Source organism: Antedon mediterranea, chromosome 6 (genome assembly GCF_964355755.1).
Source record: "Antedon mediterranea chromosome 6, ecAntMedi1.1, whole genome shotgun sequence".
NCBI classification, from domain to species: Eukaryota; Metazoa; Echinodermata; class Crinoidea; order Comatulida; family Antedonidae; genus Antedon; species Antedon mediterranea.
The window spans coordinates 2,125,121-2,368,913 of record NC_092675.1 but is presented as its reverse complement, the minus strand read 5'-3'; the positions used below and the strand labels follow the sequence as shown (position 1 = coordinate 2,368,913).

The following is a 243,793-nucleotide window of genomic DNA, read 5'->3' as shown; positions in this document are numbered from 1 at the left end:
TTTTGAGGATTTTAAAAAAAATCCCTGTACTATAGTACAGGAATTTTTTCGAAAATTTACCAAATTTCGACCTTTTTATTTTTCAACATACAGTAGTCCCATGACACTATAAGATAATGATATAGTACTATATGTGCAAATATAGCAATATTAGGGCATATTAATTGGATTTGAGTGATTTTTTTAAAAATATTTTTTCCTAAAAAAATGTGGGTAATTTTGCTAACTAGTAGCCACATTCACAATTAGCTTAAGAGAAACACCTTCATCTAAGTAAATACCACCAAATCCTTAATTTATTGACTTGAGTGAAAAATCTTACTTATATATGATTAGTAAATACGGCCACTATAGCTATTAGGCAAATAATATACAATTGTGTATCATTAGTACACACAGAAAATAGATATTAATTTATATGTGCTTTAAAAATCCACCTAATATTAAATTTCTAAATAAAATAAATAATACAGAAAATGTATTTACAGTATAAATTTACTATAGTACAATGTATTCAATATAAACTTACAAAAAACACACAATATATATATATCATACAGCACACTATAAATAGAAATATCTGGCAAAAAGAAAAAAATAGTTATAAATAAATCATAATAGTAATAGATTTGTTTATTATTAACTGTTTGGCAAAAAAACCGGTTTTACCAGCAAGATTTATCATTAAAAATGATGTAAGAAAATATAAACATTATATATTTTATAGTGGTAGGCTAGGCCTAGCCATTCAAAACATTAGACCAATTTTAATAAAGTACAATATAGTTGTATAATTGTTGTATTCAGATATACATTATATTATGCAACTCTAAGTTAGGACAACACTGTACTATTATAAAATTGATTAGGCCTAAATTATATAATGCAAAAAAAAATGTAATAGACAGCTGAAGTGTAACTAAGCCTAGTTATATAACTATGTTTAGCTGTAACTATTTGTTGTATTTAGATATACCTTACAGTATACTTCAGATTAAGTAACTCTAAGTTGGGACAACACTGTAATATTATAAAATTAATTCAGCCTAAATTATATAATGCAGAAAAAAAATGTAATACAGTACATAACTATGTTTAGCTGTAAAGCTTGGTTCCCACTAGAACGTAACGCAAGGACGTAAACGCAACGCAAGCGTGTTGACCGATGACAAGCGAAGTTATAGACAGTTAACAATCACAAGCGAATAAGCCATCGCTTGTGATTGGTCAATTCACTTGCGTTGCGTTACGTCCTTGCGTTGCGTCGCTAGTGGGAACCACGCTTAACTAAGTTTAGTTGCATTGACATCATACACATGCAATTATCACTATGTTCGAGGTGGGAAGTTGCACACATACACAGGCAGTAACCAACGGGGTCTGATTAAAGATTATGCCATCAACTAGTCCTTCAGAAAAATGTCTTACAGACCGTGTCATGTCACTGTTTGAGTTATAGCTTGTCGAATCTGTTTATCAAGTTCGCTTATTATTCTGTCTTGATGTGTATAAACTCCTGTCCGCAAGAGAGTATCTCTCTCTTCTGTAAGCCTAGCGATGTGTTCTTCCAGCATGGTATTTTGCTGTAATTGTTGGGGTTCCTGTTGACTTGGCATGTGGACTAGCTCCACTGGCTTAGTGGGAGTTGCATTATGTGATGCATCATGCTGCTTTAACCTGTAAAGTTATTTAAAACAAATGTAAATATATATTTATAAACGTTCACACAAACAAAAAGAAAATTGTAGTTAGCAAAATTTGAATTGAAATTATTCTCATATTTTAGAGTAAAGTTTTATTACATTTGGAGTGGATTTGTCATGGCAGATGACAACATTTGAACACGGGATCCGTGGCCAAGCATCTTAACCACAACCAAGCTATAACTGCACTCCAACTGAAGCTGCAAATGTTTATATACAACCCCCCACTTATTTAAATTCATTAACAGTTATAGTCCAAGACCCCGAAGGAAAAATGTTAAAATCTTGCAGAATTTAAATTTGTATATTTGTAAACAATATACACAGAAACATAATAATATATGTACAGTAGCCTAATACAGTACTCAATTCTCTAAAAGTAATTGGCTGTTGACAGGGTTTGTAAATTAAATAAAGCATTATTTCTATTTTAAAATAAAGTAATTGCAGATTTATGTGTCACAAAAGCATCAACTTTTTTTTTATAAAAAATAAATTAACTTACTTTTTAAGTTCTTCTTTGATTTCCTCAAGTTGAATTCGTTCAGATTTCACTACTTCTTTCTCTTCAGCCGCTAGGTATCTTACCCTCATGTGTTCCAGTTCTTGTTGTTGACGTTTCAGCCTAGCTTTAGCCTCAACCTGTTCTTTCTGTTTAAGGCGGGCTAGTTCTTTCAAAGCACGACCCCATTGTTGCTTGTAATGTATTTTTGATTTCGTCAAAGATTCTAATTTTCTTTCAAACTCCACCTGTAAATAAAAACATTATTTGTTTTATAACTTTGTTGCTTGTAATGTATTTTTGATTTCATCAAATATTCTAAACTCCATCTGTATACTTTTATTTAAATAATGTGTTGCTTCAAACTATATTAAAGGCTAGGCTGAGAAGATTAAAATAGATAACATAATGGTGGCCAGGCTGCGATTTTTTTTTTCGTACATAAGTTGGGGACCCCTCATGAAACGTCACAAAATAAACATGAATAATTCATCAGTTAATTTTTTTGTTCCGTGTCTACCCAAGCGTCGTATAGCTAAAAGTGATTACAACTGCGATACGATTCTTTCTAGGCCTAGGATTCTAGGTCAATTCATGTGATTGCCTTCTCGCACTCTTCTTCACACACACACCAACCTATGCAAAATGTGTCGAGGCTAATCGACAGCTAGACAAGACACATTCAACTAAGTAGTAATTAGACATAGCCCATAGAAAGCTTAGACCCACAAGAAGAATGTTTATAATTTGTGTACTGTAATTTTTTAAATTCTGCTATTTTATTATCAAACAATATGCATGTACTCAAAGGAACTTTAAAAATGCGCGTATATGAACACATGAGATGGAAAGATTAGAACCACGAGAATAAAAAATGTATTTTTGTGTAATGTAATTGTTTAATTTTGCTGACTTATTACTCGGACTGTGTCATACCTAACAGTAACACACACGTCACACCCACACAGACTACTAGAATAGACATGGACTTTAGAGACTAATAATTAGGCCTAATAGTATTAATAGAAACTATAATTTTAACAAGTAATTCTTTAATAATACAATAATTATATTAAAAACTCTATCATAAACTAAAGGCTGATTATTTCGACAATCCACACAAAACGCCGCTATTCTTTTATGAAATCGCACACCGCAACCACAGCGGAGATGGCCTAGAATCGTATCGCAGTTGTGTCGTGTAATCACTTCTTGTTGTTATACGCTTGTGGGTGCACACGGAACAAGAAAATTAAACTGATGAATTATTCATGTTTATTTTGTGACGTTTCATTAAGGGGTCCCCAACTTATGTACGAAAAAAATAATCGCGGCCAGGCTCAACTAAGCATAAGCAGTTCTCAGTACTGTATCTATAAACTGATCAATGATCATGTTCTATAATACAATGTCACATATGTATCACATGTTACACTTGTATCATAGGACATAAGCCTAACCTAACCGTAACAATGATACATTATTAGAGCAAGTCATTTAAGGCAGGGGCACCGTTTACGGTAAGAGCCAACAATATTGGCATGGGTTTGAGGCCAACTCCTTCCTAGTTCTGGTGGTGGAACAAGTTTAAGGTATAAGGACTATAAACTATAGGTCCAGTGTACACAGTTTGCCCATGTGCAGGGGGGGGGGGGGGGGTTACAGTATGGATGGATATACAGTACTAAGAATCCGCTGCTAAACTAATTCCAGTAAAGTGAATGGTACATAGTCAGGTATGTATTCAATCCTTCATATCTACCTTTTCAAGAGTAAGTAAATTGATCTCAGACTGTAACATAACCTCTGGCTTTGAGGTAACTTGACCTTTATATTCCATAAATTCAGTATCTTTCTGTTGAAGTTTTCTGTGGGCCTCGTCAAGCTGATCAGCAAGCCGATGTTTCTCATCTTCCAGAAGCTTCACCTTTGACCTTTTAAAGATAATATTATAATTATATAAAATACATAATATTGGTGGAAATACAATGTTCTTAAGTCCTTCAAAAAGTGTTGCATACAACTTTGACTTCTTATGGCCAATTTACACAAAACGCGGTGTGGAACGGCAGTTTCCGCTTTGGATAGATACAGATTCTACTTGGATCAAGCTATGTGGGTCAAGCTATGTGGGTCAAGCTTCACGGTTTTTCGGTTACCGTTATTATAAGACAATTTCTTGAACTTGAACAACAATAATTGGTAATATGTATTGTTGTTATATAAATGACAAAGACTGTTGTTAAATTCTCTCAATGGTACTTTATTTACACTATACAGGTACACAGAGAGTGATTAAGTTGTAGCTATCGGTTCAAGTTATTTCCAAATTGTGTTAATCTACAAGAAGTTAATTACAGAATATACATGATTATTTAAGGAGTAGTCCAGTGAGGTGACTTATCAGTTCAGTGACTCCTTGTCCCCTCCCAAGAGCTGGTATATCCATTAAGGTCACACCCAAGTAATTATTAGATACCAATTCCATATAATAAGGCAATTAAAGCCCCATTCCCTACGTTTTTTAGATCTAATTTAAGATCACAAACTATATTTAATGTAAAAATAATACTATATGGTCCTATTGCGATAACTTTTTTCGTCTTTAAACGGTTAAAAATGTGAAAACTAAATCGATTCTAATAATTATAGCGGCCCGCTATAAATCCCAAAATGCATTGCGCGCGGATTGATATTTTTGTTTTTCACCTGTAATTCGCCCACTTTTCGATCGATCGTGAAGCCAAAACAAATGGAAGACTCCTAACTTTTCAGCGAAAATACCGGGTTTTCCCCAATTTGTATCAACGGAGTCTGGCAAAAATAGAAAGACAATTAATGCAGCAACTATACAACGTCAGGCTAGGTATATAGCTAGCGTACGATGTTCGTACGTTATCGATGTTTACCAGCTAGGCCTACAAAACTAAGCCTAGCTAGGCTAGGCCTAAGACCGTCCACGAGAGGTCGATCGCCGCGAGCTACTTAGGTAGTGCATTGTTTCTCACTTTTTATCATAATTTACCATAAAACGTACATTTAAGAGAAGGAATGACATGGTTTAATGTTTTTAAAGTGATATATATGTATTATTTTCCAAAAAACGTCCAAAATTGCAGGGAAGGGGTCTTTAATTATTAGGAGTTGACACCTTAGTGGTTACAGCCCAGGTCTATAGTCTACATTAGTTAAGTATGGTCAACAACATGAATTCAAGGAAAGTGAGTGACCTGCTACATATATAAGTGTGGTTATGTAATAAAACATACTTTTCTACTTCTATTTGATGAACACAATCTTCTTTCATTCTCCTAGACATTTCTTTTAACTCCATTAACTGCTGTTGCTGCTCTCGTTGCATGTCAGCCTTCAACCTGGCAACCTCTCCTTCATTTGCTGCTAGTTGGTTCTCACGCTTTTGTATGTCCGCCAACGCTAGTCTTAGCTGGTTCTCTAACTGGACATACTCTTCTATCTATGTAGAAATAAGACAACCATTTGTAAGCTAACCTCTAAAATTGGAGAATATTATACAAATAATTAATTTTTACGAGTTGAATGGTGAGAATAGAGCGGTCATTTTTTAACAAATGAAACATTATTTGTTTTATAACACATAAAAAATCCCTCCACTGTACACTATTACATATACAACTTAACATTCATTACTATTAATATTATTGGATGTTAAATATTTGATTATTACCTTCTTTTTAACTATAGATTCCCTGTCTTTGTCCCTTTTTTTCCATTCCTCTGCTAGTGTCTGCATATATGTAAGCTCCTTTTCTTTCAGCTTTGTGGAAAATAATACACAAAAAGACCGATAAAAACCTTTATAGCATATAATAACAGTCATTATATACCAATACATTTCTGTCATTTGATTGGACGATTGTGGGTCACATGGTGTGCAATAGTATACAAATAATGAATGTTTATGAGTGTAATGGTACAATGAATGGCATGATATATAACCTTTCATCATTCACCTCATGCCATTATTTGTACCATTACACTCATAAACATTCATTATTTGTATAATAATATTTATGCACATCCAACAGCAAATAACTCACCATTAACAGGATGGATAAACTATCATTTTTATAATTCCATGAGGCTAGGGATGGAGTACAACGCACTAGGTTAGGATTGTACCCTGCACATTGAGATTGCAAGGCAAGCAACAAGCTACAGCTCTACAAGTAGCTTTGTATCTATTTCTAAAGCTCTGTCTACACTATCAAATTACTTTGACAAAAAAGGTATGATGTGCCCAAATATAGTAGTGATATGTCCAAATATGGTAGTGATATGACATCTTCATGTCCATATATGGGAACACCATTTTTTCACATAAAGTTTGATAGTGTTTGGTGGACCTTTACCTGACATTCAAATTCACCAGCTTGCTGTTCTTTCCACATTTCCAATTCCATTGCAGCTTTGTATTCCTGTGTTTCTCTTGGATCAGGTTTCTTTGGAGGGGGTATGCTGGATTCAGTACTCGATATATCCTAAACAAATATACATAAACCACGATAAATTGAAAATAAAATCGATTGTTGGAATCACGATATTCAATACTGTATCACACAGATTCTTAATTGTTCTGTAATCTTATACATACTCTATTACTGCCATACAGTAATTGGAGTAAATTTTGAAAGATTTAATTTGTGACCTATAATTTATTACACTGTATTAATTATAACTATAGTAATGATAACAACAACTTTAAATGTAACTATGTATATGTTTGTACGATGTAGTATGTTTTAGCGGATATTAGCCCTTGATAGCATTTGCAGCAATAAAGAAATTGAATTGAATTATTTAAAATTATATATAGATGACAGTTCATGCATAGGAAAAGAGAGTAAGAAGTCCTCAAACATTTTATGATAATTTTATACCCAATGCATATTTAGACATCTGCTAGGCATATCCTTCTATTAAGCACTGTCTGCACTATCAAACAAATGTGACAAAAAAAGTGTGACATGCCCAAACATGGTAGTGATATGACATCATCTTTTCCATATATGGACACATCACATGTTGTTGTCACATAAAGTTTGATAGTGTAGACAGAGCTCTAAGGAGGAGGAAGGTGCCACTTAACTTGTGGAGAACAAAATGAATGTTATATTAAATTCATGTGTTATGAATGATACACAACTAACCTGTGACTCAGATGCTGGTACAACAATCTGATGTGTTCCTATTGGACCATAATCCTCCAATCCCAACACAACAAGCAACTCGGCAACTGCCTTTGGCTGCTGATTGATTGACTCAACAATGACATTTGAACTTGAAATCTGTCTCCAACCAACATAATCTCCAGAGGAAGAATTCTAAAATATGAAAATATTATACAACAATAATGAAAGAAGTATTTTCCCAAACTACCGTAAAACATCAACCCTCTTTGGTTTGCTAAAGTAATCTCGAAAATAAGCCCATCATGAAAAGAAGCCCATCTTGAAAAGAAGCCCATCTTGAAAAAAAGCCCATCATGAAAAGAAGCCTATCTCGAAAATAAGCCCATCTTGAAAAGAAGCCCATCTTGAAAAGAAGCCCATCTTGAAAAGAAGCCAATCTTGATAAGAAGCCCATCATGAAAATAAGCCCATCATGAACAGAAGCCCATCTTGAAAAGAAGCCCATCTTGAAAAGAAGCCCATCTTGAAAAGAAGCCCATCTCGAAAATAAGCCCATCTTGAAAAGAAGCCCATCATGAAAAGAAGCCCATCTCGAAAATAAGCCAATCATGAAAATAAGCCAATCATGAAAAGAAGACCATCATGAAAAGAAGCCCATCTTGAAAAGAAGCCCATCTTGAAAAGAAGCCCATCTTGAAAAGAAGCCCATCTTGAAAAGAAGCCCATCTTGAAAAGAAGCCCATCATGAACAGAAGCCCATCTTGAAAAGAAGCCCATCTTGAAAAGAAGCCCATCTTGAAAAGAAGCCCATCATGAACAGAAGCCCATCATGAACAGAAGCCCATCTTGAAAAGAAGCCCATCTTGAAAAGAAGCCCATCTTGAAAAGAAGCCCATCTTGAAAAGAAGCCCATCATGAAAAGAAGCCCATCTTGAAAAGAAGCCCATCTTGAAAAGAAGCCCATCATGAACAGAAGCCCATCTTGAAAAAAAGCCCATCTTGAAAAGAAGCCCATCTTGAAAAGAAGCCCATCTTGAAAAGAAGCCCATCTTGAAAAGAAGCCCATCTCGAAAATAAGCCATTCTTGAAAAGAAGCCCATCTTGAAAAGAAGCCCATCATGAAAAGAAGCCCATCTTGAAAAGAAGCCCATCATGAAAAGAAGCCCATCTTGAAAAGAAGCCCATCTTGAAAAGAAGCCCATCTTGAAAAGAAGCCCATCATGAAAAGAAGCCCATCTTGAAAAGAAGCCCATCATGAAAAGAAGCCCATCTCGAAAAGAAGCCCATCTCGAAAAGAAGCCCATCTTGATAAGAAGCCCATCTTGAAAAGAAGCCCATCTTGAAAAGAAGCCCATCTTGAACAGAAGCCCATCATGAACAGAAGCCCATCATGAAAAGAAGCCCATCTTGAAAAGAAGCCCATCTTGAAAAGAAGCCCATCATGAACAGAAGCCCATCATGAAAAGAAGCCCATCTTGAAAAGAAGCCCATCTTGAAAAGAAGCCCATCATGAAAAGAAGCCCATCATGAAAAGAAGCCCATCTTGAAAAGAAGCCCATCTTGATAAGAAGCCCATCTTGAAAAGAAGCCCATCTTGAAAAGAAGCCCATCTTGAAAAGAAGCCCATCATGAAAAGAAGCCCATCTTGAAAAGAAGCCCATCTTGATAAGAAGCCCATCTTGAAAAGAAGCCCATCTTGAAAAGAAGCCCATCTTGAAAAGAAGCCCATCATGAAAAGAAGCCCATCTTGAAAAGAAGCCCATCTTGATAAGAAGCCCATCTTGAAAAGAAGCCCATCTTGAAAAGAAGCCCATCTTGAAAAGAAGCCCATCTTGAAAAGAAGCCCATCTTGATAAGAAGCCCATCTTGAAAAGAAGCCCATCTTGAAAAGAAGCCCATCTTGAAAAGAAGCCCATCATGAAAAGAAGCCCATCTTGATAAGAAGCCCATCTTGATAAGAAGCCCATCTTGAAAAGAAGCCCATCTTGAAAAGAAGAAGCTAGAACATTTTGTAGAATAGAGTTATAGTCAAAACTTTACTTAATAATACATCCTCCAATGGGTATACTAAAAGGCATACACAAGGCATAAAACCATTAATAACTTGAAAAACCCCTACATATTAAATACTTTTTGTTGATAATTAAATTAATTAATTTTATATAACACTTTGCTATGTATTTATTAGCTTTGTATTTTTGTATGCAACTTTATCTTGTTTGTTTTCAAGTTATTTTTTTTTTGCAAACAGTACTACAGTATCAGACCACAAACAGTGAGTCACAAGAGCTTATTAAAATTTAATTTAATAGATTGCCCTTTTTCGCTCAGTTTCTAAGCTTTTTAGTTATTCAATTGTTCAATTACTTACAACAACTCGTGCCTTTTCAGCATTCAAAATGTGCGAGAGATTGATCTTGGCTATTCCAAGTAACACATCCTTAGCAGTTTTATCTCTGTGCCAAACTTCTATCAACAATGGAACTCTGAAAAAAGTTAATATCAAAAACGGATCATTCAGTGTCAGTAGGTACAGTAGGTCTAGGTACTGTATTGTTGTAGATGTTCAAACTGCTGTAGGATAGGGCTAGCCTTCGGCGCCGCGTCTAGGCCTAGACTTGCCAAGAAAAAAGGTCGTTTATTTGACTTTAACTTTTAATTAAAATAGAGTTAATTTTCAGCACACAAAAACCTCAAGTGAATGGTAAACTGTGAACAATTCTCTACGTGAAAATTATGGCATAGATTCTTACCTTAAGAATGTTTGAGTAAGTTTTTGGTGGGTGGTAGCAAAATCAAAAGCACAGAATGAATGTGGTAAAAGCACCTCTGTTTGTCTTTTGACCTCAACTGGTGGGTGTGTCTGAATCGGTGATGAACTTCCAAAGAAAAGATAACTATACCTGAATACAAAGCAGAAAATTGCATTAAGCTCTGTTTATACTATCAAACTTTATGTGACCAAAACATGTGCCTATATCATCTATTTTTACATATTTATTTAAAAAAAAGAATAATTGCCTTAATCTACACTATAAAACTTTAAAAATGTGATGTGCCCATATATGGACATGATAATGTCATATCACCACCATATTTTGAAATATCACACTTTTTTTGTCAAACTAGTTTGATAGTGTAGACAGAGCTTTACGGTTACTGCATTTTATTTGACAAAATAGGTAAAAGTTGCTGATTTCTTGTCCTTTCTACTTTTTTTGGACCACACATCTGGATATAGATAGTTACTATTAAGGCCAATTTATAGACAAGTGGTAACGGTAAGTGGAAAACAAAAATATAGAAGTATTTTCTAATGACTTAAACAAAACGCGTAGCAGATTGGCGGTTGAGCGGAAACCCACTAAAACAGATTCCATGTGGGACAAATTATGTGGTATTACGCTTACTGTAAATTAGCCTTTTATTGGTCTTATTATAGGGATTAAAATATCCAACCAAAAGTTATATAAAAATATAAAAACTGATTATTCATCAAAAAACAGTCTAAACACACGCATTTATGAAGTTACATTTTAACAACCTTAGATAAATGTTGGCAACACTTGGAGTGTCCACATCTTTGATGCTACGCAGATCAATAGAGAAACTGTAGTGATGGTTGTCATGGACAGTGCTCTGTTTAGATGTATCACTAGTAGAACTAAGCTCAGGAACAACGTTTGTTTTCGGACTCTTCTTTGCCGGAGAGGATGTATGCTTTGGTTTCTTTTGATTTTTCTTTTCTTTTCCTGTTAAATTTAGATGTAAATTGAGATATTTCATACCGTAATCAACCAGACACCCAAAGGCTGGCCTAAGATATACCGTTTTTCAATTGTTCAGTGTTGATTGTTGTTTATTATTATTTTTGCAGTTAATAGTCCAGGCTAGCATTAAATATAAACTATTCATTACAAGTTCATGAATAATATATATCAATTATTGGTGTGCTGGTTCATTGTAAAATAGGTCATCGGTTAGTAACTTTGCAGTCAGTGAATGTTCATCATAATTTAATCAAATATATTTAACTGATCTACAATCAAGTTAGTTTCAGTCATACAGTATATTTTTCTTTTTCATACAAAAGCTTAAAAATATTACAAATTATATATCTATCACCTTTCGATTCTATCAGAATAAAAGTCAGGCAGATAATAGAAATTTACAGTAACTTGTAAATTAGTATTTAACCAAAGTAACCTCAGCTGAGAACATTTGTAGAATAGAATATAGTTGCCTGGAAATCGCACTAATAACATTGTCAGCGGATCTGTCAACTACTGGACAAGATTTGCCAGTAGAGGGTTTTATTGAGCATATCTACCACATCAGCAAAACCATAAGAACATTATCGAAATATACATATGTTTTGAAAAGTAATTCAAAGCGTAGCTCCGGCCCGGGTATAAATTTCTATAACTAAAACGGTAGAGCAGAACAAGAACCATGAAATTAGCAATTTTTTACAAAGTGGTGCTATAGGATTTTGTCATAATGTTAAAATATAGGAATTTTATCAATTTACAAAAATAGACATTTTAAACTTGGAGCCATCCATTAAACTTACTTGTTTGTTCTTTCTTTGGTTTCTTGTGTGTTTCACTCTCTTCATCCATAATACTGCTGATATCTGTGTTCATCTGAGCACTTTCAGGTGAAGCTGGTTGAGGAACAACTTTCTCCTGTTCATCTTTTACTGGAGTCTGGTGTGGTGATGATGTTGTTGCTGGGTTTAACTAATAAAAATAATAGGTAAATAATATATCATGACAAAATGCAAAGAGCGACAGGTGTCTTAATTCCTTCTCTGCCCATGGAGAAAAGGACCTATTTCTGTCCTCCACACTTCCGTGTCTTTGGCTGTAGTCTGCCCACATTCTGTACCCTAACTTGTTCCTTTTCTTTTATAAAGTTCATATTATCATTTAAATTTTCATCATCTTCTGTGCAAAAAAACGGGTGTTTAATCAGTTGGATTTTATTTGTTTTCCCAACATTTGTTAATTTATTAGATCATATCAAAATACATACCACTTCTTCAGGTTGTATGGGGATTTCGTCTCTTCTCATCATGACAGATACTCCAACTGTTGGCACTTTGCCAGCTGAAACTGATGTCAATTTTGGAGGGTGAAGCTGAAAAGAGCCCTCAACCACAGTGGGTACTCTGTTAATGAGAGGACTTAATAAGGCTGCTAATGGAATGTCACTGCTTCCTAGAGATTGATTGCCATGGCAGAGGTGCACCTAAAAATACATCAAATTTGAAAAGGTAAAGATCATGGATGAGGCTATTGGCACAGTCAACCATGTGTTTAATCTAGTTGTATATAGGCATGGTTGATTGTGAGTATAAATTAGTGTTTTCTATAGGCACAGTCAACTGTGTGTTTAATTTAGTTGTATATAGGCATGGTTGATTGTGAGTATAAATTAGTGTTTTCTATAGGCACAGTCAACTGTGTGTTTAATTTAGTTTTATAGAGGCATGGTTGACTGTCAGTATAAATTAGTGTTTTCTATAGGCACAGTCAACTGTGTGTTTAATTTAGTTTTATATAGGCATGGTTGACTGTGAGTATAAATTAGTGTTTTCTATAGGCACAGTCAACTGTGTGTTTAATTTAGTTTTATATAGGCATGGTTGACTGTGAGTATAAATTAGTGTTTTCTATAGGCACAGTCAACTGTGTGTTTAATTTAGTTTTATACAGGCATGGTTGACTGAGTATAAATTAGTGTTTTCTATAGGCACAGTCAACTGTGTGTTTAATTTAGTTTATATAGACATGGTCGACTGTGAGTATAAATTAATGTTTTCTATAGGCACAGTCAACCATGTGTTTAACCTAGTTTTATATAGGCATGGTCGACTGTCAGTATAAATTAGTGTTTTCTATAGGCACAGTCAACTGTGTGTTTAATTTAGTTTTATATAGGCATGGTTAACTGTGAGTATAAATTAATGTTTTCTATAGGCACAGTCAACCATGTGTTTAACCTAGTTTTATATAGGCATGGTCGACTGTCAGTATAAATTAGTGTTTTCTATAGGCATGCTCAACTGTGCGTATAAATTTGTGTTTTCTATAGGCATGGTTGACTGTGACGATATCCAATATTTTGTGTAGTGGCTATCAGCATGGTCAACCATGTGTGAAAATAACTGTTTTTTATCTGAATGGTCAACCATGAGTTTACTGCTTTGTTTTCTATCGGCAAGGTTGACTATCTTTCTTAATTCTGTTACAAAACTAGGTACACAGTGGACTGTCAGTAGAAATAGAAAAAATTAATTACATGAACAGTTGACCATGCTTTTGGTCTAGTTTACAATGCTTCCAAATATCACAGTAGTTTTCCTTATTTTTCTGTAACTAGTGTTAAATCAATGATCAATGATCAATGATATCTCCACGGGAAGCTGCAGGGGATGGAAATATGTAGATGACCTTACACTTGGAGAATCCGTTAAATATAGGAAACAGCAATCTATGCAATCAAGCCTAGACGATGTGACTAATTGGTGCCAAGTTAACAATATGATCCCCAATCCCAAGAAATGTAGTATAATGAGGATTAATTTTTTGTTAAGGGAGTTACCGCCTCCTAGCTTCTCTCTTAGTGCCACTGAACTCCAGGTTGTGAAGCATATTAAGCTATTAGGAGTTTTGATCCAAGACGACTTGAGGTGGAATTTACATGTTAATGAAATAATTACAAAGGCTTCCCGTAGGTTATTTACACTCTGTATTTTACGTAGGGCTAATGCCCCAGTTGACGATATGAAATGTATTTATTTGAGTTACATTCGGCCTATATTGGAGTACGCCTGCCCTGTATGGCATGGTACCATTACACAATTTCATACCAAACTTATCGAAAGGGTTAAAAAAAGGGCCCTAAAAATTATTCTTGGCCTTAATTACATTTCATATGAATTAGCTTTAGAATTTTTAAATTTACCTTTGCTAAAAGTCAGGCGTGATAATCTTGTACTGACTTTTGGCAAGAAGATGTCGAATTCGGACAAGTTCAGTTATTTGCTCCCCCCTATCCGTAGTATCCCTCGTGTTCTCCGAAGCAACGGCAAGGTCAAATATCAACAATACAAACCGAGAACCGAAAGATTTAAAAATTCACCAATCCCTACAATAATCAATTTGCTAAACAATAGTTCATGAGCCAAAGAGTCAGAGTGATATTGTTGTTATTTCATTTTTTACATCCTTTTTATTGTTATGTAAGTATTGTATAGTAATTTTGTAATTGCAACGTTTTTAGCCTTGCGGCTACTTGTTGTAAGTTTTATACCAGAATAAATAAATAAATAAATAAATACGCAATTTTTTCAGGGTTTAATATGATTTAAATATAAATTGTATATACCTGTAACTTTGGGTTTTCTTGAAAATAAATATTCAATGCCTCCAAACTGCTCCTGATTTTGACAGACGCTCTTTCAGAAGCAAAATTTGGTGACAACAAATCCTTAAATGGCTCATTTGTTACATCATGTCCAAGCAGTGAATAGTAAAAGAAGAAAATGTTACCATCTCTACTACTGAATTCTTTACTAGTAGGAATTAACTGAAACACAAATGATATCCAAAATGTACTTGTGAACTTAACAATAATATAGTGCCTAATGTTGTGAAACCTCTAAGCGCTGAACATTATTACCGCAGTCATTTTTTTTGCATCAAACATGTATGGAAACATACTCCCATAATGCAGCTAGTAATCATCGCAAAGTTGTGTCAAACTGGGTACCTATTTATACACTTGGGTGGAGAGAGGCAAACATAAGTAAAGTATCTTGCCTAAGGATACAAGCAATGGATTTGAACCATAATCTCACGATCTGTAGTCCAATGTCCAACACACTGCGCCACACACCCTTACAAAATGACCATATTATGTACATTTAAGCATTTATCGTGATCAAATGGCATTCGTATACCAATAGCTCAGTTAATCAATAGCAGTAAACAATATATTCTCTCGCATCAGAACGTGTTAACGTTCCAATGTCTTGAAAAGAAATGGTGAGGCATGCATGGGCTCCGGACTATAACACTGCCTTGGAGGGGCATTACAGTGTTATCAATTCTTTTCGAGTTATGTTCTCTCTTCGGAAGGGAAAAGGTTTATGTTGGTTTATCCTGGTAAGTAGGCACGATATAGACCAACAAACTTACCTGAGCTAAATTGGTAGCAAATGCAACTGTTACAGACAAATGGAAGAGCTCTTGACAGGATTCAACAGGACCTATTTGGAAGATTCCCTCTGTTTCATTTAGGCTGGCTAGCTTTGACTGCGATTCAAAATGTGATTTTTCTAAATATAGATCATATACATGAATATATAGAATAATATATTTTAAAAAACAATGACATATTTATACTTATACATAAGACAGAAAAGGCAGAATACATACAGTAAAACATTGTTAAAAGATGGCCATACCTTCTACTTTCTGAGGAACTACTTTTGAACTACTGTCTGTGTGCTTATTGTCCACTTCTAATGATATAGCTACTTTAATCGCAGGCTTCATCTGTTGATACTTGCAACTCAGAAGAGGATACCATTTGCTAGGCTAGAATATCAAAAACAAACAAGTACAATTATTGTTAATGGTCACTTATTAAGACTGTAAGACTGGACCACCAAACAACACAGGTAATAATTTGGCTATAAAATTCAGTTATTAAAAATTGTCATCCCATTAGGCTATGATTACTTTAAATTTGAGACAGATAAATTTTGTTTAAATATATATGGTTTTTTTTTATTTCAACAAAAGGGTGGTCCATCCAGCCAAAGCTAATCATATATACCTTCACAAAAATACAACATGACGAGACATAAACATGTAACAATAACAATTAAATTAAAATAATTATAATGTGCTAAAAACACAAGTCTATAAAATAGAAATTTTATGACAATTTAATTTAATTATTTCTTTCTGATAGAGATACAATTCAAATATGTTATATTTGTGCAGCAACTAAAAGAGAAATCACCACAACCGTCAACATACCACTGGACATTTAGCAGGAGAGTCCACAGGTTGACTAGCCATCCTCAAATCCAACATGATATAGCCAATCATCTCTCTTGTTTTCATGGCGACATTAACAGCGTAACATTGCAGTTTCAGTGGTGTTCTTTGAAGTCTGTGCTGGTGGAGCGCTTTCTTGTTGAGCTCCCATGCCAGCTCGGTGTTAAACACTGGAGATGTGGAATGTTGGACGGGGTCTGTACCAAGATTTTCACCATCAAATTTAGTTTCAATGAGAAGTTGATGCTGGCTTCTCTTTGGAAAATGCCGACCTAAAGAATACATTGTAGATAGGCTAATGTGATCATATAAAAAATTAAAAACTCAGTAGGCCTGGACCTACGGTCAGCCTACTACTAGAAACATTTAAAGTGATATAAAATTATGTTTTTGGCGTTTTGCTGTGTAAACTGTGCATGCCTCTTGTTTCCTAGAGCTTGAGATTTTCCTTGATTTTTTTTTTTTGCTTGAGGAAATTTGCTGTTTTTGTATTTTGAAAAAGAATTATAGGCACGTCCTTGTTCATGGAAATCTCCTTGCATTAGTTTATGAATACCCTAATTATTATGCGTCTCGAATTATACATATGCATAGGTGTGCTACATTGTACATGGATTAACTACTTTAGGATGTAGGCCTAATTGTAATAAAAATAATAATATTATTAATAAAATGTAAAAAATTAGTAGGCCTAGGCCTAGTAGTAGTAGGCCTATTAGGTTAGTATTAGGATGTGTTATTCATAGCATAGCAGTCATATTAATCTACGCACGGTATCAGCAGGTAGGGGCCCGGTATCGCCTGGTAGGCTAGAGCGAGTCCGTTCGGCCTTGTTTAGTAGGTCTAGGCCAGACTAAAGAAGGCGTGTGAGGCACCTAAAATCGATCAAACTTTTATGACCTGCTGGTGGTGGTGGCCTAGCTAGTCTCTAGGCCTAGTCTAGAACCACCGTTATTTTACTGGTAACTTAACTTACCTTCTAAAACTGAAACCACAACCAAAAACCGTCCATTAACTGTCATTTTATTTTAAAATATTGAAAAAATACCATCAACAAAAATTGTTTTACTCTCAAGAATGCGATTCAGTATTTACTTTCTAATTTGAAAATGTCCGCCTTAAATTTGACCTTTGGCGGTGCGCAAGCGTAGTTCAAAATAAGGCGGAAGCTACGTCATATCTGCTGACTATCGAAATTGTAGAAAGAGAACGTTTGGTACAAATTTTAGTAAGTTTTTAACATTTCAGATTCAAAATTTCTTATCATTTAGTCTAGGTTTAAAAATTAAGAGTGTGTGTAATTTATTAAGATAAACAGAATAAACTTTATTAAGGTAATAGTCGTTGTTTACTTCATAAACCCCTTGGCAACAGGAAGTCCATATTGACATGCGTAGTTTGCTGGGGAGGAGAGAGATTGAATGCGGTCTCAGTGACCTCATCTCGCCCTGTCTGACTCAAAAAGAAGCCGCTTTGTATTTCATATGGGGTAGGTCTGCAATGTAAATTACCTTTGTTTATTGTCACAAATTAGTTATATTTAACACTAATATAATGAATGATTTCTGTTTTAGAATAAGGATTTCGTTAATATAGAATAATTTGCTAATTTCTGTATAGCATACAGCACAAAATGATTTTTTCCAAGGAGTATAAATCTCTGTTGAATCTGCCTGGCAAGCATATTTTTTGTTTTCTTTTAGGCCAAACAAATAAAAGTAATGACCATCATGTTGCAACGATTTACATTAGAAATCCTTCTTTTAAGGTCATAATTAGCTGTTTTAATTGTATTTGAATTAACGGTCAATCAGTAGGCCTAACTAGGTATTTGATCCGTATTTGACTATTGTTTTAAAAAACTTAACAATGAAATCACCACCAGCTAGGTTTTAATCTCAGGCCTAGGAGGCCAGCCTGACTTCCTATAACTGATTAAGTCCTGTCGAATAATATATAGGGGAACAATAAACTAGTATGTCTAGCCCTAGTTCATTATTAAATCTGAAATAATATATGTTTTGCTGTAGCCTATATTCACATTTCTCAGGCTTTGTTTAAATTTGATATGGGAACAAAAATAGTTTTTATTATTAACAACAGTCGTTTTATCTTTCATCGAACATAATATTAATGTTATTGAAGAGAACTTACAGTTGTTTACCCACTTGCCGTTAGAGAAGAACAGACGTCAGATGCTATGTGATTTGGTCCTCACTATTGTAAATGTAAACAATCTCAATATTTACCGGCCATTTTTCTTAATCATAGACACAGAGATTTTGGTCTATTTTCCACGTCTAGGTTTTAGGCTGGATAGAAATCGAGAGAATCAAATGACCTCCCATCTTTTTCTAAATTCTAATTCTAAAATCCCTTAAATCTTTTTAAAAAGATCCACACTACACTCGATAAATAATTATACAATTGAACTCAATTTAAAAAGTCTAAAAAATATATCAAAAAAAGAAATTGAATTGAAGGCTTATTAATAACCGCAGTACTACACCCCTCCCCATCCCCATGACGACAAAAAGCCTAACCAGTGGAACAAGATGGCGTTAATATGTGTTATACTGTAATTACTAGGCCTACTTGAAATGGGACATACAGTAGTGAATTTTCTTTAATTTTTATGTAACCAATTCAATTCAATACAATTTCTTTATTGCTGCAAATGCCATCAAGGGCTATCCGCTTAACATAAACATACTACATCATACAAACATATACATATTTACATTTAAAATTTCAACACATAAAAATTATAGTCATTACTACTGTTGTAGTTATTAGAACTTAGCAGACTTACACTGTATTTGTTACCCACAAATTTATGTGAAATATTGTCATCATGCTATTTTAAGACACGCGCAAAAAGAACAGTCATTTGGTATTTCCATCATGTAGGTTTTACCATCTTATTTTGAATAGAAGTCAGAAGGTTGAAAACAAAACAATAGACACGTTTCGCGCTCGCGACCAATCAGAAATAGTGGGTATAGATTTGTAAACAAACCGAACACCTCTCGCCTAGTGCGTGTTGAAGTATAGCGAAATGGCGACTGCCGAGTGCTTTTGTTGCAAGGTGCATCATAAATGTTGTATATGTTGGATAAATCGTGAATTTAACTACACAAAATCACTGAATAATATTCCTGTTTTTAATTTTCAAACACTTGCTGAGTGGTTTGCGTCGGCTCCGAAGGATAGTGGCCCGGTGGCGTTGCCTGATGCGGTACTTCGTCTACTACTAGGCCTAGGAGGCTTGGGTGTCTGTTTAAGCGCCGAAGAACATCACATAATACATGGAAGATGCAATAGGAGCATGAAGAAGAATGAAAGATAATAATTAATATATTTACGCAACATTTGTAAATAAAATCAACAGTTAACATGTATTAAATGCACCGTAATATATATGTGTCAAACCAAAAATGACAATACATAAATTATTAAATAAAGTCGATGATTCCGAACCAAATGCCCAAATAATTCTACAGTGAATATAAAACATAAGTTTAGAAAATAAATAACTTCCTTACCATGCCATTCCATCAAAGGCTAGTTTTGACGATTGCTTTTTAAGATGATCATCTCTCAGTTCTCCCAATGCTTTAACATACCTCTCGCTGTGTTTGTTTACCATTGTATACCCACTAAAAGGTCAAACTGACGGTGATCTCGCGAGCGCGACACGTGTCTATTGAAAGTAGCTTGTTGACAACAGCTATCCCAGGCAAGCTGGGACAAGATTTTTGTACGAACATTTTACCCAGTTTTTATGGCAACATTTAAACAAATTCACATTTTTTCAGAACTAAGTAAGTTATCTTAGGGGATATGTGTGTAAGATATTAAGCCGGAGAAACATGTTGTTGATTATTGTAGTATGACATTCAGGATCCTCTGCTTTTTGATTAAAATTATCGCGTCGATGTTTGCTGACATTAGGTTTTACCAGGATTAATCATCAAAAGGACTATTAAGGAAACTATTTGTTTCTACTGTACACGCAAATAACATTAAAACAAACAAATTGTATTTTCAACGCTGTCTGACTCTGGTATTTGTCTCTTTGATTAAAAGAAATGAAATCAATTTTGAAAAGTGGGCTTTTATCTAAAAGACAAGCCCTTACTACAGTACAGGTACACTAACAATTATTCCCAAGGATGATGTTTGGGTGAACATTTTATATGCTAGTTCTTACAATGTACAGTAATCTGTGCTTTCTGCTACAGTGTACAGTTAGTAAGTCACAATTGATCACAAATAGTCCTACTATATACGCAGTGACTAAGCAATACAAGGCCCAGCTACAGTAATAATGTGACTACAACACATGATTGGGACAAAAAGCCACACTTATGTTGACTTAACTCAACTAGTTGGCCGTAATGTTCATGTTGACAATTAGGCAACTTCCAGACAACTGCAAGCAAGCAAGGGTCATTATGGCGTAGTGCTTAATGTTTATTCCTAAACTTATGGAAAGCCAAACCCGTCAAAAATACATAATACATACCATCCACCAATAATTAATTCGTACAAAATTCAAACCATCCAATATTATCTCATGCAGTTCAATGAAAACTTAAACCATTCACCTAGTATCTACACCATCCAATACAATGTGTGACCATCTACCACTAGCCCAAACGACAATACGCCGAACAAACTACCCATAACACAAACCATCTAAAGAATGTTGAGCCCAGGCAGCAATAATTGAATTAATCTAACGTTAATACAAGTATATATTAGCCAACTCATTTATCAACATTTCATGTAGTTCATGAACATTTCAAACAAAGCATCTTAATTTTAGTTCATCGAATTATAATTCTAATTCATTGCCTGTTTTATACACCGTTCGTCTGTTCAACAGTTGAAACAACTGTTTTGCACACGATACGCCCGTTCGTGAGTTCAAACCATGATATTTGAAGCATCGACTTTCCAAACAGCGATTTTTCGCACCGAACGTATTTTCTTGAGTTAAAGTGGTTGCATTTCAATCACTTGCTTTTGATTGGCCAGTATTACACACCGTTCGCTTGTTCGTGATTTCAAACCATGATATTTGAAGCATCGACTTTCCAAATGGCGATTTTTCGCACCGAACGTATTTTCTTGAGTTAAAGTGGTTGCATTTCAATCACCTACTTTCGATTGGCCAGTATTACACACCGTTCGCTTGTTCGTGATTTCATGTGATAACATTTCATTCGACAATTTTTCAAACGTTAGTTTTTGACTCTGCTTACGTATATGTCAGTTGATATACTATTTTTTAATTTTCATACTTTCCATAGTCAGTTTTGTACATCATTCGCATTTACGCATGTAAAGTGTAGATATTCCACTCGACAAGTTTTAAACGGTAGTTTTTCGCACATTTATTGTTTTATTGTTAAATTGTAACTGTTGGCGCCGATTTAATATTGAGGGGCGGGGGATGAATGTCAACTTTACGACTGTATGACACTTACTTAGGCCTAGGCCTACGTTACACACACAGGTCAGGGAGATGTAAACTAATTTATAAATTTATTTTACATCTCCCTGGTTACACACATTATCACAAACTTAAATAATGGAAAAAAAACAGAATGAAATAATATAATTTAGCTTGTGGGCCTGTTACAATTTTACGCCCCACAACTAGGCCCGGGGTGTAACACCCACCTCGCCCGCCTGTGGGGGAGAGACAGAGGAGAGAGAGAGCTGGTGTCGTGCTTCTCTCTCCCCTCCCTACGCGGCGGGCGTGTGCGGCGGCTGCTAGATGAGGCCGGTCTAGAGCCATTTTCTGCTCTGTGCTCTCTATGATGCATAAATTAACTGTTGTTGAGAAGCTTCCATTTGTTTACGGGGTAGGCCTATTTTTTTGAAATAATGACATTCATTATGTTTTATAGACTATAGTGGAGACGTAATTAATAAATATCCGAATAAACATATTTTACGAATATTTATCATGGATTAAATAAAAACATGTGTATTGTTATTAAATCATAATTATTTTGTTATTCATCATGCATTAAATAACCCAACGTGTAGAGGTACCATATTTAAAAATGTGTACTGTTCAAATTCAGTACCGAACACCTCCCCCTCCCCCCCAATATAAAATCGGCGCCAACAGTTACAATTAAACAATAAAAAAAAAACTACCGTTTTAAAACTTGTCGAGTGGAATAAATACACTTTACATGCGTAAATGCGAATGATGTACAAAACTGACTATGGAAAGTATGAAAATTAAAAAATAGTATATCAACTGACATATACGTAAGCGGAGTCAAAAACTAACGTTTGAAAAATTGTCGAATGAAATGTTATCACATGAAATCACGAACAAGCGAATGGTGTGTAATACTGGCCAATCGAAAGTAGGTGATTGAAATGCAACCACTTTAACTCAAGAAAATACGTTCGGTGCGAAAAATCGCCATTTGGAAAGTCGATGCTTCAAATATCATGGTTTGAAATCACGAACAAGCGAACGGTGTGTAATACTGGCCAATCAAAAGCAAGTGATTGAAATGCAACCACTTTAACTCAAGAAAATACGTTCGGTGCGAAAAATCGCTGTTTGGAAAGTCGATGCTTCAAATATCATGGTTTGAACTCACGAACGGGCGTATCGTGTGCAAAACAGTTGTTTCAACTGTTGAACAGACGAACGGTGTATAAAACAGGCAATGAATTAGAATTATAATTCGATGAACTAAAATTAAGATGCTTTGTTTGAAATGTTCATGAACTACATGAAATGTTGATAAATGAGTTGGCTAATATATACTTGTATTAACGTTAGATTAATTCAATTATTGCTGCCTGGGCTCAACATTCTTTAGATGGTTTGTGTTATGGGTAGTTTGTTCGGCGTATTGTCGTTTGGGCTAGTGGTAGATGGTCACACATTGTATTGGATGGTGTAGATACTAGGTGAATGGTTTAAGTTTTCATTGAACTGCATGAGATAATATTGGATGGTTTGAATTTTGTACGAATTAATTATTGGTGGATGGTATGTATTATGTATTTTTGGCGGGTTTGGCTTTCCATATAAACTACTATATTATGTACAGGAACAACTTTTAAATGCAACTGTACTGTATCTGATTGAATCATGGATATATTAAAGCATGGCATAATTGCATGTTCAATTTATATTATTAGATTCAACTGTTTTTTTCCCCAATTGCTTTGATCACACTTCACCTTTATTCCAACTAGTCTGGGACACCATTATTAATCTCCAGTCTGTTGCCACCACATAACTGAGTCGCAAGGGAAAACATTCCTCTTATCTTCAAATTCATAGAATCTATATTCAGTTCTTTTATTAAAATCATCGGACATGATCATTAAACTAACAATTACAACATCATTCACTTGAATACATTGCAGCTGGTAAGTTGATTTTATTCTCCATCTGTTGGACAATGCAGTATATCTGGTAAACTATAGTAATGTTGTTATCTTTATCCAATCTCTATTATCATTTTTAATACAATCAGTATAGTGATAACAACAATAGTAATGTTGACATCATTATTGTCCAATGTCTGTCATAATTTTTAATGTAGTATTTCAACTTTCAACTTGTCATCATCAATAAATTAGAATTACATAATTAAATGATTTACAATGCTTGATACTGCTGTACCTAGAGAACAAAGTCAATCATGAATTAAACAATATATTTTCGATTAACTGTTCAAACACCAAAAAACACACAACATTAAACAGAATATAATAAAAGTGCTTATATTAAATGTTATAAAATTTAAATATTTCTATTTGTACACCATATTAATTATTATGTAAATAATATGCCATGCTCGTGTGTAGTCCCACCTCATAATTTAGCCTAACTTCAGACACAAGGCTTTGCTATCCAATATTAATATTACTCCGAGTATAATCCCATATTCGCCAAATTTCTTGGAATATACAAGTTCGATCATACGGTACATAAATCTATATAAATTTCTAATTGATACGATTTTTTTTTTTTTTTCCAGATGATGCAAGCGAGGTTATTTTTATAAGGAAACGATTTGATAATATATTTGATGACATGTTTTTCATTCAAAAGTGTTAGTTCCTTGGCGGGTATTGGAAATAATGATGTAGAAAACTGAACTCATATTTATACCAGAACTTGTAGGGTCTGACTCAATTGTGAGATTGATATATTTTGATGAACGGTGGACATAATTTCAAAATGCAGAGTAATAACCGTCAAGAAGACAAGAGGAAGCAAGGGCGTTCACGTCCCGGGCATCCACCCGGAGGAAGCAGAACCTCGGGTACCTCTAGTGTTCTCATGGTTGGTCCAAATTTTAGAGTTGGCAAGAAAATTGGATGTGGAAATTTTGGAGAATTGCGATTAGGTAAGTATAGATGCGGTCAACTATTAACAATAGTGGTCCAGTTTTTATTTGTGGAAACAAATAACATATGACATAAGAAACTGTTCATCAATGTGTAACATTTAGAAAGGCATAGAATAAATAAGAATGGAATAGGATGGCGCCATTTTGAATCATGGAGTAGTGCACCCTAATTATGTTAGAAAGGTATTTAAGCCTTTTCTATACTGTGTAGGAGATGTTTCAACCCAGGAACGTCATGCGCAAGTTTCATATTCGTGTAGAGATCTATAGTAACATTAATGGTGTCATACCTTTCTAGTTGGTAAAATTGGTATTAAAATAGACTTCAGGAAAGTGCCGTGGTATTATTATCGGCCCAATTATCCAATTATGGAAGGACATAGATAAAAGTAAATGATTTAACACTATTTTATAATTATTATATCTGATATTTTTTATTGGTATATTGGTACAAGTTTTGTATATTTTTAACTACTGTATTAGAACTAGTGTAATGATCATTTTCCTGGTGCAGATGAGGGGTTTGTGGGTGATTGTTTTGTAAACTTACAGCACGCTTGACTGAATTACAAAGACTAGACACAATAATAAAAGGTGTTAAGTAAATGTTATGAGATTTCCTTATTGAAGATTCATAAACACTGTATTACCAGCAAACAATACATTCATGGCAACATTTGAGCAAACAATTGTATGTGCTGCTACAGTAGAACTATCTGTATATGTTTTATTGATTTGTGATAGAATCTTCTGGTCTACGACAAAATGAATCGTATTTGAAACCAATTTAAGTTAAAACATTACGTTTTTAATCCCTTTTTTGTGTCATCAAAAAGTGATATTAAATTAGTCTTTTCAAGGTCACGTAGAGTGAGCCCTCTATATAGACAATTGGAATATGTTTTTTTTCTACATCATGTTGAAATTATAATGAATTATTTTTTTTGTAATTTACTGGATAGATTGTGTAGTATGTTGCTACTTTCATTTTTGGCTCCTAATGCAAATAGTAATAATTTGCGTGAATTAAAATTATAAATTAATGTAATAGTACAGTACAGAAGTTTGACTGAAACTCAAAACTCAGCTGACAAAATATCCATACATTTAGTCAATTATTAGTTTTATTTTTAGTCGTTCTTATTTTTTGTCAGAACAAATCTATCTGTATCTACTGAATTGTGTATTAATATGTATAATAATAACATTCAGCGTGACAGTTGAGTTACTGAACAAAATATTATTTCATCAAATCCCTGTACTGATTACTGTATTATTATTCTTACTACAATGGTTGCAACACACTGTACATTGTAAACACACATTTGTTACTGATTTTTAGCAGGGAATAATTTTGCCAGTTTAGCATAGCAAAACGCTATACAAAACAACCTTCCTTATGCTACACATTTTGAAAATTGTGTAGCAAAAAAATACAATACTACATGTTTCTCGACTCAAAAATCAGTTTGATTAGCAATTTTGCTAAATAAAATTTTAAAATGAAATTTAATGCTTTAATTGTAGCTTAATTAAACTGGCTAATGGATAAAAACTCTGATTTTGATATTATTTTGAAATTATCAATTACCGTACTGACGCGGGTATAAGCCCACCCCCCTTGAACATGAAATCACGTCAAGTTTGGGGTGTGGGCTTATACCCAAGGATCCAAAAATGCAGATCGTCAAAAACAGCACATGTACACTGTGTATTCCACCATGCGAGCGAGCGCCCTCACGTGTACGACGTTGCTTCTAATACACGAGGTGTAGAGTGTCTGAAAATTAAGCTTATAGTTCATGTAATTTATCGTAGAATATCTTATTTTAAACATCAATTGAACAAGAATTTATCAAGCAGAAAAGCAAGTATACAATGTTCGTTAAATAGAAATGTACCAAAGAAATTTAATAAGCTTGTTTATGGCTTGGCAGCCGATACCAAATAGTGGTTTTCCGTTTTGGCGACTTGTAGCGTCGTGTGTGAAGCGATCTTCGACCGCGATGGAGTGTAAACAAAACAGGACCGCTAGGCCTCATATGGCCTAGCGTATATTAGCCTAGCTTGGTTATGATCAAAGGTAGGTGTATTCGGTGTATGGACGTCGCCAAATACAAATAATGTATTACGACACACACTGTAGATCTTCGAATTAATGGGTGGGCTTATACCCGAGTGCCTAATTTTTCATGAAAATTAGTCAAAAGTCGGGGGTGGACTTATACCTGAGTATGGGCTTATACCCGCGTCAGTACGGTAACTGTTCTATAGCAAAATATTCTAATTAGCAAAACATGACTAAATACTTTTCCTTGGACCCCTAGGTTAATATGACGAAATTTAAATTTACTCCATCAGTGTCACATCTGTGACAAATTTTCTTGCCTTTCAAAGAAAAAAATATAACAAAGGAACTTGAAAAACAGATTTGTTTTCTTAAATGCTCTAACATTAACAATAGTGATTAGCGCCCAATTATCTTCCAATGCCACAGTTATTTTAACCATGGATATATACCTCCATGTTTTAACTAAATTCATATTTTATTTTATTTCTTTGTTGTGTATACAATTAATACAGTAATAGATTTTAGTCGTGATGGAAGTTTTTGCATTTTTAATGTCATTGTATACTTAGTAGATGTTTTTAATTTAATTTGGATATTAACTCATTAGCATACAAACAAACCACCAAGAGCCAAATTAAAATCATCTATATTGTAACGACTGACAAATTGAATCATTAGAGAATACCATCAATTGTAATGTACAGTAATATTTTTGTTTTTTCCAAAACACCTTTTCAGGGGTTGGTATACAGTAATAGTAAACGTTATGTGGACAACAGCAATGAATAATGCATTTAACATTTTTTTAATTATAAATGAAAAGTTGTAAATGTGAGGAATTTAGATTTTTTAAATTAATGATTAACATCAAATCAATCAAATTTTGTGTGAATGATACTTGATACTGGTATTGATTAAAAACAATTTTTTTTTTCTTTTGGTAGGGTGAGTAGTAACTATTTTTCATGTGTGTTTTGTATGGATAATACTAACTACCGTACTAAAAATACTGTGAAGAACAAAGAAAAAAAACCTTTTGTGGTTGCAACCCATGTAGAAATCATTGGTGAACTTTAACCAAAAAAAATGTGTACATGTACATAGTTGTGACCATTTTTGTTCTGTTGATGTTAAATAATCAATGTAAGGTTCCACTACAGTACAGAGCTAATTATACTATTACTGTACACTACAGTAGTAGAAGGATCTGTTAACACACATTCATACTAATTAAAACTTCCAATTAGCATTTTAATATCGAAATAGTCATTTTAAATGATTGAACAAAAGGTCATCAAACAATGTATGTGTTTTGTTGGTGTGAACTACCTGTAAACTTGATGACCTTTATACTTGTACTGAGACGCAATGTAAACAATTAGTATTTAATACAGTTCATTTAAAGGGTGAAGTACAAATTTATTTTAACAAAGACGTTTGCACACAATCACCACACCCATTCATAGATCAGATCTTATTGTCAATGTCAGTAAATAATTCTACTTGTTTTGTCTTCAAAATCCTATATTATTAGTCATTTTAGTGATAAATTCTCTTTCATTTTTTATTCCATGAGCATAAATAGCAATGCAATAACCATGAAATATGAAATGCAGTATCATTTTTTTTAAACAAAAAAATATTGTGCTGTGGCATCTAGAGCAAAGAACATGTTGTTTTATATCATGATTATTTATATTTTATCTGAGGTTATTGTATTTCATTGTGTGTTACATTTATACAGTATGACAAATTTAATCTGAATGAAAAGAACCAGCTATCCCTTATATTAATAATATACAGTATCAAATATTTAAATTACTCAATAAGTAAAATTTAAATAAATTACTAAAATAAAAATAATAATTCTCTTTTTTTTTTGTAATTCAAATTAGCCACAATCTGCTTAGTATAGTATACAATTTAAACATACTCAAAGATTTACTCTTAAAATGAATAAATACTGTAATCAATTGCACGCTGTCATATTATTTTTTTAGTGGTTTTTTTAAACTAATAATTCAAATTAAAATATACAGTAATTATAGATGTTCCTGTTTTGTAAATTTGTATTCTTTAAACAAAACATTTCATTACAATTAGTCCTTGTCATTGATTGTTTTTAATGACGTACTCACTCACAGGTATTCATCACAATGTAATAATCAAGGACGTTTGTTTGATTACGTTTTGAAAATTTCACCAAAAGATCTTAATTTACATATTATGTTTAATTGTTGAAATGATTTTTACCTTTTATACTTTTATCATACACAAATTGTAAAATCCTGTTGTTTTGCTCATTTTCAAAATATCAACATTATTTTTTATTATTTTTCTGATTTAATTTTAACACTGATCATGTAATATTCATTTTAAAACAAATATTTTTAAAATAATATTAAAATTTACTTTTTTAAGTACTTTTACCAGTACTTTTAACAGTACTTTAGTATTAGTAAATACTATAAAAACATTATCGTGTAGTTAATGTACAGTAAATGTAGAGATATCCTCGAAAAGTAGAAAATTCATTGTTTGGGTTTTCAAAATATCAATTTTCTGTCTAGTTATAATTAATATTTTCTCAAAAAATTTTTTTTCGGTTTGTTTTTATTTACAGGTAAAAACCTTTATAACAATGAGCACATTGCTATCAAACTGGTAAGTGTTAAAATATTAATGTTTATTATATTTGTACACATTAATTAAATTAAATATCAACATAAATTATAGTCAAGCAATATTAACCTCTGTCTACACTAGTTTGGCAAAAAAAGTGTGATGTGGCCAAATATGGTAGTAATATGCCTAAATATGGTAGTGCTATGACATGTCCATACAGTATGGGCACATCACATTTTGTTGTCACATAAAGTTTGATAGTGTAGACGGAGCCTTATGATATGGGCATTGGCAATAAAAAGTAATACATTAGTTCAAAATCTGAGTTTCATATGGTTTCTAATCTATACAGTTTACAAAACTTATCTGACTGAGTATAATCTCATGCTCCAATTAAAAAAAAAACCACCCCTCCCCCAATTTAAGATAAATTAAGACACACAAATTTATAGTAAATCCATATTTAATGTAATACATACAGTATAATCCCACCCACTATATTTGCTCAAACTTTTATTCCATTTGACTATACTCATTACACTGTCATTATGATTATTATGCTTGGCAGTTTAAAGTACACAATATTTGATCAATTATGTAAATGCCATTGAAGACAATATAAACACAGCGACAACAATAGAGAAATTGCCTAATTGTACAATTGACTTAAAACATTGTGCGTAGTTGGTTTAAACTGGTGATAGCAATCCCGTATACAGCCAACTCTCCCAATATCTGACATCTTTGGGCTGGCCTATAATATGTCTGGTTTTCCTAAAAGTCTGGTGTTCAGAATGTGTAAATAAATAAATGGCAATATGAATTTAGGACACCTTGGTGTTACTGTTAGGAGAGTTTCTGGTTTTCAGAGAGTCCAGTATTGGGAAAGCCGACTGAATATTATAAAGAACATAGAAATGGAGTTTTTTTTTGTGTGTCAATAAATGAACATGTACAGTACTGTACTTGGTACAACATTTGTTTTACCAATGTACTATGTCTGATGTAGCCTAAATAAGGCGGTGTTATTGTACGATACTTTAGCATGAAATTATGTTTGCTAACATGGTAATAATTTCTGTGACTCATTCCTGTGCCCATTTTTAAAATTATGGTGATTTTCTTAACAAAATTAAATGTTTAACCCATAGGAACCTATGAAGTCCAGGGCACCTCAACTTCATTTAGAATACAGATTCTACAAGATGCTAGGCCAAGCAGGTATGGTTAAAACTTATTATTTAACGTTAATCAGTAAAGGCCAACTTAGACAGCGTCAACAAAGCCTAATGAGTCATCTCGCAGGGAGAAATTTAAACATGTTTAAAGTTCTCGCGATGACTTTAAAACTACGCACAATGCTATCTCAAGACGACTCGCCTCGTCAGGATTCAACTCCGACAGCACCAATAAATGATTCAAGACGTTTCATCAGGCCTCGTCATACGACGTTGTCTGAGTTGGCCTTAATCAGTCAGAAATTGCTCTGTACAGTATATGTATTATTATATTAATATTGATTGCATTTTACAGGCCAACATTTAAAACTGTAATTACATTTAATACAACTTTAAGTGTCAAATTTACCTTTGTCATACAAACGAGCAATTGTATTCTAGACTTGCATCTCTGTGATTGAAAGGATAATTAGCATGCAAAGTTTGTTTAGCAACCAGAATATCTGAAATTTTAGTCAATAATAGACAGACAGAAAGTTGATTTTAGCTATTAGTATTATAATGATTAATTATATAAGAAATGAACAGTTTGATTAGGGAATTACAGTACCTGTACTCTACTGCAGTTAATACAGTAACCACATTTTGTTAAAAACTGCAATAATTACGTATACTTTTGGTTTTATTTTCAGTTTAAAAGTTTATTAGGCAATCACTGCTATACACATTGATTATGCGAAAACAAGTTCATACAATTTAGTTTTACTGCAGTACCTGCAGTGGAATATTTTCATATGATCCCTTATGTGTACAGGATATGATTATCTACATGTACTATGCCTATGTACTATAAATTTTAGTATGCAATGATTATTGCAAACATCATGGCAAAAATAATTGTATGTACAAGAACCAGTGTCCCTGGTAATATTGTTAATTTTATTTTGTGTGTTTTATCTAAAAATGATGCTAGTGTAGTAATATATGTTTTATTTTTCAGAGGGTGTCCCTCAAGTTTACTATTTTGGTCCATGTGGGAAATATAATGCAATGGTTATGGAACTTCTTGGTCCCAGCTTAGAGGATTTGTTTGATCTATGTGACCGAACATTTGCACTTAAAACAGTTCTTCTCATAGCTATTCAGCTTGTAAGTATCTTGACATTCAATTGATTAAATACTAGTCTACTGTGTTTAGTAAATCCTTTATAGAAAGTTCTTAAGATCTCAATCCCAATGTATATTTTTAGATATTGTACATATAATATAAATAGTACTAGGTGATACCCATCCTACCTTTGACCTCTCTGTGGTATGTAAATATGGCTGTACAACTTCAGCCATTTACAAGAAGCTAGTCTAAAACAAAAAATTGGTAATTGGAATAACAAGATGCTCCAGCATGTAAGCATCATGATTTTCGGTCCAGTGCTGTACTGTAGGAAGTGGTGATACAGTGTGCAAAGGCTTCAACAATTATAAATACAGATTATTTTTGATACATTTGTTTTTTTATTACAGCTCCACAGAATAGAATACGTTCACAGTAAAAACTTAATATACCGTGACGTGAAACCAGAGAATTTTCTAATAGGCCGGCAATCGGGAAGACATCAGAGTACTATTCACATTATCGACTTTGGCCTAGCGAAGGAATATATCGATCCAGAAACTAACAAACACATACCGTACAGAGAGCATAAAAGTCTGACAGGTACAGCAAGGTATATGAGCATCAACACGCATCTCGGAAAAGGTAATTATTGTTTATGTGAAAATAGATAATGTAAATTGGGACTTTACAGTTGAGTATAGTTTTTTCATTGAGTACTTATTTAACAGAGTATTTTGGGTGTTGACATCGTTCTTAAAGAAAAAGCTTGCGTTGCTTTACATTCCACTGATTTTCTGTTGAGCAAAATCTGTTTACAATTTAGCATTCCAATACAAAAAGTACTCAACGATTCTTAATGTTGACTACGAAAGTTCCCAATCAAATACTAATAATATAATTATAATCATCCTCACATGCACTATATGTACACCAACAGCTTTATGTCGATATTGAAGGGACAAGGCAATGAGAGTGCCTTGCTTAAGGTTACAATATTTGATGCAGAAAGGAGTCTTGAAACTAACTTTATATTTGGCCTAAAGTCTATACTGTGATATATACACAATCACTGTAGACATTGATAATACCTCGTGCTTTAAAAAAATCAGTAAAAAAGTAGGTAAAGTTATTGTTACTCATATTAATTTGTAACTCTAGCTATTATTAATACATATTACATTAATGCAAAATATGTACTTTTTTAATGTATATCCTTTCATCTCTGTTTGACATCCATTCATGACATGGAATGCTCCACAGGAAGCCAAAGGTGCTACACATTACTTACAACAACTTTGTAATGTTTCCAATTACTTTACAAAACGCTGTAAAAATTAAATTATAAATGACATTTTTTCTATTGTTCACAGAGCAAAGTCGACGAGATGATTTAGAGGCACTTGGTCACATGTTCATGTACTTCCTGAGAGGTAGCTTACCTTGGCAAGGGTTAAAGGTCAGTCATGGCTCATGTTTGTTTAGTTTAATATAGCAAAAAACGTTTACTCATCTCTGTCAAGACAATTTGATTTTTACTGGATGCACTGTAACACTGTTATGAAAATAATAACATATATATTGTATAGGGATGTAGCTATAAAAATCCAATCCAGAGATAAAAGTTGGTGGAAAGTACTTAGGAGTTGGTGCATGGTAGGTTATATTCAGGGTGGAAAGATAACACTGGGACCTTATAATGAACTACAAAAACTTTAGGCAGCATCTACATAACAAAATGGCATGCCTGTATATGTAGTTTTTAACACATGTTTTAATTGTATATCTAGGCTGACACATTGAAAGAAAGGTACCAAAAGATTGGCGACACAAAGAGGGCCACACCCATTGAAGTTCTGTGTGACAAATACCCTGGTAAGATATTGCAATCCGATGTTATAATTGGTGTTGTTTCCGCACATTTTGTCTCTTTACCTGCACTTAATCCCAGTATACCCCTTGCCAGGTCAGGCTTTGCCAGGTCAGGCCTTGCCAGGTCAGGCCTTGCCAGGTCAGGCTTTGCCAGGTCAGGCCTTGCCAGGTCATGCCTTGCCAGGTCATGCCTTGCCAGGTCAGATATACCAAGATTCATAAGCATTATAATACAATCTAATATACTAAGAATCCAGCAATTTGTGACATAAGTAAATAAGTACTATTTTTGTAAATGCATTTACTTTTAATTGCAGAGGAAATGTCAACATACTTAAGATATGTACGAAGGCTAGATTTCTTTGAAACACCTGATTATGGCTACTTACGTAAAATATTCCAAGATCTGTACAACAGAAAAGGCTATGCTGCTGACAATGAGTTTGATTGGACAGGCAAACATTTAGTAAGTTTTTGCAATATACTGTACCTACCATGTGATAGTGTTGTAGTTATAAGGTAGATTTAAACAAAGGTTAACACTACAATGGAACCCTGTAATGTTGTTACAATGGTTCAGCCATGGAGGAAAACATTTTTTTTTTGGTAAGCTTGGTATAGCTCTCAATAGATAACTCAATAGATAGTTCCATAAATTGATGCTGTGATCAGGACTCGAACCTGCAACTTCTCCCTGACAAGGCAAGCATCTCAACCCTATCTACAGAGGCTTTATATGTGGTAGCCTATTTTTTAAGATTAATTTAAAATTCTGCAATTTATCTCTTTTGGCATTACTGTTATGTTTAATTTAAACTTTTGTTCTTGTTTTCAGTCAACCCCTGTCTCACCAAGTCCGGCAGATAACCAACAATCTAGAGACAGACCTTCCACCAACAAGGTGAATATTAAATTTCATGTGATTTTGTATAAACCTTTGTGGATGTGGGGATGTGAAATGGGTCTAAATCTAAAAATACACAACTTGCCTTTATCATTATATAAAGTTGAATAGTAGAGAAGAACTTTAATATGAAATATATAATCATATACCATAGTTTAATGCAAATCTCCTACTATCTTATGCCATAAAAACTGGTTTTAAGTTTAGATACATTTTTTATCAATCTTTATTATTAATTTATTTTATTGTAAATTTCAACATGCTCTACTTCACAATCTTATGCCACAAAAAAACTTGTCTTAAAGGCCAGGTGTGGGCAAAAAATTTCTATTGATCAAACATTCCAATAATTATCGATCTATAGTTTTCCCTATGTTTCACAATTGTTTTGATTTTATTTGTGTTACTTGTTGCTTGTTTAAAATAAGCACTTTCTTATCAGTGATAAGATAGTTCAAATTGCACAGTAAAATCTCTATTCTTTTGTACACAAATTTGTAAATAAAGAGGCACTTCAAAATAGCAAAAATTATCCACCTTATATCCACCATCTTTTTTCACCTTCTAGGGAGTCATCAGACATGTTATTACATTAGGTTAAACTACTAACTACTGAAAAAAAGTCTTCCTGGTTTTTATGGCAGAATTTTGCCAAATTTTGTATTTTTGTCTTGATTTATGTACAATTAACGAGATATTAGGGAGGTTTCGCAACCTTACGAATATGACAACGAAAACGGATACGTCACACATTTGTGAAACTTTTGAGCTGATCCCCATTTCATATTCGTAAAGCGTATTCGTGTTGACGAATATCACCAGTCATATTCGTGACTACAAAACGAGTATAGTTTTTGATCTATTTTGCACATTTTGCATTTCAATCGGGAATGATTCATGATTATAATTATACTTTTATTGAAAGTAATTTACTAAAGTAATTTACTAAAATGCCAGGTCAATTTGATAAATAGCAGTTTTTAAAGTCCTCACTCGCTTTGATGTTACGCTAGGCCTAGGCAGCCAATCACCAAGCAACACGTACTTATGCTTCGCTCAAATTTACCGCAGTCATATTTTGGGCGGTGCCCTTAATATTTCGTTGCCATGCGAAACAGATTTTTACTGGCTTAAGAAAAACGAATATGTGTGCGTGACGTATCCGTTTTCGTTATCGTATTCGTAAGATTGCGAAAACTCCCTAATATATTTAAAATGCATGCCTGTACCTGAGCTTGAAGTTTAGATACATTTTTTATCAGTCTTTATTTTTTAATTTATTTTGTAGTGAATTTCAACATGCTCAACTTTACTATCTTAGGCCACAGAAAACGTTTAGATACTTTTTTTATCAATCTTTATTTTTATCTTAGTTTGTTGCGAGTTTTAACATGCTTAACTAATGATCTATCATTTATTATTAATGTTGATACCTTAATTCTATATCACCAGAACAAAGCCTGGACTGAGCCAACGCACTTAAATCCACCAGTGGTTGGTGGACACGGATCAGTGCAAGTAGTAAGTTCAACTAACGGTGAATTAGTGACAGACGATCCTACTGCCGGTCAATCTAACGCACCAATCACAGCACAGGCTGAGGTTGAGGTGGTCGAAGACACCAAGTAAGCCATTTTATATAATATTCGTTTTTTTTTTATGTGTATATGAGTATTCTTATTAAGACTGATGGATGAATATATAACACACATCCTTGCAATTTGATCGGTCGATTATTAGATCTATGGATATTTGATTGATAGACTATTACATTACCTATGTAAACAATTTTCACATTGTCGTACATTTGTGGTTATATACACTATTAAATATATAACTAAATCTTCTTTTCATGTATATCCTGATGTATATATATAAACACATTAGGCAATGAACATTAATTCGAAACCGCCCGGTGATATACTGAAATTTAATTAATTAATTTGAAACGATAAAGATGAGGAATGAGAAAAAGTCGCCCCAACCGAGACTCAAACTCGGACCGCCTGCTTGATATGCAGATGTCCTAACCATTAGACCACTGGGGCTTTCATGGTATTGTTCAAACTCGATTGGATAGCGACTCTTTAACATTCTCGGCGTGGTACGGCGGAAGGCGGAACACCACTAGTCCTCAGTTGTACGCACGCGCACCAGAGATCAAATTGATACGCCCTCATCTTTCAGTATTTTTATTCACGAGGCGGGATCTCCGAAGAGATACTTTTATATATATAAACACATTAGGCAATGAACATTATATATATATATGTATTATTTTTTATACAACACAATATTGAATATTCTCGATATTAAATGCCAAAATGTATTATTCTTTTCTGTTCTGTTAACTCCTAATATTGTTACGCGTTGCATTATCATAATGTATAAATTAGTTGAAATAAATTTATGAAATGAATTACTTCTTTTCTCTTTCAGATGTTGTTGCTTTTTCAAGAGGAGGAAGAAAAAGAGTTCAAATCGGCGCAAGTGAATTGACTGTTAAATCAATCAGCTGTTATAAGTATAGTATCTAAAGTTTATTTAACATTAATATTCGGATCAATTTTTCAACATTTGATTCTATGATCGAACAGTGAAGCGAACTGATGAGAAATACATGTCAGCGTGTATTATCTTATTGGTTTTTTTATCTCTGCAATTTCAATAAACGATTTTTATATGCTAAAGCTGTGTTACAAAAGGATAATATAGACACTGTGAACTGTTCCAAATACTGTAAAGCTTGAGCTAAGGTGCTGGAGTTGAGAGGTAGAGGGATGTGAAGTACTTCTATAATAGCAAATGACACGTTCGGTTGAAACATTATTGAGAAGTATTGATAGCGTCATGTGTACTTAATGATACAGTGTAAAGTTCCTTTGTATGTATGATATACATATTTTCCTATTTCCCACAACCAAGTAAACCAACAAAATAATTATTTTTTTGTTATGCTATGGTCAAAATGATATATTTTAGTTTTGTGTTTTTTGTTTTCAATACCGGTATTAAAGTAACATACCCTGTATGCATTGTCCTTCTCGATATGTTTTGAAATCGCGGTCTATGATTGATTAAAGCCAGCAATATATATATATATATATATTTGTTAAGCATATATATGTTGACAGAGTATTTATTGATGATTATACTAAATCTACTAAGATTTAAAAAGTACTTGTTGCGCCAGAGCTAAAGATCACCATTTCCTATATAATATACCCAGAATCTCTTAATTATCTAGATAATAGACGGTAAGAGTTTACACAATATAGTCATCATTTCTTTTTGTCAATTTTGATTTTTAATGATAGAGATATAGTTAATTAAGACATAATTGCTCAAAGCTCTATACATTGCAAAAATATGTGAAAATACATTGGATAGTGTATTATACAAGAGACAAAATAATATGGTGTTAGCAAGAATGCTGTCTGTGTATACATGCGAATAATTAAACCTAACAATGTGTCATCGTTATACTACATAAGTGTGGTATTAAGGTCTTCTATACATTAAGACCATGTAAAAATAAGTAGTTAATAATATGTGAAGACAAACTGTGTACCAATAAGATTTTTCCACAGTGTTTCATTAACGTTTTTTGGTGCATTCTCAATAATATCAATGTTTTTAATTCCATATATTCTCTTTATATTTTCTACATCTTCTTTATTAAAGTATACTTTAGATGTTTGTGAAAATGTTTCGCATAATTATTTAAGAGTATGAAATCTTTTTTGCATTTTTAATGATACAATACAGCTTTACTTAGTATCATCTTTTGACCAAAATGAAAAAAGAATCTTCCTTTTCGTAACTAGTTTGTATTTAGCTAACCTCTCAATTTGAAAATTATTCATTTGCAATTTAGATATAGTGATAATAAGTAACTGTAGTGATGTTAATTACAGAGTAAGATTACCAGTGGAAATTGTACAATATTCTTAAGTTGTGTCCTTAAACTGTAAGCCTGACCTCGTTTCCTGATACTGATAAACCAGGATGAAAATACTAAGTCCAGGATGAAAATACTAAGTCCAGTATGTAATTAAACTGCTAAAATGTAATTCCTAAGTTAAATTATAAAACATTTCATTGTAGACAATAACTAAAACTAAGAATAACTTAGGGACAGTATTACAATTCCATTTTAAACATTGGTATGCAATGAAAATCATCACACCAATTTGGAATACAAATTAAATATACAGTAGTAGCTAATGTTATACACAAAATAAATAATTTTGGCTTGGTAAAAATTACTGTACTCATTGGAAACTATTTAAACTAAGGTTTAAATTAAAGTTTCATTTGAAAGCAAAAATAACATCAGCAATTTGCATTGTGAGGTACCAGTATATTTTGTACATTTAATTAACATTAAACTTGACTATACTATCAAGTAATGTTAAGCTTATGTAAGAAAGAAATGTTCTTAATAACTACCTTCTTGTGTTTAATTTAAATAAATTCTCTGATTTTGATAAATTAAAATCAATGTGTCATTAAGACCTTTATGAAATAATTCAGTATTGATTTTACTAATATGTATGTTCTCCCATCCACTCCATATACAGCGATGAAAATTCATTCCTTGAATTGGGTTAATTAAAAATGTTTGATCTCACTATGTTCATTGGCCAACCAGTAGAGGGTGGCAGACAGAAGGCTCATAAATCTGATAGCTTCCATAACTATCTTTAGACTTCAATTTTGGTAGAGTGGGATAGCATAGCGACATCAAGTCTACCAAATATTTTGGAAAAGATATTTATCTGTGCTGTTAACTAGCCTCTATTGCTTTTGTCCAAGTGCTGTGTGAGCAAACACTTCCTGTTCTCAAATCTTTTCCTCACATATAAAGCGTAACTCTATAAACCTCTCCCTATAATAATGTATTAATTTCTCTGTGAAAGTGGCGAGATGTTTAAATTATTACTGTACAATATATTTAAAAAAACATGTGATCACTTCTCCAGTTACAGCAACCAGATATTTTTATTTGTTTTGTAATTGCATTAAATTAAATATTGTACATTTTTGATTAATGATTATTATAGCGGTTGTTATGAAAGCTATAAAATAGAGAATTGTTATTTTTTATTGTTTTATTTTTTTCCAGTTGAATATATTTATTTTGTTATTGATGGTGGTATTTGTGCTATGTATTAGATGTGATTTTCGTTCCAAGTTGTATAAATTTTCTGTACATTTTTTTCTTGTGTTGTACATCAATAAGTCCTAAATAAATTAAAAGATTCACAGATATGATTGTGAATATACTTGCATAATAATGAGATGACCTCCTTTATTGGTGGTTTGTGTGCTAGGTCCATACAATATACTAATTGACTGTCGATGTTCCTTGCAAGATTTAAAGCGTGCTGTAAATAATAACATACACACTCCTGCTTTACTATTATTGATATAATAGCTACATATATATATATGACAAGAATGCAAATCAAGTTTTTACTCCAGCCTACCCTGTGGATCTTTATATAATCTTTTTATTAAAGTAGTGGGCTATGTTATCAGTGAAAAGTGTGTTTCTACTCTATGATTTGTAACATAATTAAATTGTTGCTACTTTAAAGATGTTGTTGAACATTAAGAAATATATAGTATGTGTATATATTTTTCAACACGCAACAAGTATTAGAATAACATAATGCAAGTAAATCAATTATTCAGAGTTTGTGCACATTAGAGAAAACATGCGTGTTTGCGTTGAGTACAGCTATACTTTTGATAAATGCTAGACAGCAATGTTTCTAATTTTCTCTAATGTGTATAAGTCCTTGATTTTGGTTGTTGTTATTAAAAGTGTAATTAACTAAATATACTAACGTCAGTCTTACATTTCTTATCCAGATTGTCTTACTATACATTGTATTTCACACAGTGCTTATAGTAAGCTACAGTATGTTATTTATTAGATGACTATTTTGTAACTATTTGGTAAGAATATAAATTAGTTATGTATAATATTCCGGGAATGGAAAAATCAAATGGTTGCGTATGAAAACCATTCATCTTTCTATACATCTTACTCCAATTAAGGACCTCAATATGAGGTAATCTTTGGCAATGTCTCTAAATAGGGACAGATTGCCTATTGTTATTAAGATCAATCTTTTATTGGAGCAAGATGTTATTTTGTTTTTTTTATTTTCCTTCATTCCATCTTCAATCCTCACTCCCTCTGTAAAATTAAATGCGTATCTTTGTTCCGCACTCCTATGTATTTATGGGCCAAACACAAGAATAAAACAATATTTCATTATAATGCTGGGCATTGTACATTACTTGTAAAAAGTTAGAAAGAAACAAGAGCGGAATACAAAAAAATGGGGATAACAAGAAGGGGACGTATGTTTACAATACTACTCCAGTTTGTGCTGTACTTTTTTGTAAAATTAAATAGTATGTTCTGACAATATAAATTGTTGCATTTCCCCCCGACAAATTCAGTACGATGAATGTGTATAAGCAAGTAACGTGATTGTAATTCAGTTTAAAATTTAATGAAATTGTATTCCTGGGGAAAAAAAACAATTAAGCATGTTATTTGTTTATAAGATGATCTGTAGGAGAAAAAGTGATTGTAATAAAGATGAAGTGGTTTAAACAATGTGCATGATGACACAGTGTAAAGATTGTATAAAATATCAGAAAAACCCAGCTTCATGAATAAAATGCATAGACCATGTTTTCTCAAACAGGCGTTTCGTTTTTTTTTTTTAGTGTTGTACAGATTTTCTCAGAATCAAAGTTATTATGAATATTAGAAGGCTTTCAATTTGCAATAATTTAGGAAATAATTGCATCGTGGTTGTTTATTGTATGCATGCTGGGACATTAGGATTTACTTCCTCACTAGATTCTAGGTTTAAAGATCAAATTGAAAGCTTCCTATTATTCAACATGTTAACAGGATGTGAGTGACACTGAAGAAAATGGAAGAAAATCAAAAGAAATAGTAGCATAAAAGGATCCAATGGCTGTACAGTATATGCTATTCACACATAGAAACTCCATTAAATTAACAAATTCTGTAGGAATATCCATAAATATTCATTGACATGAGGGAAAATACCTCATGCTGGAGGACAGCTGGATTGAACCATCAGTCATCTTCTAGACCTTGAAACCATCAAACCTGTGTCAAGGATGAGGAGCAAGGACAAATATCCCAATATTCCTGCATGCGCACACTGTACTAACATGACGTAGTTCAGTTGTCATTCTTTAAAAGCCCCCTGTTCTTGGTCATCACTAGATCCATCGAATACCAATATGCATTATTACTAATGATCATTATTATGATTTCATTTCAGAATAATTTTAAAAAAATTGTTGTTTTTGGTTCTTTTTAATGTACAGTATCAGAAAACTAACAAAATCAAAATGGAATCTCATTTTAGCTATACTCGATTCCATACTGTATTCAAAACAGTGAATATTTTACAAATATAAAAGTTTGCCCATAATATAGACTACGGTAGTACATACAATGTGAAAAAAAATATACTGTATTAAGAGTTGCTATTTAACAGTTATGATAGTTAATTAGAACATTGAGTTTTATAACGATAAACTAGAACAATAACAGACAAAAATTCTTATATACACTTTAATATTTGAATGTTATTAATTCTAAAAATAAAAATTCATTAAAATTAATGGGAGGTCGAAAATTAAAAATGAAAACAGTTATACAGATTTATCTTTCTAGTTTCAGTTGAAATGTGATTATAGTCAGTGAGTAATTTGCTCTTTGTTAGCAATATTTAGTGTTTTAATTCTTCATTAGCTTGGCTTTAGAAAGTGTTTATCGACATACAATTTCACTTTCAGATATTTTTAGGACAATACCAACTCACTGTCACTGTGTACAAAATATTGACTTTTTTATATAAAAAGCAAAGCATTACAAATGATATATATTTGGTGGTACTGTTTAGCGATCAATTTGTAGCATTTCAAGACTATATTATAAAGTGGTAGGCACAAATTTATTTTTAAAATAATTCAGTGGTCCTGCAAAGCAAAACATTTAAAAAAACAAGCCTTTTAAGAGGATTTCTTAGCCAGAAATTTAACACAAATAGAATTTGATAAACAAATAACCTAACATCTTCTTACATCATATGCTGTGATCACAACACTTATTGTCTTAATTCTGTATACAAATGGTGGGAATTTGATTACAGTACACATACAGTGTTTATGGTACAATAAGGATACAGTAGATTGTGTAATACTATATATCATTTAAGGCAATGAATACTTCATAATTCGAAAATTTGAGTTTTGCATCATATCAGGTAAAGTCTTTGTCTTGTGATATAATGTTATTCATCATCATCACTGTCGTCTATGCAATTGTTTTTCTTAAAACTAGAGGTATTACTCGATTGTGGCTTTTCTTCTTCTTCTTTAGTCTCATCCATCTTTTCTTCGGAATCAACTGTCTCTTTTGTTTCTTTCTCATCATCCTTTGTTTTGTTTTTTGCCTCATTTTCTCCTCCTTCCTCATTTTCTCCTCCTTCCTCATTTTCTCCTCCTTCCACATTTTCTCCTCCTTCCACAATTTCTTCGTTCATATTTTCTTCAGTTTCTTCTATTGGTTCCATATTCTTTGTTTCCCTGGTGATTGAAACAAAACATATTTATATAATCTCTAGTTATTATGTAAATGTGTGTCTGTGTCTTGCAGCCTAATGGGATGAATTGTGCACAGGTGTTTTAAAGCTCTGTCCACACTATCACTAGTTTGACAAAAAAGTGTGATGAATTTATTTTTATAAAGTTCTGTCTACACTATCAAAAAAGTGTGATCTTCCCAAATATGGTAGTGATATGCTCAAATATGGTAGCGATATGACATCATAATGCCCATATATGGGCACATTACATTTTTTGTCACATAACGTTTGATAGTGGAGACAGAGCTTTAGGGTTTATCTGTGATATATATTCAAAAAATTCAAAATTTAAAAAACTTTTATTGTCCAATTACATACACAATATATACAATTGAAAATGTGTCATTTGATACACTACATACATAACAATAAAAAAATTATTTAGAGTTATACTGTACATCATTCCAATATCCTCATTACAACAACAGAAATAACAATTTAAATATAAAAAAGCACACGTAACTTAAACTAAAACTTAAAGCAGTGTGTTGAGGAATACCACTTTGGTCAAGGAGAGAACCTGTGCCGATTTTATGGTTATAGTTTGTGGCGGCCCTGAGCTTGTGTCATTCAACTCGACAACATTTTTAAAAAAGATTCAAGCAATTTGAAATAAAAAAAAACACTAATTATTTTTTAGTTACACAGTACTACAATGGATCTGACTGGCATATGAAAAGTCCTGTGATGTGCCCATATATGGACATGATGATGTCATATCACTACCATATTTGGGCATATCACTGTTATATTTGGGAAGACACACTTTTTTGATCTTTATAAAAATAAATTCATCCTACCTTTTGCTACTGCCAGCTCCAGCATCGTCCCCTGGGTTGTCATTTTCTTTATCTTGTGTCTTTGTGTTTAGTGATTGTATAAAAAAATTCTTAATTCCTTTCTGCCATTCTGGAGTTGCACGTGGACACACAACATTTCCTCCTGCATATTTGTTTTTTGCAGCAGCTAAACATTTTTGAAAAGAGTTTTTGAAAATAAGCATAATTAAGAAAAAAACATTTTATATTTTAGGGCGTCTTTTATGATCAATTAATATGAACATTGTAATATACCAAAATGTAAGTATATGTACGATATATTACAAAATTTTATTTCTTAAAACATTGGAATGGCTGTAACAAGAATTTATTTTATATTGTAACTGTATACATTTTGAAAGAAGTAAATTTAGCCTATACAACGATTATCCTTACCATTTGGGGAAAGAATTGCAGAACTCGAACCTGATCCTCCTGAAGCACCCAAAGACTTTCTTGGTGCCTTTGCTGCCACGGCTACGAATAGAAAAAGTTTAAATTTTCATTTAAACTTATGTTATGCACATTTTGTACAAGATGAAATTACACAAGGAAATCCTTGCACAATTTGAAATTAATTAGGTAGATTTAGATGGCTAGGCCTAGTAGTAAGCTGGGCCTCTGTACTGCTGTATATTGCCTACTAGTACTACTGAATTACTGAAAAAAGATTGTATCAATCATCATATTATAATAATATATAGTAGTAGGCCTAGCGCCTAGCAGCCCTACCTAAGTATATATTTTTATGATAATCAATGCAGCCTTTTTTACTCTTTGACTTGGCTGTGACAGTTTAATAAAAAAAAACCTTATCTAGGCCTAGACCTAGACTAGCCTAGAGCCTACATGTAAATATTTTAAATTATATTAGTCTTAGGCCCTAGCCTAGGCCGCACCTAACTCTTACTCTTACCTTTTCTGGCGCCTCCGTCTGCCTTTGTTCGAACCATTCTTGTTTAATATTTTGTTGTGATAGGTGGGTGGGTTGTCGTTGATCAACTGCGGCAGCGTCTACAAAACAATATTACTTTTTTTTTTAAACAAAATATTATCAAGTTGATAAACAATTTACATGAATAGGTATAAGATGGTCTGAATGGCTTACAAATAAATGTAATTGTTGTTTAGATAACAATGTCTTCTCTTCAATTTTGCCGGTCGGTTCGTCGTCTACAATTTCGCGCGGATTCTGAACTTTCGCGGGGTATTTATTTCTATAAAGTTCATGTCAAAGGTGAGAGGTGACATGTTATTGACCAATCAGCTGTTGTTGTGAAATTCCCAGTAAAATTTCCTCGCGAAAAAGAAGACAGAAATCTCGTCCCGTATGGTATAAAAGTATTTTTCAGGTAGGAACAGATAATTTAAAATTGCCAACAAATCCAATTTGTTTTTACATTGAAAATATACCTTATGATAGAAAATTCAGTGAACTAACTAGCCTACTATCCCTAATAATATCTAGGCCCCTCTAGCCGCCTAGCTAGCTAGTAGGCCTACTAGGGCCGGCCTAGGCCTATTATGCTACTATGCCATGCCTAGTTGGTTCTACCAGCCAGGGCAGTGAAGACTGAAGAGCTCTTCTCTCAGAGTGGTAGTAGGCCTAGTAATATAGGCTAGCCTAGGCGTAGGAGAGACCTAGTTCTCAGCTCAAACAGTCAGTCAAACGTTTCGGCTGACATTTTATGTTGATGTATCCTCAGTAGGCCCTATCCTATCTATATAGGCCTAGTAGTATACAGTGAGAATTCACCTGTCACGATAAATATGGTCCGGGGCCAAAATCGGTCCGGCCAGACCAGTTTTGGCTCTAAAATTGTGGCCAAAAGCAGTCCGCCACTGCCAAAATCGGTCCAGGCTTTTCTTCTGTCGATTTTAATTGAATTACTAGGCCTATGATGCTGTTTTAAGTTGTTTATGGCTAGAAAAATATCCCATGATATATCTATATATAAATTTACGTAAGGGCAAAATTCGGTAAATCGCGCCTTACTTCTAGAATTTTCACTCGATGGTATGTAAAGTTGGTTCGTACTTTCGGTACTGATTTTAACCGCCTGATGTAACCCTGTTTACTAATTAAATTGAGTTAGATAATTAGTTATTGACTATTAAAACGAATTTAGGTTCAACGATTTGCCCCAAATAGGGGTGTTTTCCGATCGTGGTATACACTGTCTAATGGATGTCCATCTTGAAAAATACCCGCCAAAAAAAATGCGAGGAGGCTTCGCATTTTTCTATCTCCTCCTACGATAATTGTTTTTAATAGCTGAAAACCGGTTGAACAGCTAGAGTACACCATCATAATGTTGAAGACAGGCCGATTTTCTTTAAAAAATACTATTTTGATAGATTTAATATACGATTATACAAATGTATTGATTTGCGATGAATGGAACATCCCAATCTCTCAGTCTGCCAGAGTTTGGTTTAACACAAGTACTGTAGGTAAATTTATGAGCCCTTGGTTTAACACATACGGTAGGTAAATATATGGGCCCTTTGAGAATAAACTTGCAATACTTTGACAATACTGTAAATACCTATTAACTATTTTTCATTTGAATCGAACATTTCTTACTGTGAATGTTCGTACTGTTAGATGTAATATAAAAATATATACAAATAAACTTTATTACTGAGACTGTGGATAGGCTCTACTGTTAGATATACAAATAAACTTTATACTGACAGTTCCTTCTCAACGTTTGTATTAATTAATAATTACCAAAAATATAAACGTCGTAGTGGTGTATCGTGACATGTACTTTAATATTTCAATCGATTATGACAGTGACAGTTTTAACAAAGTATTAAATCGCAAATGTTTTAGGCCTACTGTATTTAGAGGTATATTATTTATAGGCCTATAAAACATGAACAAAATATTTCGTTACTCAGTGGATAAAGAATATATTTAAAAATTGTTCCTCTTTGTACCTATCCGCTTTCCCATCCCTCAACCCTAATGTTACATAGCGAGGAGGCTTCGCATTTTCCTATCTCCTCCTACGATAATTGTTTTTAATAGCTGAAAACCGGTTGAACAGCTAGAGTACACCATCATAATGTTGAAGACAGGCCGATTTTCTTTAAAAAGTACTATTTTGATAGATTGCTAGAGTACACCATCATAATGTTGAAGACAGGCCGATTTTCTTTAAAAAATACTATTTTGATAGATTTAATATACGATTATACAAATGTATTGATTGGCGATGAATGGAACATCCCAATCTCTCAGTCTGCCAGAGTTTGGTTTAACACAAGTACTGTAGGTAAATTTATGAGCCCTTGGTTTAACACATACGGTAGGTAAATATATGGGCCCTTTGAGAATAAACTTGCAATAGGTTCGGAAAATGTTAAAAACCAATTTCTATTATTTGAATCGGTAAACAGTTTCCATTTATTATACATTGATAATGAAACATGAAATATTCCTATTTATGTCCCTCGAGGTTCATTACAATTTATATTTAGTAGTCCCACGGACTTCATCTTAGCCACTCCCCCGAGTGCTAAGGCCAAATTTATGATACCCTACTTTCTATGTAAGTTTATGTGCTTATAAATTAAGACTCATGTAAACAGCTTGATTACATCATTTTACAGACAAACGAAACTTTTTTAAACCTACTGTTTCAATAACTGAGTATAATACTGTATACGTTTTCATAAGTAAGCGCATATACATTTTCGTGTTTTCATTGACGAGATTGTAATAGTAACTTCAGTAACTATTACAGTACTTATTTATTATACGACACAAGACAATGTCTAGATAGATCCCTTAGGCGTCATAAATCACAGGCCAACAAATCAGTACTCATGACAGAAATTCGACCCAGTTTGGTTCACACAAATGTTTACAGGAATTTCAACACCACAACCGATGATTTGCCCTAAATATTTAGGTAGACTACAGTTTTCACTGAATAGGAGCTTGCATTTCCGATTTCCATTTCGCAGAATGTCTAGGTCTATTTATTTAGTTTGGTTCTTATAATATATAAATACAATCAACTTTATTACTGCGGTTCCATCACCACCACCACGTGCCGCCCAATTCCCGTACATACATTTCCATTTCTCCCTAATTTCTTTAATCCACATAAATTAATTGTCCTTTATGGAATCCAGTATTGGTTTTGTTGTCTCTATTTCTGAATACCCCAATTAGGGGGACACTTCCGTTTTTGTTTAGTGTCCCAAAAAAGTCCCCGTCCGTGGATTCTACTGTATTCGAGAACCATCTGTGAGCACCCCTAGATGGTACGCGAGCGAAGCGAGCGTGCCATCTAGTATTAGTAAGTTATCTTGTCGGATAAATACTATAAATAAATGTATTTTATCTAAAAACATGACTTAGGTGTTCACTCATATTTGGGCCTGCCACACACTCACAGGAACGGGTATGAGACGCTGATATTGCCAGCTAGATTTTATTTATGATTGAGGCCTTTTTCCTTCCTCAGCCTAATCAATATTGGATAATTGTTTTATAATAATTGTATTGAATTGATATATTGATTGATTAACCATAAATAAGTGATAAATTAAATTGTTTTTAACATCATGGGGAAACGAAGATGTTAAAAAAGAACAAAATGGATTAAAAACAGGCAGAGATACATATTGTATACAAAAAGCCTAACAATTAGTACTTATTATTGATGAGTTACTACTAATAATGATAATTAAAAAAAACAGGCTTAAATTATAATATTAAAATAACAAATAAAACCCCATAGTTTTCAATATAATGACTAATCATGGCCTTTTTTTAATGATATATGCATTATGAATCATTTTGCGCACCATATATTTGTAAGACCGGACCATATTTGGCGGCCAAAAACAGTCCTACTGCCCGGACCGATTTTATCCAGACCGGACCAGTTTTGTCGGCCAAAATTGGTCCGGCCGGACAGGTTTTGGCAGCCATAAATGGTCCCCCGGACTGATTTTGGCAGCCAAAACTGGTCCGCCGGACCGATTTTGGCCCGGACTGATTTGGGTGTGACACACCCAGTAGTGCAGTGAGAATGTCATGGCATGTTTATTTATTTATTCTCATTATTTTATCAATTAGACCGAATACACACGTCACACACTTTAATTAAAAGTTGAACATTTCCTTTCTTTTAAAGTTACAACTTTTTTTAAAGTAATTAAAGTTAAAACATATTTTATTTTTTCACCTAGGCACGAAGGGAATTTGAACATTTAATAATGGCTGTTGTGATCAACAAAGAACAAAATGATTTATTTCAATGGTGCTGTCAACAGTTTGTAGATATTCTTGACCTGGATTCACCCCAAGATATAGTCCAGTAGGTAGAGTTACTGCAGACAACGTTCCAACCCTCAAGTTGCAAATTTTGGGAGGTTTGAAACAAATGTTTTCGGTTTTTAACAGACCTGACCCATTTAACGGATTTGGCACGGTTTAAACTCATCACAAAATACATTGTGCAATCAGCATTTCTAGCAACTAATCATATAGAATATAGAAATTACCTTCTAAAAAACAGAATTCAGACAGTAAATATGGGTTTGAAGAATATTTTTATCTAAACCAAAATTTCTGGAGATTTTGTTAATATTCGGGAGATTGGATGGAAATTCGGCTCCCTGCGAAATTGGTAGGTTTGGAACGTTCATTAATGGGAGCTACTGCATTTTCAGATCTACTGAGATTATTTTTACAGTTAGGTTCAGGTAACACCAACGCTAAATCAGTGGTTATAACCTCATCCTGAACTTAAAGATAATCTCAGTATGTGTGAAAGAGTAGCATGGATATATTTAATGTTAGTCTGTTAATCAGATAGCAAAGAGTAAAATATATCAAAATAAATACTGATCATTAGTCATCCTATATCAGTTGACCATTTTGACTTTCAATGACCAATGTGAAACCAAATCTAAATTAATTATTACAGTTGAAACTAACTTATCTCAAGGTTTTCTTAAAAATATCACTTTCAGACAATAATTGTGTTAATAAATCAACATATGAAAACACACAATAAGAATAATTGCGACCACGCAGTTATGTTAAGATGTATTATGACAGTCAACTCTCCCAATACTAGACACCTTTGGGCAATTGACCAATTATGTCTAGTTTTCCGGAAAGTATGGTACTCGGAATGTGTTCTTAATGGTAAAAATGAATTTGGTACCTTTTAAACCTTGAGAAAATCTGGTATTGGGAGAGTTTCTGGTTGTCCGAGATTTCCGGTATTGTGAGAGTCAATTGTATCACTGTATGATAAATGGTTATTCACTGCATACACTTTAATCAAGCTTTATTTTAAATGACTTATTTTTAAGATTTAACCAATTTTTTTTTACCATTTAGTTACCTACTTTCAATGAGCAAGGAGCTAGACCTTTTAGATTATCTCAATGATCTATTAGACAAATGTAACTCCAAGCACAACTCATTTATTACTGAACTTACAAAAAGATGGAGAACTATAAATACAGAAACTTGTACGCAAGATATAACAGTCAACCATTCCAGTCCGTCGAACATGGATGTTCCAGAGAATGCACAAATATATAGAAAACCAGCTGTAGAAAATTCTTTAATTTCTAGTAGTAATAATAGTAAAGGACATAAAGAAAGGCAAGAAAAAGAAAAGAAGCCAGGAGAGTTTGTTAAAGTGGATTTATCATTGTTAAGACATGAACCAAAGATGCCTGGTGATGACAAAAAGGTATATTATTATTAACAACCATTTTGGAGTGGAATTGTGGCTTGGTGGTTATGATGCTCGGCCAATCCAAGGGTCCTGGGTTCAAGTCAGAATTTGTTGTAATGATAAATTACAACTCAACTCCCAAAGACTTTGAGCAGGATTTTTTTTTTTTTACATTTAAACATTTATTTACTTTCAATGTCATGGTAACAAAATAAAAGGTGATACATAATATGACAAATTACCTCTTTTAAGAAGAATAGTGAATGAATTTACTTAACCTTGGCAATTTGCCTAAACAAATAAAAAACAAGACTCTTCCAAAACCCATATGAAAAATTTTGTTTTCATTGTATTTCAAATTTTCATTGCATTGGCAATACATGTAGTACTAGTAAAATTGAGACGTTTGGCCTTTTATTGTGTTAGATTATGGTATTCAGTCGCACCAAATGCCTGGTTCAACTGATCCATAATAATAACAGTTTTACGGTACTCCCACACCATTAATATGGGGATTGTTTTCTCGAATAAATACTTCAATGTTGGAGTTACTTTTGAGAAAGTTTTCTTGAGAACAGTATACATTTTAGTCCTGTATTCAGAGGGTTAAAAGCATACCGCTCAATTTCTGTTGCCCAAAGTTTATTTTAATCTTCCCCTGTATTGAATTTGAGTTGATTTTGAGTTATTTTATTATTATCAGAGTGAACTTGACCAGTTTCTACAATCATGTAATAAGCAAGGGGCACGGAAGAAACAAAAACACCAACAGAAGTTTGTTCCTCTTTATAGTAACGAAGGAGAGGCAAAGGATACTGTACACTTACCAGGACGACACGCCTGTGAATGCCAAGCCCAGAAGCATGCTCTCATTAGTAACTGTTTAGTTTGCGGTAGAGTGGTCTGTGCCCAGGAAGGCTCTGGCCCCTGCTTGTTTTGTGGTAATTTGGTAAGTACATGCCTGTGAATGCCAAGCCCAGAAGCATGCTCTCATTAGTAACTGTTTAGTTGGCGGCAGAGTGGTCTGTGCCCTGGAAGGTTCAGGCCCCTGCTTGTTTTGTGATAATTTAGTAAGTACATGCCTAGATACACTGTTCATGGCATTTTCAAAGTATGGCTAGCTCAATGATCAACACTTACACATTTAACAATAACATTTTTACCTTTTTTAGGTTTGTACACGAGAAGAACAAGAAATTTTATCAAGGAATTCTAATAAGAGTGAAAAAGTTAGGAGGAAATTGATGGGAGAAAAGCATATCAGTAATACAGACAAACAGAAGATTTCTGTGGAAAAAGCAATCAAGAATAAAAACAGACTGATAGAATATGACCGAACGAGGTGATATTAAATTGTGGTTTAAGCTTGTTCCTAAAAAAATAATCATCTTTATTGGAAATGATACTTTTATATCGGTGGCACAAAAGTAATAAAAAAAAATCAAAGAAGAACTAATTATGTACAAAAACTTGTAAGAACACAACAACGATGCATAAAAATTATTTATGCATCGAGTCATCATTCAATAAAGATTTTTCATAGCGTTTTACAATGATTTACAAAATGTGTCTATATAAGGCTATCTGTCATCAGATTTGCCTTATCACCAGTCCACGACAAATTTTGTTTTTGCAATAATTTTTATTTTCGTCTTATCTGTATGTTATATGTTATTATAGTTTGTGTGTCAATAACTCAAATTTCATGTATTCTTGATCCTATTCTTATACTGTGCCCAATAATTATTGTGATTAGATAATAGCATTTTGGTAATCAATCGATTTTTTTTCTAGCGTCAAGAGAACCCAAGTTATTGATGATGAATCTGATTATTTTGCGACTGACACCAATCAATGGTTAACGGACAAAGAAAGACAATTGTTAACAAAACGTGAGTCAGAGCTACGAGAACAACGGCATGGCTCCAGGTTAAACAAAAAAATAACGTTTGACTTTGCCGGACGTAAAGTTGTAGATTCCGCCGAAAGTATCAATATGTATGATAGAAATGATGCTGTTGTGAAAGCGGTTAACTTTGGAACGGATTTAAGAAAAACGAATGGGGTGCGTGTCAACGACCTGGTAAACCCTGCAGTAAAATCACAACTGCCAAAGGTCAGTTGAGTTAGGTTGTGTTCACACTAAATAGTTTAGTGTTTTATATTATAAATTGAAGTCACTTTATATTTAGCATCGTAACTGTTCACACTCTTCCCCTGTAGTTCATTTTGTATATATGCCATGTACTATAGATACAAGCCTATACATTTGTAGGTCTGAACAGGCCCTTAGATTGTATAAAGGCAACCTGAATCATCATCGGGCCAAAAGAGCCATGGAAATCCACATTTTATTGTTCAACAGTTAGCCATTTTTTAAATGAGATGAAAATAATTCCTTAAAGATGTATTGTCCGCCAAAAGCATGAAAAATGAAGATTAATGAAATCAGACTTTAAATATTTTGCAGTTTTATCTTCAGTTACTTCTGTGAAAAGAAAAAAAAAATAATAATTTCACTTATAAAACAACATTGTGTGACAGACAATTTCAGTATTTTTTGCTTTAACACATTGACTGCCAAGGAATTTTCCGTAATTTCTGTCCCAGTGCCAAGTCCCGTTTGAGATGATTATATTGAGTGTGAGGGCGCCATATTCAATGCATGAGGGAATAAACACAAACAAACATATGACATTTATTTTTAGATTATCGTTTACGTACATCATTCATAAACTGCCATGCGATAATTCCTGTTCCAATCACCACTGCCAGCGATTCTACATACAATACAAAAGTGCTACGATTTTGACGTAGTATTACGTCTTGGCAAGTAGCGACACGCAATTTTTGAAGTATAAATACGCCGTGGCAGTGAACGTGTTAAATTACATTTTTTTCTGGTATATAATTTCTTTTTCGATCCAGTTTTTGGTTAAAGTGAATAACTGTGATTGACATTAAAATGCTTAATGTTAAAAAAAATTTATTAATTAATATATCTTCAAATCATTATAAGCCACTAATGTATAAAAAATAAAATATAAATTATTTCTTTGGTTATTTTATAGTTTGTGTCACAAGTTAAACCACCAAAACCAAGCGGCAGCTCACTGAATTTAGAAGCAAATCGTAGCAAGCATCGTATACAAGATAGAGAACTTCAGGAGATGTCTGACGAAGGAATGTGTCTTAGTATGCATCAACCCTGGGCATCGCTTTTTGTTCATGGAATTAAAAAGTAATATTCTATTTATTTATATACAATACAATAAACTTTATTATCAAATCCAACAAGATAATAAAACATATGGAGAAGATACAACAAAGGAATAAACACCTTTACAATTAAAACCAAAGAAAAAGCGAAATTAAATCTAACTATACTCTGTTTTACTATTGTTATTATTATACCATATAGGAATTCAATTTATCTTTGTATATTTAATATTTGTTTTATAATTGTTATTGTGGTTTTATTCTTGCATATCAAACTCTTCTTCTATATAAAATAAAAGCAAATTCTTGTCAAAACATTTACAGGGAATTTCTACACTATCAAACTTTATGTGACAAAAAAAAATGTGATTTGCCATATATGAACATGATGATGTCATATCACTACCATATTTGGACATATCACTACCATATTTGGGCACATCATACTTTTTTTGTCAAACTAGTTTGATAGTGTAGACAGAGCTTTAGCATTGATTGATTGATTGATTGATTGATTCTTTTATTTTTCACACAACATTCATAAAAATATAAATAAAAAATTAAGTACAATAAAGTGTGAAAAACAGGATAACCACAAGCAAGCAAAGCTTTTAATCTGTGGCACCCTAACTTAAAATATAAATTTACAAATATATTACAAAAATGTTTTCATTTAGTAAATAAATGAAGGAAAATACAACGTACTATAATATAATATATATATATATGTTACCTGCACAGAAAAGTAGGCCCCTATTAAATTTCAAGATCCAATGACCTGTGGAAAGTCACATGACCAGTTTGAGGTTGTTGCCTTTGGCATTGGGCTCATCATTATTAAAGTGCTCGATCCAGAGTTAACAACTTCTAACTGAGGTCTATGTGATTCTTTCGCAGGTAAGTTTATGATATTTTATATTCCTTTTAACTTATATATATTATAATTATGACAATTTGTTATGTTATGTTTCATAAGGATACTGAGTTATTTCTCCAGTACCCAGATTGAAATTATTAAGTAAGAAACTGAGAGGATAAACAGAGCGAATACTGTGATCAGATGATTGTTGTTCATTTTAGAAAACAATCATTATATTTTAAGGTTAATGCTAGATGATTAAGTTATGTATTTAGTACAGGATAGAGATAATAGCTAAATGTTTATACTTTCATTTTATGTCAATATAATGTAACGAATTATTAGGCTCAATAGCTATTAGAGGCCCTGTTAACAAAAAGAGTATATACAGTACAGTGTATAGGGTTAATGACCTTGCCATTAATTGCTGTGGTATGTAAGGCTCTGCTAGTGGAACTGGCCGTTACTATGGTAACCAAGGTAGTGAGTCATTGTTGCACTGATAACTACACCCAGGGTACCAATTTAGAATTGGGTTTTATAACTATGCTGGTTTCCTTATTTAGAAATCACATATGCTAGTGTAGAGTTGTATACACTGATAAGATGACCTTAAATTAATGTATCATGTTTTTGGTTTAATTCAGTCAGATAATTCAATCAATAATTAACGAGTTTATGTAGAGATTATTTAGTTAGTTATTAAACATAATGTTTGGTAAAGGACCAATAGCTAGATTGATGTATTAGTTAAATTGTTTCATGTGTTAACACTCGTCATTATGATTGTAGTGTGTTAAGATTATTAAAGTGCTCGATCCAGAGTTAACAACTTCTAACTGAGGTCTATGTGATTCTTTCGCAGTCGAATATCCTGAACCGTAAAATCTGGCGATCCTGCCAGGACTATTCTGACAGAAAGATAAACATGGACCTCCAGACACTGGAGAGAGAAGTGAAGGATTGCTTGTATAAGCTAACCCTTCCTCAGCTAAAAGAGGTGGCTGGGGCAATCAAACAGGATGCAGGAATTGCAGACAAGCCAATCCGGGCAGTGTTAAAACATATTCTAAGATACCTCGAGAGCGAGGAGGTAGAGGCGCTCGAGGATGGAGGTGAGAGCGTCCTGTTGGTGGTAAGAACAAAAATGGAAGAGTTTAGAACATCCCCAACAAGCTCAACCGAAACCGAAACCACACGACCATTGCCGTCATCTATTGAGATGTTTAAAAGAGAATTAAAGATAAAGGGACAGATTGGGTCTACTGGACAAACTGACAAACTATCCTATTTAAGCGTGATGAGACAGATAGAAGACAGTCTCACCCGTGGTTACAACCGTAGCGCCATTTTAAATGCTGTAACTATGGCTGTAACAAGTGGAACTCCACTCCGAGGCTATCTAGAAAGTCGACCAGAAATGAGCCTAGCTCAACTCAGACGAGTCCTACGGTCCCATTTTAAGGAAGGAGATGCATTGGACTCTTACCAACAACTATCTGCCGCTTACCAACAGCCAGATGAATCGGCCCAAGAGTTCGTTGTCAGAGCTATGAATCTCCGTCAAAAGGTGAGGTTTTCATCCAATGAGGAAGGGGCACCACTGATGTATGATGATCAATTGTTGAGAAGCACGTTCCTCCAAACACTGCAGACAGGTCTTAGAGGAAACTTGCGCATTGAGATGAGAGAGCACCTTCAGGAACCCAATATCTCAGATGAAGACCTCCTTGAGAGACTAGCCAGAGTGGAAAACCTCGAAGATAAACGGAAACAGAAACAATGTACATCAAATACTGTAAAGGTTGCCAGTGCAACCGTTACCACATCTTCGCCCAGTGATGAAATCAAGATGCTGGTAGAAGGTTTGAAGACACTACAGGCAAGTGTTTCCGCTTTACAGGGAGTTGTACAACACACAAACAAAGGTAGACGGAAGTCAAGAGGAAGAGGATGTAACAGTTGCAAGCAGGACGGTAAGGGAGATGATTGTAGGCATTGTTACAAGTGTGGAGGTGACAACCATTTCGCTAGGGCTTGCACCACCAACCAGGGAAACGGACCCCGATCATCCCAACGGGACTTGGAATGATCGTAGAAAAACCCAACATGTCCCCTAACTCCAAGAAGCGTGAGATAGAGGTGGCCAAAGGTGATCACATGTATCAAGGCCAGTCTGGGATTGATCACTCGAAAGGAAGTCACAGTAACCAGTCGAAGTTTGATCCAGAAAAGAAGCACCAAATTAGCCACCTCACACCTGGGCAACACCTAAGATTAGTCAACCTCATAGGTAGACGATGCACTGTCAAATGCAAATTAAACGGGAACATTGAAGAGGTTCTATGGGACACAGGTTCTCAAGTGTCGATAGTGTCTCAGACATGGTGGAAGACAAATTGCCAAGGTGAACCGCTGAGGAATTTAAGGGAGCTTTTGCAATCAGATCTCAAACTTACTGCTGCAAATGGTACTGATATACCTTATATAGGATGGCTTTCTCTGAAATTTCAACTTTTATCTATTAATAATAATGATACCTCAACATTTTCTACTTTAGTACCAGTCTTAGTAACAGCTGATGAACTTCCACAACCAATCATTGGCTACAACGTAATCAAGGAAATTGTACAAATTGAGCAACCAGAACTTGTTAGGACAGTAAAAACATCATTTTCAAAATGTAATAACATCAAAGCTCAGAAGTTAATTTCAATGATGCGAAATTCCGATCCTACAGATTTTTGCAATATATATTCAGGAAATTTGGTACATGAGGTCCCAGCGAAACAGACAACGTTCATACGAGTTAGAGCTATAACTGGTCCTATCCAGGAGAAGATGATGGTGATAATTGAACCATTACTTGAACCACATCTCCCCGATGGATTAGAAGTCAACGAAAATGTAGTAGAGCTAACATGCCGTCCCTGTAATGATATCAGAGTCTCAGTTACCAACAAAACGGACCAAAATTTGATAATTCCCAAGAAGACCTTATTGGGGAAGTTACAACTTGTGAGAGCTATCTATCGAGGTGTGTTCGAAGCTGGAAGCGATGAAGTTGTGCCAACAGTAGGGGTACAGACGGCCAGAGTAGATGTGACGCCAGAAATCAATACTAGAAACTGGAAGTCTCAACTTGACTTGAGTCATCTAAGTTGCGATCAACAGCATATAGTAAATCAGATGCTTGACGAAGAATCCAATAGTTTCTCCCACGGTGAGCAAGACATGGGTTCGATACCAAGCCTACAAATGAAGATTAACTTACTCGATAACATCCCAGTCCAGAAGACGTATCAGTCCATACCAAGACCTCTTTTTCAGGAAGTCAAAGACTACCTTACTGATTTAATTGATCGAGGGTGGGTCGTCAAATCCAAATCTCCGTATGCATCACCCGTCGTGTGCGTTCGTAAGAAGGATGGAGGACTTCGTTTATGCATTGATTATCGGGAGTTAAACCGCAAGACGATCCCTGATTGCCAACCTATTCCCCGAATTCAAGACGTTCTCGACAGCCTTGGTGGGAACCGCTGGTTTAGTACCCTTGATCAAGGAAAGGCGTACCATCAAGGATATATGACAACCGATAGCAGACCACTCACCGCTTTTGTAACACCTTGGGGTCTTCATGAATGGGTCCGAATACCTTTTGGACTCAAGAATGCCCCAGCTGCATACCAACGATGCATGGAAGACGCATTAGAAGGTCTAAACCACCAAATCTGTGAGGTCTACCTAGACGATATTATTGTTTATGGGAAGACATTCGAAGAACATCAAATCAACCTACAGAAAGTACTAAAACGTATACAAGAAAAAGGAATGAAATTAAAACCTGCCAAATGCAAACTGTTTCAATCTGAAGTGAAGTACTTGGGGAAAATCATTAGCCACGAAGGCTACCGGCCTGACCCTCGAGACACCGAAGCATTATACACCTTGAAGTCCAACATTCCTCGGACTGTAGGGGAAGTAAGAAAACTGCTAGGATTTACGGGATATTACCGTCGGTATCTTAGGGACTACTCCAAGCGAGCCAAACCATTATTTGTGCTGCTAACTCAAGCTGGTACTACTACAAAGAATAACCAATCAACCAATAAAAAGAACCAGAGAAAGAAACAGAAGAAACACAGTAATAGAAAGGACAACGGACAAGTTCCATCTTCAACTCCCATAACATGGCTCCCAGAGTACCAACAAATAGTTGATTCATTCATTGACGAGTTAAGCCGAGCTCCGATTATGGCATTTCCTGATTTTGAGAGACCGTTTGAGCTGCATACAGATGCCTCACAAGATGGACTTGGTGCGGTCTTATATCAACGCCAAGATGGAGTACTACGAGTCATAGGATACGGATCTCGTTCCCTTACACCAGCGGAAAAGAATTATCACCTTCACTCAGGCAAGCTGGAATTCCTAGCTCTGAAGTGGGCCATAACTAGTCACTTCAGAGATTACCTATCCTTTGCAAAGTCATTTACCGTTTATACGGACAACAATCCTCTAACTTACATACTAACCACTGCCAAATTGAATGCCGTAGGTCATAGATGGGTTGCAGAACTTGCAGACTTTAATTTTACCATTAAATACAGGCCAGGTCGCAACAACGAAGATGCAGATGTACTATCAAGAATTCCGATGTCACCCAGTGAATTTGATCAATGTACTGAAGAAATTTCACCATTGGTAATGGATGCTGTTGTTCAAGGTATTGCAATACAACAAACAGCTGACTTTGCTTACATCAATCATATCGTTACCGATCATGTGCATATACAGGACCAACCATTTGGCATCACACCGAACCTATCTACATTATCAATTGCGGAAGTACGTTTGGCTCAAGAAGATGACCCTGCCCTTGCAAGATTCCGAGAATACAAAACCAAAGGTAGATGGCCCACTAGATCCGAGCGCACCAATGAGATTCCTGAAACCAGGACCCTGATGCGGGAGTGGAGTAAAATCAATCTTGATAAAGATGGTATTCTTCGCCGGACGACGAAGACTAGGACACAACTATTGATCCCGAAAAGCCTTCGTCCGATGATACTCAAATCGCTACATAATGAGATGGGACATCTTGGCACTGAGAGGGTACTTATACTAATCCGAGAGAGGTTCTACTGGCCTCACATGGAAACTAACATCAACCATTATATAAAACAAGAATGTAGCTGTGTGAAAGACAAGAAGCCATCCAGAATTACACGTGCACCTCTGGTAAACATCAAGACATCGGAACCATTTGAACTTGTCTCCATAGATTTCCTTCACCTTGACAAATGTAAAGGAGGATATGAGTACATCCTCGTAGTGATGGATCATTTTACAAGATTCGCTCAGGCTTATCCAACCACCAACAAGTCGGGCAAGACAGTTGCTGACAGGATTTTTAACGACTTTGTTCTGAAGTTCGGTTATCCACGCAGACTACATCATGACCAGGGTCGTGAATTTGAAAACTCTCTATTTCGACGCCTTGAACAACTCAGTGAAGTCAGGGGTTCCCGAACTACACCATATCACCCTCAGGGGAATGGACAGGTCGAGAGGTTCAACCGAACCCTGTTGTCAATGCTCCGCACTTTAACTACAGAGCAGAAGCATGACTGGAAACAACATCTCAACAAGGTTGTTCATGCCTATAATGTTACTCGACATGAAAGCACAGGTTACTCACCTCATTACTTATTGTATGGGCGGTCACCCCGACTGCCAATTGATCTTGCATTTGGATTATCCCCAGATGGTGATGCCGCTGCAAGTGAACACCATGAATATGCCAAGAACTGGAAAATGAGGATGGAAGAGGCATACGCTTTAGCTAGATCGAACATGCAGAAATTAGCAGAAAGAAGTAAACACCGACATGACCAACAACGGCCAATCAGTACATCATTATCACCAGGTGATAGAGTCCTGATCAAGAACTGTGTTCCACCAGGTGGTCCTGGGAAACTTCAAAGCTTCTATGAGGACAGAATATACATAGTGGTGGCGCAAAAACAGGAGTTGCCAGTGTATGAAGTTCGCCCAGAAAACGGTAATGGTAGAGTACGGACCCTACATAGGAATTTACTTTGTCCCTGTGACGCTTTAGTACCAGATACTCAAAATGTTGCATCGAAAAAGAAGACAAAGATAACTCCAGAACAACGATTACCTAGTGATCCGACGGAGAAGGCTACACCACAACCTGAGACAGATTCAGTAGGTTCGGATGAAGAAGATGAAGTATATTTACAATATCCCCTATTAACCAATCCAGAACCACAATATGCATGTACCAGTAATGATTCATTGGTACAAGTTGAACCATATGCCACCCCACCAACAGCAGAGGATTCTACTGTGGATGAAAAGCACATGGAGGCAGCCGGCGACACACAACATGCTGATATGGATGAACCAGTTAGTTCAAATGAACAGGTACCAGCAGCAGAGATTGGACGACCAGTTCGTCATCGCCAACCTCCTACTTTGTTTGGCTACCACAACTTGGGCACACCAGCACCAGGCTGTATGCAGATAAATGGTGCTAACACCAGACCACTACAAAATCCATATTGGGACAACCACTACCGGAATGGACCTATCCAATTTTATCCACAACCAACTCAATATGCAACTCAACAACCAATCTGTACAGAATTTCATCCTACCAGACAATGGATACCACCTACTGTACCAGGCCAATATCCAATGTTTCACAGAAAGTGTTAGGATCTGATGAAATTGAACATTGATTGTAAAAGAAAGTGGATTTATTTGTTACCCAATTGGTTATTGACAGAACTTACAAGTGTTTGTGATTGAGTACTACAAAGAGATGGTTGATAATGTACCATGAGCAACAGGTAACTATTCAGGCTGTGCATAAACATGGAGATGGTATCTACGGGGAATCACAAACTGCAACCAACCTGGTAATGACAGTGCATTGTGTACAGTTGTCGACAGATAACATGGACCAGCTCTTCTATGGATGTATCGTTATTGGACGACGCATGGGTATGTCGCATGCATGCAACCCTTGCACATCCCTCTTGGACACCATGGAATGAGGTAGTATCAGGAGTTTAGCTATGGCTAACTGTAAGAAGCTGGATCCTACATTCTAATATTGTGACACAATGAACTGTAGCAATTATCACTTAGATAAACTGTAAATAATTGAAATTTAATAAATATGTGTATTCGTTTGTGGATGTCGGGGACGACATCACATTTGTGGGGGGAGTATGTTACCTGCACAGAAAAGTAGGCCCCTATTAAATTTCAAGATCCAATGACCTGTGGAAAGTCACATGACCAGTTTGAGGTTGTTGCCTTTGGCATTGGGCTCATCATTATTAAAGTGCTCGATCCAGAGTTAACAACTTCTAACTGAGGTCTATGTGATTCTTTCGCAGTCGAATATCCTGAACCGTAAAATATATACATCACAGTCTCAGAATATATATGAAAATGTAATTAATTAAGTTATTTTACAAATGTTGTTTTCGCAAAGATATATTGTTTCTACGACCAATGCATTTATTTAGTAATAGTTTTTTATACTGTAGTACTAAGTACAGTACTACCTTTTATACAATGGATACCATGACATCAATAATAAGTATTTTTGATCATTTATCAGACATGAAGGTTGAACATATCAAATCATAATATCCCTATTAATATTCACTATAATTCTTCTACACAATAACCAATAATAAATTATTGTTTATATTATTTTTTTTTCAGACAACAAAATAAAGTAGTAAATGAATGTTTAAAAATAGAAATAAAACTATTAAAGTCATAATAATATATGTACTTTTATTTCTGTATCAGACATGAGGGTAGGACATGGTATACTGCTCATCGCGGAAGATTATGGATAGCAGCGACAGCAAAGATGCCATCAACAGAAGAAATTAACGAATTGGAGTCATTCTATCAGTGTTTTTATGAAGGTAAGTATTTTACGTACTGTCATTAAATGTTATAGTGTAGATGCACTATGTGTTTATGACATATGAATACAAGTATTAATAATCATGATATTTCTCCATGTATTTAAATAAATGAATACAAATATTAATAATGAAATAGTTAGTAAATATCCAGAGCTAGAAACTCTACTTAGAGTGACTCCAAAGAATTGTGCTTACTGTATAACACATGGAATTTAACCCATCTTGTGGTGTTATAAATGTATTCATCCCCATGACTAATTTCAGTTTAGGCCCTCTATTGTCCCACGGTAGCTCCATATCAGCACACCAGAAAATGCCTTTTCTTTCTGTGTACTAATTTATGTCAATTGTATGTAAATGGGTTTTACATCACATCTGAAGGATGAAGCAATGATAGCAATGTAACATTGCCTAAGGATACAAGCAATGGCACAAATAAAATCTTGAACCTACGACTTGCTCTTAATCCTGGTGGTGAAACAAGTCTTCTCGGATAAGGACTATAAACCGTAGGTCCAGTATACACAGTTATAACCTGTGTGCACTTTAAAAAGCCAACTTCATCATTCGAGAAATGTAGAGGTTACCCAGTGAACTGGTTCACAAAATAGCCACTGTATCAGGAGGATTACCACCTGATAGGACAGTGAATTATTATTTACTATTGGTAATCCTTGGCCATATGTGCCTACAGACATACATAAAAATAAATACATTTCTCTTTTACAGTTTGATTGAGTATCCCTGTTAAGCAAAATGTATCAGCATGAATTGAACAATGTTCATTTTCTCTTTTGTAGATATTGATATAGCATTTCCAGGTGTATATCCATCTGCCTGCCTACTTGGCTGTGTTGATGTCATTGATTGTTTGTCACAAGATCAATATAGAGTTAATGTAAGTGTGTATACAGATAATGAATATTTATGAGTAGTTTAATTCGCAGAATATTTTCATGACTTTAAAGATTGACTGTTCTATTTAATGAGCTGAGTTGAATATGAGCCAGGCTGAATGAAAATATTCTTCCTATTCAACAAATGCAATGGTGTTGGTTGTTCTTGAAATTAATAAAATTGTTGCATTTTACATTTATACTATGCAATTCCTATGTCCTGCCAATTTATTAAGCCCATATATGGATATGATGATGTCATATCACTACCATATTTGCGCACATCACATTTTTTTTTGTCACATAAAGTTTAGTAATGTATACAGAGGTTTCGACATGACATTTCTATAATGTTACTTGATATAATATTCAATAAAAAGAGTGTTTTTGTACATGTTCAACTTTTTGACTTTGCACATTGTAATAACAAACATATCACTTAATCTACAGTTTCCAGATGGTGAGTCTTCATCTCCATATGTGATAATTGCGGAGAATTTCCAAGAGTTAGTTGTAAAATTTCCAATCAAAGGACAGCACAAAATATGTAAGCTATAACACACTTTTTATTTTATTAATTTTGGCAAAAGAAACAAACAACAAATAGTTTGATTGTGCCAAGACATGACACAAGAAATTTGTTGTGAGGTAATTTTGGCTTTTCATTCCTAAATAAAACTACTGCATAAATATCTATCAATTGAATCAAAGTATTTACAAAAATCAAAACAAAAGTCATTATTGTATTTGTACTGGTACATACACACAACCTGAAGTTGCTAGTTATAAATAAATATATTTCTATGAAAATAGTTGAAGCCTAGTGATTATAAAGGCTTTTGCAGTAGACATGGAAACTCTATATGAATAGATATAATGATATCTGAAATATTTATCAACTGAATAAAATTGTAAAAAAAATCAAAACAAAATTCATAAGTGTGCTGTTACATATACACAACCTGAAGATGCTAGATATAAATAATTATTTCTAAAAATTTAATTATAAAAAAAGTTGTGATTATAAAGGGTTTTGCAGTAGGTAAGTTAAGCCTGCAAAATTTAAATAGATTGTGGAATTACTCCATGGATAAATTGTAATATTTTAACTTTAGTTTACAATTTCTCTCTTTTTAAAAAAATCTAATTTAGGGAAACTGATTTAATCATTAACTGATTATAAAGGCTTTGCAGTAGATAAGTAAATAGTTGTGGGTATTAATAGTAATATAGTATCTTTTCTTCAAGTTACAATTTCTTTTTTTTTTATCATCTAATTTAGGGAAACTGACAAATGATATACACAGTGCGGCCAAAAAAGGACTACGAAGTGTACCAAAAGTGTGAACTAGAAATGATGTAACCTTGTCAAGAAATAAACATTTACAATTTAACCCAGGATTTATCAAACTTGCTTAGCAAAAAAATCGTCTTAACTTTGCCTTAAATCCTTGATTTTGCTTTAGTCGGATTTATTAATATATCTAAGCAAAAATATTTGCATAATTTTGTATTAAGACAAACAACACCTTGCCTTAAAATGAAACGTAAAATTGACCAAAGACAATTTCTCTGCTAAGACGGTTTGATAAATAAGCTTAAGTTATTTGCTTAGTGGTGTCTGTTAAGGGGCGTGGAACTAAACGTGTGGCAGTCACAGATAAACGCTTTGATCTCTGGAGCTCAGAATCCTGTTGTTAGAATACCTTGGTCTGATGCATATAGGTGTAACGAGTCATTTCTACTCATTCGAGTTAATGGTATTCATGGTATATTTTTAAAAGCATCCATTCTATGTCTTAATAACAAGTTTATTTATTGATATCGATGCATTATGTTAGGTAAATTTTTAATTTATTTCCCCTGGGAAACTTGGTTTTAACATCATTAATTTGTTTGAAAATCACTGGGTTTTCAGTTTGTTCTGAAATAGTAACTAGTGTTTTATTTGTATTTAGAAAATGTTAACAATGTTATAGTAAAAATATATATTTTGCAATACATTTAAAATAATTAAAATCATACAGTAATTTGTTTCTGATATAATAATTAATAATTATGCAAATAATTTAAATAAATAATATAGAAAGATTTATTTATGACTTTTTATTATATTGTGTGTTTTTTGTTGCATTATTAAATAATGAACAGGTGGTGTTTTAGCTACTAGCTATCATTTCCAGTGACTCCAAGTTATGCAAATTACATATCTGGAAATGAATGCATTAAATAATATGATGGGAATATCTCCGCCTAAATAAATTTGTTCTACAGTAGATCCCCATTAAGGGGACCAAGTAAATGTCAACTTAATAGGGGTTTCCCTTGAATATGGGCTGACCGTAATGTAATGAGGCTAGACTTGCTCCAAGTCTGTATTCATTGTCTTTTATTTATTTGATTTTATTTCGATTTTTGTCTGAAAAAAATCCAAGATCAAGTATACATATAAACAAAATATTTATCTTGTTACTAATATTAAGACAAAACTCCGTCTGGAACCCTGACTATGTTAAGGTATATAAAGTGTCCCCTTTAAATCAAGGTGTCCCAATGGAGGTGTTCATTGTATTACTAGTATTGAATGCCATAGTGAAATATGTAAAATCGAGTATGGTGTGATCATCCCATTGTTAGCAATACAGATAAACACCTCGTCCCAACAATGGCATTACGGTGTGTATATTTTACAGATAGACTTTCCTCTTTAGTTAACTTCACACATTATTGACAACTATACATTAAGCTTTTAATATTATATGACCAGTCATTCAGAGTGAAGAAGAACCTGTGGTAAAACCCTGGAAGAATATTAAATAATCGATTATTGTCACCAGTTCTATAATTATCGATTATTGTCACCAGTTCTATAATTAGACCAATGTTTACTAGTTTAACAAAATCCCTCACAAAATTGACCAACAAATTTAGTATTATGTTTTGTTCCCTACACGCTGACTACAAGTTCAAATACTGATGGTATCCGGTTAGACAGTGTAGTGCTTTGTATTTGTTGATACTAGGTTGAGTTGAACCCAAGATTCCGAGATTTCAAGAAAGCTCTTGTCACATCTTGGCAATTATTATCCAAATGTCACTCATTGATAAACGAAATTCATAAATATCGTCTGTGATGACAAAACGTGGGGTTGAACAATAGCTTGTCCATTATTGATAGTTATGATCATAAATAAATAAACAAAATAAGTGAAACGACATCTTGGATAAATGACATGTCCCCGATAGCCTATATGTACATGCATATCCGTGTTCATAAAATGTCATCAAAAAAATTACAATTCATTTTCTCCTGCACACAGTCCAATTATCTAGGGACGAGATAAATCCGATGTTGTTTTTATCAATAAATTAGCTGAGACAACGCCCTCGTTATATTTATTTTTTATTTATTTATTTATTTATTTATTTATTTATTAAGGTATAAAAACATCAAATTCCAACCAGCAGCAAGAGCTGAAAAGGTTGGATTACAATCATAAACTGAGAAGTAAAATACATCATAGTAGATCTAAACTAAACATTAAACTTAAAGGATTCGTGCTAAGTGCGGAATAGTAGACCGCCTATATCTTTCAGTACGACATCTGCAAGAATCCAACTTTGAACTAGTATTGCTCCTTAATACAAGTATTGTGACATGCAATACGCCTTGATACAAATTATAGCAGGCCCTGGTGTAATCAGGGAGGGAGAGGTAGGCCTATTTTATACCTTCCTGGTGTAATGTATACAGAATAGGAAATTATTGTTGACACGCCTAACTAACTACCCGGTCTTACTTTCCAAATTAGCGCTGCTTTGAATATTTTCTTTGGAAAAAAAATAGAAGAAAATTATGTCTATAGTTCAGTATTTGATTTAATAATATCCATAATTTCTATTCAACTTCATCCTCCCTCCCCTCTCCCCCTCCCCGCGTTTAAACCTCGAACAAACATTAAACTCATATGCTGTGTAATGATTAATGCAGAACGACCTTGTAACCGAAAGATACTGCCTAACTGAATTAAAGTTTAATTTTCGTTATGCCGCATTCAGATAGAATTCGTTTATTGCAAAAGAGTGAAACTCAACAATTATTAGTGTGAACATGCATGAAGGTATACAATTAGATGCTAATGTATTAATTGTATACCTCCATGGTGTGAATAATCAGGGAAGAGTACTTCATGGTCTTAAATTATCACATAGCAAAATGAGAAATTTGAGCTATTAATTAGGCCACTTAATGAAAAGATATTGATCGTTCTTTAAAAATCAGAGAGGAAGGGAGAAATTTTATTTTTTTGTAAGGCACCAGGACAAAATTGTTAAGTTTTGTGTGTTGATGTTCGTTGTTGCTTAGGCCGACTTTATTTAAATTTTTGTAAAATACACCAACTATCAGTAGTATACAATACGTTTTTTTCACCGTTTCAGCAGCAAGGTAAAAATCGACAAAGGGATGTCACATTAGGATGTAGCGATTTTAATAAAATTAATGAAATGGAACATTCATCACATTCTTATAACGATTCACCTGCGTGTTGTCAAATGTGTATGTAATGACGACTTTTACCTGACTAATACATCAACTCAACCCTTCAGCCGTATCTAGGATTCCAGAAGCCACAATTTCTCATCATTTTATATACTGTACTTATTGTGTATAAGAGGTTGTTATAAGACAATAAGCTTTTTATACTTCGATTCCTGAAACAACAGTTCCTATTATTGTATTAATTATTTAAATTGTAAATTGCCTTTTATATTTTTGAACTGTTTCTAATAAAATTTGAATGAATGAATGATAATGTATCCGGTATACATCCACATCTTATTTACACCCTCTGATCGAAATATGTTTATTTGTTAGTTCAACCATGGAGCTATCTATCTATTCTATGTAGGCCTATAGAGATATTATATTATAGTGAACTATATATATATATATATATATATGTTGTTATATGTATCATTTGTCATGATGTTACATAACACAAGTTTTCTAAGTTACATAAAAACTATAGAAACAAACAATTCACATTCCAAATGAACACTATCAATTAGAAAACGATTTGAGTTTGCAGCTTATCAGACTTTAAATAACAGAGGTCTCTATGGTACAACAGACAAAGGGGGAAAAGTATGTTGGAAATTGAATTATATGGTGGTAACTCTTTGTCAAGAAAAGTCTGGTGTTATCCAGCGAATTTTGTTTTAAACCGAATAAGTGTACCTTTCTTTGAGTAGTACAATGAGCTAATAGGCCTACTTGAATTCCAAGCACCCTAACGAGAAAACAATAGCACCCACAGACAAAGGAACACAAATTTATTAGGGGAAACAGGTCGTTGGCCCTCCCTTTTCAGTGTAATCAAGAGGTGGAAATCCTAAAGCCGGATACTGTTTAAAAGATCACTCTTTTCTATAAAACCATCTTTCATTTCAATAATCTGGACATTGTAATTTTATGATGAATCTTTTTAGTCGTTTTTTTTTAGATTTAGAAAGCGTCTGTCATATTAAAATAACCGGGCCGCAAACTCTGAACTTGAAAAAGGGTTCGGTAAGAGTAGGTGAACAAAGGTATTTAATTTTAAAAAGGTTATAATTAATTAATATTATTTTAGTCTTGATTATTCAATTTATTAACTAAACTATTAATTATAGTACTGCTTTTTTGTTCAAGTATGCATAATTGTCAGTTTACCTGAGTATAGCTATGTATGTATTGTTGAAACGTTATATTATTATCTTAATATTTTGATTAATAAACATAGAGTTAAGAATAATTATTCTTCTTCTTATTCTTTACTCCATGAAATAAAGCTGTATTCATATAACGACAAGCGTTAATGCATAACGTAATACAGTAATAGTATTACTTCATAAAAATAAAGCATATTAATATTAAATTGTATTACATGAACAATACGCTCTGTGAGCTGCTCTCTACAATAAAAAGCCCTGCTGTACGATTTAATGAACTAAAGATCCCAATGCATCGCTTTCCTGTTGTCTTTTGTAATTGCTTTAATGAGTTTGATAGGTTTCATTGATTGATACAGTACATAGATTCCTTGATTGAGTGATATGCAAATTGTGTCACATTATCAACGAAGCGGGATGTATGCCTTATAAGCGTCTCTTCTACTAAAAACCATGTAACTTGCTATTCCAGCTATAGACCTATTTCTAAGCCAAAATCCAAACCGCTGATTGGTTACTTTCTAAGCACATTAACCAATCAGATTACTTAGACCTGCTGCTATTTAGCTATCTCTGTAGAGGCATTGTTTCGGAAAGACTCGATAAGCTACACAACTCTCTTTGTCATTATTGAAGCCCAGACTGTTGTATGGGAAAGGGTGTTCTTTTCACCCGGAGATTCAGCAGGCATTCACAAGAGACCGGCCTGACATCAGACAAGTTCACAGGATTTTTATATATTCTTGGATATATGATTCTAAAGGTTGGATATTGTAAATTATTCATGTTTAAACATGAAGATGCCATGTTTAATGGTGTTATAGTTTGATAACGATATTTCAATAAGGAGGCGACTCCATAAAAAGGCTGCCTCTCTCATCTTGCCTGGCTGGTGGTAGGAGCTGGACAGGGCCATGAAATGAAGCTGTAAAGAGTGACCTTATTTATTAATTGTTAACATACCAATGAAATGTCACTCACCCTTTCCTAACAACCTTTATTAATCACATTATCTTACTGTTTTAAATTCTTAGCCTAGCCAATTAAACTATTATAATGATTCTGACTATTTTAAGAATGATTTTCATCCCCTCTTTGATTTTGTAATTTAATCCTTTTGTTGGCCACATTGATAAAAGGTTTTGATTGACAATAAAACTGGAGCTTGTTGACTTTGATTGGCCAGTAAATGTATTAAATGATCTTTGTGTGACTTTTATTACAGAACCCAAGGGTGGTATGGTATTTTAAAATTTGTGTAGAATTGTTATAAAAAATAAACGATTTACGTTTTTATAAGAAAGATGGTAAATTTGGTGGGATCCTCGTGCCGTGTGTCTCGAGCATTGCCGAAGTAGTGCGACTAAAACAAGAGTCAGTGAATACAGAGCTTCCCATTTTATAAGTACTGGTGTATTATTTTGTGTTAACAAATTACGCAATTGTGCGGCACAATTTCAAATTGCTCAAGGAACTTTGGCAAAATGCGTGTTACATGACAATCACTTCAGTGGGATTGTCCTACATTATCTAGACAGTTGGTGACTATGCAAGGCCATGCGAGAGGTTAAAAAGATGTTTTAAATATAATTATTATTAATATAAAATATGACGATCTCTGCTGGAGAATTTGGTAGGGTAATGAAAATGGAATATTTCAGACCAGGCGAGCCTCATGTTGGCAACGTCCCTTCTATGTCAATAATGCTGCTATCAAATAGTACTGAATGTTTATTAGTTGGAAGAGAATATTTTCAAGTTCAAAGATTGACTGATTCTTATTCTACTGTATTCTATTCAAAGTGGAGCTGACTGAGAACTTTTATACTTTCAAAATATCCCCTCCCCATTCAATAAATACAAAAAAATTCCTTTTTTGTAACCCACCTATTGTACATATAAATACAGATCCAGGATGTTTTAAAAATGAGTGAGTGCAGACATGATTAATTGTCTTGTCATGGTTTGTATTGGAAATTTAGAAAAAATTTACAAAACTTTTATGTGATAATTTAAAAACAGATTAACATAAAAAATGATATTGTTTGACAAAAATGTTCTGATTGACAGCTGAATGTTTTGGGTTGTTTATTTAGTTTCAAATACAGTACAGATAAAAAGTAAACAAATGTTCAGAATTAAGTATTCATTTTTCCCTGAAAGTAGAAGTACCCAGTAATTATGTTTTAGTAGAAAGTACAGTGTGTCACATGACTCAGTAAATATATGTCACATGTGCAGCTACATTATTCATGTCAACACATACTTCCTTCTTGTGATAAAACATTAATGTAATCTGTAGATTATGGCCATGTTAGTGTTACTTGATCAGAATTGTATCTAAGTTAAATAATTATTGGGTGAACAGAGAGTAGTACATTTAATAGTTACCAGCTCATTATCAAAGGTAAATCATGGTGGGGTCTATCGTAGCTTCCTTATTGCGGTTTTAACTTGTTTTACATACGCCAAAGCATACCCCAAAGCATACCCCTTTGTAATCAGGTGGGAATTACAATCGTTACATTACATTCTGAAACCTACAGTATCAGAGTTATATCTATATATATAATTGTATTTCACATGTAAGAGAGTTCCGATCACACAAGCACTTGCTGTCAGTGGAATAACGCAAGGCCCCTAGTTTAGCCCTCCTAAGGGGTCCTCCAATGCTGGGTAGTTGCATTGGGGCTGCTCAATGCATTCAAGCCCCTTAAGCTACAGTATGAGGCCCCTTGCTTTAACCAGTGAGCGCTCATAGCTGTTACGCCACTGCTTGCTATACTGTACATCAGATGCCTAGGCTTCATCGTTCCCTACTACTACGTGCATGATTAAGACTAGTGCGTGTAAACGGAGCTACTGTACTGAACTGAGACCATTGTGTTGTTCACAGTAGAAAACTGTTCTCACAAAAATGGTAGCATACCAGATTAAATAAATTAAATTGACTTATTTAAAGGCATTTTGAATTGATTCTTTTTTGTGGTTAGTTATTTGTGAGAACCAACATTTCTACCACAAATAAATAACCATACTGTAAAACGATTTTAAATCTGAAACAGGCCCTAAGATTAAAAAGAATATGTGGTAGGTACTGTACATTTAATGAACAGTTCGTGGTTGGAATGAGTCAGTAATGATCATTTACTGAGACTAGAGTCTTTGTTGTTTTAAGTACCTGGTTCCCTTTAATCATCACATTTACACCATTCAAATTCATCTCTACCTGCTTTGTTTTCTTTAACAATTGGCATTTAAAATGATAGACCTACAGTACAGTGTACTGAAAGTACAATTAAAAAAAAAGCAATTGAGTATTAACTATTATTAGACTATCAATCTAAAGATATACAGTACAATATTTTTTTCATGATCACTACTAACAAATGTTTACACCTACTGTACTGAATGTAGATTGTTGGTCACATGATGAAACTAAATGTGATGTAGCACACTTGTGCATGCCTTGTTATGTAAATCAAGTACTGCAATTTTGTTTTGCGCATTCATTTTACAGTAAGTGAGCAACCACATTCGCTACTGTAGACTGTTGTTAACTTATCATAACTCTGCGTCTAAATTATATCTAAATGTAATGGCTACGGTTGCGACTCAACTCGGTTTGTTTTGTGTTTTGATCACAACATTGTTGTTTTCAATATTAGTAAAACGATTCACTTCACGGAGGTGGGTAATTTCTCTTTAATGTGTTGATACATTGGAAGCAAATTGAGAATGGAAAAGAACAATTAATGCGGTCTAAATTTATTGTACAGTTGTTGATATAGTACAGTACTGTACAACTAGATAGGATTGTGAAGTGATTAACTCTAACTGTGTAGTCTAAAAGGTATCATTGTATTAATCAAATTGATTCATTATTATCATTTCGGTTCAAGCCCTTTCTTTAAAAATTAATGGTGCGTGAAAATAAATAGCTTTACAATTACACAACAACATTTAATTTTTAACCAATTTACAAACGGTTTAGTTTGCAGTAAAACTATTTTAGGGTATTTTCCAAAAAATTGTTTGTGACTACCCGTAGGTACAATTTAAATTCCTATTGAAGTACTGTATTGTCTACAAAAGAGGCAGTATGTTGAATACACAAATGGGGGCTGTTTTTCTCTCTTTGTTGGTTAGAGATGACACTTTACAGTCAAAACTAGATTTTTAATAAAACTGTATGATCATCTACAGTAGTATTTTCTGTGTGTGTTGTGGATATAAATCTACAGTACTGTATGTCCAGGGCTGAAGCCACCAGTATGGTTGGTAAGCTTTCAACCTGACAACTTTTTCACAAAGGCCTTTCACAACCCAGTCGCTTGAACAAAGATTGTTCCCATATCTTGCGACTACATCACTAATTTTTCTATTGGTAGTACAGTACTGTTTTAGGTAATTTAAAGGACAGTAATCATTTGCAGAGTGGTTTCTCTGTACTGTACATATTGTTGGTAATCTCTTGTACTTGAGAAACTCTATATATAAAGTTGTATGGAAAAATAATTACTGGGTACTATATACCGATTTCTTTTCATTTTTCTAAATTATAGAAATTTTCAAGAATGATAGTACCATGTGTTTAAATACAGGATTTATATCACCAATCATTAACTGGTTCTTAATACACCATTATTCCTACTATACACTACAGTACTAACTCTATACAGCTATCAGTAAATGAATGTAACCCTTCAATTTATCCTGTAGCTTGTCATAGCTAAAGAGATGTATACCTACTGCACAATAAAAAAGAAATTATTGTCATTGATTGATAGTTCTTCAGATGCATTTTAATGTGATTGATTTATCTAATGTTGTTAAACTGTACTACTAGTGCTACTGCCATTTCAACCAAACCCTTATGATGATGTCACCAATTTTAAATACCTAAATTTTATTCTTAAGAGAGATATTGATAGCATGGAGCTATAAAATGAGATACAGTAGCTCCTTGCTCAAAGTAACATTCAAACAACAAAAGTCACGGTAGACTTTTGTACAATAGACTTTTAAAAATAAATATTATTTCTATTGAGTGAGGACTGTTTTGATATTACTGTACATCTGGTCCTATAGGTTATCAGGATTATACTAAATTGCCATCTTTTCCTTTTGTGTTGAGTCAAGTATTCTATTAGAATTGAAAATTTTTAAATTGAAGGCGGATTTACAAATTGTAATTCCAAAGCAGTGTGAAAGATTAACAATGAAATATGAGTTTATTATTGTCAGTGATTAAAGTGCTGTTTAAAAACATGAAATATGGGGTTGAAGGTCAAACCACGGAGTGAGCTTACTTTATGGTGAGAGAGGCTCTAGCTGTGTTCACAAGCACTACAGTTACAATTTATCTGAATTTATATCTCAGTTTACAACCCACGTAACTGCTCCTGTGATCAGTTAATTCTCCTTTATACCTACTGTACTGTGCTGTAGTGTTGATTAGTACCTCTGATATCTGTGTTGTACCTTTGATATCTTGATAGGTACAGTAGATCCAATAGTTTTTAAATGTACAGTAACATTAACATAACAAGCAATAGAAAAAATTTCCCACCAAATTACAACATGGTACAGTATAGCAGATGCAATTTTTGCATATTTTAAAGTAGAACAAAGTTAAATTTAACTAGTAATGTGCAATGTGTACTGTAAACAGATGTTAAATTTTATCTAATTGTTTTATTCCTTTAAAAAATTAAGATTAGTAACACTAACAGTAACATAATTTTATTATTTTAATATGATTTTAAAAATTAACATAACAAATAATTGTAATTGCAAATATTTGTATAGAGTACATGGTGTGCAGTTTTATAACAGCATACTTTAAAATATTAATAATTAAAATACATTAAATGTTATAGTGTATTAAAATTAATCTTTTATTCCACTTATCCTCTTGAATTTAATGAGATTTGTGGTTTTTTTGTCATTTGAAATCAATATAAATTCAATAGATAGTTACAGTGGTTAATGGTTCATTGTTGGAAAATTATTATTTTTTATTAGTTTTTAAACATTTTAAACATTTAATTTTTTTTTCTTAATAGAATGTTTTCTATTCTTACATTTGGGCTTATTAACTATTATGAGATGTGATTTTATTAGGATAATAAAGTGTCTGCTCATAAATTACATTAATCATTTTGTGGATGGCACAAAAATGGGCTTGTTCCCACTACCAACCTGTTTGCAAGCTAAAGTGTATAGAAAGTGCTTCTGATTGTAACAAAGGGTTTGTGAATCAGGAAAAGCAATTCACACTAGTCAGGGATGTACTTAACAGTTGCTACATACCATTAGAATCATGTAGACAGCTTAATCGGGATTATAAGGGATGGTATTAGAAAGTAAGCGTTTGGTAGAAAATCCACGAAAGGGCTTTGTTGTGTATGCTTTAGAGGAAATAGCTGTTTGTGTAATGCAATCCAGTGTGTTGTCAATTGATTCAACTCCTTTAATTTCATTTCTCAAGCATACTACAGTATATTATTCAACTAAAGGTTGGTGATTTTTTCATTATAGTGTATCAATACATTAAAGGCAGCTTGGAACAATATTCAGCAGATCTTTTTAATGCAATTTTTTTTTCTGTGATTTGAGGAAATTAGGCCAATAATACTGTAAAATAAGAATAAAATATTAAATTATTTGTATTAATTTTTTACATTTTTGTTGTATCATTCTATTTTTACAGTGAGTGAGTGACTCAGCAGTGAGTAGAATATTAATTTTTGTTTTGTCAAGAACAATGGTTTTCTTTATGTAATAATTTGTTCAGGAAGGATTTGATAATCGACTAAAAGAATCCTAATTAATTTTTTTTTAAAGATACATAATAATTTGATGATATTTAGAGTTTAAACAAATTTACCAGTTTGGTATTTGTACATATTTTTTTATTTTCAACATAATTTATTTATTTTTATCATAGTACTGTAGCAGACATTGTACTAACTGTACTGTAGGTTATCCTATTATATTGAGTTACTTATGATAACAAGCTAACAGTATGACATTCATAAGATATTTTATTCTTATTTTAACCAAGCAGGAGGTCACTTTGTAACCTATAAAGGTTAAATCTGACATGACATCTGACCTGTGGAGTTTTTACCATTAATCATCATAGTCTAAATATTTTATTGCAGTTACACTGTTCAAAATGATTCAATTTGAATTGCAGTATTCTTTTTTGTTACTAGAATAAAACCACAAGTATTATACACTTGTATGATTTTATTGTAATTATTGCTTTTAACAAGATTCAAACTAAAATTTATGATTTTTTTTTTATCTTTTTTTTTTGTGTGTGTTTTACTGTACATTTTTTGTTTTTAGATTTAATTCAATGTGATCATAAAAATAAGGAAATTAGCACCAAATCCTTCTGCCATACTCATTTTTAGACCACTCATAAAACGAGGACTAAAAGAAAAAAAAGTATGACGGGAATGAAAACTGTGTGAATTAAAAACAATTAATTTAAAAAACATGAATCAATATTTCAGAAAAGTGATTAGGAGAGTTGTAAAATAAACGTTTTTAATAAATTGTGGACTTTTTTATTTCCATTGGTTAATATAAATTAGATTTTAAAATGATATTTGTAATATGAACTGTACAGAAACATAAGGCAGAAAACAATAGACTTTAATAATCAAACAATTATTCAATTACCAACAATACTCTTTGTGATAAACACAATAGTCACATAAATAACAATTGAGTCTAAAATTTGACTGACTGTACTGGTATGGTACTGTAGTATTATATTAATAAAAAAAATATGGTGTGAACGATATAAATGTTGACTTAAAGACTACATCAACAGAAATGTAAGATATTATGATCTGATGGTAAGATTAATCTCAATGGAGATCACTACTTACACATACTGAGGCCTAGTTCAATACTAGCAGTTCATTCAATTTGATTCAACCATTGTAGAAATGGGGGTGTCTGTCAAAGTTATCATCCAAAATTAGAAATGTGTTGATGCAGTAAATCAATTAGTACAACCTGTATATTGTATATTTGTACTGTACAGCAACATGAGAAACAGCCATTATTTCCTATGTATTAGAATTAAATAATTCTATAATTATAATATTTAATATGAATTACACACACTGCAGTTATGAAATTTATATAAAATTTGCACCATAGCAAAATTCAATTTAGCAATGTGACTGCAAGCATCAAATTTTACTAAATTATGTAACTTTAAAACACTAAGTCGTGCCAAGTAATACAGTTAGTATCGATGCCCAAATTATGTTGAAATAATTGAAATTGAATTTTCACCTCGGCGATTAAATTTCTTACTGTGCATGGCTATTTTTGCCAACAGATTTGAATTCAAATTATTTTCTGTACATTGTGTAAAAAAATCAATAAGCACTTTGATATTTTTACCCAGGTAAAAAATTCAATTATTTTCCATTAAAAATTCCATGTCGGAACAGAAATGACAATATCTGTGCGCTGTTATCCTCGCCAGGTTTCACCCAGGTTAATTTAAATCAAATGGAATACCATTAAAAGCTGATTTCTCCGTAGTATCTCTTGATCATACAGTACATTACTTGTCGTATAGTATGTTGTTGAAATTGGACTTTAAACCTTATAGATTAGAATGTGAATCAATTATTCTTGAGTGTTATTTAAATATGAATTATGACCTGTCATGCTAGAAAAAAATGAAACTATCTTGTGGTCTTATTTTAATATTCATTTTTGTGAACTTTGCATTGGGAATACCTTATAATACAGCTCTCTCTTGTTGATATTATTTTAATCATAAATCATAAACTTTAACTATTGTAATTTTTTTACAGCTAATTCAACGCCCTGTTGATTTTCCTCTGAAGAAAATGGAATTTTTATAAAGTCTAAATACAGCATTACTGTAGATAATATGCTGTTCATAAAAATTAAAATGTTTAAACACTATAAAAAGCTTATTAAACACTGTATTTATTCCAATACTGCTGGTAAAAAGAGTCTCTTTGTATCATACCTACATACATACATGTTTTTCTGGATACTCTTTAAAAGAATCAAAACACTTCTCCAAATTGGTGATTTTTATAAACAATGGAAAAGCTGGCTTGGTCACAATTTTGAAACACAACCCTTTTCTTTTGTTCTTTAAACAATTGAGTCAAATATTAGCTTACCTTCCAATGTTCTTAAAGATTTTAATCTACAGTACTACTGTGTTTATTAGGGAGAGAAAAATGCATATGCCTTGGGCTAAGTCACTGTATCGGATTCCCAGAGGTGGTACTTTAGCTCATGTTGAACAAAAAATTGAATTCATACTTATTTACCCATCTACACTGTATTAGCAGTATGATAGTATGTTAGAAATATTTCTTTGTATTGTAATGTAGGATCTTTAGGGAAGTTTCCAATTTGGCAATGCAAACACATTGATGACATCATCTCCATCCATATCACATTGGATGGGATAGTATGTACTACTGTATTGCAATTGCAGAGGTGTGGCTGCCAGTCCCAGCTACTGTATGTGCTCGTATGGGTGGGGCTCTATTGTACAGAGGTGTGGCTGTCATGAGAAAGATCAAGATTCAATTTATTGACACATAATATAACATAATAATAATAATAATAAACAGTATTTATATAGCGCCTAATGGATCACTGACCCCTCTAGGTGCTTTACATAGGACCTTAACTAATGGTAATAAACTATCCCCCGCCGGACACCATTCCGGTATTTCTTAGTCGAGGTTTCGGGGATGGAGACAATCAATAATGTGAAAAAAAAAATGTAACAAAGCTTAACTATGCTTAACTAAGGTAAAACTATCCCCCGCCGGACACCATCCCGGTATTTCTGAGTCAAGGTTTCGGTGTGGTTTTTGATATATTTGTTTTCCTGAGCTTAGAAACATAGATACATAGCTACTGTATGGGTGGGGCTCTTATTGTACTGTACCAGGTTTAGTAGTAGTCAGGAAAAACTTTAAAATATTGTGTGCTACAAAAATAATACTGTGACCAGCTTATTTCAGTGCTACGCTACTTCAAGTTCAATTTCTACAACAATAAAGAGTATATTATTGGGTACTCTACAACCTTTACTGAATAAATACAAAAGCTGCTAAATATTAACTCTTTTACAAAATCCACCATGTAAGTAAAGCATGACAGAATAAAGTGTAAAAAGTATAGTGGTAATATTGTTATTGAGTAATGAGTATGAAGATTTACAGTATACTGGTTTTGCATAATAAATTAGTCACATTCATGTAAATAATCAAATAATTATTTTGTTTGTAAATTATCCCAATGAAACTAGTAATAATAGCATAAATACTCAATGTTAAATGCTACTAATGTTTGAAGAAATTCCTAAAAATGTACAGCAGCGTCTGTAAATAAGTATGTGTCCCTTACATTACAATTTGCTTTAACTACCATTTTAATAAACATTATTAATGTACAGTAGTAATGTAGCAACTCCATAAAAAACGTAATATGTAAAAAATGTTCTTTATAGATTTGTTTTTGAGGTTGCATGTTTTAGGGAAGGAACTGGATTGCTCTACTGTGTGTCGTAGGGAAAATGAATCATTAATTAGTGTTAACATGTTGTAGCAAAATGTACAGTATACTGCAGCAAAACAAAGGCATGTCCCTGTACTCACTCATAGTACACTAGCCGCAACACTAGCCAATTGTCCATTGAATGGAATGTTTGAAAGCCAATTTACATTTTTTTGGCTTGCTCGGGACAAAATCTATATATAAATTTACGTAAGGGCAAAATTCGGTAAATCGCGCCTTACTTCTAGAATTTTTACTCGATGGTATATAAAGTTGGATCGTACTTTCGGTACTGATTTTAACCACCTGATGTAACCCTGTTTACTAATTAAATTGAGTTAGATAATTAGTTATTGACGATTAAAACGAATTTAGGTTCAACGATTTGCCCCAAATAGGGGTGTTTTCCGACCGTGGTATACACTGTTTAATGCATGTCCATCGTGAAAAATACCCGCATACAATAATACGAGGACGCTTCGCATTTTCCTATCTCCTCCTACGTTAACTGTTTTTAATGGCTGAAAACCGGTTGAACAGCTCGAGTACAGCATCATAATGTTGAAGACAGGCCGATTTTCTTTAAAAAATACTATTTTGATACATTTAATATACGTTTATACAAATGTATTGATTTGCAATGAATGGAACATTCCAAATTATTTGGTTTAACCATACTTGCATACCTCCATGGTTTAACACAAGTAGGTAAATTTATAGACCCTTGGAGAATAAACAGAAATAGTATTGTAATGCTATACAATACTGCAAATAGGTATTAACCACTTTTGATCGCCATTTGAATCAAAAGTGTGTTGGTACTGTTAAATATAATATAAACAAATATACTAATAAACTTTATCACTGTGAGTGTGGGTAGCCCCTACTTTTAGATTAAACACATAATAATATAATACTTTATTACTGTCAGTTGTTTCTCAACGTTTGTATCTATATATAAATTTACGTAAGGGCAAAATTCGGTAAATCGCGCCTTACTTCTAGAATTTTTACTCGATGGTATATAAAGTTGGTTCGTACTTTCGGTACTGATTTTAACCACCTGATGTAACCCTGTTTACTAATTAAATTAAGTTAGATAATAAGTTATTGACGGTTAAAACGAATTTAGGTTCCAAGATTTGCCCCAAATAGGGGTGTTTTCCGACCGTGGTATACACTGTATAATGGATGTCCGTCTTGAAAAATACCCGCCACAAAAATGCGAGGAGGCTTCGCATTTTCCTATCTCCTCCTACGATAATTGTTTTTAATAGCTGAAAACCGGTTGAGCAGCTAGAGTACACCATCATAATGTTGAAGACAGGCCGATTTTCTTTAAAAAATACTATTTTGATAGATTTAATATACGATTATACAAATCTATTGATTTGCGATGAATGGAACATCCCAATCTCTCAGTCTGCCAGAGTTTGGTTTAACACAAGTACTGTAGGTAAATTTATGAGCCCTTGGTTTAACACATACGGTAGGTAAATATATGGGCCCTTTGAGAATAAACTTGCGAGATTGTGGATAGGCTCTACTGTTAGATATATAAACACATTATTATATACAAATAAACTTTATACTGACAGTTCTTTCTCAACGTTTGTATTAATTAATAATTACCAAATATAAACGTCGTAGTGGTGTATCGTGACATGGTACTTTAATATTTCAATCGATTATGACAGTTTTAACTAAACTAAATAAAGAATGTTCTCTAATATAATTAGGAATCTCTTGCCATACACGGGGAAAATTAGTGTACAATGAATATTTAAAATAAATAAATAAATAAATAAAATAAAAAAAGTATTAAATCGCAAATGTTTTACTGTATTTAGAGGTATATTATTTATAGGCCTATAAAACATGAAAAAAATATTTCGTTACTGAGTGGATAAAGAATATATTTAAAAATTGTTCCTCTTTGTACCTATCCGCTTTCCCATCCCTCAACCCTAATGTTACATACAAAACACAAATTGGGTTTCTTTAAATGAGTTCAAATCAAAAACTTGGACTCATTTTGTGATAAGTTTCTCCTTCGGAAGTAATTCCCAGGGTGCTAATTTTAGTTGACTACATAAATCATCGTGTCTATTTATTCGTTTCTGTAAACGACAATGTATAGGCCTATAGTCCTGCGGTACGTACATTTGAAATCGCCAGTTTTGTTACGCTGAAATTACTGTGTATTCCAGAACCATCTGTGGGCACGACCTAGATGGTACGCGAGCGAAGCGAGCGTACCATCTAGTAATTTTAATTTATACAAAATGTGTTTCTGTTGAATAACTCTGTAACATGAAAAAAAACTTGTATAATTTTGAAATATAATTTTTATAATAAACTTAAGTGATTGTGGTTGTGTCTTCTGTCTAATTTACAATTTGGTGAAAAAATCGGCACTTCTCAACGTGAGCGTAGAATAAATGTTCGATTTTGAAAAATCACTTGATATATAAGTGGAGTTCTTATGTATCTTGCGTAAACTGTAGAATAGATGCGTAACAATGTGTAACGCTATATCCGCAGCCTAGTTGAGACACAAATATGTGTGCCGCATGCAGAAGTCTACCTTCATGTCTAAACGTACAAAACTATGTAAAACAAGTACATACCATGATAAAATGAGATAAACAAGTTATTTTTAATATGAATAAAATATTGAAGTTATGGATTAGGTTTCAAAATTATAAATTGCCTGCTGGGATGTTTTTAAAATCAAGAAGTAATTTCTAATCTTTTCCCTTGTACTACTGTATACCAAAATTACAGTAATAATTAATAGACAAATTATAATGTTATATAACTGTCCTCAACAATATACAGGTACTTCTTAGTTATATAAACTTTTTTTAAATAATTTATAATGCCAAATTAGCCATTTCCTTTTTAAATGCTGTTCATAATTTATGCAGTGTACCACTCGGTGGATACTATTTGGATTTCAAACAAATTTATCTATGATGTGACGCAACACAAAGAATAAGATATTTCTCACCTTTGTCTTTTATTATTGACATTTGATAAGATAAACAATGATATTAATAATCCAAAATTTGATATTGCAAATGTTTACGCAGCTAGAACAAATATTGTTGAAAATGTGCTCTTAATTGTCATTTACTTTTATAGTTATGCAATTAAGAGGTTAAACCTCCATTCGTATTATGTACAAAGTATTTGATTTCCAATTACAACTATCATTATCTTCCCTTTCTTACACGGCTTAACGGTATGGTATCCAAGTAGAGTATTTTAACTACCTGTATAGCTACAGTTAGAATAATTCAATCCTAATTAAATTTTACATTAAACGCAATCTCTACTACTAAAATATTTTGTGTATTAAGTATAATTACAAGTATTTATTTTACATCGTTATAGTTACATTGCGGTTGTGAAATGATACAATTTACAAATTATAATGAATTCAGTTTTATTGATTGTCAGGATGCTCAACGAAATGCATTATAAATTGGCAACAATTTATGTATCAACTATCAAGTCTCAAGCGATACATAATTTCACTAGTTTAGCCAGCATAGAATATTAGCTTGCCCCAGGGGTAAATGCCATTTCCCTTGGGTAATTTCTCATCTTCAGCTGTGGCTATGAAATTTCCCTTTACTGTGGAGACATTATTGATTTCCAGTTGAATATCTCCTATCACCTGACATATTTGTCCATGTCTAAGGTCAGAATACTGACTTGATAAAAACCAAAGAGTTAAATAAACATTGATAGCAAAGAGTTTACATTGAATTGGTCTTGGAGTATGAATATATTGCATCACTGTTGTTCTTTACACTAGACTGAAATTAGGTCTCTGGTAATGGTATTAATTTTCCAATAATATTACACAATGACATTGTTGGATCACTTTATAGTAATTGGGTATAGATTGGTACACTAGTTTAAATTATTAATACAGTATTTTTTTGCAGAATATTTAATGGAGATATTTATTTTTCTGAATATTATTAATAGATTAATAAAACTAACGTGGAATGAAATGTTCACTGAAAGGTATTACATTTTAAGCATAATAAAAATTGACCCAATTTGGTTTATATTATTAATGTTTTGTTTTACAGATTGTGTTAATGGTTGTCTAGTGAATACACCAGGTGCTGGTATTGAGCACGGAGGGGGATAATTTTTCCTAGGCCAGGTTCTACCACAATATGGCCAATTCGTACCCAAAGGATGACGCATCACAGTACGAGAGTGGCGAAGAATGGGAAATCGGCCTAGGCAACTTAATCATAGACTTGGATGCTGACCTCGAGAAGGAGACAATGAACACAAATAATAGTTTAAACGACTCAAGTCCGTTCAGAATCGGAAAAATGAAGATTAAACGCAAAATAAGCGCAAACGCAAAGATGGACGGAAGTGATGACACGATAGAGACTTTAACTGTAACAGAGGAGAAAAATACAAAATCACGAAAACGAGACATAGGAAATAGTAAAACTGATAGAACTGGTACAAATGTAAATCTATGTGAAAACAATATCGAAGATGACAAGCCAAAGAATAAAATTGGAAAAGAAAAACAGGACAATACAGAGATTGAATCTAAAGAGGACGCAACTAAAAAGGACGACAAAAATGAAGGAAAGAAGAAAAATAAAGAATGGAATGAGAAAAGACCCAGGAAGTCTAAACTAGATAAGGTTTGTAATACAGTATTTTTATTTTCTTTTTATTAAGCTCAATTACAAAATAGGTTACATGTGTTTTGTAAGCATGACATTGTTTTCAGGTAATTGTTATAGTGCTATGCCTAGGTTTAGTAAGGGTCAGGTATCAACCATCAATCTTGGTAATGACAAATGCTGCATTTAATGACATCATACTGAAGGTCAGGATGGTTTTGTGTATACAGACAAGTACATGCCAATCCAAGGGTACAATCATGTATTATAGAATTTAATTGACACATTGTGGTGTTAAAGTTGTGATTATTTTTCATCTACCAATGCTGTTCATTATTGATTATTTTTTCAAGTATATTTCCATATTTTGACTGCAGAATTAATTATTTTTTACCAATCTAATTTTTACATTAAATGTTAATTTATGAAAATGAAGAATAACACTAAATTATAATACTAAATTATAATACTGAAACACTAAAGAAAGTGAAACCTATATTTTGTTGCTTTTTTCCAAATTAAAAGAAGTCTTATGTAAATTGGATGCTTCTTAGCTTTTCACATTTTTTGCACATTCATATCGGGTAACGTAACATAATAAGGTAATATGACAAGTTGTCATAGAAAAGTATTCCAAATCCAATTCAAATTTCCACACATATCAAATGTTGTATTAAATAGGAAAAGTACAACTCAGAGGCTATTAACATATGATATGATCATGGAGGAATTATAGTAGTTTTAGAGTAATGATGTAAAATTGCACATTTGCAAGTAACAGCAGTATGCTAGCATAGTTTTATAGATTACAACAATTTGTTAATGTTTGATTAAGAAAGAGAAGCAATGAGTTTAACCCAGTTTAAACTGATTTATGTCTGTTATTGTTTACTGAAAATTAAAGTGGGATTCTTGATGAGTAGAAATTGGAATATTATTAGGTAGTTCATCAATCAGTCTAGTTGGATTAAAATGATTGCTGGCCCAGATAATGGTTTCAGTCTAGTTCGATTAAAATGATTGCTGGCCCAGATAATGGTTTCAGTCTAGTTGGATTAAAATGATTGCTGGCCCAGATAATGATTTCAGTCTAGTTGGATTAAAATGATTTCTGGCCCAGATAATGGTTTCAGTCTAGTTTGATTAAAATGATTGCTGACCCAGATAATGGTTTCAGTCTAGTTGGATTAAAATCATATGCTGGCCCAGAAAATGGATTCAGTCCAGTTTGATTCAAATGATTGCTGGCCCAAATAATGGGCCAGCAATAGTCTAGTTGGATTAAAATCATTGCTGGTCCAGATAATGGTTTCAGTCTTGTTGGATTAAAATGATTTCTGGCCCAGATAATTGTTAAGTCTAGTTGGATTAAAATGTTGTTGCCCAGATAGAGTATTTAGTTTTGCTTACAAATTTTTATTTTAGTGCAGCCCACTGTACAGTATGGCCTAACAATACCAACCATATTTATGCATGATACAAAATAGTCGACATGGGTCATAATCCATTATTTTACGTTGTACTGTTTGTTAAATGTCATTCACTTGGTGTTTAAGAAATTCATTTAACAGGCAATTAGAAATGTGTCTCTTGTTGATAAGAAGTGGGGTTATATTCACATGCTTTATTTAGTAGCTTATTTGCTCACATCAGAAACGGGACTAATTCAATAATAAAATATTATTTTCATTACTTAAACCTTGATTACGATTTTGCTATTTTTGTAATATTATTAGCAACCATCATTTGAGAATGTTGGTGTTGGCACGAGTGATGTCGGTACATTAACTGAACCAGACAAGTTAGGTCCGTGTGAACCAGGAACAAGCGTCAACCTTGAAGGAATTGTTTGGCACGAGACTGCTGAAGGTAAATATTTCAATTTCTTTGTAAAGTATAATGCTTGGTTCCCACTAGGACGCAACGCAAGGACGTAAACGCATACAAAAATCTTATCTATTTGTACCATACTATATTGTAATGTTATCTTACTTTGTTTGATGCGTTCTTGTGTGTTTTTAAAATGCTGTTTGTCTGGAATAACATCGATATCAATAACAATTTCATTGCCATTCAATACACAGTAGCCTACATTTGATGTTCACATGCCAATGAATAAGGATAAAAATGCACACACTGTCGTACAAGTACACAAACAAGTTGCCAGCCTTAGGCTTGAACTCGCGACCTCTCAATTGGAAGCCGGGTACCTTATCCTAACGCCACATGCTTTGAATGAATCTTAAATTATTACTCAGCAGGTTTTTAACCTGAAAGTCAATTCTACAACGTTCAAAGATATTGTACTGCATGAAAAAATGCCATGCTATTAAATATTGGTGGATTTTATTAGATACTTTTGGAAAAAAAAAAATTATGTGATAAAAAAAATAAAGCTAAGCAATTCTTGTGAAACACTTCATTTAATAAAATTGAATTTCTTCATAAATTTAATATTTAAATGCTATTTGTTTTGGTGATAATACATTCCCTCCTGCTTTTCTACAATTTGTTTTTTAGTAGGAAAAATATCGAAAAATGTAATGAATAATAAAGTACAAATATAATAATTTTAACAAACATTCATAATTAATACAATTATTTAGTTATATTTCTTTCGCTAAAAGTATAAAAATGAAAGTGAAGAGGAAAGACAAAAGCTGTCATAGACCACTATTGCCAAAGGGCGTGTCTCTAAAGGGCGTGTCTCTCTAATTCCAACTAAAGATATGGGGTACTGTATGTATGACAATCCCACTGTATTGAGACACATTGTATAATTATATTAATTTATGTTGGCCTAGATTATTCATGGTAATATTCAACGCATACAACAATGAACGTTCATATGTAGAATGTAAATTAATCTATACTTGTTTTTTATGTGATTGATTTAAAATTTTTTCATTGTTGTTGTGATGGCAGGTGTTCTTGTTGTCAATGTGACATGGAGGAATAAAACATATGTAGGAACATTAATGGACTGTACAAAACATGATTGGGCGCCCCCTCGGTGAGCATATTATTTTTACAACTTGAATAATGGTTACTAAAACTCTGTCTACACTATCAAATTTTATGTGGCAAATAATGTGATGATGTCAGATCACTATCATATTTGGGCACATCACTACCATATTTGGGCACGTCACATTATTTTATTTTTTTAGTTTGATAGTGTAGACGGAGCTTTAGAGTACTTCAAATTTTGATCATAGCAAATGAAAATATAATATTGTTTGTATTGTGAGACTTTAGTAATATATTATAGTTCAGAAAAAGAGAATATACTGTATAAACAAATAGAAAAGAATATAAATAAGAATTTTATTTAAAAAAAGGGAAAATGTCATTTTATACGTACTGTACTGTACAATAACTTGTAAATTGCAGTGGCTTGTTAGCAGGAGATTGGCTATCATATTTACAAAAATAAAATATTGAATGAAGGCTTAAGTTTCAGTTGGCGCTTGAATTACATCCATGGTGACAAACTATAAATCATGTATTACATTTCTACTGTAAATGTATGAATTATTCAAGTTGAATGATAACTACTGTGCATGTGATTTATGTTAAATCAAAGACACTAGAAAAAAGATATTAAAACGTACTCTTCCAAAAAATGTTGCTTAGGAGCAAGATTGTTTTAATGTGCAATTTACAGTCTCTAAACCTTCCCATCAACTACTGTATTTTACTGAATATAATTCCATGCACGATAACTTCACACCTTCACTTATTAAAATGGTGGGAGATATACTGTGTAGAGCACCCATACAATATGGCCTAAAAGGAGTAGCTTGCTTATGTTATTGTTAATTATGTAACACTTTGTTCACCTTTGTATATAGAAATCCTTGTTTAAATCATTTTGTTATTGTTTATTTAAAGCTGTATAAAGCTCTGTCTACACTATCAAACTTTATGTAACAAAAAAATGTGATGTGCCCATATGATGATGTCATTATGTCTTAATGTTTAATTTTAAATGTAAATAGGTTGGGTAATCATCAGGAATAGTCCCGAACAGGGAGATGAGCACCCCTGCCCACCGATGAGTTTCGGGATCCCTTTGACCAGGAGGGAGAGTACCCGTCAGGGTCCTTACCAAGGGTTACAGGTCTCAGGGTTTTAGTTGTTTTAAAATGAATTAGTGTTCCATGACCTTCTCATCAAAATTAATGTGCTATGTCAACATAATGTCAATGACGGCGAAATGTCCCCAATAATGGGGATAGCTATGCAAACAAGTAACAAGTTCAAGTAACATATCACCATATTGGGCACATCATTTTCATCATTTTTATAGTTTAATAGTGTAGACAGAGCTTAATAATAATAATAAGGCGTTATATTTAGTGATTTTCTCAGTATGTTATTCTCTACTGAACAATTGGCCCACAGTACTCCACATTAGGTGCTTCTAAATAAGTTGACTTTGACTGTGAACATTATTTGCTTTCCAATGTTCAATTCTTAACATGTATTAAGATTGATATTATTATCAACAACCATTCTTCCTCAGTCTTGAATCTACCCGGGATCCTGAAACTGGGCAACAAACATCTTAGCCACCTTATAGCGACACTGTCAACTAATCGCACATTATATTTACTGTTACTGTATGGACTTTTTCATGTTTCCAGGTTCTGTGAATCACCAGTTAATGACATCGAAGGGAAAGCTCAGACAAGTAAAGGTCGTCCGAAACGCAATCGTAACTCAACATCGGTAACTGATCTAAGTAATTACACAGAAACACGTTCCTCAATCCACTGCAAGCTACGCAACTCCACTAACGGTAAAGGACGACGTGGAAGCAATATACCAGTACCTCCTGTAACAAATACAGAGAAAACATTAAATGGTAAACGAAAGGCAAAAACATCTGAAAGTGAACTAAATGCTTGTGATGACAAAGCTGCAAAGAAAATCAAGAACTCTAAAACACCTTCTCCTGTTTCATCCAACGAAAGTACTTCCACGCCATATACAACATCTCAAGTTCTTATAGAATGCCCGGAGCCCAATTGTAATAAAAAATACAAGCATATAAATGGGCTGCGTTATCACCAAGCACACGCTCATCATGAACTACCAAAGAAGCCCCAGGAACCAGTTGATACACTTGATTCTGAAGACAATTTTAATGACTTTACCGACATGGATACCAAAGACTTAGAAACTGTAAATACAAAACTCACAGATACTGAAAACTGTGAAGAAACACCAGTTAAAATGAACACTGAAAAAGAACTTGATGCTGATCATATCTGCAATGATGACAGCAATGAAACAGACAATGTTGAAAACCGTCTATCCAAAGAAGATGGTGTTGTTGAAAATGATATAATCAACAACAAAAAAGAAAATATACCTGAAATAAATAAAGTTAGTAAAAGTCCTGAGAATACAGTAAAAGAATCTGTGAATAGTGCAGAAGTACTAGTACAAAATGATGCAGATGATAAATTGTCCAAAAGTAAACATCCTAAGGATCTTTCAGTTTTTGATTTTAACTCAACGACGGAACCAGATGAACAAACTGATAACAAACATAGTGAAAAGACATCTGTAAGTGTTATAAAGACAACTGTTGAATCTAACACCACAACTAAAGACATTTCTCAACCTGATTTAGCAAAGATTGAAACAAACAATGTGTCTCCTGTTAAACCAATTTTAACAACTGGTGATCAACAAAAGCAAAAGAAAATAGAGAAAGATAAATTAAAATTGCAAGAGAAACAGAAGAAAACAAAACCAGAAAAGGTTTTGATCAAACCAAAGCCTAATAGGCCAATTGCTCCAGCACCACAGATAACCCCACAGCTGATCACATTTCCGGCTGTTGTGACTGCTCCAGCCAATGTTGGTGCCGGGATTGCCATCCCACCAACTACTACAATATCACAGCCAATCATGGGGTCTTCTACCCTCAAACCCATCCAACCAAAACCAACGGTAATGAGTGACCATGCTGTAAACCCTGTTCTAGCAAATCTTAAGGACAAGAAACCAAAATCAAAGAAAAGAATAAAAGATAAGGAAAGAGAAGTTGATAAGAAAATAAGCTCACCTTCCATCAAAGAACCAGAAAGAAAAAGTCTTGTAGGAAAGACTGAAATTGTAATCAGACCTAATACAGGAACTGTTGTCTCTAATTTGAAAGGAACAAGTCAGAATCTATTGGAAGCAAATATACTTAAGGAAGCCTTGTCGCAATCTGGAATAAACTTAGATGATTATAATAGTAATTCACCGAGTGGATCTGAATCTAATGACAATAAAGAGTTACCACGAACACAAACTTCTCAACCAGCTGATGCTGCTACAGTTGTAAATAGTAACTCCACTATACCAGAGCCTCCAAAGCTTATACGCACTAGTAGTTTACCGCCAAAGCAACAGTCTTCTATATCACAGCGTCCTCAGCCAAAACCACTTGAACAGTTTGAGAAAGACCCCGCTGAAAAACCTGTTATGAGTGTGCTACCAGCTGTCAAAGTGACTACTGTACGGCCACAAGAAGATGTTGCACCTCGTGTTATAATTCCTCCACCATTAAGTTCTTCACCAGATCAGAACAGAGCAACACAAAGTCCAGCATATTCTGATATTTCTGATGCAAATGAGGAAGATACAGTTCCAAGGGATAGAATTGTCGATGTTAAAGATCCTTTTGTTTTCAAGGAATTGGGTCCAATGGGTTCCCACAGTCATGGACGTGATGGTGTCTTAACTGAACAGCGACCATTTTATCCCAGCTATCCAGGGGTAATTGTTCGTGATAGAAGTCACTCACCACTTAGTGATGTGCCTACTAGACCGGAGATGCCAAAGCTAATTCCCAAACAAAGGATAGAAAGAGATATAGATATAGAGGAAAACTCTGATTCAAAAAGTAAAGATGAAAGCACCGCTACAAAACCGTTGTACCAACATCCTCAGTTGTACACTCCGCATCGATTTCCGCCATTTTATTTTGGATATCCTAACCATATAGATCCAGCTGGGGCTCCTTTGCACATGATCCCAAATGCACCATATGGTCATCCTCATGAACGATTAGAAAAGGGTCAAAGAGATGTACCAAAGACTCTGACCTCAAAGGAACCACGAAGTTCTACTCATGCAAACGTAGAACCAGTAAAAGCATCTCAAACTGAAATAAATCGAACTGATAAAAAAATAAAAGTTGAAAGGACATCAGATGATATACGAGATAAGCAATGTGAAGGCGTTGAACTTAAACCTCAGATGAAAATACGATCGCCTCTAGAACAATCAAGGCATTATGATCGCCTAGGTGGTTATTACATGTATGCCCACCCACAGTGGGAGGAATCAAGGCGAAGAGAACTCGAGGAAAGGAGAAAACTAGTTAAATCTAAACCTGGAGAACGTAAACATTCTAGTTCACGTGCAGATCAAAGTCCAAATTCGAGAGGACGGGAAGAAGTAAAACGAGTACGTACTCCTGAATCGGCAAGTAGTAGTACCAGTAGTGTGGATTCTAAAAATATACGAAGTAATTTACAGCAAGATAAACCTCATAAAATGGAAGGACCATATTCTCAATATCTTCAACCACCTTATATGTTACCATATAGCGTTGTTGATGAACAATATAGACAATCTATGGTTGCTTACCCAGCTCAATACCTTCCGCCAGAGTTCAGTTATTCTCCGGTTTGGAAACCAGATAAAGGAAGCAATGATCCAAAACGTCCAAAACACATGTCGAGCCACTCTTCCACTTCACCAGGAAAAATAACTGAAATTTTACCCGAAGGCAAAAATGCTTTAGACGTACTAAAACAACATGCTAGTCAGTTGATGTACCCGCAGAATAAAGAACATTTACGTGGTCAGGATCCTAACAGAACCTCGCCTCATAAAACTGCTAGTCCTACTCCGAGGAAAACCCCGGAAAATGCAAGTATTGAAGAGCATTCACGTTTTGAGGCATCACGGCATAGCCCACGACCGCATCCTCATCCCCAAATGCAACACCTTCATATGCACCACCATACACACCTTGGATATCCTATGATGCCTTATGGACAAAGTAAGTACACTTTTTTTTAAACTTTGCTTTGTATTACATCTTTCCCACAGGTAATAATAATGATTATTGTCATATTCAATTGGGAACTTTTGTAGTCAACATGAGTACTTTTGTATTCGCTTGAATGGTAAATTGTAAAATCATTGTGCTCAACAGAAAATCATTTGAATAGAAAAGAAATGTTAACAAATGCAAGCCTGTTCGTTAAAAGAAATCTCAACACTCAAAATATTCCGTTAAATATGTACTCAACGGAAAAACAATACTCAATGGTCCCAATCGAATATGACAATTGATATTTCAAAACCGGAAAATTCCAAAACTTGTATTCCTGTTTATTTATAGTATTTTGATATTAGGGTTCATCTTGACAAATCAATCATACAAACTGATAAATCATTCTATTATTAAAAAATTTTATATAATATTATAAAAAAAAAAACAATTTTTAAGAGGAAATTATTGAAACAGATATATTACAAATCATTTCATGGTTTTATGCTACGATTGTCGTATTCGATTGGGAACTTTCGTTAAGTACTTTTTGTATTCGAATTGTAAATTTGTGCTCAACAGAAAGTCATTCGAATAGAAAACGTTGACAACGAAAGCTTTTTCATTAAGAACAATCTCAACGCTCAAAATACTCCGTTAAAGAAGTACTCAACGGAAAAACTGTACTCAACGGTGAAAGTCTAAATCGAATACGACAATTAACTAGATATAACCAAATTTAGGATTAATAATCCAATAATTTTGATTTATTGAAAATAAAGAATTTATACTAATTTGTGAAATGTTCACTTCCCAATTGAAATAATAAATATTTTAGGAGTAAATTATTAAAACAAACATATTACAAAACATTACTAGATATAACCAAATTAAGGAATAAGAATCCAATAATTTTGATTTATAATCATTTGAAATAAATAAAATATTTATTGAAGCAGTACAGTTTGAAAGGAACACAGATTAATTTCACGGTCTGTTTGAACTTGTATATTCCCTTTGATTTAGTACCTCCTGCAGAGCATCCTTAAACTGTTGTAATCTCACAGACGTTTTTGCTCAATTTCTGCATATTTTTTCTTCAAAGTAAATGTTGGATAATTAGTTTGGCTGCCATGCATTTATCTGTCAATAGTTTGTAATGACATCAACAGGATATTGTCACCAAGCTATATATTTTATATTAGTCGTTTGAACAATTTCTGATAAACTTTATCTTAACTCTTTTTAATACAGTCAGTAGAAAGCTATATTCGGTCAATTCCAATTAACTGATTACAATAATGTAGACATACCGGTACTGTATTTTACCAAATATTCAAAATTCTGAAAAAAAATATGATATTTGTTAATTCATTTGCCCATTGTGACAAAATATTAGCAACTAAAAAAATTAATAGAAATTGATTAATAGATCTAGAGGCTATAAAATTGGCAGTATAGCTATAAAATGTTAAAATGTTGCTATATAAATATATATAAAGACTTTATGATCAAAGTACTTTATCGAGGGTGACAGTTATTTAATAATGATAGTCTTATATACAATATTGCCTAATACTATGTTTCTAAGCGCTTTACACACAAAAATGATAAAATAAAATATCTTAAGATAAACAAAAATTAAGAAGCAGAGGAACCAGTCACTGGTTACACACCTAATGGGTGACACTGACAGTGGCTTAGGCTGCTTTTGTGCTTTCCTGGCAGCTAGTCACTATTTACGGTAGTCACTGGTTGGAGGTACACACCTAATTGGTGACAGTGGCTTAGGCTGCTTTTGTGCTTTCCTGGCAGCTAGTCACTATGATTTTATATTTTCTTTTGCACTGTGTTTGTTTAATTGGTTGATTTGTATTATATTTTGTAAAATGTATCTTTTGCCTGAATAAATAATAATAATAATAATAATAATAACCATTTACACTATTCTCCATCACTTTAAAGCTCCCATATCAGAACTTGCCAGAAGAGTATTCAAAGGAGCTAAGCTTTGAGTTAATAAGGCATCTGTCTATCGCCACTATCCTACCGAAATAAGAAGAAAAAGATGTTTCTTAAGATTTTTTCTAGATAGCTTGGTGAAAGCTGTAATTCTATAATAAATTGGTTTTTAAGCAAGTGGATTTTTTTAAAGAAATTCAAAAGTTAGATACAAAAATTACAAATACTTGTTACGACTAATTATTTGTATAATACTAATTCCAGAATGCAATATTCTAAATGTTGGCGTAGAAATTACCAACCAATTTAAATAGATTGAACTTTGTTGAATCAACGCAATCAACACTCAATCTACCAAGGGGATTGCTTTCCTAGAATGTTATTCTTGTAAGGACAGACATAACAGATTTGGATTAGGCGCTTTACCTTAAAATTTCATGCTATTGATTTTCAGTGCGTTCATCCGTAATGTTTGAACCTATGCTAATCCCAATATACATCAGAGACTCTCTTGCTTTACCTACCTCTTCGAGCGTCGTGGCCCATAGGAGATGTTACTGTGAATATTTTAAACCTTTGTTTATTCTCGCCTTACTTAATTCTTCTTAGGCCTATAATAGTGGTATTATAAGGACTTTTCGCAGAACACGTACACCTTACTTTTGATCCTGTCCTGTTCCTAAGCTCACGGCAATGCCGAATGCCGGCGTTCATTTTTTACATTTACTGCATTCTTTGTAAACAGTTCCATTCCATGAAAGATTCTTAAACATGTGCAGATTATTTGCATTTCCAGTTACACTCCCATTAACATACATGTGTAAGAATGTATAATTCTTACACATGTGCAGATTAATTAATTAATTAATTTTTTTTTTTTCATTTCATTTCATTTATTTCGTCTCACATAATTATAACAAAAAAATAACAAACAATAGAGAGAGACAGGATTCCCAAAAGCGAACTAAATCAAACTATCAAGTTGGTCTCCAGCAAAACAAAATCATCCAACAATAAAATACAAAATGACAAAATTAAAAACAACGTGAAGATTAAAAAGTACAAAATATCTATACAAAAGTTACCCAAGACATTATTATTATTATTATTATTATTATTGTTATTATTACTGTTTTCAAGGTGTGTTTAGCTGAAAACTACTACTAATTAAGCATTTAAAGCTGAAATACTTTTGTGCATTTTTCTGCATTGGTTCAAAACTTCGCCTTCATATCAATTTGTCAACGAACCCCAACCCTTTGTGTATCCTTGTCTATAACACAGCAGATATGAGTACAATATACAGTACATGTATCTCTATTTTGTTAATTCTCTTTATCATTTTGTTATAGTTATCGCAGGCAACCATCAGCAGGCACCAACGACTATCAATCCGTACACAAACACAAGGTAAGCTGCACATTTTAAATACAATTACGCACATGTTTGAGCTTTTTGTGGCATTGAAATGGAGAAGGTGTTGTCACATTGGTTTTGATTTATAAGTTGCATGCCGATTTAAATTTCATTTATTTCCGAGCCGATTATGAACATTAATTACTTACTCAAGGGTTCAATCAATCTCCACTTTGCTTAAATGCCCTTTTAAAACTCGCACCAAGTGATAGCAAATAAGCCTAACTAGCCTAGCTTGTGATGTTTTTTGTCCCTTTTGTAATAAAGAAATCCCCCCTCCCCCCCCCCACCATCCCTATACAAATCCTGGCTATTGGTTGTATCTTATCCATGAAATATTGCACTGTAACATATATCTATATCACTGGTATATTCAATAATTCAGTTAAACATCCATAAAATTTAGCATATACAGTATATCTATATCACTGGTATGTTTATTCAATTGTTCAATTAAACATTCATAAAATTTAGCAGCAGGAAAAAAAAAATTCTGCTGAATTGTGCACTTTTTATGGATAACAATAAAAAAGAACAGGCATTACAATTTTGAATCATGAATTAACTGTACTAATAAGAACTATAGTCTTGTGACGCACAGTGTTACAATTGATGTTACGCATCATATCAGCGTTGCGACTGTTAAACAGTACGTATCAATAGTGTTACTGTACATGTCATTGATGTACAATTATTGGGTGTCTAGAAAACTCAGATCTCTGATATATCTGAGTTTTCTAGATCTAGAAATTATTTGCGGTACTACTGTTTGGAAGTATATTTTTATAGTTATCAGTGTTCCATCATGCAGCGGGCACTCATTACATGTCATAAAAACCTTACAAGTTAATCCGCCTCAATGATATTTAGCCTCGAACCTTTTAGGGGCAAATGATGAGATTGACAATCATGAGATTGATTGAAGTTTACAAAATATAGTTGACTAAGCAAATTATTATTTTTTTTTATATATATTATAAGAATTTGAAATTGGCAAACAATTGTGAACGTTCAAAATAAAACGAGGCTTGGATCAATTTTATAATAAAAATTTAAAAGAAATTATATGGTACAGTTATTACTGTAGTTGTCACGGTAACAGAAGCGAATTCAGATTTTATTTCGAAAGTTATAATGCAAAAGATAGGACGTCAAATTAAGATCTCTGTGCCTTATTCACCATTTTTAGGCCCTGCCACCCCCTCCCTCCTATTTTTAAATCCTGGATTTGTGAATAAATGAAGTGACATTTATTCAAAACTGTTCAATAACCAACAAATTATATTTCTTTAATACCCAACTGTATGAATAGAATAATGAATAGAAATAAGGAAACTGAAACATGCAAACAAATAAGAAGATATTATAGAACTGTTAAATATTATAAACTGAAAAAAAAGTACCCGATTTTTAACCCTGTTAATATACTTTTTTATGCGAACAATCACAATTTTACCAGTAAAAGTGATTAACAACTCAATTTGATTGCAAATTTAAACCATCAACATTATATAATTGAATAAATTGAATGCCTTATAAAAACATTTTAAACCTAAAATTAGTGAAATACATGCATAATTACCGTATATCAAGATTGATTAGTTAACATAACATTAAAACGTTAGCATATTTAATCAAACATCTCTTTTAAAGTAAGTGCCATTAAATATGTCACAATCGTTTTTTTAAAGCTCTTTTTCATAAAAATAATTGTTATTGTTGAAAACACTAAGATTTTAAATGCCTCGTGTAACCCACATACCACAGTTCCTATATGAAACAACTTGGCTTCATTATAAAAATGTCATCAATTTGAGTTGTAGGCTTTTGCCTTGCATTATTCAGTATTTTCAGATGTTAGTTTACAGTTCTTAATCACTTTAATATATCAATTTCCTGTAAGAAATGTTACACTAAAGACAGATGACAGCATTTGAATATAGCTACTGAATAATTTTAACTGAAGCTGCAGATGCAGTAATGAAAGGTTTTACTTTTAAATTGTTACTAATTATATTGAGAAAAGAATGTATATTTTATATTCTTTTTTTTCCGCCTGTCTATCAAAATTGTCATTTTTTGTAATTGTCCGTCCGTCTATGTTTTATGCTCAGGGACTACAAAGACAAGCCACTTTGGCTTCTGTGTTTCTTGACCATAAACAATGTAAACTACCTGTTGTTGACTAAATGTTGTTAACAACAATAGATATATTAAATAAATATGTATTGCCTTTTTTAAAGATCTGTAAATAGTTTTTTTCAAGACTACCAGGTTAGAACCTAAAAATATTCTTTAATTGTTTTCTTGTTTTATATATTACAAACAAATCTGTATCATACAGTAGGTGAATCCAAGGCTGTTCCACCGACATCTCTCACCCCCTGAATTTAAAATATACAGTGCAAAAGATAAAAAAATGGGTTATTTTAGCACCCCATTTTGCCATTTTAAGTTCTGAACCCAATATGCTGCTCACCACTGTGTACAGCATCTAATTATTTTTAAACATAGTTTTATATAATGTGTTCTTATATTGGTTGTAAACAAGTTTATTCTGAAACCAATTTTGATTACTAATTATTTTTAAACATAGGCGTTTATAATGTGTGCTTACATTGATTACTACAAACAAGTTTAATATTCTGAAACCAAATGTATTAAAGCCCTATAATTGCGTGGCCTCAAATTGTGTGATTCAAATTAAAGCTATTGCACAGCCTTCAATTACTGTGATCAGCCTAATTGATTAATTATCCATCGTAGTTCATAGTACTTGTATATTAATGTTGCCTATTTGCAATTGCGCTTCAGCTTATAATAATTTCTGAAAATCCATCTAGTTTAACTAATTTTAAAAATATATTCTGAAGATAAAATAATATAGTCAAAAATATAATGGCTTGCAACAATTTTTTTTGGAGTAGGTTTTATCAAAAATATAAATCTGTTTATGTATGAATTTGTATATTTAAAGATAATTTAGAGTAATCTTTTTAAGGTTTCTTTATTAAGAAGACATCCTTGCTAAATTTGATTCCTCTCTTTCCTTCCTACGGTTAATAACCGTGTCCTTATGAAGGGAATTATGTTGACTCTGAACAAAGCATGTGTGAGTCCCGCCTCATTTATCACAGGGAATTTTTTTATTTTCTATTAAAAACAGTTTATCCATTGGCTTGTGAACCTGAATGGCCAAGGCTTTCTTTTTAAAAATCATAGGGAACTTTTTTGTAGTGAAGAAATAAAATAAAATCAATCCATTTTCGAAATGCTATTTAATATTTCACCGTGACAGCGGAGAAAATTTAATACAGCAATTGAGTTTGCTTTTGTTTAATCCTGTCACTGTTTTGTTTATTTGCATTGTTTAATATCATGTTTGTAAATTCACGAAATAAATAACATTTATTTAATTAAATGAAATATTGCAAATGAATGTTCCTAATACTGAATAATGAATGTTAACCTAATAAATATTTTGACGAATATTTCAGTGATGGCGGTGATGCGTATCACTGAAATATTCATCAAGAAATGTTAGTGTTGTTGATTAGTTTATCCTCATCATCTGATGCTATTGGAAAAAGGGGTGAGGATTGGGGGAAAGGGGGGTGTAGGTTTGGGGAAAAGGGGGGTGTAGGTTTGGGGAAAAGGGGGGTGGAGGTTTGGGGAAAAGGGGGTGGAGGTTAGGAAGGAAGTGTTTAGTTGTGCATTGTTGGAATTTCTCATACAGTAGTTCAAGCATGGACCTATAAAAACAGTTGGTGGAAGGAGGGGGTTGGTGGAGGTGGTCTTACTTGTACAATCTGATCTCTCCTAACATCTATTATTATTTTACAAGCCATTGCTAATTTTTTATTATTTAGTTACTTTCAAATACTTAAATTCATGGATTGTATGAATGGAACATGGATTAATAAAAAAGTAAATATCTACCCCTTATCATGATTGATCCACCCCCTTTACTTGAATTTATCGATGATCTCATAAGCGGTCAAACTTATATTTGAATGAATTACTATCCTATGTAGAACATTAGTAGCCTGTCGGAGTCATACTGTCTGATACAAACTCCACAGTCATGTTAAGTGTAGCCTAATAGATTTTTACAACATGCTAATTTCAGAAGTGATTAATATCTACTGAGGAAGTATGTTATGAACAAATTGGAAAAGATTTAGAATTCTGACTACACTTGCTAACATCAATAATCAGTGTAATTTTTTTAGATTAATCAAATTAATAGTAAAAATGCAAACATTTTAAGAGGAAGGATTGAGAATAAAATAAATGTTATTTTCTTCTAATGCAGTATTATTGCTTAGTATCTATATTATAATAGATGTTCTCTTCCTAAACCACAGGGTCAATAATCACGCCATTGCTCTGGTTCACTTTCTAATTAGGATATGTTACTACAGTGATTTTATGCATGTTTTTTCTTAAATGACCGAACACGGATTCAGAAATTCTTAGCCATGTTTACATCCAGGTCATAGGTCATAGAGAGAGGCAAAATATACCTGTCCGTATTATGGTATTTATTATTATTTTCTACACATAATTATAATAATCATAATTTGTGAAAAATGAAACAATTTAGGTTGCAAAATTGATTCATAAATTCTAAAGCGCTGTCTACACTATCAAACTTTACCGTATGTGTCCAAAAAATGTGAGCATATCACTACCATATTTGGGCACATCACACTTTTTTCAAACTAGTTTGATAGTGTAGACAGAGCTTAAGAATTCTTGTCTCTTTTAAAGGAATGTATAAAAATTGAGTGACCTATGAACCCGGAGACGTTCATTTTGTTCCTGTAGTCTTTTTAACATGTTGTATAAACCCATTCCATATTGATATTTTTAGATCTAAAAAATTGCATGTACTTAAAAAAAACAGATCAATAAGATTTAATAATTACCATAAAATCCACTTGTCAAGGTTTACAATTTACGTTGCTGGTTCTCGTGAATGCAATTAAAAATACTAATATACAAGGCCTTATTAATCATTTGAGTTGGGATTGGCTTTATGGTTTTGTATTTGTTTTACAGGACATACATACCACTAGATACATATGTTTGTGTGTTTTTTAATCTGTTTATTTTCTTTAATGAAAGTGATACTGTTTTATGTGAACTTAACTTACTGTGTTTTCCCCCGAGAAAAAACTAAAATAACATCAGACATACTAACATCAACTAGTTATCATTTTTGTTTGCAATTTTGCAACTTGATAAATATATTTATTATTATATTATTGATGTTTTAAACTCTAAAAAATATAAATGTAATTGATATGGTTATAAGTATTATAATGTCATGGCTTTGAGAAGACTAGATAACAAAAACAAGTATTATTTCTAAAGGTCATTGTTATTTTTAATGCTATGATTTGTTAGTTTTTCTGTTTAATAATATATCAATATGTCTTCTTTTATTCTTTCAGAGAATGAAAAACTATTAGTACCCTGAGTGATTGAAGACTTTTCCTTGTGCACCACAGCAGATGGATCGAATTATTTCTGAAATAAAAATAAACGTTTGATATATTACTTGTTTCACTACTAATCGTTTATACACTTTTTGTAACACATTTCTTTTGGAAACCTCAATACGACATTGATTAGTGTTTGAACACTCAGTGGATGCGCTTTGTTTTGCAAGTCTAGATACTACTGTATTGATTATGCTATGGACACTCGACGGATGTGATGTAGCGTAGATATTGATGCAAATTATTTTGTTGCTATTGGTTTACTCCAGTACATGATTAAGACGTGTTTTAAATGTATGATTTATGTTTGTTATCCATCAAAGACAAGTGGAGGACAATTATCAAGAAGATCGTTTATTGAAACTGAAAGAAGAACGAAGGAGTATTTGTGAATTACTCCCAGAATCTAATTTTCAGTGTATTATGTTGTTTTGTATAAGCTCATATAGTTAACCCCAGCCCTTATTAGCATTATTTTTATACCACCACCCCCCCCCCCCCCCCCTTTTTTTTATTATAGAAAATGTACATTTTTTATGGTACTAATATCAACTAAACTTTGTATAATTTGTACATGTTAAAATGGTGCAGTTGTTTAAACAAGGTATCTAAATCAAATTCAACTGTCCCATACCCAAACACTGGTAGCCCAAAATATCTGGTATCATATATTTGGTAGCCCAAATATCTTGTAGCCCAAAATATTGGGTAGTCCAAAATATCTGGTAGTCCAAAATATCGGGTAGTCTAAAATATCTGGTAGCCCAAAATATCTGGTAGCCCAAAATATCTGGTAGCCAAAAATATCGGGTTTACAGAATACACTATAGGAAAGAATATGGGACATTTTGGTGTTATGGATAGTCTATTTAAATATACAGAGTATGTGTATTGCTAAATTTGTAACGATATTAAATCGGTGAACAATACTTTTCATATAAAACAGTCTTTATTGCAGTCTTAAACTGTCAAAAAGTATACATAAAATAGAATTTACTATAAAATTAAAGAATTTTAAGGTGAATATTTTTAACACATTGTACAATGAATTTCTTTTATCAACGTTTTTAAGGATTCTGATAGGGTTTACTACATTTTTTTAGTGTTTAGGTCGAAGGTCAATCCAATAATTCTGTTTTCATTAGGAAATTTGTTGAACTTGGCCAATGATTAATTTACACTTTACTTTTTGCACTTATCATATTTGTACTGCATTTTGCAAGTTTTAAATACTACACTCCCAAGATGTTAGTATTCTACAGGAAACAGATATGACACTTCTTCTCAGTACTTTCAACAACAACAAGCAAAAAAGAAACATTTTAGACAGTCAGCTCATTTGACCTCTAGTCCTACTGGGAATATAAAAGGCTCCATCAGGGATAATCTAAACGACTTAAAAGCCTTATGTCTGTCAGTTAAATATTCCTTAGAAACAGCCCCTTATTCTATCAAATTTATCCTTCCTTTTTGTAGATTTGCAAAAGTCTTGTGAATGCATATTGTCAAGGTTGTGTTACTACAGTTGATTATGTTGTATTGAAGGTTATGCATTACAGTGTAACTACTAATTGTAAAATCAAATGACTGTACACACATAGTCTTATTTGCATATCTGTTGTAAAACGGAAATAAACAGTATCGCCCTATTTAGTTAGTTGATTCTCTGTGCTGTATCTATAATTTGCACCGTATCAAGGTGAATTCTGTGATACATCTGTATCACATGCGATGTCTGTATTACCATGCCATAAGCCTAACATAATCTTAACATAATACAGGTGCCATATGTGATACTGTATTACAGAATTTGCCTTGATACTGGGCATAATGCCATATTTGGATATGTAGTACAGTACAGAGAATAGGGTTTAACAACTTGGCAATTTAGACAAAACAATGTACTGTAGTTTTAATTATTCGCAATCACTTCTAAAAATATAACATTCAGAGTATTTTATTTGTGTGTAAATTTTAGGTTCTGTATGTTTTCCTTACTTCAGGCTATAAACTGGTTACTGCAGACGAGCAAATAATTAATATTTGCGATGTTTTCTTTTTGGGTCAAAATCATGTTTTAATTATTTCTGGATCCATTTATTGAAATAGAGGGCAGCAGACTGGTTTAACTGCATCCAAGCTTTTATCAGTAAAGCTGTGATAAACCTTCATTAAAAATTAATGATTTACTGTGAACATCATAAAGAACCCCATTTTCACAGCAATAGTTAATGCACATACATTCTGTTAACATTGTGCCTGGTTAAACAAAATTCTAGGCATGTAGTAGAGAAAAAAAATTAATAAATATTAAAATCATTGCACATTTTTTTTTAAAGAGTATAACTAGAGTTTAGGCAATTTTTTGAAAGTTATGATGTCATGTCATAAATTTTGATGTGATGAGTGTACTGTATTTTATTCATTTTATAAATGACGGGGGGAGGGAGTTGGGTGTTACTATTTTGAGCATACTATTACTGTTAGATAAGTTGTTAACAAATTTTGCAATAAAAAACGTAAAGGTATCATTCGTTCTTGTATTCATTTAAAAAATCACTTCTCCTGCTCACTATAATGATTTCCATAGCATGCTTGCCAACCAGTATCACTATTTTTTTAATTCTATAATTACTGTAGGCCTATTGTAATCGAGTGAGTTTTATTTTCTATTATGAATACGTCAAGAGGACGCATTACAATCCCACTATACCAGCGTTCAGCAACATTTTTAGACCGCGACCCCATGATCCTATTTTGGGAATTTTCGCGACCCAACATTGCGTATTTGATCTTACAGAAACACACCCCCACCCCACCCTTTCTTAAAATTGAGGGCGCTAAGCATAACATTTACGAGATCGAATCCACAGAAAAAAAAAACAAACAAAAGTTAAGTGACCCAGTAATATTGTCATAGTGTCCTCTCCCTACATATGGTAATGTCGTGGAAACGATCTCAATGCTGTGGCAGATACATTGTGTCGTTTCCACGGCATCACCAGATGCATTGACCTGCTTGTGTGGTGGAAAGGGGGACGTATTATTCTGTGAACCCCAAACCAGGGAGTTGTAAACAACTCCCTGCCCAAACACAGTAGCATATAACTTTAACTCTATTCCACCACGACCAGCATGGGGTTCGAACCCATGACATCCATGTTAACACGACGCTGCGCAGCCGACTGAGGTAACCGGTCATCTTGGATATAGACAGGTTAATACCAGCTTTGACGGTCATGAATATATTTATGACCTAACGATGAATTACGTGATATAAAGTACGTACAGCACTGCTTCATGTTCTGAGAAAGCTACAATAATACACAGCGCCCTCTGTAAAGTTTCAACAAGTGGAAATAGATTTCGACAATTGTTTTTCAACACGTTCTGATAAAGCTACAAGAAAATACAGCGTCCTCTATAAAACCTTTACTTTATAACGTCAATTATTTTGCAGACGACCATCTTTTCAATCTTAACTCTAATTGTTGATGATTTAAGTATCAACCTATACATTCTACATACTTAAGAAAAGTAGAAATGAAGATTTCGACAAATATTTTGTTTCCGTTTTAGAAAGTCCATCCGACTGGATCAATAACGAAGATAAACAGGGACGCTTGAAATAAATCGGAAAGAATAAATTAGGCATAGACCTATGTCAAGGGTTTGAAGACATGACCAAAACAGACGTAGACATCTTCTATTGAATTATTTATTAAAGCAGAAATACGATTTTGGGGGTTGAAGTTGATACCGACCAAAACATGAACCGTTTAGTTTGGGTAAAATAACTATAACAACCATTTTCCCCAGACCTTTTCCCCATTCTCAGATGTTTGTTACCGATTATAGCATTGAAACTTATACGTTTAAATTGTTAAGTTTGTAAGTGCGCTCCAAGCTCTGTCTACACTATCAAACTTTATGTGACAAAAAATGTGATGTGCCCATATATGGGCCCGATAATGTCACATTGCTACCATATTTGGGCACATTACACTTTTTTTTGTCAAACTAGTTTGAAAGTGTAGACAGAGCTTTAAAAAAGAAACATGAAAATACATAAAGCATAGGCCTACTCAGATTAGCATACTTTTTGTACGTTACTCTATAATTACAGTTTTAGATGCTTTTGATGAAATGATTCAACTTGTTTTGAATGATGTTATTAATATTTTGAGCGTAATTAGTCTGACTATGCTACAAGTGTATTATTAAGAATTGTTCTTAACTGCGTTAAATTTGTTTGGATTCGTACAAATAATAAAGAGTTTTAGTATTCTCTATCAGAGTTCGCGCCAACATGATTCTACTGCAGTTACTGAGGTAACTACAGTAACTGAATAATATATTTGTTTCAATGTAGAAGTTTAATAGGTAGCGTATGGTCATCAAAATATTATTAATCGCATAAACAAAATGTAGTTAGTGTAGTAGGCCTAACTGGAGTAGAATAATTTGTACATGGTCCCTTTACGACGATCATAGCACCATGAATAGAATCGCTGGAGTCAACGACTCGTTAATCAGATTATAAGGCGTGCAAACTTAACAAATGTTTGCAAACAATACAACTACGCGAGTAGTTAATTATGACAAAAATAAATGTATGAAGAAAAAAGACTCAAGGCTGTTTGGGGTTTTGTTCCGACGATCTTAATATGCCTGCATGCTTAACAGTGAAGGCAACCCCGCGGAAAGTAGTTTAACCGTAGGCCTATATTACACAATTGAATAACAATAACTTTTCTAGCCCCTCCTCTATCATCCCGTCAATCGAACAGTGCTATATTAACACAATTACAATTTGTATATGACTTTATAATAAGTTCCCACGTCCACGTTTCATGAACACGTTTTCATTCTGAAATTACACCGTAACGTTGACTTTCCACGCATGGTCTGACCAGGGAGTTGTTATTAGAACTGACGTCAGCCAATCAGGAGCGACCGTTACCCAAAAATAGATACAACAAGACGTTGGAACGTAGTACAACAAAACTTTCTTTTCAGCATAATAGTTTTCATCTCGAAAAGTCCCAGCAGACAGTGAAACATTCGGTTAATTTCATTTTCTCTGAAGAAAAAAAAATATTTCAAGCGGAAATTAAATACAAACATATCGCGCCTTAACCGTGAAAGTGAACATATTTGAGTCCGGAGACGATACAGCCTAGAAACGATAGTCATCATCAATGATCATAAATTCAAGCGTTATTTATGTAGTCAACCAATTCGATACAGGTGGATACAAAGAAGAGTACAGCTGGGGTGAGATCATTTGCCTGTGTATGTGTGAATATACTGTAAACAGCCGACAGGGCTAAACACTTCTGAAACGATATTTTATCGTATGTTTATGGAAGACGCAGTCAATTGAACAGAGTTTTCGATTTTTTACGATCAATAATAGTTCAGTTTATTTTCTTCTTCGGTTTAGAAAACTGTTCTCGTATTTTATGGTGAACAATATTTTACTAAAAGCGGAATTTATAAACAATTTAATGAAAATGCTGCATAGGAACAGACCGGTATTTTTCTTCTTAATATTTTTCTATCTTGGATTTTTTGATAAACATCAAAGGTAAGTGACAATTGTTTTATATAATATTAATTAAATCATCAGCACTGCATTTACTTAGTAACCGGTTCCAATAGTAGTGGGCATTGGCATGTTGTTGTTTTTAGAAACGGTACCAACATTTCTTAGTATTCACAAAATTACAAGCATTTAATATTCCGAATAACCTACTTTAAAAAACCGAAACACTACGGAATGTTATAGTAAGGTATCTAGGCCTACATAAAGCCTTATCTACACTATCAAACTTTATGTGTCAAAAAAGTTTGATGTGCCTATATATGGTAGTGCTATGCTTAAATGTGGTAGTGATATGACATCATCATGTCCATATATGGGCACATCACATTTTTTTGACATATAAAGTTTGATAGTGTAGACAAAGCTTTATGCTATCAGCTACATACAATGCTCCGAACTAGGCTGCTCGAGTCATAAGGTCTAAACGCAACATACGAGCCTACCGATAATAACAATAGAAGTTAACCCCTGTCATTATCAGTACAATTCTATTATTTCAAAGATATGCGAACAAAGCGGGATCTGGTATAATAGTGTACTGGATGTTGTCATAATGTCATTAAGTAGGAACTTATTTCGTGAAAAGATCCTAATCCCTCTCTTCAATTAAGAAACCGATCCTATGATATAAGTTTAGAGAAAGAACCTGCACAGAATATAGTTGACTTATCTATGTAGATGTGTTAACAATATTATATAGGCCTACTTTGCTAAAATGATTGGAGTTTATAGAAATCAGAAGTTAAAACTGAAAGTATATGTAATATAATCCAGGAACTAACTATACTATTTAAAGGTATTTCAGAAAAGACTGACAATTGAACAATTATTTTGTTGTTATAACATCGATTAATTTCATTAAGGCCTCACTTTAGCTTTTTGTTCTATGGAATTGCATTTCGCAGAATAAATCCAGTAATTGCCATGACAAATGCTCCTTATTCTGTATCAAAATGTATATATTATTATATTAAATAACACTATATTAGACCTCAGTTAATTTAAGACCAATCTATATTTTCCTTTAACTGAATTTTAAATTGCATCCATTCCTTCTCTTTATTTCTTCCAACCTGAAGTAGTTCAGCATCCTCTTTAAAAGTTCAACAAGTTATTTTCATATGTTGCTTTATTATACTTTGGGAGGTAACGTTTTTGACTCTAAAAGACAAGGAATTTCAGGAAACGCATTCGATATTAACCAGAAATGACAGTTATTAGATAGGCCTATATACCTAAACTTTCTATGGAATTTCAGCAAAATGCGTAAATGTCATATTAGCCGAAATGAGACGATTTTGTTAGCTTGTTTGTTTCTGAATTTTTGTGTATTGACGAATTTTAAGGCAATTTTTTTGGGCTTAAATTACAAATATTGTAACCGCATTCGTTTATGCAGATGCGTATATCTTATATACCTGTGATTACCTGTGTTCATGTTTTAGCATTGCAAGTTATGGTTCTCATGTTTTAATTAACAGTTTGATGTTAATTTATTTTTGGAGTTCAACATTAGTTTTTTTAACGTTTTTTTAAAGAAGTGTTTCTATGGCTAGTAGCCTATTTAGTATAGCCTATACTATTTTAGATTATACAAATTACCACTGGGTTTAAATTTACTATTTCATATATTCATATATTATTGTTGGACAAGGTGAAAATCCCTTCTTGACCGGTCTCAGCCCAACCATTATCTGTTCTTTTTGCAACATAGGCTGTACACAGGATTAGGGTGCTGTGCGTCATTACGGTCGCCAACAAAAAGTTGGGGATACTGATCTATGGCGCACCATAACAATATTAGGCCTAGCTGGTCATTTAAATATATCCAACCCTAAATATGTTCCAATACGTATAACCTAAGCGTTTTGTTAGTGTTCATTTAACAAAAAAAAGTGTAAAAAACAAAATGGACAAATAAGTTTAAAAGTCAATTCAACTGTAAGCCTGTTTGTGCATGGAGGCGTTAAAATACATACCACCCTGGTCAGTGTAACTTTTGTATGAATACCTCCGGTGACGTTGAACTAATCTTAAAATCTCATCAAATGAATATCTGCTATTAATAACAAAATCAGCAAGCTATAAAATGTCAATAACATGGACATAAGTCATTATATTGCAATTCAGTTATATTGGAATGTGGTTAGAGGACATTTCTTTTTACAATTTATCGTGTTAAACTACAGAAAACAGACCCAGTGGACACTCAATCACAATAGCCCTTTGGGTATTATTTGCAATCAAGTTTGCCTAGGCCACCTATGATCCTATATCTCGTCCATCTTCTTCGCACCTAGGTCAAACCTATAGGCCTACAATCGGAAAACGATTTTATATCTGAAATATGATTTTTTGGGAACACAAAAACCGCCCACAAAACCACCAAATATAGCTATTTTGAAATCTCCTATTCATTCATCTTATTTATAATAATTTAACAATAATTAGACGTTATAAATAAGAACATTTTAAAACACTATTCATGTTTGAAATGAATCTAATAGGCCTACACCTGGATTTTATAAAACGGAACAGCTGCTGCAGCTGATGTCGGTTTTGGTAAAAAAATTAATCTGGGGAAAAATGTAATAGATGGTGTATCTAAATTGTACGATAAAGTAGTACAGTAGTATACTTTCTTGCAATGGAAGGTTGTATGTGTAATAGCACAATATTCTAGTTATTAAATCGTCCTCGAATAAACCGTACAACTGTTCTTATACATACAATACGATTAAATAACTATAGATCATAGATCAGGGTTTAATTTTGCGAAAAGGGCATTTATTTGCCCTTAACCCCAGCATTTCTGGGCGTGTGTTTCCGTTCGCTTACCCACAATTAACAACATTTGGGTCACCACTCAGGCCTACTCATCACAACATCTCTGGTTATCAAATGATGACAAAGACAGTTGGCCTACTGTATTGATCTCCATGTTGTTGCTACTACTTACTATTACTATGGTACTTAGGCCTATATTACTATTACATAGGCGGGTACATAGGTAAAATGAAAATACGTCTTCGCGACAACTTAGTTGTTTATTCCCATAAATTTCCCCTTAGAGATAAACGGTATTAAAACTATTGTAAACACAATTACTGGCAAACGGATGATATTACATACATGTTTTGCATGCCTGTACCATTTTAGGTATTTTTTAGAACCATTAACATACCAAGGTAGACAAGTTTTTGATACAAAAAAATACCGTTATTCATAATAATGATAATGATCTGCTTGTTTTTGTATAAATTTTTTTTTTTTTATTCAAGATACACTGAACAAAATATATATTCATAATATGAATTTGAACGAATCTCCTTATATCCGGTTTAAGCAATGCAAATGTACAGTATGCTTCTTTTTTTCAAGAGAAGTAATTCCGTGCAAGTTTGTCCCCATACGTATTCCTGTTCTGGTATGAATGATTCGTAACACATCGGTAAATGTAGTGTATTTTTTTCGCCGCATTGCCCAAAGGCGCTAAAATGTCGGGTTAAAAAGAAGCCGAGGTTTGGCGTGGCGGTGAATAAATGAGAAAAGTTAATCAATTAGTCACACAAGTTAAAGAAATTCATCTCCGGGGCTAGTTTCAGATTAAATCAGATGTGGAGAATTCATGAATATGGTTGTTAGTTTAAAACTGTAGTTGGGCCATTGTTACAACAGGTCCTGTGGCATCATCATTTTATCATAGTTTTCCATCGAAAACGATCCACTTTAAAAACTATATACTTAATCAATGTGACGTCATTGTTTTGACGTTATTGCTAATATTCTATAAAAGGGAAGAAACGTAGATCAACTTCAAAGTGTTAGATAGAGGTCGTCTCAAATCGATTATATTAATGCGTTATATTAAAAATAATAAGTAAGTTGTGTTTTTAAACGATATGTATAATTATACACATATTGTTTTTTTAAATTTTTGTATATATATCTTTGTCATGGAATGATAGAATAAATAAAAGTGGGCCACACCCACCAAAAAATTGATAAGTAAATAAGATGCTGATCGATCTGATTAATATAATTTGAATATCAAACCATTGTATAATGCACCACGACAATTCACATCACTCTAAATAAATAACAAAACAAAGAAAATGTTGAAAGGAAAGTGGTGTTACGCCATGTTTGAACTTTAAACGCCAATATACAAGAAACATGTTTACAAGTTTTTACACGCAATTAGTAATTCTATATGCTTGGTTTGAATGATCTATGCATACCAATAATATTAATAAATATTCCTTCCATTTGATAAAAAGATTATTTTTAAGAGATATCAGAACATGATCATACAATCGCAGACTATCAAATAATCAATTTTCCCCGTCATAGATTTTATAATAGAATAGATAGAAAGAAACGTTTTGTTGATTTAATTCTGCAATTATAAAATATCTTTGAGATCCCTGGAGCATGAAATGAAATTTTAAGCATAATCGGAATAGTTTTTATTCTTTTTTAAACGTTAGGAAATTGTACGTTAATTTTGTAATCTAGCGTGAGAAGTAATAGGTTATATATGACTTTGCAAAATAAATGCAAAAAATGTTTCGTGAAAATCAATATGTAAAATAAATTTCTATTTTTTATTTAATATTTGTGTTCCATTAATTCAATTGACAGTGAATGTTAAAATTGATAATATGTGATATTCATATGAACTTCGTTAGTTACTTATAGCATTCATAAAACTATAACTATATCATTCCAGCCATCAGATTGAATCAGGTATATAAGTAACTTTCGCCTGTGGACATCCATTCAATATTTCATTATTCATTTCTACAATAATAAAGACAAATATTACGATAGTTTACCTCACATGAGATAAATAATTTATTGTTAAGCTCTGTCTACACTATCAAACTGTATGTGACAAAAAAATGTGATGTGCCCATAATATGGACATGGACACCATATTGGGTACATCACTACGATATTTGGGCACATAATATACATCACACTTTTTTGTCAAACTAGTTTGATAGTGTAGACAGCGCTTTAAAGTTATTCTGTTATATAATAATAATAATCAGACACATAATGATCTGCAGACGTTAGGTTTATCTAGAAACGTCCTCTTAAATGTGAATTTTCTTATGGATGTTTTCTTTGACGAGTATTGTCAATAGCCTATGGGCTTTTTGGTAAACTTAGCCAACGTATAGATTTTCTATTTGCGGTCATGTTGCAAAGTACACCGGCCTTCCAGAGAATGATACCTCCATAATAAGTATGTAGTACCCGGATCGAATAATGCACATTGATAGACTGCAGACATTATACGTGTAATTTAATGTTTTATAGGCAAGGTACACATACCTTTTCAGTGTTGGAAATGTTCTGCGGTATGTAACACTGGTGTGAAGTCGATTCTAATTTAATTCAACATACTTTTTGAAGCAAATGACAAATGTTCTTTGATAATAAATTATGGTTGCCACTTTATATATGCCTAGTATGATGTTTGACATCGTAATAATAAAGGCCTAACTCATATCAACAACATTTTTAAACGGAGGATGAATGATGATACTGAGTTTTATATTATGAACTTTAACCTTAACTTTAACAGATGACGTCACAATGAATAATTATCGGTATCGGTTTAGGAGTCGCGGATCGAAAAGTCCCTATTATAAGAAATGTGTGTGTGTTTAAACGTATAACTGTGTTCGTTCTCAACTTTGCCATAATAAGCCCCCTATTTCAAAATCCTGGATCCGTCACTGTTTCCACCTCAACGTTTTTCTTAGAGCATGTTCTGAACAGACTTCTCGACGACATACCTAACTTCGATAGACTCAGTTCCCCATACCCCACTACCCCGGACAATAAGCATTCTGTGAAGCTTGAAGGTAAACTTCTTTAAATTGAATTATAAGCAAGGACTCGCAATTCACATCATATCATGTGGTGGCCCTGACACTTTTCAAAAACTTAAACGTGCAAAACTGCAAATACACCACGTCTGTTACTCAAAAATTGCGGCAAAATTATTATATATTTTAAAACACAAGAAATTAAAATGAACTTTACTATAAATTGCTACTCTTTGTTTGTGGTTGTTAATGTTGTGGTTGCATCTATGAGTTTCAAGGTAACTTACCCTCATAAAGCAGTCAAACGATATCATACTCCGCCTAGTTAGGCCTTTTATGAAACCACCGAACAATATTGCTGAATATTAAAAACATATTCTGGCCCAAATTTAAAAGACTGCATAGATCAAAGCAATATGTGTTGACTGCATTTAAAGAAGAGATGGCACTTCATCACAATTTCATTCTTTTCGTAATAATTTGTAACAAAATCTACATGAAAATGACAGATTTAGGACTAATGGAGAAGTTCTGTTTTTTCTATCACTATCCAAAATCGAATTTTCAGATTGAAGGCTGAGTTTGGGTTATTTATGGGATGATAAATTGATATATTTATGACAACATTTTAGTGGATGGAATTTTTACCAATTATACCTTACCTTAGATATCTGAGTTGAGGAAAAGGTAAGGGTGTTGGCAGATTTAGAATATAGACTTGGTTAATTTAGGATATAGAAAATGTACCTTTCGCATTTAAAGACTAATATACACAGACGAGCGGTATATCGGTAAGCGGAAAACCGCGTAGTTTGTCCCACGTAGAAGCTTAGCGGAAATTGCCAGTTCGCTCCGCACTTGGCGTATTATCGTTCCCGCTCGTCTGAGTAAATTGCCCTTAACGCTCAATCCAAGATTTATTTAAGGGATACGAATGAAACCCAGACTGAGGCATCTCAATAATGAAACACGTGACGTCACGAGACTATTGTCAGTTCGACGACACACGATTACAAAAAGAAACGATTCACTTGACTTGAAAAAAAAGTACAAAAAGTACAGATAACAATCATAAACGCAATTGTCCTTGAATATCTCAATTTGTCTCTGTTATCGCCGGAAATTATAACATTTTAAATTCTTCGTATCACCATGGACTTAATTAATAATTTACACGTTCATGGTAGCAAATTGTTGGTTTTGTCACACCCTTTTCACAATCAGTTAAATTATTCTCCACGTGGAGTAAAACATAGTGGGGTGGGTACTTGATACTTACATAACGAAGCTGTATACGGGGCGCACCATACCTTGTAGACTTGCCCCAAGTATGTATTTTTTCTTTTATGTTTTCGACTTTTCGATTTTTGTCTGAAAAAAACAAGCTCAAGTATTATACGTATGAAACGCCATATGTGCAAAAATATTTATCTTTTTACTAATATTTAGTAAAAACTCTGTCTGGAACCCAGACTACTTAGGACGTAATTTCACGACGATGAATCAGGCATCATTCATCACGTCGTGATTGGACCAATTACTTCCGTTAGGCTTACGTTTTTGCGTAACCAATTTTTACGTCTTTAGTGGGAGTCTTCTAGTACTTTCTCCAATTCATTAGCTTTTCTTCATAATATGATTGTATTATAATTAAGGCCTTGGAAGACAGCGATAAACGTGCTTATAAAAGTACAAACCTGACCAACACAAAGGATACTTAATAGTTCACATAATATACATTTCATTTGTATTCTTAACATAAGGTTAATAATTCACATTTTCAATGTCAAGGTAATTGCATAAAAGATTATAAATCTGATACAAAAAAAATTATTTTCACTATAGGGCAATTGCTCACGATTACGTCATCAGACTACCTATCATGCTAAAAATAACGATTTATAATAATTATTTTTAATATCTATTTGCTATCAGATAAACACACAAGTGAGTGTAGTCATAAAGCGTTTTCTTATATTTATTATTGTATGTCTTGTAGCCCAACTTAAATTCCTGTACAAGGTTGTATTTAATTCAATCTCACATCATACATCCTACAACACTGTAAAGTATTTCCGCAACTGGCAAACTAACTCTACCCACCTAGTTATCGAAATATTACTGAATTCAGTTGCTACAGTATCTCAAGTTAAGCCTATATCCAAATATAGGGCTATGTACCTTAACATCATTGATGTCATTCCCTGTAGTCTTACTGTTATAAGTTAGTTAAATGCTTGTACGGTGCGCCAAAAGTTAGCAAATTTAAAATACGGTCTAGTTGTTTATTATCATTTCGCAAATACTGAAGTGATACGTACCTTTAAAAAAAAATCCTACATGATATATTTCTCTTCCTATTTGGTTAAATGCTGGTATGTTTTTCAATGTTAACACAAAACACACACACACACACCTATCTGTGTTTTTGTTTATTTTCCTGTCGAGTGTTTGTACTGCCGCTAGGGCGGCTTGTTGTGTCAATGGTTCAAAATGTGATTTCTGAGGGGTGTCGGTAATACAGTTATTTCGTTTTCTGAGCAGCTATGTTTATGGTCATGCAAGTTTGGTTGTACTACTCTGCTGGAGTCTTTAAAATATAAAAGAGGATTGCACAGACATATGCAAATAGGCCTACACCAAAAAAAAAAGTCATTGCCATTTGATCTGATTATGACAGTTTTAATTGATTTTAATTAAATTGTCATCATTAAAAAGAAAATATGGATCGACATATCAGGGGCAGGAAGTATAAAACAAGAAAGTAAGGAGACTCGATTTCCATCAATAGTGTGAAGATCTGAACTGGAACCGCGTGATTGGATAGAAAGTTTAGAATTGTCTGAATCTACTTGTGACCAATTGGCTGCGTTTGAGATAACCACGGGTCATGACGTCACACACCACCACCACCGCGCCACCAACACCACGGGGGCACAGCACATCGTCGTCTGGAAGAATAACAGTCGAGACGCAGAGTTGCGTGACCTCGAAATTATCACAATCTCGAAATTTGAATCGCCGCCATTGCTACCGGCGATCGAGAGAAAAAAGTTCTGAATTTCCGTGTAAAATTATGAGATTTTATTAACGATTTACAGGGTATTTTGTATTTATAAATAATATTTAAAGGATTTTACCTGTATAGAATTCAAAAATTCGATCATATTTAGCCTAGCCAAGTGAAAGTTTGTGGCGACCTTAGCGTAGGCTAGCGGCGACTGGCGTAGTGATGAGTAACTTTAGTCGAAAAAAATTTAATAACTCACTGAAAATCGTATGAACAGTCACGGATTTTAGGTATATGACGTAAATATATATTCCAAACATTTCTACCAAAGGAAATCGTTAAACTCTCTTGAAGAAAAAAACGGCTGGATTCGTTTGAGTGAAGCGAATGAATTCTGAAATAGCAGCCATTTTCCGACGAGAGAAATGACGTAATGGCAATAGCCTTACAGCACCAGACGGCTTAAAATGACGTCATGGCATTAGTCGTAGGGGAACCAGACTGCTTTTAATAAAAACTGTCAAGGTCCGACTGCATTACAGTATTTATGTGATTTAATTTTAAATTCCATTTATTATTGTTATTAATTAATAAATATTAATTTACAATGCACAATCCATCACTGCAATCATCACACCACAAATTCTTCAAAAACTAAATAATAAAAATAAAACACAAAGAAGAATTTTTTTAAATTATACTTTATTTTATTTCAACTCATAACTCATCATAACTCATTCCTAAAATATACAAAAATGATTCTGGTAGAGTTATAAAACATTAAAAGTGTAATTTTAACTGAATGAATCTCTTTGGTATATTTTGGAGAACTGAGAAACATGTAACCTAATACAATTATGCAGCACGAATTTAAACATAAATACGATAACATTTAAAAAGACTAGATAGAAGTTAAATGCTGATAAAATAAATAAATATATATACTGTAATTATTATGCACTATACAATATTTACACTACCATGATGAAAGTTATACGGCAATATAACTGGAACAAATACTGGTTTATAAACTTATTTAAATTAGTTTGGATTAAGTAATTTCCAATAAAATGGAAATTGAATATAAAAACAAAACAGAAACCAGCCACCTGCTGAAATTTCTTAAATTTTTGTTTTTAAATAGCACCTATATTATTATTATTGAAATTAATCCTAGACAATGCAGAATGTAACGAGATGTTTTTATTTTTTTATGGCAAAGTATTGGCATAAATACTTTCAAAATTATACTGCATGTAAAAATACTATTTTTATACTATTCTAAGACAAACAAATCTAATTATTATAATATTATTAAATAAAATCAAATATATCATATAGTTCTATAACTTATTTACATAGCACACATATTAAACTTGATATAAATTGGCGTAGTAAATGCACATGAAAGTTGGTTCACAACAGTAAGCAGACATTCTGGCTTGATACGGTATGCTGACTAATTGAGGTGATCAAACGCTGGCATCCAAACACCTGCAAAATAAAATAAAAAGAAAATATTACAGTCTCATTGTATACTTCCTTTATAGGTTTATTTTAGTACATCTGGTGAGCTTGGTACCATCGATTTCTGGCCGAGTGTTGAACACTCCAGCTGGCCTAGCATCAGCATAATAGCCTGGACAGGAGCCGGCTGACTGGCTCTTCTCTGACTAGCTGCTAGGCCTAGATAGTATGCTCTACAGCTGGGACTAGGCCTAGGTGCATATAATACAAAAAATTACAAATTTAGTTCCAATAGCATAGGGTAATTACTAATAGTTCAATCCGTACGAAATAACTATATAGGAAACTTCTAAACAGATCGGCCTAGCTAGCCCTAGTGGACAGTTGATCCGCCCTACTACTAGTTACAGTAGACCGGCCCTATTTCTATATACAGACCGAAATCTCAATGTATTTTATTCAGTTTATAATTACAAATTTCCCCAAAATATAACTTCAAATAACATTATAATTGCGTGATAATCAATAAATAGTCGATCAAAACCGAATATGTCAAACCAAAGCCCCGTGATTGGTAAAGATTGATCTGCTAAAGCACAGGCGCTATCTACGATATAGCTAAGGAATACATACAAAGATGGCGGCGGCCCGAAAAAAGTGACTGCTCAACTTGCACTAAATTTTAATAGTTCTCATGAATGAACAGAGCCAAATCTTTCTCAAAATATGTATTATATGTGTATTGAACACATACTAGAATGTTATTAATTTTGGCTTGTGAAGAAAAAATCGGCTGGTTTGTTTCAAACCAAAACAAACAAGAATCAAAACTTACCTCACGTGAGCCCTCGACAGCTACGATTTCGAAAAATGGACGCCGATTTAAATGTCCGTCGTTTTATACGAAAAAAAGTCGGCGGGAAGATTCTTTCTATATTTGGTAAGCCTTTACCATATTTGGCAAGTGAATTAGGTTCCTGATTGGTGAAATTTTACTGGATTTCTGAAGGCTCTTCCATGCAAAAATTCATCGCGGTTCGTCGCTAAGTGTAAACAATTTCTACTTCCTGGTATAAAAATGGCGCATGCGCAGTGGAAAATTAGCGATTTAACGGTCATTTGAGCACTCTGCGTCTCGACTGTAAGTCGTTGCTAAATAAGATGTTAATTTTTAAACCACCGAGGAAATCTTATGAGACTAAATGTTTATATGATTTCTAAAGAAATCTGATAACAGAAACGATCACAGAAACGTAGCATACAAAGGTGGTTTTATTAAAGAAAAGGTATAAGAATTAGAGAAGGTAGACTTAAGGCATATCTACCTAACTAGACGCCTCTCTAGCCTAGGCCTAGCTAACTAAGTAGGCCCCTGTGCATACTACCAGGCCCAGGCTAGCTACTAATCCTTAGGCCTAAGTCTATCTAGCCCTATTTTGTAGCACCACCATGTTGATGACGTCTTGGCTATGACCCCAATCATAAGGTAAAGGTAAGACGTATTTATTATCATCCTCAAGCTCAACTGGAAATAAAAAAGAAAAGAAATCTTCAGTATTAATAATATAATAGATTTAAACTAAACTTCTATCATAATTCTTTAAGTTATAGTTCTAATGATAATTCAATGTGAAGAAATCACTGTTTTATGAATCATACTTTGTAATAATCAAATATAGTGCAAGTCATTTTAAGTATCATATGTCACACAGATAATCATGTTAGAACTTTAAATTTATGACAGACACAAAAAGTGTTAAGCTCTGTTTTATGTTCACACTTTTGGGAATGATATTGAAAAAGATTAATCTTTTTTCCCTTGCAACATCAGTATTTTTTAAAATCATAATAAATATATAATAATATAATATTGTGAATAATACTTGTTATTAGTGCATTGGTCCAGGGGCTGGTCCAGGGGCTAAGGATGGAATTATGAACTATTTGTTGACATCTATATTTTTACAGACTATTAATAATGTTATGGTTAGTGTTCCCTAGTTTATGAAGTCCTAGATTTCCCCAACGGTAGTTCCTTTCTGGAGAGTGGATCATTTCAGCCTGGACAATGGGTCATTTCATACTGGACAACCAAATTATCTGTATTCAAACACTTTTGTGTTTTTAAATTTTAATCATGCTTTTTCATGCATGCTTCGTTGTATGTATCACATATTACTGATAACAGATTACTGTTAGTGCATTGGTAATTTCAGCTTGTACATCTAAATTACCTATGATATACATCAGTCTCCCTTGGACATACAGGAGTGTACCTCTTGCAAAAACAAACTAAAAATAAATTAAAAATAATATTATTGTCATCTGGAAAATGTGGGGTGTTGAATTTAAAACTAGATAACAGTTGTATACTTCAATATTGTGGTTTGTTATGACATACTTGACTTGCACTCAACATGATTCCAAGTTCAAATCTGTTTAACTATACAAACATTTTTCTCACCAAAGTCTTCTTTTCGATTAAAAAACTTGAAGGAGACCCGAATAACTTGGATCTAATTCACACCAAGTTAATTATAACAAATGCACCCTGTCTTTTCAGTGCTCACAGAATAAAAAAACAGTTGTTTGTCCACAGAGAAACTAAGGTCTAAGATTTAGTTTAGTTGCCCTCTAAATTTTTTAATTCCCTCCTATTTAGTTTTCTTTACCTTAAACTAACTAGTATAATTTTTATGGAATTTTATAAGTTAGTTATGCACTGTAAATTTTTGGTTACAACTGATTCTGCTCCTATTAAGGATAGGAAAAATATATTTTTTTTCATATTAATTTACTAATTATTGATTATGATTGATCTTTATAGTTTAAGGACAGTTTATGCAGAACCACCCAGCAAGTATGATGTTGTGCCTCACTATAATTCAATGGAAACCGTCAAATTCTGCAAACAACACACATGGCTAAATGAACGCCAGCGACGTCTATGTCTTCTTCATCCAGACCTCATCCCAAATGTGTTAGAGGGCGCAATATCGGCGATTAAAGAATGTAAGAAACAATTTAAAATGGAGCGATGGAATTGCCCGGCCAATAATATTACAGCAGTTTTCGGGCCTACAAGGTTGTCAATGAGTAAGTTGAATTGTGTTATTTATTTTGTATACCAACTTGAATTTTTTATGAGTGATATCTCAGAGATATACCTGTTAAACTGTGGAATACATACACTGATATCATTCAATGGATAAATAAAATTCTTTTAAGTTCAATTATTTAGCCAAAATTTGGAAGTACACCAAAAGTGAACTGATACTATCCAAATTCATATGTACAGTATAGGTTATTATACAACAGGTGCTAAGCTATGCATGTACAGTGTTCTTTTTTTTTTCCTACTGTTTTTTTATAATTTTTGAATGAAGGATGATGAAACGAAACAGAAATTGGATCAGAAACTTACTGTAGAAAGCCTAGTGTAATAAGCTTTTACAGTTTTGCACCTGTACCACTACCAGGACTTATTGACTTTGTGTATGGTAGCATAAGTACCAATTCAACCAATATTAACATTTCAACATTATTGTGATATTATTATATAACAACTCTAAAACTTTCATACAATCATTGATTCAACATAATCCTATACTATACTATACTATATACTATATCCTAAGTTCTTTTAGGATTAAACGATAAATCCACTGGCACTTAGCCTTTAAACCTATAATGACATTGATGAATCTGCCTACAAAATAGCCTGTCTGGGCTATAGCACTTTAAGCCCCCTGATCAAAGTGTTAACAAAATTCAAGTGACAATTGCAACACTGGTATTGATGGATTTTGTTAAATTGTATATTTGGTAAAGGCCAGGGTAAATATTGTTATTGGTATAAGAGGAAATAATTAAGTAAAAATTCATCATTATTATTTATTTTGAGGTTAAAAATACACATTAATCTATTATACAGAATTAAATGTGACCACCTTCAAATTATAGCAACAATTTTTTTTAATAGCTTAATTAAGTATAAATAGTCTTAAACCTTGTCTACACTATCAAACTTTATGTGATGGTGTCATATCATGACCATATTTAGGCATAAAACTACCATATTTAGGCACATCACACTCTTTTGTCACATACTGTAAGTTTGATAGTGTAGACAGAGCTTAATATAGTATAGAGGTAAACTAACTAGAAAGCAACGTGAGGACCTAAGTGTAACGCACAAAATTCGACCAATTAAAAGTGATGGATTATTCAAACTTTCATTGGTCAACTCGCTTGTGCAGGTACAAACAGGTGAAAAACTTAAAGTATGTTCAACCATAAAAATGTTAGCACATATACTTATTAGATGACTAATAAAATGGCATTATTATGAACAAATCCGGATCTTAGATACCTGGTGCATCAATAAGTAACTTATGACCCAACAAAGTGTCCCTTTAGTAGGGGTTGGCCATCACTCAATTCATTTCTAAAATTATTCTGAATATGATCACTTTAAACAAGGGGGTGAACTTTAACCTCTTCACAGAGAGGAATCAGGATTAATGGTTTACATGTTTTTACCAAAGATGCTCTAAAATGACAAGAGATTTTCAAAGGTTAATTGTCAGCTAATGATCTAGCTCTCACAGTAAGTTAAATGATTGGTTGCAAATCAAGAGTTATAGTAGTATACAATCATATAGGGTAAAGTGAATGAATGAAAAGGTGACTGGTATTTCTTGATAATCCTAAGGCAAAAAATAAAAAATAATTGCACACATTTTTGTTTTAAGATTGAAAGAAATGTGGTTGATAAAGTAATTTTACTAGAAAGTTGTAAAATATTGCCAGTGTTTTATGAAAATGTTTTTATTTTATGTATATTAGATCATAAACCATCAATTATAGTGTTAAAATTAGTTTATTTTTTAGAAATTTTGTCCTTGTCCCTAAGCGGAAAAATGACATTTAAAAAACAGTAAAAAAAAATGACTTGCACGTTTTGAACAAATTATGAAATAAAATTGAAGCATAGATAGAAAAGATTGCATTTTTAAAAAAACTAACAACAATTCATAATACTCAATGTAACAAGATTTGTACTAGCACTGTGTCATGGTACTGTACATGTGTGCCTTAATAATCCTAGGTTTAATTCCTGCTAGTGATCAAGTACTATATTATGTGCAAGGAATTTTAATATCATTCATCAGTTGTCATACCAAACTTGATAGTTAATGTGCAGTACTTAGCAATAGAAATCATGACATTTGTTCAAAATGTTAAAGTAAACCACAATCATGTAATTTACATCCTAGACTGCCTATTTAACTTTGTTGTTATTAGTATAGTTATACTTTGCATGCTAACCATCCTCAATATTGTTTACATCAGAATGTCATAGACTGATTTCAGTTGACTTACATGGCTTTAATATTGTTAATGTTATAATATTAACATTGAGTTATGATTTAGTACAAACGTTAAGTACTATCTAATTCAACAAATAGGTTTATTCTAAAATTATTAAATGTAACTGACTTTCCGTTAAGCCCAAAGGTTTCCAATCGAATACACCTAATGAAATCATATCATGATGACTTGTATTTCATTGCTTGGAGTGTCTACTTGTACTTGTGTGGCTACAGTAATTTGTAACATGCAATGACATATTTCACTATGAAATATTATTACTTCCAAGAGACAGATTTGCCTGGGGCAGGGCCTGGCTTGGCAGGTGTAACACACTATCATTATCAGTACTAATTTTGAAAGTATCCCAACAAGTTTCAACTGTAAAGTACAGTGTTTCACTGACCTAATTTTGTTATTATGTATATATCAATTTTGTGATAAATATAATATCACCAGATAAGTACTTTTTAAGTTTTTCTGAGTATTTTAGGATGCAAAATTTTAGAGAGAGATAACGCAATGTGGTACAGAATAAAACAAAATGTTTATAAATGATTTTGAAGGAAAACATTTACCATTAAACATAATATATTAGGATTATGTAAGTGTACGATGATATAATAGTCTTATTATTATTAATTTACAGACACAGTCCAATTATAAACTAAGTAGGAAGAAAGGAGAATTATGATTATGTAGAGAAAACAATACTTTACAGATTATCAAACAGTGATTTTAACAATGGCAAAATATTAATTTTTATTACCAACCTTTTTTGCACCAACCTGTTCAGTAAGACAAAAGTGCATTGTCACCTGGGGTTAAGGACACTGGAAGTTTACCATTATTTCAACACAGGATGGCAAACCCCAGCACTAGGAAAGATTAATTTGCCGGTACACACTAAACACAAAAGACTCACAATTAACTACTAATGGTCCATGACAACTAGGAAGCTTTTTATAACCTTTATAATTTAGGACCTCCTCATTAAATTTAACACAATAAAATAATATTAAAATATATATTAAGCAGTAAATATTTAATCAATTTTGGAAATTTAATAATTTATTCTCAAGGAGAATATCAAACTTAGTGGTTTAAGAATCACAATTAAAAAAAAAGAAAAAATCTTGGAATCATCTGTACATCTCTCTATATTTCCCTATTTAAAGTATTATTTCAGTTCTAGAATATGACATGTCTGATAACCTAAATAATATGGCCCAATAACCTAGAAAGCCTAGATTGGAACATGACAATGTTGGGTTGGGGTTGAAAAATAAAATGCAGAAATATTACGTGATATGTAAAACACACAGTAAGTAACCGTATACCTCCATGTCCTATCCTTACCTCTGAAAGGAAAAAATTTCAACTTAAGTTCTGTGATCAATAAAGTACAAGGAACCTTACCTAAGACGAAATATAAAGACAGAGAAACTTTTAGTAAACAAAGTAAATTTTGCTTATTTTCCTAAATTGTTGTACAGTAATAGCTTGTAGAAATTAGTGTTCTTGCGTAGTTCAAATCAACAGACATGTTAATGTCATGCGTCTGTCGTTAATAAATTCATCCTTATTAAGTAATCTAGCATTACACAGCACTCACTAAATAATCTTTAAAAAAGTTTGCGTCAAGTTCATGGTCAAATAAGACCTTATTTTTGGCTATTTGCCTCTGTTTAATTCAATTTGAAAAGTTATGTATTATTTTGTAGATTATATCAATGATTGTAAGTTGTTAACAATATAATTTACATTGTTTGGGATCTAGGCCTACTGATTAATCATTTCATAAATTGATTTCATACAATGTTATGCCGTTAAATATTGTACTTTTTCACTCCTTTTCTGAGAAGGAATTTCTAACATCACTGCACAAAATACACTGAACTACTTTTAGACCTTCCCTAGGTAGATAGATATAAACATAAACGACTTTTATGGTTTTCTTACATGCTATAATCATGTTTATTTGCAACAAAAACAAATACAGTCATGATTCAAGTATCTAACTACATAAATTTAATTTGATTTACAGCAATGCTACCATAAATTTTTGTTTCTTAAATTCGAAACCAAAAAGTCTGAAAATCTTACTATATTTTTCAACACAACCGAATGTCGTACCAATTACTGTACAGTATGTTATTTGAATTTATTGTTTCCAAATAGACCAAAGTGTATAAAACTATAAATAAAAGCGGATTCGTAGTATGCGCATTCAACAAAATTCTACTTAAATAATTAGATCATGTCATTTCGAAATGCAGCATTGATGGCGCTGCTCATCTGTCCGCAATGAGCTCTGTCTTTACCAGATTTATCGAACTTTGTGTGATAAAGTTTTATACAGTTACTTTTGTCATGTAGCTGCAGGAAAACAATTATATAATATTTTATATATAGTTTTGTTGGAGTTTTTTTATTTAATAATAAAAAAAACAAGCAAATGCATTTGTGTTACAATTTCATAATATTATATCTTTTCTTCTCCTTTAAATTGTACACATGTTTTTGTACGTTTTAGCTCCGATGTGTACGTACCAGCACTCAATTCCAGTATATCTTTGTTATTATGGAATCAGTGCACCAATTTCCTTCCCACCCACCAGTCAAGTTTTTTCTAAAATCTAATCCAGTTCAAATTTAAATCGTGCATTCTCAATAATTTGTCTTTTAAGTTCTCATTATTTCAACAATAGTACCCAGAGGGGGTGGAAATGGCCTTGCTTCATAAATATCCGAATACATGTGTTATTTGATAGAATAGAAACTTTCAATAAACTAAAGCTCTGTCTACACTATCAAACTAGTCTGACAAAAAAATAAGTGATGTACTGTTGTACTCAAATATGGTAGTGATATGCTCAAATATGGTAGTGATATGACATCATCATGTCCATATTTGGCCACATAAAGTTTGATATTGTAGACAGCTTTAGGATGTCAATCTTGGCAAATAATTTTGTTTGAACACTAAGAGTTTATTATAAAGCCTAACTGTATAAGCCATGACAGACAGACTTCAGTTTTACTTTTAATCAAGACGTTGATAGCTATTCTAAATGTTTTTTTACCGCATAATTATTGCATTGATAGCCTAAAGGAACGAGACGGAAATTAGGAAAAGTAAGCCAACAGAAAAACACCTGGCTTTGTGTCTAAAATAATGTTTGCAAGAATTTTGTTAGAATTGTATAGATTGGCGTTTAACAAGTAAGGATGAAGCTTTTAGGGCAATAGGTATAGTACTGTACAAACTATACAATAATAACGTGTCATCACCATTGCATTTACGGAAAGTCAAACTTGTAGTTTCAACAAACCCCCCTTTTTCGGTGAAGTATTTTTTCAAAATAGATATTAGCAGGGCAAGTGTTGGTAAAATAGTATTACCTATGTTAATATAAAGGTTGCGGTACACCATATATATATATACAGTAGTATAAAAGCTGTTGAGTACACTTATACTTCTCACTTCTGAGAACGATCAAAGTATATTGATCAAAATGTCAAAAAACTCAACAGTTCTTTTCATAACTATATACATGGTGTACCACAAACTTTATATCAACATTTTGATTCTGCCACGCAAACCTTCAAACAATGTATAGGTATAACTAGTTTTTTACTTTATGTCACCTTACCTTTACAGTAACTTTTCGCTGTGATATATATATTTTTTTTCCAAACATATCTTTAATAACAGGGCTGGTATTAACCATAGTACTGGTGGTCAATAATAGAACAAATCATGAAAGTAAAGACAAACAAATAAAATAAAAATATTTCAACCACAGGAAAATGAAAGAATGTTTGTTTTCTTTATTTTAGTTTGGTGATTTGATTTAAACTTAAGCATTTATAGTCAAGTGTAGTAAGTGAATATATTTAAGTGTTTCATTTATGGCCCTTGCAATAGTAAAATACCAAGTTTTTAAAGTATAATAGCCACTTCTTTAGAAAAAATAAGTATGTCACTCTCATCAGGTTTTTGACTTTATAGAATTAAGCTATTTGTGTAGGAGTTTGATAGGCTTTTTATTTATACCATATTTTGTAGAAATTAATGTTGACATAGCTACCTGGGTGCTACTCACTGAATGGAACTGGCAAATGAAACATCCGGTAACAAAACGTCTTAATCTGTTGACAAGGGTGTTATATTTCAAAACTTTCCGTGGATTACTTTAAAAAAATACTTGTATAAGTAATATAAATATCCCTGAGGCATTCTGTGTGATTGTACCAAATGCGTTGAATAAAACCGTGTTAGCTAATAAATGATTTTCAGGGTAAAGTTATGTAGAGTTGTAATGCAAAGTGTTAAGAAGTTAAAAAAACAAGTGGAAAGTGTGAGAAATGAACAACAAACCAATTCAAATAGTAATTTGCCTAACCGCAAACCAACAACATTTATATTTCAATTAGTAGTAGATCCGTTAACAGTCTTTAAAATGCTTGGTTTTTTTTTCAAAAAGAGCTGTGAATATAAATATTGTGAACATGAATACATATACAGTATGTTGGACATTTTGTTGCTGTTTTTGATACATCATTTTCAGTGTTCTTGATTTTTCTTGGTACACAGAGCTGAAAACACTATGTATTGGTGTCATTTTAACCAATCCAATAGTATAAAGTCATCACAATTAACAGAGCATAGTAGTATACAATTGAATCATTTCTACTTTTATTTCTTTTGATAGTTTTACCAGGGTTGTCATCATATCAGGGTGCCGCTAACCTAGATTGCAGACTTTTCCATTGAGATTTCTTATCTACCAAAATTGCTGTAGTTTAAAATGCAATCACATTTTCTTCAAACCTTTTCTTAGGGTACCGTATGATACTATACAGTATATTACAAATGATATATTTTTTCTAATTTCAATATTATTCAATACTGAAATATGATCATAATAAATCGGAAAATATGACATATTCTGCATTTTTTTGATATATATCAACTTTTGTGCCAATAATATGATAATATGTTCTTGAGCAAGGACACATGTTAAGTGGTATGGGATTCGAACCCCACCCAAAAGGCTACCTGAAAGTTGATTCTCCTTAAAACCGCTGTTGCAAACTATAAAACAAATTGCCATGCTCATCAAAGGATAAATAAATTTCCTTCCTCAGCAATTTCTTCAGATGTTTATCCTTGTCAATTTGACATGTGATTATAAATGCATCCATAGGGAAACATTTGAGACAAGGCTTTGTAAATGTTGTCATATATTCCATGCAAGAAAACACCCAATTAAATCTTTCAGTATCATTTATATACTAGTGTTTATGTAAGTTTTGAAAATTTAACAAACATAATTTTATATGAGAGATCGGAAATGATCCCTTGATAAGAAAAAAAAGAAAGATAATTTAAGTGAAAACAAATTCATAAACCAATAATAAGTTTACTGACGAATGACGTTAGTTTATTATAGGTTTATTTTATTGAAAATTACCAGATAATTAATATCTGTGAATAGTTCCAGAATTTGTTTATCGTAAACTGTTCTCTGCAATATTTGCCTTAAGATCAGAAATGGATATAGGTATGTGATCAATGTTTCTTTCCTCATAATTAAAGCAAATATGTTTATAAAATCAGAGAGGTAACACACTAAGGGCCTGTTCAGACCTACGGAGTTATGCTTTCGTATTGTATGCGGCGTACAAGTCCATAGGTCTGAACCAGGAAAAGATTAGTGGAAGCCACCTCGTACGACACTGATATTTCGTATGCTACGAAAGCTCAAGGTACGAGTTTAGTGGACGTCGCTTACAATACGAAAGTCACGCATCGATGAATATGACCTAGGTTAGATATCTAGCCAATCAAATTACAATATTCGCCACATCACATCGTGACATGTGCTCCTCATCGTATAGCCAAGCTGATCCATTTGTTGTGATCAGTGAACGTGCGAAAAAATCATACCTTTTGTTGTTACACTATACAGTATTATTAATATTATATTAATTAATTTAAAATGTCATCGAAGCGTGCGTATTGGCGAGAAACCGAAGTAAAATACCTTATTTCATTGTGGGGAAGCCCTGAGTTCAGAGATCGGTTGGAAGTGAAAAACTGGCGTAAAAGCACCGGCAACAAGATGTCTGTGTTCAACGACATGGCGGACACGTTAGCAGAATGGGCCATCCTCATAAAGAAGGATTATTAATATCCAAACGAAATTGAAGGGGTCGTCGTATAAAGCGGCGAAAGACCGAGTAAATAAATCTGGAGCCGGTGCAAGTACGGGATTTGAAAATTGTTCTGCCATAAATGATATTTTAGGTCATAGACCAAATATAAACCCAAACCCCAAAACGATCGGCTGGTTGGTATGGCTGACAACCAATCGATAATGCCGAGCCCAAGTGTTCGGTCTAGGCCTGTAACTCCTAAACCAACCACTACTACTTTTAATAACAACGAAGGTAGGTCTATGCGTGCGTTAGAGTTTGGTTAATCGCCAGCGAGTGACATCATATCCGTTTGTAACGCAACTTCGTTGCAATGAATCTGAACACTTTGCTCTTACGACGCTCATTAAAATATGACCTTGGCTGTGATACGAAAGCATAACTCGGTAGGTCTGAACATACCCTAAGAGTCAACAGTAACAATAGTCTTTGAGTCTTACTTCCGCCGACTAAACTCTGTACATAATCTAGGTTTTTGAGATACAGTAGGCGAAAGACAATGTATAAATAGCAGGCCAATAATTTTCTTTCTTGGTGCCTAGTTGACGCTTCGTCTATTTCAAGACCATGTTGTTACTCAACAAGTAGATTTATGTACACTACTTTCATGGTGAAACAGTGGGTCACTTTACAATAAGTTAATTAATGAACAATGTAGGCAATGACTAATCCAGGCAAATTACAAACAAAATGGTAATAGATATTCCTTGTCTAATTATACCAGTGATAAGGGTAATAGATACACCTTGTTTCAAGGACTAAAATACATAATCAGAAGAAATATTGACAGTGATGCGCAAAAGAGGTAGTTACTTCTGGTAGAATCTGTAATCCGAGGTATGGCAATCAATTGTAAAAAGTTTCCCATCTTCCTCTATGCCCCACATGGTACGTATCCCTTAGAAATGGCAGAGAAAACAACCTTCTTAACTTCTGTGAGATTTTGTTTCAGAATTCAATACCTCACTTGTTGAATTAATTATCATACAAAAGACTATTGACGCTGTTTTAACATGCAAAGAACCCAAATCGACTGTCACTTACTTCTTAAAAAACAATACATTAAATCTTTAAACCATACTAAAGACTTTTTAAATAAGTACATTTTGATCAAAAAATTATGCATGAATCATAAGCCTGGTGAACTCAAATGTACTTGTGTGACATTAGTTTTGGCTTTGATGAAAGTTAACACTACAGTAGTTGCCAACAAAACTTTTTCCAAAGTAAGAATCGGTTAAACAAAAGATTAAGTTATGGATTTAAATTACGGTATTACATAAACAGACTATTCAAACATCTAAGTACTATTAGTGATTATACAAATCTATAAATTGTGGAAATATATACAATCAGCATATGTCTTGAAAATCATGTTTCTATTTTTTTTACTCGCATCATACACTACTTCACCCTACTGTATTCCTAAGGTAAGATTTGAATTGAATACTATACCTATTGTAGGTACCCAGAAAACAGCACAAAATAGGTGTTGAATTGTGATTGCTAGTGATTGTGAAGGTTGATTTTTATTTAAACTAAAACTGATGCCGTGACAGTAAATATGACACATCATTCATCATCTAATCTATATGACAGCTGAACAGATAACATGAAAACAATAAATTACATAAATAATGGCAAAAACATTACTGTAATAATATATTATGAGTATAATACATCTCAGTTTAAAAAATGTGTTGTAATATTTTGAGGGATCATAATTTCTACTTTTTTATAATCGGTGATGAGTAAACAATGGAACTTATAAGTACTAGTTCAGCACGGTTTTCATAAACTCGCTTTAGCAACGCTGTTTCTACATTTGTAGACGTGCCAATTATAGGTCGAATGAAATATAAGAGAAGTACTGGTAAAGGTTGAGCCAATTATTTCTCTGAATTCATATTTGAATCAAATCTTGCGTGCTACTTCCGTTTAAAGTACGTCATTGAAATACTTATTGGTTTGTTTGTGCTAATACATTGGTACATGTTAGAGATGATGAATAGTAATTTTATAAAACATGGCTTTAATGTAACATCTAATTATTCTTTAACTAGCTTTTCTAAAATCGTTTAAATTGTGTATTTCTATTGAAAACTAAAAAAAAAGAAAGATCCAAGCCATTGTAATTCATTATTTCATTTAATTGATGATGAATTGGTCAGTCAATAAGATTACTGTAACTACAAGAGTCAGCAGTCCCATGATGAATAAATTTATAATTGTATAAACAAATAAACATGTAAATTGTATTTGTTCAAATAAAGTTGTGTATCTGTATTAATAGCAATAACTCAAAACTTGCCGTTAATATTCTTTGAATCTACACGACCAATTCTCCGATCAATTCTCGTGCCATTAGCATTTGAGCAACTTAATGTCTCTTAGCTATTAAGTTTAGCTTTGTTAGAATAGCAATTGCTTGGAAAAATGACTTTGTTCGAAATTTCTTGACCATTTTCTCAATCACATCACAGAGATTTCATTGGTGGAAATTAAAGACAATGGTCATTGTGCATCACTAGATTTTATTTTTATTAGATGGGTAGGTCTAGTAGGCCTAAATCATGGTGGCTTGCAGCACTTTTTTCACATTATTATATTAACTATGGACCCCATTTACAGTATATCTTTAAATTCATTTCTATATTCATGCATTAAAGAGCATGTTTAAAAAAATTAAATTATAAAAGACTTGTGAAAACTGGCACTAGAACTAACAGAGAAGAAAGGCCTTGGAGAATAAAAATTACAAAGAAGAGACTAAAATGTAGGCGTTCAATTTATCTTTCCTCATTTGGGAAATAAGTCATTTTATACAATTTTGTCAGTTCTTAATTTATCAGAATAAAATCTGTTATAAAAGCAAATACTGCATGTACAGTAGTTAAAATAGTAAGTGGTACTAGTTAGGCCTACAGGCCTTCTAAAGTACTATTTATGTTGGGTGAATATATAGTGTTCTGTTGTCAAAGTATTAAATAATACTGACTATAATTGTTTCTATTGCAAATGTTTCTAAAATAAACTGTATCATTCATTACCGTAAATGATTATTTATTTATTTTTTTTCTAATTTTATATTTATATTATACAAACACGAATTCAAAAGAAAAGAAAAAAAATCTTAAAAAATAATTAACATTTTATAGGGAACATGAAGGTGGGATGTTTTTTAAATTTTGTGTGTTAGCTTTTCCTAATAAAATACATTGTTGTTTGGTAACTTGACTACAGATATCTACATACTTTATAATACTAAAGTGTATACTTAATAAGAAATAGCAGGGAGAGGCTTTTTCCATCTCTTAGTGTAAAGTGTAGTATCATGGTCATACTGTACTACTACCTACAATGTTTGAATTAAAATTGTTTACCAATATTGATTGTGATTCATTTTGACATGTTTTGCTATGATTTTATGACACTCCCAAATAGTCAAGGACTGGTTAGATTTTTAGTCATTTTAAGACATCTACAAAATAAGAACTTGGTATAAAAGTTTTTGTGTTATAAAAGAAAAAATGATTTTGGTGCATTTTCTGTAGTTCCAATTAAAATCTATCGATTTTGACAAAATGGGAGGAGAAAAAAGAAAAGATTTGATTTTAAAGATTATGAATGGTATAAAAGTTTTGCATTTTCCGTAGTGCCAATTACATATTCCATTGATTTGACAAACGAGGATGAGAAAAAATAAAAAATTTGATTTTAAAGATTATGAATGGTATAAAAGTTTTGCATTTTCCGTAGTGCCAATAACATAATCCATTGATTTGACAAAAGAGGATGAGAGAAATAAAAAGAGAAAAGATGAGATTTGAGCCGGGACTTTAAGAAAACGAGAGACGGAGATTCACGCGCAATATCGGAAGTTGGTTCCAATTGTTGTACGTGCCGTACAGTACATATAATGAAACCACTGTGTATTTATGAATGGGGCATGTTAACTGTGTTGGTAAGTACCCTTCTGGATTTGAACATAAAAGTCAAATTGTTTTTCATAAATGTCACTCAAGAAGGATAATGATTGAAATAAAATAGCTAACCACTTCCATAAAGCACAGAATGAAATTCAATACATATATATACCTTGTTATATTATACTTTTGAACTGCTTTTTTTTTAGTGGGGAAAATGCACTTTTTTACCATTGAACATCAAATCAACCAATAAATAACTTACTGATATTATTTGCCCTTCACTTAGGAGGAAAATATATAGCAATTTCCAATTAAACACTTCCAACCAAATGAGAACACTTTCTTTTGTTGTGGCCAAGTTTTGTTTTTATGGTTAAGATAAACCTACATTTTAATATGTATTCATAAAAATATACTATAAATCATTTGTACATTTGTACACATAACTGTTATTTGAGACAATAATGGTTTTAAATTTAAAAGTTTGAAATTGTCAATGAAACGAACTACTTAACTACTTATAGAATTCACGTTCACGGAAAGTGTGATTATTTCTTTAGCCTACTGCTGTTTGAATTAACTATAGAAACATACTGAAAACCATGTGAGTTGCATACACTCTTCTGGGATTCTATAATAGAGCATTATTTGGTTCCACATCAGTTACTAGCAAATTATGCGAGAGTTTTTCACACCATCACCTATGACCCATTAAGTTATAAGTTTCAGATATAACTTGGCAGCTGGAACTTTTAATAAAGAATCAGAAATGTTTAGTAATGACAGTTTTGATTATGATAAAATTCATGTAGTGTCTTGGGGAACACATTCTAAGGTACTGGTATGTTAAAAATATGTCTCAGGAGAACCTTAGGACCAGCATTTGCAGCTCTATCAGCATAATTTGAGTAGTTTTATATAGCAGTTTTAGGAGTTGAGACTCTGGTTCAATTCCCGACATCTCCCAGTCTACAAAGCTGTAAATGGGTACCTGGTTGAAAATACTAGGGAGGATAAGGCAGCGTGGAAAGGAACAGGCCACCCTACCACATAATGCAGAGGCTTAATAAAATGAACTCCTAAAGCTCAAGTAAACCCTTTAAATGTAGGACAATCACCTGTGTGGCTCATATCCTACTGGAGTAGGGAGCCTAGATAAAACGTTTTCTCTCCTCTATTGTTCTCCTGATGGTTGGTGATCGTCTGTCCATATCCTACTACTGGATGAGCCTACTGTAGATAACTATTTTACTCTCCTCTGGTTGGTGTTGAATCTTCTGTCCACACCTACAGAGGCTTTATAAAATGAAGAACACCAAAGCAGGCCTGTCCCTACCATCCTACTCGTGAATATGGTTTTTTATCATCTGTGCCAAAAAATATTGTATCTTATTTAAAGAAGAACCACTTCTAAAATAAAGCTTTCTGTTTTGTTTTTTTCATCTCGTGATAAATGGTCTCGGTACTAGAGGTAGCCTCGAAGTAAAGTGTGTTTAACAACATTTGAACATCAGTTTCTTTATTGTTGATGAGTTTTTTGACAGGGTGTACAGGGAAATGCCTAAAGTGCACATTAACCTATAGGCCTACTATTCATAACCGCTAACTCTCAATCATTTTTTAAATCTTATTCAATAATTAGGGTGATATGTGATACGAATGTGCTGCACGCAATGCAACAAGTATAATTGGAGACATTCACATTATTATATTATACAGTACAACAAATAATTTGTTAGTAATGATTGATATACCATAAATGTGTAGTTATGTCATAATAATAGACTTTTAAAAGTAAGAGGGAGGTACATTTAGTTCTCTTGTCTACAATATCAAACTTTATGTGACAAAAAAAATGTGGTGTGACCATATTTGGGCATATCACTACCATATTTGAACACATCACACTTTTTTTTGTCAAACTAGTTTGATAACGTAGACAGAGCTTTAGTGTGAAATAATGTTGCTACTTGTCACTTCTTTTGAGGACATCTTTTTCAAATTAGCTGAAAAGATATCTGTAGATGTAAAGGAAACAAATTGCATCAAGTTAGGAAGCAAATAGCGTCATCATCTATTTTTATTTTTTAGCAGTACCTACCAGTGTGTCTATTTTTACACTTTAAACAAAAAGCCGTTAGCAAAGGAATTTGTAGGATTAGGAGAGGGGTAAGGGATTACCAGATATTCTTAGACGGTTGAAAATGCTTTTAATCCTGAAATCCACCAGATTACAGGCCTAACTTCAACTGAAGTGGGAAGTATTTTAGAGTTTCTTTTCATTAATTTTTTTTTCCGAGCATTTTTCACATTATTTTGTTTCAGGTAACTAGCAGGACACATTTATAAATATTTTTCTAAACTGTCTGCCATTTGATATATTAACAAGAAGAAGGTCATTACATTTTGATGTAAATGTTAAAGGTTCTCATCAGATCATTTATTTCAAAGTGATAAGTTGGCTATAAGTTCATAGCCCCTTATTCAAACATTTATTTCCTTTTAAAGGAAGTAGATATTGTGAACATCTGACATCAGAATATCAAAGAAAAATCATTTTTTTCTTGATGATTCTAATTTGATTTTTACGCTAAAAATGTTGTACAATTGTCATAGTGTAAAAGATTTTGTTTTGACTTTGTTTATAATGTCATGAGTCTGACAAGGATCTTTTAGGAAACCTTTATAGTAGGCCTATTCATCTGATGAGGTGATCAGTATTTACCATAAATAATCATAAAAAGAACAGTGGAATGACCCTTTGTTGCCCTGTTATAAGTTTCATGGTTGGTTCAGAACTGTCAGACTCTATATTATATAGACTTGAATAATTGGTAAAGATATTTTTTAATGAATTTGCATTTGTACATGCTTATAAAAGATAGAAAATATTAGTTCATTTATACAGAAATAACAAATTTGTGTGAAAGGAGTCATAGCAAAGGAAACAAAAATCAAAATTAGAGTCTTTACGGAATAGAGGTCACAAATGATGCACTGAATTGTTTATATTGCACTTTTATACAATTAACCATCTCAAAGTGGACTAGAAGTTATATATCAACTTCATATTAAGCAGTCACTAAATGGCACTCTTCTGTCCACGGTAGGGGCAGAGATTAACCTATACTGGTGACTCCTTAATCTAATATGCTTGCTGCATAGACTAGAGTCAACCTCTTTCATATAGATCACAGTATATGCTTGAGTTTGAGGTCTAGAGGTGGTCTAACAGAAGTTGATGTTTGGACATTTAGACCCTTTCACATGCCGGTATTAGAAGTAACTAACTTTACCGCATTAATAATTGAAATGAACTCCAACCTGAACAGAAACTTAATACTAGTACTATACCCTTGCAGTACCTACAGTACTGTGTACAGGTGTCCAAATTCAGGTCACTTTTTGAAAGGTCAAATCAACTCTGTGTTGCTGTATCAACATAGTTTTAATTTAAAGTTAACAATGTTAAAAAGTTATTGAGGCAATAAGGACCTATGAAATCGGAGACAAACTGAGCCGAGTGTTTTTCAACTACTTAATGTGGCTTAACACATAGCAATGTGTCTAGTTCGTAAAAAATTAATTGCATTTTTCGATATGATTAGGCATTGTTATGAGCATTTTTGGCAGCAGAATTCGGCAATTCACAGGTGACACTGTGTAGATATGATGTAGTAAAATTGTATTATGATAGCGACGCCAGATTCTTTTTTCCCTTTCCAATTTATAGGTTTCTCCAATGGGTTTCAGAAGCACATAAAATTATTTTTGTATGGAATTGGAAGTGACAGCTCCAATTTCTCTACCTTAAACATTAGTGTCACCCTGGATGATAGGATACAGTTATACAGTGCTGTATTACTATTAGTTGGACAAGAAAGTATTTGAACCAATTTTCAGACAATGTACTATTGATTTTTTTGTGAGACTGCTTAAGAATTCTTTATAAACAGCCTAGCTACATTAACTGATATTTATCAGGACAATGTTTTCAAAATCAATAATTAAGCTAATAAATTTATAGCATTTTTAATTTTCATTAAAAGAGTGTATCTCGGTCAATTTCCTTCCAAATTTCAATGACATGGTTCTCTTTCACAAGTGTTACCATTATAATCTTCCATTTTGATGATGTCATCATGGTTTTAAAATGTGCTCATATTTCTAATTAATCTAGTGATGTTCAAATCTAGTATTTTTTTTCTGCTTTTCAGAAAATATTTACATATACAACAATTTGTTAATTTAAAAGGAAAAAAGAAACTTTTCAACTTGTATACAAACTTATTTATTAATTAATTTTTCTTAACAGAAAACAAGGAGATAGGATATTTACAAGCGATGACATCAGCTGGCATAATGTATGATATCACAAAGGCATGTGGTAGCGGTAACCTTATGGAATGCAGTTGTGATAATAGAAAACGTCAAGGGGAAAAGAACTTTACCTGGGGAGGATGCTCCGATAATATTAGGTATGGCGAATATTTCGCAAAAGATTTCATTGATGCCTCTGAAGAGGGCGACACAGCAGCAAGTTTGATGACACTTCATAATTATGAGGCTGGAAGACAGGTAAACATTTTTTTCAAATATTGTTCTTCTTTTCTGTCTATTCTTATAATGTTATTAGTAATCTATAGTGGACTTACTGCCTAATAATACTCTGGGGTGGGGTTATATGCCCTACTAAGTTTAGGATGGACTTATACTCTATGATGGACTTTACTCTATGATGGACTTATATTCTAAATTGGACTTACTCTAAGAAGATAGACGTATACTCATGGTGGCCTACTCCAGTGTGGGCTTATACTCTAGGGTGGGGTTTAAACTCCACTGTGGGCTTATTGGTACCCTAGTGTGGACATACTCTATAGCTCTATAGCCTCTTTGTTTATATTTTTATTTAGTTATTGAAATCCATAATCATTTAATTTTGCACATTGCTAAAATGTATGAAAGTACCATTTACACTTGCAGATGTTTCCTTATAATTGGTATGTGTTGAAATGTTAAAAGAAAATTGTTGTGAAGTTGACAAAATCATGGACGATTGACTCCCTAAAGGGAAACTTGTAGCCAGACATTTTAAACAAATGTGCCAATGGAATGCAAATCATGACTTAATAGAATGAACTTGCTATTTACAGTGTATATGTAGGTTCAATGTCTCCATAAAGGAAAGACTAATTATGTTTTCAAATGTAATTTTTAGAAAATCATGTGTACTACTGTAGATGAAATATGACTTACACAAATTTAATAAAGATTCAGATTTCTTATTTAACAAGCAATATACAAACTACAATGAGATCAAACAATTATTAAAATCACATCATTATTTGTCTGCGACACTGACAGATCATGATTAAAATTACATCATTCTATGAAAAATCATTATTACTGTAGGAAGCCTCATGCAAATATAGATATTCTCTGGCAGATTGTATAAGTTACGCTGCAGAAAGGGTATAGTACTAGGACAGATGGCTCACCTATAACATGATAAGATAAACATTAACATCAGCATTTACCTCCATAGCTTTGATCTGATGGTGAGAGCAATGTCTCTCAGCAAATATCTCAGATCTACAGCTCTTTGTTCTAAGTAATATTAGTCAAATCTTTCAGGATCCAGCTCCCCTTTTGTTTACATTATATTTGAAGAAAGGGGAAGGGCTCTTTAAATACATAAAATAATTACACATTGTGGTGTACCATACAACAAATTTCAAGTTTATGACATTCAAGTCTTGTCATAAAACTGCTGAAAATTAAAGCCGTCTGTCTTCTCCTATAGGTGAACAGGGGTATAAATCACAAAGGTAGTTATTAAGCAAAGGGCATGTTGTAATCAATCTTTCTTAAATCTTACATCAATCTTGCCATCAGACAGCATTTGACTGATTTAAGGTGAAGAGGGGGTAGACCTTAACACAATTCAATCAGGCCAGTTGGCTTGCCAACATCAATGGAATTTATACCATCTGATTAAAGACACTTATAGATAGTAAAAGATGCTTAGTTTGTTTTTACAAATGCTGATTTAGTATGGAGATACATTGGTGGTGTATAACAGAGGGTTACCTCACACATCTTCTTGTAAATCATGGTTTATTAACTTTCAACAGGGGTTTTAGGAAAAACAATATGGATGAATCAACTTTCAAATGAGACTTTAGGCCTGACTGTAGTTAGAAATCGGTTAAACATATCCCCAAAATCTGAGCAAGTTTTTGAGGACATGTGTATGCTTACAATGTAATAAACTACTGTAATTGAATAATTATATTAACTATACCTAAATGATCTAGCACCACACTATATACAATACCAAACTGTAACATTCCTGGTTATGGGGATTGGGGGTGAGGGATAGCGTTGGAGTAATATCTGTTATAATATTTTCATATTTTAACATTCTTGAGTACAAAATCATGTGCTTTTACTAATCGATGATGCAAAACGCTCTATTTTCTTTGTGTCTCTGACAAAACCCCATGTAAAGGAAGACAAATTACCTCAAAATCAAATACTTTTATATAAATTAAATGTTGTATTTAATCTGTAGGCATGTACTGTAGTGTGGAAGTAGGTATTTAGGAAGGTCATAATGGAATCTAATTTAGTGGTGATGGATTTGACAAGAAGATGGTTCATAAATCGTTTAATCAATTAAATTCATGCTAGAGTCAAAATATTTGTGGATGTACTAATTGCTTTACTCTTTTAACACCTTAAGCTTTGTTCACACTGGTATTTAATCTATACTACTACTACTACTACTATGGATGTATGTTGAGTTTTTTTTACGTTGTACAGTATTGTGTATGGAATGTGCTAGATGTCCCTTGATAATTTCTAAATTCATATAATACTACTAATAAACCCAATCATCATGTTTAACCTGTTTGTACCTCAGCACTTAATATTTACAGCAGTTTTGATTTGTTAATTAACAAAGCATAAAAACACATCCATCATAAAAGGTGACAAATCTGTTATCTATTCGCATGCTATCCTGCAATGCGCCTGGAACATGAATTATAACGCCATTGCAACATAATTCGTGTTCAGACATTTTTACGAGTTTAGATTTGAGCAAAATTTACCAGTTGTTATACAAGGTAACGCTGGCTGTCAAGTCAACGACCTTGCGACTATGATTTTATTTTCACAGAAGATGCCAAATTTTTATTGCTGTTTTTGAAATATTTTTAGAAAGTATCGTTAAATATCTTGTCTGTGCTGTTTTTTTGTTAGTTTTTTTAAACAAAACTTTGATTAATGTATCGAAAGCAAACTTTAATTTATAATCTTTTCTGTTACAACTTTCAAAATTGGTTCATGTTCCAGAAATGTTGTTGTTATTATAACATATGTAGCATAACTTAAATCATTATATAGCTGCAGGGAGATGTACTGATGACCTTAAGACTATTACAGAAAATGACTATCATTTACCAATCTCACAAACTACCAAGTGGTAATTTTTCTTTAGCTTCTTCTAGTCTTACCCGAGTTCAATTCTCAATAAGGCCTAGTTTACAGGTTTAAAAATATAATTGATTGAAATAGATTGAAATATATATTTATACTGGGTAACCTCTTCAGTCAAAGACTGGTCTTTCAGAGGGACCAGTTGGTGATCAGGGGCTGTGATGTACTAATACACCGGGGTAACCCCCTACTCGTCTCAAAAGATGTACTAGGTTCCTTAAAGTGCACACGAGCTAGATGTGTACACTGGACCTACGGTTTATAGTCCTTATACGAGAAGACTCGTTGTGCCACCAGAACCATGGAGTGAGTGAGCCTCGAACCCCTGCCGATGTTATGGCTACGTAATTACGGTTCCACTGTCTTAACCGCCCGGCCACTCACTCACTCACTAACCGCCCGGCCACTCACTCACTAACCGCCCGGCCACTCACTCACTAACCGCTCGGCCACTCACTCACTCACTCAATTAATACTTAGGCTTTAGTACCATACTCAGGGGCAGATCAAGGATTTGAAAGTACTAACATAATAGTAATGTTATTATACAAAAATATCAACATTTTATTTTCTAGCTGTCAAATATGGGGAGTGTGCATCCCAAGCACATACACCCCTAGATCTGCATCCGACCCCTCCCATCTTGCTGTATTTCGTTTCATTTTTAAATTACAGTATATCATGTTGTTGTCCTTTTTATACTTCCTTCTGATGTAATTCTGAGTAGTTAACCCTGAACAATTTCTTAATTTCCTTTATTTCTAAAAAAAAAGAATAATTTTTATGTTTTTATGTTTATGGTATTACTCTACTGTATGCACTGTAGTGTAATACATTGTTTTCTGGGATAATCTCCACCCATTTAGCATTTAGCAGGAACTTCCAATTACCTACGATGTTGAGGGGCTTCTGAAGAGTTTATCACCATTTCAATTGACGTTACAATATGGCAGGAAGTGATCAATGACTGAATGTCATGATTAACTATAAATATCACTTATCAAAAATGTAACAGTTTCTCATTCATACATTTTGCCAATATGGTATTATTTACTAGGTCATATTTTTATAATACGATAATAGATTTCAGGGCTAGAATTAATCTATTTACCCTTTCTGACAAGTTACTATAGTACTGTATTTAGGTTTTCTCACCTCTTATCCCCTGTGGTATATCTGTACGACCCCAGTGGAGATTGAGGACATTAAGCATAGGGACATAAACATCTCCTTTTCACATATAAAAGTATGCAACATCACCATATGACTAGTATTATCTTCATGTTCTGCAATGTATCTGTAGAAGAATCAGTGTATTACACATTCTGGTACTAGTAATAAAACAAACACATTTGTACAAAGTTGTTACACAAGTTGACTCCCTGTAGGCCTACAGACATGTCTCAACCTAAAAGCTCACATGCACTTGTAGCATACCGTATATTTCGGTGTATAAGTCGCACTTTTGACACGCAAATTTGACCTTTAAATTAAGGGTGCGTCTTATACACCGAACATAAATGCCTCACCACACAGAGTGTACATATCGTCACCTCGTTGGCTAGGCCTGAGTAGGCTAGGCCTAGCTACAGTGTACTAACGTAACGGCAACCTGCTTCTTCCTAGTTTTCAAGGCATTTTAGCGTGATGTTATACTAAATATGATGAAAAGATTTGTTTATTATGGAGATGTTTTAGGCGCTCCGATAAAATTTCATTTCTAAACGTTTACGATTAGAATAGTATTTATTTATAAGTTATACGCACGATCGCCAATCGCCGTACAAGCCCTTCTTGGCGGCCACATGTTGTACGGTATTCGACTAGTATATTCTCCAGGTGATTATAGCATGGACCTAGCGTACACACTTCTCGGATACATAGATACTAATCGAATACGATTGTCCGTGAAAACGTGCGCCCTCCCGAAATGATCGAGCGAGGCTAGCCCACACACGTGCGTGTTACACACACGGTCATGCACTCGATGTTGCGCTGCGGGTGCAAAATTCATGAATAACAAGTTAGAAACAACTTGTTGAGGCTGGGCGCGGCCGAGCCTTGGTAAGAAAAAACTTAAATAAAGGACGCCGTTGTAGATATAACAAAATATATTATTACAATAATATTTATTACAATTTAAAAAAAACATTGTTTTGATGAAATATAAGGTGCGTCTTATACATCGACGATATAAAAAATACCGATATTTTACTCTCAGTTAGGGGGTGCGTCTTATACACAGGTGCGACTTATACACCGAAATATACGGTATCTATTAATTCAAGTAGTACTGTACATATGACAAAATTCTCTTTAAATTAAGACAATATACTTGACCAGATTTGACCTTTAAACTTTAAAATAATGAGTTGATACCACACACCACTCTGGGTGTATATTTTACAATTGATTAGCAATATTAATATTATTTTGCACATGGAGACGTTTGATGTTTAAACTAAACTTATCCAGCAGGTTTCTTGGTATGAGCCATCTAAACCCCAAGTATCATATTTGTTTTCTTAAGAGATTGTTCATAATTTTGTTTGTGAATTGAAAGCTTTAATTGTCTACACTATCAAACTAGTTTGACCAAAAAAGTGTGATTTGCCCAAATATGGTAACGATATGGTAGTGATATGACATTATCATGTCCATATTTGTGCACATCACATGGACAGTCCATGGCCATCTTCTCCAGGCAGAGAATTCAAAGATATGTCTTTCGGAGAGATAGCAGCTGGTCTACTTAAGGAAGCTATGATATTTTATTTTTGGACATCTTCTCCATAAACTTTAACAAATATAATTCCTTTATATTACTAAATTTATTTCCGTCAGCGTTTTCATAAATATATTCTTTTTTTCTTGTCTTATGTGGTATCGTCCTACTTTTATTTCTTCAACAATAAAATTATTTCATTTACATAAAATATATTCTTATTGAAAAATGCTTCGGCCATATTATCTAGTATTAACTCAATCTTCATCTATCATCATAATCGTCAATATTGCCAAGACATCATCATCACCAATAGAACTGTGATCATAGCAGCATCATCAACTCCTCCTTCACTGTATCTTTGTCACTTTACTGCATTACTAGGTCAAAAAATTGTAAGAAAAAAGACAAAAGATTGTTATCATATGGTTACATTAGATATTCATTAAGATAAAAAGCGTGACCCCTATCATATTTATTTTCTTTAAAAATTGTATCAAAGTAGAAATTAATTTAATTTTATGACACAAAATTAATACCACGAAATACATATAATAGTCGCTGTCAGAGATATTAGTATTTTATTTGTTTCAATAATATTTGTAACAGGGTGGTCTAAACTTTGGATATCTCTATAACTTGTTAAGAAAACTTACAAATAGAGAACAGCATTCTGTATGCATTAATTTACATGCTAAAGTGAAATAGATAGGTTGGATGAGTGCAGGTTTATAAACATTACTGTATATTCTAACAGCTATGAACGGTAACAGGACGCGCTTCATACATGGATACCCAGCAGCGAGTACAGGTGTTTTACTTTATATATCTACTGCGGCTATTTAGCCTCTGGGTATAATACAGATTTTGCCAAAATGTCAGTAGAAATGGCAATATTTTATGATAATTGTGTGTTTTATTTATTTTAATAATCTGAACTTGCATTGTAGATCAGTGGCACACGTTGACAATACAAAGGTGGATCATGTATTACATTAATAGAATAGTATTAAGTTGACATCTTTTTGGGACACACACAGCATTCCCATTTATTTATAGGAGGGGGGGGGGGGGGGTCACCTCAATAGGATTAGGAGTTGGCTAGAGTAATAAACCATACTGAATTTTCCAGTTCATTTCGCTTAAAATAGAGATGTCTCCTGAATAGGGTTCTACTATTAGTTAATGTTTTTGGAAAAATGAAAACATCTTTTTATATAATAATTGACTACTATCAGGTAAATGTAGAAATAACTTTTCCAACACAATACACAAGTATTATAACTGTTAATTAATTTAATGTTTAAATAAATCAAGTAATTATGTATTCTCCATATCTTGGTTTAACCTTAATTCTGATATACAGTAATTTGATATAATATATATCGTCGTTAGACATTGCGCGTCTTACTTACGTGTTCTGTGTCCTTTTTAATGTTGTTGCCATCATTGTTTTCGGTTTTTCTTTTTGTCTTTTGGTCTATATGATATTATATATAATGATTTTATAATTCTCATCTGTAGATATTTTGATATGTTGATATTTCGTTTTTCCAGATTATTAAAAAGAATATGGGATTGAGTTGCAAATGCCACGGAGTATCCGCAACATGTACGTCAAGAATTTGTTGGAATTCAATGCCAAAATTACCGACTATCTCAAGTATGCTAAAAGAAAAATATGCAAAAGCGCCATATGTAAAATATTCAAGTAGAAAAGGAAAATTACGTCCAATCAAAAAGGGGTACAAGAAACTATCACCAGAAGATATCGTATACTTGAAGGAATCGCCGAGTTATTGCGAAGAGAGCAAAAGGCACGGGTCGAGTGGAACGCACGGACGTTATTGCAACCAAACGAGTTTAGGTATCGACGGTTGCAAACTACTTTGTTGCGACCGTGGCTATCAAACAATGGTGCAAACAGTACAGGAAAGTTGTCATTGTCGCTTTCTGTGGTGCTGCAAAGTAGAATGTGACATGTGCGAACGTGAACAAGAATTACATATTTGTAATTAAATTAGCTTGCCGTTATTGTTATGAGAAGATGCTTCAAACAAGTTTGGAAAGCCAGTGTGTTGTAATAAATAAGGCCTGATGTTGGAACTAGCGTTAACTATTCACAGGTTGTCAACTATGCAAGCAGACCTACTACAGTAGGTTGGCTGATTTGGATGGAGTATGGAACGCCAAACCAAACAGGCCCCACACAACGTCTATTGCACAATAGAATATTGGTTACATAACATTATATCAATTATCTTTGACTTTGATTTGAATCACCTTTGTAGAGACATACGTATATAGAGACCAAGAACAATAGTATTATAGCATCATAAATGTATTTCTTTAAATGTAGGCTTATGTCCACTAGGAACTTAAACCAACTCAACTGTTTTGATGTGCGTTGAGTAACAAACTGTATTTCTGTGTTTGTTTTCCCAAAGTGAAATGCAGATTATAACTCAAAACCTTGAATTGCATCACACATGTAGTATATTTATTGAGGCTTATATAGCGCATAGATAATCGAACCATCACATTGGATCATTTCTCTTCTGTTGTTTGAAAGTTGGCTCAAGTGCTCTAGCATTAGTCCCTTTAAGTCAGCTCTTTTTACGATCTCCATTTGGCATTACAACTCTGTTGATCCCCGTAACTTTAACAATTGACAATAAAAAATGTCCGGAAATCATGATATTCTATCCCTCAAAAAAATGCAGTAATGCAGGGAAAAGCACTCCAAAGGGGCTTTCCAAATGGGTAGTTGCATTAGGGCTGCTTCCTTAAGCTCTGGCGCCCCCTGGGTTTAGCCAGTGATCGCTCGTAGAAGTTACACCACCACTGTCAGTTCAGTTGAGGTGCTTTCAGCTACAGGTTGATATAAGCCTACCTTTATAGTAATACACATGTAGTTTCCGTAGTCCCATGCATTTATAGAGTTCAAAATAAACATCTGTAATATCAAAATACATACTTCTTCAAATGCACTCATTAAATTACAATAAAAAAAATGAATATGACATATTTAAATGCGTATGATTCACTATCTTTATAAATTTATTATTATTGTTAATTTAGCAAACATTCTAATATGTTTAAAATATCTTCATTTTAAAATGTTAAAACATACTCAAAATGAAAAATGTACAGATTATTTACACTACCTCTATGAAATGATAGATTAAAGTGAGCAATACTATTATGATTGAAAGAGCAGGGGTTTTGAAATGTCACCATTTAAATACATATGTAACTAATAAAATAGGATAATGTTTTACAGTGTAACAATATTATGATATTAAGTTACAATAATATGATTGATTGAAAACAATTTGTTCTCATTTTGAAGAATCTGTTTTTTTTAAAATAGTAATTTTAGCAATAGAGGGCGGTATTATTTATAAGTCTATGGTAGTAGAAAATTCATCCTTGGATTAGTTTTAATGTATATTTACCTTTAAATATACACTGAATTGATAAACTGCTATACTTCAATGCACCTTGATATATGAATACCCCCTACACCCAGAAAATGAGCAGGTTATTTATTGGGACTTTATTCAATGTTGTTAATCAATATAACTCAAATTTTATTTGTAATATTTTGTTTGTATACACCGGGTCTACATATACTGTATATCATGGAGAATTAGTCTGGGTTCCAGACGGAGTTTTGACTTAATAGTAGTAAAAAGATAAATATTATATATATATGGCATTTCATACGTATACTACTTGAGGTGTATTTCAGGCCCAATTTCAGGTTCTGACGAACACCGAATGCCGTGAAATAACTACAGACTTGGGGCTAGTCTAATGGAGGATATATATACTGTTTGTATTATCCATGAAAATATACATAGTACTTATGGTAATACATTTCTTTGGTTTGGATTTTGTTCCAATTATTAACGGAACATAAAATCAGTATACAGTAAAGCCCCTACTTTTGGACACCCCTATTTTAAAGGTCACCCCTATTTTAAAGGTCACTCCTATTTTAAAGGTCACTCCTATTTTAAAGGTCACCCCTATTTTAAAGGTTACCCCTATTCAAGGGCACCTCTATTACAGTGACAACTTTCTGTGAAATGAACAATTGCCAATAATATTCTTGAAGACTATGACCAACCCCTATTTATAGGAAACCCCTAGCCTAAGCTCATTTGTTGGGTGACGAAGGGATCTTACCGTAGCCTAAATAGCTAAATTTTAATGATTAATATTTGTGATCATTAGTCGGTATACATACATTATTGCTTGTACTTCCCTTTGACAATGTACAGTACATACTTACTGCTTTTTTTTTTTTTTTGCTTTGGATTTTTTTTTAATGATTTACGGTACATGTATCCAATTACCATATCCCCTTATGTATACACTAGCTCAGGGTCTCATAACGTTTTCCATATTATGATCTTGTTAAATTATTAAATTTACACATGTTTGTCATTTCAAATTACTTACCAACAATATTTATTATATAAAAAAATAAAAATGTAGTATTGTAATATATTTATGTTGGGATCCTTCATTAAAAAAGTTAAAAAACATAGAGCAGATGTATGGAGTGATATGCTTGTACAAATTGTATATTTATTGTTTTATTGCTTACATAAAAGCAGTGATTTACATAGTGTAAAATTATTAGAATATTATTATTATTTAATGGAGAAAAATATTACAATGCTTCTTTCGGGCAAACAATGTCTGTTTTTAAAGTTTGTATATAAATAAATCTATGTAAGCAATTGTGTTTCAAACTCTATTTTTATTGTCTTTTTAAACACAACTATAAATAGCCTACTGTACATTACATTAGAAGGCTCCTTTGGGACACTCATTAGACACTTTTCCATGAAACAAACAAGGGAGATAGTTGTTTTAATAGGATGCTGAGCTCCGGAGATCAAAAGGTTTATATGTGGCTGCGACAAGATCAGTTCCAAGCTCCTTAACATTCACCGTGCGCCGTGAAGATATGTACATATAGTACAGTGTATTATTGGTATTTGTCGCAGCCAGACATAAGATAAAAGGACTGTTACGAATCCCTATCTTGGCAAGGCGAGCTCAGTGTCCTGTTGTTAGATTTCCTTGTTGAATTACACTACAACCCCTATTCAGGACCCCACTTATTTAGATTTCCAAGGTACCCCCCTCCCCCTTAATAGGGGTTCTATACTGTAAATGGATGTTGGTTTTGCCATCATATTATTACCATTGACTTGTAATGCCCGATTCACATGTACTACACAATCAAATTGTTCTTCACATGTTTATACTTTGTTACGTATTAATTATGTACTACGTACGTGTGAATCGAGTATAAAGCTCTGTCTACACTATCAAACTTTATGGTGACAAAAAATGCGATGCGCCTGTATATGGACACGATGATGTCATATTACTACCATATTTAGGAACATCACTACCCTATATGGGCACATCAAACTTTGTCCAAATATTTTGATAGTGCAGACAGAGTTTAAGAACAAACCTAATCAATGGCAATGTTCAGCAATCTATATAAAATAAATAAATTAATTTGTGAAATATGAAACATGCATGTACAAAGAGTACACATAATTAACTCTGGACCTACCTTACAATGAATGCCTAGGAGTTGGCTATAAACAATTTAGTCATATTTCTCTTATTATATCATCATTACATATAAAGGCTAAGGTCATTAAAAAATATTGCATGGTAATACCCGTGAGTCACAATCAGATAAAGAGTGTCACAAATTACATATATCATCTTGATTGTTTTTCTTTGAAGCAACAGTAACCACTTCAAATGTTACTCCTCGGATTTCATTGGACAATGAGGCTAACAATTGGACAAACAATTTCAAATACAGTATACTGTACCCAAATAGGGTAAATGAGTTTTTAACAGTGCAGGAAAAAATTCTTATATACTTTATTAAAACCTTGAAGGAATATCGAACATATTAATATTTAATAATTAATTAATTAATTTTAATGTATTGTTATATACCATTGAAAAACATTAAAATCATGAAATTATCATTATTTTTTAATTGTTGACGTTTTGTAAATTGTTCTATTTGAAGGAGATCAGACTATCGTGCCTTTAAGGATACAAGCAATATGGGACAGACATGTCTCAAACCCATGCCTCACATGTTAGTCCGATATCCCATACCATTATGCCGTATTGCTTAAGTTGTTTTTCTCTTTTGTGACGTGAACCACCACTTTCTTTCATATCATAATTAAATACAAAAAAATCAGTAATATTTGTCTTCTTATATGTTATTTCTTTAATCAAATTGTTTCCTCCGTGGTTGCTTGCTTAAGTTAGTATTAAACCATATACCGGTAGCTTCTGAGTATACTTCGATTGTTAGCCTTTTTTCCAATGTTGTCTAAAACTGCTGGCAGTAAAATCGAGAACTTCCTCCTCAAATGTTAGAATGACTTACGATGTCGAAATGTAGAAGCCAACACATTTTGTTTTGCTTTATATTTCATTCATTTCAAAGTATGTATAAGTGTGTGTGCAAGTAGTTCTAATTACTTAATTAATTACTTGGAACTAACTTAATTAATCACGTAACGACTTAATTGATCCAGCCTCTAATCTTACACATACCCTCTTCGAATCAAAGTTACCTAGGTTTTTTTTGTATATGAATCACCCTCAACTACCATGAACCTATTCTGTACTTTTGTGGGTTTTTTCCCCAAATAGTCAGGTCACATTGATTGTAATTGACTGTTTCCAGAGAACCCGTATGTTACGGTACCAGTAAATATCAATGTTTGTTTTGAGTGTTTGAAACCAATACAGTAAATTAATAATTAGATTAACCAGGGAGTTGTTGGATTAACTGTCATTGATTACCAAGAAATGTAGTTGACACCCTAAAATATTAACATGGAGGATATTAAAGCCCCTACAAAAAATGGAATAAAAGAATACGTCAAGTGTTATTCAATTCAATGAATTGAAAAATACCATCAAAATCGGGAAGAGATATGTAAAAATAAGTAGATAAATTGTCAATGATTATATCAAGGAAAACAACACCAAGTCCCAATTTAATATAAGCAATAATATAAAGAAGATGGAGAGAATATTCAACCTTTTAAAAGTACACAAGATACAAGATCGGGAAGAGATACATAAAATGACAATTGTAAAGCACTGTCTACACTATCAAACTTTATGTGACAACAAAATGTAATGTGCTCATAATAATGAACACGATGACGTCATATTAGGCCTACTACCATATTTGGGCACATCACACTTTGTTTTTGTCAAAAAAGTGTTATAGTGTAGACAGAGCTTTAGTTGAGAGACTAATCAAGGGATTATAATTATGAAGGCCCAAAACATATTGTATAAATTGTGTAATATTTCATGGGTATTAGTTCATTACATCAGTGTCCGCCTCTCTCTCCCCACACTTCCCCCGCCCCCCCCCCCCTTCTCTCTCTCTCTCTCTCTCTCTCTTCCCCATATATTTATGTTTTCATTTATTTTTTAATTGATTAAAATGTGATGATTTGCATGCTGTGATTTTTAGTATAAACACAGTATGATATAGGTTTGTCTTCCGTTATGAATAAATAAATAATCATTTGTACGTCCTGTTATTAATTAATGACAAAATGCGAGACCTTCATATTGTAATTTTAATAAAAATAAATATTGCATAATGACATATAAATATAGAATTATAAATAAAAAAATAAAGTGATTTTTGTGAAATATTTTGATATTTAGTATTTTTTCTAAATTTTAAAAGAACACAATTTGATAAGATACAATAAATTGAAAAATTCACATTGTCTTCTTATGAGCTTATTTGCTATATCGGCTGCCTCATCCTTCAGAAAAGATGTTTAGCTGCTGGTTATATTTACGATGTACAAGTAGAACTATGCAGAGCAACCTGTATGAGCCGCACGGCAGTGAAATCTCTAAGCCACACAGATGATGGTATTTGACAAGTTCTTTTACTTCTTTTTCTGATCCCTGAAACAGTTCTTATTTAATGTTCCCAATTTGTTAAGCGTGGTTCCCACTAGCGACGCAACACAAGGACGTAACGCAACGCAAGTGAATTGACCAATCACAAGCGATGGCTTATTCGCTTGTGATTGCTAACTGTCTATAACTTCGCTTGTCATTGGTTAAAACGTTTGCGTTGCGTTTACGTCCTTGCGTTACGTTCTAGTGGGAACCAATCTTAAGTTATTGTAATTAATGTATGCTGTTTTTATTTTATGAACTGTTTCTAAATAAATGTTGTTGATTGATTGATATTGATTGATTATGAGAATGTAAAATGGTCCATGTGGGAAGCAGTCACGAAAACCACAATTGGTCCTCGATTATAAGCCTATCTTGTGCGGTAAGTTAGATAATGGTGTTTATACATTCATATGTTATACATTATCAACAGTCCAGTTGCAGCAATCACAAGCGAATAAGCCATCGCTTGTGATTGGTAAATTCACTTGCGTTGCGTTACGTCCTTGTGTTGCGTCGCTAGTGGGAACCACGCTTTAGTGGGGGGGGGGGGGGGGGGTGGCAAAAGGCTTCCTACTTTCTAGAAGTTTTATCAGATAATCTTAATCTTAATCAGTATCATGATCACACTCCTGATTTCGCCATTTTACCTCTAAATCTGCATTAACAATTCTAGCGGACATATTAACATGTCTGATTGGTTATAAAAATGTGACAAATGTTGTGTGACAAATGTTATTTGACATTAATCAGTGAATGTTGTGTCATTCTTATCTGATGATCACAATGCTTGTTATCAACTTTTACAGGCGAGTTTGAGTAATCAGACGTGATTGTGTGTGTTTCTTGTAAATTACCTCTTCTTCCACCTAGCCTCCTTACTGGCTGTCAAATTACCTATAGTACCTATTTCATGTTTACAGACAAACACAGAAACGTAGCACATAGTAGGCATACTTGTTGGATTAAAATTCTGACTTGAACATACGAAAACGGTGTCACACAATGGGACTTTAAAAACTCCAATGGAACATCCGCTACTTTACTTTCTGTATTTTCATTCATAAACATTCATTATTCAACATACTTTGGATTTGATTGAACAAAATACGAATAAATTGGGTACGACCTAATATTTCCGTCACTATCGTAGGATGAAGGAGAGGATAGCTTATTTCGATAAATATTCATGTTTTTTAAAATACAAAACATGAGTATGATGATGACAACGCAATAACGCACACACATTCTAAAAATACCTTGGTGCATTTTTTTTGTGGAAAATCTTAAATGTCCAGGATTTTATTTCTAGTAATCGATTTGCACCGCACACAAATGAAATGCTACGAATGGCGGGATGTTCTTTTTAATTTGATAAAATTAATTCATTTTAATTTAATAAAATTACGAAAATAATTGTTCTGATTTTGAAAATTGTTGACTCTTGATGCATTTTTACGGTTTATCCACAACGTCATTTGTCCACAGATGTCAACAAGCAAGAAGAGGGGTTGTTGACAGAATGTCTACTAAAAGTGCATTCTTTCCCCCTACCTGCCACAACTGATTGCTTCCAAGAAAATTACCCTGATGTAATCCAGATTTCAATGTTTTAGTTCTTCAATTCGACTTGACCTTTGTCTTCTCAATACCCTGATTGGTGTCGATTCTTGAAGTTGTTCAACGAAGGGTTGTTTTTATTAGATCTGCTGATGAGATGATAGGCAAAATCTAGGCTGTTGCTAATGACAGACATGCCTTCCCATGGGGATTGTCTGTTGGCATATGGCACACACATAGGGGACAATGTCGGTCTAGGCCTACAGTACGTGTTGTACTGTAGATGGATGGTTCAAAGCAGAGAAAGATAGACTTACGTTCTTGTGTCAAGGTTTAGTCAATTATCATTGAGGTGTTGCTAATAATAAATGCGTAAAGTGCATATTTATAATTTTACAACGGGAAATCAATAATATAGAAAGAAAAGTCAACAAAAACTCAAGCAATACAAATATTCATATTTATTATTGTTGTTAACTTTTTATAGATAAATGTCTTTCTTAAGTTGGATATCCTTGTGACGTACGCAACGCATCGACATAGGAGCAACGCACGTGAGTTGACCAATCAAAAGCGACATTTCGATGATCCATCGCGTCGTGATTGGTCAAATTACTTGCGGTGGACTTACAACCTTGCGTTGCATCCAAATGGGAACCGAATATCACTACGGCTTATGTTGTGTAGACCTTAAAACGGTGAAATAAAAATGAAACAACATGAAAAACAACGAATAAATAACGAGGAATGGGAAGAGATCGTGATGAACTTGACCATATAACAGCCCACGGGGTAACTTCAAAACTGGAAAATGTTACATTACTTAACTTAATACATTTTCATAATTAATTTCTGCGACCATTAAAAACAAACGCAGTGAAATAAAGGAAACGGCAAACATGCCTGTAGGGCAGTTCGATAGTTACAATTCTTGATTTGATAATTTCTTCACCTTGTATATTTCAAATTTGTTTAATTGTTCACAAAACATATGTCTGGAATTTTTAGTTTGTCTTAATGAAAGGTTAAGGTGTTGTGTGTGATTAAGTCATACCGCTTTTGAAGTAACAAGGGGATTTCCTGAGTAGCTTCGGGGAAATTGATTTCTTTTGACGGGGCGTCATTGAACACACATAAAAGAAATTACTGATCTTCCGAATAAAAGTGCATGCTTCTATAATCCATAGGCTAGATCTGACTACCATTATTATAAAGAAGAAATTTAAAAAAATACAAATTGAATTATACGAAATAAAGTATTAAAAAAATTGCATTACTTTCCGATATACATCTTGATTATTCTGAAGTACCACCTGTACCAAAAGTTCCCTTATCAAGTGAAATCAGTTTTAATAGATTGTCGTGTAAAGTTAAGTTAAAAATCCAATTTTGTACGATGCAAACAAACCACACATGACCATTGTAATACTGCAGAATTTAAAAGTTAAATTGTGTGGTATTTGTCACAGGTGGATCCTGGTCCGGAGGGTAGTGCTACAGAGAGTGAAGACAAGTTTGATTTCCCTTTCTTTTCATTTTGCTTTCAAAAGGCAAACAATAAGGACATTCCCTCCCTAGGTCCAGATTCTGTATGCAATATTGAAGACGCAGATTTGAACATTCAACAAACATTTTAACATGTCCACCGTCTATTATGTCTTGTCTTATATGTATTTTCTTGTTTTTTTCATTTTTACTGCGTTATACTTAATGATATATTGTGCTAGGCCCAACCACTCACTTTTCAGTTATTACGGATTGGACCCCATTGGAAATAAGTTTACTTTTTTTTCGACTTAATGGGTTATCCAGGTATTCTTTTTATACATTGTATATTTTAACTTTTATGTATGAATATCGAATAAAATCAATCAATCAATCAATCAAGTCTTTGTGGCAATCTACGTCAAAGCACTATATATTATAGTTGCGATGAATTAAAGAATGCCACGGAGATTGGAGATTACAGTATGTATTGCAGTATCAAATCAACGGTTGTTGATGTTGTAATGCTAAAAACAATGTGGCACATCAAAATGAATAATTTTTAATCACAGCATAATCATAACAAAATAAATTTAATAAAACACTGTTCTTTTTATGTACGTTTTGACATTAATCCCAACTATTTTGAAATTATCAAATAATTGTATTTGTTCATGAATATTGTTTATTTATCCTTACTGTTTATCTTATTTTATTAATTCTGTTCTGACATTGATCTGAATGCATGACATTGCATTATAAGTGCCAAGATTCTTGTCAAAATGTAACCATCTATCAAGATCTAATTATAATAAACAAGGTTTAGCCTCATAAGATGTCAGCAACTACTAATACAAGTGTAGGTTATGCAGTTAGCCTTCTGTCTAACATGTATGGTGCTAGGACTTTATAGGGAGGAGACACTTCCAAGCGATGATGACGCAATTAATGTCCAAGGTCCATTATAGCTGCTATAGATAGTTTTAAAATGCAAACGCCATGAACACTTTCTGAAGAAAAAAAAATTAAATTATTTTAAGAAAAGATAAGAAAAAAACTTCATTGTCACGTTTACAATTAATGAATGTTTACCATACAATCATAGTGAATTACTATAAAATAATTGGGCCGAGATATACAAATGATTTGGAAGACCTTTCTCTATTCTTGTAACAACAACCTTCATTCTTCTTCATGGAATATCTTGTACTTTTCCAGCGTATTAACTGCTATCCTTGTTCCCCAATTTGTTAAGCGTGGTTCCCACTAGCGACGCAACACAAGGACGTAACGCAACGCAAGTGAATTGACCAATCACAAGCGATGGCTTATTCGCTTGTGATTGCTAAAGCTTGGTTCCCACTAGAACGTAACGCAAGAACGTAAACGCAACGCAAGCGTTTTAACCAATGACAAGCGAAGTTATAGACAGTTAGCAATCACAAGCCAATAAGCCATCGCTTGTGATTGGTCAATTCACTTGCGTTGCGTTACGTCCTTGCGTTGGGTCGCTAGTGGGAACCACGCTTAACTGTCTATAACTTCGCTTGTCATTGGTTAAAACGCTTGCGTTGCGTTTACGTCCTTGCGTTACGTTCTAGTGGGAACCAAGCTTTATATTGGTAGTGTGTTGCATAATATTCTAACTAGGTATGAGACAGTTACGTGATACAATGTTAGATTCCCAAAAGATTGGTGCTTTGAAAAAAAAATCTGATTAGCATTTCTATTTGGTTGACAGACAGAATTTCCCGAGAAGACATTAAATTTGTGAAAGAAGGTGGAAGTAATTTATCGGAAATCAATCAAGTAATTTGCAGATGGTGTGTCATACAAGCCTAGTTTCCACCAGTGTTGATTCCAGTTTACATAGACGTAGAATCTGTATCTATCTATCGAAAACCACCCGTCCGCTCTGAATTGTATGTAAACGGTCATAAGAAATAACATAGATTCTATACTATTTGTCTTACCGTCACCGCTCGTCTGTGTAAATTGGCCTTAACAGTAAATGGGCGAAATGAATACTATGAGACCAAAATGACGTTGCATTAGTTTTAATAAAGCGTGGTTCCCACTGCTGGCGACGCAACGCAAGGACGTAACGCAACGCAATTGAATTGACCAATCACAAGCGATGGCTTATTCGCTTTTGATTGCTGTCTATAACTTCGCTTGTCATTGGTTAAAACGCTTGCGTTGCGTTTACGTCCTTGCGTTACGTTCTAGTGGGAACCAAGCTTAACTAACCAATCAATCATAACCGCTCACCATCCTAAATTTAGAATTTTAATGCAAAAGACATAACATTAGGTTTAGGTTCAGCTACCAATTTGAACCATTCGTAGACTCTTAACCATCCTCGGACCACCCCTATTTAAAAAAATAGCCCTATCCTCCAATACGCAAAAATGAACGTTTGGAGGCGAGATAATATTAAGTATATTTTAAACATAAAAAGCTCTGACTGTTTAATATGCAGCTTTAGCAAGTAGTATAAACGTATGTCTATGTTTAGTTTTATATGAGTAAAATGAAAGCAGAGAAGAGTGAAATTACAATATTTTCACTCTTGATGACAGTTATTTTGATTTGATAATTTGTTTCCGACAGTATCAATTCCAATTTAATTAAATTCTAAAACAAATAGACTTACAAATAAATTCTTAATAATTCTTTAATAATATTATTTTAATCATTATTTCACAATCGTATATACAATAAATTATAGCATGGTGGTTGCAACAACCAAGATCTTAAATTGCATTAGAATATATTCCTTATTTGTTATGGAGAGAAGAAAAAATTGATTAAAGTTCGTCATAAAGAATATTAAGATATCATGATCAGTAAATAACTACAATAGAATCCTTACGTTAGAACACTCCGAATAAGGAGAAACTTTTTTTGGCCACACGTAGGTGTCCCTTTAATAGGGGTTAGCACTGTGTAGTGTTTTTATACAGCATGATTGAACCATCTTCAAAAATTAACACACGTTTTACCACTAAGGTTTTCGGCAGCAAGCATAGCAATAAGAGGGCAGACCAGGCCAGACATTTCATATTGATTTTCCAATTAATTTTTACGATTGTTATTTGTTTCGGCTCACAAAATAATAAATAGTATACATAATACAGTACTAGGGTTACTGCTATGCAGTAGGTAACAACTACACAAATAGGAGAGCTTTTTTACAACCTTAACTGAATAGTGGTTAGCGATTTTATGGTCAACCCTTGATTTGTCATCTACAAATCTATCATAAGATGTACACATCGGAACCACAGTTTACATGACTTTGACAGATTTAGGGTTGTCCTACATGTCATTTGAGCTGTAGCAGCATGCATGACGTATTTGTGAATTTAGCAGCCTTTTAGATAACGATGCACCAAGTTCAAGGAGTTAAATAAAGTTTTTTACTTTATCCTGTTGTAAAACAGACATTTACAGTCTAGTAATTTATTGGTTTCTAGTGACAGCATTATACTGTTAGTAATTATGGACACTCAAATATTGCAATTTGTTGATAAGTTGAGTGAATTCCTGAATTGAATGAATTCCACATCCTGCCTGATTTGATTGGTAACCATGTTTTCTGTTAACGTATTTTCCTGAAAAACTTAAGCCGGATTCAGTTTTGTGGCTGGAGAAAATTTGGTTCCATTTTTCATGCCACAGCATTTACACACACACCGAAATGAAGTATTCTAAAGCTCTGTCTACACTATCAAAGTAATTCGACAAAAAAGTGTGGCGTACACAAATATGGTAGTAATATGACATAATCTTGTCCATATATGGGCACATTTTTGTGTCGTCACATAAAGTTTGATAGTATAGACAGAGATTTACACATTACATTCATACGATCAGTGTGAACATACCTTTACCTTTGTTAATGTAAACAATATGGTAGGTTTCCATTATCAGGATCTAAGTACTATATTGGGTTTTTTCAATTTGAAAAAAAAATACATACATATTGTATTATTAAAGACAGAAAGATTTTTGTATTGATCATGATCAAGAAAGTAATGTTTGTTGTTATACAGTTTGATTATAATTTATTTTAATCACAACCTCTCTTTGGTATTAGCACCAAATCTGGAGTGTTAGAAGAATTTGATTTTGAAAAAAAAAATCTGCAATAATGAACTGCGTCACCAACTCCCTCTATCAGAGCCAAAAACCTGACGCAGTAATTAATACAGTCGGTTTGCATATTTTGCATCACCAGACCATGGATAACTGTGGTGGCAGCAGATTCTGTGGCTGTATTCACAAAACACACAATACCTATGAATATTCACGGCCTTCCCTTATGTGATATTTACTTAAGATCTGTCTACACTATCAAACTAGTTTGTAGTGATATGGTAGTGAAATGATATCATCATGTCCATATATGGGCACATCAAATGTTGGTCACATAAGGTTTGATAGTGTAGACAGAGCTTTAGGTTTGATAGTGTAGACAGAGCTTTAGATTTGATAGTGTAGACAGAGCTTTAGGTTGGTTAAACTCAGCACTTCATTTAACAATTTGTACACCTAAGCACCCCTGGATCGTCACTGAAATGTACAGTTGAAAGGCCTAAAGTTTGCATGCCAGCAGCCTTAACTTAAACATTAATGTATTATTATCAAACTCCATATTTATACATACACAGTTAAGGGTCTTTCACATCTGTTCTGGCACGGTTGCAGTCCGGCCCCGGCAAATCAAATCAAATGTAAATGTTTCATTTTCACGTGGCTATGTGCATATCGATTAGTGCATAGCCGCGTCGTGAAAACGAAACATTGGATTTTCCAGCACTGGACCTGAACCATGTTGAAACAGGTGTGAAAGGCCCTTTAGCTAGATCTTATTTTTTGGGAAACATTCGTATAAACATGATCATCCAGAAATATACCATGAAGACTATTGCTAGCATTCCCCACATCCACCAATTGCATGATTTCTTTGAGTGTTTCTCCATTCTGTCAGACTGTACCTTCAGTTGTGATGTATTTGTATCTGCTTGTTTAATAGTACTCACCAATCTCTATCGTAAATAAGTATATTTCAATTTAATTCGTTAATTATAAAATCAATAAGATTATAAACTCAATATCATCAAATAATGAATGTATATGAATTGAATGGAAAAATAATGGGTTGGAATTTATGAACATGCTTTGCATGGCACAGAGTTCTCAAAATGTTTACCAAAAACTGAATATAATAATAAATGGGACTTATATAGCACATTATGCAAAGCCCCAGTGCACTTAGGAAAAGAAAAAAAAAACTAAGAGAAAAAATAATTAAAAGGGTGAGTTTCAGAGCAGCTTTAAAAAAAGCGATTGAAGTAGCCTGACGGATAGAGATTGGTAAACCGTTCCAAAGGGCGGCAGCGGCCCAAGAAAAGGAACGAAAACCATAAGACTTTATTAAAGTATCATAATCGATTATGTATGCGAATAGTAGGCCTACTTCCATATGAAGCCATAGGTCCTAGGTCATCACAAAATTGAGAGTTACCTAGTTCTAATAACTAATAAATTAAATCTTACCTCGTTGTCTTTCTTGATTATTTCACCAGCAGCTGATGTTGTGTTCTTTAACCTCCTGACCAATGATATCATGTTCTCTGCCAATTTCTCTTGCTTGTCTTGATGCTGCTGCAGGAAGTCATCAAGGTCTTCAGAACCAGTGATCTTAGCATCACTATTGAAATATTTAAAAAATCATTAGATCTGAAAATCAGTATCTAAATGACGTAATATACAGCAAGGTATATAAAATATTCATTGATTTAAAAACCCACAGTGGTACGTCCACAAACTAAATTTTTAAATCAATTTTTATCGTCATTTTATTGCCATCGACATATTTTAATTAATTGTATTTTAAAAAATGTATATGAATATAAATGTGGTTACTTTTTAACATCAAAATAATCTTAGTCTTATGTATATACTGTTCAAAAGATATGTATTTTTTTAACAATGTACCTTATAAATAAGAGAATTATATAAATGTGCATATATACATATATACATATATATTATTATTATATTATTAGAGTGCGGCCAGCTACATGCTGGTCGTACGAAACAAATTTGTAGTGATTAAAACAATGAAGTAACCAAGTTTTCTGCTGTTATTTTATTTACATATATTATTATATTTATAGAACTATAATAAAAGTGGGACGAACCCACACAAGATAAAAAAAAAACAACTAAATAACACTATTAAGACTGTACATAATAGTAACTTTACTTAAATGTTACAAAATAAACTTATGACTTACGGGTTTTGTTTTGAGCCATCATCTACATTCTAAAAGAATACAAATAACTAATAGATTATAAGATACACTTCATTCTAAAATGCATTAAGAATTCATAATTGAAATTGGAGAAATGTGATTACCAAATGAAGAAGAATTTTACTGTATCTCACAGAATGTTAACATGTTTAATATGGATAGAAATGGTGAGGCTTAGGGAGTGGAGTTGAAAGAGTCGTGAGTTACAACCCTGGCACTAGGTATGGATTGAACCCCAGACCTTAGGATTGGAAGGCAAGCACATTAACCATCAAGTTACAGCTCAACCAGTTGAGTTTGAACCAATTGCTCCAAGGTAGGTGTTTGTATTTGTACAGTGTGTACTGCATCTGGACATCAATGGGCAGTCATTCAGATGAACACCATGTATTATGCTACAGGGGGGTAATACTTACATTTCCTAACAGTTCTTTTCTCATCTCATTTGTATAATGTGAGGTAGCTTGTAAATGAAGTCTTTTTGTTGTTGTCTTTCCTCTTTCTGTTGTTGAATCTGGTAGAGTAGGCACAGACGAGGTGGCAAGCAGTTGACTGGCTTCCGCCTTTTGCAAAGCACAGGTCTAATGATAGAGATAGAACAATTTCTCAGAAACATAAACATTTATAAAAATATTACATATTGTTTATAGGAACAAATGTATTGAAAAATAATCGCACAAAAGATTTTCATCCAACGTGTAATTTGTAAAGAGAGCTGATTGACTTAACAGTAATAATAATAGAATGGTATCTTTATTTTTGAACAAGAAAAATACCTTTGCAGCCAAATACTGAATTGCTGCATTTTTTAAAAATAAATTACAATATAAAATATAAAAATGACATCAAAAAGTTAACATTTATGTATAAAAAGACCATTGACTTCACAATGAAATTACAATATCTAAAGGGTATCCAGTTTGGAAGTGGTATCTTTACTGTTTTATACCTCCTAGCAAAAGAAAGTTCTATATTTCAATCGTACTCCTGTAATTTGTAATATAGAGATGCCGTTTGATAGCAGACAGACATTTGTTCTTGTCTTTATTTATAAGCTACTGCAGTACTCACAAGTTTATCAGCATTCAAAATGCCTTTTATAAAGTCTAACTTCTGTCCATATTCAATCAGTTTCTCTTTAGCTGGTACACTGCAATGTACGAAAAACATTCTTGTCATTAGATTGATTGATTGGTTTTGGTTTTTTTAAGTGATTTTAAATAATTTGATTCAGTCTCCTAACTAATCGATTAACAGTAATTATTATATTAGTAAAAGTTTACTTTTTTAAAGAATAGACAAATAAATAGTGAAAGTTTTATAGGCCTGAACATTGAGAGAATATCTTTATTTGAAGGATTCCCGCCATTCATCTCATTATATCAGGGGAATTACCACCTATCTAATCTGATAGAACAGTGATTAATTTACTATTGGTAATCTACATTGCCTAAAGACATAAAATAATAATAAAAATAAAATATTAAAACATTTTAATTCGTAAAATAATTAACGGAGGCAATCACTTACTGAATAGACTTTTTTAAGTCTGTATATTGTTGATCTAAGGCTTTAACATACTATAAGAAAAAAACAGAGAGCATTAAAAAACCCAATGCATAAGTATACATTATATTAGTTTAGCCATATTGTATAGATCTAGGCCTCACAGATGAGATTCCGGGGGACATAGAATGTAAAACAAAACCGTTAATTACGTTATCATCAATTATTAACGACTCTAGTCCTAGCTAGAAATAGATAATAGGCATAAACTCCATATCATTGAAGCAGGCTTATTTATACATGTAGAGTAGGCCTATATTATGGTAAAGCTGACACCTCCTAAATGGGCCAAACCGTCTCGGGCCGCGCCAAATGTCGTCCCACTGCTACCATCCAATCTATGTCATTATGGGTTAGGCATAGGCTAAGGCCGCCTAAGTCTAGGTAGGGCTAGCTAGGTACTACTGGTGTAAAGTTAGGCGTAGGCTCGGTAGGCAAAATTACCTTTTCTAATCTCCAGTCTCCTTGTTTCTTTTCTGAAACCATAACTTCACATTGGGCAAGCAAACGAGTGAAGTTTATTTCAATTTTAGACATCATCATGTTGGTCATTTTGTTGCATGCTGTGTGTTATGTTGTTTTTGTGCGACGTGTTTATTTCTAGAGCGCCACCACTCTCTCGGATTTTTGGACCTAAAGTTTATGCAGAAGTTTATGAAACGCCTTTTGTATAGAAAGACCATAATTGTAAATCAATTATTTTTTAACAAATACTAACATGGCCCTAATGCAGTTTTGTACCCACCCCTTGTGGAAACTTACAAAAGAACAAAATAGTTTTCAAATGTATATCTATTCTTGCAATAGATTCATAGTTTAATTGGTGAACCATACTTACATGAAGGCATCTATGACGCTCCATGGCCTTAATTTACGACCCCAGTCGGCCGGACAGTTTAGGCCTACCTAGACTATCTTTGGTTTTACGGTAAAAATGTGAACCACCAAATTGGATTTGTAATGTAAGTAGTTTGTCTACAATACATATCTTTATCCTAAACAATCCTAAGCCTAATTGTTTTATCTGCAGTAGCCTAGCTAGTGTTTTTACCGTACCAGTCCTGGAAATCCCCAGCGCTCTCGATCGTGTAGGCCTGCCTCTACTCCGTCTGGTTAGTTCATTACCGGTGAAATATTGCACTTTTGCCCGTTTTCTATCCAACAAAAGACTAGGCCTAGGCTAGTACTAGCAGGTCCTGTCTGCACTATTTAGTATTATAAAGTGAATTATAAATGTTAAGCCTAGTAGGCTAGGGCCTTAAACATATTTTTTATTTTATACAGTTAGATAGTAGTTTAACTTTGTATTCAGCAACATTAAAATAACAAAGTCAATGACAATGTTATTAATTTGTTACTTGTACTTAATTCTCACCGTGGTGGAGTAAAGAATACTCCTCTTTGAATAAACACCTCCATTAAAGAAACGCACCCCCCCCCCCCCCCATATAACATCATTTTTAGTAAACCCTCCCCTCGAATCAGGCATTTATTCCGATAAATATGGTATACAGTCTTTTCATTTATTAATGTTACTGTTTTTCTTTTTTAGAGTTACCATGACTATGTGGTGAACCAAAAATGTCAAAAACATTCAGGTTAATGCCAAATTTGGCACATTTCTTGCATCCAAGAACACTATCTTGTCATTTTGTAAATGTGAACGTAACTGCATGTGATCGAACAAATATAATTATTCGTTTAACACATTCAGTACAATTAAACAGCAATGGAATGCTACTGTCCTGTCATAGGACTTGCTATCAACGAAATAATTCAACTGACAAAGATGTATCTAATTTAGAAAAACGTAAAAATGAAACCACCAAAGCATATCTATATGACTTGGGGTTTGACACAAAACGAATTGAGGACAAAAGCCCAACGACAATGAAGCAAAACCTCAATCAAATTCAGAACAGTATTCACTTTTTCCGTAATCTTAATCTCGATGATAAAGCCATTCAGAGCATTGTATCAAGACAACCCATGCTTTTATCACGGTCGCTAGATCATCTAAAAGATCACGTAGACTTACTAAAGAAATACTGTTTGACCAATGAGCAAGTCTGTGACGTTATTAGTCGTGCTCCTCGATTTTTCAGCGTTCCTGTCGAGACTATAAAAGGCAATGTGAGATACGCCGAAAATCTTCAAGTGTCTAGGAAGAAAATAGCAATAATTTTATACTATTATCCGAGTACTTTCTCTCGTAAGAGAAACGGCGTCGAAGCTGTATGTGTTCAAATTCTTGATATTCTTAAAGTGCATTTTCCAATGGATGAAGAAATTGAAAGAAAAATGCTTCGGAGTATGTTCATGTCAAGTCCAAAGGTGTTCATCAGGAGTCCCGGGGAGATTGTCAGGAACATAGCATTTTTAGTATCTCTCGGCTTCACTGATAAAGCATTGTACACTGTGGTACGCTACTGTCCAGAAACACTACGTGTTTACCCTCACTACATTCAAGCAAAGTTTGATTTCGTTCAAAATTTATTTAGCCTTGATGATACAGACACTGCGACTTTAATCACCAGATACCCAAAGTTTATAAACTTTCAGCCACATGTTTTACAGGCTAAAGCCGATATGCTTCAAGAAGTGGGCTTTACTCTACAACAAATACAGCAACAGCCAAGAGTGTTTTCTTTCAGTGTGGACACACTTAATAGACGATACAAAGCATTGAAAGAGGCTGGTTACGAGTTTAAAAATCTAAGAGTGTTGACTATGTCAGAGAGGGAGATTAAGAATGAAGTTAAAAACCTTGAAAGTAGTACTGTGGTTGAATGCTAATTTAAAAGGCTTTAGCATTCTAACAAGTGTATAATATTGAAAAAAAAATAATAATACGGAGCATTTATAAAGAGCTCTTAAACTGCTGCCTCACAGTGCTATAAAGCTCTGTCTACAATATCAAACTAGCTTGACAAAAAGTGTGCTCAAATATGGTAGTGTTATGACATATCGTGTCCATATATGGGCACATCACATTTTTTTGTCACATAAAGTTTGATAGTGTAGACAGAGCTTTATTGTAAAAGTATATTTGAACTGTGTTTTAAGAAGAGACAGAGACTTGCATGGCAATTGCCATAATTATAAAGAGTAATTCACTTTATTTTTTATAGTGTAATTATTATATGTTTACACATACTGTAATACCAATACATAACTTTGGAAATGAGTTTGACACAAATATTCGTATTACAGAAAAATGTCAGTAATAATAAAACTAATATGACTATGTGCCTATAGTACTACTATCTTAGATTTTATGAGATCCTTTGTCTGTTTGATAAAAATATATACTGTATATTATGAACATCCTAAAGTTGTTTTATTTCTTGACAAATTTTATTTTCTGTGTGTAGTATTTTTTGTGTTATCTTCATATCAATTCTTTTCTATAAATCGAGGATTTGTTTCTTTACCATGCATCTACATTTTTATGGTCACAAAATATAACAGGCTAGTTAAGTGAAGACAAATATAAACGAATCGATTTAAACGTGAATAAAATTCAATTCCTCTGAAAGCTAGCTGTATAAATTTAACCACGCGCCCTCTAACGATAGAGTACGCAAGGGAGTTTGCGCGTCGTAGTCAAGGTGACACTCCTCATAAAAAGTTAATGCCATAACAACAGTATGTGAACTTAATCTTGTTGTTTGCACAGCGTTAGCTTACTGACGTTCACTTTTGTAAGTGTTTCAAAATTCGTTACAACTATTGTTAAACAGTGTATAAAAGGTACGTGTTTTAAAGTTTTATTTAATAAATAACCAATATTAGTTTTGAAATAAAAACCAATATAAATAATATTGAGTAGGCATATTTTGCTAGTTTCAACGAATGATGATTTAAGGTTTTACAATGTAACAAAAGACGTTGACTTAATCGATAGTTACATTGTTAGCAACTATAACGGTGAGTATCTCACACAAGGAGTTGTATTGTGTTTTAGGCCTAAACATTCTCAAACCCTTTAGACAAATTGTATACTGTTTTCTGAACTTTTGGCGACTGAGTTGGTGTTGAAGTTAAGAATTTAGTCAAAAGTTGGTTGAAAGAAAGACAGAAAAGACATACATTTTACTAGAAAAAAACGTTAGTATAGAAAAATATAAGAAAATTGTCACGGAGTGAATTTACAAGATTTAAAAATGCTACTGATGAAGTTGATTTGTAATGAAATTAGAAACGAAGATGTGATAATAATGAAAATAATATGATTTTATGGTGATGACATGAAAGATGATATTAATGTGAATAAAACAAAAGAGAGAAAAGAAATCATCTTCTAATTAAACGATGCTACTGGTCCGTTATTTGTTACATTATTATTTTTATTAAACTTATATAAATAAGTATTTTATAAAATATTCATTTTGTTTTCATATTCATTTTGATTCGCTGTAACTGTATTTTGTCTTTATGTCTTTTATGTGTAAACTGACTTTGGGGTTGGGTCAACCGCTACAGTGATTAAGTTCACTTAGTTTGACCCTGGTCTCCCCAATTTCATTTTTTTTGTGTTATGTTTATACTCAAATAGACCAAATAAATAATGAAATGAAATTGACACACGAATAAATAGTTTTATGTAATTATGATAATAGACATATGGGAGTGACATTTTCAATATGTAGGCCCTATGAGTACAAGATTTGTTTGTCGATAACAAGGTTTGAAACCTGATTAGGGCAAGCCTGTATTACTGTAAATTCTTTCATTTCCCTGTTGAATATAAAAATATTTACCCTTACCATTGGACCGTCGTCTCCGTTCTCGAGAGAGTCATATTTTATGAGGGTCATAGATCGACTGTAAATCTTTAGGAGGTTTATGGTAAAGGTATATACCTTATTGATGAATTAATAATGAGAGTATGGCATGCCAGCGATGTGAAATCTATCGGAAAAACTATGGAACGCCATGTAGCCTAAATCATTGCATATTAGAAAACATCTTTCAAATATTTTTACTATAACTTAGACGTTCGTTCCGTTCTTTAAATGTACTGTTTAGGTCTATGAAATGTTTTTGAATAATATAAAATACATTTAAATATTTTCTTCCAGACAGTCTTTTATTTGAAAATGCCAGGCGAATCAGTAAGCCTGCCTGCAATTTCACAGATTCCTCCAAGACTAACAGGACAGGCTTTTCTTGTTGCTTCTCATTTTGAAATCGGTTATGATAGGCGTCTATCTAAAAGTGCTACAAAACGTAGCACCTTTACAAAAGACTACCATTTGCATGGACACTACGGTCGATCCCCGGCCGCCGTGCCACCAGCACCAGCTGAAGTAATGCACAGAACGAAAGAAGCAGAAATAAGTGACGTCACTGAGACGCTTCATTCTTTTGAGCCAAAAAAATATTCAAAACTCCCGCCATGTGCAACACTTAGTAAGACAAATTTTAAAATGGACGCGGATGAAAGTATAGACTCTTTCAAAACGACGCATTCAAAAATGTATCCGCCAAAGCCGTTTAGCAGGAGTTTGCCAATGGCTTTCCCGATGAGAAGTTATGTTCCACAAGGAGATCGAGAAAAAGAGCCTATTGCTGTGTCTGACTATAAAACTCACTTCACTGGTCATGATACCTCTAAGTTTACTGTTGAAAGAGCTCCGTGTATGCATGTTGGTAAGTTTCATTTATCCTAATGTTAATGATTTTACAATAAAAATAAAACGGTATTGATGTATGTATATACGGTAGGCTACAGAAGCCAACGACTTAAGCTACATGATTCACACTTCACACTCTCTCACTCCTTTCCTGTGACAATACTTAAGCTGCATTGCACTTGTTCCGTTTCTTCACGGAACGGAAGACGGATTGGTTTGTTAGATGATAGAAAACCATACTAAATAATTAAACGGCACCGTCGTTTGAATGTAGCTTTAGGCGCGTACGCATTGCAAACATACCGTATATTAAACGTAAATTATTCAATATTATGAAGAAACTTTGAGACACATGACTCAATGTTTCTTTATGCGTTATTTTGTATTGCACAGGTGGTCAATCGACCGTACGTGGTGACGACAGAACGCATGGTAACTTCTCAACATCGACGAGAGACCAATTTCCCGCCAAATATCTTCCTTATAAGAGGATTAAGCCAAACGTAAGTTTGCTCGAGAAAAGCTAAGGAGTTTTTTATGTAGATCAATATTTAGAGAAAAAAAGTACTAAAAGTTCCACAATATGTAAAGCCATGATCTTTTCAATACCCCCTGGTTTTGTGTATAAGTCCTTTTGTAAAGAATAAACATAACTGTAGGGCCTAAATACCTGCAACATTGAAATCTCATACCGAGACATCATGATTTAAACCAATCTTTGTTGTTTCTTACGTACAAGTGTAGCCTAACGACAACAAGTTATCTTCATACGTCATCTTCACATTAATCAACGATGGTGCATCATCATCATACACTGATCCACAGTACCAACACTTGTACTAATACTTATACAATCTGGTTACAACATAGAGGTATAAAATAAGGTTCATACAACGTAGGCCTATTGTATGCCAATGATGTGCATTACGTAACATTTCGATGCAGTAGTGCCATAACAAAATCTAAAACAATTTTCACTTATCTGTCTAAAGATCGTCTTTAATGTAAGGTAATGTTTTGAAATCATTTTTAATTTTTATTTCAATTATGTGTATTTTTTTTCTTTAGACAACTGGCTCAAACATTCCAAACGGTGACGTAGATAAATTAAATGAACACGTGACCACGCAAGAGGTTTCTTTTCCTGAACACGATAGCAGTAACTACAAGGCATATGAAAGAGAGCAGGCGATTGGTTGCATCGGCGGAACTAACTTTAAAATGGGTCATACCTCAAAATACGATAAGTTTGCTACGACTGCCGCAGACGCATACTGTCCTATGGGTAAACCAAGTAAGCTTCGACGTTTTGTATTTGTATTTAACACACACGTAGGCCTATATAACCGGAGGTTTGACATGACCAGAGCAATTTAAAGAATTAAATGTGACGAACGTTTGATTTCCATTCAGGTTTTAAGAAAGAGATTCCATACGATAATAATGGAAGCAGTTTTCCCGAAGGAGACAGACACCCAGAGAGAGATAGAGAACGAGTTAGCACAACAAACTACACAACCTATCACACTGGGGTAAGACAATGATATAATACACCGTACCATGGAGTAGTTTACTTGTGAATACACTGGTAATGATGTCGTATCAGTTATAAGCGAAAGATGCTGCATATTGCCGCTGATGGAATTGTTAACAAGTTTTCTTTTACCTAAGGAATAATTTAGATGTTCTATTTGTATTCTGCTTTGGTTTTTTATTGGAAAAGCGCTTTATAAATCTATATAGTATAGTAATAAGACTGAGTGAAGAGATACTTTAATCAAAATGGAGAAGCATTACTACATATTGTCTGGCATACGTAGGCAATCCCGGTGGCAATTCTCCTAATTATTTGCGATGCCAATAAATATAAACATGTTTTAATGAGAATTCTAAAAAATCAATTTGATCTTTACAACAAAGCTAATTGTATGATAAATTAATAATTAATAATGTATTTTAAATTACAGCCGCCTAAAGGTTTCAGAAACGAGATAATATCTGGAGCTGAAAAACGTGTTGCTAGCAAAGTGATATTAGGAGAGTCCAAACCAGGATCAACGCTCTATAGTACAACACAGAATGATGCTTACCCAGCGGTGAAGCCGTTGCATCCAGTGTCAAGAGTGATTGGACCAACCAGTAAAGTGCCAATGGATTATTACAGTAAGTACGGTAGGCCTATACTATATAATCTCTACAAAACAATGTGCGAAATTCCCTAAAAAATGGCTTACTTTAGTAGCGCGTATTGCGTTTAAGTAAAGGACCATTGCTGCTCAAAATTACATCTTAATAATTAAAAGGTAGGAAAAAATCTATAAACAGATTAGTTAGTGTTAGTGGAATGTTAGAAGCAGTCAATAGGCCAGATATCCTCCAGATCACTATTCCATGTTGACACTTTTGCATGAGTTTGTGGCACACGGGAGAAAAAAATCGCTTAAAATGTTCAAGCAAATTTTGTAAAGACCTTTTGTTCATTTTCCTTATCTCATTTTTCTTATAGAAGATACAGCAACACGCCCAACAACGTTATCAGATTTCCCGGCATGGAAGGTTGGAAAACATCACGTGACGGCTGAAGCTCTTGAACAGGTAAACATATATATTTATAATACGTGTATACTCATGAATAAATGAGAGAGAAGGATTTGTATCAATCTGAGATATTTGTATTTTGTCGCCAGCCATTGCGTTGTGGACACATGTTAAAGATACATTAATACAGCGATCAAACGATTTCTTTTGTTGATATTTTTTTACGATATTACCTATACAGGGTCGCGGCAAGTCTGGGTTCCAGACGGAATTTTGACTTAATATTAGTAAAAAGATAAATATTTTGGTACATATGGCGTTTCATACGTATACTACTTGTGCTTTTCCAGAGACAAAATTGACGACGACGTGTGGGACTAAAATACAGACTTGGAGCAAGTCTAGGTCGCGGCAAGAGACAATGTGTTGTTTAAAGACATGATTGAGCAGTGCTTTAGTATATACGCTAGCGGATTGTTATTGGTTATCGTCGTTAAAATCCTTTTCTCTCATTCCATGGTATACTGTATATGAATATTAACAATAAACATACCTTCTCTTATAATTTTAGTTATCGATCCCCGTGTAAGAAGCCGAGTGTTTTGCCTGGTTGATTTTTTTCACGCATTTTATTGCAAAAATTAACATTTTTTATCCAATCGATTTTTAGAGTTATATTTTCGTACCCAACTAGTTCCGAACAATATAGTGTAGATTTCTATCTGTTTCTTTTTTCTACGGTGGCTGATTTCCGCCAAAGAAAACAATTATTTATAATAATACGGCGTTATAACGCCGTAATTACGGCGGTATGATTATGAGAAGTGTATTTCTAAATAATGTTTTCGTTATTTATTTCATCAGCTTCGAAAATCGCATATCGATCCACCGCTTGGAGGTGAACGTTCCTTCAACACAACACACCTGACATCATACACCGCCAAGACAGCGCAACGTTATCAGTACGACAGCGGCAGACTTCAAAGGAGTTCATTACCGCTTGGAACCATGACGATATAGAAATAGGCATAACATATATAAACAAATTATTTAGAATAGAAAAATATAACGCAATTTTAATATCTGCTAATAAACAAAAATCAAAACATTGCGTTCGTACATATTATATCAAGAATGTCTTTTGATAGGACCTTTAAAGACTCATTAAACGTAATGTACACGTTGACAAAGAAAAAAAAAGTTTTGACCGAATTGAGTCCGAATCTCATTTATGATATATTGAAAGCATGAAAACAAAAAATGTCATCTTTATCTATCGGTGTCCCAGTATGCACACCCAAGTGCGTCAATCTGTGGTGAAATGCAGTGTTCTTACTTATAGATATGCGCATGTGCGATTTAAAATATGATTTCTACTGAATACTCCCGATTAATCCGAAACTCGAACTCCTGTATGTAAAATAACATAGCGTTCTGGCTTTCAGTGGTATTCCACACTCAACATTCACTTGCTTATAAGCTTCACAGACCAATACATCACGATTGATTGCCTAATACTAGTTATAAAAAATGGAATGTACTATTATCTGATATGGGTGTTTACTAAAGTTGCATATTCGAGTTGTAGCTCAAGAATATGCTAACGTCGATGTATCCAGGTAAGCTAGGCACGAAATAGACAGTAAAAATCTTCTTTCATAAACACATTTATTTCCCTCAATTACCTACTGTATTGCATGGCACTACAGTATTGTGATACATTGTAGCCTGCATTATGGTGTTATTAATAATACACGAGAGTGTCCTTAACATAACTGCAGTCACAAAAGCTGACAGCTATGATAAGCTGTATGTACTGTACTTGTATTATGTCAAACAATTCAATCAGATTCCACTCAAACAAATTTCTCAATTGGCAGGATAGCTTAAAGTTCCATCTATAACTTCAAAACACACTCTTATGTTCAATTCAATATAAAGTCCTATAACGTAAAACCTGGTTTTCACCCTCGCTCCGTTAACACAACTCATGTTTTTGTTTTCATTCAGTCACAGCAAATTCAGTAGTTGGGTTTCTTCTTGATAATGTACAGTAGCATGTAGCAACTAGATTATCTGTACTGTATCTCAACATAATTTGTCCAGTATCATAGGCAAATTCTGTAATACAGTGTCACATATGTATCACATGTGGCACATGTAAAACATATGTGTGTATTACAAAATGTTCTTATGATACTGGTTTAGTTATTCAGAGAATCGGTAAATGCTGATTTAAAATGTTACATATGATCAGTTTACTTTCTTGAAATTTGTTTTGGGCATGAACAAAATTAGCAACCCAGACTCTCGTCGTGAATAGTAATTTTGACTATTTTATTGATTTTGTGAAAACCAGGTTTAATATTAAAATATTTTGATTTAGACAAACTGGTTATATCCGAAGGAAGCTTTATCTTTTTCTTTATTTGGCGCCAGGTAGTAAAGATCTTCAATACAAGGGTCTATCCATCTATCTGTGTTGTAGACACTTTCGCCAACATTCCATCCTGCAACATCTTTCATGATAAGTGCTTCTTGCGCTTGGTTGAATTTTAATCGCTTTAGAATACTAAAAATAAAGAAAGGTAAAATTAATAAGAAACAGACACAGAATGGAATGACATTTTGTGTGAAATACCATTTCACAAGAATAACAACCAAAACACTCTGTGAATACACAACATAAAAAAAAATCTTCATACAGTATAGACTATATACTGTATATTTTCAGGTATAATCCCACTTCAGGTCTAATCCCACCCTACTTTATCACAGATTAATTTACAAACAGGCATATCCCCTGGTATAGTCCCAGTATTGACGTTTGATCTAGATGTAGGCCTCTCTCTAACTAGCCAGTTCAGATGAGTTTTTACAAGAAATGTTTACAAATCATTTTTTTCATGAACTTTCCCTGGGTATAGTCCCCCCCCCCCGCCCCCAAGGTCGTCCCAATTTCGTGTAATAGTGGGGTGGGATTATATTAGAGGATATACAGGATATTAATAAACGAAACGTTAAATGTTAATTCTGAAGAAATCCTCCCTTCACTATGATTAAAAAGAAATATTATAAGTATATAAGTTTTTATAAGTTTGTACAAAATATTGTACTGTAGGCTTTTACTTACTCTCTATCTGTTTCCACTTCAACTAAAGGCATTATAGCTAAGTATGCTTCCCTGTCTTCACGCTGTAAAAGCCTGTAACAAAGTGAAATCATGGTGATAATAATTTATTAAAACCAATATTTTTAAATATTATTTCACGAGCTAGAAAAGTATTGCAAATTTTTAGTTTAATTATTTTAAAGAGGTTACTAGTGTTACTAATGAATTTAACTTACTGACAATTTTAAGTGATTGATTATTAAATTGATTAATACTGCAATCAACATTAATTTGCACAGTACGAACATGTGTTAATAATAATTACTCAAATTCTCACCTTCGCTTTTTGTTACCCATTCTTTGTGTAAAATATCCACATGCCATTATTAAGCCACATCCAGCAAACATAGCATAGCCTATTAATAGTATAGTAATTATATTATTATATAATAAATAATATTATTTGATAATAAAAATAAGCAGGCTTGCCTAGCCTATACTATAGCCTATATAGCTAGCTAGCTACTCTAGCTAGGCCTACTTACTAAATAAAGGCCTAATATTAGATTAATTTAACAATATAAAAGTAAGAAGTTAAGATAGGCCTATTATAGACTATAGTAAAGTAGTAGTATAGTAGAGTTTAACCATACAAGGTTAGCTAAGCTAGTAGGCCTTCTAATATAAGTAGTGCTAGGCTACCCTCCACTGTTTGTACTAGGTGCTACGACGACGACAGGAACAATTTGTGTGGGCCCGTGTGCGGTGGCTACATAAACACCTCAGCTTCCAGAGGCTTAGTCCTAAGCAAAGATATAAAATCTTAAATTCTATCAAATCCTGATAATTGTGTTAACCTGAGAATCCTCTTTTCGGTAAATGTCGTTTGTAATCAATTGGCCCATATCCCCCTTTTGGGGGCATTTCTTGCCTAAAAGTTGACGAAGAGGCCATTTTGTCTGGGTGTCGGATCCAACAACGAGTGCGCCTCCAACGTCCTTGGTATTTTTTAAAATAATTTGTAGCTGGCTTTTCTCTTCTTGTAAAAAGTTCCCACGAAAAAAAAAAAAAAAAAAAAAGTTCGTTACCCTTCCCGGGTTGAATTCGAATGTTTAATTTTTATCTAATAGAATGGAAAGAAACAATGAACACAACAAGAGCGTTTAATTATTGCACTAGTCGATTTTATTATAAACAATGTTTCTTAATATTATTCTTTACACTTCCCCACTTAACTTGTCTTGAACAAACTCAAGTTTTACTTCTCCAAGCGGAACTTCGAGAGGGACCTCGAGAGGCGGAGACTGCAAGTTGTCGGTTAGGGTGTAGACATCTGCATGTTGGTTGATCAATGACGTTAACTTGTTTTCTCGACACTCCATGTAACGTTTATAAACGGGAATCGCCAGGAATAGATTTGTCGCCAGGAAACAAAACATGGCATGGATCCATAGCGCTACCGTATAAGAATTTGTGACGTCATATGTTTTACCTATAAAAGAGTAAATATAATTATATAAACTAAAAATATACTAGACCTACGACCAATAGTTCGTGGCAACGCATTGCGCCTGATCTAATGGCATCTTTCCGGTACGCCAAGAAGACGTGACCCAGGCGCCGTTTTAAATGAATGGCGGAGGAGAAGGAGGAGGGGGTAAGGAGGAAAGAGAAGAGAAAGCTTACCTCCCGTAAATGGTATAACGATAGTTGATAGACCACTTGCTAGTAAAATATGAGCACACGCTTCTGTATTTTTTTCAGCTCCAAATGTTTCTATGGCAACAGAAAGCGGCATTGTATATGTAATAGAACGAGCAAAGCCAATGCCTAAAACAAATATAGAAATGTTGTGAATCTCAAATGATATACTATAGTATTTTGTATATGTTATCATGCCTTGAAATACTATAATTGTTAGGCGGGTGTTAGTGCCGGCATTCTATCTAATTTTATTTGGACACGGCATTATTCTCTCAGTGCCACCACCAGTTCAGAAAAAAAAAAGAGCACCGAATTTACGCGCGCGTATAACTCCAACAGAATTTGCATGCGCACGAAACCATTTTCATCAGCACTTAGACGCGCGCGTATTGCTTGCGTGGTCGCGAGCGTGATTGACAACTGTCTCTGTGAAATACATTTATTGATACGCGTTCAAATGTTGATGGCTCACGTGATGTCTTTGAGAAGTGATCACTTACATATTGCAAACGCCACCATGCCGCCGACAGAGTTGATCTTGATGGCACACATCAAGGAAATAGTTCCAATCAATGAACTGATTACCAACATATACACTCGTTGAAATGGAAGATGATCGCCAAACAGTCCACATATAATTCGACCACATAGCTCACCACTACCCAGTACAGAGATTAGTAGTGCCGCCTTTTCTGCAGATAATCCAACACTCTCTCCAATGCTTACCTATTAACATTAAAAAATGAACGATTTCATTTTCTGAGACCATTCTCTGGCACCATCCAGCGCGACAAACCAGAGAGAGAAAACGACTATAATTACTAAATAAATAATCTCATCCATAAGATAGACTAATGATGGAACTGAGTTTGACTATCATTTTGATTCAGAATGGTTTTCAACAGTTACTGAATATACTTTATCAAGAGGAATATCATATTCAGCGTATTTCTTTTTTGCGAGCATTTTCCTCTCCCATGTTATAATTAACGCACCCTAATTTCTCATACGTAACTTCAGTTTTGACCTCTTTCCTTCAGCGCAACCGGCGATTCACTCGACCGAATTGCGCTGACGACAAACATACTGTACTTACAAAGTATACTGAGATGAATGAAGCGGCCAGATACGCGAAAAACATAGCCGACATGAAGAACCAATATTTCAAAGTACGCATCATGTCTACAATCTTATGTAGACTGTTAGTTGGTGACTTGTTCTGTTTCTTGATGGCATTAGGCATATTAAAACAGTCACTGTCGCCATTATGTGGTCCGTCAGACGGAGGGGTAATGACCAGAGGTGCTTCAAACCACATTGTGCACATTGAGCATATCATAAACATCAACGCTGCTTCAATCCGAAGAGCGTTACGCCAACCGACTGACGTAACCATACACTGGAGTACCGGTGTCATCACTAACATCCCTTGGAAAAAAAAACGAACATGTAAAAACATTACATTTGGTGTTGATTCGCCATTTTCGTTGTCATTGCTATATCCATTCCGATTCTGCATTGTCATTAAATACATCTTAACCGTAAAAAGTCATTGAGATACTTGCGATAGTCAGTTAAGATGTATCTAGTGACAGCTGCAGAATCGGATGGTCAAGTACTATCCTCGTCATCATCACCACCACCCCACGTATTCATTGTCATGTCCACTTTTCTCGCAATATGCGCATCGTCCAGTTACGACGTATACTCTACTTACCAACCGTTGCACCAGCTTGAACCATTGATGTTGCGCGAGAACAACATTTTGTTGAGAAGTAGCAGGTGACCAGCTGCTGTACTGGAGTGTAAATAAAATTAACTCCGGTGCCAACTAAGACACTAAAGGAGAAGTACAGAAACCCAATAGAGGGGGCAAACGATGACGCCAAAATACCGATGGTACATATTGCTATTCCTGTGCAGATAACAATGCGATGATTGAAAGTCTCAAAAAGCATGCTTGATATTGGAGAAAGGCTACACAGAAGACAGAATGTCAGAGATCCAATCCAACCTGGGAAAAAATGATAAAAACGTAATATTATAAACAAGATTATTATTTAAACACGTTTTATCATCGTCGTTATTATTATTAAGGGAACTTTGGATTCCGTCCCTGGATCCAGCAGCTCATGACGACCTAGCATGCGCATGTAAACTTTTTGGGTGTATACGATGGGTGAAAACAATATTGAAATCAATTTTATGGAGAAGTACAATTTTGAAAACTGACGTCATTATTATTATCATCATCATCATCAACGTTGTCGTCATCAAAATCTTCTTCTTCTACATCTTTCTACTTTGATTCACGAATTGTGAATCTATATTGAACTCTCTACCTAATACTCATTCAAAAACAACCAGGACAGACACATAAAAAACCACTAGGCCTAGAGAAAAGGCAACCCTTACGAGTTTTAACTCACTGCTTCTTTAACATCACTAAATGTAAGATAAGGTAAGCGTCATAATAATAATATTACCTGTTGCCTCAGCGCTTGATTGAAATTCTTCTTGGAAGGATGTATAAAAGACACCGAATGATTGGACGAATCCAAACATCATAAAATAAGTGCAGAATCCTCCAATGGTCACCGTCCAGCCACGCCTCTCATTGGTCCATTCCTGGAAACTGCACGAAGACTTTGATGTGAAACGAGATGACGTAGTTGCCGACGAAGTGGACTTTTCAGAGTCGTAGGACGCTACTGGATCCTCCATTTGTCTGGTTTCTTTTCCAAAGATTATGTTAATGAAATTAATTTTATAGCCTATGTTTAAGAGTGAACACAGCGCTTGAAACGCACACAGCTAAAGAAAATAATGAAAATAAAAAAAATGATCAAGTGGGCAAGACTGTTCGTGCTTAATAATTGTTAGCGTTAGCCCTTGCCTAAGTTCTGTTTTCAATTATAAATTGGTTCGGTCATCAAAGCACTTAGGGCCTAGGCTAGGCCTAGGCCTAGGTCTAAATTATGATGTTCGGTGATGCCCAAATATGTTAGTGATATGACATTATCAGGTGTTATCATGTCCATCATCATATGGGCACATCACATTTTTTTGTCACATAAAGTTTGATAGTGTAGACAGAGCTTTAGGCCTAGGCCTCCTAGGCCTAGGCCTATATAGCCTATGGCCTGCGAAAAAAAGCTTTAGTTCTTACTTTATACTAAAATGATTCCCACATAATGTCTTGTACGATGTTCGCAACTTTTGGAACAATTTTTGGGAGCTCTGACAAGCAGAGTCCCGAGGGTTAGCGGTTCACACCGCTGGATTTTGCGGAGCTAACCACCTGACGACGGTCACAAAACAAAGGATGCGAACGCACACAAAACAATCATCGAGAGGGTCTTAGTTTGCGCGCGCGCGTACACTTCCAAACAATACATTCTGTGTTGCGTTGACAACGCTGAGTAGCAACACGTGGGCGTCACATTATACCAATACCGCAATCTTAATCTATTCTTAGTTATACTTTTTGCAATATTCTTTTTTGACACTTATATTACCAGTGTTGACATATGGTATTATTGTATGGGGTGCGGGAAACAAAGACAATTTGGATCGCCTTCTATTGCTTCAGAAAAAAGCTCTTAGGATCATTTGTAAGGTAGACTTTCATCATCCCTCTTCTCAGCTCTTTGTGAAAACGGGCACATTTAATATATTTGATTTGTATAAAAACAATGTTTTAAATTTTATGTTTAAATACCAAAAAGGACAACTTCCAAAATGTTTTAATTCTTTATTCAGTTTATTTGATAATTATCATACATATAACACTCGAAATAAAGACAATTATTGTATAAAATTAAAATCAACTAATATGGGTCAGCAAAGTATAGCATAGAGGACCTAAGCTATGGAATCAACTTATATAAGAAATATAAGAGAGAGTGAAAATATATCAATATTTAAAAAACTATTACTAAATAAATGCATTAATAGTTATAAAGAAACAATATATCTTTGCGAAAACAACATTTGTAAAATATGTCTAACTTTTACTTAATTAATTACATTTTCGTATATTATATTCTGAGACTGATATATATATATATATATATTATATTATAGTACGTTGTATTTTCCTTCATTTATTTACTACATGAAAACATTTTTGTAATATATTTGTAAATTTATATTTTAAGTTAGGGTGCCACAGATTAAAAGCTTTGCTTGCTTGTGGTTATCCTGTTTTTCACACTTTATTGTACTTAATCTTTTATTTATATTTTTATGAATGTTGTGTGAAAAATAAAAGAATCAATCAACCAATCAAACCCTATGATTTTTCGCGACCCAACATTGCGTATTTGATCTTACAGAAGTAGTATAGGCTAGGCTTAGGTCTAGTTTAAAACAACAAAATAACGATTGTGCTCTTCGTGCGGAAATTCTAGTCAGTTTATTTCAGTAATTGTGCAGTAGGCCTGACGACCGGCTTTTTAAAAAGACGTCGCTTAAACGCAAAGTATGATTTCTGATTGGGTCCAACTTCTGCTCAGGCCCTCTATAATTAAAATAGTTGGATGAAGCTTATACTGACGTACAGAAAATCGTCGAAGGAAGGCCTTTCTGAACTATTTTATTATACACAACGAACCTCATACAGAAGAAAAAGAAAAACTAATTTCAGATCCAGTCGAATGATTACGTTGTATGGAGATTACGATTTGTCATGTACTTGCTGGAATGAGTGCCCTCATTCTTTCCGAGTTACTTGAGTCCGAGATTTGAGTATGCTAATAATAATTTGATATTTTTTTTAATGTGATCGTGCTAATTTTTACTAGAATATAGTATACATAATCTGTATAAGTCCAAAGCTTGATAAAGAAATTGATTGATATCATACAACAACGGAATTTGTCAACTTTTTATACTCCTTCTGTCATAGTATGGATGATTTATGGGTTGAGCTATTAATCCAGGTATACAACGCCCCTGGAGGTCTCGAACATTCCACACATTTTTTTATTTGGTACAACTGCACGGTTACCATGGAAATTATTTAATTGTCTCTTCTTCAACGGTATCGGTCACTAGATCAAAGAATGAAAATGCTTGCTGTAACCACCGTTGAGGATTTCTGCATGCTGCACGAGAGGTAGGCTTCAATTATTGAAGGTTGGTTTATGAGATGTTATTGGTTGGTTTCCACTTTACTCTATGGTTTCCGATGCTGTCACTTGTTGGTGCAGACATGTTGAAGGTGGTAAAGGGGGGTAAAGTACACGTCCCATGTGGCCTATACTAGCTAGCATATCCAATCATATGTCCCTCATTTTGTACAATCGATATTGAAGATGCTCTGCGACGAGTTGTACTCCCGTCTGATAATATCAACAACTTAAAATAATGGTTAAGTTTAAGTTGAGTACCGGTACTCATTCTTAATTGTTGAGATTTCTTTAGGAATAACAACAATTAATGTTTCTCCCCGTTAATACGTTATTAAAAGTTTTAGCAAAATTCATCCAAGCCGGACAGATGTGTCCACACAAATGAACTTACTTTAAAGACGAAAAGAATAGACGATTCTCGAACCATTTTCCTCTGGTAGATTTGGCATGGAAGAAAACAATAATTACAAATGTTTTAAAATATTATTTGAAATAATACAAAATGATGGCCTACAACAGGACATGTGTGTCTATATCTCATACGTTTTAATTCGGTTTATTCTTTCTTTTTTATTTATATATAAAAACACCAATTATTATTTCTCTTATTTATTTTGTGATGCAACCATTATTATACAAATGTCTTGGTCTTGTTTTGTTGTCACGGATAAGTGCGGATATTACTGAAAACCTTCAATTTATCCCATTGCATAAACCTGGCGTAGCGTGACGACGACCTAACCCATTATTAAATATTAATATACGTGATCGTGACAACCAGACCGGTGAAGAAGAGAAGATAACCACGCATTTCACAGCGGCGCGAGAACCAGGTCTGTCAAGAAGCAAGACTGGATGATTAGACTGAGTTGGAAATAAATGAATTATTAATCGTCTTGCACCACAGTAAGCAACATTTGAGGAGGCAGACAGATTCGCTGTATAGGCCTACATATTTCCCACGGTACGTACATTTCAGTTTATAGTCATGCGTTTGTAGCTTTGAATGAACACTTAATATTCTCGTGAATGGATGTGAAAAATGATTGCTGAACAAAGAACGGATGTATTACCCCCGGCTGTTTCCCCCGGCCGAATTGATGTTATGACAGCTTTATTCTACTTTAAATATTATATATACAATCACCATTATATAGATAACATCTCCTACATCACTTATGTAGGCCTACATGTTGTAATATAATGTGCCGCGCCCATATTTGAATGTGACCCGGTAGATTACGTTGTTTGATCGTGCTATTTTACAACAGCGGCAGATGGTTTGAGAACATTATTTCATAGAGCATACTTATTATGCCAATGAGCTATTTAAGCTATTGATTGAACTGTATTGATCAATATTTTGGGGTACATTGTTAGTCACAAATTCTGAATTCATAAAAGGACCGTGATTTCTAGTAAAATCATTTACGTTCATATTGTGCATCACTGTAGATTGTTAGATGACCTTTCCTCATTATATTATTCCACATGTTCTGTTAATGTATCATTCATTAATAGAGTGGTATAATTTAAAAGTTTTTTTATGAATTATTATGAAATTATTATTCACGGGACCACTTTTGTTAAAAATGAGTGAACCAACTAGAAACCGTCAAAAGAATATACTCATGCAGGGACCATCTCCATCGGTCGTTGACAGTTCATTCCTTTATACATGTACCGGGTTGTAATTGAGTTATGGTACTGTTTTATATATGCAGGTATTTATATAATTAGATTTGCTACGAGGGAAGGGGTGGTGTTGTGGGTCATGAGTTCAGAGGTCATTTACACCCAGACTCGGTGTTAGGCCTACTAGTCTCCAGTCAATCCATGCCTCTATTCACTAGAACAGGGGCAGTGGGAGGACCTGTCGGAACCAGCTATCAATATTACTTTCCATCTGGTCGCTGTTAAAATCTCGTTACTTTTATTGCTGTAGGCTGTGGAGGGGTTTAATATTGCAGGGGTCGCTTAACCTTCAAATTCAGTTAATTCGACTACGAGGCGGATAATGCACCTGTCGTAACGACTTCATTTGGCCACCTATTTTTTTTTTTGTAGAGGGTCTTCTATTAACCAGTACGACCCACCAATTAGTGCAACTGATAACGACGATTTGAATATCACCGAGTTACCCTTTCATTTCGACATAATACATTATATAGTCTACTTTTTACGAACGTGCTATGCATCAACAACACAAATTGATCAGGGAGTATATTCCCTGATTGTTATACAGCCTCCAAACACAAAACGTATTCATGTATATCGATGTCGAAATGTGTTCAAGGTCAAAACATTTGATTGTTTAAACGGGTAATATTTTTAAATTGTACACAACAGTGGTTAATTTTACTTTTATTTTTTTATTAAATGTTCATGTACAAACACAACATAAAATACATGACAACGGTGCAGCACCCTGGGGATTGCCATGAGTGCTAAGCACTATCGAATCGGCTCTGCATGCTACATTTATCTATATATTTTTTACAGTTAAAATGATTAACAAAACATTATGTATAAATGCCATAATATTTAATATCCTACTTACTACGTTCATTTTATTCTTATTGCAGGTTTCAAGTAAACATTAAAAATGCGTACGGATTGTATTGAAAAAGCCCTTAAACGTTTCTTCGCTTTCTATGGAAGATTTTTAGCTCGTCATCCAATATTATTTATCGCTGGTTCATTGGTCCTTGCTATAGGCCTGGGATCGGGGTTAAGGCATGTTTATGTTGAGGATGATGCAGAATTTCTATACACGCCGGATAATGGTCCCGCGAAAGAGGAGAAACGTATTATTGAGTCTATTTTCGGCAACCACACTGGTGAAGGCGCGCCGATATCTCGTCGAACATCTGAAGTTGCAACGGCACGCATAATTGTTATTTCCAAATCATCTGACGGAGTTCTTGAAAAGGAACCATTTGAAGAAATACTTCGCTTGGATAACAAAGTAAAGGACATAACCATACAAGATGGAGATAAGTACTACACATTTGATAACATTTGTGCAAAAAAATGGAATTCTCAATCATGCGAGTCAAAGTCGAACGTCCTTACCTTGTACGGATTTGATGCAAATAATTTAAATACAACACGTATAGGATACCCCTTTGCGATGAGAAAAGACGGGGCGCCGTATTTTATAGGAAACGAGATTTCAGGCGTGGAACTTAAAGATGAGTTTGTACTAAAAGCAACAGCGATGCAATTGTCGTACTCAATTCAAGGAGAAGAAGACATGACAGAAGACTGGCTTGACGCTTTTATTGACGAGTTTGAGGGAATGAACACGGAGTTCTTAGACGTTTATGTGTACACAACACATTCATTAGATGTAGCGCTTTCAAGAGAAAGCAAAGCCGTTAGAAATCAGTTTTCTATAGCGTTCACCCTTTTGATGGGCTTTTCTGTACTGTCTTGTTTGCGACTTGATTGCGTACTGAACAAACCTACCCTCGCCATAGCCGGTGTGTTGTCTGCGTGCTTGGCTATTCTTTCAGGCTTTGGACTGATAGCTCTTTGTGGCGTTCCAGTCATCGACATAAGTTCAAGTGCACCTTATTTTATCATAAGTAAGTATCTTTGTCGGTTTAGTTTAAATAGCAGTTTACAGCTGTTGATATAAAGTTCGCGGTACACCACGTGTATTAGTTCTGAAAAGAACTGTGAGTTTCTCGACGTTTCGATCAATGCTTTGATCGTCCTTAGAAGTGAGGTTTACAGCTGCTAACATTTTATATAAAGTGTTGGCAAACATTACTATGACACTTCTTAAACAACACTTGAAACAAAACATTTTTTTTCTTTCTGAACAAAATAGTATTTTAACAAGTATTTATAAGCTGAAATTGATGAACAAGTAGGCCCTATATTTAATGGTGTTGTTTTGAAATGTCCAATCACTATTGTGTTTGTCTTTTTCAGGTATTGGTGTTGACGACATGTTTATAATGATGGCGTCTTGGAAAAACACGAACCCACGTTTACCTGTAGATACACGGACAAGTCTAACGTTATCTGATGCCGCGTTGTCAATAACCATCACGAGTCTCACAGATACTCTGGTGTTCGTTGTAGGCGCTTTCTCGCCATTTCCTGCGGTATCGTACTTCAGTATTTTAACTGGTTCCGCCGTCTTCTTCGACTACATATATCAGATTACATTCTTTGCTGGTTGTATGGTTATATCTGGTCGTCGCGAGGCTGCTTCTAGACATTCAATCTTCTGTTGTGTGAAAGTAAAACCTGATAGTACTTGCTGTGGTCTGAGAGTGAAATCTGAAAGTTCACCTTCTGACAATGATGCTGCACCCAACGATGCAGTTTCTAAAAGCGGTGGGTCTAATAATGGTGGGTCTAGCTATACCCCGGTGGCATCGGACGTTGTTGCATCAAATATGGAAGAGACTAAAGGTGATGATTTACCTGCCATAGAGTCTGATGAGTTACACGTTGTTGAATCCCCTCACCCGTTGACGATATTTTTCCGCGATCGATTCAGTCCATTTATATTAAAACCTGGTGTGAAAGCAGTTATTTTATTTTTGTATTGCGTTTACATCGGATGTGCTATTTACGGTCTTACATGTTTGCAAGAGGGCCTCTCGTATCAAGAAATACTCCCTAAAGACTCGTTTGTTACTAAGTTTCTAGACATCGAAAGCACATATTTTAAGAAATTTGGATTCCCTGTTTCTGTGATGATACCGGTAGAAGTTGACTTTTCAAATCCAGAAATCCAGATAGACATTGATCGTGAACTGGCAAGGTTTGAAAATCAGGAATTCACACTTCCATCTAACTATTCTGTGTCTTGGTTAAGACAATTTATAAGATACAGTAAAGGCTTTCCAAACATAAATCCGATGACAGTTCTAGACAGTTTTCTTAATCATCCAGATTTCAATGATTTTACATATGATATTGAATTTGACAATGCTGGTGAAAATATCATCGCTTCTAGATTTTACGTTACCACCACGAATATTCAACATACATCTGATGAGAGAAAGGTGATGGATACATTTAGAGAAACGGCTGAATCGTCATCATACAACATAACTGTTTTTACACCACCATTCATTTTCTTCGATCAATATTTAAAAGTACTTGGAACTACTTTCAGGAGTTTAGGCATCGCTCTTCTTTCAATGATGTTGGTGTCACTGATGCTTATCCCCGTCCCGATGTGTGCCGTGTGGGTTACGGCAACAATATTATCCATAGAACTAGGAATGATTGGTTTCATGGCATTATGGGGTGTAAACCTCGATCCAGTTTCAATGATAGTCATTATCGTCTGCATTGGATTCAGTGTTGATTTTCCCGCCCATATCACTTACCATTATGCCACTAGTAAGGCTACGACGCCAGACGAACGCGTAAAAGAGGGCTTGTATTCCCTCGGGATGCCGGTCTTGCAGGGAGCGGGCTCTTCCATACTCGGAGTCCTCGTAATATCAAGCTCAGATGTGTATATATTTAGCGCATTTTTTAAAACTATGTTCCTGGTAATTTCTCTTGGAGCTCTGCACGCGTTGTTTATTTTACCCATAATGCTATCCCTGTTTAGTCGCAGGAATCAAAGAGTTTCGACAGACGAAAAATCAAATACCAATCAAAATCCGGCATTTGAACCAAACATTGAAGATGGTGACGAAGCTGTTACACAACAAAAACTATGCTAAGCACACTGTTTGATTCATTTGATCGATCAAGATTACCCGTCATTGGTGTATGGTTCCTTAGAACCGCCAAATGCTCTTTTATGAGTTTTATGATGTACGGAATTAGTACGGTAATTTCATACGGATCTTGGCTAACGTGTAAAACTCGGTAACGAATGTACACGTGACGGAACGGTTAATCCATAATACATCATAATATGTTCGTCCAAAGTATCACACGGGTTTTTTAAAGGTTAAGGATAAGGTAGAAATAATATCACGTGTAACGCTGTATATGCGAATTTGTCGATCAGTATACACGTCACTAGAAAAATCGACTCGCATGTGAACCTATGAACTATTTTGATTAACCTGATGCCAGAGGCTCAAAGAGACTCCTAGGAATTTCGCAAAATGAAGACATTTTAATATAACTTAATACATGATCCCCAGTGACAAAAACATTTATTAAAACAGATTGAAAATGGATAGGTCTAAAACACAAAAGGAGAAGACATCAGAGAAGATCATCCAAGATGGAGGGGTAATACGGAAAAGGCTGAACATTACAAGACCGAATAATAAAAAGCATCTTCCACAAGAATGACCCGGCGACGAGAAAATTTATAAATGAAGATGATAGGCCCAGAACACACATAGACCGACGACAAAGAAGACGATCGAGACGGAGAGAAATGAGACACGGAGATATTATACAAAAACTGGTTCAGAATTAAAAGACCAGCATATGATTAGTAGTACGTAGGTTTACTTGTCCCTGCTCAGCAATATCGTCCAGCTGCGTAAGCTTGCTATAGCATACGCTAAAGTACTAATACCATACGGGCATTTTTAAAATTACCATTGATATCTTTTTCTATTGTGACTTTTTTTAGAACAATTGGCCAATTATAAAATGTTGTCTTTCTTTTGATAGCTTATAAGTTATTTCGACTCTGTAACTAAAACCATTCCTATATACACGATGAATCGACAACTGAAATCTTTAGTTTGTCTAAAATGAAACGTATGGAATTCTTGGTGGTTTTAACAGTGGAAATTAAGAGAAATATCGATGTGCTCTATATTGGGATTTTTATTCTCCAGACGTCTGACTGTACTATGTTATACCATGGAGAAATAAACCAAGGAATGTAATAAGGAGTTTTAATGAAAGAACTCATGCTATTTAGTTTTAAATTGTATATAAATATTTAATTTCAAATCAATGATTAAGACATAGCAACATTACCTTTAGTAATACACTATCTCTAATGCATTGTCTGCATAACATTGCTTTAAATTAATCAAACTCAATATTTTGTCAGTGACGTCACAAACATAGTCAGCCTGAGGGTTTGGTGGGTTAGATTTTTTTTTGCTGGAGCCAGTGTTGTTACAAACATGATGATATCTGAAATATTATATATTCTTTTAAATATTATTTTTAGTGTTATTATTATAAATTGTTACTAAGCGAAAGAGAGGAGCAGCTTTTATTTGCACCTCATAGGGGTCCGGCCAGGGTTAATATACATTTTTGGGAAAAAAGAACCCCCTGTAACAATCTTAAAATGTATATCCCAGGTTGTGAGATGTGAAAACATGCTTAGTTCGAATGGTGCTATTATAGTATGAACGACATACCTGCTGAATTAAGTAACTTACATATTTGCCGTATATAATATTGACCTTTTAAAGTTTTATGAACTGATCAGATGTTATAGGGAAGGGTTACTTGCTTTAATGAGGCCTATCATGTATTTTAATATACTATATGTATTTTCATTTATATGTTTTAATGTATAGAATATAAATATGACCTTACCGATTAGTAATTTAATATGATACTTTATCCTGTTACGGTACAGTTTTAAAATGTGTTTGTATGTTGATACTGTATAAATACATGTGATATTTCATCAAGTTGTCTCCTCCACTTTCGTATTTTCTTTAAAGAATATTAACATGCCTACAGTTACAGTTTAATAACTACTCAATGTTGACATAGCTTAGTAGTAATAACAATAATTCATATTAATACATATTATTGCTACCGGCCATATTGACGTAAAAGCATGGTTAAAACAAACATTACAGATAATGTAGACGTAGGCCTAACTGCCTCTTTGTATACTGTACTAAGCTAATTGTCACTGCTGCCCCACTGTCTTTGTTGAGGAATCCCAGGCCAGTCCCTGTAGTACACCAGTCTACCCCTTTCCTGAACACGGCCTTGACCCATCTCTGTATGAAAAAGCATATCTGGAATTACAGCAGAAAATCATCGGGCAAACTCGCATCAAGAAGTGAACGGAAATAACATTCATGCGTGAGTGTATTAGGACTAACACTATTCGTTTCAATTCAAATGGTGCAAGTAATGTGCTGACGTCTGTCTCAATACATAACTACATTTGAATTCATTAATAATACATTGAAACTGAATAACAGTAAAATAAACTTTTTGTAGATTATCCCTGTTTCAAAATCAACTGCATTCAACTCGACTCTGGTATACTTTCATTTTATTACTGTCTCGTTTGTTGTAAATTATAATATGCGCAATGAGCAGACCCTCTCTTTTTAGCAGTGTTTCCTTTGTTTCTTGATTTCAACGTTAGAAATTGATTTAGCATGTGACGTTGAACGGAAAATAACAATCCTGAACCGTGTCTCAGATCGGATACTATACCACTTATCCTTACATTCAAATTAATGAAATACAATTATAAGGAAACAATGAAAAAGTAAAAATGAAAGTCTCTTATATTCCACGATTCTAAAAATCTTTAGGTTAGTGTGATCAGTGCTACTGTTCTGTTGTGTAGGCTACTGGTACGTATGACATGATTATGTCCAGCTCAAAAGTTATTCCCAGCATTCAATTAATTCTGAATTTCAGCGTGAGGCCAGGATTTGGACGGTGAGTGAGAATGTTTTTCTGGTACGTTGATGTATATTAAAATGAGTCTAGCCCGAACTATTACATTACATTTTATTTTACATATCATTTTTGCGCGCTTAATTTTGTAATAGGCAAAACTCCATTTACTTAATTTAGCTGTCAAAGTGGTTGGCTCGTTGTGGGGCACGTACGCGTGCAACACATTGGGGAGCTGTTAACTTGTGTACCCTTGGGTTCAATGTTTTGTATATTTATATACGATATTTTATGTTCAGCTTTAATTTATTTGTATAATGAATTGCGATAATTCAAGTGCAGGCATGGACGATCAGTATTATATAGTAGGATAAGAAATCAAGACTGCTTGACACGGCATGCGTCCTACACGTACACCCCCACGTCACCGACGTGCACCTCCGGATCTACTTGTCCTCGGTTACCATTTTCTGATAGAAAATTACTCTGTACAAAATAATCATAATGTATGTCACGGTCACATGTTAATAGTTAATATTTAAGGGAAGTTATAGTACATTTTGAGAGTTCACAATGAGGTTATGAAGAGAAATCCATTGGCACCTCCGGAAATTACGTTATTAATGACAATTGTTAACGCATTACGATTGCATTCTGTTGTTCTAATCTATAACATTTAGTTTTCGATCGCTTTCGTGTTAACAAGGTCTGGTCACAACACATTATTTCTTTTGATCTGACGTAATTACCCCACGTTTGGTTGTTCTTTCACAACGTCGTAACGTTTTTAAACGCAAGCGACTTTATTGTAGAAAAAGAGGGCGCTAAACAACTTAATCAAAATGAAAGAATTAAAAATACACAACATACAGTATACATACAGTAGAATGTATGGATAAACTGTTTAGATTTTAATAATGTACTACAGTATTAATATTTTATGAACAATTAAATCATTATCGTTCTCTAAATAATTCTAAACACAGCATTTGACTTACTTGTTTACCTCTAACAATAGAGTTTATTTTATTCATTCATAATACGGGTGATAAATCTGGATTCTTTTGCACACTTTGGGAGACGTTTAGTCAAAGATTATATTTAAAGTAGAATGTTACAAATAGGATTATGTGCATAAAAAACACCCTTATACAACAGCTATGTTGAAACGCAAACAATTTTTCTTTTTTGCTTGAAATATATTTGTAAGGAACTGTTGTGTAAAATAATTGAACCACTTTATTTTGTACTTCATAAAATAAATACTATATTATTACATATAATGTATAATATTGTTGTAATGTATACAGTTACTGTACTGTAATACAATTTATTAACTAAAATTGTATTAAAATGCATTAAAGATTGCCATCATAAAAATAAACAAGAATGTGATTTTTATAGGTAAAATGCTATAAGTTTGGTAATTCACAACAATAAAGCAAAATACTATCTGAAAGTAAAAGTAGAACATTGGATTGAAGATATTATTTTTCAGACATTTACTTTCGCGAATCTATTTTGATTTTATGATTTTAAGATCATTTAACCATCATTAATATTGGTGGGTGTGTAGTAAAGTAGTTCATGTTTATATTCAATTGTCTTAACTGTTTGAGTACTCTGTCTACCTTTATGTAGTTCAATAAACCGTTCTAGGCTCAGAGGTACTGCACCCTTATAAGGTATATTGTGTTTACAAATTACTCTAGCAGCCGCGCACTTTAAATCAGGCTTGGTCTCTGCTTTCAAAATGATTTCAGCCACTCCTGTGGTGGATGTCTCCAGTGCTGTGTCACCCTTACAATTCACTTGATCAATGTGGCAGTCAGCATCCCTCAGGAGTAGGATTATTGCATGCAAAGTTATAAAGTCACTGATTGGTTTGTTATACTTAACAATATGGTGCAACGGTGTGTTGCCGTCTTTGTCGATAGAATTCGGGTCAGCCCCACACTGAAGTAGCAGTGAAGTTAGATTTTTACTGGGAATCTTACAAATATAGTTTGTATGGAAATCATCAACTGGGGTGAGATAATTTACAACAAGGTGCAAAGGTGTTGAGCCATCTTCAGTACGAGGACAAAGTCTTAAGAAGCGATACACTTCTTTTTTATATAGAACATCTTGTTCTTCAGTTTTTTCTACAGATTTATGCGTGACGCATGCTAAAAGGTACAGATATGTGTGGATGCAGGAATCGTAAATAGCGCGGTGAAATTTATCGGGACATTTTTGTAATTTAACTTTCGAGGATTCGATTTCACAAACGGCCGACTTTAAAATAGTGTAGAGCTCAGTAAACTTTACTTCCATATCGATATGTAACATTTGGGAAAAAACCTGTGCAAATCGTAATAAATCTTTATACGTAGATCGATTTAAGCCTTGTCTTATGTTGAGGGCGTGTTTCCATAGTGAAATGCACATGCTAAAGTGCATATTGTCCGCAGCAACTGCTCCTCGGTAGACAATAGGGTGTATTAATTCTGGACATTGCTGACCCAATATCCTTTCTCGCACAATGAGTGCTTCCATGTGTAACTTATCAGCGTCGTATTTAAGTAGCATAAGTTCTTCCAATGTCTGCGCTTCTGTCTGGTTGCCATAAGCAGTTATAGGTTCCTGGACAGCTTTCAGAATTACTTTATTTGGATCACTTGTCCTTTCTAGCAGGGCCAAGTATAAATAGTGATACGTTTTAGAAATATCGTAATTATCCTTATCGTTTGCGTACGAAGCGCCGAGTAACTCTAAAGCGGCGATACGTTCTTCTTTAGTACATGAATGTAACGTCATTATATACTCGGCCACTTCTGCTTGGTTGTTTTCGCACGCTACCATCAGCGGTGTCATCCCGTGGTCGTTAATGGACATCTTTGCGTTAAACTTGACTAATTCCTTAATGATTTCTAAATGACCTGTTTCGGCAGTGAAGTGTAGAGCAGTGGCTCCGCAGTGTGCAACTGCGGATGCATCTGCATTGTGCTGAAGTAAGTACGATGCCACGTTGAGATGTCCTCGATAGCAAGCGATCATCAGGCACGTGTTGTTATATTTATTTGGTTTGTGAATATCCGCATCATGTTCAACAAGGTATTTTACTATATCAAGGCGACCATCGAAGCAAGCTGCTCTGAGAGGTGTTGAATTGGTGCCAGTTGCATGATTGACATCTGCCCCTCGTTCTACCAACATGGTGACAACTTCATATCGTCCTGCTCCCGAAGCTGTCCACAGAGCTGTAGCTCCCTCAATTACAAATCCACAAAATTGGACAGTACCTGTTTGTTCTATGTTCACATGGTACTGGTCCAGAATCAATTTAACTACATTTGCATGTCCATGTAGCGCTGCTATTACCAAGGCTGTGCACTTTTGCTGGCCATACTGATGCACTTCCGATAAAATTTGCGACACTTCGTCCTCATGTTTTCCATATAAAAGGGCGGCTAGCGTAATTGGCTTACCACTTCTTGCAGCATTGAACACTTTCTTTCCAATCTGAACCATTTTATTATAAAATTTGTCATAATAACTTCTCAAAATACTTCTTTTTCATGTTTAATTTAAGACATTTTGCTAACTGTTTTAGAGGAGAGGTCACCATAACATAATGGCTGCTCGTTAGGGGGCGTTTGCTAAATTATTATGAGCATTGAGTAAAATATGCCGTCTTGAATTTTGTGGTCTAACAATGTTATTTTATAAAACTGTATTTTTATTAAACAGTCATTTATTGTAAAAATTAGTTTCAATAATTTCTTTTTCTTTACTTTAATAAAAATATTTATTTATACGATATTAATATTTCAGAAAGTAATCGGTGTAGGCCTAGGCCCTATGTACAAATGCTAGACGATCAACTCTTGCTGGTACCGTCAACAATTATATTTTTACTGTTTTAGTAACAACCACTCTAACAATGGCGGCCCCGTTGCATCCAGTTGTATTTTGGGCACAAAAGGCAGAAACAGTCACATTACGAGTCGATTTAAAAGATGTTAAGGTTTAAGATTTAATTATTAGTATAATATATATTCATAGGTTTCTTTTATTATGAAATGCTATGTTTTATATTGTAAAACATTATTCTAGGCCAAGCCAAAAGGTGATGAGTCTGATGGAAGGTGCATGAAGATGCGACTTTATCCCGCTGCACGAGTGTTCATACAACGCTACTTTTAGGCCTAGGTTATCAAGGCTCTATATTACATTTACTGTTTGTATTATTATTAATGTTGAATAATAACAATATAAACGGAATTCATTTCCACCCATCCACCCATCCATCAGTATTTTTTAAAGAAAATCGACCTGTCTTCAACATTATGATACTGTCTGTTGTAGTGTACTCGAGTTGTTCAACCGGTTTTCAGCTATTAAAAACAATTATCGTAGGAGTAGGAGGAGATAGGAAAATGCGAAGTATCCTTGTATTATTGTGTGCAGGTATTTTTCATGAGGACATCCATTAGACAGTGTATACCACGATTGGAAAACACCCCTATTTGGGGAAAATTGTTGAACCTAAATTCGTTTTAATTGTCAATAACTAATTATCAAACTAAATTTAATTAGTAAACAGGGTTACATCAGGTTGTTAAAACAGTACCGAGATTCTAAACAACTTTATATACCATCGAGTAAACATTCTAGAAATAGCGCGCGATTTACCAAATTTTGCCCTTACGTAAATTTATACAGGTATATAGAAATATTAAACTAGAGGCTTATCTACTACTTAACTATTTGTTGATTGAAAATTTATTTTTTATAATACATTTTTTGATTTATTGTAGGACCCAGAAATTGACCTTACTAAAGAAAGCCTTACATTTAAAGGTAAGAATTGCTATTAAGGATATCAACCTTTCTATTTAATGCCAATCTTGAATCTACATTGTATATTTGTTATTATTTAATCTTAAGTACATCTACTACAGGAACATTAAATTACATATTTGTTATTGTTTTCTTACAGTGATTGGTGTTGGTGCAGCTGGATTAAATTCTTACCAATTTACTTTAAATTTTTATAAGTCTGTTGACCCAGAGGTAAGATATATATATATATTTTTTTTAAAGTTAAAATGAATATGTAAAATCCAGAACAGTATATTGTTCAATAACTAATATTTACGATACAATACAATGTTAACAAAAATACAAATAAAATTTGGTTGGTTTACATTTTGATACATAATATTTACAATGTATACAAAAGAAAAATGGGTAAGCAATGAATCTAAAGAGATCTTACAAACTTAGAATTAAATATGTTTGTTGGTAAAATGCATCCATGTAAATAAATGTTTCACTTAGTGGAGAAATTTTGCTAAATAAGTTTAACCTGTCATTAAATGTGAAAAAATGTTTTAAAAACATTTTTTTTTATAATATATGTATTTAATCAAACAGGGAAGTGCTTTCCGAATAACAGATCGTGAAGTAAATTTTGTTTTAATGAAAGATGGACCAAGCGAAGAATGGACAAGGCTGACTTTGTCAGAAGAAAAACAACCTTGGTTGAAGATAGACTTTGATAAATTGACAGTAGATGATGATTCAGAAGATGAAGAGTTAAGAAGAAAGGTTAATATGCAAATATACAAACACAATGTGCCCATATATGGACATGATGATGTCATATCACTACCATATTTGGACATATCACTAACATATTTGGGCACATCGCAATTTTTTGCCGAACTAGTTTGATAGTGTAGACAGCTTAATGCATGACAGAGCTTTAAGTTTTTTTAAATTGAAGTTATATTAGGGTTCAGGTATTTGTAGTTATTCTTCCGTATCGTAAAGCAAGCTCACATTATAATTTGCTTTGTGACATTGATCAAACTGGATTTTGAAAGGATGCAAGAAGAGTGAATTTGATTGGTTGAAAGAAAATCATTGACTTTTGTAATCGTAAGTGATGTACTGTTCTCTTGTGAGTTTTCGTAACGAAAGTAATGTAGGAGTTGGCAAATTTTTTCCTAGTTCAGACTTCAGGAGTTGTACACTGTACGATTCTGTGATTGTTTAAGAAGGGCATTGCACATTTAATAAAACAATACACATATAGGCAAATGTGTATAAAGTATAGAATTAAGAGTGTGAACTGCAAAGTGTATATTACATTATTAGACAATTCTCATTACAGGCTGAGTTTGAAGAGGAACAATTGAAACAGATACAGAAACAACTAACTGAAAGTGAGGCTGAAGGTATGGTTTTTATTGTCAATTTTGTTCTTTAATTATAAATCTATGTATTCTTATGCTCTGTCTACACTATCAAATTTTATGTGACACGAAAATGTGATGTGCCCATGATGATGTTACATCACTACCATATTCGGACACATTACTACCATATTTGGGCACATCACTACCATATTTGGGCATATCACTACCATATTTGGGCACATTACTACCATATTCAGGCATATCACTAATAATGTAGACAGAGCTTGAGTAAAACCCCATCTCCCACAGTCTACAGTAAATAGGTCAGTCATCTGAGTATTGTGCAAGTAACCTACTTTTTCTTTATCTTTTTAGCCTATACAGATTTAAAGAAGATGTATCTGTGTGTGTACAATTTCCTACAATTTATTGGTTACTCTTACATCTTCATCTATTTAACTGTCAACTTTGTTATTAAAGGACAAGGTATAGTAGTTTTTGTTGTTACATTATTGTATACAAAGCATGTGGTTAGCATTACATTTATAATTTTATTATTATTTTAACAAAAAGCTTTAAACAAATTGATTGTTTTGATATTAAATTCGATAGTTTTAAGGACTCAACTCAACTATTCTACATAGGAATAGTTGGACACAAAAATGGCTTCTAATCCATTCAATGTCAGAACTCTTTCATATAATATGGCTCTGTCTTGAGATATATTTAGTGCCCTCTATTGTTTGGTATATTTTTCAAAATGTTATAGCTCCCTCTATAGTTTGGAAATGTTTTCATAAAATCTACCAATGTTTTATAATCCAAGTTGGGAGTATGACAAAATCAGTAGTAATGCCACAAAATATAGACTGTCACCCAGACTTTTTTCATACTTAATTTATTTTTACTTAATTGTATTTTATTTAAGGTATGAGACAAGCTTACAGTAAGATTATTTTACCATTGAGTGTGTGTCAAGTGTTTGCCGTTCTTGAAGTTATCAATCCACTTTTGGGAATTGTAAAAACGGGAGCAATGGCACCATTAATACAGGTACACAAACACTGTTGTAACATACATTATGCACTCTTTCCTTCAACAGAAGCAAATCAAGTAAATTCGCCTTATGAAAAGAAGCTAGCTATGAAACAAAAAAATGTGATGTACCCATATATGGACATGATGATGTCATATCACTACCATATTTGGGCACATAACACTTTTTTTGTCAAACAGAGCTTTATAGAAGGTATACTGTATGAATTAATGATTATAATTTGTTTTTTTAAGTTTACTGGCAGGAATATGGTATTATTTGTCGTAATTCGCGGTGAAGACAGGATGGTGGGAGAACCTGTCTTGTGCTACTTGTTCCTAATTTGGAGTTCAATTGAGCTTGTGAGGTAATTTATGTTGATTTTATTTATTTTTACCACACAATTGGAACATTCTATTCAGTCTAATGCTATAATGTTTATAGGTATAATTTTGTATCTTTTCCATATTTTGTCCCTTTCTCTATCTTTACATATTATTACACATTCAAATACATCCCCCGTTGATATTACACCTGGAATGTGGCCGTATTTACACTTAAGCTAAGGGAAGCACCTAACCTTAAAAAATCCTTACTAAGTTAATACAATTTAAGGGAAATACTTGAATATTTATTGAGTTAAGTGAAATAGTATAGCTTTGTTTGAGCTGCAATAGGGATTATCACAGAAAGAACCAGTAATTATATTATCAGAGAAAGAACCAGTAATTATTTTATCACAGAAACAGATTGTTTCCACATACGACATATTTTATTATCTTCATAAGAAGAAATTACAGAATTACATTTTGTTTTTAAATTTTAGAAAATAATCCTGAACCTTCAGTATAATTTGTATATATGGGTTAAAACAACTGCTATAGTGCATATTGATTGTACAGTCTTTTGTTTGATTGATTAATGTGTTATTATTTCTATTGTAGATACCCATTTTATATGCTATGTAGTATTGGCCAAGAGAGTATGATAATATCATGGCTTCGCTATACAATATGGATACCACTTTATCCAGCAGGATTTCTTTTTGAAAGTAAGACTTGGATAATCGTTGGGATGAGGTCATAATATTATGTATTTGAAAACAAATATTCGATAATTACATAATTTCAATGGAAACACACAATCTACAGAGTCATTGGTTTTAGTTCTTAATCATCATAATAGATGGATTCCATGAACTTACTAAATTTATAAATTTACAATGCAAAAGATAGGACATCCAGTTCAGCACTTAATTTTGCAGGTTTTAGGCATTAATAATACATTATTATAGAGTGCAAGCAATATGGCCCAGACAGGTCTTGAACCCATGACTCTCATATGCTATTCCGATAAACTTTACAATTACACCATATCTCGCTCTCTCTCTCCCCTGATTACTTGGCAAAATAGAATTTTGCCATTTATAGTACCTGCTTTGTTTGTTTTTTAGCACGATAGAGCCTACAATTTTTAAGTTATCATTCTTAATTTTTCGGTGTAAATAGGTATACTTACAGAACATGCCTATTGAAATTCAAGAAAATCAGTTCATTAATAATAAACTTCACAAATAAAAAAAAAGCAAAATTTGTATTCTTTTAACATGTGCCGAAATATTGACATGCGCCCTCTGTGGCAATATTTTGTCAAGTACTTCACTCAGTTTCTGAGTGCTTTCATTTGTTTGTTGTTTCTTTCTTTCAGTTTTATCCTTGTGGACAGCTATTCCATTTTATGAAGCCTCAAAAAAGTATAACTTAGAATTGCCAAATGCGTGGAATGTATCGTTTGACATGACAACATTTCTTTATATCTGGATTGTAGGCATTTTATCAGGTATAGGTTTTGTAACATCTTTTTGTAGTTTTAGTACTTGTTTTAGCTATTTCTGTTTTTGTATGTATAGTGATTTTGTTCATGTTTTGTTTTGACCTTTTTGTCTGCTGTTGATGGCAAGTTGTTTTAAGCTCTGTCTAAAAATGTGATGTGCCCATATATGGACATGATGATGTCATATCACTGACATATTTGGGCTTTTTATTTCAAACTAAATGATAGTGTAAACAGAGCTTAATTTATGTTGTTTTTTGTATGTTAAAATAGTGACATTTAAACACCTTTTTTCAGCTTCACCTATGATGATGTCACATATGTGGAGACAGAGACAAAAAAGATTTGGCAGCAAGAAAAAAGTGCATTGAAGATAAAGACTTGTTATAGGAAATAATAATAGTTTAATATAATTAAGATGAACACCGTGCATTGCTTCAAGCAATGCAAAGAATCCAATTAACTGAAATTGCCAGAATGGAAAAAAACTGAAGATATATAAAAATAAGCTAATTATGTATATGGTAATAGTATAATATTTATCTTATTTTAAGCACATTTAGTGATTTTTTTTAATTTTCCTTTTACTGTTTTTTTAATGTCAAAGTTAATAACTATTATGTGACATTAAATGGGATATGTTCAGGGGGACAATATACCTTTAAATGTATGTTGCATCACATATTGCAATGCTGAAAGTTATTCATATTTAGATTATACATTCAAATTGTGCAAAACCTTGCTGTGTTAGGAAGTACCTTGTTTATTTAGGACATTTAATTTGGTGCTGGTAAATAATATATCAATAGCTTCCCTTGCTATTCAATTTTATTTTAACATTTCTGATTTAAAAGAAATAAGTATTTTAAAGTTTCGAAAACATACACCCAACAAATTCTTTTCCATCCAATTGTGATGAGACGATGGTGTTGTACACCAATATGCCTTTTTCTGGAAAAATTACTGTTTGATAGCCATGGTGGCAAATGTTAACACAGAGGACAGACTGGACAGATTTGCCTCTCATTTGAAAGATGTACTATTGTAATTATTGATAAATTGTAGTTATCTCGATAAATACTGCACTGCAGTATTTATGTTAAAATAATGATCACTCGATCTGTTACAATTATAGGAATTCCATGTCCTAGCAATACCACAAGAACAAAATAAATTACGCAAAAATAGAGTTATGTATTTTCTTTTTGTGGACCAAATACAGTTCCAAAATTATGGCTAGACATGTTTAAACTCTGTACTAAAATAATTGTTCTGGGTCCCCGTGTGACAGACTTGGCTTTTAAAACGACACTAGATCTCGCTCAATTCGATACCGGTAGACCTATAGTAGAATTCGATCGATTATCAATCTATTTGAGACATAAAACTTAATAGTATCTTCATTTTATCGTCCCCCAACCCTCGCACCCCACACCAAAAAATAGTGATGGTTTTGTCTGCATGATGTTGAAATTTGTAAATGGCCATTTTTAGAAAAAACATAAGATGTTTGTTTTCACAAGGTAGTTGAATACATTGCCTTGGTTTGTAGCATATAAGGACATATATTTTTGTTCAATTGTATCGAATTCTTTAGTAAATAAAATCGATGTTTTAACCAATACAATGCCTTATTGAGACTTAGGCAATCAAAATTAGCGTCTATTCAGAAATTCCGTCCGTGATTAAATATAGATATTTTTTGTTAATGGCATTTTAATTGGTGTAATTCACGACCAGCCATATAAAAATTCGACAAAATAATTTATTGCGAACGCCGGCTATTCGTCTGACAGTCTACAAAACTTGTTACACAATCAGCGAGTGACTCTTGAATAGAATTTTACGCTTTACTGGGTATCTTTGTCCAATACCTAGTTTTCACTTTGTGTTTTTGTTATAATTTGTTACTGAGATAGTATACACACAATGCACTGTTTTCGGTTTGGGATTTTGTGAACGTGTGACACTTTTGTGACAGATGAGATTCAGTATTTTAGTGCTTAGGATATATTTAGCAGTGCTCGTCGTAGGGTAAGTACCTTAGGGTCGTCTGTTTGATCGATATAAGTAGTTTGAACAATGCAGAATGAAGTTGAGAGTGGTATGTCAGACGTCTTGAGTTTCAAAGATTGTCACTAAATGAATTTTAGGTGAGATTTTTACAAATTCAGTTATTAAACCAGATTTTTCACAGCAAATAAAAGGTCTATCTGTTTTGAAATACCTTTATTATTATGTGTGTACCATCATTATAGAACACATGTGAAGCTGTCCAAAAGGGTCGTAGAACAGGCACATTGTTTTTAGTAAGGGTAGCAATAAATAATATGTAACTGGAAATTTTGAATCGTCGGCATATCTCAATGCAATGCTCGAATCACTGTACGTTGTATCATGTACCACGACGTATAAGTAGGCCCTAAAACTTTAGAGGACGTCTAATCGCTTTATTAGTGTCTTCATATTTGAATCCGGACCTTTCAGTTTCTTCATTGAATGTAAAACAAACATCATGTGTATTTGTTCTGTCTTATCTTATGGGCAATTAATCTTGTTTTTTTTTATTTATTTCATTTGTATATGTGTAACACCAATTAGACCTACATGAAAAAATACGTACTCATGTTTCTCATTTGACCTGTTGAGGAAATAAATGTAGGTCTATTTATGTATGCGCATGTGAATGACGTTTCATTTTTTTCATTCAAAAGGACATTTCCATTTTATTCAATCTGTAATGAAACTTGGCATAGGTAGTCTGCAGTCAGTTTGGTAAATTTCTCACTCTTTCCAACAATGTAAGCAAACCAAATCGAACGCTTAATTCGTTAATTGTCTAAGTTCGTCTAATTGTGCATTATCAAGACCACGAACAGAATTACATTGAGAAATACTTTCTTAAGTTCTTTTAGTATGCATGCTTATTAGCCTTGTTTGTAACAGATGATGTTACATTGTCTTACAATGGCGTGTGAAAGAAATTGTCACACTGAAACAATTGCTGGGCCCCTGGGCACCGTTTGGTTCTGTCAGGTATAGGCTGAACCAATTTATTGTTTACATGCATACATGTTGAATAGATTAATTAAAACATTGACACTTTGTTAGAACTAGCTTTATATACTTTTAACGTGTAGCATACAGCCTGGGTCGTAGTAACATGCATATCACTGATTGGTAATTTAATATTTTATTCATCCTAACAATTATTTTTAAAATGTAACTTATTTTCCCCAGAGTATACCTAAAGAAACCCTAAAATAACCGTAGGCCTACCCCATAGCGTGACAAAACTTTAGAAACATTATTTACATTTCCTGTCGTCGAGCTATCGAATTGAATGATTGACAATACTATTGAATGACGAAATAGAAATTAAATAACTTTACATTCCATTGCTACATACGTATTGAAAAAAAAAGTCGTATTCTTTTGTGCCTTGTTGTTACCTGTCGATTCTTGTTGAGCCGTTCATTAAACCGACGTTTGAATAGGAATTAACCTTCGGAAACGATCGACTCCCGTCGTGGGAACTACTTCATTGTATCAATAAATAATTTATATCCATTTATAAATAACGAATAACATAATATAGTTTAGAATTCCATAATTGTTTAGGCCGTGACAAGAGTTATTGTTGCGAAGGAATGTTTTGGTAACTCAATAATAGGTTCTTTATAGGCATGGCAATTAACACTCCTGATCGTTGCGTGAGTTCTAGAATGCTGATCTTTTGAACCATATCATCAAAAAAAATTGGTAAATGCCGATAAATATCGTTTGATACAGTATAATAAATCATCAATAAATTCTACAGTTTTCTAGGTTTCTTTTTTATTTGTATTAAATTGTTTAATATTGGAGAACTGGTAAATATTGTATATCATAAATAACACATAGTTATGGTAGTTGGTACGTAGGCCCTAATGCCTGATTTTTACTTTATTATTTACAGGAAATAGTTGGCGTAGTCTGTTTGTTTTTATTGTCTGTGTTTTTTTTTTAACATCTTGCTCAGATCATCGAGAAATAACTTAATTCTCGATGCTCAGATGAGTGTATTTTGGGTATTTTTTCCATGATAGTATGGTTATTTTAGAATATTTTACAATAACATTACATTTTCTTTACTTTGCCAACAATGACTCTTGTCACGGCCTAAACAATGGAATTCTAAACTATATGTTACTGTTGAGTAAATAACATTTTTATTTATTTAACCATGATACATGCGATATTTTAAATATAAGAATTTATTAAATTCCTAGTAAATGTTTTGTGTTTGGTTTTAATATACAGTAATTAAATGGCAAAGTGGTTTATTGAATGCTTTGGTGCAATATTATGCTCTACTAAAAGTTTTGAAAAATGTGTAAAGTATTTTTTATTGACTGTTACTACTACCACAGTAAATAAGTAGATGTTAAAGCAATATTTATGCAATGTGCGATTAGGCCTATATCATTCATACATGAAGTGTACCATAACTTTGTCAACATCTCCCAGTTGAGGAAGTTGTCATCTTAACCCAGCTGTTTATACCCTGTCATTAGCACTATATATTATGATTTCATAAATCTAGGCCTTTATTTTGATTGTATGTTGTATTGGCATTCCAAATGCATTTGTAACATTCGCGTGAACAAAGAATAATGTTTGGTATCTTTATACTCATATCCTTATAAGGATATTGCTTCAACCAATCTGAAATGTGCACTAGATTTTTGTATTTTTAATTTCAGGTCACTCTTGGGTCTTATCCTGCTGAACAATTGGAATCTTATTTTTTTACATGGCATATCTCACTTCCGACTGGAAAATATAAGTTGCAACATGGGATTTCCCATCTATTCAAGTGCAGGAAACTCAAAAACAAGTGCAGTAGTTAATTAGATAAGCAAGTTCGTCTCGAATTTGGTTACAGCAAACACTTTATAAAACTGTTCAATGCCAGTCCTGCCTCGGTTTAATATTATGCCATTCTTTATATCTGGGAATAACGCATTACATAGAAAAATGAATCGAAGTGGACATCTAGACATCAACACCGGTAGCGTAAGTCTATCAAGGTTTACATTGGCTAATAATAAAGGCAGTGGCGTGAGCAAGACTCTAGCAGCTCTTGGTGTTCTAAGTATTGTATCCATTTTCTGTACGATTTTCTCAATCTTGTTAATATTTCAACTGGTAAATAAACAAAGTGGATACGATGTGTATAAAGAAAACGCCGAGACTCACGTTCTTAATGAAATCATCTACGATGCGATTCTAGACTCTTGCATTGTTCTGACAAGTTTTGCAGTGATGTTGAGTATAAGTAGCGCTTTAGTCTGTGCAGTTCAGGCGTATTTTGGAGCCAAGGTTTTGAATTTACCACAAGGAGAAGACCGGTATGTACCGATAAAAACTTGTATATATGCATAGGCCTATGTCTATAATTTTTTTTATCTTTCCTGGTTAACCACCACCTTCTTTCATTCAGTTTATATCAATTACATTTTTTTATACATCTTCTATATTTCTTTCTTCGTAATATTCTGTTTTTGTTTCTCTTTAATGTCTAATAATAGTTGATTATATGTTGATTGTTGTAATCTTACTTTTGCTACAATCAAAACCAAGTAAATTACTCATAAAGGTCATTATTATTAACTAAAATGTTTTGTATTGAAATCGCATTAAATACCTTATGTTTCCTCGTTCTTATTGTCATGACCGTTTAGCAAAAAGTAATTGACGGAAATAAAATGCTTTATGCTATCAAATATCAATGATATCACATTTCTCCTCTCACGTTACAACAATAGCATTTGTCTTCAATTTTTTATGATATGAATTGTTTGAAATTTAACTTTTGCAGATCGTATAAGTTTATGCAGTCATTGTCTGGTGCACGTTTTCTTGGTCTTGGAGCTTTTTTTATTTCAATCCCCACGTTTTTGCTTGGTGAGTAAAACCATGTTATTGATATCTGATTATACGCTTTGAAGAAAACTTGGTGTTTAATGTTATGCTTTATAGTTTTTTGGAATACTGAAACGATTTGATTGTATGCGCAGATATTCAAGTATCCTTCAAGTTCTGCTATTGATAACTCATATTAAATTGCATACTGTATACGTATATTAATAATTGCATTAACGAAGGGCTAGTGTTGCCCGAAAGCTCTGCTAATTTTTACTTTATCGTTTGATTTAGCTTGTTGCTTATTTTATTTTGTATCTCCGTCTAGATCCAGCCACTGATACCCACAGCATTGTCATTTTTCAAGTAATTTGTCTTTGGAACTATATTAATAATTTATGTTATTGTTTTCAGCATTTTCAGCTTACATATTCTTGGAATTCCGTGTAGTTCCTGCGTCCCTGTCAACAGGGTTTCTCGTAGTTGGTTGCATAATTGTCATCTTCAATGTTTGTCGAACCATTTACGTATGGCGTAAGGAGGAGCGTTCAGCAATTGCTGGTTTCAGTCTCAATGAACACGAATTGTTTTCAAATCCTGGTACGTCTACTACCGTTGAAAAGTCGCCAATTATGAATGGAAACCATGTGTCGACGTTAGATCTGCTAGATGGAAGTCAGTTATCAACGCTTGTTTGAGAAATAAAAGGAGCGAGGGTAGTACCACATGTATCTACTAAAAGATGTACAAAGGGAATACAGAGGCATACTGTACGTATGACAGAGTGTGAATGGTCAAATGAACTATATGAGAAGACCTCACAACTACTGCTTCCCTTCACTATACAAACACCTTTGTATACTGTTGTCCACTATTTTTCTGCGTTGCATTGGTTTTATTTTCAACAAGAACAAGATTTGAGAAAAACTGTTTTTAAAGCTGTTTAAAAAAATGTTTTTATGTTCATGTCGAGGAATGTTTCACTAACCGTATGCACCTACAATTCAAAATGTAATCTCTCCTGGTAATAAGACGACAATCGAATTTGATTAAAATTGAATGAATTAAAAAAATAAACTTTCTTGTTGACACCTTCTACCAGTTTGAAGAAACATGTCATTCAAAAATCGTGTCTTACATTTTTTCGTTGTACAAGAAGACACTTTATTTGTAAAGATAATTTTCACTCACTCGTATCAGGGGGATTACCACCTATCTGATAGGACAGTGATTAATTCACTATTGGTAATCCTTGGCCACATTGCCTAAAGACATAAAATAAATAAATAAAAAAATAAATAAAATAAATACCTAATCTGGTATCGGAAATTAGATTATTGTAGGCTACCGTACCGTTTACAGTTCTCTCTCAGATTATCATATATAAACTGCAGTGCCTTACAATATTGCAAACTAGTATTTTGAAGATCAAATCACATTCCGTGTCATAATAATAATCACAATGTAGCTGCCATCATACAATCATCATCCATAGTCAACAATAAAAAGAAACTAATCACTCATTATTTACAAATAAATAAATGCATTCATTTTCTTCTCATTCTTTGTGAAACGAACATTCTGAGCTGTTTACCAACGACGACGGGGCCTCAGATTTAAATTATATTGTTTTATGAAAGTGTACTGTAGCCTACTCGAATTTATTGCACGAGATATTTACCTTGGTCAAATGAACCATCTTGCGAGCAATTACCTAAACTCGCTTCACCAAAGACCCCACCCGATGGGGGCCTGTCGCTCAAATATTTGGTGCCTACGCATCCAATCCCCTATTTAAAATTCAAGGCTGCATATAATGCTTAAGTTTAGAGTTTTATACGATTTTTCTTTTTCTGTTTATTAATATGGATGATATTTCCGAAATAAAAAAAGTTTTTTGAAATTGAAAATCTATAGGAACTCGCCGAAAATTGACGTTAATTTTTACCTGATAAACGTATTTAGCTTATATCAATATAACCCTTAAAGTATATGTATCATATTTATGATTTATTATGAAAATAAAAGAAAACAAGTCGACAACGTCATCATTAAAGATGTATTGTCCCCCATAAATATGGAAAATGAAGGTTCATTAAATCAGACTTTGACTTAGATTTTTTTGTAGTTTTAATAAAGTTAATCACTTCCGTAGAAACAAACCCGAAAACTAATGTTTAAAAAAAGACAAAATAAATGGTTAAAGATAGTTCATAGTGGGAAAGATGATATTGTTAGTCATTCGCAATTTCTAGACCAGTTTCGAAGCTTAGACTAATTCCGCCGCCGAGCTATACCTTAGGCATATACGAAGTCAAGTTTTTAAAGTAGAAAACCACACCTAAAATGTTGAAGTCGCGTCTGGATAGTTGAATTTTTAACATTTAATAATCATAATTATCATAGGTGATTATGTATAGTAATAAGTATAATTGCAATTCTGGGCTCTATTTTCATTATTAGCTCTGCCCCAACCATGGTGGGCTAGTACCGGAGACTTAATTTAGAGAGATTTAATTTCATATTTCAATGAATAGGGGCACTTTCCGGGGACAAGCTCTATTGTCCTTGTGAGTCGTATATAGTTTTTTTCATATTATAATTTCAAATCATGTAAAGTGCCATTTTGTCGGGCGGGAACCTATGCAGCTCTATTTTTCAAAAATTGTCTTTGCTCAGTCCCAACCATGGTGGGATACTGAAGATTCTTATATATGTTTGAAAAAATAATAGATGTCAGTTCCGGGGACCTTGCAGTTCATTTTAAACAGTTTGGTATGCCGTGCGTTGTTATGCAAATGAGTTTGTTCATGTGTATTATGGGGAAGATGGTATGTTATCATCGGCGGTCAACACACCACACTATTTAATTTTGATGTTGTTAATCTTTACATTAGAAAATTGTTCAAATCATGTAAATAAAACATTTTCCGGGCGGGAACCTAGCAGCTCCCCTAAAGTTTAGTTTGCAAAAGTAATGTGGAAAAAAGCCCACCCAAGAGTACTAAAAATGAAGGAGCACATGAGCTTATTCTCGAGGTTTTATGGCAGTCTATTTAATGGAAAATAATGCCATGCAACGTTGTTTCTGATTTTTAAAAAAGGTTCACTTGTTTAGGCCTGACATTTACAGCCCTCAAAATATCTCTCTTTCAAAATAAAAGATAAAGATTATTCATAATTTTTTTCATAAAAAAAAATCTTTAGAGGTTCGAACCCAATCTACTAGAGCTGAGAGCACTCAAACCTGAGCATTACCCATTACGCTACAAAGTAGTACATGACTTAACAGCTGATAATAGTCTATTTATACGTGTATTACGTAATTCATCATTACGTCATAACTATCTTATCAACCGAAACAATATTAAAAGTAGTGACTTATTTCTATTTTCACGCTGCTGCTCTAGCCCGCTACGTCACATGAGATGACTCATATATTAGATGAAATCAAGCAGCAGTTATAGTACTACACTTTGACATTTTTGCTAAAATGGAAACTCGACTATAATTTATAGGTACCAGCTGCATTTCTGGTATTTATGAGTCCCATGACAATACTGTATTTCGCTGTCAGATAATCATTGAATTATTATCAAAACAGTCCATGAAAGTGTTTGTTTGTAATATGATACTTCACACTTGAAGTATCTAAGGTGTGATGAAGTGACCCCCAGACTTGACCTTAGCAATAAAATAAACTAAATTGAGTCTGTTTCATATCAAAGTTATTCACTTCTGTAACAAAATTCACATCATAAAAAGAGAAAAGAAACGTTTAATTATTATAACTCAAAAACCACATTGTCTGACAGACAATTGAAGTATTTTTTGCTTTTAATTACATTTTTTCAGGTAAAATAACTTATGTGACAATAAAAATGACACATTCAAAAACAAATTTGAAATAAAAAATATTTTTCAGAGGGACAATAGGCCTATATCTTTAAAACTGTTACGTCAATAAGCGAGCAGCGTTTTTTGTGAGAAATATTTCTTGTTTATCACTGTGTTTTCTTGGTGCTGAATTGGGTCCACTTGAGCAGTTACCGTAGTACTATTTTTATTATTTATTAATAAAGGCATAAATGGCGCTCCGTAGAGAAGTAGAGAATGCTTCAGTCGTTAGAATGACGCTCCAATGACGAGAAAAGTCGACACGCAGTTTACAGATATTCAATAAAACTTCCAAGTCCTCTAGCGACTGGAAGATAAAACTATGAGGTCAAGGGGTAAATTTTCTTGCGAAATATGGAAACGACGCAATTTTGCAATCAGAAAATATTTCATAAATATCATTTGAAAATAGATGAATTGTTTTAATTTGTTGTAAAATGATCGCACAATAAGTAAAAACCGCTAATTGATGCTCGAGGGATTTTAAAGAAAATTTGACCACGCGGCGTGGAGCGGATAACCATGTGAAACTAGGGCATGTAGCGAAAGAAATAATTCGCCTGCAAGAAACGTTCTTAGCCTTGAAGAATGGATTGATATTGCTATCAGGATAATTAAATACAGGCCTAGACAAACTAGACGGCCAGGTAAGAAAAGTTTATATTTTCACATAAGAATATGGTTTTTACAATCATATTTACTTAAATAAATACACGTGTATTTATAAGTAAATAGTTATTATAAAATATTTATATAAATTCGTGTTTATTTTATATTATTTTATTTAGAATACAAATTCGCTAAATAGGCCTATTAAGCCAGCTAGACTAGGCCTAGCCAGCTAGACTAGAGGCCTAGCCAGCTAGACTAGGCCTAAGCCAGGTAGACTAGGCCTAGCCAAATGCGAACGTGTATTTTTAGTACTTTTTTTATTTACAATTTTCTCATAAATAGAAAAAAAACCATATGTATATTTAATAAGGAATATTGTTTTTTAGAAACATTTCTTCTTTGGGCGGGCTTACTCCCCCCCCCCCCCCCAAAAAAAAATGGAGAATTTATATTTTGTAAAAATATACTTACCTTCTAGTTTCTGTACACCTAAAAGCCCCCCTCCCCAATCGAAAATCCATATCGGGTCCATTTTAAGGACAAGAACATGATAATGTGCCAAATATACACGCTCTATAATTCGATTTATTTAACATTCAAGAAATATAAATTACTAATTACTTAAATATTTCTTTAATTATGCTTATGTACAATAAGTAATAAATAAACATACATTAGTAATTAATGGTAATTTGTTGACCAGACAATCCTATTGACACGACAAAGGATTTGCCAACGGAAACTAGAACCAATAGGCCTACAATAATGCTTTTGGATGTCGATAAACTTCTGTCATCAAATACGAATAGTCGAATAGTGTAAACTTAGAGACAGATTGAATTGAAAGTTTTGTTGTAGTGTAATAGTATATAAAAAGATTAAAGTGTGCGCGTATTTGAACGTAATGAGGGCGTACACTATAACAAAATGTACAGCTATATTATATATAAATTTAAATATTATGGCTCTGACAAAATGAAACAACTTGGAAACTTGTGCCAACTCTAATGAAAAAATGATGTACATCCGCCCTCTACATTATAATTCCTTTTTTCGATTATGCATTTGTAACAATATGCATAATATTAATTATTTTTAAAACGGATATAGATAAATAGATGAGAAAATAGACCATCGGAGCTTTCAATGTGTTTAAACACCGTACTCGGCATAACAACAGTTGTTGTAACATACAATAAATATGTAATATAAATAATTATGTACAAGAATAATCTTAACATAACAAACTATGTACAAAATAGTAATGACGCTAATGACTTTTCGACTCGATAGTCGCCCCATTACCTCTCTGAGGTAGAATTCAAACATAAATATTTTACAAAACGAGTAAAGCTAATATTTAATTACACCTGTACTGTATAATAATGAAAACAACTGGCTTATAACCATCACAACTGCACATTTACATGTACAAAATATAGTAAGTTGTGATATTATTAGGTATTAGGTAGTATATTCACCTAGTGGAATACAGTGGACTTTCAACGAGAGCTTATACGGACATATCGATGCTTCTTTTTACTTAAGTTAACGACTGTATCATTAGTTGGCGTTTCGTTTTCTTGCAATTGACCTTATGTGATCATCGTATGTCACACTCCCACCCTCCCTCCCCCTAAGTTTCGAACATTATAAAACAAAATATAACACATCGTTTCACTATATTTATGCTCTGTTTCCGCCTATTTTGAAATTCTTGTATCCGCCATATTTAGTTTGAGTTATGGGTAATGATATTTGGTATAGGGACTTATTTTAGTCTAAAACGTTGTTTTGTCCATTTGATGTGTCCATATATGCACATGATGTCATATCACTACTATATTTAGGTATATCACTCAATTTTTGGAGGGCAGATTTTTTTGTCAATCTAGTTTGATAGTGTACACAGAGCTTTAAATTTTGTAAATACACATGATTAAACAATAGCTGTGACTATGTTACTAAGTATTCGTTTCCGGTTTTTCTTACGGAAGTCATCTTATTTTGCTCAATAATCTTGTCATCCTTTACACGAGCAATATAGCATGCAAAAGCTAACGAACCGACTACAAGTAGTGATGCTCCGACAATAACAGAAATGACCACTGTCTTATTCTCGTTCAGCCATTCGTCGTCACCAGATGATGTTTCAGGTGTATCTTTAGAGTCTTTTGTTAATTCGTGTGCAGACGTTATGCGATTCACATACTGGATTTTCTCTGTCGCTAATTTATAAAGAAAACGATGTTTTAATATTTAAAAAAATGTATACAAAGAGGCTAAAATATATAAAAAAGAATAGGTTTTGTACTTAATAGTTTTGGCAGATGTTTTAAATATGTAAGAACAATTGCCGAAAATGGCCATATAAATTACTGTATTAAACTAGACTAATATAAAGTAAACCATCCAACAATGGGTAAAGCTTAGTTCCCAGTATGACGCGACGCAACGCAGTGCCGTAAGCGCAACGCACGTAATTTGTCCCACAACGCGTTATCCACCATCGCTTTGCGATTGGTCAAATCACTTGTATTGCGGTAACATTCTTACGTTGCGTCTTAGTGGGAGCAATCTGTAGTTCCACCAGGACGAATTACCAGGTTGCTTTCGATTATTTTAAGACGTCTGGACTTACGACCTACAAACATGTTGTGGTCGCCTATACTTTATAGAATTAACCACCAAAACATGTCGAGGATGACTCGCGTCCCATAATGTCCCCACACGTGGACGTTTAACTACTGTAGTTAATATGAGCTATCTAGGCCTACTGCATTAATTCGTGATCTATGTCTCGCTAATGATTTACGTCATCAATTTATAATTTGTCGGATTAAATATATAGTACTACAATACATCATTATGTAAATTGTAGAAGGAAATGAGTTGAAAAGGACAGGAAAGTATACTTACTAAGCGGATTTGTACTGCTAGGCTCGAGAGTAGTGGATCTAGCATCAGCAGCTATACAGAACAGAAATCATGAAAATAATAAAAAATACGATAGTTTAGATTATAACGTTTTTAACAGTAACTCCTCACTAATGGGAATTCTTGACTGAAAAACACATCACAATGTAGTAAGTCTTAAGAGGTCTTTAAGAGAACATCGTGTAAATCTTTTTTACTCTTTTTAATACGGTACACATCATCTTATCAGATGGAATTCGATTAATACTGCTCGGAAATGGATTATACTTCAACATTAGGTTTGATACCTAACACGAACGGTAATGTTAAAAATCATTATGCGACGGCATATCAAATACCTTCGCTGTTTTCATCAATAATTGAGTTTTAACACAATGGTCATGAACTAGACTGATAATGTAATGTGGATGTTCATAGTTTGGAAGTTTTACAGTAGTGTAATGCATATAGTATTACAGTTATACTAGATGTACTATTTTAATTCATTAACTGTAATTTACCTCCGCCAAGGAGGTACATGTAATCGATCGCGTGTGTTTGTCTGTTTGTTTGTTTGTTTGTTTGTTAGCAGGATTACTCAAAAAGTAATTACAAGATAATATACGGATAGATAAATATACGGATAGATATGTGGTCAAGGACCATTCCATTAAATTTTGGGACCATTTGGGACCATGGTCCCAATTCTGGACCACTTTTTTAGTATACTATTCAGACCTGCTAGTGTTAAAAAATATGAAAGAATTTTCCAAAAGCCGGCGAGCAGTCTTAAAGTAACAAATAAACTAAAATTGCATTTTCTCGAGAACTACTTGTCCAAAAAACTTCATTTTTGTACAAGAGGCAAGAGTTATAACTTGTGATTTGTAAATTTAAAACATAATTTGATTTAATGTGCACGTTTTTTTATGCGAGTAGTTTAAAAAACCTATTTCTTTTCAAATTCACTCGTTTGATTTTCGCGTTGCTGTTCTATTGTTAGTCAACTGAAGCTATTGTTAATTGAAAGGCTTGTTACATAACCATTACACCAAACTCGCATACACATGCTTGTAGTGAAATTAGTCCTAACCATTAGACCACTGGGGCTTTCATGGTATTGTTCGAACTCGATCGGATAACGACTCTTTAACATTCTCGGCGTGGTACGGCGGAACAGCACTAGTCCTGTCCTCAGTTGTACGCATACGCAACAGAGATCAAATTGATACGCCCTCATCTTTCAGTATTTTTATTCACGAGGCGGGATCTCCGAAGAGATACTTTTATATATATAAACACAAGAGGCAAAGAACAATAATTCTAAACCGCCCGGTGATATACTGAAATTTAATTAATTAATTTGAAACGATAAAGATGGGGAAATCTGTGAGAATGAGAAAAAGTCGCCCCAACCGAGACTCGAACTCGGACCGCCTGCTTGATATGCAGATGTCCTAACCATTAGACCACTGGGGCTTTCATGGTATTGTTCGAACTCGATATATATATATATATATATATATATATAGTCGACTCCGCCTAAGTCGAATTCGCGTAAGTCGAAAAATCGCGAAAGTCGAATTTTTAGGAAAGTCCCAATTCTTTCCTATACATTACTGTGTAATTTTTATTTCTAAGTCGAATTTTTCTAAGTCGAAATTCGTCTAAGTCGACGTCTTTTTGCGGTCCGAATACACACATTCTTTAGTGATTTATATCGTATAAGTCGAAGTCACAAATTACGCGGCAACAACGCGTTAAAAAAGCCGATGAAACGTACGTAATTCGATAAACAAACAACAGAGGGGAAAATGTGGGACCATATCGGTTCTCTCAAGCAGGTTGTATAGTATAGGCGGCGTCCTACAACTCGCGCTAGTGTATAGTGTATGAATTGTTTCAGAGTTGAGAACTTGAGCGGCGTTTTGTGGGTACCTATTTTGTGCTAGACAGATGGCAATAAACAATAGATACCGATTTCGAATAAGAACCGAAATGTATTTATTATACGTTTTTGTATTGTTTGGGGAAAATACAGTTTATCATTGTCGATAAAGAGGCTTAGCATTTATTAGGCCTAGCTAGCTAGCTAAGCAAATTCAATTCAAGAAGGCTCATCGCGTGGGCCGCGATCGCGACAGGGCAGGGTCCACTATAGGCCTAGCCATAGCGCAGCTAGTGAGTGAACCTAGGCCTAGGCCTAGCATTTTTTTGGCAAATCTGTAAGTCGAAGTTCGCGTAACTCGAATTTTTATACCGGTCCCATTAGATTCGACTTAGGCGGAGTCGACTGTTTTATGACGGTGCGTTCATAAGTTTAAAAAAAAAAGAAAGAAAAGGAAATGAATTATACAATAGTGAAAAAGTACAACACTTAACTTTTGATGGAGTATAGGCCTATATAAGTATATTTATTTATTATTATTATCAAAATTATTATTATTATTATCTTATTGTTTAAAGAGATTTTATTAGGCTATTATTGAGGATACCTTTTAGTTAGTGTTGATATATTCTAGTCTAATGGAAGTATTATTCCCTATTATGATGTAAACATTGACCCTTTGACCATCCCACGGGATAGCCTCGTTTGTAACAGTCAATTGGTCAATATCCTAATGATGAGAGTATTAATTAGTAAGTGATATATTAATCCTATTGGATTTTCCAACTGGATACGCAATACGATATATTTACTACTGTATTATTACCTGATGGTGTCTCAAACGTAATTTCGGCAAATTTTCCTAATGTAGTGTCGCCGTCTTTGCTTACAAAGGCCGCAACCTGAATTAAAAAAAACATATTCTTATTTTACATTTGAAAGTGATATACGTAATACTGAATTAAAGAAAATTACAGTATTTATGTAAATCTTCACTGTAAACCTTTAAAAGGCTTTAAAGTGTACAGTTTCTATTAGGCCTAATAGTACTCTGAAAGCATTTGAATTACACCGTGTGAATAGATAGGTAACCAGGGTTTATTTCCCCGTAATGAACCGGTAGCTAGAACTTGAAGTCTCTTTTGTGAGGTTCACTCACCTTTATTACATTTCAAAACATAATCATTTTGATAAATAAACAGTTATCATGTTTGTGTGTTATCTTTTTTATATATATAAATATTTTCATAAAAAAATATTAAGTTTCCCTTACATCTTAAAAACTCTGCAAGAGATCATTTATACATTTACATTACATAAACTGAGACAATAAATATAGAAAATCAAAAGAACTTGAAGTCTCTTTTGTGAGGTTCACTCACCTTTATTACATTTCAAAACATAATCATTTTGATAAATAAACAGTTATCATGTTTGTGTGTTATCTTTTTTAAATATATAAATATTTTCATAAAAAAAATATTAAGTTTCCCTTACATCTTAAAAACTCTGCAAGAGATCATTTATACATTTACATTACATAAACTGAGACAATAAATATAGAAAATCAAAAGAACTTGAAGGTTGTAAATTGCAACTCCAGGCAATGTATACAAATCGCTGAGAAAGTAATTCCTAGCCCATGGTCGAATACCAGTACAGGCTTTGTTTAGAAACATGATAACGTAGGCCTAGTCTTATAATGAGTACTCTTACCTCTACTGTGTAAGATTCGTTTGCTTTAAGTCCAGTCACTAAAGTAGAATAGCGAAAATCCTAAAGGAGAAAAAAAGATTTATTGTTCATTTCAATTAAATGACGGATACTTGGTAAAAGCACACGTCTTAGTGCAATTAATGACACAGTGCTTCTTTCGAATGATATGTTGATTACCGTATAACACCACTAAACACATTTTATGATAATTTACAAAATTGTGATGTACTCTTAATCAATGTAACGTTGAGAAGAAAAAGAAATCAGGTAAAGCCGAAAGTCTTTAGCAAATGTACAGGATAAATATAGTAATCTGTGTAATGTTGTGAGTATAAAATTATTTTACTTTGTAATATAAAAAATTGTCATTGATTTAAATTAAAGTTATCTTTATTCATAATTTTTTTTTATTTTCTTGCGATTTAAAAATTGCATTGTGAAAAAAAATGTCACAGATTCATTGCACAATAATTAAGAAAGACCTGTATTTAACATGTAAGTAAAAGTTGCAACATAGAAAAAAACAAGAAAAAAAATTTAAAAAAAACACAAATTAATTTACTCATACAGCACAGGAATAACATTTTATTTGTGTCTTTGTTATCAAAAAATATAAATTATTGCAGAGAAGAATAACCTACAAAACAATTTACAAAATAAAACGGTAAACCGAAGCAGTAAATGTATTACCTTTCCTTCTTCATGTTGTATCGATCCAACCGTCACGATGTTGTCTCTATCAGTTTCTGAGTATACCACACGATATCCATTAAGTACATACTCTGGGTTAAGTTGCAACGGTTGAAGCCACGATACATTAGCCAAAAACACATGTGGATGTGTTATATTGGGGTATATGGAGTCAACTCTAAAATCATAAACAGCTCCAACATACTGTAACTCTGTACACAAACAATGTTTAAAGATGTATTTTTCACCAATATCATGAAAAATAAAAATTTATAAAATCAGACTTTGAATTCAGTAGGCCATTTTGTACATTATTTTTCTAGGGGACAATATAGGCCTATATCTTTAAAAATTCAAATGGTCTAATTTCTGTTCAAAATGGAAATTCTCCATTTCCATTTTCACGTACTTTTTTTTTTTTTATCAACTTACAGAATTTTAACAGAATGTATGGAAATGGTATGATGGAAAAACTAAGATAAATAATTCATGTTTTAAATTTTTTTTCATAACAAATATTATATTTACCGGTAGGCCTTGATGAACAGAAATCCACATCTTTTGTTTCTAAGTAACAGTCTAAAACAGAAAACAAAAGTTTGAGTTAAAACAACGAGCCAGGAGGGACGCATACATTTATGTTATTAAAGACGAAAATAACAACAAATAATATTACAACTTTTTAGGCTTTGAGTATGTCTTACCGTTTGTACTGAAATACTGCGCAGAGTTTGATAGTGTATTTCGAAGAGTGGACATAGAATTGGTTGCTTGAACCTATAAGAGTAATGGAAAGTTACCAGCCGGCTTCCATTTAAAGACCATTATTTGGGACAGTTTATATCTCTCTTTGACCTAAGAGAATTGCACGGTCTTTTACAATTAAGAGTTATTTTAAAAGAAAAGCAAAACAAAATAATTACAGTAATGATGTTTTTACATTATCTGAATGAAAATGTGCGATAATAATCTCCTTTTTTACATTCTTTTTCTAACAAATAATTTAAAAATTACATTTAATTATTGAGCATTGTTCAATGGTAAGATTGTGTGTTTAGATTCATTCCTGGAAGACTTCTTTTGGGCTATTTTTGTTTTAAAAGAAGCTACGAGCTTTAATCTAAGTAGGTCTATATTTAAACAGAGGTCGATATAGTAATTACGCTATACAGTGCGTCTATATTTAAATATGCAAAACAAAACCAACAATGTTAGTTAAATGCATATCAAACTGTTTATTCGGGTAATTATCATTGATATTGATAATTAATGATGGTTGTAATGCATTACGACGAAAACACGTAGGCCATATGATTCTAAGGTTTATCGTATGCACACAATAAAGAATACTTTACTGTTAATCTGAAGTCAAATCCAAATGGCAATTCATCATTGGTGTACATAGGCTCAGTCTAAACAAATACAATATTATTAATTTTGGTTAAGCTGAAGTTCTCATATTTGGGGATTAATTTCAATGACTATACATTTTCTCGGTATGTTGAACATTGTATTATGCGGGCGTACCACTGTACTGAACATGACCTATATAGTTTATAAGCCTCCTCCATCCATAATAATAGGCCTACCTGGGCCAGTAGTACTTTTTATGTATTTTGCATATTTTGTTTGTAGGAGCCCTTATGAGACAAGCTATTGCTTTAAATGCGGGCCCCAGTTATTATTGTCAAATAACTGAATAACATGTGTATGTTGTTTGTTTATCGACTGATTACGGCTAGCTAGTTTCATCATGGAACAGTGGCTATGCGTTGATACTTAATGCATCTTCTTTATAATTCAACAACTAAATATAAATCAAATGAATAAAAGATGAAATGAATTGTTGTAAATGCATGTACATTACCACGACAATATCAGATGGTTGTATAACACAATCAGGTATAGTGCCAATCAGCTCAGTTGGTATTATGTCTAGAGTTAACACATACGATCCAACGTAAGACTCTGAAATTACAAATATGTATAGAGCTTATTAATATAAATGAATCCTAAATATTATTATGAATATAAATGAGTGTAAGGAATGTGTCGCTTATACTCTTGGAAAAAGGCTAGCTGATATTACAACACAAACATTGGTATGGAAAATCTACCTAAGCTTCTGGGGGAAATGGTTGCTGCTGGTTCACCTCCAGCCTCATTTTTTGAATTGTTTTGTATATTTATTTAGAAGAACAACATATATCAATTTAGGACTACGTAACTTCAGTAAATAGGCTTTAACGTTTTATAATTAACAAACTTGTAGGTGTTTGACATAGACGTAAACAAAAATTACAAAATAAAGTTTGACTCGTCAGAAACTTACCAGATGGTTTTGCCCAAGAAGCATTGAGTTGTGTTGACCACACATTAGTGCCGTTAGCCAGTGTATTTACTGTTTTTAACTCATATATGATGGTGTCAGAATCAACAAATGGACCCCCTGCATAAAAATACAATCATAATTGCTAAATATTTTGATATTGAAACTAAATTCGTTTGTACTTTATTTACAACAACGATAACTTGTTACATTGTGTACATAACGCCTACCCACTGGTACCATGCAGCAATGGATGATGGGGACACGATTAATCAAATAAATACAAACAATTTACACCAAAATGAAAACAACATTTTGTTTAATACATTAAAACTTTGCTCTGCTTTTAAAATGGTAAACTAGCAATTGTCCTCATTTAATGACACGAACTTGTAGTTTATGTATATAAAACCACTTATGTTCAAGTTATAAGATTCCCATACGCAGCGCTTATTCCCACATGAACAGTATTAATTAGACATGCACATTTTTTTTTATTCAAATGAGCATTGTAGCTAAAGTGACTTTCCCTGTGGGTTTGGTGGTTAAGTTTTTATATGCTGAACAAGCGACTATAATGGATATTTTGAAGGGTTTTAATTGTACCACTGTTAATTATAATTGTCGACGGAAATGAGAATATGCAATATGGTTTAATAAAATGAGGTAAATTAATTTTTAAAAAGTATGACAAAAATACTAATATTCATGTTTTTTTTAATGGAATATTGATTCATGGCAATAATTGTAAATCAAAGTTATTGCTGACTCCTTAATGACCTTCGTCTATCTGCCAAAAATCTGGATTGAAACTGGACGGGTAAAGAAAGAATGGGATGGTGATACTGATATTGATATCTATAGCTCGAGGATGCTGAGCTGATCCCTGTAGCTCGGTGATGCTGATTCCTGTAGCTCATGGATGCTGATACTGATATCTGTAGCTCGAGAATGGTGATACTGATCCGTGTAGTTTGACGATGCTGAGCTGATCCCTGTAGCACGGAATGCTGATATTGATATCTATAACTCGGGAATGCTGATACTGATATCTGTAACTCGAGAATGCTGAGCTGATTCCTGTAGCTCGGGGATGCTGATACAGATATCTGTAGCTCGGGGATGCTGATACTGATATCTGTAGCTCGGGAATGCTAAGCTAATCCCTGTAGCTCGGGGATTCTGATGCTGATACTGATCCGTGATTCGAGAATGCTGAGCTGATCCTTACAGCTCGGGGATGCTGATACAGATCGATTTGATATTTGAAGGAATATTTCGTGATATTTTTAGTCGCGTGCAACACGACTCTACAGCACACTATGTCATAGTCATATATACTTTATTGTCCATTTAAAAAACAGAAATGTGATTTGAAAACTGGCAAAATACAAAAATATAAAATACAATTTACAAAAACACACACAAAAAGTTAAGAGGCTAAAAATTGTTAAAATTAGATAAAAATTATCGGTTACATTTTACCTTTGTACTCTGGAGTTATATAAGTGTATAGCATTAGGTACAAACGAGCACCTAAACCGTTTTGTTTTGGTATTAAGTGCACGTAGTCTTATGCCAGAATTCATGAGAGCAAATTGTTTGTCGGTTGGTCGGTCAGTCGGTTGTTCGGTTGGTCGGTCGGTAAAAACTAACTTGAGCACGCGACTGCAGCCATGTATATGTCCTTGTTATCACATATATATTTATGTAAAATACAGTAACTTTCATTAATTTATAGTAAGTGCATGCACGTTACCTTTTATATAATATGCAGTTCATTGACAGATTCTATCCAGGGCAATGCATTATTTATTTGATGAATTTCTGTTTAAATGCGTTAAGTGTAATTACAATTTTTAATCTTAATAATACTTAGCAAAAACACACTGTACTTAATTGACAAATTGTTCTAAATTATGATTTTACCATCAACAGTATGTATTAAAAGGCTACAATTGAAATGTATATTGATGATGAATATTGATAGCATGTTACAATGAAATAACAAAAAGTAAAACTGTTTTAATTTCGTATTTGTATTTATATTGAATGTCTATCTGATAGATTACTTATTAATAGTGTACACTTGACTGAATGTATTGTCCAACGAATCCACTTGTATTTATAGTACCAACGAGTTACAAGGCTGTTTTTATTAAGATTGTACACTTTAACTAATCCCAGATTTAGTTGTTATTCAGAATTATAATATACAATAGCACTTAATTAGCATACGAGGATGACCTAATCCAGTTTTGAAGATATTTTAACAGTTTTGAAACATTCTATTGTAGGCAAATAGGATTACTAGTATTATTGAACGCGAACTATAACTACGCCTCCAGATGGCTTTGCGATGAGCGCAGTTCATTATGCACCCTATATTGATTAGTCAGCATAACGTAATTTACAACATAAAATACATTTAAAAGTAGGCATGAATATTCTAATATAAGCTTACTACGATATGAAATTTCGGACAACATTTGAATATAATAAATTATATATGTATCATCAAAAAATAATGAATAACATAACTTACCGATAAATTGACTAAAACATTCTTGATTCAACTGTCCGCCAATAGTTTTAAAAAGCAGCGCTATTATAAATAATGTCACTGTTGACATTCTAGAAAGAGACCATTCCTTTTCCATTATCATTCTGAGCTAAAATGAGAAATGCGGAAAATATAACCTATAAAGCTTGGTTTTCACAAACATGAAAACAACCCATGGACCTCCACACAATGAAAGTGATTTTGATTTACAAATAAAACATTAAAACTGTCGTTAGTGATTGGTCATAATACTTATATTGCATGCGCGTTTCATTGTGTCATAGTGTTCGCACTCAACAAACATACGGTGCTAAATATGGACTTATTATATTTTCAACGTCGTCGTTTACTGGACAACTTTATCTTGCATTCGTGAACATTTTTTAATGTTAGCAAAAGTTTCAATAATCAATTTTCCTATCACTTTAGTTTCCACTTGACCCTTTTAATTGCCAGTAATTTTGTTATAGAATATGGATTCATTTTCTGCATTAAGTAGTATAAATCAATAAAAGGTAATATATTTATATATAATTTGTGATTATTGATATTCATTTGAAGAATTATGTTAAAAACATTTCATTTCTTAGACTTACGCAAAAGCAAAAGGCTTTGCTAGCAAAAAGCAAGTTATTGGCCTATGTACTGCACCTCTAATGGTAATGAAACGATTCAGCCGGGGGAGGCGGGGGGTGGTTAAAACATAATATTAATAATCGTTTCAGCCAGTTTCATCATTCATTCATCATCATACAAATTCTTACATGTTCAGTGATTTCTAAATAAAGAAATATGTAAATAGTTATTGTTAGTAAATCAGATGTTTCAATACATTATAATTTGAACTTCTCAGAAATTAAGAAAAAGATACTCGTCATAAATATCAGTACTGTAAAGTATAGTGCATTATTTCACTGACTATTTCACTGTTATCTGATATACTTGTCAATTGTAATAATCGTTTTTTAGATTTACTTACATAGGCCTAACCACATTTCATTTGATGCCCAATATTAATATTGTTTAGTATGATTATCAGCAAGGTCATGTTTTCATGTTATAATTACCGACAATTTAATACAAAATACATTAAAAAAAACACAAGACGAAACAACTATGTGATTAATACGTTTTTAGAATGTCATGAATAATCGTATACTATTTTAATAATAGGCTACATACTGTACATAGCGAGATAGGAGAGTGTACACGTTACCCGGTACCCGGCGGCCGTATACACCGACATAAATGTTCTTATTAGTAATCATATTCAATGCTTCTCAAAACTGTGGCCCCATTGCTTTTCAAAATGCGCTATAGATTGGAATGCTAAACACACATGATGTTTTCCAGATCATGTGTACTCATTTTTCTTTTTTTTATTCCCGCGTTTCATAGCTACATGCCATCTACTAAGTGAAACAGTTGGGTAGTGTAAAACCTTTTTTACACTATCAAACTTTATGTGACAAAGGAATGTGATGTGCCCATATATGGACGTGATGTGCCCATATATGGACATGATGATACTACCTTATTTGGCCACATCACACTTTTTTTGTTAAACTAGTTTGATAGTGTAGACAGAGCTTAATCCATAATAAGTAAAAATGTATAATTTGATTGAAAATGAATTGCGCATGTGCGACCATAGTTAGTTTATTCTTTAGGCCTAAGGAAATAAATATTGATTTACTTTAGCCTGTTGATGAATACAATCTACTTTTTTATATAGTATTTTGTTTTTACATTACTTTATGCTTCTCGTTAAAACAAAAATATCTTAAGTTTGGTTTTGTTATATTTCAGTTATCCTTGAAGTATAATTTCCGCTTATTGAACCACGGTGATCATTTTAGGCAGGCTGGCTTTACCAATAATCCATGGCCATGGTCAGTAATTTTAGTAATTTTTTTATTGCGAAGTAAAGTAAAAATTATTGATTTTTAATCACGATTGTATATTTATAAATAGAATACTTATTATCTGTTTAATACCACCATGATGTAGCATCGATGTGTTGACAAATATCGTCAAAATATTGTATGTGTTCCAGCAAATTCAAGCGAATTGTACTCATCACATGTCTTATAATATCAAACATCTGCTCGTATCCTAAATCCACGGATACAAAACTCTCACAATCTGAATTTCTTATAAAGACGCCATTGAGTAGATGTAAGAAGTGCACACTTCAACGTAAGTTTCTATTGGTAAACATTACAGTATATCTGTACTCGATGCGCATGAAATTTATTGAATATCAAAAAAGAGGTTTCTGATTGAATATTTAAAATACATAAATGATTTATTAAGAATAATATAATATGTAACCCTAATACAATCAAGATTTATACAATATGTAAGTCTGTCATGTTAAAGTAAGGCCTACGTTTATGAGACATTATTGTGGAAGAATATTATTATAACAATATTTAGAAAAAGTCAGCAACGATACCGTACATTCCTATACAATTTCACGTCTTAGTCCTTTATTCTATCTACACTAATAGATTTCTTCTTGCTTTGTTACTAATTCTCTTTTTTATTCAAATTAACAAATCGAAGCCACTTTGAGTTTTATAACGACACCATTTAAGGTAAAACATGACAAAACACTTTATATGTTTGGTATTTCCGACAATATATTCCATCTATCTATCTGTCTTTTTTTTCTATCTATATATCTATCTTTTAAACCATCCTAAGCTATTATTTTTTACTGTTCCTAAAATTAAAGATGGAATTGAATCCCAATTCAACTTCTAAATGACATCGTAGACCTACAGACATTTTTGTTAACACAATAGGACAATGCAATCACGAGTAACATTTTAGGTAATCCGTCACTTAGATTGGTCAAATTATTTGCGTTTCGTGTACATAGTTGCGTTTTAGTAGGAACCAAGCTTAACTATATCGAATATTTCTTTCTAAAAAACGCGTTTTTCAAAACTGCTACATTATTATTTTATAGCAATCCTAGTGATAAAATGCATTCACAAAGCTTAACGAATTAAAAGGGTTCATGAGCCAATACATAAAAAGGTTAATAACTTTAATAACTTGTATTTGTATCATAGAGGATTACATCCTCTGTGTTTTTATAAAGTACTGTATTTTTAATGATACAACGACCTAAGCAACCTAAGCACACTTCAAACAAAGGATTGTCAATTGGATTATCATCCAAGGTTTAAGTATTGATTATAAATGTTATGCGGTTGTCATTTATATCCTGTTTTATAAAAAAAAATATGTACAATGGAAATCATTTAGCGGCAGGTACCGGAGCTGATTTGTGAATAGAAGGATGATATCATCATTATTCGGCTTTTTTAAGTTAAACTTTTCATATCTTACCTATGTAAGTAATTACATTCCTTCAAATGAAAAGTTATAGATTCAGAGTACAAATTCGTTAAGGCCAAACTTGACCATCGTCAAGGTGCTGCTATATGCTTCTAAATGTACAGTAATTATAATAGATTAGTATACTTCCATACTAAACTTTAAGCTAGACCAGAATCATCTGTGTATATTGAGGATTGGTGTTAAACCAGATCAGCTGGCTATAATATACAGAATTCTCATCATTAGTTACAACTAATTTGTATAATATTCTCTACTTCTCTCATTAGGCTTGGCACCCAAGCTATGATGAAGTGGGTCTTCTTTGGTTTGTTAAAGTTGTACTGCAATTAGCATTTCCAACCCCACTCTATAGTAAAGTGTTCAAACATTTCTGTTTCAATTATATTATTATAGTTTATTCTTGAGTAGCGTAATTGGTAACAGATAAGGATACACAAATTAATGGATAAAAAAAAATAAATAATATGTAAATGATAAACAATAATAAGAAATAATTATTCTTCACAAATCTTACAAATCAAATTAATAATTCAACATTTAGTTTCTATCAATGGTAAAGCAATACAATGAAAAGAGTGGTAATTTATAATGAGACAATACAAAAATACCATTAATAGAGGATCTTGCAAGAAGAGATTGCTTGTCACGCAAGACCCATAAACAAAAAGAAAAAAAAATACATTTGTATATAATTATATATATAAAATAAAAATTGGCCTATTATTGTCACTCTTTGTGCACGTGAGACTTACGATAAAACAATGCAATTCTAATTAACATGCCCATAATAAATGTAGAACTTTTATAAATTATACACTATTCCAATAGTATAGTAACTAACAGAACAATATGTCGAATTCAACAGGCTTTCTGCTTGCAATAATACAGTTCGAACAAAAGGAACCCGGATATACGCCAAAGTGATTAAGTACTCTACCGTTACCAAGCAAAGACATAAGATAAACAAAGGAACCCGGATATACGCCAAAGTGATTAAATACTCTACCGTTACCAAGCAAAGACATAAGATAAACAAAATGATGCCTTCATACCTTTAGTGTAAATTCATTAATGTAATATTTCCAGATTTCAACATAGAGTAAATGGAAAGCAAATATAACTGTTCAATTAAAATTCACTAATTGACTCGGTACTTGTCCATCTTGTACACTTTCTGTCTTCCTAATGACAGTGTACGTAGAGTTGCAATTAGAGGTGATTGCCTTTTCGTGAAGTTGGACTCGTCCATTATTTTTGTACTGTATTACTATTTCTTTTATTCATTTTGGCACAACAAGAAATTTGAAACACTGATTGATTCGGTGTGAGCCTAAAGGATGAGCCTAGAAATTCGACAAAAGAACACTGCCGTAACAGGATCATGTGTTATATTATTATTTTTTCTTAAAACAAATGATAATAAATGATACTTGACTTGACTTGACTTGATTATTATTATTATTATTATTATTATTATATAATTTCTAATATTTGATGATTAAATATATAATGTTGATATAATTCATCAATAAGTTATTTATGTAATTGATATTTCTGGAAAAGAATGCCAATTAAAATATCCAACTAATGCCCAACATGGCCACGAATATCTGTTTTTAAATAGTAGTCTGAACAATGAGTTATTATGCCAATGTCAATTTTATTCATTATCTATGCAATTGTAAAAGTCAAACAATAATAATGTAATAGCTTATTTAATCATAATTATATAATTCAATATGTTTATTATCAATACACATAAATATAAGAAAATATCAATAGTACACAACAGTTCCCAAAATGCGGCTGAGGGAAAGGCTACAATCTTTAGAGGGCGGCATTCAAACGTATATGCGACTAAGCGGGAAATACTTTTATGAACGTTACATTTTTACAAACTTGTTAGCAAAAATTAGTGTTTCTTTATTAATGCCTTACGTATTTACATCAGTTATTACAAATTTAGATTTCCGTCAATGTTAACAATTTGACAAAGGCTGTTAAATAACACTTTTACTAGTGGAGGGGATGGCCGTAAGTGAGATATCATTTACTGCCGCTGTATCAGTTCCTGTGCGTGACCCAGATACTGTTATCGACCCATGATCTCGTTGAGGCGGAATATTTGAGATACAACGTGTTACGACAGTAAACCAGGATCGCCATACATGTCTGCATTCAGTTTGTAGTGCACAAAACAAAATGAAGACAGCAACCCCTTGGAAAGAGTTCAATAAAACAAAAAGAAAAACAAATACTATCTCTATCCCTTTTAGGCCTAGGCCTAAATATTCAAATTGCAAAAACCCAAACATCCACGTGAGGCCTAACAAAAGTGAAATGGATATAGCGTTTGCAGTTCTTTTTCTTTTCGTATTCCTGGATTTCGTAGCGATCTTACCACTGATTGGCACATGAAAGAACAGCTTTCTAATCACCATTACAAAAATGATGAAGTTGCAGCCAATTATTACAGCAATAGGTGCAATTACGAATATAATGAAGAAATTCGTCATCGAAGCGTCAATGTAGCAGCTGAAAAAAAAACCAACTTTGACTACAGTCATTTCATTGGAAGATGGTTCTAAGTATTACATACTATATATTATACCAACAAATACTAAGCATCCATTTGTTCACTGCTCGATGAAACTAAAAAAAACATCAGGACTTATAATCGTAATATTGTCACAAATTAGGCATTTTAGATATTCTGAGTTTGGACGGTCAATTTTTCCTAGACCTAAGTTTTTCCTATCAAATTGTAATGTTGTTGACATGTTCCTGTAGTTCAAGCTATATACTTACTGATCTTTGCTGGTATAAAAGTCTGTAAATGACACTGACAAAGCAACAACCAATATCAACGGTGTTCCTGTAACAAAACACAAACGTATTTACTGTAATAATATTATATTATAATTGGATTGATGTAATTACTCCGAGATTGTAGTTGACTGGATACAAAGTCTGTGTGATTTTAAACAAACAAAATATGACCTACCCCAGGCTAAACTTGCTGCTGTCCACCAAAACTTACTTCCGGGAGCGTTGAAAATTTTGATGATTAAAAAATACATACTGATGGCTTCTAACAAGGTCCAGGATATCGACACTAACAAGAAGTAATGTAGTAGAGCTGCCATAGCAATGCAGGAGGTGTTTCCTGTTTGATGGTTGTCTATACCCAAGACAAATACAAGATCCAAGCACAAAAGTGCGACACATAAGTTGATCATTATCTTTTGAGGCAGACGATTTCTGAGTTTTCTACAATAGAAAGTGAGACATATATGCTTGATGGTTTTCCATTTTAAATAACTATTAATGAATTTGAGATCTTTTTAGACCTGAGGAAGAACACTTACTTTGAACTCAATAGAGTAATTATTGTGATAGTAAAGCAGCATATCGATAACCAGCAACCAATGGTTGATATCGCGTCCAATGCTTTCTTCGACTTCTTAGTACCTATCTTTGTAGGCAACTAGAATGTAATAAAAACAAATATGTATTGCTTGCTTCTAATTTTTTTAAATGTTTATATATGTCCTCTAGTATAATAATCATCTTCGTATAAAAAATTAAATATACAGTCGAAAGAAAAATAATACTACTACTAAGAATGTGTAAAGATGAAAGCAGCTTGGATAAAATATGAATAAATTAGGAAGACGGAAACCCCTTATGACAATGATGACAAAATAAGCGATACCTTTTGATGGTATGCCAAAATCATAACAATAAACAAAGAAACGAACTAATACCATAAGAACAGAAAAGCTAGTTAGATGCGAACATTCACATGTGATGTGATTTTTATTTGTTTCTTCTATCATCTTCTTGCAGCCAAAATCTGACCATTCAGAAATTGTTTCGTTCCAAAATACACAAGTTGAATTCCCCGCCGTCAAACCCTAAAGTATGAATAGTTAGATTCTATTAATTGTCTTAATCAATACATGGATATTCATTAATCAGAACTTTTGAACTTTGAAGCCTGTTTACTAGAGTAATTTTTTTTTGTATTGTTAACGATATTGTATATCGTCTAAAACGGACCTCTTGGTCAATTTTAGTGAAATAAAAAAATATGTAGTTATACCTCTGGAATATCAAAAACAAGTTCGACCATTGTTTCCGACATCATAGTATGAGGAGGAAGAGTATTGTAAATGGTTGCTGCAAGAATTACGTCAGAGGTCGAAGTCTTAGTTTCCTTTACCATTTTTGATGGAAATAGTACATCGTTGAAATACACAATGAAGCTAAGATTTGTCTGTGATTCTGAAAAAAACGTTGTTACAAATAACAATAATGAATGATGACATACAAGCTTACTTTCTTATGAATACGTTTTATTAATGACACATTATTATTGTACGCATTGTATTACAAAAAGTCTATTTCAATATTTCTAACGCTTTTACCAACAAAATGAAGACATTTTGATAATTGTCATATAAATCATAGATACATACACATACGGTAGTGATGAAGATAATGAACATACAACGTTAACAATATGGCAGTAAGTTAAATAGAGGAGCATTCAACAGGAAACAGTTCAGTAATATACGAGCCAAGTAGTTACTTGGGCATGTTAGTAGAAAAGAGAGCATCAAGAACTGAAACTTAATTGGAAAGATGGGAAGAGAGTAAAAGAGGTAGAAGGGCGCTGTGAGTGAGCAGCTTTACAAGTAACAGTAAAATATCAGAAGGTGGAGATGTTGGAGTGCAAGAAATATAGAATTGTTGAACAACGTGATGGCCAACGCCCAGTCAGAAACAAAAACTTCAATAGTATATCTAAACTAAAGTTTATACCGTTTTGTAAGATCTTCTTTGGCAACCTAATTGATCTGTCGGACTCCTTTACACAGCCCTTATCAAGACACGTGGTTGTTTCTGCATCATTTACTACCAAAACAACATCTGACTTGAGTGATTTTGTATTTATGCTTTTAGTTTCCAGAGCAAAATTGTCAGTTCTTTCAGTAAGATTCTGACCATCTCTAGAAGCGGTGGCAATTTGATGTTCAAGTGACGCTAACAATGACGCTATAGTTTCAACTGGGAGATCCTCAGTATTTTCTACTGCTTCCAAAACATTATCAATTGTATTAATCACAGCTTTAGTAACCTAAAGAGAATACATTAGCTGTAGTACAGTATACTCGTGATCATTACTTTCCATTATTAATTTTTTATTTATTTAACAACATCTTTATACAGGTAAAAGAAAACCTGTTTTGCATTGTGTTCCTGTGTTGAATAATAACAAAATCAGGGACAAATGTTTAGATTTGTGTACAAAAATGAGATCGATACCTAGCTTTGAATGAAGCAATTGTTGAGGAATATTTAATTTCAGTTGGTAGGTTATTCCATATTTTTGCGCCTGCAACTTTGAACGACGAGTTCATCTTACTAATGGTATAGAAGGGTATTGTTATAATGTCCACAATATGTAATATCAAAACTTCTTCTTCAACATCCCAATACATTGATTGAATTATAAAGACTTTATTATTGAGTAGGCCTAACAATAAGTCGACAAGTTGCCTATAAAAAAGGGTCATCAACGTTATAATTGTAACCTACATTCTCATTTGTTGAGTTAAGTCCAACAATGCCTTCTAACCCAGACGACACTTCTATTATATCAGCAGGCTGTAAAGCAGTACTATTATCTGTTATTTCTTTAAGAACGCCAGTGACTTGTTCAACATTTTCTTCAGTAACATTCTGGTGAAGAGCAACAAGCATTAGTAAAATTCCTATTCCTTTTTAATGCTATTTGGCTTTGTTTTTGTGTTTTATTATAATTTATAAATCTGTATTTTGTATTTTTAGAACTTCTGCCTTTTTTCAATTGTATAATATCTAGATACAGTACCAAGAATCTGGTGGTAAATGTACATGAATTTACATGTGTATTAATTAGAAAATTGATTTCAAGTGCAAGTTATAGAAAAGAGAAATCATACCATTGTGATTTCAGTTATCTTCAAAGTAAGATCAGATTCTAAAAGGAAAGTAAAGATAGACACAAAATAATCGTAAGCGATTTATAACATCACTAGGAAAGAGTGAAATGACAATAATTTCACTCGTGATCCCTGATAACATAATTCAAATAGTACAGAATTAACTCACATTAACGAGCGCTTTTACCCATGATTGTGACATTTTGCAAAGAGGAATGCTAAAAAAACAAAACCAGTGGTTTACTTACGAATAATTATAAAAAATGAGCATTCGGCTTTGCTATTAGCACGGTTTCCGACCATACACTTAACTTTATTAGTCGAACCAATCTCATATTTTCTATTTGATGGTTCAGTACAGATTACATTTTCGTCATTGCCCTCTGGTACGTGCCAAGTCGGTGACTGATCCTGTGTTTTTATGTCGTCTGGACATATTATGTTTATCCGTGGCGTAGTATCTAAATGTATTTAAGTAGTTTATGTACAAAGAAACAAACGCTTAAAGCAAACAAAGATGTACTTATACGATGACAATAGATCCGAATGTTTCACAGCAAACAGAATAAAATCGCAACTTACAGACTGGAATAGTTATAGCATTCCTTAATGATTTAGTTTTGATAACTTCTTCGGATGGAGTAGAGATCGTTGTGGGGGTAGAAGCATCTGTTTCTATGGTAGTGTCATTTGTTGTTACATTTGATGTGTCTGTGAGTAAATATTTAGAAGTTATATATAAAAGTTATTTTTCAAAGCAGTATTTTATTTTAAAAATTCTCCAAATATAGAAACTTTTCCAGCTATTTGAAGAAGACCTATTTTAAGAATCTGATGAGCATGAATCTTCTTTTTCCATATAATTTGATACAGTTTTTACAGATTTACAAAAGTGTCATCAAAAGCACGAACATAGTTGAATAAACTAATGATAATTAACTCATTATTGAAATAGCTGAGGTATTAATGGGAAATGTGTGTGTGTGTACGAATAGTTACTTTAATTTTTTGATTTTCTCAACATAGGATACTGTATAATGGTTAAATAATACGCCAGCTTACCATCTGAAACAGTAACATCAGGCAAATTGGTTGTAGTTGGAACTTCTTCGGGCTTACTTGAAATCACTTGTGTAGTAGGGACGTCTGTTGCACTTGCTGGATCTGGGTAAATATTACGATTTATAGTATTGCAGTTTTGTTCCTTACGTCTATTTACATATATTTATACATCTGATAATTTATAACATCTATAATAATTATGAATATTAAGAATGTTTTTTGTTTTTTTCCGACGACGTATCTTTCAAACAGCAAAATCAGCTGGAGGGCCAAAATGAATTCTAACTATACTAACAACTTACCAGTACCGTCATAAACAGTTGTAACTTCTTCTGATGCAGTAGATATCACTGGAGTAGTAAGTGCATCTACTGCTGTGGTAGCATTCTCGTAAATTGTCGATGGATCTGTATTGCAGATGTGTTTTAATTACATTTTTGTTTCTTAAATAAAAGTTTTCGAACTCACCATCTGAAACAGTACCACCGTCAGTTGTAACTTTTTCTAATGCAGTAGAAATCAATGTTGCTGTTGTTGGATCTGCGTGAATATTATGATAAACTTTAGAAAAATCATTTTTAAAGCAATTATGTAAATATAAGTTAGTCACAGTCGCATAAAACAAACAAACAAACACAGTAGTATATTGTCTAAACCTTCCAAAACTTGATTCTTGAAAAATCATGGCGACAATTTTGTGTATCTAAAAACCTACAACCAGCACAGTAACAGCAAAACAGAATGCATGGGCCGTAGCATTAAGAATTGTCAATTAGTATAGGATACATGGTTAAGCTAAACGAGAAGTTACCATCTGGAAGAGTATTATCAGGCCAGTTGGTTGGGGTATCGGTATCATAAGCTGGTGTACCTTCCTCGGATGTAGTAGAAATCATCTGGGTATTAGGTACGTCTGTTGCAGCAGTAACATTCCTGTATGTTGTTGAATCTGGGTGAATAGTATGACTCATATTATTAATTGCAGGTTTAATTTTGAATTAATTTAATCTTGAATATAGTTTTTCTAAGCAAAATAGAGTTTAGAATAAGAATATTTATGAATAATACGAGTGTTTTAGATATAACCACCATATGCCGACTAGTATTGGAAACAAAATCCCAACTCTCAATTCTTTTTGAATCAGAGCAATTGGTTGTGGTATCATAAACAGTGGTAACTTCTTCTAATGTAGTAGATATCATTGTAATAATAGGGGCATAGGTTGCTGTGGTACCATTCTCGTATATTATTGGTGGTGGACCTGTGAATTAATTAAATTAATTTTTAAAGTAATTAAATTGTGGTTTTTTTTGTAATTAGAAAAGATATCACCCTTTTATATTTGTAGATAGAAATAAAAAAGCAGGTTGAAATTGTTAAAACTATTTTATGAAACAAGCAGTGATCTAATCGCTAACTGTTCTAAGCAGAAGACAGACGTTCATACCAGACTACAGTCTCTTTAACTGGGTGACAGTGCGACTGAATGTGAACCATTCCATCAGATGTTTAAAACAATGATAGCTCAATGGATGGATTTTTAACTGATTTATAAGGATCTCAGAAATGGTATTTTCATACCTGTACAGCTTTTATTATCTGGATTAAGTTTCCATCCATGCATGCAATAACAGCTAAAACTACCGATGGAATTTGAACAATGTTGTTCACATCCGTCTATGCCAGCATCACATTCATTGACATCTATAAAGTAGATATCAGACGATGTATAAGTTGGAATTGTGTCTAATTAATAGGACTCGGAACTTAAGAATAAAGTGAACAGAAACAATAATAACGTTCGACAAAGATCATCGCAACTATTTAAAGAATGTCAAAAATATCGTTAATTTCCACCACGACCTTGATGGTTTTAGGTAGTGTAAGATCTTGAAGTCACACCACATGATTTAAGAAATTTGTTTTCAACTCTATGGATTCTCAGAAATGACATACCTGTGCAGCTTTTCTTATCTTGATCAAGTGACCATCCTTGTCTACAACTGCAGCTGAAGCTACCGATTGAGTTGTGACAACCTTGGTCGCATCTGTCTATACCAACGTCACATTCATTAACATCTTATAAAGAAAAAGATACATGACTCGGAACTTGAGAATAAAGTTAAGGTTAATGTCGACGAGAACCCTAAAAGTTTTAAGGCAGTATAAAACCTCGCAGTCCAGTATGGGAGAGATGTTTTACATTTTTAAAATCAAACCAACTGATTGAACAATTTTTCAAACTGTATTCTCAGAAATGGAACTTTCTTGTTTACTTACTTGTTTACTTGTAATCCTTCATAGTCGTATGAATAGAGGGAAATTGAGGCGAAGCTCATAAGCCCCCTCGCGATTATCATGTCATATTATACAAACGATGTGAACTTTAATGGATGGTTTACCCAAGCCTCATTTAGTCTATTTTTAAACAAATTTAAAGAACTAGCTTAAACAACATAGTCAGAAAGACAATTCCACAAAAGTACAACTCTAAACGAAAAGAATTCCTTCTCAAGTTTAACTTTTCTCGATGGAACTTTAATGTATACCTATGTCCACGGGCCCTTAAATCGACATCTAATTAAAAAAAAATCACTTAAGACAGACTCCATACCATTTATAATTTTGAAAACTTGAATCATGTCAACTCTATGGCGTCTATAAATTAAATTTGGTAAATCTAATACCCTCAAACGTTCCTTATATGATAATTTAATAACCGTATAATAACAACTATAATAGCCGTAAATCAAGATTTTCCATTAAAAGAAATATTAAAGAGGGCGGCAAATAATCAAATAATAGAAACAAATGAGGCTTTTTCCATGATATATTACCTGTACAGTACTTTGTGCCAGAATATCCATCGGAACACAAACATTTGAAAGACCCACGAAGATTTTTACAAGAATGTTGACAGCCTCCATTATTCACTGAACACTCATTGATATCTGTTACAGAACGTATTATAAAACAATTATGTTTATTATTGGACATGCGTATTTCAGGTGAAACAGTTTTGAAACTCCCAAAACAGGGCAGCGATTTTATAAACATTTGGGATAAAAACAAATAACGCCTTTAATCACAACATTTAAATGTACCACAACGATTCGCTTTTTGATCGTATGGATTAAATAAGACAACAATTGATTATTTAAAATTCAATTCAAATACTATAAATACAAAGCAAAAGTTGGAATTAGATAATTATGCCCATATTTATTATTATCGACATCTGAACAGAATCTAACTATCAAACAAACTTCCACACTATCATTATACATTATACTATTGAAATAAACTGTTAACCTGTGCAGTCTTTCTTGTTGTAATGAAGTGACCATCCCTGTCTACAATCACATCTGAAGCTACCCATTGAGTTGATACAACGGTGAGCACATCCGTGTGTACCACTAGCACACTCATTAATATCTTATAAAGAAATATAATTAGTGATATGTTAGAATAAATTACATAGTTTTTGTAAATTTTGTATCACAATCATCATTATAAAAAAAAATAAATAAAGAACCGTCAACTGTTTAGCGAAAATACCGGGTCTTTTGCAATTTTGCTGTAATTCTTCATTCGCCAAAGCCAGAACGTATAAATAAATAGCTTTCGCTAGTCAATGGTTTACACCTGATTAACAATTATAATACTGTTCAGTGCAAACGATTTTGATAATATAATTATACAATAATGTAAGAAAACACAATAATGACAAAAAGAAAGAGGTGGGCCAGCATTAATCAGTATCTCGATAACAGTAGTTCAGTTATATTTTTATGAAATTAATTTTTGATGTATTATTTTTTATGTCGAGTGATAAATTATTCCAAAATTGTGTGCCAGTAAACGAAATTCTAAATTGACCAGCCATAGTACGGGCTTTTGGGTCAGATAAGTTATTACCTTTTTTAAACCTAGTAGTTCGTAAATGATCAACTGTACTAAAATAATAACTGATTTGATGTGCAGAGTTTCTATTATATAAATCAAAAACAAAATTAAGTACACATAATTCGTATAGTTTATGAACATCTAGAATATTAAGTTGCTTAAATATCGGAGACGACGAAGCATTAAAATCAGAAAAAGTTATACACCGCATACACATTTTTTGAATGATAACAATAGGTTGTAAATATGTTTTATACGTGCTACCCCAAACTTCTATGCCATAAGTGATACTTGGTTGAATAAACATTTTATATAATAAGATTAATATATTTGTGGGTACAACATATCTTAGTTTGAATAAAATGCCTGCCTTCTTTCTAGTTTTTAACATCATTAATATGACTGTTCCAAATTAAATGTTTATCAATCTTAACACCAACAAACATTACTTCTTCTGCTTCATTAAGTTGTTTATGTTTTACGTATATGTTACCGTTAGTATTTGTATCTATAGCTATACAAGAGTACGATGTTCTTGCGTTACCGCTGTTATCAGGAGCTTACACACTAGCTATATGCACGCCTGGTAAATACCATTCAACGAGATCAGCGAGGGTACATTATTTTTTTCTCTTTTTTATCTAAATTATTCACAGAATGTACATTATTCAGGAATGATGACATGGTTTAATGTAATATTATATGTTCATTGATTTCACAACACGTAAACAATTGCAGGAAAAGTGTCTTTAACAATGGAATAAATTGATGTTTATTGTAAGCAATAATGTCAATTAAACAAATAATGAAACAAAACATCAGTTGTATCAATTGCAACTAGTTTCTTTGATTTATGTTTTTGTCCGATTACTGTTGTATAACCTTTCTTTAACAATATCATCATATTGTATTAACTTTTCAACGCGAAACAGCGTTATACGAGCACGTCAAAAGTGACAGGCTACGCACGTGTAAGTTAACAAAATGGTGAAAATATGCTAAATTTTAAAATTAATATATATCGTTAGAATGCTCGGGAACACCAATTTTTTATTTCATTTTCTTGAAGTGTATGTATCATATGTATGATTTATTATGAAATTAAGAGAACAAAAGTTGATTAAGTCATCATTAAATTTTTGGCATATTAAATTTACAAAAATTAATTTCGACAATCAAACAAATTATAACATTTTCTTAGGCCGAAATAACAAACTTAACATTAACTTTCTTCCTTAAGAAGTTCATATATTAAAGTTAAAAGTATATAGTTTGACAGTGCATCATTTTTAAAAATCTTTAAAGATGTCATCATAGTAAAACATTATAATTCAATGCGGTATGTAATAATCTATCTGCACCAAAGTGGTTACTGTATAGTTACAAATACACGGAGGAATCTTTCCATAATTTTTAGTCAGTTGTGTATGGCTTGTTTGTTTAATTGTATTTCTTAGTGTACATATTATACAGATGATTTATAATGAAATTTAGATAAACACACAAATGTGGTTTATGACATTATATACGCAGAAGGATCTTTGATCGGAGTATGATACCGGATATCATATATTATAAATAACTAAAGATTCTGAGAAAATCAATCATTCAAAATATCTTAAATCAATCAATTATCTTTATTTAAATCAATGCATATAACCTATAATTCGTCATAGTGACGAATTAAATCTAGTATTAAAATTATGTTTATTGAACAACAGTTGTTTCAATTGCAAATAGTGTATTTGTAATAGAGTATGTTATTACCTGTACAGTACTTTGTGCCAGAATATCCATTGTAACATGAACATCTGAAAGATCCACGAAGATTTGTACAACGATGTTGGCAGCCTCCCTTAAACCTCACCGAACACTCATTGACATCTGTATTATAATACAATGTTACTGTATGAGGGTACGTTTGTTGTGAATACATAATGTTACTGTAAGTTCGTTTAAAATCGTACTTTCAACGCATACACACAAGTTACGCTTTTTATTGTTTTACACAAAATGTCTTTATTTAATCATATTATTGTAAATAAATTTCATAAACACTGATTATTTTAATTTATTTCTTTATTCATTCTAAATTAATTTGATATATGCAAATTAGGCATGGCACCACAAAATCGGCGCAGAGCCGTAACCTCATCTTTTGAGATATTAAGCCTAGTTCAGTTTAAAATCTATTTTGAGATTTCAATAAAAAAAAAACCGATGCCATAAATATCAGACTCTAGTTTATGAAAAAAAAATCATAAAGTGTGGATTTTGCTTAAGTCGTTTTCATTGAAAATCTATTAGGGAATATTTTTGGTTCACTCTAAAATCGACATTATTTACCATTATTTGGTGCCTATCTGTTCGAAAATATATCACCTACAGTAATTGTTAACAACATAATGGATTTATTTTTAAATCTAGCATAGGAAAATTGGTTTTATTAGGTGTTAGGTGTCTAAAATATCTACCAAGAGTTTGTGAATGCTATTTTTTTTTGTGTTTAGACACTTACCAATTTCGCATCTGCTGCCTGTATATGTATCTGGACAATCACAGTTGCTGGGTGATACACATTGGCCCTTGTTCTTACACGAAGGGTTACAAATAGCTATCAGAAAGTACAATTGTAATGATATGTGTGTCTTCTAAAATGGACACAAAAGTCTGTCAGCTTTATACTAAGTTTAAAACAAAAAACAACAATTAACCGAAACAATAGTAGATTACAATTAGGAACCTGAACTCAGTATGCTCCCAGACAGAATCCACATAATAGTTCGTTGAAATAGCCTACAATGACGTATGCTATCCATGGTCTTTTTTTTCTAAGTTAAATAAGTTCGACTGTGATGCTGGTAACACACTAAATAATCCCTACAGTATCCTACTTAATAAAAAGAAAACAACAAACATAGAAAATCGGCACGTAAAGCAAGGCTGCTGACTATACGTCACGACCTCATGCATAATTTTGTTTAGTTATTCACAGATCTAAGAAATTTAATGTCTTTGTACAATAATAGGAAAGTAAACTTACGAATTGAACAACCCCCATTTCCACTCTCCGCCCAACCGCTACAGCAAAAATAGTTCGTTGAGTACGTCGTGCGGTACTCCTTGCGATATTCCCTACGGTATTTAGTCCTAAATTAATAAAAAATTCAAATCGCAATTTTTAAAGAAATGATCTTCATGCAGCAGTGGCAACGACCGTTTGATAGTAATAATGACATTCATTATTCATTACTATTCTCAACTACTGTAGTTTACTAGATTTGTTTACCTGTATGCTGTACACCGACCCCAACCAAACACACCACAATATGAATAGTATCGAGTCGAATAAGAGACGGAATAAGAAACTGTCACTGAATGCACAGAAGAAACCTTTCTGGAACACACATGAGGACTAAAAAATAGTAATTATTTGTAACAGTATTTATTCGTTTTCACATTGTCAATGCGTTTGCTATGCGTTGCTCAAATTCATTATATATTTTTCAGCAGCAGAGATCATGCAAAGAAGTGCAGCTGTTACAAACTACAATTCGCTACCCATCAATATTTCTATTTTAAGCTCAATCTATAGTAACAAATCTGACAATAGTTATTCATATTTATTCAAAGAACATCAAACTATGCACGCAAACTCAATATTTAAACAAATTCAAGAAGACATTGTATCGGACGCATAAACGCATAAACGCATAAACGCTGTCTTTCGTGTAAAAAAATATCGATTCTTTCCAAACAAATTAAGTACTGTAACATTAACTTTGCATGAACAAAGAAATATTTTAAGAAAAATTACTAAAAAAAACTCACCGTCCTGCCGTAGGTACGGAAATAATTACATGAGGAATTGACAACAAAATCAACACAAACAAATTCATCAGGATTTTCTTGAAAAGATGTTTGTTGAAAAGTCTTTCTTTATCACTTATTCGTTTTGTACTCCGACAAACTGCAAATACCACTGAACACTGACGTACACGTAACATTTACCTTAGTAATAAGTTCAATAGGCTATTGAGTTTTGTTGTTTATTCTTATTATCTTTGTGTAACAGTTTCTGTCTTGTTTTTCAACTATTTCCCGTTTAAACATAGATTCCGGGAAACCATGATAACCTTGCAGTAAATGTAACAACTAGGTTATTAGTGTTATGTTATATTATTTAGTTCCTTATTAACCATAAATTATCAATTTATATAAATAACTTAACACATATAACAAAATGATACCGATAATGACTTTGTGGCACTACTCAATGTATAGTTCAGACGATGACTAAATATTACATCAATTTATCCTACGTTTGAAGTCTTAATGACAAAGTGTCACATCAGCATCGTCGTCATCATCATCATCATCATATCATTATCATATCATACCATATCATCTTATAATCATCATCATATTATCATCATATCATCATTATCATCATCATAATATTGTCATCATCATATCATCATTATTATCATCATCATATTATCATCATCATATCATCATCATAATCTAAAATCTACATGATTACATGATAGATGCTTTTCTGCCAATTGATGGAATAGAATAATAATAATAGTTTACAAGCACACCTAGAATAGTTTATCGTAAACATTGTCTTCGTTCTTTTAAATTGAAAATTATTAATTGGAATTATTATTCGAATGAAAGTTCATACGTGCTGGTAAAAATATGAAATGTTTTAACGAACTTACAGCACAACATTCATTGAATTTTAGAACTGAAAATGGAATTATTATGTAAGTATGTGTTAGGTCAATCTCTCGGATATTTTCTTTTTTTATGTAGACATTTAGTATCGTATTATTATTTATTGCCGTAAGATTGCATGACACATAGATGCGTACAAATATCCGTCTGTTCAGTTGGAGCTTAAATATTAATGTTATGTTTCCTGATTGTTTTGTTATGAACGTTTTTTTTTATTAGTATGTAACATCTTCTTCTTTCCCTTTTCAGGGAATTTATTGGTTCAAAGTATATTGGCCTTTGGCCCTAATACAAACAAATAAAAATTAACTATAACTTAAGATAATGGTTTCTTCTTTCAAAAGCAAAGTAGACGTATTTTCCTAAATTATAAGTAAAATTTGTGTTGGAAAGTAATAAACAAAGCTTATTAATAGAAGGAAAAACACGAATAAATCTTGGAATAAAACTTTTTCTTAAATCATTGTAAAATGTGCATTGCAAAATAAAATGATATTCATCCTCAACAATGTTCTTTTTACATAATTTACACGTTCTCTTATATCTTTCTACACCCTCCCATCTGCCCTTTTCAATTTCTAGCTCTAATATCCCTAAACGTAACTTAGTTAATAATCTTCTTTGTTTAAAATTAATGATGTTGGTCAAGTGATAACTTAAACATATTTCTTTTTTATAAAGAGAAAAGAGCCTTAACTTATTATGTAAACTAAATTTTTGAATGCATTTTTGTTTTTCAATATCACATAAGCGCAACTTAAATTCTCTCAAAAATAAACCTTTACTATTAACATATTGTTGTAACCATATATAACCAAAACCAGTAGAAAAGAGTAAGTGTTTGACCTGTTGTGCCCAACAATTCTCATTACGGTTAACTTTTCTAAGTTGAAACTCATAACACTTAAAAATGAATCTGTCATGATCTAAAGTAATAATATGTAACCAAAATCTTATAACTGTAACTAAACAATCCAAAGAAAGTGGTAATCTACCTAACTCAGAAGTAACAGCGGCATTTGGTGCATTTTTTCCAACTTGCAATAAATATCTACAAAATTTAGTATGTGTTTTTTCTATAATGTTTGTGCTATCTGACATTCCCCAGATTTCGCTTCCATACGTTAAAATAGGAAGTATTTTCACATCAAAAATATGGTTCCATGTATTAATTGGAAGAAAAGATAAGTTACGATAAATGAATGATTTTAAGCAGAATAAACTTTGATTTGCTTTTTGTTGATTATGTTGCATTGAGTTGTTCCATGCACCATTTGAACTAAAAATAACACCAAGATAATTATACGAATTAACAATTTTTAATTGAATATTTTTATACTTCCATTTTTCGTTGTTCCTTAAATTGCGGCCATTTTTAAAAACCATAATTTTGGATTTTGTAGTGTTTACAGTAAGTTTCCAAGTATCACAATAAAGTTCAAGTTTATTTATTAATTTTTGGAGACCTTTCACCGTATCACTAACAAGCACTAAGTCATCTGCATAAAGAAGATGATTCATATGACAATCTCCAATTTGAATGAAATCGTTTACCTGATTAAGTATACCACTCAAATCATTAATGTAAATATTAAAGAGTAAAGACGACAACGGAGAACCTTGTTGTACTCCAATCGAACAATTAAAAGATGGACTAAGTTTGTTGCCAATTTTAACATGAGCAGATAAGTTTTGGTATAAGGAATTTATTATGTGTAACATTCTGCCTGAAACACCGATACATTTCAACTTATGTAGTAAAAGTGTATGATTTATAGAGTCAAAGGCACGTTTAAGATCAACAAAACAAACAAAAATCCTACCCCGCTTTTTATCTAAGTATTTAGAGATGAGGGTATCTAAAATGAATATATTATCTGTCGTTCTATATCCCTTACGAAAGCCTGCTTGTTCCTCATGAATTAACTTTTTACTATTTGTAAATTGTGTTAACCTAGAATTAAGAATATTTAAAAATATTTTTCCTAGGATTGGAATTAAAGAAATACCTCTATAATTTTCAGGTTTGTTTTTATCTCCATTTTTAAAAATTGGAACGATTAAGCTTGTTGCCCATTGTTTGGGAAATTTTTCAACTAAAAATATGGCGTTAAAAAGAATTTTTAAAATATCAAAAATAATGTTGGGGGCGTTTAGCAAAAATTCAAAATTCATTCCATCAATGCCGGGAGCTTTTCCACTATTTTGAGAATTAAATGCTTTTTTTATTTCATCCACCGTTATGTCGTGGTCTAAATTATCATCGTCTTCATTCTGTTGGCATTCTGTGATTTTTGGCAACTCAGCGCTACCAATAGACTCATCGTTTTTAAATAGGTTCTTAAAATGAATATAACATTGATTAATAGAAAGTTCGCAAGATAATTTCTGTTTTGTCTTCAACTTCATCCAAAACGTTTTGCTATCCTTTGTATTGAGTGAATCGATAATTTGTTTGCGTATTCTTTTATGAAAGTTATTTTTTTTGCATTTTAATAGCGATTTATATTGCTTTTTTATCTGAATATAATTATTTAAAAAAGGTTGAGTGCGCATAATTCTAAATCTCTTTAATGATTGTTTAACCTGCATTTTAAGGTTCTTACAATCTTTATCAAACCATTCGTTTCGTTTTGTAGAAGTTGAAGACTTACTTGTTTGTGTATACTTAATTCCTTTACATACGTATTCAAAAATTTTACATAAATGTGAAACTGCCTCATCAATTTTATTTTGAGAGATAGCATTCATAAAATCATTATCAATAGTTTCAATGATATCATGTTCCCATCTGACTTTGGATGCATTAATGTAAATGTTGGACCATTTGAACGTACTCTGGGTAAACGTGTCATCTTCATTGACAATCATTTTGGTGTGTTCTTTGTCTTTGAATTGAATACTAAAGGCAATTGGCATATGATCCGATTCAACACGGTCATCAATTCTTAAATAAGATATTAGTTTAAAGTTGTTTGAGTTAGTAAGAAGGTAATCACATACACTTTTACCTTGTGAACTGATAAATGTAAAACCACTGGATGATTCTTTATCAATTCTACCATTTGTGATTCGCATACCAGTTTCTTTGCAAAATTCTAATATATCTTTACCGTAGCAATTTAGTATACAATCAGAATTCGTTCTACTTTCAATCCGGATGTTGTCTTCCAGAAATAGATTATTGTTCCATGTGTCATTTTCGTCAGCAGATATGTAATCGTCCTCCGAACCAGTTCTACCATTAAAGTCGCCAACTACATATACTATGTCTGATATTTGGGAGCTGTAATGCAAATATTCGTTAGATAAAATGTCAAAAAAGTCAGTTGTCGCGTAACTGGATGTACTTGGTGGTCTATACAAAAAACCGATTACAACAGTGTCGGTTGGGGATAGAGTAATCCTTAACCAAATAATGTTATTCGATGCACTTGGCAGTTCTTCAACGACGAGATTTAATTTATAATATACCATTACGCCTCCACTATTTCTTCCATGTCGACTTGTTTTATCTGGTAATTTTGATATGCAAGTAAAACCTTCAATATTGTAATCGTTCCGATATTTATCCCATGTTTCACTAAAACAAATTATGTCAAATTTGTTAACATACTCAATAAAGTCAGAATCAGCGAATTTGTTATTAATACCGTTAATATTCCAAGAAATACAATCAATGTGTTTAGTGACTTTCAAAGATGGTTCAGATTGTTCTTCATTAGGACCACGGCCAAAACCCTATTTTGTGAGGTTTATGATTTTGTTGTCTTCTACGTTGAATGTATATACTTCGTCGCCTATAAACAGCTTATCATATCTGAGCCGAAAACGATCGTTGTTTTTGATTGCTTGTTGTATCCTTGGTTGTAGGCCTTTTCTAATTTTACGGACTCTGAAAGTATAATCTTCACCCATGTTAATTTTTGATTTATTTCCAGTCATTTTCCTTTTGAGTGCTCTATTTTTGGACATTATTTCATCTTTTTGTTTGTAGCTAGTAAGTTTTGCTATGATTGGTCGTGGGTTAC

The 243,793-nt window shown here is 33.1% G+C and overlaps 18 protein-coding genes and 2 long non-coding RNA genes across 24 annotated transcripts; 10 read left to right on the top strand and 10 right to left on the bottom strand.

The window, feature by feature from the left end:
- Positions 1 to 870: 870 nt before the first annotated feature.
- Positions 871 to 17,563, bottom strand: LOC140051152 (centrosomal protein of 120 kDa-like). Its single transcript, XM_072096284.1, has 17 exons — positions 17,430 to 17,563; positions 16,433 to 16,725; positions 15,853 to 15,985; positions 15,584 to 15,723; positions 14,772 to 14,972; positions 12,414 to 12,629; positions 11,950 to 12,118; positions 10,921 to 11,128; positions 10,130 to 10,279; positions 9,748 to 9,862; positions 7,395 to 7,568; positions 6,597 to 6,725; positions 5,912 to 6,001; positions 5,475 to 5,680; positions 3,968 to 4,139; positions 2,209 to 2,453; positions 871 to 1,677 (listed from the first exon to the last, which is right to left on the bottom strand). Exons 1-17 carry the CDS (start codon positions 17,473 to 17,475, stop codon positions 1,437 to 1,439), a joined length of 2,928 nt encoding a protein of 975 aa, XP_071952385.1. The 5' UTR covers positions 17,476 to 17,563; the 3' UTR covers positions 871 to 1,436.
- A 70-nt stretch (positions 17,564 to 17,633) lies between these two features.
- Positions 17,634 to 41,343, top strand: LOC140052694 (casein kinase I-like). Its single transcript, XM_072098376.1, has 12 exons — positions 17,634 to 17,681; positions 24,490 to 24,861; positions 29,559 to 29,599; positions 30,712 to 30,781; positions 31,739 to 31,887; positions 32,260 to 32,494; positions 33,223 to 33,308; positions 33,640 to 33,724; positions 34,039 to 34,187; positions 34,557 to 34,622; positions 36,078 to 36,250; positions 37,065 to 41,343. Exons 2-12 carry the CDS (start codon positions 24,669 to 24,671, stop codon positions 37,117 to 37,119), a joined length of 1,302 nt encoding a protein of 433 aa, XP_071954477.1. The 5' UTR covers positions 17,634 to 17,681; positions 24,490 to 24,668; the 3' UTR covers positions 37,120 to 41,343.
- A 639-nt stretch (positions 41,344 to 41,982) lies between these two features.
- Positions 41,983 to 45,366, bottom strand: LOC140050942 (PCNA-associated factor-like). Its single transcript, XM_072095952.1, has 5 exons — positions 45,269 to 45,366; positions 45,077 to 45,174; positions 44,557 to 44,637; positions 44,143 to 44,308; positions 41,983 to 43,283 (listed from the first exon to the last, which is right to left on the bottom strand). Exons 2-5 carry the CDS (start codon positions 45,111 to 45,113, stop codon positions 42,989 to 42,991), a joined length of 579 nt encoding a protein of 192 aa, XP_071952053.1. The 5' UTR covers positions 45,114 to 45,174; positions 45,269 to 45,366; the 3' UTR covers positions 41,983 to 42,988.
- Positions 45,367 to 45,436: 70 nt separating this feature from the next.
- On the top strand, positions 45,437 to 65,829 carry LOC140050940 (activating signal cointegrator 1-like). The gene is made up of 11 exons (XM_072095951.1): positions 45,437 to 45,512; positions 49,375 to 49,502; positions 50,537 to 50,897; positions 51,586 to 51,831; positions 52,055 to 52,224; positions 52,677 to 52,998; positions 53,954 to 54,123; positions 62,818 to 62,939; positions 63,743 to 63,840; positions 64,289 to 64,385; positions 65,121 to 65,829. Exons 2-11 carry the CDS (start codon positions 49,402 to 49,404, stop codon positions 65,183 to 65,185), a joined length of 1,752 nt encoding a protein of 583 aa, XP_071952052.1. The 5' UTR covers positions 45,437 to 45,512; positions 49,375 to 49,401; the 3' UTR covers positions 65,186 to 65,829.
- Positions 65,830 to 70,189: 4,360 nt separating this feature from the next.
- LOC140051042 (uncharacterized) lies at positions 70,190 to 104,333 on the top strand. 2 transcript variants are annotated; one of them, XM_072096113.1, is made up of 7 exons: positions 70,190 to 70,313; positions 84,256 to 84,840; positions 86,559 to 86,691; positions 87,748 to 87,835; positions 89,472 to 92,896; positions 96,205 to 96,262; positions 101,728 to 104,333. In XM_072096113.1, the coding sequence occupies exons 2-7, from the start codon at positions 84,346 to 84,348 to the stop codon at positions 101,732 to 101,734; spliced, it is 4,206 nt and encodes a 1,401-aa protein (XP_071952214.1). In that variant the 5' UTR covers positions 70,190 to 70,313; positions 84,256 to 84,345; the 3' UTR covers positions 101,735 to 104,333. The 2 variants fall into 2 exon arrangements, with proteins under 2 accessions (XP_071952214.1, XP_071952215.1); XM_072096114.1 differs by lacking the exon at positions 70,190 to 70,313 and adding an exon at positions 75,607 to 76,071.
- Positions 104,334 to 106,830: 2,497 nt separating this feature from the next.
- Positions 106,831 to 148,500, top strand: LOC140051226 (protein Wnt-7b-like). Of its 2 annotated transcripts, none has more exons than XM_072096360.1 (4): positions 106,831 to 107,365; positions 120,531 to 120,799; positions 137,546 to 137,808; positions 145,019 to 148,500. In XM_072096360.1, the coding sequence occupies exons 1-4, from the start codon at positions 107,241 to 107,243 to the stop codon at positions 145,478 to 145,480; spliced, it is 1,119 nt and encodes a 372-aa protein (XP_071952461.1). In that variant the 5' UTR covers positions 106,831 to 107,240; the 3' UTR covers positions 145,481 to 148,500. The 2 variants fall into 2 exon arrangements, with proteins under 2 accessions (XP_071952461.1, XP_071952462.1); XM_072096361.1 differs by lacking the exon at positions 106,831 to 107,365 and adding an exon at positions 118,846 to 118,989 and having other exon boundaries at positions 145,019 to 148,499.
- An 8,735-nt stretch (positions 148,501 to 157,235) lies between these two features.
- Positions 157,236 to 163,089, bottom strand: LOC140051168 (vesicle transport protein USE1-like). The gene is made up of 7 exons (XM_072096301.1): positions 162,859 to 163,089; positions 162,379 to 162,428; positions 161,920 to 161,998; positions 161,265 to 161,429; positions 160,831 to 160,859; positions 160,088 to 160,241; positions 157,236 to 159,576 (listed from the first exon to the last, which is right to left on the bottom strand). Exons 1-7 carry the CDS (start codon positions 162,964 to 162,966, stop codon positions 159,397 to 159,399), a joined length of 765 nt encoding a protein of 254 aa, XP_071952402.1. The 5' UTR covers positions 162,967 to 163,089; the 3' UTR covers positions 157,236 to 159,396.
- A 212-nt stretch (positions 163,090 to 163,301) lies between these two features.
- On the top strand, positions 163,302 to 165,687 carry LOC140051584 (uncharacterized). The gene is made up of 2 exons (XM_072096842.1): positions 163,302 to 163,376; positions 163,967 to 165,687. Exon 2 carries the CDS (start codon positions 163,996 to 163,998, stop codon positions 165,208 to 165,210), a length of 1,215 nt encoding a protein of 404 aa, XP_071952943.1. The 5' UTR covers positions 163,302 to 163,376; positions 163,967 to 163,995; the 3' UTR covers positions 165,211 to 165,687.
- Positions 165,688 to 166,052: 365 nt separating this feature from the next.
- LOC140051507 (stabilizer of axonemal microtubules 5-like) lies at positions 166,053 to 172,147 on the top strand. The gene is made up of 8 exons (XM_072096749.1): positions 166,053 to 166,167; positions 167,499 to 168,069; positions 168,447 to 168,556; positions 169,122 to 169,347; positions 169,467 to 169,585; positions 170,021 to 170,216; positions 170,560 to 170,648; positions 171,456 to 172,147. Exons 2-8 carry the CDS (start codon positions 167,517 to 167,519, stop codon positions 171,609 to 171,611), a joined length of 1,449 nt encoding a protein of 482 aa, XP_071952850.1. The 5' UTR covers positions 166,053 to 166,167; positions 167,499 to 167,516; the 3' UTR covers positions 171,612 to 172,147.
- A 437-nt stretch (positions 172,148 to 172,584) lies between these two features.
- LOC140051508 (NADH dehydrogenase [ubiquinone] 1 alpha subcomplex subunit 13-like) lies at positions 172,585 to 174,708 on the bottom strand. Its single transcript, XM_072096750.1, has 4 exons — positions 174,561 to 174,708; positions 174,041 to 174,119; positions 173,725 to 173,796; positions 172,585 to 173,163 (listed from the first exon to the last, which is right to left on the bottom strand). Exons 1-4 carry the CDS (start codon positions 174,655 to 174,657, stop codon positions 172,974 to 172,976), a joined length of 438 nt encoding a protein of 145 aa, XP_071952851.1. The 5' UTR covers positions 174,658 to 174,708; the 3' UTR covers positions 172,585 to 172,973.
- A 147-nt stretch (positions 174,709 to 174,855) lies between these two features.
- LOC140051506 (monocarboxylate transporter 13-like) lies at positions 174,856 to 178,716 on the bottom strand. 2 transcript variants are annotated; one of them, XM_072096747.1, is made up of 7 exons: positions 178,577 to 178,716; positions 177,894 to 178,221; positions 177,125 to 177,421; positions 176,504 to 176,835; positions 175,908 to 176,133; positions 175,390 to 175,533; positions 174,856 to 175,195 (listed from the first exon to the last, which is right to left on the bottom strand). In XM_072096747.1, exons 2-7 carry the CDS (start codon positions 178,129 to 178,131, stop codon positions 174,921 to 174,923), a joined length of 1,512 nt encoding a protein of 503 aa, XP_071952848.1. In that variant the 5' UTR covers positions 178,132 to 178,221; positions 178,577 to 178,716; the 3' UTR covers positions 174,856 to 174,920. The 2 variants fall into 2 exon arrangements, with proteins under 2 accessions (XP_071952848.1, XP_071952849.1); XM_072096748.1 differs by having other exon boundaries at positions 177,894 to 178,142.
- A 2,650-nt stretch (positions 178,717 to 181,366) lies between these two features.
- LOC140052065 (patched domain-containing protein 3-like) lies at positions 181,367 to 188,148 on the top strand. Its single transcript, XM_072097449.1, has 3 exons — positions 181,367 to 181,506; positions 183,128 to 184,132; positions 184,485 to 188,148. Exons 2-3 carry the CDS (start codon positions 183,148 to 183,150, stop codon positions 186,245 to 186,247), a joined length of 2,748 nt encoding a protein of 915 aa, XP_071953550.1. The 5' UTR covers positions 181,367 to 181,506; positions 183,128 to 183,147; the 3' UTR covers positions 186,248 to 188,148.
- Positions 188,149 to 189,025: 877 nt separating this feature from the next.
- LOC140051218 (very-long-chain (3R)-3-hydroxyacyl-CoA dehydratase 3-like) lies at positions 189,026 to 199,356 on the top strand. The gene is made up of 12 exons (XM_072096354.1): positions 189,026 to 189,152; positions 192,927 to 193,119; positions 193,913 to 193,955; positions 194,095 to 194,168; positions 194,532 to 194,705; positions 195,274 to 195,337; positions 195,674 to 195,784; positions 196,227 to 196,351; positions 196,589 to 196,701; positions 197,279 to 197,385; positions 198,042 to 198,173; positions 198,465 to 199,356. The coding sequence occupies exons 2-12, from the start codon at positions 193,036 to 193,038 to the stop codon at positions 198,536 to 198,538; spliced, it is 1,101 nt and encodes a 366-aa protein (XP_071952455.1). The 5' UTR covers positions 189,026 to 189,152; positions 192,927 to 193,035; the 3' UTR covers positions 198,539 to 199,356.
- LOC140051275 (protein fem-1 homolog B-like) lies at positions 190,009 to 192,709 on the bottom strand. The gene has a single exon (XM_072096431.1). The coding sequence runs from the start codon at positions 192,621 to 192,623 to the stop codon at positions 190,656 to 190,658; it is 1,968 nt and encodes a 655-aa protein (XP_071952532.1). The 5' UTR covers positions 192,624 to 192,709; the 3' UTR covers positions 190,009 to 190,655.
- A 668-nt stretch (positions 199,357 to 200,024) lies between the features above and the next one.
- LOC140051214 (uncharacterized) lies at positions 200,025 to 206,601 on the top strand. Of its 2 annotated transcripts, none has more exons than XM_072096351.1 (4): positions 200,025 to 200,201; positions 202,913 to 203,560; positions 204,031 to 204,116; positions 204,489 to 206,601. In XM_072096351.1, the coding sequence occupies exons 2-4, from the start codon at positions 203,118 to 203,120 to the stop codon at positions 204,770 to 204,772; spliced, it is 813 nt and encodes a 270-aa protein (XP_071952452.1). In that variant the 5' UTR covers positions 200,025 to 200,201; positions 202,913 to 203,117; the 3' UTR covers positions 204,773 to 206,601. The 2 variants fall into 2 exon arrangements, with proteins under 2 accessions (XP_071952452.1, XP_071952451.1); XM_072096350.1 differs by lacking the exon at positions 200,025 to 200,201 and adding an exon at positions 200,204 to 200,320.
- A 1,713-nt stretch (positions 206,602 to 208,314) lies between these two features.
- Positions 208,315 to 231,508, top strand: LOC140052271 (uncharacterized). Its single transcript, XR_011845609.1, has 4 exons — positions 208,315 to 208,618; positions 222,495 to 222,577; positions 231,077 to 231,218; positions 231,365 to 231,508. It is a non-coding gene; the product is annotated as an uncharacterized lncRNA (long non-coding RNA).
- LOC140051696 (uncharacterized) lies at positions 210,225 to 217,958 on the bottom strand. The gene is made up of 10 exons (XM_072096988.1): positions 217,947 to 217,958; positions 217,661 to 217,759; positions 217,149 to 217,205; positions 216,498 to 216,570; positions 216,322 to 216,372; positions 215,794 to 216,005; positions 215,104 to 215,163; positions 214,214 to 214,289; positions 211,503 to 211,553; positions 210,225 to 210,811 (listed from the first exon to the last, which is right to left on the bottom strand). Exons 1-10 carry the CDS (start codon positions 217,956 to 217,958, stop codon positions 210,540 to 210,542), a joined length of 963 nt encoding a protein of 320 aa, XP_071953089.1. The 3' UTR covers positions 210,225 to 210,539.
- Positions 218,132 to 225,256, bottom strand: LOC140052272 (uncharacterized). The gene is made up of 3 exons (XR_011845610.1): positions 225,113 to 225,256; positions 220,668 to 220,794; positions 218,132 to 218,242 (listed from the first exon to the last, which is right to left on the bottom strand). It is a non-coding gene; the product is annotated as an uncharacterized lncRNA (long non-coding RNA).
- Positions 225,686 to 230,082, bottom strand: LOC140051768 (adhesion G-protein coupled receptor G2-like). The gene is made up of 9 exons (XM_072097079.1): positions 230,051 to 230,082; positions 229,665 to 229,808; positions 228,888 to 229,203; positions 228,166 to 228,347; positions 227,828 to 227,977; positions 227,429 to 227,547; positions 227,065 to 227,330; positions 226,869 to 226,935; positions 225,686 to 226,595 (listed from the first exon to the last, which is right to left on the bottom strand). Exons 1-9 carry the CDS (start codon positions 230,051 to 230,053, stop codon positions 226,061 to 226,063), a joined length of 1,782 nt encoding a protein of 593 aa, XP_071953180.1. The 5' UTR covers positions 230,054 to 230,082; the 3' UTR covers positions 225,686 to 226,060.
- An 863-nt stretch (positions 231,509 to 232,371) lies between the features above and the next one.
- LOC140051808 (epidermal growth factor-like protein 8) lies at positions 232,372 to 239,026 on the bottom strand. The gene is made up of 6 exons (XM_072097124.1): positions 238,851 to 239,026; positions 238,309 to 238,434; positions 238,063 to 238,169; positions 237,538 to 237,633; positions 233,070 to 233,192; positions 232,372 to 232,817 (listed from the first exon to the last, which is right to left on the bottom strand). Exons 1-6 carry the CDS (start codon positions 239,024 to 239,026, stop codon positions 232,663 to 232,665), a joined length of 783 nt encoding a protein of 260 aa, XP_071953225.1. The 3' UTR covers positions 232,372 to 232,662.
- Between the last annotated feature and the right edge of the window lie 4,767 nt (positions 239,027 to 243,793).

What these genes read in the sequence shown, in the direction of transcription:
- LOC140051152 (XM_072096284.1), bottom strand. Translation starts at nt 17,475, where the DNA reads ATGACAGTTAATGGACGGTTTTTGGTTGTGGTTTCAGTTTTAGAAG. An exon ending in CCATACAACCTGAAGAAGTG is followed by an intron (nt 12,119 to 12,413) that starts GTATGTATTTTG and finishes TATTTTTATTAG; the next exon opens with TTAAACCCAGCAACAACATC. An exon ending in TACCAGCATCTGAGTCACAG is followed by an intron (nt 6,726 to 7,394) that starts GTTAGTTGTGTA and finishes ATATTTGTTTAG; the next exon opens with GATATATCGAGTACTGAATC.
- LOC140052694 (XM_072098376.1), top strand. Translation starts at nt 24,669, where the DNA reads ATGAACGGTGGACATAATTTCAAAATGCAGAGTAATAACCGTCAAGAA. An exon ending in AGCACATTGCTATCAAACTG is followed by an intron (nt 29,600 to 30,711) that starts GTAAGTGTTAAA and finishes TTTAACCCATAG; the next exon opens with GAACCTATGAAGTCCAGGGC. An exon ending in TACCTTGGCAAGGGTTAAAG is followed by an intron (nt 33,309 to 33,639) that starts GTCAGTCATGGC and finishes TTGTATATCTAG; the next exon opens with GCTGACACATTGAAAGAAAG.
- LOC140050942 (XM_072095952.1), bottom strand. Translation starts at nt 45,113, where the DNA reads ATGGTTCGAACAAAGGCAGACGGAGGCGCCAGAAAAG. An exon ending in AGACGGAGGCGCCAGAAAAG is followed by an intron (nt 44,638 to 45,076) that starts GTAAGAGTAAGA and finishes TTCTATTCGTAG; the next exon opens with CCGTGGCAGCAAAGGCACCA. An exon ending in TGCAATTCTTTCCCCAAATG is followed by an intron (nt 44,309 to 44,556) that starts GTAAGGATAATC and finishes AAAAATGTTTAG; the next exon opens with CTGCTGCAAAAAACAAATAT.
- LOC140050940 (XM_072095951.1), top strand. Translation starts at nt 49,402, where the DNA reads ATGGCTGTTGTGATCAACAAAGAACAAAATGATTTATTTCAATGGTGC. An exon ending in TGCCTGGTGATGACAAAAAG is followed by an intron (nt 50,898 to 51,585) that starts GTATATTATTAT and finishes TATTATTATCAG; the next exon opens with AGTGAACTTGACCAGTTTCT. An exon ending in ATAGAATATGACCGAACGAG is followed by an intron (nt 52,225 to 52,676) that starts GTGATATTAAAT and finishes TTTTTTTTCTAG; the next exon opens with CGTCAAGAGAACCCAAGTTA.
- LOC140051042 (XM_072096113.1), top strand. Translation starts at nt 84,346, where the DNA reads ATGGCCAATTCGTACCCAAAGGATGACGCATCACAGTACGAGAGTGGC. An exon ending in TTGGCACGAGACTGCTGAAG is followed by an intron (nt 86,692 to 87,747) that starts GTAAATATTTCA and finishes TTGTGATGGCAG; the next exon opens with GTGTTCTTGTTGTCAATGTG. An exon ending in TATGATGCCTTATGGACAAA is followed by an intron (nt 92,897 to 96,204) that starts GTAAGTACACTT and finishes ATTTTGTTATAG; the next exon opens with TTATCGCAGGCAACCATCAG.
- LOC140051226 (XM_072096360.1), top strand. Translation starts at nt 107,241, where the DNA reads ATGGTGAACAATATTTTACTAAAAGCGGAATTTATAAACAATTTAATG. An exon ending in GCCTACAAGGTTGTCAATGA is followed by an intron (nt 120,800 to 137,545) that starts GTAAGTTGAATT and finishes TTTTCTTAACAG; the next exon opens with AAAACAAGGAGATAGGATAT. An exon ending in ATTATGAGGCTGGAAGACAG is followed by an intron (nt 137,809 to 145,018) that starts GTAAACATTTTT and finishes TCGTTTTTCCAG; the next exon opens with ATTATTAAAAAGAATATGGG.
- LOC140051168 (XM_072096301.1), bottom strand. Translation starts at nt 162,966, where the DNA reads ATGACCAACATGATGATGTCTAAAATTGAAATAAACTTCACTCGTTTG. An exon ending in GAGACTGGAGATTAGAAAAG is followed by an intron (nt 162,429 to 162,858) that starts GTAATTTTGCCT and finishes TTTTTCTTATAG; the next exon opens with TATGTTAAAGCCTTAGATCA. An exon ending in GACTTAAAAAAGTCTATTCA is followed by an intron (nt 161,999 to 162,378) that starts GTAAGTGATTGC and finishes CGTACATTGCAG; the next exon opens with TGTACCAGCTAAAGAGAAAC.
- LOC140051584 (XM_072096842.1), top strand. Translation starts at nt 163,996, where the DNA reads ATGTCAAAAACATTCAGGTTAATGCCAAATTTGGCACATTTCTTGCAT.
- LOC140051507 (XM_072096749.1), top strand. Translation starts at nt 167,517, where the DNA reads ATGCCAGGCGAATCAGTAAGCCTGCCTGCAATTTCACAGATTCCTCCA. An exon ending in ATAAGAGGATTAAGCCAAAC is followed by an intron (nt 168,557 to 169,121) that starts GTAAGTTTGCTC and finishes TTTTTTCTTTAG; the next exon opens with ACAACTGGCTCAAACATTCC. An exon ending in ACACAACCTATCACACTGGG is followed by an intron (nt 169,586 to 170,020) that starts GTAAGACAATGA and finishes TTTAAATTACAG; the next exon opens with CCGCCTAAAGGTTTCAGAAA.
- LOC140051508 (XM_072096750.1), bottom strand. Translation starts at nt 174,657, where the DNA reads ATGGCCTCTTCGTCAACTTTTAGGCAAGAAATGCCCCCAAAAGGGGGA. An exon ending in ATGGGTAACAAAAAGCGAAG is followed by an intron (nt 173,797 to 174,040) that starts GTGAGAATTTGA and finishes ACTTTGTTACAG; the next exon opens with GCTTTTACAGCGTGAAGACA. An exon ending in GAAGTGGAAACAGATAGAGA is followed by an intron (nt 173,164 to 173,724) that starts GTAAGTAAAAGC and finishes CTTTATTTTTAG; the next exon opens with TATTCTAAAGCGATTAAAAT.
- LOC140051506 (XM_072096747.1), bottom strand. Translation starts at nt 178,131, where the DNA reads ATGGAGGATCCAGTAGCGTCCTACGACTCTGAAAAGTCCACTTCGTCG. An exon ending in TCAAGCTGGTGCAACGGTTG is followed by an intron (nt 176,836 to 177,124) that starts GTAAGTAGAGTA and finishes TTTTTTTCCAAG; the next exon opens with GGATGTTAGTGATGACACCG. An exon ending in CATGGTGGCGTTTGCAATAT is followed by an intron (nt 175,534 to 175,907) that starts GTAAGTGATCAC and finishes TATTTGTTTTAG; the next exon opens with GCATTGGCTTTGCTCGTTCT.
- LOC140052065 (XM_072097449.1), top strand. Translation starts at nt 183,148, where the DNA reads ATGCGTACGGATTGTATTGAAAAAGCCCTTAAACGTTTCTTCGCTTTC. An exon ending in TGCACCTTATTTTATCATAA is followed by an intron (nt 184,133 to 184,484) that starts GTAAGTATCTTT and finishes TGTCTTTTTCAG; the next exon opens with GTATTGGTGTTGACGACATG.
- LOC140051275 (XM_072096431.1), bottom strand. Translation starts at nt 192,623, where the DNA reads ATGGTTCAGATTGGAAAGAAAGTGTTCAATGCTGCAAGAAGTGGTAAG.
- LOC140051218 (XM_072096354.1), top strand. Translation starts at nt 193,036, where the DNA reads ATGGCGGCCCCGTTGCATCCAGTTGTATTTTGGGCACAAAAGGCAGAA. An exon ending in ATGAAGAGTTAAGAAGAAAG is followed by an intron (nt 194,706 to 195,273) that starts GTTAATATGCAA and finishes TTCTCATTACAG; the next exon opens with GCTGAGTTTGAAGAGGAACA. An exon ending in CAATGGCACCATTAATACAG is followed by an intron (nt 196,352 to 196,588) that starts GTACACAAACAC and finishes TGTTTTTTTAAG; the next exon opens with TTTACTGGCAGGAATATGGT.
- LOC140051214 (XM_072096351.1), top strand. Translation starts at nt 203,118, where the DNA reads ATGCCAGTCCTGCCTCGGTTTAATATTATGCCATTCTTTATATCTGGG. An exon ending in TTACCACAAGGAGAAGACCG is followed by an intron (nt 203,561 to 204,030) that starts GTATGTACCGAT and finishes TAACTTTTGCAG; the next exon opens with ATCGTATAAGTTTATGCAGT. An exon ending in AATCCCCACGTTTTTGCTTG is followed by an intron (nt 204,117 to 204,488) that starts GTGAGTAAAACC and finishes TATTGTTTTCAG; the next exon opens with CATTTTCAGCTTACATATTC.
- LOC140051696 (XM_072096988.1), bottom strand. An exon ending in CTGTTCATCAAGGCCTACCG is followed by an intron (nt 216,006 to 216,321) that starts GTAAATATAATA and finishes GTTTGTGTACAG; the next exon opens with AGTTACAGTATGTTGGAGCT. An exon ending in ACGAATCTTACACAGTAGAG is followed by an intron (nt 214,290 to 215,103) that starts GTAAGAGTACTC and finishes TTTTTAATTCAG; the next exon opens with GTTGCGGCCTTTGTAAGCAA.
- LOC140051768 (XM_072097079.1), bottom strand. An exon ending in AGCAGCAAGTTTAGCCTGGG is followed by an intron (nt 226,936 to 227,064) that starts GTAGGTCATATT and finishes GTTTTGTTACAG; the next exon opens with GAACACCGTTGATATTGGTT. An exon ending in TTTTATACCAGCAAAGATCA is followed by an intron (nt 226,596 to 226,868) that starts GTAAGTATATAG and finishes TTTTTTTTTCAG; the next exon opens with CTGCTACATTGACGCTTCGA.
- LOC140051808 (XM_072097124.1), bottom strand. Translation starts at nt 239,026, where the DNA reads ATGTTACGTGTACGTCAGTGTTCAGTGGTATTTGCAGTTTGTCGGAGT. An exon ending in GGTCGGTGTACAGCATACAG is followed by an intron (nt 238,170 to 238,308) that starts GTAAACAAATCT and finishes TTATTAATTTAG; the next exon opens with GACTAAATACCGTAGGGAAT. An exon ending in AAATGGGGGTTGTTCAATTC is followed by an intron (nt 237,634 to 238,062) that starts GTAAGTTTACTT and finishes ACTTTCTGATAG; the next exon opens with CTATTTGTAACCCTTCGTGT.